Source organism: Loxodonta africana, chromosome 8 (assembly GCF_030014295.1).
Source record: "Loxodonta africana isolate mLoxAfr1 chromosome 8, mLoxAfr1.hap2, whole genome shotgun sequence".
Lineage (NCBI taxonomy): Eukaryota > Metazoa > Chordata > Mammalia > Proboscidea > Elephantidae > Loxodonta > Loxodonta africana.
The window spans coordinates 106,229,957-106,518,314 of NC_087349.1; the positions used below are offsets into that span (position 1 = coordinate 106,229,957).

General features: G+C 43.0%; 2 protein-coding genes across 4 annotated transcripts; one reads left to right on the forward strand and one right to left on the reverse strand.

The window, feature by feature from the left end:
* The first annotated feature begins 22,920 nt into the window (after nucleotides 1-22,920).
* VOPP1 (VOPP1 WW domain binding protein) lies at nucleotides 22,921-153,097 on the forward strand. 2 transcript variants are annotated; one of them, XM_064290205.1, is made up of 5 exons: nucleotides 22,921-23,053; nucleotides 95,662-95,720; nucleotides 126,448-126,525; nucleotides 131,815-131,951; nucleotides 150,307-153,097. In XM_064290205.1, the coding sequence occupies exons 1-5, from the start codon at nucleotides 23,000-23,002 to the stop codon at nucleotides 150,495-150,497; spliced, it is 519 nt and encodes a 172-aa protein (XP_064146275.1). In that variant the 5' UTR covers nucleotides 22,921-22,999; the 3' UTR covers nucleotides 150,498-153,097. The 2 variants fall into 2 exon arrangements, with proteins under 2 accessions (XP_064146275.1, XP_010585453.2); XM_010587151.3 differs by lacking the exon at nucleotides 22,921-23,053 and adding an exon at nucleotides 125,938-126,298.
* Nucleotides 153,098-177,876: 24,779 nt separating this feature from the next.
* Nucleotides 177,877-238,537, reverse strand: LANCL2 (LanC like glutathione S-transferase 2). Of its 2 annotated transcripts, XM_064290206.1 has the most exons (9): nucleotides 238,280-238,534; nucleotides 214,338-214,455; nucleotides 197,004-197,211; nucleotides 195,834-195,981; nucleotides 194,564-194,710; nucleotides 186,920-187,102; nucleotides 182,685-182,861; nucleotides 182,304-182,376; nucleotides 177,877-179,284 (listed from the first exon to the last, which is right to left on the reverse strand). In XM_064290206.1, exons 1-9 carry the CDS (start codon nucleotides 238,481-238,483, stop codon nucleotides 179,169-179,171), a joined length of 1,374 nt encoding a protein of 457 aa, XP_064146276.1. In that variant the 5' UTR covers nucleotides 238,484-238,534; the 3' UTR covers nucleotides 177,877-179,168. The 2 variants fall into 2 exon arrangements, with proteins under 2 accessions (XP_064146276.1, XP_064146277.1); XM_064290207.1 differs by lacking the exon at nucleotides 182,304-182,376 and having other exon boundaries at nucleotides 238,280-238,537.
* Between the last annotated feature and the right edge of the window lie 49,821 nt (nucleotides 238,538-288,358).

The following is a 288,358-nucleotide window of genomic DNA, read 5'->3' on the forward strand; positions in this document are numbered from 1 at the left end:
AAAATGACAGCAATAAACTCACACCTATCAATAATTACATTGAATGTAAATGATCTGATTGCACCCATAAAGAGACAGGGAGTGGCAGAATAGATTAAAAAAAAAAAAAAACTGGGCCTATCAATACACTGTCTACAAGAGACACACCTTAGAAACAAAGACATAAATTTAATAAAAATCAAAGTATGGAAAAATATATGTCAAGCAAACAGCTACCAAAAAAGAGCAGGAGTGGTAATACTAATGTCAGATAAAATAGATTTTAAAACAAAATCCACCATAAAAGACAAAGAAGGGCATCATATAATGACTAAAGGGACAACCCATCATGAAGACATAAACATAATAAACAGCTATGCACCCATTTGCGGGACTCCAAAATGCATAAAACAAACTCTAACGGCACTGAAAAGAGGAATTGACAGTTCCACAATAATAGTAGGAGACTTCAACACATCACTCTTGGCAAAGGAAAAAACATATAGAAAGAAACTCAACAACAATACAGAATAGCTAAAGGTCACAATCAGCCAACTTGAGCTCATAGACATATGTAGAACACTCCACCCAACTGCCGCAAAGTATACATTCTTTTCCAATGCACATGGAACATTTTCCAGAATAGATCACTTCTTAGGCCACAAACCAACCCTCAACAAAATCCAAAACATTGAGATAATACAAAGTATCTTCTCTGATCACAATGCCATCAAAGTAGAAATTAACAACAGGAAGATCAAGGGAAAAAAAAATCAAATACATGGAAACCAAATAACGTCCTGGTTAGAAACCACTGGGTAATAGAAGAAATCAAAGATGGGATCAAAAAAATTCCTAGAATCAAATGAGAATGAAAACACATCATAACAAAACCTTTGGGTTTTGTTTCTGTGCTCAGAGGTCAATTTATAGCAATAGATGCACACATCAAAAAAGAAAAAGTGGACAAAATCAAAATGTTAGCTACACAACTGGAACAAATAGAAAGAGAACAGCAAAAGAAGCCTAGAGCCACCAGTAGAAAGGAAATAATAAACTTCAGAACTGAAATAAATGATATAGAGAATAGAAAACAATAGAAAGAACCAACAAAACCAAAAGTTGGTCCCTTGAAAGGATCAACAAAATCAATAAACCATTGGCCAAACTGATAAAAGAAAAACAGGAGAGGATGCAAATAACCCAAATAAGAAATGAAATGGTGGACATTACAACAGACTAAACTGAAATAAAAAAGATCATAACAGAGTACTATGAAAAACTGTACTCCAACAACTTTGAAAACCTGGAGGAAATGGACAAATTTCTAGACACGCACTACCTACAAAATCTAACATAAACTGACACTGAAAATCTAAACACACCCATAACAAGAAAAGAGATTGAAAAGGTAGTAAAAAACAAAGCAAACAAACAAACAAAAAACAAAAAAACTCTCAACAGAAAACCCCCCTGGCCCAGATGGCTTCACTGGAGAATTCTACCAAACATTCAGAGAAGAGCTTGCACCAGTACCACTGAAACTATTTCAGAACATATAAAAAGAAAGATATTTCCAAATTCATTTTATGAAGCCAGCGTAACCCTGATACCAAAACCAGATAAAGACAACATGAAAAAAGAAATTTACAGACCAATATCTCTCATGAATGTAGATACAAATATTCTCAACAAAATTCCAGCCAATAAAATTCAGCATCATATCAAAAAAATAATACTCCATGACCAAGTGGAATTCATACCAGGTATGCAAGGATGGTCCAACTTTAGAAAATCAATCAACATAATCCACCACATAAAGAAAAGAATCACATGATCATCTTGATCAATGCAGAAAAAAGCATTCAACAAAGTCCAATACTCATTCCTGATAAGAACTCTCATAAAATAGGTATAGAAGGGAAAGTCCTGAACATAATAAAGGGCATCTATACAAAACCAACAGCCAACATCATTCTTAATGGAGAGAGGCTGAAAACATTCCCCTTGAGGACAGGAACAAGACAAGGGTGCCCTTTATTACCACTCCTATTTAACATTCTGCTGTAAGTCCTAGCTAGAGCAATAAGGCAAGAAAAAGGAATAAAGGGCATTCAAATTGGTAATGAAGAAGTAAAATTGTCTCTATTTGAGGATGATATGATACTATACATAAAAAACCCAAAAGACTCTATGAGAGAACTACTGCAACTAATAGAAAGATTCAGCAGAGCAGAAGGATATAAGGTAAATGTACAAAAATCCATTGGATTCCTATACACCAATAAAGAGAACAATGAAAAGGAAATCAGGAAAACAATACCATTTATAATAGTCCCTAAGAAAATAAAATATTTCAGATTAAATCTAACCAAGGATGTAAAAGACCTATACAAAGAAAACTACAAAACACTACTGCAAGAAACCAAAAAGACCTATATAAATGGAAAAACATACCATGCTCATGGATATGGAGACTCAGCATTGTGAAAATATCGATTCTACCCAAAGCAATTTACGAATACAAATGTAATACTGATCTAAATACCAACAACATTCTTTAAAGAGATGGAAAAACTAATCATTAACTTTATATGGAAAGGGAAGAGTCTCCAGGTAAGTAAAGCACTATTGAAGAAGAAGAATAAAGTAGGAGGACTCGCACTACCTGACCTCCAAACGTACTATACAGCTACAGTAGACAAAACAGCCTGGTACTAGTACAATAACAGATACATTGACCAGTGGAACAGAATTGAGGACCTAGATGTAAATCCATCAACCCGATCTTTGACAAGGGCCCAAAGTCTATCAAATGGGGAAAAGACAGCCTTTTTAACAAATGGTGCTGGCAAAACTGGATGTCCATCTGCAAAAAAATGAAATAGGACCCATACCTCACACCATACACAAAAACTAATTCAAAATGGTTCAAAGACCTAAATATAAAATCAAAAACTATAAAGGTCATAGAAGAAAAATAGGATCAATGCTAAAGGTCCTAATACACGGCATTAACAGGATACAGTCCATAACTAACAACACACAAACTCCAGAAAAGAAGCTAGATAACTGGGATCTTCTAAAAATTAAACATTTATGTTCATCAAAAAACTTCACCAAAAAATGGGCAAAAGATATGAAGAGACACTTCATCAAAGGAGATATTCAAGTGGCTAACAGACACAGGAGGAAATGTTCACAATCATTAGCCATTATTGTTGTTAGGTGTCGTCAAGTCGGTTCCAACCCATAGCGACCCCATGTACAACAGGAGGAAACACTGCCCAGTCCTGGGCCATCATCAGAACTGTTGTTATGCTAAGCCCATTGTTGCAGCCACTGTGTCAATCCATCTCCTTGAGGGTCTTCCTTTTTTCCACTGACCCTCTTTACCAAGCATGACGTTCTTCTCCAGGGACTGATCCCTCCTGAAAACATGCCCAAAATATATGAGACATAGTCTCACCACCCTTGGTTCTAAGGCGCATTCTAGTTGCACTTCTTCCAAGATAGGCTTGTTTGTTCTTTTGGCAGTTCATGGTATGTTCAATATTCTTCTCCAACACCACAATTCAGTGGTGTCAATTCTTCTTCAGTCTTCTTTATTCATTGTCCAGCTTTCACATGCATAGGAGGCAATTGAAAACACCATGGCGTGGGTCAGGTGCACCTTAGTCTTCAAGGTGACATCTTTGCTTTTCAACACTTTAAAGAGGTCTTTTTGCACCAGATTTGCCCAGTGCAACGTGTCTTTTGATTTCTTGACTCCTGCTTCCATGGGTGTTGATTGCGGATCCAGTTAAAATGAAATGCTTGACAACTTCAGTCTTTTCCCCATTTGTCATGATGTCGCTTATTGGTCCAGTTGTGAGGATTTTCATCTTCTTTACGTTGAGGCTTCATATTGAAGGCTGTGGTCTTTGATCTTCATCAGGAAGGGCTTCAAGTCCTCTTCCCTTTCAGCAAACGAGGTTGTGTCATCTACATAAGGCAGGCTGTCAATGAGTCTTCCTTCAATCCTGATGCCCATTCTTCTTCACATAGTCCAGCTTCTCAGATTATCTGCCCCGCATACAGATTGAATAGGTATGGTGAAAGGATACAACCCTGACTCACACCTTTCCTGACTTTAAACCATGCAGTGTCCTGTTCGAGCAACTGCCTCTTCATCTATGTTCAGGTCCTCATGAGCACAATTAAGTGTTCTGGAATTCCCATTCTTCCCAACTTTATCCATAATTTGTTATGATCCATACAGTTGAATGCCTCTGCGTAGTCAATAAAACAAGGTAAACATCTTTCTGGTATTCTCTTCTTTCAGCCAGGATTCATCAGATATCAGCGATGATACTCCTGGTTCCACATCCTCTTCTGAATCTGGCTTGGATTTTTGGCAGTTCCCTGTCCATGCACTGCTGTAACTGCTTTTGAATGATCTTCAGCAAAAATTTACTTGTGTGGTATATTGTTTGATAATTTCCAAATTCAGTGGGATCAACTTTCTTAGGAATAGGCATAAATATAGATACCTTCTGGTCAGTTGGCCAGGAAGGCTGTCTTCCAAATTTCTTGACATAGACGAATGAATACTTCCAGTGCCGTGTCCATTTGTTGAAACATCTCAACTGGTATTCTGTCAGTTCCTGGAGCCTTGTTTATCGCCAGTGCCTTTAGTGCAGCTTGGACTTCTGCCTTCAGTACCATTGGTTCCAGCTCATATGATACATTTTGAAATGGTTGAACATTTTCCAATTCTTTTTGGTATAGTGACTCTGTGCATTCCTGCCACCTTCTTTTGATGCTTCCGGAGTCATTTAATATTTTCTCCATAGAATCCTTCAACATTGCAACTCAAGGCTTGAATTTTTTCTTTAGTTCTTTCAGCTTGAGAAATGCAGAGCATGTTCTTCCCTTTTGGTTTTCCATCTCTAGGTCTTTGCACATGTCATTATAATGCTTTACTTTGTCTTCTCAAATTGCCCTTTGAAATCTTCTGTTCAACTCTTTTGCTTCATCATTTCTTCCTTTTGTTTTAGCTACTCAATGTTCAAGAGTTAGTTTTAGAGTCTCTTATGACAGCCATTTTGGTCTTTTCTTTCTTTTCTGCCTTTTTAATGGCCTCTTGCTTTCTTCATTTATGATGTCATTCCACAACTCATCTGGTCTTCAGTCATTACTGTTCAACACGTTAAATCTATTCTTTTTTTTTTTTCATTAAAGCAAAAAGAAAGTTTTTTGGCATATATTTAAAAAGGCCAAAGTAGGAAAGTAGACAAGCATGCTGCCAGAGTTAATGTCTGCCCAAATCCAAGGAAATATTACAGAATAGACAAAAGTGGGGAAAAGGACAAGCATGGTGCCATAGCCATGTCTGCCCGAGTCCAAGGAAACTACAGAATAAGCAAGAATGGGAAAATAAACAAGCATGCTGCCAGAGCCAGTCTGCCCGAGTCCAAAGAACTTTACAGAATCATCAGTATATACTAACATTATAAATGGGCAAAACCATTGAAAGCTTCGCCTTTTCACAGTTTGGTTAGAATCTGTGATCCTATATTCTGAATTGCCTTTCTTAATAATCATTGGTACAGGTTTCAGTAACGATAGAATGGTCTTCATCGGTCCAACTAATTTTCTATTCACTAAATGCTAAAAAAGATAAGAGTGGAAAGTCTTTTGTGTTCTGTTTGATTGGCTTCTGTGAAAGTTCTCTAAACGACATTTTCCAAGTTTATCTTAGCTATTTTCTTTATACCTCAGGGCCCAGTTGATGGTCTTTGTGAGTCCTTGTGAGCCCTTGTGAGCAAAGCTCCAGCTGGATCACAACATTTTTTATCCTCAAAGACAGGGAATAATGATTCCAATATTATTTTCTAAATCATTCCCTCCTTTTGATTAGAGATTTCATATAACACATCGATGATCAATACCTGGACTTAGTCGAGCTCTTAAATTGGTGGCCATTGTAGGCTCTTTAAACTCATGGTGCTGGTTTTCCACTGAATACCATCTGGTTCTTCACCAGGATCTTAAGAAAGAGCAATGTTCTCATCAAACTCATTGCTTGGAGGGAGCGGACTCAATGTGCATCAACATTTTAGCCTGAAGCTTTCGTTTGACTTTGAAGTGCGTAAGACAATAGAAGATAAATTTTATTATACCTAATACTAGCAGGATGCAGACTAAGAATATTACTATCCCTTGCAATAAATGATCTAGCCTTTGTACTTATTCCTGATGCTAACCAATCAAATAAATCTGGTGTTTGTAAGGGTGTTACAGCGTGTAACCAAGTAGCTTGCTGTCTAACGTTATATATATCTTGTTCTACTTCTCTTGTGTTATTTATCCAAATGCAACAAGAGGTATTTGCTACAGCACAGATTATACTTTCTTGGGCTTACAAAAAAAATCTTATCTGACCCCACGTTGGCTTAATGAGGTCAGAGATCACTGTTGTGTTTCCATTCCACTTGCAACTTTGTTGTTTGTCCCATAGTGATTGATAAATTTCTTAAACATTTCTCCAATTCAACTATACCATAAGCTTAGTTGGATCTACCACACAAAAGCATATATCCGTAAAAGGCACTCAAAGTTTGTCTAGAGAAACAGGAGGTAGAGAAAAATTTACATATTACAAACCAGTTTCCCTTAGAGAATTCATGATTAGCAAGATAATACAGGATGGACCTCTCCTGTTGGAGGTCTTCAGTAAATCTCTTTAAAACATACTATGTGTTTTCCCTGAGGGCAAGCTGTCCCTCCTTGGTTTACCTATTAGCAGCCATGGGTCACTTTCTCAGAAGCAGTAGTGGAACATAAGACAAAATGTAGCCTGAGCTATGAGGTCGATCTTTTCTGAGAACCTGGTTTCTTTAAGATATATAATGCTCTGCATAGTAAGAGGGTGGGAGCTTGATTACAAACATTAGACAGGTGTCTTGAAAACTAATTAAAGCAATTACTGATTTATCCTAAACATAACTCTCAGTCCAGTCTTTGGAGTCAGTTTCACAAAACGGGTTGAATTCTTCAAAAAAAAAAGCATAATACCCAGAGCAAAACAGTCTTATTAGTTTCTCTGGATCATTGTTTGACTCAAAAGTGGTTTCAGGAATCAGTTTTTTTTTTTCCTCAAAACTTGAGGTTCAAAAGAACACCCAAAGGCTATGTCTGTGTGGGTTGTCCCAACCTCCATGAAAGCCAGAAATCTGGATTCAAGGAGAATTACAACTCATTCATGGTTCCTTCCTTTGGATCATGATTTTGCTATAGAATCTTTGATCAAAAAAGCTCAATAAATAGTAACTGGACACCATCTGATTTTTAAGATCCCAGGCACCATACAGCAAAGTAGGAAGTAGAATTAAAACATTAACAGTTATATTAGGCCAATTGTCTAAAATAACCAATCAAACCATGACCCTAAGGCCTTTGAAGAGAGAAAGCAAATATCATGACATTTTTGTTTATACATAAGTGTTACCAATTGCCAGTCTGACACAAAGGGTCATTGTCTTTTCCAGAGTAAGAATACACACAAAAGACAAACTTTATCTTCCGCAAGCTTTATTTTGCTTGAGTCAAGCAAAAGAAGTCAGGGGTGATCTAAGCCTCTCCAAAAGACTGACTCCAAAAGGGAAGCAAGGCTAGGGCTTATATGGGTTCGGCGGAGACAATAGAGTAATGAATATTCAGTGGGCTTCTTTTGAGGGGCAGGTACTTCTCAGAATGGTGGTGTATGTTAATTAGGTTGCACACGCATCTGGAATCTAAGATGGAACCCACTGATATTCAAGATGGAGTCCTCTTGGCAGCCCTTGGCATCACTTACGGTATATAGCACAAATGCACCGATCTTTGGCACTACATCGCCATCTTCGGAGAGCTAAGGAAGGTCAAACAGCAGTCACACTGCTCCTCTGTGCATACGGAGCCTGCAAAGGAGGAGGGAACTAGAAAGACACTAAGAAGAGGTAGTAATTCACGGGCTGCCCCAATCCTATCTCATGTTGACAGGGTGGGTTTCTGTTTACCCAACTTCTAGATGGTAGTCTTTTTAAAAGCAATTTTGTTCCACCAGAACAGTTAACCCTATCTGTCTCATGATTGGGTGTGGGTTTTTTTCCCCCAACTTCTAGATGATAATCTTTTAAAAACTCTTTTGTTCAGCCAAGGGCACAGTTAACCCTATCTGTCTCATAAGCAGCATCAGTAACTGCTTTTCACTTGAGTCAGCAGCAACTACATTCAGCAAAACTTCAGCTTTCATATTAATATAAATACAACAACATTTCTCTATTAAGGCACAAAACTGTTCCTTGAGAGAATAATAGGAAATCTAATGCTATTCTAATTTGTAAAATCATGGCGTGAACTCAGACACTTGTCTGGCTATGGTAGTTACAACTCGGCTAAATTTACTGAGAGAAATTCGAGAGTTAAAATATCTGAACCCATTAGGAAGATAATTTAGGAGAAAAGAGGAAAATGGTTCCTTATATCCAGAAGGTAGGACCTTAAAGCATTGCTTATTTCCAGAAAGAAACACCTTAAAACATCAGCAATATTCCCACATAAAAACCCATAGTTTACTCAGTCTTATGTACTCGGTCTTATGTAGTTAACTTCTGTTCCATGTGATTCCGAATCAGCCGAAGTCTGCCAATCCATCAGCTTCTGCACAGAGTTCTGGAAATTTTGATTGAGTTTAGTCACAGTCTTTTTCTAAGTCTTCTTTTTTTTTTTTTTTAAGATGTTCTGGTCAATGTTTTCAGACAACCAGCAAAGTAATAATTATCTGCAGATGACAAAACTGAATATAGCCTTGATTAATTTATAAAAATAATACTCCTATAGTGAAAGACCTGATAGAAATTAATTAAAAGCATGTAAAGGCCAAATAAAATCAGTTAAAAAAAAAAAACTTCAGATAAAAATATTTGTAAATATAACCATTAACCATATTTTTAAAGAGCTTCAGATGTAATACATAATAGTTTTGAGACAAATACCATACAGTCAGGATATACTAAGAATATACCAAGATTATCAGATCTCTAAATACCTGAAAAAAGTCATAGGTAAATGATGTGAATTCCTCGATCAAACCACTGGCTTTGATGATGCTAAATTAAAAAAAAAAAAAAAAAGATTGTGACCAAGTTGACAATAAAATTATGACATAATATTATGCATTTGCTGTATAACATTAGGCAAAAACACAAGAGGAAATACTAGCATATAAATCTTAACCCAAAGAGAATCGGGCGTTTTTCTTGATTTTGACAATATCTTCCAGTTAATTCATTAAATACAACTTTTTTAGCACTTTTTCTTTATGAAAATTTTTAGTGGCTTTCCATGAAGTTTTAGAGTTGTTAGGAGTTTATTAGAGGTCACCATGAGGTTATTGAACCAAAGGTCTTAAAGTAAAAACCTTTAGCTTTTTTTTTTCTAAAAGCCGTGTGGCTTGGTTTTTGGCTCGGGAATCTTATTTTAATGGTAGGCTGAACCTCTGCCTTCAAGGCAGATGACACAAAGAATAAATTAATCCTTTAACTCAGAAATCAAAGAAAATTGTGTTATTTTAAAAGCAAGAAACCAAATTCTTTGTTATATATGCTATTTAAATTAAAGCTCCTAAAAATCTCATAAATTAAACCATTAAACTTCAGCCAGACAGATAACACTTTTGACCAGTATCAAATAAATTTCTTTTTTCAATAAACCTCTTAAATGTTGTCTTTAATGCACTTCTCTTACAGTACATCCCTTTCAAATGGCAAAAATGAACACACTCATTTGCAGACTTAAATATATATGTATATTCTTTCACTTGTGGCATAAAAAACGTATAAAAACTTAAATTATGACAAGTATCTATTAACTCAATTTAACATCAATAAGTTACCTAAAAGGTCTTGGAAATTATTTTAAGCCTGTATACCATAAAACATAACTATAATTGAAATAAATTTTGTTTAAACATTCCAAGTTTTCATTCAACTTTTACTCTTTCCCATATTTTCCCCATGTAATTTTAGCCCTTAAAGTTTTTAACAACTAGCTTTGGAAATCACAAAGTCTCTGCTGGAATGACCAGTTCATTGATGTGGTTATAACCTTACGTGTCTGACTAGGGCTGGAAATATTTTTCCAGGCCGGTTCAGGTGTATCTCATTGTGATTTCTATTCCTTGTTTCTTAAAGTTCCCCTACAATAGCGTGAACTTGTTTACAGTTCTTTTACACCCAATTTCTGATAACCATAGGGTCTTCACCTAGTTGGAAAGGGTCTTTCAAAAGCTTCCCTGAAGGTATAAGGTCTTGGAGACTGGGGCTGGGGAGGCCTGATCGTGCCCCGCCCTCCCTATTTTTTAACTCAAGGTGGAAGACAAGATTAGACAGTCCAATTCGTTTACATATGTTTAAGTTGACACAAGAATTTTGAAAGGCAAAAGATAACTAATTTCCTTCTCTTTTACTGTTCTGGAACTGCTACTTTTACTTTAAGACAAAACCATCCTTTTTCTTTAAATAAAACACATTGCATATAATATCAAGCTTAAAAAAATTTTTTTTTTTTTTAAGTTACTTAGAAAGGTTTTGCCTTTAAGATTGACATACAGAGCATAAAGATCTTGGTGTAATTTTCAAATAGACCAATTTATATCAGAGTTTCTCCAAGTCGCTACTAAAAATCTAAATCATAAGACAGACAGAAGTTTTTCTGTACGAAGAAAGAACTGAGGTTCTAAGACAGCCTTACAAAAAACACCAATTCTCAGCCATAGTCACCAACCTAATACAAGATAGAATGCTCGAGACCAGGAGCAAGCTCTCAGGACAAAACCACACAAACTCACCAAACAATACCACACAAAGCAAAGACAGGGGATCCTAGTTTCTTAAAGTGTATATTGCAAATTTTGGTAAGATCAACTCAATTCAATGGAAAAAAAATTCTAGATAAAGTTATTAAATTATTAGAGGCTCAGATGGAGGAATATTAGAACTTTTTGAGACAGATGGGGTAAACTGTGCTGGCGGAACAAAAGAGCTGTTAAAAGATTACCACCCAGAAGTTGGTAAATAGGAATCACACCCTGTCAACAGGAGATAAGGTTGAAACAACCCATGAATTACTATCTTAGTGTTTTTCTAGTCCCTTTCCCCTTTACAGGCTCCCACATGTACAGAAGAACAATGTATGCCCACTGTTTAACCTTCCTTAAACCTCTGAAGATGGTGATGTGGTGCCAAAGATCAGTGTGCTTGTTCTATATCCCATAATAAATGATGCCAAGGGCTGCCGAGAGGGCTCCATCTTGAATATCAGCGAGTTCCATCTTAGATTCCAGATGCGTGTGCAACCTAATTAACATGTACCACCATTCTGAGAAGTACCCGTCTCTTGAAAGAAGCCCACTAAATATTCATTACTCTATTGCCTCCACAGAACCCGTATAAGCCCTAGCCTTGCTTCCCTTTTGGAGTCAACCTTTTGGAGAGGCTTAGTCCCCCACCGACTCCTTTTGCTTGACTCAAGCAAAATAAAGCTTGCTGAAGATAAAGTTTGTCTTTCTTGCGTATTCTTACTCGGGAAAAGACAAGCACCCTTTGTGCCAGATTGGCAATTGGTAACCTTTTGACAAAACCTGAGCATCAAGCAGAAGTTCCCTCCAAAGAGGAAAAGACAATACAAACGGAAGGCCATTTTCCCAAAACGATCCCTGAAGTTTCAAGTTAGCTCTAGTATACTCAGTAGCATTTTTAATTCTGAAACCCAAACTAGTATCTCGGTAGCAGGGGGGAAATCCAGGCTCATTTATCAAAGATGTTATGCTCTAAGTTTCAAGCTTGTGGCTTCCCTTTTTTTTAACTTAATTCATTCTGCTGGCTAGAGATCTAGTCTCTTATTTTAGACCTTAGATATGCTAGTTCCTCCAATTGGAAAATAAAGTAGCTACTGATGGTTTTAATTTTATTGTGATTCTTTATTGAGAAACTATCATAAAACAGGTATGGAACTACCACTTTTTCCTTAAATTTCATAGCACAGGTCAGGAGCTGCCACTTCCCCCTGAGAATTTGGCAAAACAGAGTACTATTTTCCAGGTTTTCTCTGAGCCACAAAAAGAACCCTAAGGAGGAACGCCAGGGAAGTTGGACGGTGTGTTGCTTAGACCAATGTGCACCTTCCTTGTGAGAGAGTTTTCTTGCAGGTGGCAGGCATCCTAGTGTTCTAGCCTGTCTAGTGACCACCTTATCCTGCCATGGGAGACTTTAACACTGTGATGAGCACTGGCGACAGCCCTAATGGCTTTTACTGGTCAACCCATGCCCCAATTTTTGTACCTTATTGTGGCTCAGAGCTCTTTGAAAATACAATTACCTCTTTAGTGTTTCAAATGCCCGAATCTAGACCTAAGCTGCAGTTCAACAAGTTACTAAATATCACTCTTAACCAAACGATCAAGCAAAAATCTAAGAAAAAGATTCTCCTTAATCAACCAATTGGTTTTTCAAACAAATACGCCAAACAAAATTTAAGAGAACATGAGAAAGAGAACAAAAACATAAGCAAATGCTCCTTTTCAGAGAGTACTGCCCCGGTCAGTGTTGAAGGGACATGGAGTGGGAACACGTGGCTCCAGAAGACAGGACCTCTTTTGCCGGCTTCTGCTCCATGGTCCAGGTCTCCTCAAGTTCAACTGGATTCGTAGCTTCAGATATCTTTGATGCCTATGCCATTAACTGTTGTAGGGTAAAAACGTAATAAAGTTTATTAAAGAAAAAATGTTTTATTTGGCATATATTCAAAAAGGCAAAAGTAGGAAAGGAAATAAGCATGCTGCCACAGCTAATGTCTGCCTGAATCCAAGGAAATATTATAGAGCAGACAAAAGTGGGAAAAGGGACAAATGTGCTGCTACAGCTATGTCTGCCCGAGTCCAAGAAAATATTACAAAATAGGCAAGAATGGGAAAACAGACAAGCATGCTGCCACAGCCATGTCTGCCCAAGGCCTCCAATCTATTCTTGAGGTGGTCTCTAAATGCAGGTGGAATATACTCAAGGTCATACTTTGGCTCTCGTAGACTTGTTCTAATTTTCTTCAGTTTCAACTTGAACTTGCATATGAGAAATTGATTGTCAGTTTCGCAGTTGGCCCCTGTCCTTCCTCTGACTGATGATATTGGGCGTTTCTGTCACCTCTTCCCACAGACGTAGTCGATTTGATACCTGTGTATTCTGTCTGGTGAGGTCCACGTGTATAAAACCAGAACACCAAACCCATTGTCAACTCAACAGCACTGGGTTTGGTTTTTCCATGTGTATAGTTGCCGTTTATTTTGGTGAAAGCAGGTATTTTCAATGAAGAAGTCACTGGTCTTGCAAAATTCTATCAAATTTGTTAGAGCACAATTTTTTGTAGTAATCTGATATGATTCTTTTAATTTCAGTTGGGTCTGTTGTAATATTGCACATCTCATTTCTTATTTGGGTTATTTGCTTCCTCTCCTGTTTTTCTTTGGTCAGTTTGGCCAGTGGTTTATCAATTTTGTTAGTTTTTTCAAAGAACCAGCTTTTGGTCTTGTTAACTCTTTCAATTGTTTTTCTGTTTTCTATTTTATTTAATTCTGCTCTTACTGTTGTTATTTGTTTTCTTCTGGTGCCTGAGTGTTTCCTTTGTTGTTCTCTTTCTATTTGTTCAAGGTCTAGGGATAATTCTTCGATTTTGGCCCTTTCTTCTTTTTGGATGTGTGCATTTATTGGTATAAATTGACCTCTGAGCACCGCTTTTGCTGTGTCCCAAAGGTTCTGATAGGAAGTGTTTTCATTCTCATTGGATTCTATGAATTTCTTTATTCCATCCTTAATGTCTTCTATAATCCAGTCGTTTTCGAGCAGGGTGTTGTTCAGTTTTCAAGTGTTTGATTTCTTTTCCCTGCTTTTTCTGTTATTGATTTCTACTTTTATGGCCTTGTGGTCAGAGAAGATGCTTTGTAATATTTCAATGTTTTGGATTCTGCTAAGGTTTGCTTTATGACCTAATATGTGGCCTATTCTAGAGAATGTTCCATGTGCATTAGAAAAGAAAGTATACTTGGCTGCTGTTGGGTGGAGTGCTCCGTATGTGTCTATGAGGTTGAGGTGGTTGATTGTGGCATTTAGATCTTCCGTGTCTTTGTTGAGCTTCTTTCTGGATGCCCTGTCCTTCCCTGAAAGTGGTGAAGTCTTCTACTGTAATTGTGGAGCTGTCCATCTCACTTTTCAATGCCGATAGGACTTGTTTTATGTATCTTGCAGCCCTGTCATTGATTGCATAAATATTTAGTATGTTTATATCCTCCTGGTATATTGTCCCTTTAATCATTGTATAGTGTCCTTCCTTGTCCTTTGTGGAGGATTTAACTTTAAAGTCTATTTTGTCAGAAATTAGTACTGCCACTCCTGCTCTTTTTTGATTGTTGTTTGCTTGATATATATTTTTTCATCCTTTGAGTTTTGGTTGGTTTGTGTCTTTAAGTCTAAGGTCTGTCTCTTGTGGGCAACATATAGATGGATCGTGTTTTTTAATCCATTCTGCCACTCTCCATCTCTTTATTGGTGCATTTAGTCCATTAACATTCAGAATAATTATAGTTAGGTACGAGTTTAGTGCTGTCATTTTGATGTCTTTTTTGTGTGTTGTTGACTGTTCCTTTTTCCCACTTAATTTTCTGTGCTGAGTAGTTTATCCTTATATATTGTCTTTTCCTCTTATTTATTGTTGTTCATTTTGTTTCTGCTGAGTCTCTATTTTTTTCTTGTATTTTATTTCGATGAGTAGGATTGTTAGTCTACGTGGTTACCTTAAAATTTACCCCGATTTTTCTAAGTTTAAACCTATCTTTTATTTCTTTATATCACCTTGTCTTCTTCTCTGTAGGAAAGATCTATGACTATGTTTCTTAGTCCCTCTTTATTGTTTTAATGCTGTCTTCTTTTACATAATAACACTGCTGTTTCCCTGTTTTGAGGTTTTTTTTTTTTTAATCTTGATTTATTTTTGTGATTTCCTTGTCTGGGTTGACATCTGATTGCTCTGTCCAGTGTTCTAGTCTTGGGTTGATACCTGATATTATTGATCTTGTAACCAAAGAACTCCCTTTAGTACTTCTTGTAGTTTTGGTTTGGTTTTTACGAATACCCTAAACTTCTGTTTATCTGGAAATGTCCTAATTTCACCTTTATATTGGAGAGACAGTTTTGCTGGATATATGATTCTTGGCTGGCAATTTTTTTTCCTTCAATCGTTTCTATAAGTCATCCCATTGTCTTCTTGCCTGCATGGTTTCTGCCGAGTAGTCCGAGCTTATTCTTATTGACTGTCCTTTGTAGGTGACTTTTCATTTATCCCTAGCTGCTCTTAAAATTCTCTCTTTATCTTTGGTTTTGGCAAGCTTGATTATAGTATGTCTTGTTGACTTTCTTTTAAAATCTACCTTATGTGGAATTTGATGAGCATCTTGGATAGATATTGTCTCATCTTTCACACTATCAAGGAAGTTTTCTGCCAACAAATTTTCAACAATTCTGTCTGTATTTTCTGTTATCCCTCCCTGTTCTGGTACTCCAACCACTCGTAGGTTATTTCTCTTGATAGAGTCCCACATGGTTCTTAAGGTTTCTTCATGTTTTAAAAATTCTTTTATCTGATTTTTCTTCAAATATGTTGGTGCCAAGTGGCTTATCTTCAAGTTCACCAATTCTGCCTTCCACTTGCTCAATTCTGCTCCTCTGACTTTCTATTGAGTTGTCTAATTCTGTAATTTTATTGTTAATCTATGGATTCTTGCAGCTTATTAAATTTTTCATTATATTCTTGAATAACCTTTGTAATTTCTTCAACTGTTTTATCTGTGTGTTCCTTGGCTTGTTCTGCAAATTGCCTGATTTCCTTCCTACTTTTGTTCCTGACGTCTTGAAGAGTTCTGTATATTAATCTTTTGAATTCTGCATCTGGTAATTCCAGGAAGGCACCTTCATCCAGAAGATCTGTTGATTCTTTGTTTTGAGAGCATGTTGAGGCAATTATGGCCTGTTTCTTTATGTGACTTGATATTGACTGTTGTCTCTGAGCCATCTATAAGTTATTGTATTAGTTTATTTTATGTTTGCTTACTGTATCCTAGCTTCTTGCTTTGTTTTGTTTTGATATGCCCAAATAGGTTTCTTGAGTGAGCTAGCTTGATTATTTTCACCTTTGAAGCTCTGATGTCCTGTCACCAAATGGTTAGAACTGTTATCATGTATATCAGTCTAGGAGGGCATTCACTTTTCTTATATGAATTAAGCTCAGGTGTCCAGGTAGCTGATCATCAAGTGTGTGGTACAGGCTCTGTCGTACAGTCTTAGAGGGGCGGGGTGATTGGTGTAGGTACCGGTACCTGGTTGCAGCAGGGGATCATGCTCTGAAAGAGGCAGAGGGCTGAGAACCATCCCCTACGTGTCTGTGAGGAAAGTGCGTCCCTGTTCCCTAAAGCATACAGGTGGGTAGGTTCTGCAGACTGACCATGGGTACCTAGTGCTTTTGGTTGTAAGGACTGGGAGGTACCAGTTATCCTTGGACCCCTGTCACGCGTGGCTGGGTGGCCTGAGTGGAGCCACCAGTCCTTTTGCCCCTGATGTAGGTAGGTGAGGACCCTGTTTAATGGGCAAAGTGGTGTCAAATATCAGATACCCACCTCTCCACCACACAGATGAAACAGTTGCAGTCTGCCAACAAGTGCCTGTTCTCCTGAAATAGGCCCTCACAGATTCATGCAGGGGGGGAAAGGTATTCAAAGCCCATGGATCATTTATGTGCGGACAGGAGCCACTTCTGTCCTGAGCTCCCCCAGTTAGTGGAGCTGGCAAATTATTTTTTCCCCCAACTGTGAATTTATTCCTTTTCCAGGGCCTGGAGGGTGGCCTTAGGCGCTCAACAGGGCCTATCTCAGGCCCAGGGAAATCAACAGCCACTGAAACTGGCTTGGGGCTGGGTGGCTACGTCAAATATACCCAAGTACTTAACTTTTGCTGAGAGCGCCGTTCTTCTCTGGTTCTGGAGGTCTGAGTACGCTGTGCAGCTGGCTGCTTGTCCCTGAGGAAACTGAGGCCAAAAGCGACTACCAACCCATTGCAGCCACTTCTAGGAATAGTGCCTGAGGGATCCCGGTGCTTCAGGTCTGGTAACTTCTCTCTGCTTCTGAACTGTCTCTTCCTTCCCTTGCCACTCAGTCCATTTTCTAACTTTGCCTTTGATGTTCAGGGCTTCTAGCTTGTCATAAATATAATCGTTTCACTTGTATTTTGGGTCTTTGTTGTAAAAGGGATTGCAGGAAACATCTGGCTATTCTGCCATCTTGGCCCCGCCTCCTTCCCTTTCCTATTTATCTCTTGAGAGATAAAAGGTGGTGCAGGCCACACCCCAGGGAAAGTCCCCTTAGATTGGATCAGAATGTGACCTGGGTAAGGGTGTTACAATCCCACCCTAAACCTCTTTAACATGAAATTACAATCACAAAATGGAGGACAACCACACAATACTGGGAATCATGCCCTAAACAAGTTGACAGATATCTTGGAGGGACACAGTTCAATCCATGACAGATGCTTAAGCTTAAAATTTTAGAAACATCATCAGTGAAATCCTTACCTTGATGAAATCCTTACCTCCAAACTTCCCCATTCCTCTCCCAATCTTGTCCAGTTTTCATTCACAAATTCTCCTCTAGCACCAACCAGTCCTTCTCTCTTTTCTCCAGTTCCATTCATCACCGGATCAACAGACTAGGGTCCTCACATGGTTGAGGAGTAAGGACCACAAAGAGGTCAATGTAACAGAGAGTTCAGCTTCTGGTTTTGTTCTCTCTTTATTCAAAAGCTGTAACTAGATGAATGGTAATACTGAAGGTGTGAGAAGGACAGACTCATCCCAGCCCCAATTTCTATCAGGGAATGACACTTCCAGCCTGTAATTCCCTCACCACACAATAACCCTGCCAGTCAGGCACCTATCACCCCCGTTTTACTGGTGAGCAAATAACGCACAGAGTTCAAGTTTACCCAGGTACTAAAAGGGCAGAGCCAGGATTGAAGCATAATCTCTCTGACAGGCAAATTTGTGCTGTTAACTGCTTCACAAGGAAACCCTTCAGAAATCCTTGTCAGTTTTCTAAGGCCTGGCTTGTTCTTTCCCCATCCCAGTGCTCACCCCCCTCCACCTCCACACACACACACTTGGGAGAGTATTTAAGATTACCTTTCCCAATCTGGTTCTGACAGGCATCATTAATTTTTTTTTTTTATTAAGTTGTCTTCTGGGCTTGTAATTTTATTTACCTAAATGGGTCACACCCTTCTTACAATCCACCTAGAACAGGCTTCCTGAAATCCAATTCCTGTTAACCCTTCTAGCAGCCTCCTGCAGGTGTGCTGTGCTAGATGCCTCACTTGGTGTTTTTGTAACCCCTTCTTTATCAGAGAAACCCTGTATTCAGCTTCCCACACTCATCCATTGGTGTGTATCTAGATAAAGGGGCGGATTATCCAACAAGCACGGCAAGCACCGTGTTTATCTTGCTGCCCAGATCATCTGTAGTGAACAATTTCACATTTTTTCACCACATCAAAGACTCTGCTTCTAGGCATGGCTGGCATCTGTCTCTCTCACAATCCCACAGCACCTTCTTACAGAATCAAAGCCTCTTTTCAAATTTATAATCCTTGACAGGGGCCGATGACCCCAGTAAGCACTGGCTTACTTGTGCTTACTTACTAATCTGTAGTGAACAATTTCCTGGTTCATCCACCCCTGTTCAAATATACCCAGAGTCCGACCACTTCTCACTGCCTCCACCCCTACTACAAATCTTGTCATCTCTGGCCTGGGTTATTGGAAAGGCCTCTTCCATGTTCTTGCTGCCTGCTCTCTCCCCTCAGCCATTCCCCAGCCTGTCCCAGTGCTTTCCACACAGTGGTCAGAGTGATCCTTTTAAAGCACATGCCAGATCATGTTACTTTTCAACTCAAAATCCTCAGCTGACACATTCTATAGCCCTCAGACCAAAATCCTTACAATGGACTACAAATCTGGTCCCCAGTTTCTCTGGGAACTCAGGTCCTCCCATCTTGCAGGGGAGGGCAGGGCCCCAACCTCACTGATCCTGTCTTCAAGTTTCCCAGGAGCCCATCTGCCCCTGCCCCTCCCCCACTACCAAAAGCCATAAAAATTACAGAAAGATTACAGCCAAGAAAACCCTATGGAGCAGTTCTACTTTGACACACACGGGGTTACCACGAGTCAGAATTAACTTGATGGCAATTCTTTTGTTTTGTTTTGTGGAGCCCTGGTGACACAGTGGTTAAGTGCTCGGTTGCTAACCATAACATCAGCAGTTCGAACCCCCCAGCTGCTCCATGGAAGAAAGATGTGGCAGTCTGCTTCCATATAAGATTACAGCCTTGGAAACCCTATGGGGCAGTCCTACTCTCTCCACTAGGGTTGCTATGAGTCAGAACTGACTCGATGGTAATGGCCTTGGTTTTTTGTTGTTAATCTTTATGGAAGCTGATCACCAGGCCCAGGGCTCTCTTCTGCAGCACCACTGAGTGGGCTCAAACTGCCAGCCTTTAGGTTAGAAACCATTTTCGCCACCTAAGTATACTGGCCTCTGCCCCAGGGTCTTCAGTTAATAGTCCTATTAGGTTCCTTCTCCCTACCTTTAGGTCTCATCTCCTGGCAATTTACCTTAGGGGCCTGGCCTGACTCTCCTATTCTGAACAGCACTCTGCCCCACCTCCCATTTGCTTTACTTGATTTATTTGTCTTCCAGGAACTTTACCACAATCTGACATATACCTATTTATTCTAGTTATCTGTCATCCCTATTTGTCTATTTTGTTCACTGTTATATGCCCAGAACAGTGCCCAAGGTGGGTGTAGACAAATATTTGCTGAACAAATGAAATACATGTTCACCCTTCATGCAGATTCCATACGGGGAAGAGGCTGGGTTCTGCAAGGGAGAGAAGGGAGAAGGAAGAGGAGGCAGCTGTGGGTCAGTCAAGCCCAGCCTCTTCTTATCTGCTTCCTTTGGTGACACAAAAGCCACAGGTTCAGGGCCTTCCCCCGTCAGGGGCAGCTGAACAGGCCTGGGGTTTGTCCGGTCCTGCCCCAAACAGCATGTCAGAGAATTTCTTCCAAACCCAAGTAATACACTCCCTGAGGGTTATTCCAGCAAGTACAATTTTCTTCTCTTGTTACTCCTTCAATGATATTCGCATGCCCTTATGTGTTTGTGCTCAAGGATACAGCCTGGCTGACCAGTCCCTCACCCTGTTCTGTACCATGCCAAGCAGCAGCCGCCCCCCACCCTCCCAAGGCAGAGGGCACACAGAGGCACTATCAGACACGGAGACAGGAAAGGCACAAGGGGGCACATGTTATTTGAAAAAGCATGGCTGATGCCATAATTTTGTATTTTGAAAAACTTCTACACCAATTACAGAAAGTTAAACTCAGCAAACCAATCTCTTCTGGTGGAGATACAGAGGGGCAGGAGGGAGATTATGCCATGGCGTTAGAATAATTTTCAAAATGTTATAAAAACATAATCCGCACACAGATACATTGTGAACACATGCCAAAGTTTTATTTTGACCCATTAATGAGGGAACAAGTAGGATGACAAAGCTGCCTAACAGGAGAATACAGGCAAAGGATGTATATGTCCTTAGCTGCCGGGGAGTCAGCACTGACTCATGGCAACCTCACGTACAACAGAACGAATCGTTGCCCGGTCCTAAGTCAGCCTCACAATCGTCAGCGTGTTCATTGTAGCTATTATGCCAATCCATCTCACTCAGGGTCTCCCACGCCTTCTTTGGCCTCTACTTCACCAAACATGATACCCTCCTCTAGCCAGTAACAGAAGAAATAACTATTGGAATGAGATTGATAACTTAGGTAGAAAACTGGTTAAGGTTCTAACTGTAGCATAGATCATTTGCATGTTTACAGGATAAGATCATTCGCATTGTTTGGGGGGAAAATTTGCATTCTATCATCCAAAAAACGATTGTGGTTTAGTTTTCTACAAGTTAACTTTTGTCCTTAAAAAGTTGTAAAAATGTTTAAATTAAGGCGACATTACTATAGCTCAATGACCCTTGGTAGGCTTGTTAGACAGAGCCCTAGCATGACAGTGAAGGCCACAGGTATCTTCTCTGCCTTACTGGGAAGTTTTGGATATGTTTCTTAACAGGTATAACTAGTGGTGCATGGGTTGAAGTTTAGGGCAGGGGTTTGAACTGGATTGAATCAGTCCATTCATAGCCATTGAAACAAAACTGGGACAGACCCTAATTTTCAAAATTTGGGTGATCCAGAACCATAACCAGAATAGGGAAAAATTATGCATCAAAGCCCTGAAATGGGAGACTTAGGAGAGGTGTAGCGGGCCCTTTCAGGAGCCTAACGTGTGAGACTGGTTTATTGCCAGGACTGAAGACAGCAACCAGAACTGAGGAGAGCAACACACATTTAAAGTAGCTGGCATCTTTGAGCCAGGCACCCTTGTTTCAGAGTCTGGGCAAAATCCACAAGGCAAGAGATTTGGTTGCCATGCAACGTGTAGGCTGCCTTTGTTTTCTAAGAGGAGAATTAAGTTTGTAACAGGGTTTTGACCTGTAATTTTTCCCCACAAGTGTTATGGCTCCAGTTCACCCAAATTTTAAAAATTTGGGTCTGTTCTGGTGTTGCTTCTTCCACCAAGATTGAACCAAGAAGAACCAGTTAGAAGCCCTTGTTAGGGCTCAGTTGATATCCCTGTCCATGACCCCCTCCCTCCACCCCAGTCATGGGTAGGGTCCTGCCCTTTATGCTCTTCTTTTGCCCTAGCATACCCTCATCTCAGCACTCAGCACTTCGTATCAGAGTTGTGTGACTATCTCTCCCTGTAGACTCCAGGCATAGTGTTCTGGTCCACCGCTGTGTCCTTGCCCTCCAGCCAGGGCCCTGGTCTGGTACACCTTACAAGTTCAAAACATGCTTGTTGAACAACGGCATGAATGATGTGGGATCTGAGCCATTATGTGAAAAAGAGGGACCCTGAGAAAGTGAATGGAAAAGGCAGTTCAAGCCCAGAGGGGAAGGACACCGCAAAATCTCAAGCAGCTCTCTGCCGCTGGAGGGTAGGCTTCAAGGTGGCGAGAATTGCGGTGGGGTCCACGAAGGGCCACGGCAGCAGGACGTTGGCATAAAAGGTACCACAGGCCCAAACTGTTCACTAGGTTAGGAGACTGGTGAGGTGCAGGGAGCTTTCTGTTCGCAGTCGGCCTTACCCTTTGGCTGTCCTTCCCCAGTCAGCCACACGTGGGTAGGGTTCAAGGCTATCGCACTTCACAGGAACTGGAGGGAGAATGAGGAACATGGACGCTTCAGGAGGCAAGACTCAGAAATGGGTTCATTTACAGCCATCTCCTTGCAAACAAGCCTCACCCAGAGGGGTCTTTACTTCTTTCTAAAAGCCTTCCTGGGTCCATCCTGGGTGACAGGATTGTCTCCCACGGCGGAGGGGATGCCTCTCCACCTCGCCGGTCCTGCAACCCTTCTCCCCGACCCTGACCCCCAGATCGGTGCTGGCGGGCTTGGGGCGCAGGCCGCGCCTCCGGGGCAGCGCGCAGCCGGGCCTCCTGCTCCCGGAGCTGGCGGGCGCGCGTCCAGGCGGGCGTGCCGGGGAGCGCGCGCCGGCTGGCTGGCTGGCGGGCGGGCGGGGCTGCCCAGGGCGGAGCGCGGGGCGGAGCGCGGCCAGGCTGCGCGGCGCATCCAGCTCCCGGCCCGCCGTCTCGCGCCCCCAGCGATTGCCGGCTCCGGCTGCGGCTCGCCGCTCCTGCCCGCGCCCGCCATGCGGGGGACGCGCCGCTGACCCGCGCCTGCGACCCCGAGAGCCGGGCGCGCCCGGAGAAGACGCAGAGGAGCAATGAGCCGCCTGCCCTGGACGCTCGCGGCGCTGCTGCTCGCGCTGCTGGCGGAGGTAGGGCCGGGGGCCGCGCCGCCTGGGGAGCCTCCCAGATGTGCTCCTGGAGCGCGAACAATGCCGAGAGCTGAGGGGGAGTCGCAGTTCGGACGCGCCCCCGGAGCACCATCTGGGAGACCCCGAAAGGTCGGGCATTGAGAGCCACAGTCTCACGGGCTGGCTGAGTCCCGGTGATTGGGAAGGTGTTAGGGACTCTGGTGACAGAGAGGCGCCCCCGGACCTCCCCGTTTCTCTCTGTTCTTCATCTTCCATCCTTCCCTCTCCTTTCCGGAGAGCTTATTTCTTTTGCTTTTTTTCCCATCTGGAGGACTCGGCAATGACCTTTGTGCGCTGCCCCTTCCCACCCCCCGCGGCGGTCTCAGGGTCGGGTGGGGTGAGTGGGGTCCCTCGGGAGCAGCGCAGGTAGGGGGGCTCTGGAGCGCCGGATGGCTTGGGGTTGGAGTGGGTTAGCTGGGGTGGGGGTGGGGAGGGGGCAATGGGCGGAGGTGAAGTTGTGGGGAAATGTCAGGGGAATGCCAGGGAATTACCAGGGATGAGCAAAAGGAGGAAACGTTCCTGCTGCGAAAATGAAGCGGGAAGTCTTCAGGCGCGAGAGGAAAATTCCACGTAGAGCTCGGGTGCTGGGTGTGAGAAACTGAAGCCCAGAAGGGAAACTTGTTGAGCCGCCTGAGGGTGAAAGCGCCCGGGTAAAACAGCCCTCGTGGGGACAGGAGCTGCTTCTGGCTGGGATGTTGCATCGTTTCATACGGAACCACTTCTTACTAAAGCGAGTTCTTCAAAACTGGAGCAAGTGGGGTTTTGGGGTGTAGGGCCTGAATTCAGGGCTTGTTCAGGTTCATTATTTTGAAGGAAATTTGTATTTAATTAGCGAAGTCAAAGTAAATGGATAGTGAGTAAGTTCCGTCTGTTTCAGCACTTTCTATTTTACAGGGTTGTAAAATTCTTCAGCTGGGGGTTACTGCTGGAAATGACCACTTGTTTTCTCCACTTACTAAAAATAATTGTTACAGAATGCTGGGGGGAAAAAAGTCTTAGCTCTTCCGGAAGGAAGGTTGATGGAAAAGTTTCTCCTTGTCCAGGCTCCGCCATAGCAAAGACTTCGTGTTTTTGTTCAAAATATCCCCCTGGCCTGGTATTTAATGTTTTTGTGGAGTGCCTCCCTGCTTGCATTCTTTCCATTTGTTCAGAATTTGAAAACCTTAGGAATTACATCCCCTCGATGACTCACCAGGGAGAACAATGGAGAAATGAATCAGAGACCACTATTTACATAAAATAAACGTGTGTGTGTACCTTAATACATCTGTACTACACATGCAGTCCTTTGTTTTTTTTAAATCATTGCTTGATGAAGTTTTCTAGCGTTCTGTGCATTTGTGCCACCAATTTAACTTTTCCCAGGTCTTTTGTCTGCCTTGATCCTGTGCCCTGTGTGGAACGAGTACTGCCTCAGGAATTCAATACTTTCCAAAATAGTTGTTTTGGTGGATAGGAAATGATCATCTTAATTTTTGTTATTAGTGGCCACCGAGTCAGTTCCAACTCAGGGCGACCCCATGCGTGCAGAGTAGAACTGCTCCAGAAACAGATGGTCAGGCCTGTCTTCTGAGGTGCTTGTGGGTGGATTTGAACCACCAGCCTATCAGCTAGTAATTGAGTGCTTAACTATTTGAGCCACCCAGGGACCTTATCATCTTATCCTCTTAATAGAGAGTTCAGATCATGTCTGAAAGGCTGATGAACGATCGTAAAATCAGAACTGGGATATAAAAGTAAAACTGAAATGACTTAGATGATGTTTCACCAAGCCATGCATCTGGATGATTGGTTGTTTTTGTTTTTAACTGCAAGACTGGTGCCGCCCCCTTTACACGATCACCCTAAGCACTGTTTGGTCTGTGACAGAGAGATGTCTCTTTGAGGAATTAAGGAGATTTCTTTATAATTCATCGTGTGGAGTTTTATATGTGAGATTTATATCTGAGATATTTTCATCTGAAATTGGGTGCTCAGAATCTGTTTTGTCAGAATGCCTTTGACGCTTTTGAAGTCCTGAGTCATTTCCATAAATGTACAATCACAGTTGTGAGGAGGCAAAGGCAAACTCCTTAAGTTGAGTGTGTAAAAACAATCCAGGGGGATATTTGATGGCTTTTGACTGCCGGCTGCAACCTGGGACATTTGTCTTTGTTTCTTTGTTCTACTTGAGCGGGTTTCAGTGTATGAATTTGTGGTGTAGTTGATCATAAACCACCTGGAATAAAGGGAGGCATGTGGTTATGGTTATCCCATTAAGGTCTCTCAGGCCCCCTGTCCCACCACCTGCCCGCCCCAGCCAGGATCGCTCAGTGAGTTCTTATGCTAGTGAGAGGTCCTTGAGTGGGGAAGGAATCTAAAAACTGCGTTTGGAGAAAGATTGTCCTCCCCTCCCTCGCCATCCCTGTATAGAAATTTACTTTAAATTTACTACATGTTAGACATGAAGACTGCTTCTTTATTTTTTATTCAGCAAACGTTTATAGGATACGTGGAGTCCCTGGGTGGTACAAATGATTAAAGGCATGACTACTAAAAGGCTACCCAGAAGTACCTCGAAAGAAAAGCCTGCGATCTGCTTTTGAAAGGGCCCAGCTGTGAAAACCCTATAGTGGGCAGTTCTACACTGCACACACGGGGTCACCATGAGTCAGAATCTACTCTACAGTAACTGGTTTGGTTTTAGTTTTACAAGGTGCTCAATCTGTGGAGCCCCTGGTGGCACAGTGGTTAAGAGCCCAGCTGCTAACCAAAAAGGGTGGCAGTTCAAATCCATCAGCCACTCCTTGGAAACTGTATGGGGTGGTTCTACTCTGTCCTATAGGGTCACTATGAGTCAGAATCGACTTGACGGCAACAGGTTTGGTTTTGTTTTACCCTGTACCAGGCACTGTTCTTAGCGCTTTACAAATACTAACTTATTAATCCTCACAGCAGCCTTTTTAATTCCATTTTTCTTTCAAACAGGAGATGTTAAATAATTTGTCCAGAGTTATACTAACTGTGAGAGGTTTGAGATTTAAACCCAGGCAGTGTGGCTGCAGCCTGTACCCCTCAGCAGTGTGCTGAGCGACCTCTCCCTCCCATAAAAAAAACATGGAGGTATATTGAGGGTTTGTGCAGAGGACATCCTGAGGCAGGGGCTTGGAGAGCTTTGCATCCCATGAAACGGGTAGACACTATACAGTACTCCGGAGGAACTCAGTCACCCTTCCATAGGGGGAACATGTATAACTCATCATCCAAAGGACATCACTTTTGAGAACGAAATCAGGTGCTATTCCTACATGTGCCCGGATCTCCAGCATCAACAGGAGTGTCCTGGGAACCCCTTGCTGGTGCTCATCCTAAACCCCAGGCCTGGGCTTTAAGTAGGAACAGGCCCTGATAGCACCATCACTCCCCCCAGGAGGCTTCTTGGGAGCTCATTTCTGAGGCGACCTTTCCTTTCTATTAACTTGGAGCTCCCTGTGAATTTCATGAGAAGCTAGTGAGGCCCCTGTTTCATCTCCCCGCCTCCTGTCACTCTTTGTATTAGCTGGTTATATGGCAGATTTTGAAGAGTGGCCCCAGGCTCTGGTTCCCAGGAATAGGGGCACCCCAAAGCCTTTCTGGGTCATAAACACTAAGGTCCTACGTTTCTGTGGTGGCAGCTGGCGTGTGTGAGAGCCTGTGACAGTCAGGCAGTGAGAGTAAAGGCACTGAGCCACCTCCTAATAGCCTGGTAGAAATAACTCCCCGTGGCCCTCACTGGGCTACAGCAGCACCCTGGAAACCCAGAGAAAAAGAGCTTAAGCCTGACTGCACTGTAGTCGGGCTTGGGGAGTAATTAGGCCCCGAGCTAACGCACCTCCCAGGGGCTTTCAAAGTGCGGTGTTTTCTAGATATTGCCACTGGCGTCTCTTTCTAGGGGTTAGATTGTTTGACAGGCTCTGCCCTTGTTGAATTGAGCCTTGGTGGTGCTGTGGTTAAGCATTTGGCGGTTAACCGAAAGGTCGGTGGTTTGGTCCCACCAGCCGCTCAGCCAGAGAAAGATGTGGTAGTCTGCTTCTGTAAAATTTACAGCCTTGGAAAACCTGTGGGGCAGTTCTCCTCTGTCCTATAGGGTCGCTATGAGTCAAATCAACTCAACAGCAGCGGTTTGGCCCTTACTGAAGTGAGCCCAGCAATGTGTGATAGGTTCTATTTAGTGCTGTGGGTTCTGCTGGTTCCATTTGCTGAGGGGTTGAGCTCTGTAAACTTGAATGTTTTATTGTGAAGGGCCTGGCCTTAGTATCTCTGGGATTCCTTCTGGCCCTCTCCTAGGCTCCTGTGTGCTTCAAAGGGCAAAAGAATAGCCGTCAGTGGGCTAGAACCAGGAGGGGGCATCTCTTAGAGTGAGGGGTGGGAAGTGAACATTAACTTGTGAAACTGGGGAAATGAAGGGATTACTGACTATTTTTCTAAAGCCCCACGTATTTTGAGGCCTGGGAGTCTCGAAATTAGAACCAAGTTATGTTTAAGGGCATTTTTTTGCCTCGCGCCAAATATTTCTAGTGCCCTGGAATTCCAACAAATGTGGCAGCCCCTGGCTGCCAATTTTCTGAAATAAACCTTTCAACCCTCCCACTCTTTAGAGTTTTTAGAATCTGAGCAACATGCAATTTGAATGAGAAAGAAGCCTGTAGGGAGTTTGTTATCTCTGGAAGCACCGTGGGAGGCTGGGTGCTGGTGGCCCAGAAGTGGCAGTGGTTAAGTGGACAGGGTGGCCAGGACTCCACTTCGAGATAGGGAAAACCTGATCCAGACCTGGCTGTAATTGGCCTTTGTTTTATTTTGGCTTGTGCACAGGTGCAGGGGCTAACTGGGGAGAAGTAACTCTAGCATCACAAGGCATGGACAGGGTTAAGGTCGTGGCCACCTCATTACCCAGTCTGGGATGGCAGATGATTTTGAGAGTACTCAGTTTTTTCATCTCCTCTCAATGAAGCCTTTCAAATGTCACCCTCTCAACCAGGTCCATCTCGATCACCATATTTAAAATTGCTAGTCGTTTCTCCTCCCAGCCCATCTTACTCTGACCAGTCTTCTCCCCACCTACCCTCTCCATACGTATTACCCTTTTTCATGACTCAGTTATTTTCTGCTTTGAATTTTTTGTTGAAACCCTGTGTTTTCAATAATGGAAGACATGCTGAAATCAATGAAAAAATTGTTTTGAGGTAATGTGAATTTTGATACATTATGTGGGAGACATATGTCCCGAGTGGACTCTGGTGGTAGGATAGGTGGGATGAGGCCTGTTTCTTCAGATTCACACAGTTAAACAGGTCCCCACCGGGTGGCAGCACACACTAAAAGTGGGAAAGCAGCTTCCCAAGAACCCTCAGAGACAGAAAATATAGGTGGGTGATGTATGTCCTATGACCCATAAAAGGGTTGGGTACCTTCAAAATACTGAACTTACATCCCACCACATAAGCACTATAGGGGGCAGAGATTTTGCTCCATTTTGTGAACTAAAATATCCCAAGCTTTGAGAACAATTGTGTTGTTAGCTGCCATCTAGTACCCTCCCTCCTGCCACTCAGGGTGACCCCATGCTCAATGGGATTGGACAGTTGTGGCCCATAGGGTTTTCATTGCCTGATTTTCAGAAGTAGATTGCCAGACTCTTCTTCCTACTCTGCCTTAGTCTGGATGCTCCATTGAAACCTGTTCAGTATCATAGCAATGTGCAACCTTCCCCTGATAAACGAGCAGTGGCTGTGCATGAGATGCCTTGGGCAGGAATCAAACCTGGGTCTCCCACGTGGAAGTCAAAAATTCTACCACTGAACCAGCACTACCCTTCCTAGAATAGTAAGGACTCAGGTATTTGAATGAAGAAATCAATGGGTGATGGCCCTGGAGGATGGAGCTGAATAGGTCTATAGCAGGAGAGGGGATCATAGATCATAATCGATTAGCTATGTATGGAAAGAGGAGGGGTGCCTGCACTAGGTACTTCTGATCTCATCTGTGTTTGAATACCTGAAGTGCTGGAAACTGATGCTGTCTCAAGACAAAGCACCAACTGTGTGGACAGCCTTGGTTGCTAAATTCTTGAGGGGAAATATCCCCACCATTTCTCCCTATTCCTAGTTTTACCCTCTTGGACTCTTCAAAAGAAATAAATCACTTTGACAGCCCCTCACATGTTTAAACGTGGCTATTATTATCCCCTTAAAGTGTGTTCTTCCCCAGGCTTTGTTTCTTTCAGTCATTTCCCTCAAGATGTGGTTTTGAATCATTTCACCACCTCATAGCTGCCCTTTGAAAACTCTGCTGAACTGGACATTTTACAGGAAGTCCTCATTATCTCCAAATGATTGGCCCTAAAAAAGGCCAGAATGAATCCATTTAAGATAGGGATCAAAATTTCCTAGTTATGCGTGGAAAAAAAGTTTGATTGAGACCTTATTTTGAAAAACAAAGCCCAGATTATAAAAATAAGTGCATTTTATCCTAAGCACTCATTTTTAGAATGGTGAGTCAAGTTTTGGGGGAGAGTGTAATTTTTCTGACAAAATTCTGTGATGCACAATAGGATATTCTTCACTTGATGTGGACTTCAGTGGCATGATCATAATGAGGTTATTTTTTTCCAGAAATATTTGCTGTAGTCATCAATCCACTTTCCCCCTTATTTGAATTTTTATTTAAATCATCCTCCTTGGGCACCCATTCGTTCATCATTTACTAATGCCTGATTGGCAGGCTCTGTTTTGTCACTTATATTGACTTCATGAGACACGGAATCTTTGTGAGATTTTCAGAGCCATTTTGCCGTGTACTTGTGGGGTTTTTATGTTGTACTCTCTTATGATCTTTCAATCAGAGATTGATCAAGGAGCTGCTAATGATAAATGGGAAACCCTGGTGGCATAGTGGTTAAGTGCTACAGTGCTAACCAAAGGGTCGGCAGTTCGAGTCCGCCAGGCACTCCTTGGAAACTCTACGGGGCAGTTCTACTCTGTCCTATAGGGTCGCTATGAGTCGGAATTGACTCGATGGCACTGGGTTTGGTTTTTAATGATAAATGGGAAACCCTGGTGGTGTAGTGGTTAAGAGCTACGGCTGCTAACCAAAAAGTTGGCAGTTTGAATCCAACAGGTGCTCCTTGGAAACTATGGGGGCAGCTCTCTTCTGTCTTATACGGTTGCTAGGAGTCAGAATCGACTGGACGGCAACGGGTTTAATGATGAATGGGTGGGGGTATGGTAAGTACTTTTTGTCATAATGGTTCTGGCTTGCCTCCTGTCTCTCTGCCATCGGGACTTATTTGAACAGTAAGGACACTGTTTTTTACAGGTGTAGTCTCACTGGCACCATGACAGTCCTTGTTGAGACTGTCTCGTTATACACATAAGATTATATTAGTTCTCCCCTCCCGTGCAGCCGATAGTTTCACACTGAGTTTGCAATTTTGCGGGGACACTGAAGTCATGTGCTTCTGCTAGTCCACAGCTCCCCACAATAGCTGTGGAACTCTTTAAGTATTTTAAAACCTAAATTGAGGACTATATATTGGCCTTGGAGCCCTGGTGGCGAAGTGATTAAGAGCTCAGGCCGCTAACCAAAAGGTCAGCAGTTGGAATCCACCAGCCATTCCTTGGAAACCCGGTGGGGCAGTTCTATTCTGTCCTGTAGGGTCGCTATGAGTTGGAATCGACTTGACGGCAACAGGTTATATTGGTCCTAGTTATAGTGTCAGTGTGGAGGGAGGCCCTCTGGAAAATCCTGCACTTGGAATTTAACTCTCTGGCACAGATTGAACGAACAGATTTTGAATATTGTCAGTTGTTTCCAACCAAGGTTCATGTGCCTATGGTCCACTGCCAAGATGGAGACCACACATCTGCAAAGAGGGAGGGGCCCAAGTTACCCTTTTGTTTAGAAATCATGCTAGCTTGCCTTTTTAGTACATCTCTGACTAAATTAAGAAGAAGAAGAAGAAGAAAAAAAACCCAAACCAGTTAACTTTGACTCCTGGTGACCCTGTGTCTGCCAGAATAGAACTATGCTCTGTAGGGTTTTCAGTGGCCGATTCTTTAGAAGTAGATCACCAGGCCTGTCTTCTGAGGTGCCTTTAGGTGGACTTGAACTTCCAAACTTTTGGTCAGCTGAGCACGTTAACCATTTGCACAGTTTGGCCATTTGTGTCCAAAACAAAGGACAGGAAGAATGTGATTAATGTTATACTTAGTTCTGAGTTTTTGCCCTGGGTCAACCAATGGTCCAAATGATCCTTCTCCCCACCTCAGGTACTGTTTGAATGATGTAGGTAACATGCTGACTTTTAATTAACTCGGAGTAAAGGTAAGTGAAATCCTTGAGTGCTCAGTGAAAGCCTCAGTGGCTTGGTGTTTTGTGATTTGAGTAGTGCTGTCAAAAGAGTAAAAATAGGGCCTTGTGAAGATGGTGGAGACAGAACCAGAGCCTTTCCAGCAGCGGGGAGGGTGGGAGTGTGTGTTTTAGGGTGGATGGCACTACATTTGGAAAAGTTCTGGTGTGGTTTTGTTACCGGAATAAGGTTCTTGCCTCTCACTGGTCAAGAATGAGCAGGCAAGGCACGTAGTTTTCCACACGAGCAAGGCTTTATTGAAGAGGCTTGCAAGTGGAGACAAGGAGGGCCTAGAGCAACGCATACCCTCATCTCACAGAACAAAAGACAGGCCCGAGTTTTTAAAAGTTCTTGGGTGGGAAAAGATTCATATTTATTTATAGGCACAGGCAGGGATATGTTAACTAAGGTGCGGGCCCAGCAGCTTTCTAAGATGGCTCCTGTCCTGGAGGCCTCTGGGATTCGTAGCAGGACTTATTATGGGGTGTCGCACCTGCACAGTCTCCTGCTCCTTGGATGCAATTCCTGCTTGGGGCTATAGCCCCTCACTGCCCCTGGTGGAAGGTCACACAGCGGTCACAGGTAGATGTTCTGCGCATGTCCCTGGGCCTGGTCTTCCCCAACTGTTTCTGAAAGACTACATTAAAGAAGTTTGCGGGCTATTTTTAGATACCCTGCCCCATTGTTTTGGGGAATGGCTTTGCTTCTGCGCCCTGGCCCATTTCTTGTTATTTTGTTTGCAGATTTGGGGCCCCCTCTGTTCCTTGTCTTACTAAGTCTCTAGGTTCCACACTCAACCCCCTATTACCTCCCTGATAAAAAAAAAAATAGTCTATTTCTCTTTTACTTGTTTCTCCTCTAGCCGCAGCAGTCTCTTCACTATTTCTCAAACAGGCACCCTCCGATCTCAGGGCCTTTGCCCCGTCTTAGTTTCTGGTTCTTCATTCCTTTCCTTGGATAGAAAAAGCAGCCAGAAGATGGGGCGGGGGGGGGGGGGGGGTGCTTGAAGCAAGGTCCCTACAGCCCTCAGGGGTCTTTTCAATACTCCAAGTAGCTTCCCGCTTAGACAAAGTCCCCTCAACCTCAGCTGCTCTATGTTGCCCTCAAGATAAATTCCAAACACCTCAGCCGACCTTTGAGTCCTTTTGGAAACAGGCTTCTCCTGCTTTGTTTTTCTTTCCCTGTTATTTTCTTGTCTCTCTCCTTGAACACTTTCCTGTAGATCAGAGCTTGTCATACATTTTGCTTGCATACTCTCAGTGAATTTTCCAAAACTATAGACCCTCTCAGGGAAACCTTGGTGGTGTAGTGGTTAAGTGCGACGGCTGCTACCAAAAAGGTCGGCAGTTTGAATCCACCTGGTGCTCCTTGGAAACTCTGTTGGGGCAGTTCTGCTCTCTCCTGTAGGGTCACCATGAGTCAGAATCAACTCGATGGCAATGGGTTTGGTTTTTTGGCTTTTTTATAGACCTTCTCACATTTATTTTTTTTTTAACAGATGAAACATATGTAAATGTTCTTTCATTCTTTTGTAGTAAAATATATAACACGTGTAATATATATAACATGTATTTATTATAATATATGCAGCATACATAATACATAAAACAGCATAAAATTTGCCAGTTTAACCCTCATATATTTTTAAGTTGATATTTTATTATAGATTGGAATGGATTTAATCTCTTGTGTATTGTAAAAATTAACTGTTTAAAATTCAACTGTAATGTCACTCTTTTGATGTATTCAGTGGAATCTGAACACCATTTGCTATTTGATACCGATTATCAGTTCTTTAAAAATATACAAACAAGGTCTTCTTGGAAATTGAACTCTTGAAACTGTTGGAAATGTAACAGTGCTGTTTTCTCTTTGAACTTCTATTTTGTTCCTGCTTGCCCCACAGAATTTATCCTAATGAAATATATATTCGTGTTTGAAAGTCTGTTTTTTTTTACATGTCACTTTTTTCTATAACAAAAATAGGTATCTAAATTAATTTAAAAAAATTTCTCAGATAAACCTCTAAGAGATTAAAAATAACTAGTAGACTGAGTTATCATTGCAATCATTAGTATTACACACTTGATTGAAATACTGTAAACATGTTGGAAATAAATTTCTAAATGGGATAAGTAAGGATTTTTTTTTCAATTAGTGCATGTGTTACAAATGGAAATATAAGAAATTTCATTATAGCAGTGCCACTCAATTCTTTGAATTCCTGGGAAATGTGCCCGACCCTAAAAGTAATCTGATTAGATCATCTTTCATTTTCATTGAAAGCAAAAAATTTGAAACCACCTGAAACACAAAGGTATATGTCAACACCGATATTTGCAGTGGCCTTGGGTGGATACTGGACATTTTTCAGTTCTGGCCCTGCACATGCTAGTAAGGTTAGGAATGGGTGAGAGGTGCGCCTTCCTTTTCTAAGGCGAGAAGGGTGCTGGCCACTGGACCAACATCTTGACCCTGGCCTGCATTCTCAGGCAAGTTGGTGTTAGGAAAGAGGACCCACGAGAATTGAAGGTCTGGAAATTGAGTCCCTTAACACTGTAGAGGAGTACCCCTTAGAAAGCCCATGGGAACCTCAGGGAACTCCTCTCTGTCTCCGCCCTTCTCATACTCAGCCCTGGACGCACTGTAGAATGGCCTGGGAAGCTTTTAAAGATTACCACCACCTGGGCCCTAGCCCAGACCAATTATATCCAAATCTCTGGGGGCAGCCCCTTACATCTACATTTTCTAAGAGATGTACATTGTGTCTGATGCACCTTGAGGACTGGCAGTCACATTCAGCCCAGTCAGACTCTAGTGCTTGCTCTGGGTCTCTGAAGGCAGCATGCTTTCTCTGCCTAGTCTCCCTTCCGCTGACTTTGCCAGTTCAACTTCCACTCAACTTTAGTATCCCCAGGTGATGTCCAGGAAGCCCCTCATCTGTGATGTAGGTGCCCCACTTGGCAGGCCACCCCCAGGGCTTTTAGCTCGGGTATGTTAATTGTCTATTGGTTGTCTGTGAGCCTGGCCCAGGAATGAAGATTTTGGCAGAGGCGGGAGGGAATGGGATCAGCAGCTTGGATATAGATGTTAGCCTTGGAAAAGGGGTAGGGGCTTCTTTCCCTGGGAAGTGAGGAGGTGAGCAAGAGGGAAGGTGCAGGTATAATTGAGGTTTAGTGTGAAGAGGTTGATGTAACCCTTGTGGAATGCTTGGAACCTTTTCATTAAAACACGCCATGAGGGTGAGCTGGGAAGGGTCTGAATTTCAAGTAGCAGCAAAGGCCTGAGAGAGCAGCCGTGGTTAGGTCTGCAGGGAAGCATCAGGGTTGAGGTTTAGAGTGAGACTTTCTCATAGTCGTATGGATACAGCCGAGTGTCCTCCTAGCGCCATAGGCACAGAGCAGTGGCTGCTCAGGGTTGGGGATTGATGCAGTAGGCTTGGCAGTATGTCAGCAGTAAACATTCTGGGGGTTGTTACAATGCCTGGTTTACATCATTGCTGGACTGAGTGAAGACAGAGGGGTTTTTTTTTTTTTTAAAAAAAATTGCCTTTGAGTTGATTCTGACTCATAGGGATCCTATAAGACAGGGTAGAACTGCCTCTTGTGGTTTCTAATGAGTGGCTGGTGGATTCAAACCACTGACCTTCTGGTTAGCAGCTGTAGCTCTGAACCACAGCACTACCAGGGCTCCCAGAGGGGGTTGCTGGGTTAGAAAATGAGGGCACGGTTGCAAGTTATTGGAGACCACACAGAGTGAGTTGGAGGCAGAGCCAGTAGACAGGAGGCTTCAGGAGCAGGGAGGGCGAGGATGTGGTGGTACAAGAGACTGGCGCTGAGGTTTATGTCAGTTTCCTATTACTGTGGTAACAAATTACCACAAGCTTAGTGCTGTAAAACAACACAGATTTATCATCTTGCAATTATAGAGGTCAGAAATCCAAAATGGGCCTCACTGGGTAAAATGAAGGTGTCGGCAGGGCTGTGTTCCTTCTAGAGACTCTAGAGAGAATTACTTGCCTTACCTTTTCAGCTTCTAGAGGCCATCTGCATTCTCTGGCTCACAGCGCCTTTGTCCATCTTCAAAGCCAGCAAATTTGGGGGTGGATTATCCAATAAGCAATGTAAGCATGGGCTTATTTGTGCTTACTTACTATTCTGTAGTGAACACTTTCACCTGGGTTTCACCATGCCGCATCAAAGTGAAACCCAGGTGAAATTGTTCACTACAGATTAGTAAGTAAGCACAAGTAAGCCCGTGCTTACCTTGTTTATTAGATAAATTTATCCCTGGCAGCAGTTTTGAATTTTCAAATCTCTCTCATTGCCTCCCTTTGTTGCTTATAAGGACCCTTGGGATTACAATGGGTTTACTCTAATAAACCAGGGTAATCTCCTTATTTCAAGACCCTGTCCTACAGGGTCGCTATGAGTCGGAATCGACTCGACGGCACTGGGTTTTTTTAACTTAATCATACCTGCAAAGTCCTTTTTGTCACGTAAGGCAATTTATTCACAGGTTCTGAGGATTAGGGTATGGTCATCTTTGGGATGGTAGTGAGGGGGTCTTTATCCTGACTACCAAAAAAACAAACCAAACCCAGTGGTGTCAAGTCGAGTCCAACTCATAGTGACCTCGTGTGTTACAGAATAGAACTGCTCCATAGGGTTTTCTTGGCTGTAACCTTTACAGAAGCAGATTGCCAGCCCTTTCTTCTGCAGCACCACTGGGTGAGTTCAAACTGCCAGCTTTTTGGTTAGTGGTTGAGTGCAAAGCACTTTTGCTGCTAAGAGACCTATATTCTGCCTATTGGAAGCTTGAAAAAATGACTGCGTACAACAGATATTGTGAGCAAATCACTGTTAGCGAAGGTTCTTACAGTCCGTTAGCACAGTATGAGGGTATTCTTTAGACACTGAACTGTGCAGTTCACAGCCTTGCTGAGGGGGCAGTGGAGTGCAAGTGAGTGAGTGCCTCCATTTACTGCAGCTGGTCATGGGGTGGACTAGTTAACATGGGTCTTAGGTCTGCTAACCAAAAGGTCCATGGTTCAAACCCACCAGCCACTCTGCTGGAGAAAGATGTGGCAATCTGTTTCCGTAAAGATTTACAGCCTTGGAAACCCTCTGAGGCAGTCCTGCTCTGTCCTGTAGGGTCGCTGTAAGTTGGAATCGACTCAACGGCAGTGGATTTGAATTTATTTGGTTTTAGCCACCCCAGTGGAAGCTGAATTCACCTTCAACTTCTCTGATTTGCAGATGACAAATCGCAGCTAAGAGGATTTCACTTATAGTGGAAGGCTTAGGCAGAATGGAAGCCATTGGTTACTTAATGCACTTGATGCTTTTAACCAGTTCCTTGCGGAAAGGAACCAGTCTTCTAATCAAGACATCTGGACTCTGGTCAGCTGAGTGGCCATGAGAGGCCCTCCCGCTGCCAAGGCTCCTTGGTCTGCCCAGCGGCATGGTGCCCTCTGAGTCTGGCTGACTGGCCCACATCATACTCCTCTCATAAGACTGGAAGGGCGGACTGCTTAATTAAAGGTAGAGCTGGTTCCTTTCAAAGTGTCAGCGTGACCTGATGGTGTCGTTAGTGACACTGCCAAGAGTGGAGATAGATTTATTTAGTAATGACTGTCACAACTAGAATCAGGACCTTTTTGATCTGAATTCAGTTGTTGGTATAATTCCACCCTCCCCTTTTAGAAAAACTTACCGTGGTAAAATATATATAACATGAAATTTACCATCTTAAGTGCACCAAACCAAAAAACCCAAACCCGTTGCCCTTGAGTTGATTCCGACTCATAGTGATCCTATAGGACAGAGTAAAACTGTCCCATAGGATTTCCAAGGAGTGCCTGCTGAATTCCAACTGCCCACCTTTTGTAACTTTTTTTTTAATTGAACTTTAGATGAAGGTTCTAGAACAAACTAATTTCTCGTCAAACAGTGCACATATTGTTGTATGACATTGGTTAACAATCCCACGACATGTCAATGCTCTCCGTTCTCAACCTTGGGTTCCCTATTACTAGCTGTCCTGTTCCTCCTACCTTCCAGGCCCTGCCCCAGGGACAGTACACCACTTTAGTCTTGTTTTGTTCCATGGGACTGGCAAACTGCCCACCTTTTGGTTAGCAGCCATAGCTGCTCTTAACCACTATGCCACCTTAACAGAAACTCAGTACCCATTGTAATTCTCTTTTTTGAAAGCTGGCTCAGCATCTCATTGCCCTTGATAAGTACAGTAGCCCATATGAATAGAAACCCTTACTATCCTTACTATTTGGAGCCCAAATAGGATTAATACAGTTAATCTTCAGAGGGAAACTAGCGTGAAACTTCAGTGAGGTGAGTTCTTCTCTTAACATTGAACACTGACTGACCTTTCCTTTGCTCCTTCCTTTGGTTTTTAGTGAGTCTGCATTATTATTGCTGAAAAGATCTCAGAACACTAAAATAGCTCTTTCTTTGTCAGTCAGCTTCACTAATGAAGCCAGGCCTTAGTGTCCCGCCTTTAGCCTTACTATATTTTAGGCCCATAGTCTGAAGTCCTTACTTTATGGGTCTTTGGCTACAATGAAGATGGGGTGGGAGCATGGATAAGATACCTTACCAGTTGCTGTTGAGTCAGTTCTGACTTACGACGAGCCCATGTGTGTCAGAGAACTATGGTCCATGGGGTCGTTGCTGTTTTTTTTTTTTTCTCTTCTAACACTTTATTGTGTTTTAGGTGAAAGTTTACACAACAAATTGGTTTCTCCATTCAACAACTCATACACAAATTGTTCAGTGACATTGGTTGCTATCTCCACAATGTATCAGTACTCTCCCTATTTCTACCCTGCCTGCCCTGTTTCTATCCATCCAGTTTCCCTGCCCCTCCTTGCCTTCTCATCTTTGCTTTTGGGCAAATGTTGCCCATTTGGTCTCGTAGAGTGGATTGTTTAAAGGGGCACATTCCTTGTGGGTGTTAGTTTATTTTATAGGCCAATTTATTATTTGGCTGAAAGGTGACCTCTGGAAGTGGCTTCAGTACCAGTTTAAAAGAGTGTAGTCTCTATCAGTCCAGTAAGTCTGGTCTTTTTTATTAATCTGAGTTTTGTTGTACATTTTTCTTCCGCTCTAACCAGGACCTTCTGTTGTGTCCTTGGTCACAACAGTTGGTAGTGCTAGCTGGGCACCATCTCGTTCTTCTAGTCTCAGGCTAGAGGAGGCTATGGTTTGTGTGGGCCATTGGTCCTGTGGACTAATTGCTTCCTTGAGTCTTTGGTTTCCTTGCTTCAGAAAGGAAGAGACCAAAAGTTGTATCTTAGATGGTCGCTCGCAAGCTTTTAAGACATCAGACGCTACTCACCAAACTGGGATGTAGAACATTATCTTCTATGAACTATGTTATGCCAATTGACCTAGGTGTCCCCCAAGATTATGGTCCTTAGCTTTCCAGCCCAGTAACTCAGTCCCATGAGGTGTTAGGATTTGTCTAAGAAGCTTTCATACCTGTGTCTCCTATGTGCTCTATTGTATATGTAAATATATATGCAAATAGGTACATACAAATCCCCTCGACTATGTATATGCACATATACGTACTCCCATACACTGTCCCACATCCATATAGCATACATATCTATCTGTATAACCACTCATAAATTTTTGGTAGTTACTGTCGTCGCAGAATTGTACATGTTATAGCACTTACTGTAGTTGTCCTTTATTCATGTATACCTCTCAGCGTCTTCATTTACCTTGGTCACATTGTGCTGACTTCCCCCATATTGTGTATTGCCTTTCCTTTCACTAGAATTAACATGTGCCTACTGTCTAGTAAGTGATTCTTCCTTCCTTCCGCTCCCATCTCTGGTACCCATCAAAGAACATTGCTTTTTGTGTATAAACCCATTCTTGACTTTTTATAAAAGTGGTATCATATATTTGTCCTTTTGTGATTGACTTATTTCACTCAGCATAACGTCCTCCAGATTCATCCTGGTTATAAGATGTTTCATGGACTCAGAATTATTCTTTATATCTTTTTTTTTGTTATGTAGTATTCTATTTTATGCATGTACCACGTTTTGTTTATCCATTTATCTGTTGATAGACACTTAGGTTGTTTCCATCTTTTTGCAATTGTGAATAATGCTGTAGTGAACATGGGTGTGCGTATATGCCTATTCCTGTTACCGCTCTTATTTATCTAGGATTACTGGATCATATGGTATTTCTATTTCTAGCTTTTTGAGGAAGCGCCATACCATATTCCATAGTGGTGTACCATTTTACAACCCCACAGCGGTGTAGAAGAGCTCCAGTCTCCCTACAACCTCTTCAGCATTTGTTTTTTTTTTTTTTTTTGATCAGTGCCGTTTTTACAGGGGTGAGATGGTATCTCATTGTAGTTTTGATTTGCATCTCTGTAATGGCCAGTAATGGCAAGTATCTCTTCATGTGTTTGTTAGCCACCTGAATGTCTTCTTTGGTGAAGCGCGTTCCTGTCCTTTGCCCATTTTTTGATTGGATTGTTTGTATTTTTGTTGTTAAGGTGTTGAAGTTTTCTTTATATTTTAGAGGTTAGACCCTTGTCAGGTATGTCACTGCAAAATTTCTTTCCCAACCTGTAGGTTCTCTTTTGGTAAAATTTTTTGGTGAGCCTGTGTATTTTTTAGGAGGTCTCAGTTATCTAGTTTATCTTCTGTTGTTTGTGCATTTTTAGTTATGCCACTATGTTATATTCCAGGAACTTTATAGTTTCAGGTTTAATATTTAGGTCTTTGATCCATTTTAGTTTTTATGTATGGTGTGAGGTATCAGCCCTGTTTCATTTTTCTGCAAATGGATATCCAGTTTTGCCAGCACCATTTGTTGAAGAGATTATCTCTTCCTCATTGAATGGACTTTGACTCTTTGTCAAAGATCAGCTGTCCATGACTGGATGAATTTATGTCTAGGTTCTCAATTCTGTTCCATCGATCTATGTGTCATTGTACCAGTATCAAGCTGTTTTGATCACTGTGGCTGTATAGTAAGCTCTGAGATCAGGAAGTATGAGGCCTTCTACTCTGTTCTTCAATAATGCCTCAGCTATTTGGGGCCCCTTTTCTTTCTGTATAAAGTTGGAGATCCGTTTTTCCATTTAGTTAAAAAAAATTTGTTGGAATTTGGATCAGGGTTACATTATATCCATAGATTGCTTTGGTAGTGTTGATATTTTCACAATGTTAAGTCTTCCAATCCATGAGCATGGTATGTTTTTCCATTTATGTAGGTCTCTTTTGGTTTCTTGCAGTAGTGTCTTGTAATTTTCCTAGTGTAAGTCTTTTACATCCTTGGTTAGATTTATTCCTAGGTATTTTGGAGCCCTGGTGCCACAGTGGTTAAAAAGCTTGGCTGCTAACCAAAAGTTCACCGGTTCAAATCCACCAGGTGCTCCTTGGAAACCGTATGGGGCAGCTCTACTCTGTACTATAGGGTCTCTGTGTGTTGGGATTGACTCAATGGCAACAGGTTTGGATTTCTGGTATTTTATCCTTTTGGGAGCTATTGTAAATTGTATTCTTCTCTTGATTACCTTTTTGGAGTTCTATTTGTTAGCACAGAGGAATCCAACTGATTTTTGTATGTTGATCTTGTACCCTGCCACTTTGCTGAACACTTCTATTAGTTCGAGTAACTTTCTTGTGGAATCTCTGCGATCTTCTATGTAAAGGACCATGTCATCTGCAAATAGGGATAGTTTTACTTCTTCCTTACCAAATTGGATACCTTTATTTCCCTTTCTTGCCTTGTTGCTCTGATTAGGACTTCCAGTACAGTGTTGAATAAGAGTCGTGATAATGGGCATCCTTGCCTTATTACTGTTCTCAAGGAGAATGCCTTCAAACTCTCTCCATTGAGAATAATGGTGGGTGTTGGTTTCGTATAAAAAAAATATGCCCTTAATTATGTTGAGGGGTTTTCCTTCTGTTCCTATTTTGCTGGGAGTTTTTATCAGGAAATCGTGTTGGATTTTACCAAATACCTTTTCTGCATCGATTTAGATAATCATGTGCTTCTTTTCTTTTGTTTTATTTATGTAGTGAATTACGTCCATTGATTTTCTAATGTTGAACCACCCTCGCATCCCTGGTATGAATCCCTCTTGATTGTGATGTACTGTTTTCTTTTGTATTTTGTTGTATTCTGTTGGCTAGAATTTTTGCATCTGTATTTATGGGGGATATTGGTCTGTAAATTTATTTTTTGTGTATACCTTTGCCTTGTTTTGGTATCAGGGTTACGCTGGCTTCATAGAATGAATTAGGAAGTATTCCTTCCTTTTCAAGGTTCTGGAATAGTTTGAGTAGAATTGGCGTCAGCTCTTCTCTGAATGTTTGGTAGAACTCTCCAGTTGAAGCCATCTGCGCCGGGGCTCTTTTTTATTGGAAGTTTTGTTATGACATCTTCAATTTCTTTTTTTGTTATAGGTCTGTTTAGGTTTTCTACCTCTGATTGTGTTAGTTTAGGTAGATAGTGTTTCTAGAAATTTATCCATTTCTTCTAGGTTTTCAAATTTGTTAGATTACAATTTTCATAATATTCTATTGAGATCTTCTTTATCTCAGTTGGTTCTGTTGTAATGAACCATTCCATTTATTTTAGTTATTTGCATCTTCTATCTTCTCATTTTTTTCTTTGTCAGTTTGGCCAATGGTTTGTCCATTTTATTGATCCTCTTAAAGAAACAACTTCTACTTTTGTTGATTCTATTAGTTTTCTATTTTCTTTCTCTGATCTTTATTATTTCCTTTGGTGACTGTGGATTTCTTTTGCTGTTTCTTTTTTATCTGTTCAAGTTGTCAGGTTAAGTTATTGATTTTGGCCCTTTATTCTTTTTTGACATATGCATTTATTGGTATAAATTTTCCCTGAGCACTGTTTTTGCTGTGTCCCAAAGGTTTTGGTATGTGTGTCTTCATTCTCATTTGATTCGAAGACTTTTTTAATTTCATTTTTAATTTCTTCTGTGACCTAGTAGTTTTTAAGTAAGATGTTATTCAGTTTCCATGTACTTAATTTTATTCCCTTACTCTTTCTGTTATTGATTTCTTCTGGTTGTATAGCATTATGGTCAGAGAAGATGCTTTGTATCATGTTGATGTCTTTGCATTTATCGAGACTTGCTTTGTGGCCCGGAATATGGTCGGTCTATTCTGGATAATGGTCCGTGTGCACTGGAGAAGAATGTGTACTGTATTGCTCTTGGGTGCTGTGTTGTGTATGTGTCTATGAGGTCAAGTTGCTTGATCATGTTATTTACATCTTATCTTTATTGAGTTTCTTTCTAGTTCTGTCCATCGTCAAAAGTGGTATGTTAAATTCTCCTACTATTATTGTAGAACTATTTCTCTTTTCAATTCTGTTAAGAGTTTGTTTTCTGTATTTTGTTGCTCTGTTGTTGGGTGCATAAATATTTATTATTGTTCGGTCTTCTTGGTGGATTAACCCTTTAATCATTGTATAATGCCCTTCTTTGTCTCTTGTAATGGATTTAGACTTATAGTCTGTTTTATCTGAGTTTATTTTGCTACCCTTTCTTTTGGTTACTTTTTGCTTGGTACATATTTTTTCATCCTTTGATTTTTAACTTGTTGATGTCTTTGTATCTAAGGCATGTCTCTTGTAGGCAACATATTAATGGGTTGTGTTTTCTAATTCATTCTGCCACTCCTTGTTTCTTGACTGGTGCATTGAATCCATTCACATTCAGTGTGATTAATGATAGGTATGGATTAATTGCTTGCATTTTGTCCTACTTTTTTTGTGGTGTTACCTTTGTTCCTCTTAATTTTCTGTGCTAAGTTCTTTTTATATATGGATTTTCTTTTCCTATCAATCGTTGTTGTTTTTGTGTTTACTGGGTCTTTTTTGGTTTTCTTCTTCTTTATTTTGTTTAGTAGATTTATTACTTTTTTTTGTAGGCACCCTGATGTTTACCTTAATCTTCTCAACATTGAAGCGGTCTATTGTATCTTGAAATCACCTTGACTTCCTCCTCATATGGAAGTTCTATAAGTACATCTTTTATTTCCCCTTTTTGTTTTGAAGTTTGAAGCTTAACTCCTCTGGTTTCTCATAGTCCTTTTTTTGCTTTTTGAAATCTTTATCTGTGTTGGTATCTGGGTGATGTCCTGTGTCTTTCTCTTAGGTTGTTGTCTGATGTCATTGGTTCTCTATCTGAAGGACTCCCTTTAACATTTCTTGTAAGGCTGATCTTGTTTTTACAAGTTCCCTTAGTTTCTGGTTTTCTAGCTTTGTCTCAAGATGGCCATGCTGTGCTGGGCTGGCTGGCAGGGCACCTCTACTCCATATCTCTCTTCGTTCACTGTTTTTGTTCAGTTTCCTTTTCCAGTTGGTATTTGATATAATTCTTTATCCTTACATTTGTTGCTCAGGGCTCCAAGGTTGTCATGTGTATCTGTTTCACTTGGTTTCTTAGGTCTTTGCTGTAGAGGAATGGCATGGTGTGTTTGACTAAGCCGCCGTCTTACTCTGTAGGGTTGAATGGCTGAATTTTTGGAAGTAGATCACCTGACCTTTATTCTAAGGGTAGACTTGAACCACTAACTTTTTGGTTAGCAGCCAAGTGCGTTAACTGTTTGCACCACCCAAGGACAGAAAGACAGGTGAATATAGGAGGTAGGGAATTGCACAGCTCAATCCCTCGGTACAGGGAGACCACAGTTCTTGGGATGTTGAGCAGAGATGGTTGGAAATTGGCATTTAGACAGCATTTCTGGGGTACCACGGTCCATTCATTGATTAAAACAGTGTCTATCACCCTATATGCAGATATAAAAAGTTAGCAGGTGTGAAACGTGTACATTATTTGTATGACTTTGCACAGGGGGTGTACCTGACGGCACTGGTTGGGGACTATCCAGTAGGCAAGGTAAGCTAAGTACTTACCTTGCTTACCAGATTAACCGTAGTGAACAATTGTGCATTTTTTCACCACATCAAAGATTCTGCTTCTAGGTATGGCGGGCATCTGTCTTTCTCCCAACCCTCTAGCACCTTCCTGCAAATTTATAATTCTTGACAGGGAGGATGACCCAGTAAGCAAGGTAAGCATGGGTTTACTTGTGCTTACTTGCTAATCTGTAGTGAACAATTTCACTACACATGATTGGATAATCTGACCCTGACTTTAGATAATGTTCTCTGGGGGAAGTTTAAGTTAAACAAACAAAAAACGAAACATAAAAACAAACAAAAAAAAATGAAGGGTTTTTTATGTGCCTCTATTTTAATGCACCATAGAGTAATTATTAGATGGTGTATCGATTAAAATGCTTTTGGCCCTGAGTAATGGGAAACCCAATCCAAGCAGTGTATACTGTAAGGAAATTTGTTCCCCAACCTGGGGAGAAGTCCAGACTTGGAGGTTGCCCCAGGTTTGGTCCATTCAGTGGCTCTGCCTTGTCAGGTTTTTCCTCCATTTTCATTCTGCCATTCTTGGGGGGTTTGGTCTTGTCCTGAGGTTGCATCATGGATTTGCAGCAGTTTCTTAGGATATGCAAATGTGTCAGTGTCCAGGGGAGGTTGTTTTTCCCTGAGTGTCTTTCTCTCTGAGGACATGATGTATCTTGTTCTGTTATGGCCAGGCTGTATTACTTGATTCCCCTCCTCCCTCCATGCCCCCGCCCCGAACCCACCAGACCACCCCTATATTTCCTAATGGGATACTCATTTTGTGAGGGTTCTTACACATCAGTATTTTCAAAATGGCAATCAAGGCAGTAATTCAGATACACTCAGACCTAGAAACCCTATTGCTAGCATGTGAAGTTTTCTTTTTAGTATGTTTTTGCAGTGTCTTGCATATGAGTGTTTTTTTTTTAATTTAAGAATTCCCTACATTATTTCATTTTTCAAGTGCTCTCTGATTTTAGAAGGATGACGATGGTGGTGTGATAACTAGCACTTATTTAGCACTTACTGTGTGCCAACATTGTTCTAAGCACGTTACATTTCACATCTATATCCTCCCTCTGGAAACCGTGGTGGCATAGCGGTTAAATGCTACATCTGCAAACCAAAAAGGTCGACAGTTTGAATCCACCAGGCGCTCCTTGGAAGCTCTCTGGGGCAGTTCTACTGTGTCCTATAGGGTCACTATGAGTCAGAATTCACTGGACGGTGATGGGGTTTTTATCCTCCTTCTCAGTCCAGTGCTGAAGATGAGTTTACCTCTGTTTCTGAGATAAGCAGATTGAGACACAGGAGATGAAGTAGCTTGCCCAAGATTTTCTAATCGGAACTAGAAAGAGCCAAGATTGAAATCTTGGAAGATTGACTTCAGAGTCTATGTCCTTAAATACAGCGCTTCATCCCCACCACTCCCTGTCTTCCCCCAAATTTGTATATTTGCTAATCACAGCATTTTCTTGCTTGAGGCTCCATCCTGGCCTGTCCTGGACGAAGTTTCCGCTGGATGGTTCATGAGCTAGGCATTTTGGTTGTTAGAGAATGAGAAATTCAGTAACATTACCCTACGTGATGTGTCTTTGTTGTAAATGTTGCTGTTAGCCACCTGTCGTGGATTGAACTGTGTTCCCCAAAAAATATGTGTCAATTTGGTGAGGCCGTGATTCCCAGTATTCTGTGGTTGTTGTCCATTTTGTGATTACAATTTTATGTTAAATACGATTAGGGTGGGATTGTAACAGCACCCTTACTCAGGTCACATCCCTGATCCAAGGTGAAGAGATTTTCCCTGGGGTGGGGCCTGCACCACCTTTTATCTCTCAAGAGATAAAAGGAAAGGGAAGCAAGCAGAGAGTTGGGGACCTCATACGACCAAGAAGGCAGCACCAGGAACAGAGTGCATCCTTTGGACATGGGGTCCCTGTGCCTGAGAAGCTCCTTGACTATGGGAAGATTGAGGGCAAGGACCTTCTTTCAGAGCCGACAGAGAAAGCCTTCCCCTGGAACTGACGCCTTGAATTTGAACTTTTAGCCTACTTCACTGTGAGAAAATAAGTTTCTCTTTGTTAAAGCCATCCACTTGTGGTATTTCTGTTATGGCAGCACTAGATGACTAAGACACCACCTTTGAATCAGCCCTCAACTCATGGTGACCTTATGCACAATGGAACAAAATGCTGCCCGGTCCTGCGGCCATCCCCATGATCAGTTGCAAATTGGACCGTTGTGTTCATGGGGTTTTTGTTGGCTGATTTTGGGAAGCTGATTGCCAGGCCTTTCTCCCTAGTCTGTCTTAGTCTGGAAGCTTTGCCGAAACCCTTTCAGCATCATAGCAACACTCAAGCCTCCACTGACAGGTGGCTGTGCATGAGGTACATTGGCCGGGAATCGAACCCAAGTCTCCAGCGTGGAAGGTGAGAATTCTACCGCTGAACCATTGTTGTTGTGTACTGTCAAGTTGATTCCTACTCTTATTGTAAATGTAACATGGAAATTTTGACCCAAACAGTTGAACGGGTTTGAGAACACAGCTCATTGAATTGTCGTTGTGGCTTTGATGGCTGTGTGAACAGTCTCCTCCCCTGGGTGGAGCTTTGGCTCCCACCACCTCCCTCTTCTCTGGTTAGTCTGTAATCAGGGCTGACACTCCCCTGCCTCAGATAGGAAGGTCAGAGAAGATCTCAGAGGGGGCTCACAGGCTGTCCAGGCGAGGACAACTCCGGAAACAATCAGCAGAGGCCCTTGATGAGTGCAGTGGCCTTCTGCTGTGTGAGTGCTGGGTCCCCTGCACACAAACCCCTTTTCTCATCGCCATGTACAAATTATTAGGAATGAAAACTTTCCTGGGAAAAACCTTAGCACACGTGTAAAAGAAAACAAACAAGTGGGTTTTGGTTTATGAAGTATTTTGGGTTATTCATTCTTTTGTATTTATTTGCTATGTTTTAGTTTCATTAGCAGAGCTGACTGAAAAAACAAAAACAAAAAAAGCTCATTGACAGTCTGATCTAGTACATGCAGGCAGTCTTTTTATCTGTGAGATGACAGACCTTGAAAAGCCTTTGCAAGTAGAAATCATGTAAGAGAAATTTGATTTTCTGTTTGTAACTTGTTGTCATGAAGATTTATGTTTCCAGCCAGGGGCAGGCTGCCTGTGTAAAAAGTAATTGACCATCAGTGCTGTATGTAATAACGGGGCATGGGACCGGAAGAGGAGGAGAACTCTGTTGCTGAAGAGCTTTTGATTCTTGGTATTATTCTAGGTAATATCTGGAATGCTACACTCTGGACCAAATTAGTAACATCAGTAATATGAGCTAAATTTTATCTCAGACCTGAAATGTGCTGGGCACTGACCTAGTTGTATACCTCACCTGTATTCCCCATAGTAACCCTGTAAATATCATTACTCCCATTTTACAGATGTGCAAACTGAGGTTGAGAAGTTAAGTGATTTATCAAAGGCGACCCACACAGCCAAGAGATAGGAGTTATTCTTTTCATCTTTGATACATGGGGAAACTGCAGCACTAGAGGTTAGGGACTGTTCCAGTCAGCTTTCATGCTGCATTAGCCTCCAGGGACTGGTGTTTGAGCTGGAGAAAAGGGAGGGAGCAGCAGTACTGTGGAGGGACACTGAGGCAGCCCAGGAGCTGGCTGTCAGAGAGTCCCCTCACCTCCCCCACCCCCGCCCTGCCTTCCATTCCCAGCTCCTGCCTCTTACTGCTTTCCTTTCCCTTCTTTCTACTGCTTCTCCAAAGTCCACTGATAGATTGATGATTTATTTTTAAAGACTGGTTCCCTCCCCCTTTTTTTAAAATTGAGATGAAATTCATGTAACATAAAATAAACCGTTTTAAAACATACTATTCAGTAACACTTTATATCTCCACAATGTAGTGCGACCATCACTTCTGTCTAGTTTCAAAACGTTTTCACTACCCCTGAAGGAGACCCCGTGCCCATTAATCAGTCACTCCCCATCTCCCCTTCCCCCCAGCCCCTGACAACTACTAATTGGCTTCCTGCCTTACTGGCTTCTTTTTAAAAGTTAACTTCTCTGTGTAACTTAAGCTTCAGGCGCAACTTTCTTTTGGCTTTTAGAAGCCCGTTTTAATGTAATGGTTTCATTAAGAAACAGTATGTCTTTGAGAAGATAACCTTTAGCCTGGCCTCCTTCCCAGGATGCAGCAGAAAAGCTTCTTCAGTGGCGGTTCTTTCCCCATTAACTTCCTCTCCTCCTCTTTGCACCTTGATTGTGGATGTCTCCTAGGCCAGTTGAGGACTTTCTCCTCTTCTCATTCTGTGTAAGATCCTGGGAATCAGCCACATCTACATTTTCAGTGACAGCATTTATACTAATGTCTCCAAAAATCTATATTTCTAGTCCAAGAATTCCCTGTTGAGTCCCAGACTCTATTGCTCTAATTGTCATCAGGTGGTCTAGAGGCTACTCAGATATGTATCTCCGAAACAGAGCTCACCTTTCCCCCAGTGCTCTTCCTCTTGTTTCTGTCGCAGCCAGTGGTATCATCACCTATCCAGGGTGCTACTCCAAAAACCTGGGACCCTTCCAGCCCCTTCCTCTTCCATATTCTCTGTGGGTTGCAGAGTCATGCTGATTCTGTCTCCTTAATATTTCTAGAATGCACTCCTCCCAGGTCCCCATTTTCTTTATACTTACCTTTGTCCAAGCTGTTCAGCTTATAGCCGTCCCTACTTCTGCCTGTGTGATCTTTGGAAACCCTGATTTGATCTGTCACTTAGCTACCTGAAATCCATTAATGTTGCCCCATTCTCCTGGATGGTGCAAAAGGTTAGCACAGCAGGCTGCTAACTGAAAGGCTGGAGGTTCAAGTCCACCAAAGCGGTGCCTTGGAAGAAAGACTGGTGATCTACTTCTGAAAAATCAGCCGTTAAAAACCCAATGGAGCACAGTTTCACTCTGATATACATGAGGTCGTTATGAGTCAGGGTCTCCTCGATGGCAGCTGGCAGTGGTGGTAGACTGGCCCAAGGAAAAAATTCCATCCAATCTTAGCTGTGTTCACAGTGCCCATCAGTGCCAGGTTAGCTCCTTAGCTGGTACATGGTGGAGCCTTCCTCACCCCCAAGCCTTTCTGACTCCAGAGCCCTTGCACTTAACCAGAGGCTATGTCAGATGGAGAGGGTAGCAGACACTTCATTTTGCAGAAATTGGCCAGTCACTTTATACATTTAAAGTAGACTTTAAAAGCCTGCTACATCAGCAGTAAATGGGTAGGGAAAGCCTTTGTATATGTAGGTAGTTGTTTCTAGCTCAACTCTTTTTTGGATACATTTTTAGATAAGTTTTACATTTTGGAAATCACAAAGCCTAAGAAAGAAAGAGATCCAAGACTATAAATTCTGAATGGGGTAGGTAGCAGGCAAGGTTGCTAAGATGAATCCCCCCAGGACATGCTAGTCCCAGCATCATCTTTGTAAATGGTGCCCCTGAGTTGTGCTGAGCATTGTCTGTGAAGCTGGACGAAATAGGCCTGAGAGCAGCCCTGCTATGAGGCTTTTGGGTCTCAAGGGAAATTATGGCTGGTTTCTAAGCATCAGAAGAATGCAAGTATGTGCGTGTGTGTGTGAAGTGTGTGTGTGCATGGGTATGTGTGCACATTTCCTGGGAGGAGAGAACACAGTGATCCCAGTGAAATCAAAGACTGGGGGTGGAGCTCCTTAGGCTCCATGTAAGGTAAGGCCTGGCATAAGTAGCCATGGAGTTAAAGCCTGCGGGGAGCTGTTAGGGGTGAAGACAGGGGGTGCCACTTCTGTTGAGGTAGAAGGAATTATCTGCTTTGACCCCGGTTTGTCTTGTTGGTTCCATTAAGGGAGATATTTGAACCAAAGCAAAATCGTTACAGCCAAAATCATTAGCCCTAGGTTTATAGCCTTAGATATTATTTGTTTTGTAGTAAATGAATTGGAGGTTGCAGCCAAGCCTAATAACCTTGTGCTTAGGCCTGAATCATAGAGAAACATCCTAATGATATGGATTACTCCGCCACCCCCACCCCTGCCCCGCCTTGGCTATAATCTTTATGGAAGCAGATGGCCCGGCCTTTCTTCCATGGTGCCACCGTGTGGGTTCGGACCACCAACCTTTTGGCCAGTAGTCAAGTGCAAACTGTTTGTGCCACCAGGGACCTTTCCCAGGCTAGGTTTTATTTTATTTTCCCTGCCTCATGAAGCAGGCCCCTTACAGAGATTTTTACTGGTGAGAATTCTATCAGAGGCCTCCAAGGCTTAGACTGACCCTTGCAGACGCTGCTGAAGTGGGAATAAATTTATCCCCAATAATGTTCTCTGGTGGAACTAATTATTAGGGACGCTAATTAAAAACTTCCCCCCAAACCCATCGTTTGTGGGGGAAAAAAAAATTCCTGAATCCCAAATTTAAAAATAACCCATGTAACAGATGAACGGCAGCTCCTTTCTAACAATGCCTCCTGCTAGGATAACACATATATTGGGAATGAGGGTATGAAGATATAATTAACTCGGTGCCTTTACCGTTACTCCCTGAATGTTTCCAAGTTTAATTTATTTTAGGAAGACTGACAGTTGTAATTATGTTGTCAAGCATTTGTCATTTTTGCTGTAGCAACAACATTGAAACCCAGACAAAAAGCTCAAATTTGACTTTGATTAGAATAGTGCAAGGTACAGATTTGGGTTACCCATTTTTCCTGAAGTACCTGAGCAATCATCAGCAATTTGTAGCCAGCAGTATGTATATTTTTTCCTTTGGGTTCAAGGGTATAGGGAATCCCAGGTCTTGTTTTCATAGTGCTCTCGATAACTTTCTGTGTTTTGTATGGTTGACTTAGGCACAAGGGTGGTGTCTGGGGAGAACAGGGCTCCATTTCCTGCCTTATCACTTGCTTCTGTGAGTCAGTGACCAGATGTCAGTGACGCAGATTAGACTTGACATTGGGAAGAAGGGTTGAGCTTTGTGACCTGAGGACATTCTAGTTTTTGGAGGCCCTGATGATGCAATGGTTAAGAGCTTCACTGCTAACCAAAAGGTCAGCAGTTTGAATCCACCAGCTGCTCCTTGGAAACCCTATGGAGCAGTTCTACTCTGTCCTATGGAGTTGCTGTGAGTGGAATTAACTCAACAGCAATGGGTTCGGTTTTGGTTTATGATAGGGTACGACCATCCATCTGTCAGTTTGTTGTGCTGTGGTGGTTTGTGTGTTGCTGTGATGCTGGAAGCTCTGCCACTGGTATTTCAAATACCGGCAAGGTTACCCATGGTGGACAGGCTTCAGGGAGCTTCTAGACTAAGACAGGCTAGGAAGAGAGGCCTGGTGATCTGTTGCGGAAAATTAGCTGATGAAAACCTTACGGATCACAACAGAATATTGTATACCCCCTCTTGCTTTGGACATGTCATCAGGAGGGATCAACTGCTGGAGGGGGACATCACGTTTGGTGAAGTAGAGGGCCAGTGAGGAAGACGGAGACCCTCAGTAAGATGGACTGGCACAATAGCCACAACGATGGAGTTGAACATGCTGGTGATCGTGAGGATGACACAGGACCAGCCGATGTTTCATTCAGTTGTACGTAAGGTTGCCATGAGTTGGAGCTGACTCTACGGCAGCTATCTATCTATCTGTAATGTGGTAGAAAAAGGGAGGCTTTGGAGACAGACAGACCTGGGTTTGAACCTGATTCCAGCATTTTCTGTCTTTAGGCAAGTCACTTAGCTTTTCTGGACTTTATTTGTAACACTGGGAAAATCATGCTTGTCTTGAAGGGGCTGTGTGAAAGAGATCTCATGTGAGTGGGTAGGTCTAACAAATAATTAATGTCTAATAAATAGTAGCTGCTGTTCTTAGTATATGTCATCTGCTTTCTAATAGTGACAGCCATTTAATTTAAGATGGGAATGAGAAAATATCTGGGACCTTTTCCTAGAGACAATGAGAAGAGAATAACCTTTTATGGCAACTTGAGTTTCTTGGGAGGAGAGATATTTTGTGGAGAGGTTTTAAAATTAGTTAACTTATATTTTTCTCTCATTGCTATTTATAAATCCAGAATGTGCTTGCTTTTGTCCATGTCATTCTAGTGCTTTAAATAGACTGCCTTAGGGTGGCACATATGGTTATGCACTTGGATGCTAACTGAAAGGTTGGCCGTTCAAGTCCATCCAGAGACACCTTGAAAGAAAGACCTGGAGATTGATCTACTCCTGAAAAGTCATACTCTTGTTTTTTGGCTTTACCCACACAAAGTGTGTTAATAAATACCCAGTTCAGGGTACAGACCTTGGTCATAAATGGTCCTCCCACGTCCTTTCCTCCCTTTCACTGGTCCTTAACCTGGCTCGGAGCCCTTGTGGTGCAGTGGTTAAGAGTTTGGCTGCTAATCAAAAGGTTGGCAGTTTGAATTCACCAGCTGCTCCTTGGAAACCCTATGGAACAGTTCTACTCTGCCCTACAGGGTGGCTATGAGTCAAAATTGACTCGACAGCAGCGGGTTTGGTTTTTTTGGTTTAACCTGGCTTACAGTGCTTTTCCTCGTCACCTCCACCTCACCACCTCTGCGCAGCACCCATTTTGTACACATTCTTCTACTTCAACATTATTTTTCTCCTTCAGTCTTTCTCTTTGCCTTCCCCGCCTTATTTATAAAGGGAAGACAGGCTCTCCTCCCCCGCCTCCACCCAAGTGATCAGCTAGCTGACCACTTCCCCACTCAGTATTTCCCTCAGGAGATAAGAGTAAGACCTCACTTCTCCCTCTGTTTTTGTGCCTTTAGACATTTCACTCTGGGTGGAGAATTGACTTTTGAGATTCTCTTAGGGGCGCATTCGGAATCTGATGTTATACTGAAAGTGTTTTCTGCTGTTTCCGCCCAGTGGCAAATTTTCTCTGGCACTGGTGTACAGAAGGGCACACTTACTCTGCCCTCTGGCTTCTGATGTCTCATGTCTAGTGTTCCACGGCATTCCATTTGATCTCCGTGAAAACCTCCCTTGTCTCTAGAGGTGATCAAACTACAGCAAGCATGGCACACAGGCTTCACCTTGTATGGAATCCTGCTAATCTTATTGATAGTGACAGCCAAGACTGCTTTGTTGGAGAGAAGTCTGAAAGGATGTTGTGATCGACGAGTGAAGTTAGCTGTGAGTGAGGAAAGGTGAGGGGTGTGCTTTTTGTTATATATATATATTTTTTTGTTTGTTACTATAACTGCTAACATTTCAAAATGTTTTCCTTCTAGCCATTTTCTTTGCATTTTTCCTATAGTGGTCATAAAAAAAAACCCAAACCCATTGCCATCAAGTCAATTCCAACTCATAGCGACCGTATGGGACAGGGTAGAACTGTCCCATAGGGTTTCCAAGGAGCGGCTGGTAGATTCAAACTGTTGACCTTTTGGTTAACAGCCCAACTCTTAACCACTATGCCACCAGGGCTCCACAGTGGTCATAGTATGTGTATATAATTTTGTGTTCTCCTGAGCACTTCCATTCCATTAAAAATGACCCATCAGTTCCTCAAAAAGTCAAGCATAGGATTACCATATGATCCAGCAACTCCACTCCTAGGTATATACCCCAAAGACTTGAAAGCAGAAGCTCAAACAAATATTTGTACAACAGTGTTCATTGTAGCATTATTGACAATAGCTAAAAAGGTAGAAACAAATGTCCATCAACAGATGAATGGGTAAGCAAAACGTGGTGTATACGTACAATGGCTCACTGCTCAGCCAGGAGGAGAAATGAAGTTTTGATACATGCAGTGACACGACTGAACCTTGAAAACATTATGCTCAGTGAAATAAGTCAAACACAAAAGCACAAAAATTGTATGAGCCCACTTAGATGAAATAAAAGTTAATTAGTGGTTACCATGGCCTGGGGACAGGAGGGGGATGGGAAGATACTGCTTAAGGGGTGCTGAGTTTCTATTTGGGGTGATGAAAAACCTTTGGAAATAGTTGGTGATGGTTGCACCACACGGTAAATGTAATTAATGCCACTGAATTCTACACTTAAAAATGAGTAAAATGGTAACTTTCTTGTAATATATACTTCACCTTAATAAAATGTAAAAGAAATTATCCATGTTTATCCATCTTGTTGTGTGTTGTTAAGTCGATTCTAACTCATAGTGACCCTATATGACAGAGTAGAACTGCCCCATAGGGTTTCCTAGGCTAGAATCCTAACAGGAGGAGGTCACTAGGTCTTCTCTCCCACGGAGCCCCTGGTGGGTTCGAACTGCCAACCTTTTGGTTAGCAGCTGAGCGCTTAACAATTGTGCCACCAGAGCCCCTAGTAAACGTCTTAGAGGCCATGTTAGGATTCGTGATATGAATATGCCAGCACTGACACAAAAATTCTCCTGATGTTGAATATTGAGCTTGTTCCCAATTTTCCTATATTTAAAGAGCCAGAAAGTGAACATCTTTGTGCACTTAGGACTTTTTTAAAGGATGGATTTCTAGAGATGTCAGTAATAAATATTGACAAATTTAAAGACATCCGATATCTATTGCCAGACTGATTTTCAGAATTTTTTTTTTTTTTAACCAAATTCATACCCCCTCCAATAGTATATGCAACTACAAGGTTGGTAGTTGGTTTTCCCAGTGTTATGGGATTAAGGGTTTAAAATCTTAGCACTTATTTATATACATGGGATGTGGACAGATTTGCTTTCTCAGAGAGAGGGTGACACCTCTCTTGCCTTGCCTTGCCTGGGTGCCCAAGCCTGGTGGCTGACCCTTTTAGGCTAGGCTAGAATCCGCTCTGTGGGCTGAGTTATGGTATGCTAGAATGTTGAGTTCTGCCTGTGGTTCTTGGACTAATAGAGTAAATGGCATAGATGCCTTCTCCCAACTCCAGGTGATTTCTGGTATCTTCCTTCATTCTAGGGGCCCCTGGTTAAGTGCTCTGCTACTGACTGAAAGGTTGACAGTTCAGATCTACCCAGAGGCATCATGGAAGAAATCTGCTTCTAAAAGTTTATAGCTATGAAAACCCCATGGGGTAGTTCTACTCTGACACACAGGGGTTGCCATGAGTCAAAATTGACTTTATGGCAACTGATTGTTTTCTTTTCCCCACTCATTTTAGGGAGTGAGCCTCACTGCATGGTTGATGGCTTGCTCCCTGGACCTGGCTGTGAGAATCAGGAAACTGCCCTCCTGGACAGTGGAGTCTTTATGGACAGTGGCCCAGTTGTCACTCTGGGTGGCCCAGGACGTGGGAACTATTTTCCTGGTCAGGACGGTCAGTACCTGTGGTGACTGTAAGGAGGACGGGTTGGGCATGAGCCTGCCCCTGATTGTGGAATACCCTTGTTCTTTCCTTCAGAGAGGAGGGCGGTACAGTCCAAGGTCGCCTGGCAGCCAGTGGACCCGAAAAGCCTTCGGTGGCTATTCCTTGCAGGCTTTCAGATGGGTGGGATTTTATTTAAAAGAGAAATGTTTTAGTATTTTCTTACTGTCCTGTTTGGAAAGATGGAGAAGTATGGTTTGTCGTATAGTTGAATGTGTGTGTGTTTAGAATGTACTGCGTGGGGTGAAGGAAGTAGATAAAGCCTTACACTAGCCAGCAGAGGCTTCCTCCTTTAGTTTTTGTCCCCAGTGTAACTGGTCAATACAAGACACAGTGGTTGGCCCCACTTCTAAAGTGGGATAACCCTGCCACTAACATAATCACCCTGGGACAGACGGCCAAGGTGGGAAGCAGACACTGTTTCTGAGGGTGAACAAAAAGGAAAAAGGACTCTGAAAATACAGAGTCCTGGTCACAGCCCTAGTCGTAAAAGTGATGCTTTGATAATCAATTTATTCCTCGGCTTTTGCTCAGACTAGCCACAGATACTGGAATTTTAGTAGAAATTGAGCCATGGACCTCATGCATCTATTATCAGTCAGACCTTTTCCAAGGGAGTGTGTATGCTGACCATGGGCGTCACCTGCCCTGGAAGGAAGGGTGAATGATTAGGGGTTTGGACCCCTTGCTAACTATTTGTCCCCCGACTGCCTATATAAATGGGCCTTTGCTGCAAGAAGCTGAGTATTTTTAATGCTTGGGAATGGTTCGTGATGACCTGGTCCCAGCTCCTTTATCCCTTTAGCAAATTCAGGGTCCATGTGGAATACCTGGTCTCCAGATGCCTGGACTGTCCATTATCAGTTGGCAAACCTCTTGGGTGTGGCATTCTTTCTGCTAGACAGGGTCCCTATACTCCTGCCCCTGTGTGTAAATCTCCCATTCTGTGCCTCATAGGTGGGTCTGGCCCAGGCCCTGTGTCTTCAGGTGGACTGTCCCACTGTGGTTACCCTAGGCCATTCCTGGACACAAATGATATAACAAGATTCCTCAGGGTTGTACATTTTATTGGGTCTTCCTAGGTTCTGGGACTTTATCCGACAAACCTATTGCAGAACCAGTAACATTTGCCAGTTACCTTTATTTCCTGTAAAAATACTCCTTACTTTAATATATCATGATAAGGGTGCTTATAATTACTGTTGTTGTTAGGTGCTGTTGAGTTGGTCCTGACTCGTAGTGACCCTTTGTACAACAGAACTAAATGCTGCCCAGTCCTGTGCAATCCTCACAATTGTTGCTGTGTTTAAGCCCATTGTGGCAGCCACTGTACCAATCCACCTTGTTGAGGGCCTTCCTCTTTTTCACTGACCCTCTACTTCACCAAACATGACCTTCTCCGGGGACTGGCCCCTCCTGATAACATGTCCAAAGTACATGAGATGAAGTCTCGCCATCCTCACTTCTAAGGAACATTCTGGCTGTACTTCTTCAAGACAGATTTGTTCATTCTTCTGGCAGTCCATGGTATACTCTGTGTTCCTCACCAACACCAAAAGGATTGTAGTAAAGGCCACTGCAAGGCCGATGAAAGTAAAAATGATGAGAGTCCACTGGAGAGCGTATACATGAACAAGAGTTTTGTAATTACAACAGCAAATGTGTTTATCCTCATGCTGTACATCGCATTAGATGGCCCACACAGAGAAGCGTGCCTGTTTGTGGGTGTGTAAGTCTCCTGGGTGCTAAATGCTAGGCTTGCTCCTAAGGGAGCTAATGTAGGTCCCCGGGAAGGAGGACAAATGCACATCTTAACCTAGAGGTACACGTGTAGATGTCTCAGAGTTCTGAGGGAAGGACTGAGCCCCTTCATTTAGTCAGCAGCTGAGCTTCTGAAACTGGGGTCTGTGGTGGGCTGGGAGGAAGGAATGACACAGCATTGATCTGACATGTATTCTCAGAGCCTCCATTGAACTTGAAATTTTTAGGGCAAAAAATGGTAGCCCTTGAATTGATAAATTGAAAGCATTATGCATGAAAATTAATGCAGATCTATCATGGCATAGGATGGGACATATGTAAATGAAGTAGAATGCAATAGGTGTGAATTTTTAAGATAAAGCTTGAGATGCCAAAGGAATTTTGAGTTGCACTGTTAATGATTTAAGACCGCACCCCCATTCCCAGAAATATGCAGCCATGCTTTTTGGCTGTTGAGTATTTTGGTAGATAAGTTTGAGAAGCACGGACAAAGGAACCAACCAACGGGTAACTGTGAAACTACTGTTGAGTTTTTATGCAAAGTTGGAAGACAAGAGATTTCAATATGCAGAAGGCTGTAAATGCAAATGCCTGCAGGGCCCAGGAGTAGCACAAATATGTGCCGCAGGCCAGGTGTATCTGGTAGGGAGTGATGGGAAGTGTAGTAAACTAGAAAAGGTATCCACTGTGTGCAAGGTGTGGAATTACAGAAAGCAGTTTGGCCTTAATTCTCGGTTCTTTTGAACTGGACCGGCACCTGAGGCTAATAAATGGGAGCTGACCTGGGGGACGCGTGCTGACTAATCCTCATGAGACATGACATAATTTATCATGTTCATGTGGGGAGGTTGATAAGAGCCCTGAGCCTCTGATGGAGCTTCCTGGTTGGTGACTATGCATGGAGAGGGTAGTGCATCTCTCTTTAGGACATGGAAGCTCTGCACTATGACCTCCCCTAGACCTCACCCTATGTGTGTCTTCATTTGTGTTATTTTGGGTTGTAATAAAGTCGTAGCTGTAAGAATGGTATACTCTCCCTGAGATTCTGTGAGTTGTTCCAACGAATTAATGAACCCACGGGGGCTGTGAGAGCCAGCAGGGGCTGGCACCTGCCTGTTTGGTAGTCTAAAAGAAGATGTCCTTCTATTGTGTGAACTCTGACCCAGCTCTGTGTGGCTGGAGCTGAAAGAGAGAATGCGTTACAGGAGTTGCTGGTGACAAGAACGGAGAAGTGGGGATGTGAGAACTGGATCCATTTCCACACTTTGGAAATAGGATTCATTCTGATCCTTACCGCACAGTTACCAGTGAAGGTGGGAGTTGCCCACTTTGCCCCTTGTTTACTACATCACGTATAAGGTGAGTGTGGGAGTAAAAGGGTGGCACTAGGCACCACTCAGGCCTAACTGATAATTGACAGGTCTTTGGATTTTTCAGAAAAAGTTGGAAATCTAGATTTTTCTGTCAAGCTTCCTTATTTTAAAAATGGTGTGGGCCAAACAAAGCATGTCATGGGCGACTAGCTAGAGATGACCTTTCCTAAGTCAGTTTCCAGTAAGAGCTCTCAGTCCAGTAAGGGGTGGAATGATTGGTACACTTAATTCTATATGTATAGAGGTCTCTATAAAGGTATTTTCCTGAGTTTAAAGAACGGGATTTCACTGTACAATTAGCCAGCATTTCCTGTCCAGCCTCAGTGTCTAAGAGGCCTCATAGTTAGAAAGAACCTCTGAGGTCCCCTGGCCCAGCTGCTCCTTGTACTCCCCCTGTGTATCAGGAAGCAACCTTGGTCCTGCCAGGATCCTGTTATCTGTGGCAACCCTGAGGCTGTTTAGTCTTTTCCCCAGCCTCAGAGGTGGGACAAGGTTGGACCTAGAGCTTAGTAGGCGTTTGGTCAGTTGTGGCGACTGTGAGAATGGTGTCCAACCCACCACTGCTTCCTAGAGCTACATCGGCTCCTCCCATGTCTTTACGGTAGACCTGAGGCTGCTAAAATCCAGGTCAGAGGGATTACGAGTGGTCTGGCCTTCTGCCAGGCTGGGCATTTGGCACAGTGTAGGTCAGGAGCGCTGACTCTCCTCTTTCACTTCTCTGCTCATTGCTGAGTAATCTGTGCTCCTGCTGGTTCATTCATCTGCCAGCCCAGGGCTACCTATCTCCTCCACGTCCCAGAGGTGGGTTGGGGAGAATGCCCAACAGTGGCTTTCATTTACTGAGAGGCTCCCCATTGGTCTTCAGGTAAGACCATGATACTTGTAACATGGCCTCCAAGGCCCTGGGTGACCAGGACCCTACTCCTGTCTGTAGCCTCTTCTTCATCGCTGCCACCTTTGCTCTCTGCATTTCAAATCTGGGAGCCTGAATTCACACGCACATGCGCATGCATACACATGCACACACACACACACACACACACACGTGATATGTTTGTATATTGTTATTTTGAACTTTTAATTTTGGGATAATTTTAGATTTACAGAAAAGTTACAGAGGTAATACAGAGTTTACATATACCCCTTACCCACTTTCCATAAATACTAGCGTCTTATACTATCATGGCACATTTGCCAAAACAAAGAAGCCAGCCTTGGTCTGTTACTATTAACTAAACTCCAGAGTTTATATGGATTTCACCAGCTTTTTCACTTATGTCCGTTTTTCTGTCCCAGGATCCAATGCAGGATACCACATTGAATTTAAGCATAATTCAATTTTGCCAAAACTTCCTGTTTCCAATTATGCCTTTCCATTTTCTTTAAGTGTCCTCTGTGGACAGCCATTTCTACTCAGTTAACTCCCCGAGAGTTACATATTCATTTGCAGGCTAATTTTATTCATGTTTGTCTTTCTCATCGGACTTTAAACTCCATGACATTTGATGGTAGCTTCTCTGCTTAGTTCAAAATTACATCTCTGGCTTCTAGCACATGTCCAGAACTCTGTCCACTTACCAATTGCCGTTGAGTCAATTCCAACTCATGGAGACCCCATGTGTGTCAGAGTGCACTTACGCTCCATAGGGTTTTCAATGGTTGATTTTTTGGAAGTAGATCACTAGGCCTTTCTTTTGAGGTACCCCTGGTGGGCGTGAACCTCTAACTTTGGTTAGTGACTGAGCGCGTTAACCATCTACACCACTCCCAGAACTCTGTAGTGCTCAGTAAATACGTGTGAACTCATTGGATGCTTGGATTCTGTGATTTCACTTACTTTTTAAGGATAAAAGCCTCAACTCCCCCCAAAAGATAGATCTTTTATCTTAGAAGGCAACCACCTGAAATATATGCAGGTTTGGGGCTTCTCAGACCAACTGAAAACCCATTGCTGTCAAGTTGATTCTGACTTATAATGACCCTGTAGGACAGAGTAGAACTGCCCCATAGGGTTTCCAAGGAGCGCCTGGGGGATTTGAACTACTCACCTTTTGGTTAGTAGCTATAGCTCTTGACCACTATGCCATAGGGCTGATTCATGGAGACCCCATGTGTGTCAGAGTGGAATTATGCTCCATAGGGTTTTCAATGGCTTATTTCTTGGAGATAGATCACCAGGCCTTTCTTCTGAGGTACCGCGGGTTGACACGAACCTCTAACTTTGTTTAGTAGCTGAGTGCGTTAACCGTCTACACCACCCACAGAACTCTGTAAGAAAAAAACAAACCAAACCCGTTGCCATCAAGTTGATCCCAACTCATAGCTACCCAATAGGACAGGATAGAACTACCCCATAGGGTTTCCAAGGAGCGGCTGGTGGATTCAAACTGTTGACCCTTTGGTTAGCACCCGTAGCTCTTAACCACTGCACCACCAGCCACCCACAAAACTCTGTAGCGCTCAGTAAATATGTGTGAACTCATCAGATGGTTGGATTCAGTGAATTCACTTTTTAAAAACAAGAGCCTCAACTCCCTACAAATGATAGATCTTTTAGCTTAGAAGGCCATCACCTAAAATGTATGCAGGTATGAGGCTTCTCAGACCAGCAGCCTTCAAATCAGAATAAGAGCTGATGGTGTTTAGGCACAGCTAATCCACCCTTGAGCTCTACCTAATGTGACCCACAAGCGTGACCCACAAGCTGAGACTCGAACTGCAGCCTGCCTGCTTTGTTTTGTTTTTCTAGTTATACCAGGTGTAATCATACCTGTGTTTATCTTAAGGCAAATTCAGCTCTCCATTCTGGGCCAGGAAGAGACAATGGGGTAGAGTACCCCTCTTCTTCCCAAGCTGATGGAACTTTGGCCATGCTCACTGCTGACGTGGTGCTTTGCTTTGGAGAGGTGGTCCAGCTCCACACCAAGGTGGTGGGATGCTGGCACCACGAGAAGCTGCTGGGACAGGGACTGACTGGTAGCAGCCACGCTTCTACCTTGCAGCGGTAGGGGCTGGAACAGCCCAGCGGGGTGACCCTACTGATCAAAGAGAAGATTTTACCTGCTAACCTGGTCTTGTAACCGAACGAGGGTTCTTGTCCTGTCCTATTAATCTATAGAAATAAGACGGATGCCACACTACCAGTTGCAAGGGAAATACAAAGTGGAAATTTATTGTCTGCGCAGACAAGGAGCAATGTAGGGTCTAGCAACCATAAGGCCACGTGCTCACTGTCTAAGGGGGCTGGGGAGCTTTTCGTTTCCAGTGGCATCGGGGGTTAGATTTCGTACCCGGATGCTCACGTAGTGGGGCCCCTCGCTTCTAAAATGGAACCCGGTGAAATCATGGCCTGGGAAATATTGTTCTTTCCAGTGACAATTGGGTCCGGGGGTGGGTTGAAGCACGTGATCTCTTCAATCTGTGCATGCTTCAAGGTGTAGCTTGGGCTAGTTCAGTGGATGGAGCCATCACCTGCTGCGACTTCCTGAAAAATGTTGCTCAAAACAAGCTTGTGGTTAGCAAGACAAAGAAAGGGGGGGAAGGGGTGTTGATTGGGGTTTTCGGTCTCACCAGGTGTTACATCAAAGAAACAGTGGTCCTGGCTAATACTGACCATAACTGAATTTTGCTTTATGCAACACATTTATTCTTTTAAGCTATTTTTAAGGAAGTAATAAAAATTAAAAAGTTTAATAGTACCAAAGGTTTTAAAATAAGTGAAAATAACCATCCCCTTAGGCCCCTATGATCATGGTTGGCTTCTCAGAGGCAACTACTTTTAATTTTTTTTAGCTGGTTCTTTTCATATTTGCCTCCAGCTTTTCAAATAATATGCATGTACATCTGCTTTCTGTCTCTATAAATTTGCCTACTCCGGATGTTTTGTATAAATGCTACCGTATAATATATGGTTCTTTGTTACTGGCTTCTTTCACTCAACGTAATGTTTCAGGGTTCATCCATGTCGTAGCGTGTATCAGTACTTCGTTCCTTTTTATTGTGGAATGATATCCAATATATATCACATTTTAGGTATCCATTCATCAGCTGATGGACATTTGGGTTGTTTCCACTTTTTGGTATATTACGAATAACGCTGCTATGAACATTCGCGTGTAAGTCCTCGTGCAGACATATGTTTTCGTTTTTCTTGAAATTACTGGGTCATGTGGTCATTCTGTATATAATTTTTTGAGGAACCGCCAAACTGTGTTCTATAGTGACTGCACCATTTTACATCTGAACATCAGTGAATGAGAGTTCCAGTTTCTCCGCAGCCTCACTAACACTTGTTATTGTCTGTCTCTTTTATTACAGCCTCCCTAGTGGGTGTAAACCTGAATGAAGCCCTGGTGGCACAGTGGTTAAGAACTTGGCTGCTCACCAAAATGTTGGCAGTCCAAATCTACCAGCTGCTCCTTGGAAACCCTATGGGGCAGTTTTACTCTGTCCTGTAGGGTTGCTATGAATCAGAATCCATGCGACAGCAATGGGTTTTAGTGAGTGTAAAGTGGCATATCATTGTGATTTTGACTTGAAATTCCCTAATGGCTAATGACATTGAGCATCTTTTCAAGTGCTTATTGGCCATTCATATATCCAGTCCAAAAATTGTTCCAAGGGTAGTTTTCAAAGCATCTAGAGGGATCCTTGGTTTCAGACAGTCTTCCCTCATTTTTTTTTTTTTAACTCTGCCTCAGGAAAGCATTGGGCAACAGGTAGAACTTGGGTAGAACCTGGAATAAAGATTATCATTGAGGCTGATGAAATGACAGAAGCAAAGCTATGTTGACGGCTGCGTCTGAGTGTGTAAGTGGTCCAAGCAGGCCACATCCATGAATGGATAGTCCTTCTGTGTAGAAGTGGGCTCACGGAGTATTACAGACACAGTGAAGATTTCCTCAGCAAACAGTTCTGAGCCAATCAACCACAAGGACAGAATGGCAGTTTGGTTATTTTATGACATAAATAGTTATTTGTTGGCTAGCCAGAATTTTACCAGTATTCGAACACTATTTCTGTGAGAAAATTGGTCCTAAATTCTAAATCACCAATTTAAAAATAGACTTTTGAAATATGATCTAAGATGGAGTCTATTTGTATTCATTAGTGTTCTTCTCTGTAGCTGTTCCATTACATGGAGGATATGTGTGTGTGTGTATACAGTTGTATGTGAATATGTATGTGTGTATATGTATGTGAATATGTATGTATGTATATGAGGTTCCGAGGTGATACAAATGGCTAAAGGTCACAGCTTTGAAAACCCTATGGAGCAGCTCTCCTCTGCACGCATGAGGTCCTGGTGAGTCGGAACTGACTCAACAACCACAACCACAACGTGCATGTGTATACAGATACATACTTATCCATTTATCCTACTTATTGTGTATACTTGGTTCAGCAACCGTTTATTCCTTAATGGAGCCTGTCTGTGGAAACCCTCATGATGTAGTGGTTAAGAGCTACAGCTGCTATCCGAAAGGTCAGCAATTCTAGTCCACCAGGTGCTCCTTGGCAACCCTTGGGCCAGTTCTACTCTGTCCTGTAGGGTAGCCGTGAGTCGGAATCGACTTGACAGCAACAGGTGTTTTGGTTGGAGTCTGTTGTAGCCATCACTGTCCCAAGACCAGGGCTGGAAGGCTGACTGCCCTGGGGCCACTGTCCTCCAGGACCTCAGAGTCTGTTGGGGGAAACGTGAACTCCAGCCAAGTCTGGTGTGTAGAGGGCTGTCGGCTTGCTCAGGGAAGAGCTGATTATCCAGTTGTGAATTACTCAGACCCTTTGTTTCTCCTCCTTTCAGCCTCACATTTGGCTGTTTCAGAGCTCATTAGTTTTGTTTCAGAGGACAGCAGAAAGACAGGAATCAGGAGCAGTTGAGCTCTGTTTGAAGCTTTGGTAAAAACAAAATTACCCATTGAAATGGTGTTTTAAAATTATCTGGGGATTTCATCTATGTTGATCTTGCTCCTTAGTTCCATGGATAACTGCTGGCTTTAATTTTTTTTTTAAACAAAAGGAATGCACGCACGCACATTATTAAAAAATGTAAGCCATATGAAGTTTGAAACAAAATGTGAAGGCCTCTCTCCCTATTACCTCCTCAGCCGTAGAGCCGCTCTGCGGAAGTGGCTACTTTGGCTAAATTTCTGCTGAAGTTTCTTGTGTAGCTCTTTGATTTTTTAAATTTATATACTTCAATACTTTGTTAAAAGTACACAAGTGGGATTAAAAGTACCCATAGTTCTGCGTCTTGTTTTTTTATTACGAGATATTTCTTGGAGATATTTCTGTATCATCACTCACAAACCTACCATGTCTACTTAGTTACATAGTGTTCTTTACATGAATGCATCACGATCCTTACAATCAAGTCCCTCCTGGTGGGTATTTTGGTAGTTCCTAGCATTTTGCTTTAGAAACAATTTCCCACGAAATTCTTGAATAAGATATATTTCTTATATCTTTTTTAAATCTTTTTTTTTTGTCGAGAATGTGCACAGCAAGATATACACCAATTCAACAGTTTCTACACATTCTTATGTCCTTTGTGGGTCTGAATTGCTGGATTATTGTGTTGACTTTAAACCATGAAGGGTCTCGGTTTCAAGTGAAGAGACGGGTTCTCGCTGTGGAATCCCGAGGCTTTGAATTATTGGGTGGTTCTTTGTGGGAAGTTTGGATGCAGCCTGGTAGGAAAGGCTTGTGGTTCACATTTTGAGAAGGTACTTGTGCATTAAGTTAGAAAAGAACCTAAGCATATTGCCCTTCTCAGAATGTTTAACCTACTCTTCAGAGCTTTAGAATCCTTTGGTGGCTGGAAGGTCCGTAGCTAAGGCTTCTCCTGGGCTGGAGGCAGACCAGAAGGCATAGCCTGGTTAGAGAAGACAGTTCCAGGTAGGAACCAGGTAATCGTCCAAAGTGCAGATTGCATAAGGGATGTTGTTAGTTGCCATCAAGTCAGGTCTGTCTCGTGGTGACCTTACGTATAACAGAATGAAGAAGTGCTGGGTCCTGTGCCATCCTCACAACTGGTAGGTTTATCATACTCTGCCTGTCAGTTTGTTGTACTGTGGCGGCTTATGTGTTGCTATGACGCTGGAAGCTATGCCACCGGTATTTCAAATACCAGTAGAGTCACCTATAGTGGACAGGTTTCAGCAGAGCTTCCCCCCAGCACAGACCAGGAAGAAAGGCCTGGTGATCTACTTCAGAAAATTAGCCAATGAAAACCTTATAGATATACCAGCAGTTGTGAGGAGGGCATAAGGTATAGTACTTTTGAATAGCATCTACCCATTCTGGGATGTAGTGATAGATTTTGGAAATATTTGTGTAGCTGGGAAGCTTTTACAGTGGATGAACCTGAAGACATGGGCACTAGAGCGAAGCAGAGGTGGAAGCCCTCCAAGTCAGACGGTGAGGAGAAGTGTTTTGAAGCCTCAGGAGGGGGAGGCAGAAGGCAGCTGGGTAGGACTGAACTGGCTGGCCTGGGGTTGGATGTTTCTGTCAGGCTGTGTCACCCAGCACAAGGAGCTTTCCGCTCAGAGCTGCGGTGTCCTTGCATCACAGCAGGGCTCCCTCGCCTCCTCACTGGGTTGTGGAGGGGAGCAAACAAGATGAATGATGTCTGTGGGCAGGGAACAGCCCAAATCCATCTCTGCCTCCACCCTGACCCCTAACGTAGTATCCAGCACTCACCAGTACATACTCGGAAACCCTGGTGGTGTAGTAGTTAAGAGCTATGGCTGCTAACCAAAAACGTTGCTATTTCAAATCTGCCAGGCGCTCATGGAAACTCTATGGGGCAGTTCTACTCTGTCCTATAGGGTTGCTATGAGTCGAAATTGACTTGATGGCAACAGGTTTGAGATATATATACATATATATATATTTTTTGGTTTAGTACGTACTCAATCAGTGGTTTTTGGGAGAATGAACTTTTGTGGGTGGTCTGAAAGTTGGATTTGTGTTTAAATAGTTAGAGGTGTTCGAAGTGGGAGCTGTTGAAAGGTAATTATTTCTTAATGGCATGGAAAAAAAAAGTCCCATTTTTTGTGCTTTCACGCACATTAACTCATTGAATTTTTATAATATCCTCTATGAGGTGGATGTTAGCATTTGCATTTAACACATGAAGATATTTACAGAGTCAGTGATTAAAGTCAAGCCTAAGAGTTGTATCTATTTCCATTCTATAATTGGTTCCATTAGTCAGTGACAGGTGACCTTGGGCAAGTCCCTGAACTATGATCCTTTGCTTTGTATCTATCCTAGTACCCAGTGTAGTACTCAACACAAGGGTATCCTTTTTTTTTTTCTTTGTGCTTTAGGTCAAAGTTTACAACTCAAGTTAGTTTCTCATACAAAAATTTATACACACATTGTTATGTGACCTTAGTTGCTATCCTTGTAATGCGACAGCACATGTCCCCTTTCCACCCTGGATTTCCCGTGCCAACTCAGCACAACTCAAAAGTATTCTTAATATATTTAGGGGTTGGTAGGCTGAGGGTTGAATTTGCAGAAGCCTGGCCCAAAGTTTGGGTTTCAATTCTCAGAGAGGAGAGCCTTGTTGGGGTATTATAGGTTATCTTCTAGAAAAAGAGAACACGAAGTTTCTTTATCTGAGTTATATGTATACACTTGCTGAAAAGCAAATCCAGTGGCCTAGTAGCTGGCGTCTGTTGGATCCGGTTCATGTAGATTTTCTCAGAGTTAAAAACATCCCCAGTATAATGTGTGACCCAAAGTGCCCAGTCTACTTTGTCTGATGGTCTTAAATGAGATGCTTGTCTTTAGTGATGTTGCTGAGCACGCTGGTATGCTCAGGGTACAAAATGGTGTGAGTCTGGTCTAGGGAAACCAGCAGAGACCAGTAAGAGCAGAGAACAGCATGTGCTTGTAAGGAAGGAAGTGGAGACCAAGACAAGGTTCTCTGAAGCCTGTTGAGATGGACGGAGAAGCCTTTCCATGAGGTCCAGCTAGGTCCAGAGAGAGAGGTTACTACCAATCCCATGTTAGGGAGTTTGATAGAGTCCGATTGAGAGATTCTTGTTATTAGTTGTCATTGAGTTGCCTCCAACTCATGGTGATCTTGTGTCCAACAGAACAAAACATTGCCTAGTCCTGTGCCATCTTCATAATCATTGGTATGTTTGAGCTCATTGTTGTGGTTGTTGTGTCAATCCATCTCATTGAGGGTTTCCCTCATTTTCACTGACCCTTCACTTTACCAACCATGCTGTCCTTTTCTAGAGATTGGCTTTTCTCGATGACGTCTCCAGAGTAAGAGAGTCAAAGTCATGCCACCCTTGTTTCTAAGGAGCATCCTGGTTGTATTTCTTCTAAGACTGGTTTGTTCATTCTTTTGGCGGTCCACAGTACATTTCAGTGTTCTTTGCAAACACCACAGTTCAAAGCTTTGATTCACCACTAACACTCACTCAGACACAATCAAAGCGTGGCCAGCCCCTTCCCTCTGACATGCTCATTCCCCAGAAGCTTCTGGCTACTTAGAGTTTCTATTAAACGCTCCAGATTTCTTAGACATCACTTTAAATCACAGTTTTTGCTGCCAGGCAGGTCCAACTGCCTCCTTCCCCCAGCTCTGCTGCAAGAGCTACAGATTTCACACTGCCTGCATTTCATGCTGTTCATTTTCTATTAAAATTTTGGGCAGTTAAGGTGAATTTCCTGTTCTGCTGAGAGTGAAGCTGGGTGCCTGCCTTGAAGCGGGCAAAGCTGCCTTTTCCGTTGCGATCCCTGCCTGAGCAATTGCCAGAGCTTCTGCTGTCCCCTCCCCAGTTCCCAGCCCGGTGCTCCCCATTGACCATGCTGGTTTTTTTAAATCGATTTTGCTGTTAAATCCTGCTGCATAGCATAGACTTCTCCATCATTCTCTCCTCCTCCTCAGAGACAAGATTAAAGTTGGTCTCTGTTTCCTTCAGCACTTCCCTTGGTTTTAATTGCCCTGTGGAAGATAACCTAGGCCAGTCTCCAAGCTTCAGTGTGTTTGTTGTTGTTAGTTGCAGTTGAGTTGGCTTCGACTCATAGTGACCCCATATATAACCAAAGAAAATGTTCCCTGGTCCTGCTCCTTCATGATCATTGATATGCTCAAGTCCACTGTCGAGGCCACTGTGTATTTTGAGTGCCTTCCAATCAAGGGGGCTCATCTTCCAGCATTATATTGGACAATGTTGTGATCCGTTTGCTGATTTTCAGAAGTAGATCCCCAGGCTTTTTTTCCTAGCCTGACTCAGTCTGGACACTCTGCAGAAACTTGCCCACTATGGGTGACCCTGCTGGTATTCGAGATACCAGTGGCATAGCTTCCAGCATTATAGCAGCATGCAAGCCACCAAGTACAACAGATCGACAGACAGGTGGGAGATCAGTGTGTTTAGTTAAATCAAATGAAAGGTTATGAGCAGAATAGTGGAGGAAGAAGACGTGTGAGTATTTCCACAAGCATTTCAAAGATGCCTGCCCTGAGCCAGACACTGGGACTAACAGGACGAAAGAGACGGTATCCTAAATTTAGAGGCCCTTGGTGTGTGGGAGGAGACAAGACAGCACATGTTGGGTGTGGCAGGGGTATGGAATAGCTGACTGTCACCAGGGAGAGAACAAGCCTGTTGAGACAGCCCCCACCCATGCCAGCCACAGGACAGGGGCCACACGCTCAGCCTGGCCAAGGTGTATACTCTTTAGAAAGGGACAGACCCTGACCAAGCAGACTGCAGAGAGCATTGCATAGGACATATATGCACACACAGTGCTGAGCGTGCTGCCTGGCAAACAGCAGGCTGCCCACTCACACAGCAGTGTTAGGATCAAATAAGATAAAATAAGTGAAAATGATTGTAAACAGAGGTACTCCTAAACCATTTGTCATCATGTCAGTTCCAACTTGTGTGAGCCTCACTTGAACCGCTAATCTGCCATCATTTGGTTAGCAGCCAAGCACAGTAACTGTTTGCACTGTCCAGGTTGGTGGTTTGAGTCCACCCAAAGGCACTTCAGGAAAAAGTCCTGATGATCTACTTGTGAAAAATCGGCCACTGATAATCCTATGGAGCAGAGTTCTACTTGGACACACATGGGGTCACCGTGAGTCGAAATTGACTCGGCGGCAACTGGAAGTGCTCACAGTTATAGTAAAACTCAGTCAGAGGGCCAAGGAAAAAAAAAACAGCTAAGCCTCTGGAGTCAGGGAACGTTTCATCTGTGTGACACTAGGGCCGGGCCTCAAATGAAGAGACAGGTTTTGCCAGGTAGAAACCACAGAGAAGGACAAACAAGGCATAGTCTTGGCTCTATGGAGCCTGCAGTCCAGAGCAAGGTGGAAAGAGGGTGGGTCAGGAGGCTGGGGGCATGAGGAGGACAGGGGGTGCTGTGAAGTGTGGGGTACAGCCATAGTGAGGCAGGCCCTTTCCTAAGCACTGAGTCTGGGTTTTCGCCTGTCGAGGGCCATTTTCCCTGTCCCATGCTGGGCGCCCTGAGCTCTCTAAGCTTTGCCTAGCCTCAGTCAGAGCCCCCTCCTCAACCCCTGTCGCCATTTGTTTGTGTCATGGCGCCTTGCATAAGACTGTATTTGGAAGACAGTGTTTGACTTAAACAAACAAAGCCCAAGCCAGTTGTTGTCAAGTTGACTCTGACTCATGGTGGTCCCATGTGTGTCAGAGTAGAATTGGGCTCCAATTCTAAAAATGTCAGTTCTTTGGTTGTTGTTGTTGAGACTGTACACAGCAAAACATACATCATTTCAACAGTTTCTCCATGTTCACTTCAGTGACACTGATTACATTCTATGAGTTGTGCAGCCGTTGTTATCCTCATTTTCTAAGTTGTTCCTCCCCCATTAACGTAAACTCAGTGCCATCCAAGGTTCCTATCTTATCTTTCTAGTTGCTGTTGTGAATCTGATGCCATACAGAAAGATCTTAAATAGCTCAATGCTCAAGGCAGACATTCTTTACTAGTTAAAACCAACTATTGCTTGGTTTTAAGAAGACTTTAGGGGATATTTTTGGTTTAAGATTTAAGGATTATCTTAGGGCAATAGTTTCAGGGGTTAATCTAGCCTCAATGGTTCCAGAAAGTCTGGATTCCGTGAGAATTCGAAACTCTGTTCTTCATTTTTTCCCTTTCGATCAGGACTCTTCTATAGAATCTTTCATCAAAATGTTCAGTAATGGCACCCGGGCATCCGTAGAGTTTTCAATGGCTGATTTCTCAGAAGTAGAGCAGTAGGCCTTTCTTCTGAGGTGGCTCTGCATGGACTTCAACCTCCAGGCTTTCAGTTAGCAGCTAAGCATGTTAACCATTTGCACCATTCGGGGACTGTACCAACAACAGTAACAACAACAAAACCCCCAAAACTCAAAAGGAAGCCCACAATGAGGGGGAGCCATTGGAGATTTTAAATGGGGTGTTAACGGGCTGTTCTAGGTCATTTCAGGTGTCTTTGTAGAGCCCTGTCTAGCCACCTGAGCATTGTAATGTCACTTGGAGAGGTAAAGGAGGCAGGTACAGCATCACCAGCTGCCCAGCCAGGCCGCCAGGGTGCAGGGGCCATCTGGGGCTGTTTGGGAGGTGGAGTCACCCTGGAGTGCAGGCCTGGGGTTCAGCCCTCCTGTCTCCATCAGTTCCCCCTGCTTCTTCCTGCTGAGGCGTGTTTTCTGCTCATCTCCCGGCCCCTGTTGTCAGCAAGGATTTGGACTCCTTGATGAAGAGGCACGGAAGTGCTAAAGAGGGCCGGGGCTTAATGACCTTTTGGGGGGCGGGGGGGGAGCTGGGTGAGGGTTTTGACTGGTGGGACTGCATGAGCAGCAATGCTGCTCCCTTAAATCGAGAACACATGGAGGAGCACTGGGGCCAGGGGAGGTTCTCAGCTCTCGAGAGGATCTGTGTGCGCCCCTGTGGGGCACTGCAGCATGGTGGTGGTCTGAGCTCAGGAGAGGGCCCTGGCACAGCATCTTTTCTGGTGTTGTGGGCGGGACACCTGCAGCAGCACCCCAGGTGCAGAAATGTGGGGAACTGTGCACAGCCCCTGGGCCCAGCTGTGTGGCCGGAATTGGTCAAACCGCAGTATGAGCGCCCCAGTAGAAACCCAGCCAAGAGGAAATGCTGAACTCTGGGCTCTGAATAGTCCCTGGGGGGTACAAATGGTAATAAGCTCGATGACTAACCGAAAGGCTGGCAGTTCAGACCCACCCAGAGGCTCCTCAGAGGAAAGATGTGGTGATCGGTCTCTGAATGGTCACATGCTTAGAAGCCTTATGGAGCACAGTTCTACTCTGAAACTCGTCGGGTCACCACGAGTCAGAATCTACTCGACAGCAGCTTGTTTGGTTGTTTTGATTGTTGGGCTCTGAATCGTGGTTGCATGGTAACTCCGTTAGTTTGCCTCCAGTGGACCGTGACTTCAGGCAGCCCAGCCTCCTAAACACAGGCGCACACCGGAGTAGGTGAGAAGGGACCCAACCGCAGGCAGCAGTCACGAGGGCCATATGCTTTCCGAGACTAGAGGGCTTAGATTATGTGAGAAGTGAAACAACAGATTATTATATTTCGACAGCTGAGTCCACCAGTGGAATTTAGGTATTTGAGAAAGAAAACCTAGGGACCTTCTCTCTGTTGTGTGTTTATAGGAAGTTTTGTCATCAGCTTACATTTACTTTTTTATTCTGCTACCTACTATTTTCCTTTTTTTTTCTGTCCATCCTCCAGCCCCTTAACACACACACACACGCAGTGATTTCCATCCCAGATTTTTCAAAGCAGGACGTAGTGACAGCTATTAGAAATGATAGCTGACAGAGCTGGGAGACAGAGCTATAAAAAGTTTGCTGATATTTTTCCAGAAATATGCTGTTTGGGACAGAAAAGCTATTGCATGTCTATAACTCTTAGAGAGTTGTTTTCCTCTTAGACCTAAATCCTTCAGTCCTATTTTCTGTGGGTGTTTTCATCTCACACACTCAGAAGCAGAAAAGGTAAAAAGGAAAAAGCTGGGGGGATCGGAGGAAACTAAGGTCAGTACCCAGACCAGCATCAAGAGTGTGAGATCACAAAGCTCAACTCATGGAGTAAGTTGAGCGTGGCCCTCAGACAGAGGTGGGAAAGGAAGGTTCCACGGACTGTGTGCCCAGGGACTGTTTTGAGTGCATATTTTCCTTTTATTCTTAAAACACATAATGAGCATCCTATGTGTACAAGACAGTGTGCTGGCATTAGTACACCAATGTGAGTTACACTGGTATGGCCATGCCGCCTGTTTACCAGAATAAGGAGAGGTGAGCAGACATTAACACCCAGCAACAGAACTCATTCCTTTGTCCAGTTTGTTTAGTTACAGTGTAATTACAGGAAGCTCTACAAAGGATAAGCAGTTGTCCTTAGTTGCCGCCAAGTAAGCTCCCACTTGTGGTGGCCCCAGTCCTGCACCATCTTCGTGGTTGGTGGTATGTTTGAGCCCATTGTTGCGGCTGTTGTGTCAGTCCATCTCATGGAGGGTTTCCAAGTACAGAGCATGTAAATGGGAGGGTCAGGCTGTTTTGAGGGGGCAGGAGAGAGAGGCTGGTCATCAGAATCTTCCTTGAGAAATCCATATATAAGCTGAGGATGGGGAGCAGTTAGGAAAAATTGGATGGGGTGGAGTTGGGGTAGGGATGCTGTCTTAGTTATCTAGTGGTGCTATAACAGAAACACCATAAGTGAGTGGCTTTAACAAACAAAAATTTATTTTCTCACAGTTTAGGAGGCTAGAAGTCTGAATTTTAGGTGCAGGTTTTAGGGGAAGCCTCTCTTTCTCTGTCCACCCTGGGGGAAGGTCCTTGTCTATTTTCAACTTCTGTTCCTACGTTCTTTGGCAATTGTGTAGTGTGTATCTTCCCCTCTCCATTTGTGCTTGCTTGCTTAATCTGCTCTTTTGTATCTCAGAAGAGATTGACTTAAAACATCCTACTATACAGCCTCATTAACATAACAAAGAAAACCCATTCCCAAATGGGATTATAGCTACAGAAAATAGGGGTTAGGATTTACAGCACATATTTTGGGGGGACACAATTCAATCCATAACATTCTACCTTTGATTCCCCAAAATTCATATCCTTCTTAAATGCAAAACACATTCACCCCATCACATTATCCCAAAAGTCTTAAATCAACTCCGAGTCTAAGTTCTCCATCTTCTGAGTCATCTAAATCAAGTATGGGTGAGACCTTGGGCATATTCCACCCTGGGGCAAAATTCCTTTCCATCAGTGGACCTGTGAAAACTAGAATACACGTTATCTGATTCCAAAGTACAATGGTTGAACATGCACAGGATAAACAATTTCATTACAAATGGGAGATATTGGAGGAAAAGAGAGTGTCATGGGTACTAAACAAGTTAAAAACTTAGCAGAAGAAATTACATTAGCTCTCAAGTCTTAAAAATAATTCTCTGTTTTCCTAGACCGTTGGACAATGGCTGCCCTCCAGACTCTGAGAGTCATCCTCTCTGGATTCTGGGTGGAGGCCCCTCGTCCTTAGGTGTAGGCCCCACTTTACAGGCTCATTGGGACAGAAACTTGACCCATTCAGCTTTCGGTGGCCCTGTTCTCCTGGCCCACTTGAGTAGTGACTCCAGCACCTCAGCCCTAGGTGATGCTGTTCTCTTGACTCTTGGCAGTAGCAACACTGCATCCTCAACTGGGGTGTGGGCCACATTCTTCTGGTCCTTGGGCATGGTAGCCCCTCAACTTTGGGCTATGACTCCATTCTCTTGGCCCACCTGAATGGCAGCCCCACCTTTGGAAACCAAGGTGGTGACCTTGGCTCCACCCTTTGAAACCTAGGAGGTCTTTTACCCTTTGAAACCTAGGCAGCCCTGCTTCCTGTGTTCCTTGCAGCAGTTCTACTGATCTTTGAGCTGCTTCAGGGATGATCCTTTTCTTTTCCAGAAGGACAACAGATGTAGCCCCGTTGGCCTGTTTCCTGTCTGTAAAATTCCAAGAGGCAAATAGCTTTCCTTCCTTTCATCCTCTGTCTGTCCCTTTCAGTATAAGCTGATGGGTTTTCTGCTGTCATAGCTGGTTAGCTCCATCAGACACAGGCTTAATCTCTTTCATAAAAGATTGTGTAGCCATGTCCTTGGTGAGCATTCTAGGGTACATGCCCTTAGTTTGTACAACAGAATTTTCCAAATCTTTAAGTTCTGTTTTCCTTTCGTACTGTTCATTTTTAAGTCCATCTTTTTCCTGTCTCATTTTCCTATGAGTGGCAAGGAGAAACCACCTGGCCGCTTAAGATCTTGCTTAGAAATCTCCTCAGCCAAATATTCAAGTTCATCACTTACAAGTTCTGCCTTCCACCAAACATTTCAACATAATTCAGATAAGTTCTTTGCCACTGCATAAAAAGCGTTGCCCTTCTTCCATTGCCTAATCACATGTCCATCATTTCCTTTTAAAGCCTCACCAGAAGCACATTTAATGTCCACATGTCCAACAACGTTCTGTTGATGGCACCATATGAATTCTCTAAGATGATATTAGACTTTCTCTATGGCTTTCCTCATTTCCTCCTGAGCCATTACCAAAATGGCCTTCGACATCCATAATTCCACCAACAGTCTCTTGAAGGCAATCTAGGCCTTTACTATTAAACCAAATCCGTTGCCATTGAGTCGATTCCAACTCATAGTGACCCTATAGGACAGAGTAGAACTGTCCCATAGGGTTTCCAAGGAGTAGCTGGTGGATTTGAACTGCCAACCTTTTTTTGGTTAGCAGCCAAGCTCTTAACCACTGCACCACAAGTGGTCCTTAAAATTCTTTGAGCCTTCAGACATTACCCAATTCTAAAACTGCTTCCACATTTCAGGTATTTGTTAGAGTAGCACCCTACTCTTGGTACCAAATTCTGTTTTAGTTATCTAGTGCTTCTATAACAGAGATACAACTGGTAAATTTAAGATGCACTGGTAAATTTAAGTCCCAGGGAACAGCACACAACTTTCTGGGTCAAAGAGGTGGCAGGAGGTACTCAGCATGAAATGAGGTGGTGGCATGGGATGAGGTGGACACAAAAGGCCAGGCTACTTACAAGGCTGTATTGGGAAGCCAATAAAGTCTTCTAAGCAAGGGAGTGGCAAAATGAGATTTGTGATTCTAAAATACAACTTTATCAGTTTACATATGATTGCAATATATATTAATTTACATATCAAGCATGCACTCCATAACCATTATCATTGTATTGATGACTGAGAAGGGAAGACAGATGTGGACCTGGGATTAGAATGAGCACCATCAGCATCCACACAATTAGCCTTGTTGCTGTCTTTGCTTATTCTACATCCAACTTCCCGCTTCTTAATCTCCCTTTTGGGGAATTTCCTTGGTGTGTAGTGGAGTGTTCTTTGAGTCAGCAGGGGCCCTGCAGTCTGTAGAAGCTGAGAGTTGAAAGTTTCCAGGGCAGCCTGAGTCTGGGTTGGGAAAGTTCCCTGATGCCATGTCTTACAGTGCTGCCATTTCCCCTTTTGTGACTAAAAAAAGCAGATGGGAGACAACACACAATCAATAATGCTGGTCCCTTAGGCAGACTCAGAATAGGGGTTTTCCTTTTTTGGTACCAGTTTGACCCCGTGTGTGTCCGAATAGAACTGGCTGCATAGGGTTTTCAGTGGCTTATTTTTCAGAAGTAGATCACCAGGCCTTTCTTCTGAGGTACCTGTAGGTAGACTCAAATCACCAATCTTTTGGCCGAGTGTGTTAACTGTAGCACCAAGGGTCTTCCTTATTGGTACAGGGCAGTCTACATCACAGAAGTATTATACATTATGGCTCTGGAAGCACCATTGAGAAGCTTCTTGTGTGTGTGTTGGAGTTGGGGGTGGGGGATGGACAGTGGTGACCTTCCCAAGAGGAGAAGGTGGGTTTTTGCTGGCACCCTTGGGATGCCACCCTGTGAGAAAATGAAGCTGGCTCTCCAGATCCATCCATAGACACAGCACAGAGTGGTTAAGCCTTCAACCTTTTGTGTAATTTCATGTCGTTTATCTGGTTGGAGATCAGCCCTTAATTGAACCAGATATTAGGAAGCTTTCACTTGAGTTTTTATTTATCAGAAACGATCAAGTTGACCGGGTTGAGAATATATATAGAACAGGAACTAAAATCACCTTTCCGGAACTCATGCTCTCAGTTCTAATGATTTTAACTTATCTTTATATAGAACTTGAGAATTACGTGAGTACTTTCAGATGCATAGTGTGTGGCTGCAATGTGGAACAGCCTTTCTCTTTCCCCTAAAATTTTGTCTTAGAAAGTCTAGATGCTTAAAATTTATAATTAAATCAATTCGTAATTGGAGAGAGAGAACGTCTTCTAGGCTCACGGAAGTAGCTTTTGAATGCCAGATTTAATGAAAATTTGTGGGATCAGAATTGAGAGAGTGTGAAATTTGGTGGTCATGAGAAAGAATGAGAGACGTATACCATGGCAGCGTCTGTTAATACTCTCCTTGGAAGAAAGTGGAAACAGGGTATGCGATAAGCCATAGAGAGTTTCATCGAAAGGGGAATAGGTCCCCTCAAGGTTTCTTGTGTTCCATTTTCCCACCAACTACTAGTTGCCATCATTTGGACTCCTACCCATGGCAACTCCATGTGTGTTAGAGTAAACTCTGCTTCATATGGTTTTCAATGGATGAATTCCCACCCCCAGGTAGATTGCCAGGCCTTTCTTCCAGGTTGCCTCTGGGTAGACTGGAACCTCCAGCATTTTGGTTAGCAGCTGAGTGTGTTAACCATTTACATACCAGGGCCCTATTACCAAGCTGGAGATGGTCTTGGCTATGGCAATAACTAGTGCAGTTCCTAAGCTTCTAGTTTGTTCTGATTCATTACAGATTGATCACAGGCTCTATGTGCCCACTATCCATGGAGACATGAAAATAGGTTGCTGTGAATTTTAACAACTGGATCTTTAGGTTGAGTTTTATTTGACCATAATTTTCAAGAATAAACACACACAATCCAGAACAGAGCAGTGAGTCAGGAGGCACGTGTCATAATTGTCGTGTGCCAGGCACTCTGCATGCTTTATCTCCTTTAAACCTGAAGACAAAGCAGGAATACTTCTCTCCATTTTATAGATGGAGGGTTAAAACTTAGTGGTGTTATGTAATCTAACCAGGGGCATGTACCTGTTCAGGTGCTGAGCCAGGCAGTCTCACACCTTTATTCTAGCAAGTCATGTTTAGTCTCTTGAATGTGGGTGACACCCCCATTTGTCCAGCCTCTAGTCATACTTGTCAAGTCTCAGCTCTTATCAATCTCCTGTGCCCATTATGGTTAGAATCCCATACCAGAAATTTATAAGTCGTCAGAGATCCAACACATTTTCCTTCTGAAATATAAGTCAGGTAGGGAGGGTGGTGCAGAACCTAAGTTAGGAAATCCTTATCCCTTCTGCCATCATTTTGTTCTCGGAGCTGCTGTACTTATTCATCTTTTTGGGCCTTTCTGTCTGTAAAAGGTGAGAAATTGACGTTTTCTCCTTTGTGTGGTAGTCAAGTTTTGAATCTGCTGACGAAGATTCAGGCCCTACCGGAGAAGAATAGCCTTAGTCTATATCTCAGTTATCCCCTTTTTGGGGGCCTGTGTGATTGTCTTAGTTACCTAGTGCTGCTGTAACTCAAATACCACACGTGGGTGGCTTTAAAGAACAGAATTTTTTTTTCTCAGATTTTAGGATGCTACAAAAGAGTCCTTGGTAGTGCAATGGTTAAGCACTCTGCTGCTAACTGAAAGCCTGGCAGTTCAAATGCACAGCTGCTCCGCAGGGGAAAAGACCTGGCATTCTGTTCCCACAAAGACTCTAGTCTAGGAAGTCTTTTAGGGCAGTTGTACACTGTCCTATAGGGTCACTGTGAGTTGGAATCACCTGGAAGGCACACAACAACAACAAGAGGCTAGAAGTCCAGATTCAGGGTGCCAGCTCCCAGTGAAGGCTCTCTCTCTGTCAGTTGTAGGGGGAGGTCCTTGTCCTCAGTCTCCCCCGGGGTCTAGGAGCTTCTTAGCGCAGGGATCCCAGGTCCAAAGAACACACTTTGTTTCCAGTGCTTCTCTTTTGGTAGTAATGAGGTCCCTCTGCTCTCTGCTCGATTCTATCTTTTATCTCAAAAGAGATTGACTCAAGATACAACCTAATCTTGTAGATTGAGTCCTGCCTCATTAAGGTCACAGAGGTTAGGATTTACAACACATAGGTAATTACCTCAGATCACAGAATGGTGGCCAACCACACAGTTCTGGGAGTCATGGCCTAGCCAAGTTGACACACATTTTTTGTGGGGGGGAGTGGGGGAGAGACACAATCCAATCTGTAACAACACCGTGTAATGATATGACTCATTAGCATAACAAAGAAAACTCTATTTTCAAACATAATTATACCCACAGATTTAGGGGTTGAGATTCCAACACATTTTTTTAATCATATTCCTATGATGTCATCAAAGCAGGGTGCCCAAATTAAATATCAGGGGGTTGCAGAGCTGATGTGTTTACTTTTTGTTCAAAACATAGCTCTTACACTCTGTGCAGTAACATTGACAAGGGTGCCTTTCCTGGATTAAGCCCTTAGGGAGAGCATCTGAAGGTTTCATCTCTGTTCAGTGCTTTTGTTGGAACTGGGCCATAACCAAGGTTGATTATATTCATTTGTTGCAAGCAAATAACAGTAGCGGTGCTATTTCCATCTGTTATCACTGCTTTCAGACCATTCTAATTAAATCTCCCAGTCATCAGTTTTTGAATGAATGATGCTTTATGGCATTTGGAAAATTTGCCACATAAACCTTTTTGGCTGTGGCCCACGCATTCATTTCATGTTGTTCGATGCCTGAAAGTTGCACCTCAGAGTATTTTTAGCAGCTTAACACTCTTTTTGGAGTAAAAAAGGTTGGTTTCATGGTTTGCCCTCTGGATGAGCTTTGGGCTCCTCTGCTTTGTGAATTGTTTGTCGTGGGTTAGCCATTCCGAGCACAAAGAGGTGCAGTCTCCTTAGCAAAGCTGTTAGGCTCCCTGGCATTTTGGTTTTGCTCCTGGAGATGTAGCTAGTGATAGTGTTGAGAATTGAGGGATGCTGAAAGGTATGGCTCTAGTAGCTTATAAGAGGTTATTGAGGGGGGGCGGGGTAGGTGTGGAGTCTTTCATGTGGATTCAGTCGGAGTTGTAGCGTTATCCTAGACAGTGAATGAATGCCTAAAATAAGCGTCATTCCAGTTCCCTGTGAGAGGTGTGGTGAATATTCCAAAGGATGGCATGAATTGTGGTGGCACAGAGAATTGCATGATCTATGCACTGCCAGAGAAAATGTGCAGACTTGGGAAACCACCAGACCTTGGGTCAAATCCCAACTCTCTGCTTGCTCCCTGTGTTACCATGGCCATGTAATTCACCTCTTCAAAACTTAGTTTGCTCATTTGTAAATGGGCATACTGCCTAACTTCCAGGGTTGTTCTGATGATTTCAGATGAAAACCACCTGGTGGATAATAGGTATTCCTTAAGCTGCTATTTTTTATGTTTTAATTGAGCTAAAATGAAAAGATTCTCTACATCATTAATCCTTAGGGAAATGCCAGTTAAAACCACAATGAAATACCACTGTATACTCACTAAAATGGCTAATAAAAAAAAACAAAACAAATAGTAGGGACAACTTTAGGAGCCCTAATACATGGCATAAACAGTATACAAAACATTATTAACAGTGCAGAAGAGAAACTAGATACCTGGGAGCTCCTAAAAGTCAAACACCTATGCACGTCCAAAGACTTCACCAAAAGAGTAAAAGGATTACCTACAGACTGGGAAAAGGTTTTTAGCTATGACATTTCTGATCAGCGCCTGATCTCTAAAATCTATGTGATACTGCAAAAAACTCAACTACAAAAAGACAAAGAACCCAGTTAAAAAATGGGCAAAAGATATGAACAGGCACTTCACTAAAGAAGATATTCAGGTAGTTAACGGATATGTGAGGAAGTGCTCACGATCATTAGCCATTAGAGAAATGCAAATCAAAACTTCAATGAGATTCCATCTCACTCCAACAAGGCTGGCATGAATCCAAAAAACACAAAATAATAAATGTTGGAGAGGCTGTGGAGAGACTGGAACACTTAATACGTTGCTGGTGGGAATGTAAAATGGTACAACCACTTTGGAAGTCGATTTGGCGCTTCCTTAAAAAACTAGAAATAGAATTACCATATGACCCAGCAGTCCCACTCCTTGGAATATATCCTAGAGAAATAAGAGCCTTTACACGAACAGATATATGCACACCCATGTTCATTGCAGCACTGTTTACAATAGCAAAAAGATGGAAGCAACCAAGGTGCCCATCAACGGATGAATGGATAAATAAATTATGGTATATCCACACAATGGAATACTATGCATCGATAAAGAACAATGATGAAACCGTGAATCATTTCATAACATGGAGAAATCTGGAAGGCATTATGCTGAGTGAAATGAGTCAGTTGCAAAAGGACAAATATTGTATAAGACTACAGTTATAAGAACTTGAGAAATAGTTTAAACATAGAAGAAAATACTCTTTGATGGTTACGAGAAGGGGGAGACAGGGAGGGAGAGGGATTTTCACTAATTAGATAGTAGATAAGAACTATTTTAGGTGAAGGGGAAGACAACACACAATACAGGAGAGGTCAGCACAACCGGACTAAACCAAAAGCAAAGAAGTTTCCTGAATAAACTGAATGCTTCAAAGGCCAGCGTAGCACGGGCAGGGTTTTGGGGACCAATTGGCATAATAAAATCTATTAAGAAAACATTCCACATCCCACTTTGCAGAGTGGTGTCTGGGGTCTTAAATGCTAGCAAGCAGCCATCTAAGATGCATCAATTGGTCTCAACACACCTGGATCAAAGGAGAATGAAGAACAACAAAGACACAAGGTAATTATGAGCCCAGGAGACAGAAAGGGCCACATAAATCAGAGACTACATCAGCCTGAGACGAGAAGAACTAGATGGTGCCCAGCTACAACTGATGACTGCTGAGATGAGAAGAACTAGGTGGTGCCCAGCTATAAGTGATGACTGCCCTGACAGGGAACACAACAGAGAACCCCTGAGAGAGCAGGAGAGCAGTGGGATGTAGACCCCAAATTCTCATAAAAAGACCAGACTTAATGGTCTGACTGAGACTGGAAGGACTCTGGTGGTCATGGTCCCCAGACCTTCTGTTAGCTCAAGACAGGAACTATCCCCAAAGCCAACTCTCCAGACAGGGATTGAACTGGACAATGGGATAGAAAATGATACTGGTGAAGAATGAGCTTCTTGGATCAAGTAGACAAGAGACTATGCTGGCATCTCCTGTCTGGTGGGGAGATGAGAGGGCAGAGGGGGTCAGAAGCTGGCCAAATGGACATGAAAAGAAGGAGTGGAGGGAAGGAGTGTGCTGTCTCAATTAGGAATATATAGCAAGGCGTATATAAATTTTTGTATGAGAGACTGACTTGATTTGTAAAGTTTCACTTAAACCACAATAAAAATTAAAAAAAAAAAAGACAGTAAGTTGGTGAGGATATGGAGAAACTGAAACTCTTATACATTTCTGCTTTGAAAACTGTTCGGCAGTTCCTCAAAAAGTTAAACATAGAGTTACCATATAATCTAGCAATTCCACCCCTAGGTGTCTACCCAAGAATTGAAAACATCTGCCAATACAAAGACTTGTGCACGAATGTTCATAGCAGTATTATTCATAGTAGACAAAATGAGGAAACAGCCTGTTATGGATTGGATTTTGTCGCCTAAATATATATGTTGTAAATCCTGACTCCTGTACCTGTGGTTATGTTCCCCTTTGGGAGTGGGTTTTCTTTGATAATGAGGCAGTATTAGTGTAGGATGTGTCTTAATCTCTTTGGAGATTTTATAAAAGAGCAGATTAAGCAAGCAAATAGAGATGGGGGAAGATAGATACCAGGCCACATGAAGATCACCAAGGGATGGAGGAACAGAAGCTGAAAAGTGACAAGGACCTTCCTCTAGACAGAGAGAGAGCCTTTCCCTAGAGCAGGTACTCTGAATTTGGACTTGTAGCCTCCTAAACTGTGAGAAAATAAATGTCTGTTCGTTCAAGCCACCCACTTGTGGCATTTCTGTTATAGCAGCACTGGGTAACTAAGACAAAACCCAAATGTCCATTAGCTGTTGAATGGATGAACCAAATATGTAATGTCCATGCAATGTGTCATGTCTCTTTATTCCACAATACAGAGGAATGAACTGCTAATACATGCAATAACATGGGGGAAAGACTCCAGACAGAGAAGACTAGAAATTGTATGATTTCACTTAATTGAATTTTGGGACATTGATAATTGTATTTCAAAAAATGGCATGGTTTTCAGAACTTATGTTCAAATGGGCACAAGGAGGAGCAGCTGAGTGCTTGAGTGTGTTTTGATCCTTTCAGTGCATCCCATCCTTTGCACTAATCTAGGATCCTTATGTGCCCCTTTCCTCTCGCCACAGCAACTTCTGATTGTTATTAGAGAGATTTAGGACTCAAGTAGGGAGATATTTTTAAGGTAACCCAAGATAAATTGCACTGTTCAAATATTAACACTATAAATTTAGAATTATGTTCTTCCATTCTTTTTCCTATGAATATATATTTAAAAAAAAAAAAACCCTGTTGCCAGGCAAGGTCATGGAAACTCCATAGACACATCCAAATTCCCTGAGGGACTGAATTGCTGAGCTGAGGCTCGGGGAACATCTAGCTCAATTGGCATAACATAGTTTATAAAGAAAATGTTCTACACTCTACTTTGGTGAGTAGCGTCTGGGGTCTTAAAAGCCTGTGAGCAGCCATCTAGGATACTCCACTGGTCTCACCCCTTTGAGAGCAAGAAATAATGAAGAAAACTAAAGATATAAGGGAAAGATTAGTCCAAAGGACTAATGGGCCACAACTACCATGGCCTTCACCAGATTGAGTCAGTACAACTAGATGGTACCCAGCTTCCACCACGGACTGCTCCGACAAGGATCACAATAGAGAGTCCCAGACAGAGCTGGAGAAAAATGTAGAACGAAATCCTAACTCGAAAAGAAAAACCAGACTTACTGGCCTGACAGAGACTGGAGAAACCCTGAGAGTACAGCCCCCAGACACCCTTTCAGCTCAATAATGAAGTCACTCCTGAAGTTCACCCTTCAGCCAAAGATTGGACAGGCCCATAAAACAAAATGAGATTAAAGGGACACTCCAGCCCTGGGGCAGGGACTGGAAGGCAGGAGGGGACAGGAAAGCTGGTAATAGGGAACCCAAGGTTGAGAAGGGAGAATCTTGACATGTTGTGGGATTGTTAACCAATGTCATAAAACAATATGTGTACTAACTGTTTAATGAGAACTGTCCTGGTTGCGAAGCGGTTAAGAGGTATGGCCACTAACTAAAAGGTCAGCAGTTTGAATCCACCAGTCGCTCCTTCGAAACCCTATGGGGCAGTTCTATTCTGTCCTGTAGTCATTGGAACTGACTCGTTAGCCCCTACAACAACAACAATATATTTAGTTTTGCATAGTTGCGTACAGTTAAATATATGTAATGTGTTTTGAAATTAACTGTGCAAAATGAGTATTTCCATGATGTTAAACTTTTTACGAATTCAGTATTAGTTGCCGACTGTGTGAGTATTTAAGGAACTCTGGTGGTGCAGTGGTTAAGTGCTTGGCTGCTAATCGAAAGATCAGTAGCTCAGACTCAGCCTGCTGCCATAAAGGGTACAGCCTTGAAAACCCTGTGGAACAGATCTACTGTCCTATAGGGTCGCTATGAGTCGGAATCAGTGCAACGGCAGTAGGTTTTTGGTTCGGTGTATTTGTTTCTGTACACCCTTTCTAGCTTTGTATATTATTTTTCACAGACTTTGCTCATCTGTTAGCTTTTATTTAATTTCTAATTGGATAATGCTCACTTTTGTTAACTAGCTATATTTCTTTGTTTTAGGTATCTCTCCATACTCACTTTGTATTTCTTTATTGGACAAATAAGTGGTTTGGTTTTTAAATTAAAATTTAATTCACATTTAAAAATAAAATGTTAAGGGTCACCTACAGACGACTTGGAGACCAGCCGTCAACATATACAATGAAAAAAATCACCACTAATGCCACCAATAATTTGTTATTAGTATTTTGGTACATGTCTTTCCACATTTTCTCTTTTCTATGATGGATAAAAGATGCCCTGGTGGCATCGTGGCTAAGTGCTTGGCTGCTAAATGAAAGGTCAGTGGTTTGAACCCACCAGCCACTCCGCAGGAGGAAGATGTGGCAGTCTGCTTCCTTAAATATTGTAGCCTCGGAAACCCTACGGGGCACGTCTACCCTGCTCTGTAGGGTTGCTATGAGTCAAGATTGACTCGACAGCAGTGGGTTTTTGTTTTTCATGATGTATAGCAAAATTCTGCCATCCTAGACATACTATTTTTTTTTTCTTACCAAAAAGTTCCCATACCATTATATATTTCTGTCCAATCTGATATTCAGTAAATGTCTATTAATATGTCTTTTGGACATATTATAACTTTATTAACCAAACCTGTATTTCAAAATTGTTATTTCCAGTTTTTTTAATTAAAAAATTTATTCCCAATGGTTAATATTATCTCCATTGGATAAGTACTACAACTGCAGTAGCCCTGAAAAGTTGTGTATATTTTCAGGGCTTTTGATATGTATTGAAAAATTGTCCTCCTGTGACATAATTTATGTTCCCAACAGCATTATGTGGTATTTCTTCATGTTATCATCAACAGTTGATACTAGCTGTTTTTGTTATTTTTTAATTGCCAGTTTGATAGTTAAAAACCATACCATTGTAATTTTGTAATTTGTATTTCTTTTGATTATGAGTGAATTTTATCTTTTAAAATATGGTCATTGGCTTTTTGTATTTCTTCTGTGAAGAATTTTCATATCCATTATTTAATTTTCCTTTTGAGATTTTTATCTTTTTTTTTTTTTTTTACTGCTTTGTATGAGCATTTAATTATTTAAAGATTTTAACCTTATCGTATTGGAATATTTCCCTCCATTGTTTGCCTTTTAATTTCGGCTGTTGATTAATTTTTGCCTCCTGGTGTATGAGGATCTTTACGGACTGAATTAGGGACCTTGAGGAAATCTGCTCCCTCTACCTTTCTTTTATTAAAGACCAAAGCAAACAAACACAGAAGTGTTATTCAGAGGAAGTTATGAGCGTTCACAGGTTTCCCAGGGATATACAGTTGGGACTAATTGTGTGTCTCGGAGTCTCCATTCTCCCAGAATCTTCGAGATATCAGCAGACAGTGCTGTATCCCTGACGGTCATTTGCTGGCAATGCATGTATTGCTGATGTGTTTTCTTCTATCGAACAGTTGAGGACCTTTTATTCCCTTTTTCTTCAGATCCCTGCTTTCTGCCCTTTTAGCAACGATATTTGTGATATCCTGCTTCCATCTGAAAAAAATTAAGGTTCCTTGAAGAATGAGGTGTTTCTGAAAAACAGAATGTCCAAAAATCTAGGGATTAAGTAATTAACACTTAGGGGATTGATTAAAATTCCAATACAAGGATTTAAGGCCTGATTTCCTATTTAGTATTTGAAGTTCAGAAACCTTGAGCTAATTACCTGTCATTCCTCTATAAATCCTAGCCCTGCTTTGAACAGGACCCTTGCTGCCCTCTGCCTCTGTCCACGGTCCTGAACATCAAACCTGCCAGCGGCCAGGAGGCTCCCTTTGTTCAGAGTCTGTGCTGAGTGTAAAGTGAACACTTTAATTGGGCAGGAACTGAAAGCAGCTAGGATCTCATTGCTGTGTGTGTCAAGTTCAGCCTTTGATGAATGTGAAAGCAGCTCCGGGGCATGGCAGGGTGCCTCTCCCATTCCACAAAGAGGGGGTCCCCAGGCTGATCCTCCCAGGTCTTCCCTCCACTCCAGAGGAAATTGTGGGCTATTGCCCCAGGACAGACTAGCTAAAACTGTAACTATGCTAAGTAAAATCAGGATCTTTATTCTCTGTGTGTCAGTGGGACTAGTTGTGTTTTTGAAGTGCTAGTTTGCTCGTTTGTCTGCTATTCATGTAAAGATCCCACTCCACCTCCCACACTGAACAGAAGGATAAATTGGAATTTAGATGAAGTCCACATTGTTTTGAATTCTTTATAGCTTTCCTCTTCACTCCTTTGTGTCCAAAGCCACAGATTTCAATTTTCTCAGAGTTCACCATATCTTATTGTGGAACAACTGTTCTTTTAACGTGGAATAGAAAAGAATGTACCATTTTATTCTGGAATGGCAACCTGTGTCCTCCCATATTCAGTACAGAGAGATGTCGAATAATTTATGTCAACATGAGGATTACTAGAGGGGATTAGCAAGGATTTGCTCTTTGGGACTTATTTAGATCCGGGCTAACTATGAGTGACTATATTTAGTGGGGCTTAACTGCGCATATATGGAGCCCTGGTTAAGAGTTTGACTGCTAACCAAAAATGTTGGCAGTTTGAATCCACCGGTTGCTCCTTAGAAACCCTATGGGGCAGTTCTACCCTGTCCTATAGGATTGCTATGAGTCAGTATTGACTCGGCAGCAACGGGTTTGGGGGTTTTTTTGGGGGGGGGGACTACATGTATGGAGGCCTGGTGGTGTGGTGGTTATGAGTTTGACTCCTTGGAAACCCTAGGGGGCAGTTCTACTCTGGCCTGTGTAGAACTGTGAGTCGGAATCAACTTGACAGCAATGGGTTTGGTTTTGGTTTTTAACTACATGTATAGTTGTCCTAGTCCTGGGTGCAGACTTCTCACAGGCCTTTCAAGTTTAAATCTCAGTTGTAATCCTTACAGCAGATGCCTCCTCACAATCCTCCCTACTCTGCTTTGTTAACAGTTTTAAATTGTATATTGCTTTCTTTATGATCTTTTCGAGAAGTGCATGCCTGTGCTTATATGCTTGTCATTGCCCCTGTCATACACACGGAAGGGAATTTGTGTTATGAGCTCCTTGAGCACCCCTGTTTGCCCAGAACCGAGGACAGGGACCTGAGTACAGAGGGTGCTTCATCCAGTAGAAAGAGCTGGTATTCCCTGACAAATCTACTTTCTGTTTTTGTAGATGGTCAGACCTTCAGAAACCATGCTAGCATCTTTGAAAAATGGATAGATCTACTTTCAGGGAGTGGGCATAAAACCCAGAAATTGATTCTTTTTCTTCTTAGTTTATACACATTTTGAACTTTTTTTTTTGGAGTACGGCTTGTTTTTTAAGGGGATTTTAGAAAACTGAATATTATACACATATAAGGTATCGCGTGTTTAGAAAATTTGTTCTCTGCACGTTTGGAAGCTTTGCTTCTGCTTAGATGATAAAGGATCACAGTAAAAGGATCTTTGGAAGTCATTTGTTGCAGAGAGTTAAAAAAGCTGGCTTCAAGACACAGTTAGGGACAGAGATGCGAGCTGGCTGTGTGATTTGCTCACATATGCCTCCTATCTGGCTGGGCATTGTGATACATATGATCTCAGTTCTTTATAAAGCATCTTTAAATTAGCAGGGAAGAGTGTAGTTCTTGTTTTAGAAATAAGGAAGCTGAGATTCAGACTGACTGGCAACATGGCTGGTAGGTGGCAGTTGAGATCACAACCCAGTTCTCTGGTTCTCTAGTTTATCCTTCCCTATGTGGGTCCCTCTTTGCCTCCAGCTTGCTTGCTCCTTTTATTGTAGTGTCAAAAGAGCCCTGGTGGTGCAGTGGTTAAGCGTTCAGCTGCTAACCAAAAGGATAGTGGTTTGAACGCACCAGCTACTCTGCAGAAGAGGGATGTGGCAGTCTGCTTCTGTGAAGATTTACAGCCTTGGAACCCTATAGGATCGCTGTAAGTCAGAATCAACTTGACAACAACAGGTTTGGTTTTTTGATTTAATGCAGTGTCAAGTTCCTCAGGTAGTGCAAATGGCTAAGCACTTGACTGAAAAGTTCCTGGTTCAAACCCACCCGGAGATGTCTTGGAAGATAGGCCTGGTGATCTGCTTTCGAAAGGTCACAGCCGTGAAACCCTACAGAGCAGTTCCACTCTGCACACGTGGAGTCACCATGAGTTGGCATCGACTCCATCGCTACAATACTAACAACAGTACAGTGTCTATCTTCTGCTTTCCCCCATCCCGCTCATCCACTTGCTTGTGAAGGCCAGCTCTGAGAGCATACCAGCTCTGAGAGCCCACCAGCTCTGAGAGCCCACCAGCTCTGAGAGCCTACCAGTGTTTGGGGGTACTGAGGAAATCCCCCTTACTCATCCCTTCCAAACTCCCCTTTTGACCACATCTGCACCGCTCTAACTGTCTGGCTGTGCCCTGAATCCTGGGGCTAAGGCTAGATTAAGTGTTTGAACTTGGTAGTCCAGTTGTGGCTTTCCCACTGGACTTTGATTGGGAGTCTCTGGCCCTCTTGCCTGGATTATTTCCAGCAGGACTTTCCATCTCCAGCACATGCCATATGGAACCCAACCTCCATTCTCACTAGACTGGTTTTACAGGTTGGTTTGACACTTGGTGTGCAGTTAGCAAACATTTACTGAAGCAAAAGCTCAACAATGAAAACTATCAGATCCTCTCAGTCTGCATTCAGTGTTTTTCACTGGATTAATGAGATATGTGACTTGAGTTCTTCATCTTATCCAGCAGTAAAATGCAATAATGCCACATGTTAACTTTGGTGGGATATTGTATGTATTGTTACAATATTGAAATCCCTTAGAAGAAAACTGTTACAGAAGTCCAGCCACCAAAAATGAAGAGATTTCCTATATAGTAGCAAATTTCAAAAGTTTAAACTAATTTCTGTGGTTACAAGTGAATCTACATCTCAGTGCTAGGTAGCTCTGTTTAAAAGGCTTTTTCTCTTCTGTTTCCTGAAATGTGCCCATAACATTTCCTTAAGGGAACTTTTTACAAAGGAACAAATGATGTGGGGTCAGTATTTTTCAAAATATGTTTTCTGTGGGGATATCATAGTGAAAATATTAGTAAATAACTATAGATACAGAGTAACCAGCAAGTAGGCACCAGTGAAGTCACTGAATATCTCAGAAAAATGTCAGAAAGAAATTTTGGGGAAGTCAGAGGAAGAGTGGGGAGTAATGGTGCCCTTAGCATCTGATGGCACCAAGGAGGGGAGCCTAGAGGAGACGGTATGTTCCTTAGAATTTTCTTGTGAGCGCTAATATCTCAGGTGCCTGCACGGCTTGGTTGCACCTGGCAAAGAAAATGATGTGTGCGATAGTCTTTCGTCAGTGTTTGTAGTCTGAGTTTTTTTTTGTGTTTAATTCTTTTGTACTTAATTTTTTTAATATGAAAAACATTTAGGTGGGTGATGGATGGGTGGGTGGGTGAGTGGATGTACGGACGGATGGACAGATAGCGTCTGTAGAGTCAGCTCTGACTCATGGCAACCTTATATACAACAGAACAAAACATTACTTGGTCCTGTATCATTCCCATGATTGCCAGCATGTTCAAGTCCATCTTTGTGGTTATTGTGCCAATCCATCTCACCAAAGTTCTCCCTCGCCCTTGCTGGCCCTCTCCTTCACCAAACAGGATGCCTTCCTCCCATGATTGATCCCTCCTGATGATGTGTCCAAGGCAAGCGAATTGGACAGTGTACTGTTGCAATCCATAAGGTTTTCATTGGCTAATTTTCTAAAGTAGATCACCAGGCCTTTCTTAGTCTGGAAGCTCAGCTGAAACCTGCCTACCACGAGTGACCTTGTTAGATTTTGAAATACTGGTGGAATTGCTTCCAGCATCACAGAAACACCTAAGCCACCATAAAACACAAAACAAACTGAAAAGCAGATGGTAGGAAAAAAAAAAAAAGGTTCAAATTCAAACTATGTAAAAAAGTATACTTAGAGACATCTCATACTCACCCCCATCTCTGCCAGCCTACCCTACCATGCCCCATAGGGTAACCACTTTCATTAGTTTTTACCATACCCTTCTTTGGTTCTTTTTGTAAAAAAAAAAAAAAAAAAAAAAAGGCCCAAATGTAGAGTTTTCCTTTTACGTGAAAGGTAGCATCCTTTTGCATATTGCTTTTTCACTTAACACGGTGCCTGGGAAATCATTCCGTATCAGTTCACAGAAATCTGCGTTGATTTTGGCTGCGTATTACTGCTTTGTGTGGACACACTATCCTTTGCTTAACCAGCCTTCTACGAATGAGAATTTATGTTCTTTCCAGGATTTTGCTATTAGAAATAATGCCACAATAAATAACCTTGTACATAAGGTGTTCCATATTCATGGAGGGAACTCCTCAATGATTAAAGAGTAAAAGCCTTAGTGGGTTTCCAGATGTTCCTAAACTTCCTTCCTTCCCAGTAGCAGTATATGAGAGTGCCTAGGACTTGTGCTGGCTGTAATAGCTCAGTGCTTTTATATAACCTTTTGTAGCTTTAAAACCCATGCATATACTTACATATACACTTATGTATATACTCACATGTATTGTGTGTGTTCTCATTATTGTAACAGTGTGGTAGAGTCAGCTGTGAGTGTGGAGGAAGTGGAGGCTGGGAGAGCTTAAACCCACTGCCGTCCATTTGGTCCCAACTCATAGCGACCTTATAGGACAGAGTAAGTAGAACTGCCCCATAAGGTTCCAAGGCTATAAATCTTTACAGAAACAGACTGTCACATCTTTCTCCTGCAGAGCAGCTGGTGGGTTTGAACCACTGGCCTTTCGATAAGCAGTTGAGCCTTAACCACTGCATCACGAGGACTCCTCTTCCCAAAGTCTCTTGGCCTGTTAATTGCACAGCCGGGAGCCACAGCAGGCCCTTTACAGTTGACTCTGGTTCTCTTTCTACCGTCCTGTAGTCTTGAGGTGAGGCAGTAGTGGTTCAGTGGCAGAATTCTTGCCTTCCACGTGGGAGACGTGAGTTCGATGTCTGGCAAAAGCTCCTCACGTGCATCCACCACCCGCCTGTCAGTGGAAGCTTGTGTGTTGCTATGATGCCAAACAGGTTTCAGCAGAGCATCCAGGTGAAGACAGACTAGGAAGAGAGGTCTCTCCTGTTGATCTATTTCTGAAAATCAGCCATTGAAAATCCTATAGATCACAATGGTCTGATCTGCAGCCAGTCGTGGGGGTGGCACAGGACCAGGCAGTGTTCCATCCCGTGCATGGGGTCGCGGTAAGTCGGAGGCCAACGCAATGACAGCTAACGAGAACAGCAACACCGTACTCTGGGGACAGCACCGGAACAGGCTGGAGGTGGACAGAGTCGGTTCTTAGGTTGATTAGTCTAGGGGAACCAAAGCTGATTTGAGTTTTAATTTTGCCGCCACTAGGAAGCTTTGTGACACCCACTAGGGACCCCAGATTTTCAATCTACGAAATGGTATTCCTGATATTCATATGGAGCCGTTGTGGCCCAGTGGGTAAGAGCTCGGCTGCCAACCAAAAGATCGGCAGTTCAAATTCACCGGCCGCTCCGTGGAAACCCTATGGGGCAGTTCTACTCTGTCCTATAGGGTCGCTATGAGTCGGAACCAACTCAACAGCAACAGGTTTAATATTCATAGATTCCAGAGACAGTGTGAATTCAAAAGTGGGAAGCACGTGGCCATTTGGAAGAAAAAAGTGCTTTCTAAAATGCAGCACGTTAACGCTCCTTTTGTTACTACCTTAAGAGTTAGAGGTTGTGGTTTTGGGGTACCAGAGAAGTGGCAGTTTCCGATGAGGGAGCGCTTTAAGTTAAGGGAAATCCCCTAAGTGGCTGTGAAAGCCAGGTGGCATCCTTTACTTCCCAGGCTCACTTGCTTCTGGTCTGTGGGGATGAACCCAGTGGCGATGCCCGCAGGAGTGGCCAGGCAGCAGTATGCCCGCAGGAGTGGCCAGGCAGCAGTATGCCCGCAGGAGTGGCCAGGCAGCAGTATGCCCGCAGGAGTGGCCAGGCAGCAGTATGCCCGCAGGAGTGGCCAGGCAGCAGTATGCCCGCAGGAGTGGCCAGGCAGCAGTATGCCCGCAGGAGTGGCCAGGCAGCAGTATGCCCGCAGGAGTGGCCAGGCAGCAGTATGCCCGCAGGAGTGGCCAGGCAGCAGTATGCCCGCAGGAGTGGCCAGGCAGCAGTATGCCCGCAGGAGTGGCCAGGCAGCAGTATGCCCGCAGGAGTGGCCAGGCAGCAGTATGCCCGCAGGAGTGGCCAGGCAGCAGTATGCCCGCAGGAGTGGCCAGGCAGCAGTATGCCCGCAGGAGTGGCCAGGCAGCAGTATGCCCGCAGGAGTGGCCAGGCAGCAGTATGCCCGCAGGAGTGGCCAGGCAGCAGTATGCCCGCAGGAGTGGCCAGGCAGCAGTATGCCCGCAGGAGTGGCCAGGCAGCAGTATGCCCGCAGGAGTGGCCAGGCAGCAGTATGCCCGCAGGAGTGGCCAGGCAGCAGTATGCCCGCAGGAGTGGCCAGGCAGCAGTATGCCCGCAGGAGTGGCCAGGCAGCAGTATGGGAGGCTCTCTCAGGCCTGAGTGTGGGGTGCACAGAGCTTTGGTGCTGGCTAGGACTTAAAAAAAACAACCCACTGCCGTCCAGTCGATTCCGACCCATAGCTAGGGGAGGCTATTTCTTGATTGTACAGAGATTGATGGTCAAATTCCAAAAAAGTTTGCCATCTCCGGCTATGATGGAGAATAACGGAAGAAGCATTTAAAATACACATGGAGGGAAGAGCCAGTTTCTCAGTATGTAACTGAAGACTCTGGCAAAATGAATTGTAATTTGGAGCAGGAGACCTGAAATTGCTCTTCCCTGCCAAAATAAATTGATTTCTTCGGCTGTCTGAACTTCATTTCTTGAACTGGACAGGAGCTAACCCAGTCTAAATTAAACTCGCTTTCCATTAATAAAACTGGGTCACTTGAGGCTGCCTGAGTGTGCTTCTGTGTCTTAAAGCGCATTCAGAAAACCCCCATATTCTCTCCCATATTTTCATAGCCTGTGTAATGGGACCTGCATAACACATCATTTATATTTGTGATAGATGTGGAGGATCAATGTGTGTGTTAGCGTTGGGGTCTGTTTCTGAGCTTCATTAGCACTGCTGGGCCAACTGTGTGCAGTTATACAGTGGTGGGAGGGCCTCGTCCTACCCTGCTATAATAATCCGGAAACCAAACTCATTGCCATTGAGTTGATTCAGACTCATGGTGACCCCATGTGTTACAGAGTAGAGCCACTCCATAGGGTTTTCTTGGCTGTGATCTTTACAGAAGCAGATTGCCAGCTCTTTCTTCTATGATGTCGCTAATTAGGTTTGAACCACCAACCTTTAGGTTAGCAGCTGACTGCCAGGTCTTTCTTCCGTGCCACCCAGGGACCTAGGAAGGGATCCCGGGGGAAGGCACTGATAGGGAGCTGACCACAGCTCAGTGTCTGGCCCCATCTCTGCCCCTGCCTAGCTGCCTGCTCTGGGAGCCTAACCTTGGACCACATAATTCACCCAACGGAGTCCCTAGGTGGTACAAACAGTTAATGTGCATGGCTGCTAACCAAAAGGTTGGACTTTGAGTTTACCCAGAGGCACCTTGGAAGAAAGGCCTGGCGATCTACTTCCAAAAAACCAGCCATTGAAAACTGTATGGAGCACAGTTCTCCTGTGACACACATGGGGTCACCTTAAGTCAGACTCAACTCGACAGCAACTGGCAACTGGTTTTACCTCCCAAAAATAAAAAAAGGCTGTGTTTTCACTCTGCCCCTTCCCAATTTTATATAAATAGAAAACTTTTTATATTTGATTTTTATATAAAAGTGTTGTATTTGCAAGCTTTTATTTACATGTAGGAGCCAGTACAGTGGATCATGGAGGTTAGGAAGCTGTAATTAAACAAATGTGAAGACATGAGTGAAATAATTTGAGAGAAGCCTTGTCCAGATAGGTCAGAGCATTTCTGCATGGCATTCTTTCTCACTGAGAAGGTGATGGCCCCGGGCTTGCTGGCACTTGTTGGAGGTAGGGGGGAGACAGAGGGATTCAAGGCCCCTGCACGAGTGCACTGAGCTGCCTCCTCAGCTGGTGCCGATGGGCCTGCAGCCCTCTGGGGCTCTGAGTCCCCTCTGCAGTGGCAGGTACTGGGTTTACGGGGAAAGGACCAGGGGCGGCATCCTTGTTCCCCTCTTTTCTCTTTCTCATGCCTGAGCATGAGAGAGGACAGGGTGCTGCTGAGAGAATCCTCAATGTAAAGATGTAGAAAGCTGTGGGAAACTGCCTTTCAAAAGTGAAAACTGGGGGAAATGGAAATCTATATAGTACTTTATTTCTAGCACCCTTTAGATATCGGACATGTACTACCATGTGGATTTTAAAAAATGGATTGTCTTTCATTTAGTTAATAAATGAACTGATCATGCCCAGTGTCTTTAGAGATGTGAAAGGCTGGGAAAATCAATAGAAAAATAGATATTTTCCTTCCTATTTTAAAAAATTGAAGAAGTAAAAAGTCACAAGGAAGGGAATGAGTCTCTCTCTACTTTGTGCTCTCCTCTTAGCCCCAGCCTGTCACCCATTTAAGTTCTATCCTCTCATCCTTCCTTGTGACATTGTGAGGTCTTTTCAACCATAAGCTGATAATTTACCACTGACCAAGTTTCTCTTCCTTCTCTTTCCAGTGCACAGAGGCCAAAAAGCATTGCTGGTATTTTGAAGGACTTTATCCGACGTATTATATGTGAGTATTTGCCCTCTTCCATGTGTCTGACTCTGGCCACATCTTTCTCTGGGAATCATGTCTGTGCTGGGCACAGGACTACACTATGTGATAGAGAAAGCACAGGCTTTGCCCACCCTCCACCCTGCTTTCAGCTCCGCCACTGCTAGTTCATGAGCAAGTGACCTCGCCTTCAGATTAACCTACTGATCAGTCCCTTTGAGGACCATATGAACTAATGTGTGCTCTGTTCTGTAGTGCAAATCAGCTCATACATGACTGGCACAAAGGGGTGAGATAACTGAGTAAGGCAGAAGTTAGGTTGGTTTAGTCACAATTTTTCCTAGGCAGAGGGAGTGAGGGTATGGGGGTAGAATGCTGCCCTTCGGCAGGATGGAGAAAAAGTCCTTGGCGCAGCTGCTGTGGTGGTGTGTGTGTGTGCTCATGTATGTGTGTATATGGGTACATGTGTGTTTGTGCATACATGTATGTATATGTGTGTTTGTGAACATGTGCACGTGTGCATGCATGTATAAGTGTGTATAGAGGTGCCCTGGTGGTGAATGGTTAAGCGCTCAGCTGCTAACCAAAAGATCGGTAGTTCAAACACACCTAGCAGCTCCACAGAAGAGACCTGGCAATCTGCTCCCGTACAGATTACAGCCTGGGAAACCCTATGGGACAGTTCTACTCTGTCCTATAGGGTTGCTATAAGCTGGAATTGGCTCAATGGCACACAACAACAACAGTAACGTGTGTATATATGCATTAGTATGCGTGTGTGTGTGTGTGTAGAATCACAGCAACCACCTGCCCCCAGGGTCCCCTTCAGGACAGTTGCAGTGACAACCTGGTGTGGCTCCTGGCTCTTGGCCAGTTATGTTTCTTTCTGTGTCCACCTCAGCTCAGCCAGCCTTTCTCCTCCATCGTTTTTATGTATTTTTAATAGACACCGTGGTCGGCCCCAGCTATGCTGACCCACCTGCCTCGGTGATCAGATTCTCTCTCCAGGTTACCACTGATTGTTTTTGACTGTGTTTTGAAGTTCCATAGGTTTTGAATGAAATGTCCCAAACAAAATTCCCCAGAAGATCTGTATCATTAGTATAGAATTTTGCCAAACATGAGATTTTTCAGGAATGCATAGATCACAATAACGGTATATATTCTAGCATATGAGTGTTCACAAAATGCTTTTAGTATCTATGGGGATGGGACAGTAAGTACGTAATCACAGCTAAGATAAGTCAATGAGGGTTATTTCTTCATTGGCCAGCAAATAAATTTTTCTTATGTCTTTCTTGGGGATTGTCTGATCTTGAGGCGACCAGTGTAGGAAGAGGGAGGTTGCCTGTCTGTGAGTGGGGGCGAAGGGCAGGGAACTTGGAGAGTTTCATTGCCTTGGTTCCAAACTGACAAGAGGAGTCCTTGATGCTCTACATTGTGGGAGTCCTGGCAGAAAGCCTCCACAGCTGCAAGAAGACAAAACCCACTTGGAAAATAAAGCAGCAGTATAGGGACTTAGACACTAATTAAAGAGTTGTCAGGTTGCAGAAAAATGGTTATGGGGTAACCAGGAGGTAATATATTTGGATTCTCTGTACGATAAATTTTCGTCAGTAAGCTTTATTTCCTTGACTCAGCTTCTTTCCCAAATATGGATCAACCATGCCTTCTCTGTGACAGTCCTTGAAAAAGGATATTTCTCAAGGTGTTTTATAGATCAGCTGATGAACCATTTTCTGGTTTTTGTGAGATTGGGAGCCAGGGTTCGTTGTTGTTCTTGTATTTATTTGGGCATTTGTTCCTTTATTCATACAGTGTTCGGTAAATATTTTTAAAACAGTTAATCTGTTTCTACATTAACCTAGATGTTGTTGTTGTTGTTAGTTGTCTGTTGAGTTGGCTCCAGCTTCTGGTGACCCCAAGTACAATACAACATAAAGAAACATTGCCTAGCCCTGTGCCATCTTCAGGATCATTGACATGTTAGAGTCCATTGTTGTGGCCATTGTGCATTTTGAGTTCCTTTCAACCTAGAGGGCTCATCTTCCAGCACTATACCAGACAATAATTCTGTTGTGATCCATAGGGTTTTCACTGGCTAATTTTCAGGAGCAGGTTACCAGGTCTTTCTTCCTAGTCTGTCTTGGTCTGGAAGCTCCACTTGAAACCTGTCCACCATGGGTGACCCTTCTGGTATTTGAAATATTGGTGTCATAACTTCTAGCATCAAAGCAACATGCAAGCCACCACAGTCTGACAGTCTGACAGACGGGTGGTGGTTGAGCTAGATAAGAAAGATCAAAGACAAGCCATGCTCTTGTCACTGAGACCTGCTGATGTGGTCTCCTGTAACCTCTCTCCTCCCACTTCCTGTGGTGGGAGGAATGGTCCAGAGCCCTTCAAATGTGCAATACTGAAAAGTTAAAAGTCAGTTCAGCATAAAAATTACAACAGGTAACACTCATTGGGCACTTACTATAGGCCAGGCAGTGTCGTATGTCCTTTGCATGAATTAATACCATTTAACCTCATTGCTACTTGGAAACTCCAACCATGCAGACTAGCCTTCTTGATTTTACCTCTGATCTTTCTGTCTCTTCCTCTGTGTTACCACTGTCTTCATCCAACTCCGGACCTTCCTTATAAAGAAATATTTGTCACAGTTATTGTTGTCAGTTGTTGTCAAGTCAGTTACAATTTACAGCGACCCCATGTGTGCAGAGTAGAACTCCTCCATACGGTTTTCAAGGTTGTGACCTTTCAGAAGCAGATGGCCAGGCCTGTCTGCCGAGGCACCTCTGGGTGGGTTTGAACCGGCAGCCTTGTCTAGTAGTCGAGTGCGTAACCATTTGTGCCATCAAGGGACTCCTTCAGGCTTTTCTAATGCTCCCCTGAGCCATCACAGTGACTTTGTCATGGCCCTCTTCCAGCCCCTTCTCCATCCAGTTCTCACTTCTTCATAAATTATTGAAATTTTCATGTCACTTATTTGCTTAAAAACACAAAGAACAAAGCCCAACTTCTTAGCCACTATTGGTAGGAGGTTTCCAAGAGACTTGGCTTTATTTCCTTTCTTGACTGTGAATCCCATGAAGGCAAGGACCATGCCTTATACGTGTTTGAATTCCTGTGCCTGGGACAGTGCCTAATACACAGTGGCCATTCCTTAGAGTTGAGTAAATGCCACGTCTCCTTCCCGTCCTGCCACACAGTTGATATGTGACTGCTCTTGGTCAGTTGCCGGTTCTCTGCCTGGCCAACTCCTCATTGCCTGGAAAGCAGTCTACGACCAAATTCTCCCTGTCAGAATTCGGCACTTCTTCCTCGTCACAGCTCTGATATGGTACCTTGTGTTCTTGGCTGACAGCACTTCACGTGCTGTATGGTATCTTGTGTGTGTGCTTCCGGGGTGGAGGGCACCATCTGCTCATTTAACCCCAGTGATTTGCACAGCATGTGGCACTGGATGTTTGTCATCCTGACTGTGCGCTTTATTTTCTACCAGCTTCGTCTCCCAGTTTTTATTTCCCATCCTCTGGCACCCCCTTTGCCTAGGCATAGGTTCTAATGTTTGGGCTCCAGAATCCAAAAGATCAGGTCCAGATACTTGCTCTATTGTGGACTAGCTCTTTGACCTGGTCAATTAGTTTCTTCCTGTCTAAAATGTGGACATGAACGGTGACCTTCTAGGTTTATAGCACAGTGCCTGCACATGGCGGCTGTGAAATCATATGATACACATATACACAGGAGCCGCTGGGGGGTGCAAATGGCTGACACACTCAGCTGAGAGAATGGAGGTACAGGTTTACCCAGAGGCACCTTGGAAGAAAAGCCTGGAGTTCCTTCCAAAAAAATCAGCCATTGGAAATCCTATGGAACATGGTCGTGCTCTGACACACGTGGGGTTGCCACGAGTCAGAGTCACCTCGATGGCAACTGGTTTTGGTTATGTACACACACAAGGTCAACTTGCGTCTCTGCTGAGTACGTGTGTGCAGCTAGTTCTCTTACACACTGAACTTGCCACTTCCCTGCACCCACAGGGGGTGTCACAGCTATGGCCATGTGACGGTGCCAAGGAGAAGAGGTGCTTTTTCCAGCAACCAGTGCACACTGAGTGGCTCTTTGGTACTCTAGGCAGTAGGGATATTTAACACGGAAAAGCTCTTCTCCCTACTTTCAATTGAGTTGAGGTGACGATGCATTTTTATCCGCGGGGAATGAGGAGAAGTTGATTAGCTGTATTCTCTTCCATCCAAGCTGTCTTGCTCAGTGATAGATTTGCTGCAGGCCAGATGGTAGCCACGAAAGGGTCATAACCTCTACTGGAAGCGTATGGAAGACATGGCGGCCCCGAGAGTTAATCTCTTGGGAGCCTTGCTGTTCTTCCCTGAGGCAGCCTGCATTGTGGTGTCTGCAGAGTTGGCACTGGTTGTGGTGCAGGTAGGGAAAACTCCTGTCCAGCTCACGTTCACCCTGCCTCTTGGAGCTAGGTCAAGATCCAGAGGCCAGACTCAGGGCCATGTTGTCTTTACACTGTACCAGGTCACCTCTTGACAAGTGTTTAGTGTGCAAGGTGCTGTTTTAGAGCCTGTGACGGCTGCAATTCATGCACTTTGTCTACAAATATTTGTTCAGTGTCTGCCATGTGTCAGCTGCTGGGGATACTGTGATGTCAAGACAGAGAAGGTACTTGTGCCTCAGGGAGGTGCAGCATAATAATGTGGGAATGACTATTTCTGAAGCATCTTTTACATTAAATTTAAAGAAAACATTGACTTATAACAGATCTCATTTTTTAAAAAATGCATTTTCAGAATATTTTCCCCTTCATTTCTTCTGGGCAAAGTGCTCTATGTCGCATTCTTCAAAATAGGTAATTTCTTAAAGATACGTTGGCTCAAGATGGCGTCCTTTTCTTCTGTTGTAGAATTTTTCCCCCTGCATAAAATGTGTTCCAAATGATACCTCTGTTCTGTGGTTGTAACTTACCACGTGGAATGCATTGGGTTGCCAGCATCTTGGCTGCAAACTTCTTTCAGAGATCTGATCCTTATATTTGAAAATCTAATTTCGTTTTGTCTCACCAGAAATCCCATATGGCCTGCCTTCTACTTCTCTTTCTGCTTGTTCCTGAATCTCCTCCCAGCATTACTGTTATTAAGATAATGGAGCCTAATTTTTTAAAAAGATAATGAGGTTTCCACTGTAGCTACCTAGACATACAGAACCACTCTCACCTGTTCTGATACATTTTTTTAAAATGCTAAATAATAACTCTTTTTCTGCCCTTTCCCTTCGTCAAGGTTTTTTCAGTTCTTTAATTTGGTATTTTATCTGTCTTAAGCTGGAAGACAGCATATGCATATATACAAACAACATCATCCCTTATTTCGAAGAAAAAGTCCCTTTGGAATCTGAACAGAGGAGCAGCATGGATTTCAAACCCTTCTGCCATTCTTCTTTCTCTCCCTCTACCCTTGACTTCACCCCCTGTCATTTCTGTCCGCAGGCTGCCCTTTCAAAAGCTCTTAATTAAAGTGTGCCTTTTTTTGTACCTTGGTTCAGGGCTTCCCAGATATCTCCTTGTAGCTACAGCATGGTTTAAAAATAGCAGGTGGTCACGTGGCCTCACAAACCCGGTTCCTTTGCTTTCATTCTCTTCCTGAACCGTTCTTACCAACGACTTTCTGCACCTGCTCGCACGGCCCCTTCATGTGGTCAGCCAGCCGGGAGCGCAGTGTGAGTGGTGGCAAAGCATGAGGCGAGAAGGGAACGGCAGAACCCTGCCAAGGAAGACATCATGGGGCTGCACCGACCCAAAGGAACACTCCTTCCTCTCTGTGTAGAGTCCAGAAAGCGCTGCAGACCAAAGTGACCTTTGTCAGAGAGGAGTGTAAATATGTTTTAATCTCCTGAAGCTCACTTTGATGCCAGACTGGCTTCCAGAAGCACTGAGAGTTCTTTCTCCCTTGTCCAGTGGCTGGGAGATGCTGCCATAGTGAGTTTAGCGAGCCCCTGCCCTGTTGCCAGCTCCGTGTGGGCACTCCTGCGAGTGTCCAAGGGAAACTGAGTGGCCAAGGTGAGGGGAGCCCAGCTCACACCTGTGGGCTCTCCCCGCCCTGACCAGCTGAGTGACTTGGGCAGATTACTTCACCATTGGGCTTTGGTTTCTTTTTTATGAAGTAGAGATGGTATTAGTACCTGTCAGGTTACTGTGAGGGTTAGATAAGACTGTGTGTGTGAAGCCCAGAGTAAAGACTCACTGTAGGGTCACTATGAGTCGGAATTGACTTGAGGACAATAGTTTTTTATTTTTTTAAAGTATTTGTAGTGGGGGCAGTGGTGTAACTAGTAACTAGAGGTGGGATTCATATCCAAACAATCTGGCTCCAGAACCCACGCTCTTAATACATGTGGCTGCTGTCAGAAATTAGAACTTGCTTTTAGCGGGGGAACAAAAAGGACGTATAAATATTTAGTCCGGTGTGAAGTAGGAGTTATCAACTCCAACCCCTCGTCATCTCCCTTCATCTCGGCTGCCTCTTTTCCCTCTCTTCAAAACCTGCTCAAGTCTCCCTGTCCTAACGATGCCTTTTCTTGGTGCTGTGTCCCTCAGGCTCCTACCCTCCTCCCGTCCCTTGTCAGACTGGTCTCCCCGTGCACTGCCCACTTCTCACCACACCACCCCCAGCAACCTGGCTTCTTCCCCCAGCTCCCCAGTGAACCCATGGCCATGCCAACTCAGTGCTGGGTTTGGTGGTGTCATACAGGATCTCTATGTCTCATGCTGTTGGCCACACCTTCCTTCACAGAATTTCCTATTCCCTTAATTTCTTAGATCATTCATTCTTAGATCAACTACCTTTTTCCCTGCCCTTTTGTGGTCTCCTCCTCTCTCACTTCTAAGCACCCTTGAGCCGACACTCTTCTCACTCTGTAGGATTGCCTTGGACTTTCTCATCCCCTCCCGTGGCTTCTGCTGTCCATGGCTCCATTTACATGTCTTCAGTCTGCACTTCTGCCTGACTTTTAGGATCAGGTCTTCAGCACCTACTGGGCATCTCCATTTGGATATCCCACAGGTTCTTCCAACTCAGTGGGTCTAGAATGGAACTCATCTTCACACACCTATACCTCCTCACCCCTACCTACCACTAGCTCCTCCCCTACCCTCTGTGTCTTAGTGAGTGGAGCCTCCTACCACCTAGCCCTCCAAGCCAGGAGCCTAGGAATCCTTCCAGACTCTCTGCCTTGACTTCACCTCTTCATCAAGCATTTACCTAGTCATACAAATTTTACTCCCTAAGTATTTTTTGAACCTGTTACCTCTTTCCTCTCCTTCTGCTTTCTTGATTTTGGCCACCATTCTCTCTCACCTGGGCTTCAATCACAGTCTTCTAACTAGTCCCTCCCGAAACTAGTCTTTTTTCTGTCAAATTGTTCTCCACACTGAAGCCAGAGCGATCCATCCAAAAACACAAATCTAAATATATTGCTTCCCCTTAGGAAAACCCTAGAGCCATTTGGTGTGTTTACTGAAGAAGCCCAAGCTCCTTAGCAATGTGCAGAAGGCCCTTGACTAGAGCCTGACATCATCTTCTGCTCTCTTGCTTTCTAGCCTCATGTTCTAGCAACACAACTACATGTCGTCCTCTCCCCTAACCCTGTACTCGCCCAGTCTCCTTACCTCTGCTTGTGGTGTTTCTTCTTCCTCTGTACCCCTCACCCTATCTTTTTTTTCATCTTAATCTTACATCTCTTAAAACTCAGCATAGTTTGCTTCAGAAAGCTTCTGATAATAGTCCTGCTCTCTTCCTCTTCCTTCTTTCGTCTCTTTCAGTTGAGGTGTGCCCCCTCCGTGCTCCAGCGCTGTACTCCATCACTGTTGAAATAATACATCCACGTTGTCTCCTTTCTAGACTGTGATCTCACTGAGGGCAAGGGCTCTGTTTTATTGACGTTTGTATATTCTGTGCCAACACAGTGCCTGGCACATTAGAGGCATTCGTACACATTTCATGCCTGGAACAAATGGTGGGTTAGAGAAGGAAACAGTGATTGTGGCAACATTCTTGAATGATAGACAGTGTTTTAGGGAATGGAAGTCAAGAGACCTTGCTCTAGTTCAGGTTTGCCATTAGGTTGCTGTGTGACCTTGGGCAAATCTCTTAACCTCTCTGGACTCCATTTTCTGTGCTAGATAATTTCTGAGGTGTCATCCTGCTTCTTCCTTCTTCCATGATGCTCTCCAGCTGACTGCTCAGAATAATTTATAGTATAGAGAAAAAGCTATGAGCTATCAAGCAGCTCATGTGTTGCAGCTAGGGACAGGCATACAAATGTGAGATGGATTTTAGCTCATTAAGAGGCCAGCCTGTTTAACAAGCACAAAGCAACCACATAATATTTCTTTCAAAGTAACGAGCTGTCCTTCCTCTGCAGGTCTCGGAAAAAAGGTGTTAATCACACAGGCAGGCAGGGATGATGTAGGAGCTGTCTTCTTAGGGGCTAAGCTGTGACTTCTGCATAGTGAGGTACACGGATGCTTATTCAGACAAGGACTTCCTTCATGTGTCTTTGAACAAGTGGGAGAGAACTGATAACTTACACGTGCAAGTCTCCTGTTCTTTACAAATAAAAATGAGTCTGATGTTCCCTTCGAAAAATGGAGGGGAGATTAGAAGTAGGCTGGGTCTTCTCAACTAGACACGGATTATTTAAAAACAAGAATAACCCTGTGGCCCTCTGAAGAGCTGGCAGGTGGAAAAGTTGGACCCCAGGAGTGATCCTTGATTTACCTGTCATCTTTTAGAAGGTTGAGAAAAGCTTAGGAAAGACCACCTTGAGCTTTACAGATGAAATCACAGTCGCCTGGAGAGGTTAATCCATTCACATGGGAAACCCAGCATATTCAGGGGTCTTTTCATAAGCAGGTCACACTGTCAGCTGCCCCGTGAGTGGAACAGAGATGCAGGGACTTTGTAGTTCAGCTCTTCTCTGTTTGCTCAGTTATTTTAGTCTTTGGATCTGATCTGAGTGCCATTGGAGGAAAGAATGCGAGGGAACCTTATCTGAGATTGGCTGCACTGAAACATGAGGAAATCCACACACTGTTTAGCTCAAAGGAGAGAATGGGATGGAAGATAGGAATGGAAAGCATTTTGGTCAAATATAAGATGATGGTAGGATACATTATGAGTCTCTGGGAAGTACAAATGGTTAGCGTTCAGCTACTAATTGAAAGGTTGGCACGTCAAATCCACCCAGAGGCACCTCAGAACAAAGACCTGGCAACCTACTTCCAAAAGATTACAGCCACTGAAAATCCTATGGAGTACTATTCAGTTCTGAAACATATGGGGTCACCATGAGTGGGAATCGACTCCCTGGCAACTGGTTTTTTTGTTTGGTAAAATACATTAAACAGAATTAGTACTGCCTGTTTGGACTGAATTGCACCCCCAAAAAGATATATTGAAGTTTCAGATCACCCCACTACTTGTGAATGTAACCTCATTTAGAAATAGGGTCTGTGAAGATATTATAAATTAAGTTACTGTGAGGTTATACTGGGGTAGGGTGGGTCTCCTATCCCATCTGAGTGGAGTCCTTATGAAAGAGGAGAAGAGAGAGGGGAGATGGCCTTGTGAAGATGCACGTACAAATCAGGGAACAGTTGGGACTGCCAGAAGCTGAGAGAGGCAAGGAAGGATCTTCCCCCTAGAGCCTTCAGAGAGAACATGGCCCTCCAGCACCCTGGTTTGGACTTTTAGCCTCCAAAACTGTGAGTCAATGAACTTCTGTTCTTATAAACTGCTCAGGGGGTATTGCATGTTTTAAAGTCAGGAAGGGTGTGCGTCAGGGTTATATCCTTTCACCATAACTATTCAATCTGTATGCTGAGCAAATAATCTGAGAAGTTGGACTATATGAAGAAGAATGGGGCATCTAGATTGGAGGAAGACTCATTAACAATCTATGTTATGCAGATGACACAACCTTGCTTGCTGAAAGTGAAGAGGATTTGAAGCGCTTAACTGATGAAGATCAAAGACCACAGCCTTCAGTGTGGATTATACCTCAACATAAAGAAAACAAAAATCCTCACAGCTGGACCAATAAACAACATTATGATAAACAAAGAATAGATTGAGGTTGTCAAGGATTTCATTTTACTTGGATCCGCAATCAATACCCAAGGAAGCAGCAGTCAAGGAATCAAAAGACACATTGCATTGGACAAATCTGCTTCAAAAGATCTCTTTAAGTGCTGAAAAGCAAAGATGTCATGTTGAAGACTAAGGTGTGGCTGACCCAAGCCATGGTGTTTTGAGTTGCCTCATATGCATGCAAAAGCTGGATGATGAATAAGGAAGACCAAAGAAGAATTGATGCCTTTGAATTGTTGTGTTGGCGAAGAATATTGAATATACCATGGACTGCCAAAAGAACAAACGAATCTGCCTTGGAAGTAGTATAACCAGAATGCTCCTTAGAAGCAAGGATGGTGAGACTGCATCTCACATACTTTGGACATGTTGTCAGGAGGGATCAGACCCCTGGAGAAGGACACATGCTTGGTAAAGTAGAGGGTCAGTGAAAAAGAGGAAGACCCTCAAGGAGATGGACTGACACAGTGGCTGCAACAATGGGCTCAAGCATACCAACGGCTGTGAGGATGGCGCAGGACCAGGCAGGGTTTGGTTCTGTGGTACACAGGGTCACTATGAATCTTAACCGACTCAACTGCACCTAACAACGACATAAACCACCCAGTTCATGGTATTTTGTTTCGGCAGTCCTAGGAAACAAATACACCACCCACCAGGCTGTTCATTAATTCCTCCAGCATTTACTAAGTGCCTTTTATTTGCAGGCAGTCCGCCGAAGGGGAAGGGAGCCAAGTTTAGGGACCACGTGAAGTCAGAGACGAGCGAGGCGAGTACCCACCTTCTGAGCTCACAGCCCATGGCTTGTCCAGCAGCAGCCTGTGCCTGGCACCAGACAGGGGCTATTCTTCCCAGTACCACTCTTTTCTGGCTGTCAGTTTTGGCCAGACCACTTTCAGTCCCATTTCCCAAGTGTTGCATTGAACCTTGAAGCTTCTTTTAAAATACTTACATTACCCGTCTTATTGGCTATCTCTGGATTATTTCTGTTGTGAATAATTAATGCTGTGAGGGAGTGAGGCACTGTTCGCAGATGTCAGTTGGAGATCCCAGAGACAAGCTTCACAGACCAGTGCAGGCCTGTGTGCCAGAGCTGGAGGGGCCGGAGTCACGGAGATACAAGGCCGTCTCTGACCACAATGAGGCGCTGGTGTGGGCTCCTGTTGCAACTACTTCATGTAGATTCCCCGATACAGAGGGCAGCTGAGCTCCATCCGCCAGGCTCTCCTCAGGGCGGTGTTTGGGACTTGAGTGTTGTAGAGTGGAGGGGTGGGCGAGGGGGTGCTTCCTCCACACACCCCTTTCCCAAATCCTTGCTGTTCTACTGTGATGAGGCCACGTAGCACAGCCTTTTTTTTTTATTGTAATTTAATGAAAGTTTATAGAACAAACTAACTTCTCATTAAAGTTAGCACACATATTATTTTGTGACATTTGTTACCAACCCGCTGCCATGTCAACACCCTCCCTTCCCGACCTTGGGTTCCCTATTACCAGCTTTTCAGTCCCCTCCTGCCTTCTAGTCCTTGCCATTGGGCTGCTGTGCCCCTTTAGTCTCCTTTTGCTTTATGAGCCTGCCTGATCTGTGGCTGAAGGGTGACCCTCAGGAGAGAGCACAGTCTTCGTTAGCTTGCTGGCAGGAGAGGGTGTCTGCCTGGGGACAGACACTCAAAGGCAGAATTTTGCCTCTCTCTGGGTTCTTATTGTTGGGTTTATCAGTGATCATTCCTGGTGTAAGTTGGAGGATTTTTCCTGTCTCACAACGGGAGAAAGCTTTCATAGGGGATGCTCCACCTAAGAGCTCTAGACCCCTAATGGGATCCTTTTATGTGTTTTCTGTAACCTGATTTCATTAATTATACATTGTGGGTATTCCTCTAAATCAGTATATAAGCCAACCTCATTTTTTAAAATAGTCGTGGAGTATTCCCTATGAATGTACCGTAATGTGTTTAAGCAGTTCTCTATAATTACTATATATTTAGGTAGTACCAAGTTTTATTATTTGTTTGTTTTTTTACTATTGAAGGTTCACAGTGTCAGTTGGAATCTTACGTTTCCAGATTTAAAAAAAAAAATTTTTTTTATTTTTGATTGTGTTTTTGGTGAAAGTCTGTACCGCAGATTAGGTTCCCATCTGACATTTTCCACACAAATTGTTCAGAGACATTATTTACTTTTTTCAGATTTTGCAATTTCTTATCTGCAAATCTGAAAGTACATTTTTTAATAATCTACTTTGCAGCAAGAACAAATTTGAACAGACATGAGACTATTTATATTCTTTTAAAAATTCTACTTAGTATGATGTTTTGTGTATTTCAGTGCCAGCCCTGCTGGTGGCATTATGTAATGCATAGTATATATGTATTTCATTATTCATGAATCCAAAGCATACTGAATTCTCCACATATCAGGAGTTTTGGATAAGGAATTGCAGTCTTGCTCCAGTACTATGGCAAACATTTTTCTGCATTTATTTTTCTACATTAGAACTTATTTTTGTCATCAGATGGATTTGCAGCAATAGAATTGCTAGATCAAAGGCAAATTAGGTTCCCATTTGACATTTTCCACACAAGTTGTTCAGAGACATACTTCTTTTACATTTTAATAAATACTGCTGGACTATGCTCCTCAAAGGTTGTAGTGATCTAGTCAGGCCATCAGAGAGCAGCTGTTTCAAACACCCTCACAGCACTGCATTTTCATCCAATGTTAACATTTCTATCCAAATGCACTTTGTTCTCTTTGGGCTCATGTTACTTAATATAATGATCCCATCTCTGGTGAATCTCCTTCCTACTGCAACTTAGCTTCTGTTTAGTGCAAAACACTTACGATGTGCCAGGAACCATGGTTGGCACCTGGGGTAGACACAGATGAATGAAGTAGGATTGTTCTTAAACTCGTGGTCTGGTGTGGAAGACAGATGCTTATAACAGTTGGTGAGAGCCATGTAAGCTGGGCCCTAGCCGAGAGAGGACTGTGACGTTTGGGGGAGGACGGTGTTGGGAAAGGACTCACAGAGAGGAAAATAGTCTTAGCTGATCTTTGAAGGGTAAGGAGCAATTTTAGAGCAAACAGTGTGGGAAAATGAAGGTCCACGGTGTCTTTGGGGGACCACGAGGCTAGAGTTTAGGGTGCTTGGCAGATGGCAGGAGATGAGGTGGAGAAAGTGGGGCGAAGCTCTATGAGAAGGGTCTTGAATGGCCCTCTGAGGAGTTGAAACTTTATGTGCAAAAAGCCAGCAGTGCCATGAGGTCAGGCTTTCAGCAGGCTCTCCGGTGGCAGTCTGGGTCTTGGAAGGGAGCTAGAAATGAGATGAGGAGTCTATTGCTGTAGAAGGGGCAAAGTGTGGAGAGTCCTACCCTTTCGGTAGAAATGGGGATGACGGACAAGGCGGCATGCTTGGAAAGGAGTCACAGAATTGATGTAGGGATAAACCCATAAATCAAACCCATTGCCGTCGAGTCGATTGCAACTCATAAAGAGTGTCAAATATCTCAGAGGTTTCTGGTTGGGCAGACAACAATGACATTAAGCTGAGAGAGATTATGAAAAGAATCGGTTAGACAGATTTAGTAGAAGGATAAGTGGAGAGAGTCTGATGTCTGTGTGTTGAGTTTGAATTTCTTGCAAAGGACACCCAGGAAGTGTAGATGGTGTAGAATTTAACTTTGGGTCTTGGGAGGGTAACCGGGGGTAGAATGTAGATTTGGGAGTCCTGAGCATGTAGATGATAGTTAAGCAACTCAAGTGGAAGTAAAGCTGGGAACATAAGCCAAGTGTCAGTTGGAATCCTAAGTTTCCAGATTTAAAATAAAAAAATTTTTTGGTTGTGTTTCTGGTGAAAGTTTACACCACAAATTAGGTTCCCATTTGACAGTTTCCACACAAATTGTTCAGAGACATTATTTACATTTTTCACAATGAGTCAGCATTGTCTTTAATTGTGTTCTGGTTGTTCCGTTTCCAGTACTCTAGTTTCCCCACCTCCTTATCTTCTCGTCTTTGCTTTATGCTGATTGTTGACTTTTTAGTAAGTTTCCAGATTTCTGAGGTAATGGGTACTCAGTCTGCCTCCTTCCCAGACCTCATTGCCCAAACGCTTATCATTCCATTTCTATTTATCCTGCCTGTGTTATTTCAGTGAGAGGACATTTATTATCGGATTAAAATCTATAAAATAATAGCAGGACTTTCATTTTTCATTTCTCATATGACCTTACTATTCTGGCCAGGATTTCTTTTTTTAAATTTTACTGTTAACTGACCAGAAACAAGAAGGATAAGCCCCTTACTTTCCAGTAAGTAGAGTTGAGTTGAGCAGAACTGATTTTAAATAATCAGAAATTACTGAAATGAGAAAAGAGGAAAAACCTGTACCCTAGAAACACAAGGGTAGAGTTTAAGAAACTCTGGAGTTAGCAAATATCTGTAGTGGTTTAAAAGCCCTTGATCCATCTCACCTCATCTGTTCTCCTTAGCTCTGGGCGTGGCTGGGCTCTGAGACAGCAGCTGTTCAGGGTTGAAATGACAAAGAACTGAACTTCCTGACCCATTTTGTATCTCAGTTTTAGTGATTATCGTAAGCATGTATAATGCTTTCCCCCATGGTAGAAATAACAGTAAAATATTCCTAGGTAAATCCTGTATGCCACCCCTTAGTACAACCAGTTTTGTTTTACGCACGTCTGAGAAGGTGTTTCTAGTAACAGACATGTCTCTGGAGGAATGGCCTTCAGGGCAGCCATTTTCTCCATCCTCAAAGCCACAAGGTCAAGATGCATAGAGCCACTGTGGCGCCCTCTTTTCCACTTCAGAGAGGTTTGACTTTGCCATGAGGCATGTAGACCAAATCAAAGTTAAAAGGATCATTAAAATACTACCATATGTCTCAACAGACAAGCACATCCTCGCCTGAATGAAAACCAAGTGAGAACAGGAAGAAAATTTTGACGTATGAATTGTCAAGTGAGGCTGACAGGAAAAAAGGACCATCAATCCACCCTTAGTCTGTAAAGTATATGATTTGACAGCCAGACAGATAAAAGTTCTAAAACCTTGTATTCGGAGCGATGAAATTTCCTTTTTTTTTTTTTTTTTTAAAAAGGCAATTTTCTTGAGATATACAGTATTAAAACTGATTAGAAAACCCAAAACAATGTCTCTCTCTCTCTCTCTCACTCACACACACACACACACACACACACACACCCACCCACCCACCCACCCACCCACCCCCCCTGCTGGGTACCAAGAAAAGAACAGGCAAGGGGGCTTCAGGTTTAGGTCAGTGGCTCTCAATCCTGGCCTGTACTAGAATCACTGAAGGAGCCTTTCTTATTTTTCTATGCCTGCCATAACAGAGTGCCACAAAGTGAGTGGCTTTATAGAACAGAAGTTTGTTTTCTCAATTGTAAATCCCCAAAACAAAAAAAAAAAACCCAGTGCTGTCAAGTCGGTTCCAACTCATAGCAACCCTATGGGACAGAGTAGAACTGCCCTGTAGAGTTTCCAAGGATCCCAGATGTCTAAATTCTGGGTGTGGCAGGGCCATGCCGTCTCTCTGTCTGCTCTAGGGGAAGGTCCTTCCATGTCTCCTCCAGCGTCTGGTAGCCCTGGGCATTTCTTGGTGTCCCTTGGCTTTTACATGCATGTCTATGAGGTGCCTGTCTTCCCGCTGTGTGACTTGTCTGCGTGACAGGAATCAGAACTTCAGCAAGTCTATTTGGACGTATTTCAATCTATAACAGAGCTTAAAGAAAAAAAAAAAACCCTGACCACTTCAATTTGAATGTCAGGGGGGTGGGACTCAGGCATAAGTATGTTGGAAAAGCCCCGGTGGTTCTAATGTGCAGTCACTGCAGAGAGTGAGCACTTGGAGCTGCAGGGCTCCGTCCTGGGCCTCCTCTTGCATGGAGAAGTTATGCCTGCGTATAAGGGTTCTACAGGGGGCAGACCGTGTGTAGTTGCGTTTCTCATTTAAAGAAAAAGAACTTCCTTGTGGCACGTTGGAGTCCTAAAGGCAAGGCAGGAGATATAATCTGCCAGGTTATCCCATAATAAGGCTGGAAATAAATAATTATTTTAAGGGACCTTGGTGGCACAATGGTTAAGAGCTCTGCTGCTAACCAAAAGGTCAGCAGTCCGAATCCAGCAGCTACTCCTTGGGAACCTTATGGGGCAGTTCTACTCTGTCCTGTAGGGTTGCTGTGAGTCAGAATCGACCCAATGGCAATGGGTTGGGGTTTTTATTTATCTTAATGCTTATTGTAGGCAGAATCGGTGGTAAGGAATACACTTCAGGATGATAGATTCAGTGTTGGGAAAGAGTTGGCATAAATCAGCTGATATGCATCTAAAAGAGAAGAGTGCTTAAGAGAGTTAGTGGAAAACTCTCTAAACTGTACTGAAGATAGAAAATGATCTCATTTAGGAAGAAAGAGCCAGGAATGCTCAGGAAGCAATATTCCCAGGAAGCAAGCAGTCCACTAAGCTTAGATTTTAAAAGGACATTACATGAATGGTGGAACGTAGGGTCATCACCGAGGGCATTCGCCTCTGTGAAGGCCTCCAGGAAGGCATACGATCTGAATGAGCTAAGGGCTACAGAAGAAAAACTGCTCAAAGGACCAAACAGGGCCTTTGCAGTTTGGAAGTTATGCTTTCAGGGGAAAATATGGACAAATAAGTGATAGATCTGTTGGAATGCTGGTGGACAACAAAAAAATCAAATTAGAACATCTCCCCTCAGGTTTTGCTTCTGTCTCCACTGCCAAAGAAGAGTGGCTTTTAAAATAAAATAAAACCAGAACCAAACCCGTTGCTGTTGAGTTGATTCCCATTCATGGTGACCCCATGTATTACAGAATAGAACTGAGCCCCAGAGCGTTTCTTGGCTGTAATCTTTATGGAAGCAGATCACCAGACCTTTTTCTGCAGTACCGCTGGGTGAGTTCAAAGCGCCAAACGTTAGGTTAGCACCTGATGGCAAAGTGCTTGCACCATCCAGGAACCTTATCTTAAAATAAACCAAAAAATCAAACACATTGCCATCGAATTGATTCCAACTCATAGCAACCCTGTAGAATAGAATAGAATAGAACAGAACCCGGGGTTTCCAAGGCCGTGATCTTTACAGAAGTGGACTGCACATCTTTCTCTTGCAGAGCAGCTGGTCAGTGGGTTTGAACCGTAGACCTTTCGGTTAGCACCCAAGCGCTTAACCACTGCACCACCAGGGCTTCCTGAAATAGGAAGAATGAATTTTATGCACTAGAAGGCAGCAGGTGTAGATGGCGGGGAGGGAGAAGGGAAGCTTCGCAGCCCAGCAGCAGCCTGCACCTCTACCAGGTGATGTTTAGCAGAGGCTTAGCAGAAGTCCTGTGGCTTCAGCAGTTCATTTTAGGTAGTGAGGAGTTGTGGAGAAGGAGAAGATGAAAAGTATGGCTGTGAAAAAAGAGACTAATAGTATCATTCTTGTATAGCATTTTGCAGTTTACAAAGCATTTTCACATTGGATCCTTTGATCCTATGAAGTAGGTGGCTCAAATTTTGTCTTTTTTTGCAGATTCTAAAATGGATTCAGGGAGGGTAAGTACTTTGTGAAAGGCAGTAATAAAATCGGCAGTTGTCCAAGAATCTTCTAGAATAGATTATTAAGGTGATATTTTGTGTTCGTTGGGGGCTAGTTTGAGGTTGTCCCTCTAATGTCCTGTCAGATGTGTGCCTCTTTTTTTTCTAATGGGACAGTGAGACCGGGAGATCTATGACATGACAGCATACCTGCGTTTCGTGGAGATGTTTCATAGGGTCTCCCTTGATGTATCAGCTGATAAGACAGAGAATTCATGTTTAAATAAATAGGCCCATTAGGTGGATTTGTAACGAGTGTAACAGATAGATAGCTGCCGTCGAGTCAGCGCCAACTTACGGCAACCTTATGTACAACAGCATAAGATGTTGTCCAGTCTTGCATCATTGTCACAATCACCAGTATGTTTGAGTCTATGTGGAGGCTATTGTGCTGGTCCATCTCACTGAGGGTCTCCCTCACCCTTGTCAGCCCTCTGCTTTACCAAACATGATGGTCCTCCTCCAGCAACTGATCCCTCCTGATGATGTGTCCAAAGCAAGTGAGTCAGACAATGTTATGTTGTGTGCAATCCATAAGGTTTTCATGGGCAATTTTTAGAAATCAACCACCAGGCCTTTCTTCCTAGTCTGTCTCAGTCTGGAAGCTCCACTGAAACCTGTCCACCATGGGGGACCCTGCTGGTATTTGAAAGACTGGTGGCATAGTTTCCAGCATCATAGCTCCATGCAAGCCACCTCAGTACAACAAACTGACATACAGGTGGTGGAACTGGTATAATAATTGTAGCTATAAAATTAATGTTTAATAAAACCTATCAGCGTGGAAGGAGTGTCTCCAGTGGAATACACTCTTGGCTCCATCATCAATATTTATCATTGATTTGAACAAAAATATGGAAGGCATGCTGTAGCAATCACATACAAATTATAGGGAGATGAGGTGTTGATCCATCTCCTTTCCCACTTTTTTTTAATTGAGATATAATCCACGTACAATAAAATTTACCCTTAATGGAGGTGAGGTGATGAAATGGATCTGATTGTTCAGATCCCAGAACAGCTGATTAGAAGACATCTAGTTGTAGGTTGGTCCCTGGGTGGGACGCATGGTTTATGCTCAATTACTAACCTGAAAGTTGATGATTCAGACCACCCAGCAGCACTTCAGAGGAGGCCTGGCAGTCTACTTCCATAATGATTACAGCCAAGAAAACCTTACGGAGCACAGTTCTACCCTGACACACATGGGGACACCATGAGTCGGAACTGACTCTACGGAACGGGTTTGGTTTTTTTTTTTTTTTTAGTTGTGGTTTGTAAATTATGCCTTTCCATTAGTGCTCACATTCTCTCTTCTCCCTGTCTCTTCCTTCCTCCCTGTCTACATACCTGGTGTCTTGGTTATCTAGTGCTGCTATAACAGAAATACCACAAGTGGATGGCTTTAACAAAGAAAAATTCATTTTCCTCACAGTAACGTAGGCTAGAAGTCCAAATTCAGGGAGTCAGCCCCAGGGGAAGGCCCTCTCTCTCTGTCAGTTCTGGAGGAAGGTCCTTGTCACCAATCTTCCCCTGGACGAGGAGCTTCTCTGCACAGGAACCCGGGGTCCAAAGGACGCCCTCTGCTCCTGGCACTGCTTGGTAGTATGAGGCCCCCCGTCTCTCTGCTTGCTTCTCTCTTTTATATCTCAAAAGAGGTTGGTTGCCTCAAGACACAATCCAATCTTGTAGATTGAGTCCTGCCTCACTACACAACTGCTGCCTATCCCCTTCATTGACGTCATAGACACAGGGTTTACAATACGTAGAATAATTGCATCGGATGACAAAATGGTGGACAATCACATGACACTGGGAATCATGGCCTAGTTAAATTGAAAAACATATTTTTAGGGAACACAGCTCAATCTGTGACACCTGGTTTCCCTCTCTCAGAGGCACTCCCTCCCACTCCATGCAGCTAGATGGGCCTGCCAGCCCAGGACTCATTAGGTGTGTGGCCGTCTCTCTCTTCCTTTGATTTTCTCACTCCAGGCAGTCTACCAGGCTTTGGTGAGATCTTGTTTTGAGTTTCAACTTTAGAACGTATGAAGATTCCACTTAGATCTCAGACCCAAGTATCAGGCTCTACCTGATATGACTGTGGAGCTATTGGGCACTGCCATGTGCTGCTCTTCCCAAAGTTCTCTGCCTTGGGTCATTGCAGAGAGGAGGAACAGGACCAGCCAGGTGGTATTTTGATTCCTGGGTCTCAACGAGACTTGACTTGGATTTTTCACTTAAGAGACAAAAATCCAGAAGGAAGAATGAATGCCTTGAGTGACAGAATGAGGCTACAGAAGCTCCCGACAGGCAGGAATAATGGGCCAGATTTCGTAAGATTAAGTTTTATGATGGATAAGCATAGGACCCTATATTTAAGTTCCAAACCTCACTGTACCAGTACAGGTTGGGAAGCCAGGATGTGCTGACTGAGAAAACCTTAGACATCTTCATTGACGGAAAGTTCGTTATGAGTCAGTGGCGTTTCGGCTGCTAAAAAAGTTAATCCGGTCTTAGGCTGCAATACGTGTGGAAATAACAGTGAACTGGAATTCATTCTGCTAACAGGAAACCAAGATTGTATGCAAACCAGGCTTGCATCCAATCAGAACAGAAGACCTGGGAGGGTATGAGAGCCCCCTTTGCACACTGAAAGGATTGGCTGGTTTGATAAGGGCCCCATGAGTTGGGAAGAAGGGCAGCTGGATCTAGACTTGGATTCTGCCCACAGAAGATGCTCCCGAATCGTGGAAGGAGGGCGGCAGGTCCTGCCTCTGAAGATAGCAGAGGGTGGGCAGCTTCTTATGGGGAGGTTGAAAGGGCAATCCAATCACTGCAGGTGGTAAGAGGTGAACTCCTTGATACAAGAAGGCACAGATTTTCCAAGGCCTTGCAAGGAGGCTCATCAAGGGCATGTGGGTGGACTGAGGCCCAAGGCGACCTCAGCCCAAGTTTCACTTCCTCTTTAGAGTTTTCTGCTGAAACCTCATGGGTCTCTGTGTTTAATTTTTGCAAGGATCTCAGTTCCTCCCAGGTGGTTCATTGAAGTCTCTGACCACGCTGAAATTCAGTGGTTTGGACTCTGGAAGCCTCTGTGAGCACCTGCCATGTGCCGGGCTCTGTGGGAGACTGCAGACAGTGGTAGTAAAAGTCATGTGAGAAGCAGGTGCTGATGTCAAGGAATCTGTTGTTTTGCTGAGGAGATCAGACCAGCCTGTCAAAGTAAACAGTTTGGGATTAGGTAGGAAAAGGAAGAGTTTGGTCTCCCAAGTTGTAATACTTGCCGGAGGCGAAAGAATTGGCCTTTTTCATGGAATGGTGTTGACAGGAATTTAAACTCTAAAGTTTTCTTTTTTTTGAAGCCATACCCTGTTACTTAAGACCAAAAACACTACCACCCCAACGAGCTCCATCCCTAGACTTCCGTCCTGAACACTTCACTCATATTTAGTTGGCCCACCAGATGCAGGCATGCTTTTCCAGATGTCAGTTTGAATAGAACCAACTACCATTTGACACCACAGGAAAAGGTTTATATACCAATATCCAGCTATTTTTTACGAGAAAGTTCTTTGTGACTTCAGAAACACTGAATATTCCCTGACTTAATACATTATCCATTTCTACTTTTGAGTTTTACCTGACCTGAAGGCTAAGGGTAAGTGTATCCAGTGGCCAGAGCCTCTTACTCTCAGACTCCCCAGACTCCACAAGGGACCATTGCTGGAGTGTTTACATTGAATCGCTGCTGTGGCACCTTTCTAACTTGGGGCAGATATTCTTCCAAACATACGCTCCGTTTTACTTATGTATTCTAAGAACACATCACCTATCATTTCATGGGTGAGGAAGGTGTGCACCTTGATTTTATCTCTGAAATGTAATTAATTACAAGTTAACACCTGCTGGGAGTGGACCCTCTCATCCTCTGATCTTATGGGAAACCGATATCTGGCTCCTAGGAAGCGAAGAAGGATGCTGGGCCAACAGGAAACGATTTCAGGGCTGCATTTCTGTAAATGAACCTGCTCTTTTCACTGAAGGGCTCATGTGTGTTTCCGAGTCCCAGGCTTATAATTAGATATGCTGAAGGGTGGATTTAGTTAAGAGTGATATTTGTTCCTCTCTGCTGAGAGTCTGGCACACAGACTAGAACCAGAAGTGGAAATCCTCTTCTGTCTCTTCATCCTGGTCCATCTGCAGCCAGCACAGTAAAGGTCGTGAGCTTAGTCTTGCAGACGTCCTTCAGAATGCCAATGCCATTTCCAGCCTAGGGCGCTACAAGCGCCAGACATGGGGCAACGGACAATGCACTTATTTAGTGTGCTAGCCTGCCTGTTAATGTTTACTACTTTTAATTAAGCTCAGTGTTACACTTAATGTTCTTTTAATAATTACCGCTGTTTTGAATGTCAGCAGGTGTATGCTTAGGGCCCCAAATTACCAGCAGGGTCACTGGAAGAAAGCAGCAGAGAGGATGGGGTAGCAGTGTCACACCGTGGGCAATTGCACACTATTTCAAGGGGCTGGCACCCTGGAGCCTGGCCAGAGCTGCAGATGAATGACAAGCATGCTGGAAGTGATGGGTCTTCAGCTTAAGATGGGAGCATAAAGGATGCTCTGTGTGTTGAGAGCAAAGAGCAGAGAGTCAGTTGACAGTGTGCATTTGCTGCTCTTGTTCCGGATTTGGATCCTGAGAAGGAAGCTGGGGTGCTCAGATGTTGGATCTTAGCAACAGAGAGTCATTTGAATTAGGAGCTCGCGATCCATTATACTCTGAATCTTCTAGGCTAGATGAGTTCACAGACTAAGATGTGTGTGTCTGCTGCCCAGGATTCTAGACAAGGACGGAATACGTTTAAAGCGTGCAGATATTCTTGTCTTGTCTGCCCCCTCTAACTTGGAAGTGGAATGCTGCATAGGCCTGGGTGTCGATGCAGCAAATACTTCCTTTAGTTGTAACTCTGCAAAGGAAGGATTTGAGCAGATTTAGCTCTTGAAAGTCACTAAATTTTACCCCTCTACCTGCTGTCTTAGTTTTATGGTGCTGCTGTAACCCATGACCCCTTCTTTCCCTCCAATTTCTCTCATTTTGAATGGAAATGTCTATCCTGTGTCTGTTCAACCATTGTACTTTGGAAGCAGGTGACTCGTACTCTAGGTTTCACGGGTCTACAGATAGGAAGGAATTGTGCCCCAGGATGGAATATGCCCAAAGTCTCACCCTTAACTTGATTTCGATGATTCAGGACATGAGATTTTGGACTTGGAGTTGATGCTGAAATGGGACTTAGGATAATGTGATCTAGTAAGTGTGTTTTGCTAGGGAGGGACGTGAATTTTGGAGGCATCAAAGTGTGAAATGTTTCGGATTGAATTGTGTCCCTCCAAAATATGTGGAATCCTAACCTCTGTACCTGTGGAAAGAGCCCTGGTGGCACAGTGGTTAAGCACTCAGCAACTTAGCCAGCGGTTGAACCCACTACCTGTGGTTAAAGTGCTCAGCCGCTAACTGAAAGGTCAGCGGTTTGAACTCACCAGCCACTTCACTGGAGAAAGATTTGGCAGCCTGCTTCTGTAGAGATTTATAGTCTTGGACACTCTATGGGGACAGTTCTACTCTGTCCAGTAGGGTCGCTATGAGTCGGAATTGACTCGATGGCAGTGGGTTTGGAATGGGTTATACCTGTGGATGTAATCCTGTTTGGAAATAGGGTTTTCTACGTTATTTTCATGAGGCTATCCCAGTGTAGGTGTGTCCTAAATCTAATCACTTCTGAGTTATAAAAAGAGCAGATTAGACATACACACATGCACACATACATACACACACACGGGGAAGACATGCCATGTGAGGATCGTCTACAAGCCAAGGTAACAGGGAACACCTAGGGCTACCATCAAGGAAGGAGCTGGCATGGCCAAGACTCTGATTTGGACTTTAGCCTCCAAAACTGTGAGAAAATAACTGTCTGTTCTTTAAAGCCACCCACTTGTGGTATTTATGTTCCAGGAGTGCTGGATTACTAAGACACTTTCTGTCCTCCTTTATACCAAGCTCACGGTTATCAGAGTTGGGTGGGCCCCAAGTACCTGTTCAGCCCTGGTGGTACCTAGGGAAGCCGTGGCAGATCTGGCCATTGTTAGGAGGAAAACCCCAAGAGAGGGATGCGGGAGACCATCATAGGGCATAGGACGGGAGAGATGGGAGAAAAATGGCGCTTGGCTGGTAAGGTCTCAGTCTGGGTCCTCTAAGCCATGGTGTCTGTCATCTGTACTTTCCACCTCTCCTCAGCCACCTTCACCCTGCTTCCGCACCCCTGACACAGAGGCTGTTGGTGAGTAGCCAGGTGAGCAGGGGGCATCGTTGGAGAAGATCTTCATGAGGGTTGCACCTAGAGAGTCTGGTCATTACAGGACAACTTACAGCAGCATTGGGAGTGAAAACGGCAATACCAGGGGCTGGGACTAGACCCTGTGTCACCCAAGCAGAAGACAGGGAAGGCCTGAAAGAGGCCTTAGCACACTGACAACAGGAAGTGACCTCACAGTCAGGGGATTGGACCTTAGGCCACCCGGAACTACCCAGGAGGGTAAAAGAAGCAGATTCTGGAGAGAGCAGAAACTTGAGCCTGTTTGCTTTGGACTTGGGGTATCCACAGCAGTGACTTTGAAGAAATACATTTTCTATTGCAGCCTATTCGCACATAGTAGTAGTCCCTGGGTAGCACAAATGGTAAGTGCTCAGCTGCTAACCAAAAGGTTGGTGGTTCAAATCCGTCCGGGGTACCTCAGAAGAAAGTCCTGGCAATCTACTTCCATAAGATCACAGCCATTGAAAACTACGGAGCACAGTTCTACTCCGACATACACGGGTCACCATGAGTCAGAATCCGTTCGATGGAAACTGGGTTTTTTTGTTTTTTTGGTAACCCACTGCTGTTGAGTCGATCCTGACTCGTGACGACCCCACATGTTTCAGAGTAGAACTGTTTTCCATAGAGTTTTCAGTGACGGTAATCTTACAGAATTAAATCACCAGGCCTTTCTTCCATAGCACCCTGGGTGGATTTGAACTGTCAGCCTTTGGGTTAGTAGTTGAGAGCAAACAGCGTGTGTAACACATATAGGCATGCATGTATATATATATGTAACTGAAGCATAAGCTTCCGGAAATAATGGTTCTGTGTGATGCTCTCTGATTTTTTTAAGTCAATGTTCACCTTTATAAAATGAATAAAATAAATTGATTTCACAATCCACCAGTAAATCACAGCTGTTCCAGTGTGTAGTATTGGTAATTTTCTCCAGATCAACCTGATACTTTGCCTAATATCACATCTTCATGTATTATTTCTCTCTTTTTATAATTACGTTGTCTGCTAATTGTACTAGAGTTACTGACATAGAATGGTATAAACTTTTCTGGGGAATCTTTATGGTGTATATAATGTTCCTAGTTAAAAAAGAACCTCTTTGGACGTTATTGAAGCCCTGATGGTACAGTGATTAAAAGCTCGGCTGCTAACCAAAAGGTTGGCAGTTTGAATCCACCAGGCACTCCTTGGAAACCCTATGGGGCAGTTCTACTCTGTCCTGTAGGGTCGCTATGAGTCAGAATCAACTAGACAGCAATGAGTTTGGTTAGATGTTACTAGAGGGTGGTTGCTGAATGCCTGTCAGGGGGCCCATCCCAGGGACGACACCGTGGACAGGGCAAGTGATGCAGTGCCTGCCAGGGTGGTTTCTCTCCACTGAGCCAGCCCTGCCATTTGCCCAAGGATCGCTATTCATTCTTCATATTGTCTATGTTATCATTAAAAACAGTTGCCATCAAGTCATTTCTGACTCATGGCAACCCCACGTATGTTAGAGTTGAACATTGCTCTTTTGGGTTTTCAGTGGCTGATTTTTTTCAGAAGTAGATCACCAGGCCTTTCTCCCAAGGTGCCTTTGGGTGTATTTAAACTTTCAACCTTTTACTGAGCACCTTAACTGTTTGTACCCCGAGGGGCCTCTTCTGTGGTTGTGGTTGTGCCGAATCCCCACCCCCTCCTCTGAGCCTGATTTACCTTGTGGGACAGGTTCCTGCCCCCATTAATCTCCCCCCGCCCGCCCCATCAGCCTCTTTGTTGTTCTTAGTCATTCCTCCACTGTCCTGCATCTTTTTGTCTTTTCCAGCTGGTTTATTAGCATAAGCCCAGTTGTTAGAGGAGTCCTACACTGATCACTGCTAATGAGTGCAGTCACAACACACTATTAGCAGATCCCTACAGCGGCTTGGCCCACAGCAGCTTATAAAAGCAGGACCAGGGAAAAATAGGATAATCACATGGGGAAAGGAGGGGGCACTTTGGTAACAAAAGGCCTCAGTTTGCCAGAGTGGGTAAAAGGCAATCCCTGAAATGCTAACTGTCATGGATTGAATTGTTTTCCCCCGAAATATCTGTCAATTTGGCCAGGTCATGATTCCCTTGTATGATTGTATGATCATCTACCATTTTATCTTCTGATGTGCTTTCCCTATGTGTTGTAAATCCTATCACTATGCTGTAATAAAATGGATTCCATTAAAATCCGTGGCTGTCGAGTCGATTCCGACTCATAGCAACCCTATAGGACAGAGTAGAACTGCCCCATACGGTTTCCAAGGAGCGCCTGGTGGATTCGAGCCGCCGACCTTTTGGTTAGCAGCTGTAGCTTTTAACCACTATACTACCAGGGTTTCCATAAAATGGATCAGCGGCAGTTATATTGACGTCTACAAGATTAGGTAGTATCTTAAAGCCAATCTCTTTTGAGATACAAGCGAGAGTTGGGAGCAGAGAGATATGGGGACCTCATATCGCCAAGAAAGCAGCTCAGGGAGCAGGGCATGCCCCTTGGACCTGAGGTTCCTGCCCTGAAATGCTCCCAGACCAAGGGAAGACGGATGCATCACAAGGACCTTCCTCCAGAGCTGACAGAGAGAAAAAGCTTTCCCCTTGAGCCGGTGCCCTGAATTTGGACTTGTGTAGCCTACTGGGCTGTGAGAGAATAAGCTTCTCTTTGTTAAAGCCACCCACTTGTGGTATTTCTGTTATGGCAGCACTAGATGACTAAGACATTGGCCAAATCCATTCTCTGCTTTAGCAGACTGCCCTGGGCTGAAATGAGGCATGGCATCCCAGGTATCTTGTTTTCTAAGCTTATTTCAAAAACGGAGGTAACACTGCTCACCTCATATAAGGATGCTTTGAATATTACGAGACATACGTGAAGCACTTCACCTGGTGTCTGGAATGTAAGAAGTGCCCATAACCTGTAACCTTTGTCCTTGTCTGCATTAGTTTTCTGTTGTTACGTAACAAGATATATAAACTTAGCAAATTAAAACTGCACGCATTTTTTATCCTGTAGTTCCTGTAGGGCAGATATCTAGACACCGGATTCTCTGCTCAGGGTCTCACAAGGCTTTATCAGGTGTTGGTTGAGCTGTGTGGAACCTGGGGTTCTCTTCTAAGCTCATTCAGGTTGTTGGCAGAACTCAGTTCCTTTTGTTTGGAGGACTGAGATGTCTATGCCCTAGCTGGCGGCCAGGGACCATGCTTAGCTCCTAGACAGCACCCTCAGGTCCTCCCCACCGGGCCCTCTCATAACATGGCAGCTAACTCTTCAAAGCCTGCAGAGAATTTCTGGTTTGCTACGGCAGAGTTTTATATAACATGCCATCCCATATAATGTTCTGCAGTCATGGGAGTGACTGTCCCATCACCTTTGCCATATAATGTATCTAACTGAGGGAGTGGCCATCCCATCATATCCTCAGTTCCCTCCACACTCAAGAGGAGGAGATTTTACAGGGTGTGTATACCAGGGAGCAGGAACCTCAGAATTCTGCCAACCACCTCTTCACACCATGAATGTAACACAAGTGCTAAGGACTCCTGTCTTTGCAAATTCATGATAGAAAACGCTCCTTTCTCTTTTAGTTTTCAATTAATTGCCTGAACTCCAGCCGAAAACCAAGCCCATTGCCGTCAAGCCAATTCTGACACGTGGTGACCCCATCTGTTACAGAGTAGAATTGCTTCATGGGTTTTTGTTTGTGTTTTTGGCTGTAATCTTTACAAAAGCATATTGCTAGGCCTTTGTTCATGGCACTGCTGAGTAGGTTCGAACCACTAACCTTTAGGTTCGTAGATGAGTGCAAACCACTTACACCACCCAGGGGCTTCATCTGAACTCTACCACCCTAAAAGCAGGAAGCCCGTTATCTTCTCTGAGTTTTCCTCACTCCCTCCCTCCACACAACACCAGTTATTCAAGGTGGTTAAGATTCTCCAGGAGAAGGCACACCAAGGAATTACTGTTGAAGGTGTTTTCACAGACAGTGCTATTTGTGCAGCCCACATTGAGTGGGGTCCCCTACATAGGGTGTGCATTTTATCTTATACCCTGTGCTTAACCACTGCTCTCCAAAGTGCAGCCATGGGGCCTGTGTGGCCAGGACTGGGGGAGCCTGCAGCACCAGCCCATGGAGAACCAGCACTGCGGCACAAACCCTGGGCCCTTGCGCTAACTCAGGTCACTGCCAGATTGGCTTTCTTCAAGGTTCACTCACTTCCCTCACGTCTCTGCTCGTATGTCACCTTCTCCAGGCGGTCATTCTTGAACACCCTGTTCAAAATATGTTACTTGCTACCCCTCCCCCATGCTTTCCAGCTGGCAATGCCTGCTTTATTTTTCATCTTAGACTTTATCATCCAGCATGGTTCCCATTGTTCTTGTGTTCTTTGTTTTTTTTTTTGCCCCACTAGAAAGAGAACTCCCCCATCTGGGTTTGATTGCTCCATCCGTAGGACCCAGCACAGAGCCAAGCTCCTCGCAGCTCCTTAGTAGGGCTTGTTGGATGCATGGATTGTGACAACTAGTGACATTTTTAAGCACGTATCTAAGTGGCTATGCTAAATGTTGGTGAAAGCAGGTTAAACAGACAATGTCACTAGCTTGTGATAGCATCTAATCAAAATCTTTACAGTGTAGGATACCAGGTAAACCAGTTGCCATTGAGTTGACTCCGACTCATGGGGGACCCCATTTGTGTCAGAGTAGAACTGTGCCCCACAAGGTTTTCAGTGGTTGATTTTTCAGAAGCAGATCGCCAGGCCTTTCTTCTGAGGTGCCTCTGGGTGGACTTGAACCACCAGCCTTTCAGTTAGCAGCTGAGCACCTTAAATGTTTGCGCCACCCCGGGACAAGTTCATATTCATGAGTCGTGGAAAGACTGGATGAAAAAACATTCGTATTGTCTGGAGAAATGCTTTATGTGTGTGTATGTGTTGGTGGTGGTAGGAGGTGTCTCTCAGCTCAGTATGTCCTATAAATAAGTAGCTGAAACTGGGTACTGGGTATTTAAAGACAGGTAGAACCAAGTCCAGGAGGCTTGGTGAGCTGCCAAGGGCGAACTACCAGGCTAACCAGGATTGGAGCTTGGGTCTGCTGATTTCCAGACTGGTCCTGTTTCCACTCCTCATCCTCACTAACGCTTCTCAGGGAGTTATTTTCCATGCATTTTTCTGCATAAAACAAGCCTATTAGTACTGGAATAATCTATCAATTCAATGATTGCCCAAGATCTTGGATCAAATATTGTATTTCTTTTTTAAACTTCTGCTTTTTTTGGAAGAAGAGTGGCAGGAACCTAGGTAATAATTATGTGATCATTTAATATAACTGAGAAGCAATTCCCCTCCCCCCCAGTTCAGCTGCCACATAGACTGAGATCTGCTGTAGCAAGAACTGCTCTATAAATACCAAAGAGTAGAGGAAAAGGGCTTGAGCATCCATGGCATCTTCTCTTTTCAAAGGAAAATAGGGTTGCAGAAGAGCAAAACATTGGAGGCTGAGTTGTCATTCTGAGATGTGCACTAGGTCTCACCCTGGGCAAGGGCTCTTCTCAGCCAGCTCCCCTGTGTGTGGAACCACACCTGAGCACATCCAGGCCAGCATGTCTCCTGCTAGGGACCCCAAAGCCTCCAGTGGCCCCGGAGTGTGTCAAGGAGAGGGCGGCATAAGCAATAGTAATCATTGTTGGCACTTTATAGAAGGATGATGTCCTTAAGACATGAAACAGCACTGTGGAGGGGATCCTGCCATCCCACCCATTTGTACATGGGGAAAGTGCAGCTCACAGCGGTTGAGTACCACAGCTGCTAAGAGGCAAGACCAGGACTCAGGCCCCCCCGCCGCAAAACCTCTGCTTTGACCCCAGCAGACTTGTTAGTGAGGCATTTCCATCTTTTGACCACAGTAGGGGATTGAAGACAGATGAAGCAAGGCTCAAAGTCAGCCGATGCACCTGTCAGGGGGCTTCCTTCTAGTTGCAGAACTGACAGGTTTAACGCTCGTCTTTGGTCACGATGCCTCCGTAGGAAGAAGCCCGTTGTGATTTGGCACGCGGAGGATGAATGACATTCACCACGTCCACCTCAGCCCCTCCCGTCTGGGCCACCAGGTTGACAGTGGCCAGCTGTGCTAGTTCTGTGGAATGCACTGGTAGCAGTTCTGTCTTCATCATTAGCACCCCCCCCCCCGCGGCCCCAAGCTGCTTCTAAGAATGGAGTCTGTGGGTGGTGCAAATGGTTAGCACGCTGAGCTGCTAACCAAAAGGTTCAGGTTCGAGTCTACCCAGGGGCTCCTCAGAAGAAAGGCCTGGTGATCGACTTTGGAAAAAACAGCCATTGGAAACCCTGTGGAGCACAGCTTTACCCTGACACACATGGGAGGTACCAGGTAAGCCACATGGGGTTGCCGTGAGTCGGAGCTGACTTGACAGCAGCTGGCCTAAGAATGACTCAGTCGAAGCCTAGCCTGGAACACGTGACTGGTCCAGCTGTTCCTTCCAACTCAGAGTGCTGACGCCCTGTGCCCTCTCTCCACAGATGCCGCTCCTATGAGGACTGCTGTGGCTCCAGATGCTGTGTACGGGCGCTCTCCATCCAGAGGCTCTGGTATTTCTGGTATGTCTCATCCCTTCTTGTACTTAGATGCCCGTCTCCACTCACCCTGTCCCTAAGGGCTCTGCTTGCAGTCCACATCTTCACTAACCTCAGGTACACCACCTGGAATTTGGTCTTGGGACAGCCTTGGTCATGAAAATGGGCGTGTTCAGGTTGGCTTCCTGGAAGGCAGCTGTGCTCGCAAAGTTTCCAGGGAGGCTGTCCCCGGTTCTCCAGGCTCTGGACTAGGGGAGAAGAGATACTCTTTTGGGAAGGTGGGGGACAGACAGTGGCTTCCTCCTTCATCAGCTCTTTCACCAGTTTCTGAAATGGAGCTGAGGCGACTGTCTTAAAGAATCAGAGTCTCCAGCAAGTGCAGACCAGTGATAAGATTGCTCTTGCCTGGGAGCCTTCCCCATGCCGTCATGCTGTCTTGTCAGTGGAATCTTAACTTTCCAGTAAGCAGTCTCACCCTTGGTCCACCTCCCACTGCCACCGAGGGAGTCTGGCAAATTGTCTGAGGTCTATAAAATCATAACTTGAGAGGTCACAAGGGCACAATGCAGACATAGTCCCCAAAGAAGTGTGGGATGCAATTTCCACTACAGAGAAAAAACTCGTGTGCATTGTGACCTCAGAAGAGGCCTGTTGGGGGTTCTCTCTAAAATCAATTTGACTCTATAGTTAATAGATGTGACATCAGATGTCAGGGATGGCAGAGCATGTGTGGGGAAGGACTTACTTAAAACCAACAAGTCACCTGGGGAGCCTCTGTTGAAGTACCCCAGGCCTGCAGAAGGGGCACCCTAGCGTGGGCTCCAGCACAGTGCTCAGCCACACCAGGCTTCGTTCAGTCTCCAGCTCTGCCTGAGGGGCTCCTGGGCCACCTCTTTTACTGCTGGTGGTTGCACTTAAGGAGCACTGGTGGCTCTGTGGTTAAGGTTGGCAGTTCAAACCCACCAGCGACTCTGCAGGAGAAAGATGTGGCAATCTGCTTCAGTAAAAATTATATATAGTCTTGGAAACCCTATAGGGCAGTTCTACTCTGTCCTCTAGGGTCATTATGAGTTGAAATTGACTCAACAGCAGTGGGCTTGGGTTTGGGTTTGGTTGCGCTCAGATCAGAGTAGCTGACCTTCTGGGTTACGATTCCTCAGAGCTTTCCAGCTGGCTGGGATCTTTGAGAGTGTCGCCTCCACAGGGCCTGGATGTGCTCCCTGAATTGAGAACTGCCATACTGAGTCCTGAGGGGAGGGCAGGAGGGAATCAAAAACCCAAATTACATTAGAAAACAACAACAACAAATTATTTCTGATGATAGAAAAGGCATAGACATTTTTTTCTCTTAATTGCTGGAAAGCTTCCCAAACCTACTCAGCAGTGAACAAGAACATCTAGTGAACAATTAGCCTGTAGCTCACAGCCCATCAAGGAACTACTTTCCTTATTAACAGCCACTCCTTTTCCCTGAGCTGGCATCCTACATCCTCGCCTTCCTTGTTATAATAAGCTCATTTCCCTTCCCATTGGTTCTTCTCTTTTAAAATATGTTCTTCTCAGACTCATACCTCAATAATGAATTTGATGACTGATAACTAAGCAGGAAGTGGGTCTCTGGCCATGTGACTGTTCTGTCCTTACTTGCTCTCTGTCGGACCAAGGGCAGGTACCCACAGGGAGCCTGAATGTAAGCTGCCTTCCTCTGTGTCTCAGTGATGCCGTTTTGATTTGTCTAAGAAAAAAAGCACCATTTGATGTAAACCAACATTTTGGCTTTTCCTGGGGATGGGACTAAGATCTCATATAGCTTCTGCCTTTTCCAGCCAGAGCACCTAGAATAGCCAGTAAGGTTATTTGAGAAAGCCTTCCATTGCTTTCTGTTTCTAGTAGGTGTATGTCATTGGGCCCAGTGTTGAATGTAAGATTATCATTGAGCCCACCATAGGGAAATTAGGTTTAAGAGACTGAACTGTCCCCTTTGTGATTTCAGCATGTGCAGTGCTGAGAATTGCCTTACTGTGCCAAGCCCCTGCATGATCTGGATCCTTTTAGCTCCCCAAGAGTGTACTCCTGACCTCTTTCCCCCACTAACTCCAGCCACATAAACATCTGCCTCCAACTCACCTGCCTTAGCATCTTCGCCTGTGCTAATTTTTCCACCAGAATGTTCCTCTCTTCCTTTCAGCTTTTATCTTTCTTCTCATCCTTCAGCACTCTGCTCAGATGTCACTTTGAAGGAAAAGGAGCTTTTCTGACCTTTCTCACAGAGCTGGAAGAGTTGCTTTAGTGAATACTCCCAACGCTACCAACTGAGCAGGCCAGCCCAGGAAGACTAAAATCACCCACTTCTGATGACCAATTGTGTGGCGAATGACAAATCCCACTGCGTCCTGTGGAAATCTCAGCTTCACTTCTCTATTCGGTTTAGACCCCAGCTGCCCATGCAGTCCTTCTCGCTCTCATCCCTAGCTACCTTGGGCTGGGTCAGCGGGTATCAGCCACAAGCTTGGTAGTCCACATGACTCCCTCCATTTCAGACCAGCCGGCCCCAAATTTGGGTTTTTTCTCTGCTTCCTCAGGGTGCCAGCTTCAAGTTTGGGGATACACATAACTCCTTCTACTCCAGACCAGCCAGCCCCCACTACTCCTTTGGGTCATATAATTCTCTGGAATGATTCACAGAGCTCACATGAAACACTATACCTGTGATAACAGCTTTAATATAGCAAAAAAGGTTACAAATGAAAAGATGCATAGAGCAAGGTCAAGAGGGATCCTAGTGTGGAGCCTCCATTTCCCGAGGGAACTTGCTACCTACCCAAGAGCATATATGTTCACTCTTACCAACCAGGAAGCTCCATCTGAGCCTCAGGGCTCCTATCAGCCTCCCTATGTGGCCATGACAGATTACATCATACCTCATGAGCTTAGTCAGCATCGGGCCCCTAGGTGGTCCCTCTTGGTCTGGTCAGTCCCCATTTGTTGGTCTCAGGTGTGTTGCAGCTCTAAGAAACCCAGAGCAAAAGGCCAAATTGCTTTATGCACCCCACACTCACTATGACTAATATCCTTTTTAAATCTTTCTTAGCACTGACTACAATTGTAAATAAATAATTGTGTAGATTTGTTGTTTATGGTCTGTCTCCTTGTTGGTCGTGAAGTTCACTTGAGGAGGAGGGCTCATGTGTCTTATCACTCTGTTGCACAGCCTGGTCCTGAGAGCATAGCAAGTGCTTACAAATCACTTGTTGAATGAATAATGAACTAGAAGACAGACCAGAAGGGCCATGCTTTCAGCCCTTTACTGAGTTATTTCCTTTCTTGTGCCTCTGATCTCTCTTCCTGCTCAACATTTCACGAGTGTCCAGTAAATATTTATTGACTGACAGGCGGACTTGCAGTTATCAGCTTACTGTGAGCTGGAATTTGAATATTCTTGAAGGCTTTAACATCTACTTTTTTCATAAGTTTATTTTACATGTGTATAGGTGCCTTTGATCATGACACAGCCAGCTGTGATGTATGCTCATGGTTCACAAAACAATGTGCAACCCACCCAGTGTTTGGGGATTTTGAGCAATGTTCTGTGAGGTTTCCATGAATCCCATAATAATTCCAGTTCGGAGCTGGGCAGGAGCTTCCTGTTATATCTGTGCCAGCCAGCCAACTGGCCCTTATTAGATTGACCCCCCTTTTTCTAGAAACAGAAGATTAGTGCAGATCTGAGATGGGAAGAGGGAACTTATTCATTCAGCAATCATTTATGGAATACTAATTATGTAGTAAAACAAAACAAACAAACCTGTTGCTGTTGAGTCAAATTCAACTCCTAGAGACTCTATAGGACAGAGTAGAAGTGCCCCATAAGGTTTCCAAGGAGCAGCTGGTAGATTTGAACTGCCAACCTTTTGGTTTGCAGCCATGGCTTCTAACTTCTGTGCCACCAGGGCTCCATTACACAATAGTCACTGGGAATTCTTAGGGGAATTAAGCAAAGGTCCTGTCCTTGAAGCACTCACCTGTAGTGTTTGTTAGACTTCAGGGTCGCAGTGGGAGGTACACATTCAGCCATACTTAAGTAGAAATTTCTAAATCTGCAGCCTTTTTATTGATGGTAAATGTTTTCCTTCTCTATTCCTGTCATTTCTCTGTAATTAAGGCATGCTTTAGGAAGGACACCTTTATTTCTTTATGTGTGTTCATATAATAATGGAGAGACAACTATTAGGAGGGATAAGTGTGTTCACCCTTGTTGCTTTGACAATAAAGAATAGAAAATTGTGGAAATGGATGGCAAGGCAAGGACCAGCCAAAGTAGTCAAACAGGATTTAAGCAGTGTCTCCTGTTCTGGCCAAACTATCGCGTTGAGGTCAGAGCCATGGACAGGGAAGTGGTTGCACCAGCCCTTTGAAACCAGCTAACTTTCTGGAACTCTTTGAGGCAGAGATCTTATTTATAGAGCTTCTCTTTAGGGAGTGGCCTCCATCAAGAAACCTGCAGGCCAAGTCTCTGCCTGCTGTCTTCCATGTATAAAAAACCAAATCCACTGCTGTCAAGTTGATTCCGACTCATAGCGACCCTACAGGACAGAGTAGAATTGCCCCATAGAGTTTCCAGGGAGCATGTGGAGGATTCAAACTGCCGACCTTTTGATTAGCAGCCGAGCTCTTAACCACTGTGCCACCAGGGCTTCATTTCCCATGTATATATATATGTGTGTGTGTGTAGAGAGAGAGAGAGAGATTTACTTCAAAGAATTGGCTCATGCCATTGTGGGCCAAGTCCCAAATCTATAGGTCAGGTGGCAGCTGGAGGCCGCTGCTGGCTCGTGGTTTTGTAGGGGGCTGACAAGTTCAAAATCCATAGGTCAGGTGGCAGGCTGGAGGCTCCTGCGGGCTTGCATCCCAAGATGACAGGAAGAGTGCAAAGTTGAAAGAGGGAGAGCTAGTTCTGCTGAAATACTATTTGTGTCTGGGAGCAGACCACACCCTAAGGAAACTCTCCTTTCAACTGATTGATCATGCTATGACAGGTGATTACATGCCAATAGATTACATTATGAAACAGCAAGTCGTCCTGTGTTTGGCCAAACCACTAGAAATTCTAGCATAGCCAAGTTGATACATGAAACTAACCATCACAAGCCCCATCTTCTCATATCCCTTCTGGAGTCAGTATTCACAGGGTCTGTGCTCGTAGATCCCCAGAGGGCTCCAATGGGCTTTGGGTCACCAGGCAACTCTTGCGGTCTCTGCCCATCTGACCTCCTGTCTGCTCCGTGCCTCCCTCACATCTGTGTTCTCCCCCAGGTTCCTCCTGATGATGGGTGTGCTCTTCTGCTGTGGTGCCGGCTTCTTCATCCGGAGGCGGATGTACCCCCCACCACTGATTGAGGAGCCTGCGTTCAACGTGTCCTACACCAGGCAGCCCCCGAACTCTGCTGCAGGTCAGCCCTCTGTCCCTGTCTGTCCTTCCTGCTGTTTACATGTGCTGTGTGTGAGCCACTGAATAGTATGCTGAGAGAGCAGTTTTGGCCCTGCTTATTCATTTAAGTTAGGAATATCAATTTTCTTATGCATTTGTGCTGACAAAAAATGTCATATATATTGAATTGAATACCCATTACCTTCTATTCCCATATAGTCATCAGTATACCTTATATGCCTGTGTATGTGATTAGTATATGCGTATTATTTTTCTGCCTTTTTCCTTAAAAAATATTTTGTATACAAATCTTTATGTAGAAACACGTTCCTGCCATTCCAGATGCCTCTGGACTAAATATTAACTATGTTGCTGAAGGGCAATTTGCCTAATTATTCTGTTACTGCTGGCCATTTGTTTAGTTTGGTTTTCACTTTTATTCATTAAACAAGTATTTATTGAGCATTTACTAATGTTATAAAAAAAAATGTTCTAGGTACTTAAAAATGGTGCTGCTATAGATACTATTGTATAAGTTACACTTGGCTTATTTAAGGCGTATTACCCAATGTGATGTCCCAGGGTCAAAAAGGATTAGCAGTTTCTTAATTCTTATAAAACCCTGCTATATTTTTTTATACCTAGTCTAGGCTGGGTTTTTTGGGTGGGTTTGATACCTAGCTAAAAATGTCAGCTACTGTTGCTCTCACGGGAACACAGGCTGGGGCCCTGGTTTTGGCTTCACGTGTGTGTGAGATGTTTCCTCTTCCCTTTAGAGGGCTCGTCTGAGGAGGGAGGAGAACCAGGGCTCCGGAGGGCTGAGCAGGCCCTGCTCATTACAGTGGGTGCTGCCCTCACCTCGTGTCGGGCTCTGCTCCTGCCTATCTCTCTCGGTCAGGAGAATGGGGAGGCAGGTGAGGCTGATAACAGGTGAGATAGGAGGCAGGTGAGGCTGGGGAGGCAAGTGAGGCTGGGACAAGTGAGTTTGGGGGGGTAGGTGATGCAGGGAGGCAGTTGAAGCTGGGAGGCTGGAGAAGCAGATGATGCTGGGGCACAGGTGCGTTCCTCATGCCCACACTGTTCCCATGAATGGTGCTCTGCTCCCGGCCACCGTTGCCACCTGGAGGGTGGGGAGCTGTCTGCTGACTGCATATTGCAGATGGATGGTCAGAATTTGAGGAGCAGTTCTTGCCTGGTTTTAAGAGAAATAAGGGGGATTCAGTGTAAAAGCAGGTATAAAGCATTTTCTCTCCTCTGTCTCATGAGGGCATACTGATCCCAGGATGCAAAGAGAGTGGAGCTGGTCATTTTTTATTTCGTTCTTTTACAACTTTCTTCTCCTAGATACTCTAGCAGGGTTTTCTTTTCTTTTAAAAAGAATCATAGTTATGGTTTTGAAAAATGCTACTCAGGAAGGCCTGAATAGTATTTTCCACAACATGTCAGGTGGGAGTTGTACCTAAAACTTTCACACAGAAATGGATTGTATTCTTTTCGTATCTGGAACTCTTTGAATAGTTTCAAGTTTGTGCTCTATCATCTGGTGAAATGCAAATTTGGGGTTAAAATGAGAATCAGAGGCCAAAGCTACCACTCATTGGATTTTAGGCCATTGATTTTTCTTTCTTTCTTTGATCAGATGGAGATAGTAGCTCAGAGAAAAGAGTCAATTGCAAACAGAAAAGAGTTTTTCCTTTCCTTTCTGTCACCACTACATGGAGTTTTAGTACAGGGGACAGGAGCACCCCTGCAGAGCTCCCGTCACCCACTAATGAAGAATGCCAATTGCCCTGATCCATACATGCTGGACAACTGCCCTTCCTTTCCATCCAGGCTCGGGTGAACACAATGGGCAGCTTCTGTGAGTTAGACCTGTGCTTCCTGCTGCCGGCTGTGGAATTCCACAGGAATGGAATGGCCCTGATGGTGCAGCGGTTAAGAGCCACGGCAAGCTATGGCCACTAACCAAGAGGTTGGCAGTTTGAATCCACCAGCTGCTCCTTGGAAACCCTATGGGGCAGTTCTACTCTGTCCTATAGGGTTGCTATGAGTTGGAATTGACTCAATGGCAATGGGCTTGTTTTTTTGGTACCATGGGCATCTCGGTCCCTCTAGGAGGAAACTCATCACTTGTGTGTGCCCTTCCCTTGTCCCCTGTCTCTCTTCTCCGCACAGCAGTGTGCCCTGTCTCTCCAGCTGGGATCCTCACTCTCCCTTATCAACCACATCCAATAAATAGGTCGTCAGAGCCTACCAAATCTTACTTTAGACCCTTATCTTGCCCCTGAGCAAGGCCTGCTAACAGTTTTCCCAGTCACCCATCTCTCCCAACACAGTTCTGTCCTCCACGTCACACCAGAAAGACCTTTAACAAAAAGCACACAGGTCACATCACTCTTCTGCTTAAAGATCTCAGTGGGCTCCCCTTGCTCAGAGAATCAAGTGCAGGCAACGTAGCCGAGTGCACAGGGCCCTTCATAGCCACATTCGAGCCCGGTGCCCAGTCTGGGGGCTTCTCTCTGCAGTTCCGTTGGGCCCCTTCATGTGTGTTCCTGGGCCTGGGAACTCCATCCTCCCTTCAGGAGCCTGCTCTGCGTTGTCTGTGTAGTGACACACCCCTGGCCGTTCCCTTCCCCATGCTGTGGTTTGCTCCCTCTGCTGTGCGCTGTGCCAGGTGCATTGTCAGCACTTATTGTGGTGTGTTGTTTTGTTTCTATGGTTGTAGAAATATATAGAACCCAACAGTTGCCAATGCAACATTTTATCATGACATGTTTTAATCCCTGTGTGTGCATCAGGCCCCCACCAGGCCATGTGCTTATGCAGGCAGGACTCAGGCTTTGTTACCCCTCGCCCATGTGCTCAAGCCCAGACTACTCTCTGCCACTGTCAATGTAGCTGCCACCCAGGCTTGCACCCTAGTACACCTGAGGGTCAGGAACATGGTGGCCATGTTCTGAGCCTGGAGCCAAGGCTGCCTGACTTGCTTGCTTCAGGGCACATTTATTGAACATGTCGTACAAAGGCACTGCAGATGCCCAAGACACCAGAGCCCAGCCTGGATTGCGCTCCCACTGGCCTGTTGTGCAGTGCATGGTCTGCACAGCTGTACGTGGCAGCTCTGAACACACACACAAATCAGGACACAGCTCCCAGCCATGATGAGAGCTGTGGAGAGAACGTTCAGGATAATGAGAGACCATGTAAGTAAGAAACTTAGAGTACAGGTCAAGGAAGGCTCCCCCAGTGCCTTGGTGTCCTAGAGCTACCATACAAAACACCACAAAGTGGGTGGTGGCTTTAAAGAACAGAAATGTATTGTCTCGTGGTTCTGGAGGCTGAAAGTCCCAATCAGGCTATCAGCCATGTCTCTTTCTTCTGCGAGCTCTGAGAGAGGAACTGTTCCATGCCTCTCTTCTGGTTCTGGGTGCTGCCGGGCTTCCATCATCACATGATATCTGTCTCCCCCCTGTGTGTGACTCCGTTTCCCTGTCTGCTCTCTCCTTCTCTAAGACACCACACAAAGGATTAGGATTAAGACTCACCCTACTCTGGTGTGACCTCACTTAACTATTAACAAAGAAAAGCCAGCGTAGAGGAGGGGGGGTTTGGGGACCATAGTTTCAGGGGACATCTAAGTCAACTGGCATAATAAAATCTATTAAGAAGACATTCTGCATCCCACTTTGGAGAGTGGTGTCTGGGGTCTTAAACGCTAGCAAGTGGCCATCGAAGATGCATCAATTGGTCTCAACCCGTCTGGAGCAAAAGGGAATGAAGAACACCAAGGACACAAGGTAATTATGAGCCCAAGAGACAAAAAGAGCCACATAAACCAAAGACTACATCAGCCTGATACCAGAAGAGCTAGATGGTGCCTGGTTACAACTGATGACTGCCCTGACAGGGAACACAACAGAGAACCCCTGAGGGAGCAGGAGAGCAGTGGGATGCAGACCCCAAATTCTCATGAAAAGGCCAGACTTAATGATCTGACTGAGACTAGAAGGACGGTGGTGGTCATGGCCCCCAGACCTTCTGCTGGCCTAGGATAGGCACCATTCCCAAAGCCAGCTTTTCAGACAGGGATTGGACTGGACAATGGGATAGAAAAAGAGGCTGGTGAAGAATGAGCTTCTTGGATCAAGTATACATTTGAGACTATGTTGGCATCTCCTATCTGGAGGGGAGATGAGAAGGCAGAGGGAGTCAGAAGCTGGCAGAATGGACACGAAAAGAGAGAGTGGAGGAAAGGAGTGGGCTGTCTCATTAGGGGGAAAGCAATTAGGAGTATATAACAAGGTGTATATAAATTTTTGTATGAGAGGCTGACTTGATTTGTAAACTTTCACTTAAAGCACAATAAAAATTAAAAAAAAAAAGCCCTACAGTATTTCCAAAGAAGGTCACACTCGAAGTACAGGGGTTAAGACTTCAGCACATGTTTTGGGGGGACACAATTCAGCCCCTAACACCGACAGAAGCCTCATTTGAGCTGAGGAGTAGAAACCTACTGAACTGGGAGGGAGGGAGACCTGAGGACTGGCCGGTGAGGCCCCTGGCCTGCCTTCTCCATCTGCCTGTACGATGAGACTATCATGCTGCAGAGCGCCAGGCAGCCAGCATAGCACCACGTAGGATCAAGTGCAGGATCCGCTGGAGGGTGGGGTAAGTGTGAGAATCTAGGGCAGATGAAAACACTGAGCACCTCTGAGAACAGCAGAGAGAAGCCAGTGCTCCTGAGAGGCCGCCAGGCCCAAGCCCCAGGCCTTTTTACATAATCTTAGGTGAGGCATTCACCACAGAGGGCAGAGGTGAGGCCAGGTGGTTTGACTGACTCCACGTTGTGATGTTATATCAGGAACACTCAGAAAAATGGATGTCATTTATTTGGTTCCAAGATGGCCCGTGATGCAGAGGCCACTGGGGCCAGCATAAAATCACTTGCCATGGCCACGGCCGCTGGGAGACACTGGTTGGGCCCCCCTTCCTCTCTGTAGAGTCACAGTTGCTTCTAGCACCAAATACACCATTTCTCTGACCAAACTATAGACTTAATTTGCCACCCCTTTTCCATTTTCTTCTTACTGGCCTGTAGCAAATGTGGAATAGTTGATCCCAAAATACACCAGAGCATCATAAGAAATTAAGGCTTGCCTTGTTCTTTTTTCTTTTTTTTGTTCCATGGGGGGAGATAATTTCCGTAATTTCACTACAAAATCAGGGGCTACATCCTTAGTTAACAGCTGTATGCCTGGGAAGAGTTTGATTGCATTGATTTCACTCTTTAGAAATAGTAATATTGAAAAAAAATTCGGGTCAGTTAGTTTCTAAATGATTCCCTGGTTATGAGGTTCTGGAAACACACCTGATCCACGGATTGACCACCTTACAGATGTTTGCTGAGATGCTGTAATGTTCAAGGCTCTGTACCCTTGGGCTGGTGGATGTAAAGAAGATGCCACGTGGAGGTTTAGAACGAGGGAAAAGAGAGAAGCTTAGTGCACTAAGGATTATAGGATAAGCCACACCCAGGAGCAGCACTTGGTCAGTGCTGGGCGTACAGGTACTTGGTGTAGGTGGGTTTATGTGTGTGGATTCGCTAGTATGGCTCCATGACTCCTCTCCTGCCTGTCTGAGAGGTGGAGGTGGGTTCTGGGGAGCTTCACTTATGAAGGAAGGAGAGAAAGTGGCTGGGTTTTGAGGGCCAGTGCCCACTGTAGGGCTAGACCCCTGCACGGGGAGGGCAGCCACTCATATCCTTGGGACCAGCTCCAAGCCCAGCATCACCTGAGGGGTGCAGAAAAGCACGGAATTTGCACATTGCAAAATGGGCTTGTGTCTGGGCGAGGGGGAGGAATATGGACAATCATGGCTCTAGAGGCCATTTTGGAGGAGGACTGTGCATATAAGGGGTAGGGATTGGCCAAACCAGGTATGGGGCTGAGGTTCTCAGGTGAGGCCCTACCCTCTGCCCAGAATTCAGAAGGAACAAAGGCTGAAGCTGCTGGTTGAAGGTCTCAGGGCTTACAGTTGAGTGTGTTTGGCCCTGGGCTTGACAGGGCATGTGCAGAAGATGAGCAGAAGTGCTGAGTAGCTGTTGTTGGAGGAACAGAACAAGGTACCTATAGGACAGGTAATCAGGAGGACTGAGCTCTGGAGACCTAGGGTGGGCCTCAAAACTTAGGGCAAAATGAAATCATATGAAGAAAATCACTCCTCATTTTATTTTGTCTGTATATGCAGAGAGACAGTACAGCAAGAGAAGGTTGCAACCCCACAAATGGTATCATCCCCCTAAATCATCCCCATCATGCTGCTGGCAAGGCCCTGTCAGTATGCCCTCCTGGGTCAATAGGAAAGATAGACTTCGTTCTTTCATTCATTCATACGTAACACATTAGCTAACCAGCATCTGCCACTGTATTCATGCTGGCAGAGGGGTGTGAGTAAGGTATCCTCACTGCTCTTTAAATCCTGGAGAACAGTGGGAAGAACAAACATCGAAAATGATGACATGAGAGCCAGGTGGATTAGGGTCAGAGAAGCAGAGATGGGGCCGAGCCGGGAGGTGGAGAGACAGGGAAACTCTGGTGAGAACTTGGGTTCAGCAGAGCTGTGGGTGTGGAGAGGAGGAGGGGCTGGGTCTCAGGGAGATCCGAGAAGCAGCCGTAACAGAACTGGATGCAAGGCACGACTGAATGTGGGAAGAGGGATTAGGGGGTCATGAAGGAAAATGACTAAATTACAGGATTTCTTCTTTATGAAGTATCATGTAGCCACTGAAGTGGATTCTCATCAAGACCAAGGGTATGTAACGGTATGGCAAAACAATTGTAAAGCTGTGTTAGTGAAGAGAGCACAAAACCAAACCCATTGCCAGCGAGTCAATTGCGACTCATAGCAACTCTGTAGGACAGAGTAGAACTGCCCCATAGGGTTTACAAGGAGCACCTGGTGGATTTGAACTGCCGACCTTTTGGTTAGCAGCCGTAGCTCTTAACCGCTGCACCACCAGGGTTCAGTGAATAATAATTTACATGAAGGGCCCTCGTTCCAACCGTGTGAGCAAACAAATGCATAGAGACAGGCTGAAGGGAATAGCCAATATTGAAATCTGCTGGGTTAACATAAGTTTTCTTTTAAAATGTTTTCCTTTAATGTGACTAATACTGATTTTTTTTTTTTTCCTGATGAAATAGTTAAAAGTAGATGGGGTATTCCCATTGGGAGATACATCTGTACAGGTGTTCCCTGCTTTTTGAAAATGCGCTTTACACCCCTTCACTGTTACGAAAGACCTACATTAGTACTTGGTTTTGCTAATCCGAAGAGGATTTTTGCTTTTACGAAAAAAGGTGAAAAGTGTATATAGCACTTAACGTTTGTTTTTCAGTGAGTGGTAAAGAGGCAGGGCTCACCCTGAGCAGCGGGTGGTACTGCCAAGCTCCCCATTATTTCTACTTTAATAGGCTGTGTATTATGCTTTCACTATATGTTAGTGTTTTTTAGGTTTGATGTGTTCTTTGGTATGATTTGGTAGGTTATTTTTTAGGTCTGGGAACACTCAAAAATTTTTCCCATACAAATTAATGGTAATTGCCTCTTTGCTTTGCTCCGTTTCAGCTTATGAAAGACTTCATAGGAACACTCTACTTTGGGGTAGCGGGGAAAACCTGTATTCCTTTCAAACAGTACACTTAGGCTGATTTCATTGATGGTTCTCTGCCTGTTTTGATGTCTCAAACCTATGATAAGTGTGTCAGCCCACAGTGACGACCATGGAGTGACTAAATGACACTAACTCCAGGAAAATGGAAACAGTCGGGAGTGTGCTTTGACAGTTTAATTACCCTCCACATCATACCTGAAACGCAAATAGGGCTGCTTCAGTCGCAAGGACAAGCTGGTTTGTAGAGCTGGCGCGATAGCACGATTCCTCGTCAGTGTAATGGTGCCTGCACACCTGCACACCACCCTCCCCGCCCCACCATCTCTAACCTCCACCCTCTAAGGTTTCCCTCCTCGTTTTTTCCCTGAAGAAACTGTGGGGCGAGGGGACCCAAAATGCAGGCCGCTGTGGGCTAGGAGCGTCCTGTGCTCCTGTGCAGAGCCCCTGTCTGTTCTCCCCATCTCTGGGTAGCCTCCTTCAAGAGGTGAAGAGATGGAATTGTTTTCAAATGTTTGGTTTTGGTGAAAGAAAGATAACAGGAAATGTGTAAGATGATTTAAAAATCAAATGCCAATCTAGTAATATGCCTTTATAGCTGCCAGAATATACTTTACCAGTTTACCCCTGATATCAAAAGGTAGACTGGGCATTTAGGGCGGGGCCACGGGTGGGATTTTTGAGAGCTGTTTCATTTAGTAAAGCTCGAGAATCATTCCTGTGTTACAACATAGAATACCTCTTTGCTGACCTCGAGTATTTTTTCCACAAAGTTCAGTGGGTGTCTCTGTCTGATTTTCTGTCTGTTTGTCTCTCTCTCACTTCCCTGTCATTCTTATCTTGGTAATTCTCTAACTTTAATGATACCCCTTCCCTTTCTGTGACAGCTCAATTGCTATTTCCTATGACTTATGTTATCCAGTTTACGTAAAGAAGAAACATTGAGAACTTCCTGTCATATGAAAGTGAAGTTTTGGGGTTATTTTGCGTGTAAAAGAATCTAGTGTCATTGGCCACTATGGATACTGACAAATAACACACTTCACACAGAGCGTATTTCAAAAAAGAAAGGCATTTTTTATAGCCTGCCCCACTGGTACCCGTTGCTGTCAAGTTGATTCTGACTCATAGTGACCCTATAGGACAGAGTAGAACTGCCCCATAGAGTTTCCAGGGAGCGCCTGGTGGATTCAAACTGCTGACCTTTTTTGGTTAGCAGCCGAACTCTTAACCACTACGCCACCAAGGTTTCTGCCCCACTGGTAGGTAGGTAGTATTATTACCTCAATCACAACAGCTTTCCCTTCTATAATCTTCTTTGATCTGTGGGAACAGAAACTTCTAGCAAACTTAATCACCTTAAGTCCTTGGCCTGTTCTCAGATTTGCCAGTGGTAGAGGAAAGACAGAACCTGAGCCCTTTACCAGTCCCATTCCGCTTTCTTGGAAGCCGCCTCATATCTCAGGGGGTTACTCAGGTCTGAAGTATCTTGCTCATATTTGTTCTTAACTGTAAAGCTTAGTTAGGCAAACTGGCCCCCATCCGCCTCATTTGCATCCTTCTCACTCCATCAAAGGGAGGGGGCCTTCCTTAGGTTGCCTTTCTCATCTAGTTCTTCATCTCTCTAAGCTACCATGCCTCCCAAGTCGGTTTTTGTGACGTTTTCTCCCTAAATATACTGAAATGGCTGTGATTGGGTCCTCTGGGGGATGGAGTAAGGAGAAACTTGGGCCAAACTAGACAGAGGGCTCCTTGTTGCAGAGGCCACAAGGCGTGAATCACTTCACTCACCAAATATTCCTTCAGTCACTCACCAAATACTCTTTTCTGTGAGTTACTCCATGCGTTGGGCACTGAGCTTAGCCTTGGCATTTGGTAGTGATCAAGCAGACACAGCCCCCACTTCCTGGCTCCTGAGGAAGGACAGGGAGGCAGAGTGGCTGTGCAGTGGTAACTTCTGACCTTTGATAGGAAGCTGCGGTAGCGGCTCAGCAGTAGAAGTCTCATCTTCCATGTGAGAGATCAGGGTTCTATTCCCAGCCAGTGCACCTCAGGCAGAGTCCCCACCCGTCTGTCAGTTGAGGCTTGTATGTTGCTATGATGCTGACCAGGTTTCAGTGAAGCTCCAGACTAAGACTGACTAGGAAGAAAGACCTGGCAATCTGCTTCCAAAAATCAGCCAGCAAAAACCCTATGGACTACAATGGTTTGATCCCCCGGCTGATCATGGGGCTGGCACAGGACTGGGCAGTTTTGTTGTACATAGAGTTTCCACGAGTCAGGGGCAGACTGGATGGCAGCAAACAACAGCAACAACAACATAGAGCCCAAAGTTAAAAGTGGTAAAGCTAGAAATCCTTTTCTCTCATCTTGGGTATTCAGATTGCCCCTGGAACTCCAGCCAAAACAGGACGTGCATTTTCCATCTTATCTGCCATTCAGCGTCTCAGCTGACTTTTAACAAACTTTTAGTTTCCTCAACCACATTTTCTCTTTTTTAGAAGAGACTTTTAATGCCTTGGGGAAATACTTCAAAATGACATAGACAACGTTTTTCTGTCTGCTATTTGTTGTGTGTTAATATTTTAATCCTTTTCTGTGGAGAAAAAGCTGGGTGAAGGAGGGAAGGTAGGCTGGCTACTCATTTGAGGTCCATAAAGCTGTTTATTATTAACACGGAAAACAAAACAGGAGAGATTATCACTGGGCATGTAGCCAGCAGGGGTATTTTGTTAATTCCTTTTGATCCATCACAGGCAAAAAGAAAGAGTAAAAGCATAAACTCTTAGAATCTCAGGGCTGGATGGTACCCTAAAGGCCATCCCAGCCTTCCCTCGTCCCCGCCACCCCATGCTGTCTCCTCAGCTGATGTGTCTGTAATCTCCTCTAGTCCATACCCCCTAAATTGTCCTCCGTCTGTTTTCAAAATGCTTCAGTGAAAGCAGAGCCTGTACCTGAGGCAGCCTACTCCATCCTTGGGCAAGTCTGGTCAACATTTCTGCCCCTTGAAGTTTCTAAAAACTGAGGAAGAACTTAATGCCACAGAAAGAGTCAAGAGCTTGGCCTTCTCCAGATTTCGTTAATGAAGACTGGCAAAGTGGTGGAAGGGAGTCTATAACACTAATTTTCCACAAAAGTAACTCCACTATTGAGTTTGATAGTTTATTGGAAGTCTTTAGAGTATCCAAATCTTGGTATTACAAGCAACCTGTCTACATTCTAAATCACTGTCAAAGATAGTAATGAACATTAAAAACAAAAAAAAAGGCAAGAACACAGACTACAAGAAAAACAGCAAGGAAACATGAGAGCAAAATATACTGACCAAGGAAGACCATCCACAATGTGGCTGACAGTGGATATAAATGTGTTATAAAAAATCAATATGATTATTTCTATAGGTGCTGAAAAGGCTATCAGTAATATTCATTATACATTCCGTATCGAAACTAGTAATGTACGGCTTCTTCCTTGTCCCTGAGGGCAAGGACCTTGAGGGTCCTTGAAGTCAAGGACTGAGTCCTCACCTGCATGTTACCAGCTGTGTCTTTTGCGTAGGAAATGCCCAGTAAATAAATGTTAAATGAAATATGTACTCTAGACCTACTGCCAACATCATATTTAGTGAAACAGTACAAGAATTCCCATTAAAATTAGGGTGCTAGTTATCACCATTAGTATTTAATGATGGTCTAGAATTTCTGGCAAAAGGATTAACATGAAAATGACGTTTAACCATTAGGAAGTAGAAACAAAATTATCCCAATTTGTAAACAGCCTCATTACTTACCTAGTAAAAAAATCCTGGAGACGGAACAAAAAAATATTTTTAATAGTTGGGATAACTAAGCAAAATGAATAGATGAAACATAAAACCAAATCAAAGGAGAAGGTTTGGAGGAAAGGGGAGACTTATCTATTAATTATGCAATTGCTGTCAGGGAGAATTAGTTCAGGTGCCTTAGGCTGCAAGCAACAGATATCCCAGTTCAGCCAGTTTAAAGAATAGGATGAGTTATCGCTTGTGATGAACAGTCATGAGGCAGGGAGGCTCCTGGTTTGATTTCATTGCTTAGCAGCATCTTCAGGGACCCAGGTTCCTTCCGTTCATCTTAGCCTAGCAGCTCTTTCCTTCACTAGCTGCCCTCAGTGACTACTAATTGCTGGTTCAGTTCTTTCAACTCTAGCAACGTCCAGGGGAAGAAGCCCTCCCCACCCCCAGGCATGTTACATAATTTCTTCAGACTTCAGCTTTTGAATCTGTAAAATGGAAGTGATAATAATGTATCTTACAGTATTACTGTAGGCCTTAAATGACATGCTGTATGTGAAATACCATGACATGTCTGTATGAGAAACACTTGTGTTTGTCCAGACGATATACTGAGCACATAATGATGCCCTCGCTAAATATTGATTTCCTTCCTGACTGTCTACACTGGGAGATAATTGGTCAGAGTTAGGCAATCTCAATGCTCTCAGTAACACCTGGTCACTTTTTGTCTTGGTTTTTGCCTTTCCTTCATCTGTTTTTTTCTCCCTTGTTCAGTGTGCAAGCCTTTCTCTTGGACAGAGAATCAGATTTGAGGTCTTTCTCTTTGCCATTTCTTGTATTTATTACTCTTCTTTATCCTCCGTTCGCTAATTAACACAGAAACATAAAAGTAAAATATGATGACTAGGGAAGACCGCCTGCAACGTAGGTGCAGGTGGATATAAACATGTTATAAAAAATTAGTGTGTCCAGAGTCTTAGCTCCAAACGTCAGCTCCCTTGCTTCTATTTTCCTGACACCATCTGTGTTTGTTTCTGGTTACATGCCCCCTTCCAATTTGACCCTTTAGAATCAATCATACAGGCTTTGCTTGGAACCTTTCAAATCTTTGTTCTCACAATGCTTCTTTGTGATTGTGGAGTTGAAATTAGGATGTTTTAAAAAATTTTTTTTGTTTAGATATTTTCTTGTTTTTCATTTTATTGTGGTAGATACATATGTAACATCTGCCATTTCAGCCATGTTGAAGTGTACATTTCAGTGACATTAATTACATTCACCATGTTGTGCTACCATCACCATTATTGTTTGGCAAAAGTTTTACATTACCTCAAAGAGAAATTTACTACCTCTTCAGCAATAGCTCCTTTCCTGGCCCCCACCCTTTTCTCTAGCCCCTGGTAGCCACTAATAATCTTTGCTCTCTATACAGTTGCTTATCCTACATGTTTCATATAAGTGGAATGATAAAATATTTGTTCCTTTTTGATTGCCTTGCTTCAGACGGCATGTTCCCAAGGTTCATTTATGTTGTAGCATGTATCAGGACTTCATTTCTCTTTAGGGCTCAGTAATACTCCATGGTATGTATGTACCACATCTTGTTCAGCCATTCATCTCTCCATGGACATTTTGGTTGTTGTGAATAATGCTGCGATGAAGATTGGTATGCATGTATCCATTTGAGGAAATTATGATATTAAGGTGCTTACAATTCCAAGCACCTTTGTTATATCTGCAGGCTTGTACCTGACCTTGCGGCCCTTCCCTCAGTGGTTTCTTATGTGTAATGGTCTCCCTCCTTTCACTTTACTCACTGGGTCTGCCCATCTTGGTCAGAATTGGGCCCACAGTGTCAGTTCTCCTCTCAGTTTCCCTTCTTTTTTGGGAGACTGAACATTAGCACAGTCAGCGTCTTGTCAAAGTTCTGCTTTTAGCCAAATAAGCTGAAGCCTAGCAGATGCCTGGGCCATGGAGAGCCTCTGTGAGGGTTGCTTCCCTGTCTGGGCTGGTTGTGCTCTTGCCTCATTTCCTCCATCTGGACGAGGAGCCCGTAGCCTTTTTTCCTGCTCCCCTTTGGCCTCAATCACAGATTTCCCAGCCTGCTCCGTCCCTGTGGCTGCCAAGTTTTTTCACCTAGGGGTTCATTTTCTTGACAAGTACATCATTATCCACCTCCTGTCTGTTCTTTCTATTCCAAATCCTTCTCCATTAACACGGTCAGATATTTCAGTTCCATCCACCAATTCTTGGCAATATCCACGAGTTGTGACTGTTAACTGGAAATACAGATGAAATAGTCCACACTTGCCAGCATTTCTCATTATTCTCCAGTGAGGGCTTGGCCAGGCTGCTGGTACATGGCAGACCACAGCCTGAGCTGCCTCTGTGGTATAAAGACCACCCTGCCCTTGCCCTCACCTCTGACAGTGGAGGGTCTTTTTATAGTCGATCATCCAGAGCAGTGGGCGGAGCTGACATAGGTTGGTGGGTGGAGCTGGCACAGGTTAGACGACCAGTTCCTGCCACCATATCAGGAATCTGCAGAGCACACCTTGTACAAGATGGCAGAGACAAAGCCCAGATCAAAACTGCCATGCATCCTTTCTTAGTCATTTGTCTTACGTATTATGGACCGTTTGTCACATGTCATGTGCTGTTTTGGGCCCCGAGGGTACAAAGACAAATGATATTCCATCCTCACTTGCAGAAAGCTCAGGAAAGTGTTTCACACTCTGGGGAGTGCAAGGATACAGATATGCCTGCACTGTTCTGGACGCCAAAAGAAGAGGGTACCTTGTCTAGCCAGGAGTGTGGTGGTCAGCAGGCAGCTAGGTGTAGTAGCTTCCTGGAGTTGATGATTCTCAGTTGAGACTTGAAAGATAAATGGGAATTATGAAGAAATGGGGTTCAGGAGGAGAGTGGTGTGTAGACCAGGAAGGGCATTCCAGGAAGAGAGCATCGTCTGTCTCTATGAGTTGATGTCGATTTATCCCTGAATGCACAGGAACAGATCAATCCATCTGCATGCTGAGAGCCCAGAAGATACTTTCTAGTGAGGGTCAGGGGAGATCTGAGCAGGATGCAGGCAATTTGGTGGTTGTTTGGAGAGAAAGAATAAGGTAGGCAGTAAGAAGTAAGACTTTGAGGGAGGGAGGTAGGAGCCTGATTATGGATGCCCTTTCATCCCTCATGAGGAGGTTAGCTCATAGTCCAGTGAGTAAAGTGGGTGGATATAGTGTCAGCAACCGAGCATGGGATATAGGCAGTGGGCGGCACAAATTCTGTCCTGGATTGCATTTGAGGCATCTGCCTGCGTGGTGGAGAAGCTGCCTGGGCTAGAGGAAATGGACATCAGAAGTCATGATATAGACTCTGGTTTAAACCATAAGAACACAGGCAGTGTATAGAGTGAGAGTCCCCCCCCATGTTGAATCCCATACCAGTTGTCTCTGTCACTCTTTGTCATGTTTTTTGCTACTGTTTATGACCTCTGTGCATTTTTCCCTTCTTCTTTGAGGATTTTGGAATCTGTCTGCTGGTGTTCCTTAATTCTCCCATTCATCTTTTCCCTCATCCCTGTCAGCAAATGAATAACCTAGCACCCAGCTCCACTCAAAATATAGGCTCTGCTATAGGGCCACTATGAGTCGGAATCGACTCAATGGCAACAGGGTAACAGGTTTATGAGCACCTGCTTCCTCCTTCCCAAATGACTGTGGGCTCCCCAGAGGCTACACTGGTACCACTTCTCAAGGCCCCTCCCTACACTTGTTCTCTCTGCTCATTCAACAAAGATTTATTTAGTGCCCTCCTGTGCATGAGGCTCTGTGGTCCAAATGCTGAACCAGAAGGTCCCTGCCCTCACTGAGCTTATATTCTGTCCCAGAAATCCTCTCTTTCCTGTATAGATGTAACCAAACCGAACCAGTTGCAATTCCTAGCAACCCCATGTGTGTCAGTGTAGAACTGTGCTTCATAGGGTTTTCATTGGCTAATTTTTTTCAGAAGCAGATCCCCAGGCCCTTCTTCTGAGTCACCTCTGGGTGGGCTCGAGCCTCCAACCTTTTAGTTAGCAGTCAAGTGCTTTGCCATTTGTACCACCCTACCCCTATAAATATACTCAAGCATTTGCCATCCTTAAAAATATGCCATCCTTTAGTCTGTGTCCCTTTAACTACCACTCATCCTCTTATCCAGCCTTCACCCTATGCCCTGGAATCGCTTTTCACCCACTGCATTTGGGGTTCTGCACTTACTACTGTCCTAAAAGTGCTGAGTGAGAGAACTCCCAAGCACCACATCCATTGAAAATTTGCAATTCTTATTTTGACAACGACCTTGGAGAGTACTAATCTCTTCTTTCTTAAAAACTCCCCTTTCCCTTTGCTGCTGTGACTCAACCCTAGTCCTACTCCTGGGACCTACTTTCCCTCAGTTCTTCCCAGTCTCCTTTGCAGCCTTCTCATCCACCTTAAATGGTTTGTATTCTTCTGTGTCTTGAGTATTGATCTTCCCTACAGCTCAGTGCTCAGAATTGCTTTCTCTCCCTTCCTGCAGACTTCCTTGGTGTTTTAATCCACACTCTTTTTTTTTTGTTGTTGTTGTTGTTGTTACCACCTGGACACCAAAGACTCAGCAAAGGCACCTCAGCACTTCAGTTCGGTGTGGAATTTTCCACCTGCCCTGCCCTGTTCCTGTAGTCCCTCTCTTGCTTGGTGGTCTACTTACATTTCTAGAGCAGAAACCAGGGCCTTTTCTTGTTAGACCCTTTCCCCGTCCTCACACATTCCACATGTCCTCAGGTCCTGCCGGTAGTACCAACTCCATCCTGCGCTCGTTCTCCCTCTCCCTTCCTGCCGCAGTACACAGAGGCCCTCAACGTGTGGTACCTGAGCTGTGACAATCGCCTCTCTTAAGTCTTTAATTTCACTTTTATTGTAAAATAGAAAGTAATCTAGAGGTAAATAAAACATGATCCCTGCCCTTGAGAAATTCAGGGTTGTGGCTGGTAGACATAGAATCAAAACCCTCCACAAGGCTACAGGCTGCTGTGTCAGGCAGGTGAAGCGGACTTGGGGTACAGGTGGCATCCCTGACTGCTTTCCTACCACCACCCCGGAATGTATTCCTAGCCTTTCATTTCTATCTCCGTTCTCTCTCTTAGCACATTTGTAGAGTCCCAAGATCTAATTTCTGCCAGCTATAGAGGTTTTAGATATTTTGCAAACCTTGATAGGCATCTTTCTAGGAATCAGACCCTCACTCAGTTAAATCTTGATGAAGGGAGACTTGTAAATGGCTCTGGAAGGAGAAAAGTGGGATGCAGACCTCAAATTCTAATAAAAGGACCAGACTTAATGGTCTGACTGAGACTGGAGGGACCTCAGAGATCATGGCCCCCAGACTCTGTGTTAGACCAAAACTAAAACAATTCCCGATGCCAACTCTATAGACAAAGATTAGACTGGACGATAAGACATAAAATGATACTGGTGAAGAGTGTGCTTCTTAGCCCAAGTAGACACATGAGACTATGTGGGCAGCTTCTGTTTGGAGGCGAGATGAGAAGGCAGGGGGAGACAGGAGCTAGTTGAATGGACACACGAAATACAGGGTGGAGAGAAGGAGTGTGGTGTCACATTGTAGGGAGAGCAACTAGGGTCACATAACAATGTGTGTATAAGTTTTTGTATGAGAAACTGACTTGAACTGTAGGCTTTCACTTAAAGCACACACACACACACAAAAGGCCCCATAGAGTGTTCACACAGGGTGATGTCTCTGACACTCTGAGTGTCTCCATGAGGTAAATGAGGCCCAACTCAAAGTAGACTTGAGTTCCCTTACTAAGTTAGCTCAACCCTGGAAACACTAAAGATCCCACAGTTTTTGTTTTTTATTCTTAATTTTTCATTTACTCAGTATTCTGTAGGGTTATCCACATAATCAGAGTAACTAGACCTAAAAAATAGGCTCTAAAACAGCATTTGGTCTATTTTCAACCATTATAAAAATGTGAGGGCTAGATTTGGGGCAAGGAGATCAGCCAGTTCCCTCCTGTCATCTTTGGTGCTCTCTGAACCTCCCATGGCTCACTCTCTCCCCTGTAGCTGGGAGTCGGCCTGCCTGCTGTAACCCCCTCACCTTTGGAGAAGGGAGAATCTAGTCCAGCTACATCAAGGGGTGGAGGAGTGGACTCATCCATCCCAGCCCCTGCCAGCAAGGGAGGTTTTCTCGCTTCCTGTGAACTGGAACTCACCTGAAGGACATGTAATCCGTGCCCTGATAAAACTTGTCTTAGCCCAGAAGGTGGGAATGGAGAACTTGTGTCAGAAACTGTCACCAGAAATCTGTGTTCGCAAAGTGGTCGTGGAACTGCCAGTGATAATTCCAGGCTGGGAGTCAGGAAACCAGGGTCCTCTTTGCAGTTCTTCCAACACGGAGCTGCAGGTTTACTTACCTTACTGTGCCCCTGTTCCCTCAGCTCTAAACTGTTATCTTGGGAGCTCTTCATTTGTAGTTCCCTTGGCCCAGCTTCCTGACTCCTTGCAGAGCTGCCTCATTTTTATTGTTCAGGTATCGGTTAGTGCGATTGAGCCCCCCAGCCCCATACCATCCCCTGATTCTGCTGATGTCCTTCCTGACTTAGCCACCATCTGTGACTTCAGGTGCGCTTTTTCTGTTTTCTCTCTCCCTCCTGCAGAATGTCAGCTCCATGCAGACAGGGCCTTTGTGTGGTCAGGGACCTTGTTTGGACCCACAGCCCAGGTGCCCCATTGTATCTGGGCTTATTGAGTCCTTGAGACATGTTAGTCGAATAAGTGATTAAGATGGGTGGTCTCTGTGGCCCCTGTAGCTCAGAACCTTTCCAGGTATGGTGGGTATGGTTTCTCCTTTATGCTCAAGTCTGTCTGTCTGCCTGTCTTTCAGGAGCCCAGCAGCCAGGGCCGCCGTATTACACCGACCCCGGAGGACCAGGCTTGAACCCTGCTGGGAATCCCATGGCGATGGCGTTCCAGGTCCAACCCAATTCACCCCAGGGAAGCACTGCCTACCCTCCGCCCCCGTCCTACTGCAACACGCCGCCGCCCCCATACGAACAGGTGGTGAAGGCCAAGTAAGCGGGGGCCGGGGACACCTGCCCGTGTGAAGAGGCACCACGGCCACACTGCAGGGAGACAAGTGGGCTCCCGGGTCCCACAGGCCCACACCCAGCCTTCTCTGTCCCCGTCAGTGTTCCTGTAAGGAGCGGTCTGACAAGCCGCTAAGGGCAAATTTCACTTTGATCTCTTCAAAGCAAGCACAGCTCCCTTTCAAGTTTCCACGGAGGACCAATATTTGAATTCACACTGTGTCTCCTCTCACTTGTTTCTGTGTAATCTGTGCTCTCAGGCAGTGCGGTGACAGTTGCCGAGGGTTGCAGTCTCCTAGGGTGGTGAACCCAGATCCTCAAAAGAGAGACTGGGAGGAGGAGGGCGGGGGGGGGGTGTGGAATGGGGGGCGCAGCTGAGTGGTGAGCACGCGCAGAGGGCCCAGGGTGCGGCATTCTGTTGGGGCGCTAGGCAGGCTTCGCTCCACAAGATCGAAACGCCTGCCCACTGCAGGGAGATGGCCCGGTGGCAGGGACTGACTCAGAGCCGAGCCCCAGCGGGTCTTTTTCAGCCGAATGCGCTGAGGGAGACAGGCAGCAGGAGGATGTGTCTGGGCCCTGCTCTGTCCCTGCGCACCTCAGTGGCTCATTGTGAAGACATCCCCTCTGCACAACTGGGCTGGGAAGAGCAGGTGCGGCCCCGCTTCCACCTCCAGGAATGAAGCTGGATGTCTACAGCTCCCTGAGAACCACTACAGAACATTTCTTACAGTCACGGGAAATCACTCCCTGCCCAATCTGGAATGCTACGTTTTATGAGTTCTTGGTCTGACTTGGAGAAAAATTCTTCGCCCTTTTCCAGTGCGTTTGAGGAAGCACGTGCATAATGTCCTGCCCTTTGAGGTCGGATGAGGAGTGTGTCTTCCTGGGATGCTCAGGGCCGCTCAGTCTGTCATCACACCTAGAGGTTCTTGCTGCTTCCGAAGGCAGCTCTGAGATGGTGGGTTTGATGGACACTTTCAAAGCAGAACTGCCCCACTCGGGCATACCTGGCATGGACGGCACAGTGGACTCCAGGGGGGAGGTGTCCCGTGGGAGTAGAGACTTCGGTTTTGAGCCTGGAGCAGCTGTGGTGGCATTTGATCTCAGCAGGTGTGTCTTGGCCTCTGAGGAGCGGGAGCAAGCTGAGAAAAAGAGGAGAAAGCAGACATCCCAGGGCTGAAGAGAGATTTCTTCAAAAAATACTAAGTTGATTTTTACTGAATTTAGTGAAATTAGAATGCAAACCCCTGGATAAGAAACATGTCTCACCTGGAGTTGCTAACCTGAGCAGGGCCGTTCTGGTCCTTGGCATAGTTGGTAGTGTTGATAGTGTACCCAAACCCAAATGTAGACCCGGTGTGTCATATAGCAGGGTGAAGCAGTGTAGCCAAGACACCTAAGTCCCCCTGTGTGTAGTAGTGTAGGTAGTGGGGAAGGGGCAGTGCTTATTTTTGAAACGATCTAATTGGAGCCTCTTGAGAAATTGTTACTCCTTGAACTTGAGCAGAGGGACAGCTCACTGGAGGATGCTGAGTATTTTCATTACCCCAGACCAGGAGTCTTGGCCTCCATGCTTTGCCAGGGTATTTGTATGTGGTAAAAACCCAGTTGTTGTAGAGTTGAATTAGACCCATCAGGACCCCACGTGTGTCTGCATGGAACTGCGCCGCATAGGGTTTTCAATGGCAAATTGTCAGAAGTAGCTTGCCAGACCTTTCTTCCGAGGTGCCTCTGGATGGACTCGAACCTCCAATCTTTCAGTTAGCCGTTGAGCACGTTAGCCATTTGCACCACCCAGGGACTTCTTGTAAGGGGTAGGGAGTGAGCCGTAGGGATGGGGCAGAAGTCACTGCTCCACGACTTGTTTGAGGATAGAGACCTGGGAGCCTCCTAGGAAATTGCACGGGAAATGCTTGGGAACACAGTTTGTGAACACAGATGCTACCTTTGTGTGACTTCTGACCTCCTGTCACTGACTGCAGTACCTACCCACACTCGCCTCCCTGGTTTAAACGAGAAGACAAAGCACAACGTTTGCTGTTTACAACCAAGGAACAACTACACAGGGTCCAAAAGCTCACCTTCCTCTAGGCCATTTATTTCGCATTTTTAACTTCAATTAGCACGTGGAGAGCTGGCCCTGGAATTGCACAGGGTCCGGCTGAACAGGCACCCAAAGGCCTATGACTAAATTTTGTTGATCTTTTTGATAGCACATCATCTCAAGAGACCAGATGATTGGTAGTGCTCAACAATTTTATATTCCCATGTTTGTGTAAGGTGCGTTTTGTGTTCCCTTGAACCTGGGCTAGAACCCCCAGTGGACACTGGTACTGTGTACTGAAACCACCTCTGGTGACATTTCCCGGCCATTCTCATTTCTTGTGTGCTGCTGGTGGGCTGTCCCCACCTTGTAGAGTGAGTGGCAGCCCCTGGCGTACCAGGTCCTGTAGGGCCCGTGGTTAGGAGAAAACTTGAAGCTGATCTGTGCATGCTTTTCCTCTGCAATGTTTGGCTCATTTCCTTATTTTCTGTTCTTTTGATAGGTTCCTGTTTCCTATGTATGCAAAATAAAAATAAATTTGGGCACGTGCTTTGATTGTTTTGCTGGGGAATGGGAAAGACGGTAGAGATGACGTTGCTAATGAGGGAGGGCGGTGGGGATAGGGTGGGGTAGGCTGAGTGATTCGCCCGTCTCAGGGAAGCTGAAATGTAGGAAATTAGATGTTATCAAAGAATATAGGGTACTTCCAGTTCACATTTTTGAATCAAGCTAAGGAAAAAATCATCCAAGGCAAGTAGGAAGACAGAAGCAATAATAAGGTAAACTCACAGCTAATGCTGACTTTAGGTAACCTGGGACCCAGATCTGTTTTTCCAAAGCCTTGCTTTTAAAATTCAGCTCTGCTTGTTCAGAAATTGTATTTCTGTCACAGATAGAATTGAGTGTTAGAGCTGCTATGGGTACATTGTATTTTAGATGAATTAGGACCTGCGATAAAGATTGTAAAGAAGCATTTTATACTTTGCCTTCGTAAAACTCTAGTCCTGGGACATGGTCCCGGCCCTACAAATCCTGCTGTGGACACAAGTTTGGGGACTTCATTATATCCATCCTGGAAGATTCACAGCATACAATGGTGTGTTGAACAGTCTGAGAAATGTCTCAATGCCGTTTAACCCAGCTCTTCCCAATTTGAACAAACAAAAAGTTGCCATCAAGTTGATTCCAACTTCCTCCTGGTGACCCATTTGTGTCAGAGTAAAACTGTGTTGCATGGGTTTTTCAATGGCCAACTTTTCAGAAGTAGATCACCAGGCCTTTGTCCTGAGGCTTCTGGATGAACTCAGACCTCCAACCTTTCAGTTAGCAGTTGACTGTAATAACCTTTCGCACCACCCAGGGACTTTGTTGCAATGACAAGCTTGACAAATACTGAGCTCATCCAAACCCTCCCTCATTGTAGCAACAGGATGCAAGACTGAGGAATCTTGCCCAGCATCACAACCACCCAGTGGTCAAGTCAGAACCAATTTACAGATATGACTGGGACACCCCGCCTGGCCCTCTTAGCCCAGTAAAAGTTCTTGATCTGAGGTAGAAAATGAGCCCTCACTTTTATCTCTCCTTCCAAAATGTCACTGAACTTCAAAAAATCCTTAACAGCTTTTAAAGTAGAAAGGTACCAGAGCAGAAATGTTGGGTAAGTTCTGAAACAGAGAAGGCAGGTGGGATTGACTGATGGAGAAAACAAACCTGAGAAGACAGAAAGTGAAAATGGCCATGGAGGCGGCTGTGGAGGTCAGAGCTGCTGCTCAGCAACTCCAAGCTGAGAACCAGCAAGTTCCAGGAGCAGCAGGACCAGAGGTGCCCTGTGTTCTCCACACCTGCCCCCCATGTGCATGGAGCGGCTGGCTGGAGGGCTGAATAACCTCAGAGCCTGCTTTCTCACAAATTTGGCTCCTGGCTTGGGTGCTGGGAGGTGGAGTGTTGGCATCATTGTCTAATTTTTTAAAGTGGGTTAGACATGTTCTAGTGTAAGGGAGTGATTTCCATTGAGTACATTGTCCAAACATGGTGTCTTTTCAGATCATGTTGCTGTAAAGAAGGAAGCCAGCAGGTGTCACACATACCACTGCCTCCGTCACCTCACTGTGCTCCCGGTCTAGAAACTTTGTATTGTTCAGTAGTGGGTGTTAAACTAATCAGAGCTAGGAAGGAGAAACCCTTGACAACCACCTTTTCACATATATAGGGCGACATCCGTGTCCACCCAAAACTAGCCATGAAATGAGAACTTTTTTTTTTAAATAACTTTTATTGTGCTTTAAGTGAAAGTTTACAAATCAAGTCAGTCTCTCACACAAAAACCCATATACACCTTGCTACACACTCCCAATTACTCTCCCCCTAATGAGACAGTAAGGCAGGAGATGCCAACATAGTCTCAAGTGTCCACCGATCCAAGAAGCTCGCTCCTCACCAGCATCCCTCTCCAACCCATTGTCCAGTCCAATCCATGTCCGAAGAGTTAGCTTCGGGAATGGTTCCTGTCCTGGGCCAACAGAAGGTCTGGGGGCCATGACCACTGGGGTCCTTCTAGTCTCAGTCAGACCATTAAGCCTGGTCTTATGAGAATTTGGGGTCTGCATCCCACTGCTCTCCTGCTCCCTCAGGGGTTCTCTGTTGTGTCCCCTGTTAGGGCAGTCTTCGGTTGTAGCTGGGCACCATGTAGTTCTTCTGGTCTCAGGATGATGTAGTCGCTGGTTCATGTAGCCCTTTCTGTCACTTGGGCTCATAATCACCTTGTGTCCTTGGTGAGAACAACGTTTTTGACGTTCATATTACTTTCATTTTGCTTCCACCGAACTTTGTATTGTAATGCTCCTGGCTGTGCAGGAAGGGGTCTTGCTTCCCTCCTGTCCCAGTGCCGTTGAGTTGACTTTGTCTCATGGTGACCCCATGTGTTCAGAGTAGAACTGCCCCATAGGGTTTTCAAGGCTGTGACCTTTTGGAAGCACATCACCAGGCCTTCTGCGGCATCTCTGGATGGGTTCACACCACCAACTTTTTGGTTAGTAGCCAAGTGCCTAACCATTTACTCCACCCAGGGACTCTGCCCTGTGCACAGTGCCCCTTAAAACCGGTATGGGTGACACAGGGGTGATTAGCAACCAACTTCCCGTGCCCAAGAAGGTGAAGGTGATTAGAGTTGGTCCTGCATTGCCCGCTAGAGGGCGCCCTGCCAACGGTAGGCTGGAGGTCCAGGCCTTATTTTTAGGAAGGCAGGCTCAAGTTGCTCTGCAGGTCCCAGAGTTTAATGAGGGAGGAGGAACGTCAGTTGAGCTGTTCTCAGCAGTACCAGGAATGCTGGAGAGTGCTGCCTCTCTGAACTCCGGAAATCTCAAACAGTTCTGATGTCATGAAAGCCCATGACTCATTTGCCCCAGACCCGGGTACACACTGTACATATGTGGGAACAAGATTGATAACAAGCTTGTACCTTTGAAAACTGCCCAGCCACAGCTCTTACAGACAATAACAACCACTCCTATATTTGTGGAAGAAAGTACTTTTGCGTCTTAATTTGACGTTCATAAGGAGAAATGCTTTTAGATGTGTGTTCTAGACCAGCACTATCCAATACAAGTATAATTTGAGCCACATGTGTAATTTTAAATTTCATTAACTGCTTAAAAATGAAATAGAAGTGAAATTTATTTTTACAATATATTTAACCTGATATATCACAGTGGTATCATTTTAGCAGGTAATCAATATACAACATTCATCAGAAATTTTCTACTCTTTTTTTCTATCACCACTAATTGCAATCAAGTCGACCCTGACTTATGGTGACCCCATGTGTGTCATAGTAAAACTGTGCTCCAGGGGGGTTTCATTGGCTGATTTTTCAGAATTAAGTCACCAGGCCTTTTTTCCAAGGTGCCTTTGGGTAGACGCAAAGCTCCAACCTTTCAATTAGCAACCAAGCACCTTAACCATATGTATCACCCAGGGACTCCCTTTTTTTCCAGATTGCCTTCAAAATCCAGTGCATATTTTGTACTTACGAGCACATCTCAGTCTGGAGCAACCACATTTCAGGAGCTCAGAATTCCACATGGCTAGTGGCTGCCCCACACCCGGCAGGCCCTGAGCCATTTCCTGTCTTTTTTAGTGGCTAGTTCATGGAGAGCCCAGGTCTAATGGAAGAAAATGCCTAGCTCTTATGTTCTTGTTGGCTAATTATAGCTGTAGCCATTGAGGGCACAATCAGGTTCATTATAAAAGGGCTGAGGAGAACATTCAAACCACGTGGCAATACAGTTTACAACATTTGGTGAACCAACATAAGTCTGAACATTCTATTGCCTGTAACAAATGTTCTGAGTGTGTAGTGCTCTGGGCCATGTAGATGATGCCAGGACCAATCCTGAGGTCTCCGGCCCGCGATGTGAACCCAGATACCTATGTCACTACTTAGGTCTTCATCAACTTCTCCAAGGAAACTCAGATGTTCCTGGAAGGAGGGAGCTGCTTTCAGCACACAAAAGAGAGGACGTGGCAATAGCCGCTCCTCTTGTCATCAGGAAGCACCACCTCCTCGGCCTGGTGCTGTGCTGGCTGCAGCCCCAGTCTGGACACAAAGAGATCTGAGACAGAGATGGATCACAGAACTCATGCTATCCTATCTGACTTCTCACCCCCAAAGGCCTTATGACTACCCAGGGCATGTAACCTCAGTCCTCCCCTCAAATGTGACTTCAAATGTCTCTAGGACCTCTTCCAGCTCTGTCACCTGTGATTGGGCCCTGAAATGCAGTTACAGAGAGGCCTGTGGTGGGAGAAAGAAGGTGAGTAGGGTAGGAGGGTGATACAATCTATTAAGTAAGGGGTCTGGGTGGGGCCAGTGGCTACAACCCCCTCTGAGGGAGCTTTCCCAAGGGCTGGGCCCTAGCTCTCCAGGCCCCTTCATGCCAGGATCCCTCCTCCCAGGTGGCCCCATCCACTCACAGGGACTTGGAGCCAGAGCTGGGATCCTCGGGCCAGTTTGTCTCGCTGTCAGGTACCCACAGGGCCCTGGGCCCTGAAGAAGTGGCTCATTTCTGAGAAGCTCTGGGGAGGGCGCCTTGCACCACACAAGGGTTTGGCTCTATCCCCTTCTGGCAGAAACCCAGGTGTCCCGACCCACTGCATTGGCCCCAGTGAAGGAGACCGGCGCGCTCTTTCCCATCTTCTGCTCCCTGCTCTCCTGTCCTCCTCCTCCTGAGGCCGGCCTCTGTGAAGGCAGAGGGCTTTGCACAGGGGCGAGGAGATAAGATGGGAACAGGAAGAGCTTGATGAGGCCAGAGACACGCACGCAGGTACAGTGGTGTTACTGAAGTGCCCCTGTGACCCCCAAGGGGACAGAGAGTCAGGAACAGCCTCAGGGCAGCAGGGCAGGGCTGCGGTGCGACAAGGTGACTCCTAGGTCCCTGGGGGCTGGCTTCCCAGCGTCATTACCCGCGCATGGCTGGAGTCACGGGACCTCTTGGACTCTCCGTTTCCCCAACTGGAAAGTGGGGATGGAGGTGCGCACAGGGAAGTGTTTAAGAGAACTAAAGGAGGTGACGCCTGGGAGGCGCCAGTCCCTATGAAGGGCCGGGGACAGGGCGCTATCCGATGCAGCGGGGAGCCCGGGCAAGCCGGACAGGTGCGGGGTGTTCCTAAGGGCAAAGAGGTTCCCCGGGGGAGGAAAGCTCGGCGCCCCCTGGCGGCCCCGGCTCCGCCCCCGCGCCGACCCACCCGGCCGCCTGCACCTGCCGCCAGCCAGTGTGCGCACAGGTGCGCGGAGGGCGGAGCCGCGCCCGGGAACCGGGAGGGGCGCTGGGGCGCCGACAGATGCGGGCTGGTCCCGGCAGCGCCGGGAGCGCGGCCCTTGCAAGCTTATCTTCTTGGTAATGTTCCTGCTAACATTCTTCATTCAAAACAAAACTAAAACCATATATTTTTTCTGATTATCAAAGGAATGCATGTCCAGTGCAGAAAATGTAGACTATACAGAAAAGCATGAAGAAAATGGAAAATGAAAATCACCTGCCACCTCAGCATCCCAAGATAAGAGTTCCGTTGCTTTTTCACTCTCTTGCTTTGACAACACACTCACCGGATTAAAATAGCCAAACAGGAATCTTTTGTAGCCCATTTTCTTCTAACAATTTTTTCGTGGCACTTAAGCATGCTCTGGCCCCCACAGTGCTGATGCCTAGTGTCCCACACGGGGCTGCCCCACAGCTTGTTTACCCCACCGCCCATGACTGGACGTTGTTCCATTTTATTTTTCATTTTAAAATAATACAATATTTCATGCAGTCAAAAGAATGACTAACATATGCATAAGATATCCTGGCTAGTTAGACGCTGGTTAGATGTTTAGTGTCTTAGTTTCCTAATGCTGCTGTAGCAGAAATACCACAAGTGGGTGGTTTTAAAGATCAGAAATTTATTTCTCACAATTTAGATGGCTGTAAATCCAAATTCAGGGCACCAGATCTTGGGGAAGGCTCTGGCCCTCTCTCCCTGTTGGCTCTGGGGGAAGATACTTGTTCCAGCTTCTCCAGCCCCAGCATTCCTCCATTGCTTGGCAATCTCTGCGTGGCATCTATCTTTCTCTGATTTGTGCTTGCTTCTCTCTGTGACTATGCTGCTCCTTATAGAAGGAGTAGGTTTAGGACACACCGTACGCTGATATGGCCTCGTTAACATAACAAAGAAAACTCTATTCCCAAAAGGGATTACATTCACAGGTACAGGGGTCAGGACTCCAGCACATAGTTTTGGAGGACGCAATCAAATCTGTAACACTCAGGAAGTCAGTTCCTCTCCTCTCTGGGCAAACTAATGGCTCACTTTTCTCAGCCTCCCTCCCACCACCACCACCACACACACAAAAAGGTGGGGCCATGCTGGGCAATGGACTGAGGGTGCAGGTGGCCTGGCCCAGCCCTCCAGGCCTTCCCTCCCTTGCCCGAGCCTGGGGGCCGAGGATCTAGTAATGGATTCCAGGCTGTGGAAGATGGCAGAGCCTGGGTCCCTAATGACTGTGTAGAGCTGAGATCTCCTGCCAATTTCCATATAAACTACAATTCCAGTGAGAAATTAACCTTTATTGTCATGTCCCACAGTTTGTTAGCAGACCATGGATAATGCAGACCCAATATAATAATAAAAAGAACCCATGTACCCCCACACCAATTAAGAAACATTATCCAAACCACTGAGGCCCTGGGGACCCCTTCTCCACTATACCCCCACTACCATTATCCTGAGTTTGTTTGCTATCCTCTTAATTTTCTTTATAATTTTATGACATATGTTTTGTTTTGTTTCATTTTGGGTTTTTGTGTGTGTGTGTTTCATTTTGATTTTAGGGTATTAGTACATTTCCTATTATTTCCTTTTTTGCTCACGTTGCTAATTTTTCTCTGTTATAAGTAAAGCTGTGCTGAGTATTCTTTTTTTAAAATAATTTTTAATGTGCTTTAAGTGAAAGTTTACAAATCAAGTCAGTCTCACACAAAAACCCATATATGCCTTGCTACACACTCCCAGTTACTCTCCCCCTAATGAGACAGCCTGTTCTCTCCCTCCACTCTCTCTTTTCGTGTCCTTTTTGTCAGCTTCTAACCCCCTCCACCCTCTCATCTTCCCTCCAGGCAGGAGATGCCAACATAGTCTCCAGTGTCCACCTGATCCAAGAAGCTCACTCCTTACCAGCATCCCTCTTCAACCCATTGTCCAGTCCAATCCATGTCTGAAGAGTTGGCTTTTGGAATGGTTCCTGTCCTGGGTCAACAGAAGGTCTGGGGGCCATGACCACCAGGGTCCTTCCAGTCTCAGTCAGACCATTAAGTCTGGTCTTATGAGAATTTGGGGTCTGCATCCCACTGCTCTCCTGCTCCCTCAGGGGTTCTCTGTTGTGTTCCCTGTCAGGGCAGTCATCGGTTGTGGCCGGGCACCATCTAGTTCTTCTGGTCTCAGGATGATGTAGTTGCTGGTTCATGTGGCCCTTTCGGTTCTTGGGCTCGTAATCACCTTGTGTCCTTGGTGTTTTTCATTCTCCTTTGATCCAGGTGGGTTGAGACCAACTGATGCATCTTAGATGGCTGCTTGCTATGTGCTGAGTATTCTTGTTGCTATTTTATATGCATATCCACCTTGGTTTCCTCAGAATAAAATCTCAGATTTAAATTCCTGGGTAAAGCCCATGTACATTTTTTAGGGCTTTTGACACATTACCTTCAGGAAGGTTACACCGATTTTTTTTCACCAGCCTTTTCCAACACCATCCATGATCATTAATCTGTATATATTTGCCAAGTTGGAGGGAGAATGAGAAGCCCCATTTTTGTTTGAGTTTGCATTCTTTTGTTACATGAATTCCTCACCAACTGTAGGGAGCTATCTTCTTGAAAAGCTCTGTGGTTGGCAGAACCAAAGCTGGCAAGATTAAGCTATCATAGAATAGAGGGCACTAGGGAGAAAGTATGAAATGTAGCATTAAATATATATGGAAAGTGGAGTATATAGAAACGTTTAAAATATCTACTCCCCAATCTCACCTATGGATACCAGCACACAACCTCCTCCTGAATTACCTTCTTCAGGAGATGCCTGGCCATAGCCTTGCTGTCTGAGGCAGCCTCTTCCCTGTTCTTTGCAGGGCTTTGAACCGGTTCATTCTGGCTGGAACCCCTGCTGAGAATTTGCATTTCTAACAAGTTCTCAAGGGGTGCTAATGCTGTTGGTCACCGACAAATTCTGAGAACCACTAGTAGAGCAGTGGTTCTCGAAATGTATTATACATAAGGATCACCTGGGGGTCTTGTGAAAATATAGATTCTGATTCAGTATATGTGGGGTGGAAATGCACCTGGTTCAAAGCTCTGACTCTTTGAGAAAAAGGTAGACATAATTTCTTCTTAAACCAGCCCCAGGGCCTTGGAGTTTAATGTTGGTTTCATTTGTATTTGTCCTGTTCTCAGCTCTACCCCACCCATCTTCTTTGAAAGTCTCCACAAACGATCCCTTTGCCCACCTGGCTGTTTCCCAATGATCTCGTTCTTGAGGCAGGTATCCCAGGCTTGTTTGTTCTGTATTGAGAGTGGAGGTAACTCACTTGTCTTTACCATATGGTCTAGGAGAGGGACAGTAACCATTGTCTTCAATGTAAGAACTGAATTCACCCTCACATAATTGGATCTTAAAAACCAAATCAAACCCATTGCCGTTGAGTTGATTCCAACTCATAGCGACCCTATAGGACAAAGTAGAACTGCTGCATAGGGTTTCCAAAGCTTTGATCCTTACAGAAGCTGACTGCCACATCTTCCTCCTGTGGAACAGCTGGTAGGTTTGAACCACCAACCTTTCGGTTAGCAGCTGAGCACCTAACCACTGTGTCAACTGAATCTTATAGGGAACGTATATGCTATTGTTGTATTGTTAGTTGCCATCCAGTCAATTTCGACTCATAGCAACCCATGTGTGCAGACTAGAATTGTGCTCCATAGGGTTTTCAGTGCTGTGACCTTTCAGAAGCAGATCGCCAGGTCTTATTTCTAAAGCACCGCTGGGTGGTTTGAACTGCCAACCTTCTAGTTGGTAGTCCAGTGCTTAACCATTTACCTATCCAAGACTCCTATAACTGCTAAAGAGACATTAAATTCCATTTTCTCAGACTGGGATTGTCCAAACTGTGGTCGCTGAGGAGTTGTAGTATTAGTGAATCGACGATGATCAGATCCCATGTAGGTTGTCTGTGTCACGTATGTACATGACCCCAGGGTTGACGAAGGAGGGTGTGCTTACTCACCAACATGCCTGGGAGATTCAAGGGAGGAGGAAGGGCTCAGAGGCCAACCACTGAGAGTGACTTCATGACTGGGCACCCTCCAGCTCTCTGAACCCTCAGCAATGAGCCTGGGTCCATGCCTGGCTCATATGCCAGGTATATGCAAGTGGAGGGAAGTTAAAAGCTGTTGGGGAAATGGAAACCGGCTCTGGCAGAGCACCATATGACAACTGAATTCTGGAACTTTATAAGAAGTCTGTCTCTTCCTTTTTCCTAAAAAGGCCTTCAGGGTATGAGTCAGGGTTGGCAAATACCATGTTGGTATATACTGCTGCTGTCCAACATAGTAGTCACTAGTCACACAGGTGGCTAGTGTGACTGAGGAACTGAATTTTTAAATTTTCATTCAATAAATTTAAATTTGAAAAACAATTTAAATAACCATGTGTGGCTAGTGGCTACCACATTGGGCAGCACAGCTTTAGAGCCTAGACCTAACTCCAGGTTACAAGAAGAAGGAGCTGAAGGAACCAGTTAATGACACCAGGGGAAAGAATCAGACAAATCACTAAGGCGAAGTTCTATGAGACAACAGTCCTGGACTCCTGAGAAGGTCAGTGTCATTAAAACCAAAACCAGGTGGGGGGATCGTTCAAGGTTAGAAAAGATTAAAGAGAAACATAACGCATGAACCTAGACTGGATCCTGAATTTAAAAAACAAACATTTAAAAGACATTGTTAGGTCAACTGGGGAAAACTGAATATGGTTTTGATACTACATAACATTATGAAATCATTGTTAGTTTTCTCAGGTGTGATATTAGCATTGTGTGTCTGTGGGAAGTAATTATTTTTAGAAGGTGTACGGCAAATTCTTTAGGAGTAAAGGGTCACAATGCCTACTATGTGCTTTCAAATGAGGCAGCAACGTGTGTGTGCGAAGAAAGGGGAAAAGCTAAGGCACATAAGGCCATATGTTTGTGTGTTTAATAGTTCTGTCGTACATGGTACCTCTTCCAAGAGGGAAAGTAGAAAATGTAACTAATGAACTGAGTGACTTAGGAGGAGTTTGCCAGGCAGAATGCTGAAAATGCTGTCTGGCTTCTTCCTGCTCTTGGTAGTAGAATACAAGAGGAGACAGAGAGGAGATAAAGAAAGGACTATTAAACATAAAGGACTCAGGATTTGCTGGCTTTGAAAATTCCCGGACCCTCCAAATGGTAAATAATGCTCAAATTAAGAAATGGTGTCCAGACAGGAATAAAATCCAGAGTCCACATAGGGTCACCATGAATTGAAATCGACTCGATGGCGACTAACAAAAACAAAAACTGTCAGGAAAGTATTGTCTAAAATGAAGGCAAAGGGCGAGCTATAAAATCTTTTGTTAAGAGTCCAGAAAATTCTAAGGTCATGCCTCAGATAAGTCTTCAGATAAACAAAAGGGCTCCTTTGAAGTTGAAGGGCATTGCGCCTCTCAGCCACCTCACAGAAGTTAGAGATGTGGAACTTGGAGCTGGTGCTGTAAGGGGACAAGCATTTTGGGGGCCTCAATGATCCTGACCTGCTGGCCTTTGTGCCCTGGTATAGCTTCTCCCACAGGGAATCTTGTGGGATGCAGCAGGATGGCGTGTGACTTCCAATTCTCAGTCAGACAAGAAATGGTCATTTTTGCCTTGGGCTCTCTAAGATCCTCACTCTGAAGGAATCCTGTTGCCATTTCATTCAGACTCTCAAGCAGCTCTATGAAGAGGCACACATAGAGAGGAACTGAGACCTTGTGCCAACAGCAGTGTCAAATTGCCAGCCAAGTGAGTATGCACCGTCTTGGAAGTGATCCGCTAGCTTCAGGCGACATCTTGACTGCAACCTCGTGGGAGACCCTGAGCCAGAATTGCCCTGCTAAGCTGCTCTTCAATTTCTGTCCCAAGGAAACAGAGAAATAATGCATGTTTATTGTTATGTTAACCAACTCAATATTGGGGCAATTTGTTACACAGCAATAGATTATTAATACAGCAAGGATCCAGGGGGAAGCCCACAGCTTAAAATGAAGGAATAAATTCATTTATTTATTTCATAATTTATAGACTGTAATCTAGGGCTTCCATGATAGTTTGGAGGTTTGTCCTGAGTAATCAATTACAGATTTGCAGACTGGCATGGCAGTTTGGGAAAGTAACAAGGCCTTCTGATTTATTGGAAGACCTTCCATTCCACAGAGCACCAAAGCCCCAGCACTTCATACACACATCTTGGCTTTCCCCTGAACACATTTTTCTTCCAGTCCTCTCTAAAAGACACTGCTCTCCTAGGCTCTCTCTCGTCTTTTCCTGCTAAGCAACCAGTCCTGTGCTGGACCTCTGGTTTCCCACCATCCTTTCTAGATCATGGTATTCCCACCATCCTTTCTAGATCATGGTATTCCCACAATCTCCATCTCTCTTTTTATTAGAGGAAATTTCAAAAATTACAAGAGAACAAGAAAAGAAACCCCTTTGTACCTATCACTCAAAACCGAAATTATCACTAAGCATCAATAATTTTCAACTCCACGGCTGATTTTGTTTCATCCATCTAGACTCCTCGGTCTTTGCCTGAATTATTTTGAAGCAAATTCTGCACATTGAGCCATCTCATTTGTAAATATTTCAGCACATACGTAGCAGTACCATACTTAATTAAACTGAACAGTAATTCTTTAATATCTTTAAAGACTCGATCAGTGTTTACATTTGTCCTGAAGGTCTCAGTTTTCTTTAAATCGTTTGTATCAGTATCCAAATAAGGTCCATACAGTGAAAACGTTTTTATATATTTTTGTATGACTCTTTGAAGCTATAGGGTTCCCCTCCATCTCGTTTTTATCCCCCTGCTTTTTTTTTTTTTAAGAACCCAGGTCATTCGTCTTGCAGATTTATCCAGAGTCTGAAATTTGCATCCCTATGGTTTATTTTGGAACCCTGGTGATGCAGTGCTTAAGAGCTTAGCTGCTAACCAAAGGTCGGCAGTTCAAATCCACCAGTTGCTCCTTGGAAACCTTATGGGGCAGTTTCACTCTGCTCTATAGAGGCGCTATGAGTTGGAATTGACCCGACAGCAACGTGTTTGGTTTTTGGTGTGGTATTATTTAGGTCCCTAGGTGGCGCAAACGGTTTGTGCTGAACTAGTAAACTAAAGGTTGGTGGTTTGAACCCACCCAGCAGCGCCAAGGAAGGGCCTGGGGATCTGCTTCTATAAAAATTACAACCAAAAAAATCCTATGGAGCAGTTCTACTCTGTGACACATGGGGTCGCTCCATAGCAACAGTTTTTGTGTGTGTGTGTGTGTGTGGTATTATTTAAAACGATTCTCTGCCCAATATTTCTTTTGTGTTGGCAGTTAAGAGAAGCTTAATTAGATGTAGGCTTGTTAGTTTGTTTATTTACAAGTCTACTTCATAGGTGGTGGTGTGTATTTCCATCAGAAGGCTTGCGATGTCTACATGTCTCCCGACTGCCATTGGGGATCATTGCCTAGATTCACGAATTAGATGGCAAAGCCGTAGTATTTTTATCCTATTATTCCTTCCAATGTGACACAGGCCTGAAACACTGAGGACCACACTTGTATAAAACAAGTGCCTGATCTAATGCTTACGTTTGAAGCATGCCTTTTCAAGGCTTTGTCATCTCTGCCGGCTATGCCTGAAGATGTTGTGAGGTCACTCAACTGCCCCTTCCAATGGCTTGTCTTCCCCATCACCCTCACCTTTCAGTGAGAATGGAGATGAATTCCATTTATTTCCTTGACCTTGAAATGCTTGGATCTTACTTTTGTAAAATGCGAAGCAGATTTGAATCTCCGCTCCTCCTTCACTAGCTGTACGACCTTGGGCCACTCTCCCAACCCTCTGTTGCCTCGTCATGTGAAATGTGGCTAAGAATCTCACGCACTGGCCCTTGTAGGGGCCGAGTGGAATAATTGAATGCGATGATGCTTGTCAAGTGCTTCACAGTGCCTGGCTCGATGAAAGGTCGATATTATTATTACACATTAGAAATGAGATGCACTCGAGTGATTAAGCCCATTAAATGTATGAGAGCCTGGAATAAAGATTGTGAAGGATCCCTGTTGCTATTTCTCTTGAGTAGGCCATTGGGAACATTACCAGTGACTCAAAATGTGCTAGTTTTAAATTAAATACCACATCTCTCCAAAAGAGCTAACCATATGTTGGGCGTATATGTGCTGAAGCTGCAGCGTCTAAGTGGAGGAGCATTTCCCTGAAGTAAGGGGTTATTCCCGGCAGAAACAGGGAAGTGTACTGGGACAGCAGAAAGAATCAATAAAAGCTTGTTCACTGGAGGTCAGAGGCTACCTGACTGCTCTCTGTCGGGGCACCGGCTACCAAAGCCGCCAGTTCCATTATTAACAACGTGTTTCCTGGGAATGGTCTGCAGTTAGTCCTTTAATCCCAAATTTATCAGTACAAAGCCAAAACCAAACCAAACCCATTGCCATAGAGTTGATTCCAACTCCGAAGTGATATTTATTGAGCATTTACACTGTGCCAGCTGTTCTATGTGGATGATTTTATCAGCTCCTCCCAACAAACCCATAAGGCAGCACTGAAAGGGTCAGAGCCTGGGCTGGATTCCAGAGAGGCTGGATCCCAGAGAGGCTGGATCCCAGAGAGGCTGCCATCAGAAGCTGTTCTCCTCACCGAGCCTGGCACATACCACAGGTTGCCACTGAGTTGACTCTGACTCATGGAACCGTGCTCCACTGGGTTTTCAATGGCTGATTTTTTGGAAGTAGATTGCCAGGCTTTTCTTCTGAGGTGCCTTTGGGTAGACTCGAACATCCAACCTTTTGGTTAACAGCCGAGAGGGTTAATGTTTGTATCCCATAAATACTGACTGAATTACTGATTAAACGGCACCTTCATCTCCTCAAGGTGCCTTAATTTTACAGCTTCTCTCTGGGCGTGGAACGAAGGCTTTTCTCCCTAGTAAAGGGATTTCAGGCATCAGCATAATATGTCTATGAGGTCTAATATTTGGGGCAGGCCAGGTGGAGGGAGGGAAGGATGGCATTTTTTTTTTTTTTTTAACAAGTATATCACTGGGCATCACCTTTCCCACTTCCCTTCTCTTCCCTCCTCTCCCAGAAACCTGTTATAATCTTGATGGTCCTTCAAGGTCTGTTCTTCAGAGAGCCATCTACAGAGTGCCAGGACAGTTGTGATGGTAAAACAATTGGGAAACTTTGGTGTCTTATAAACTCTAAATATTCTTCACTTGTGCATTTTTTCATTTGACAAAAAAGGCTTTTAAATAAGACACAATTGAATAGGACACAATTGAGATGTTAGCAAGATAATTCAATCTGAGAAAAACTTCAAAACACCAGAATAATCTGGTGATATTTCGATGACCTCCTCTCCATGCCTTAGGGTTCTGGGGATGGCTGACCACACGACACCGGGTACTGGGAAGATGCGATTGACAGCAGTTCATAAGCCACACAGACTGTGACACCAGAGGCCCCGCAGGCCACAATGGGGTTGCACTCAGGAACAGTGTGAACAACCAGGAGATGTAGGAGTCAAGCTTTGTAGTAACAAGAGGGTAGGGTGCCCTTTGGTTCCTGCAGAAGGATGTGATTGGCTTGTTTGAATAATTTCACAGGCTGTCAAGGAACTGAAGCCTGCTACTCAGGGATAAGCCAGAATTGCCTCTGGTCCTTTTCATAAGAAGGGTTATTTGGCTATCGGACTGCTAGAAATGAACTGCATCCCCCAAAAAGATATGTTTACCCTGGTGCCTGTGAGTATGGACTTGTTTGGAAATAAAGTCTTTGAAGATGTTATCAGTTAACATGAAGTCATACTGAAATAGGTAGGTCTTAATCCCATTTTAGTGGTGTCCTTATAAAAGAGAGGAAACCCTGGTGGCATAGTGGTTAAGAGAGCTACAGCTGCTAACCAGAAGGTCAGCAGTTTGAATTCACCAGGCGCTCCTTGGAAAACATAAGGGGTCATTCTACTCTGCCGTATAGGGTCGCCATGAGTCAGAATCGACTCGAAGGCAATTTTTTTTTTTTTTTTAATAAAAGAGAAGAGACACAGAGTCACAGACAGAGGAAAGATGGCCATGTGACGATGTATGTACACATCCTGGAATGCCTTGGGCTATCTGGGGTTACCAGAAGCTGGGAGAGACAAGAAAGGATCTTCTTCCAGATCCTTTGTAGAGAACATGGCCCTGCCAACACCCTGAATTTGGACTACTAGCCTCCAGAACGGTGAGCCAATAACTTTCTGTTCTTATAACCACCAATTTGTGGAATTTGATTATGGCAGCCCTGGGAAACTCATCCCCTCAATGAGAAGGACTGACACAGTGGCTGCAACAATAGGCTCAAACAGCCATGATTGTGAGGACAGCGCAGGTCTGGGCCGTGTTTTCGTTCTTTTGTACATAGGGTCGCTATGAGTCGGAAGCGACTCAATGGCACGTAACAACAGGAAGCTCATACAGGGACTTATCCACAGGAGCAGAGTGGGCAGGAGAACTTGCAGTTGGGCCATTAAAGGCTCTCCTGGGTCACCACAGATGTCAAGGCAGCAACTAATACTGGACCTTAATTTTAGGCCATAGACCACAGGGGCTATTTATTTACTGTGGCAAATAGCCCCCACCCCTCAACACATTAAAGTTGCTAATGGTGACCCAGGAACATAGAGATGTTTAAATTCTGTGCAATATATTATGACTACAATGACTGGGCAGTGTTTAATACATTTCAGGAATGGTCCAGAGAAACTACTGAGATGAAAACCCTCTTGCTCTAAAAAATAACACTGCCAGAGAGCTCAGGGAAGTTAGCCTGTGTGGGCCTTCTGGTAGAGAGGACAGAGGATGTTGAGCAATTTGGCTCCCTCCAAAGCCCACTGAAGTGCGGGGCTGCAGGAGAGCCCCCCTCCCCCAGTTTAACCCCTCAAGGACCAGAAGATCAGGAGAGGAGGAAACCACCACTCCATTTGGGAGGCTGGAAAGCAGATGAACAGGTGAGGAATGGCTGAGCAGAGGGAGGTGGAGGCAGGAGAAGAAAAAGTGGACCCTGAGCCCACAGCAGGGGGAGCAAGTGCCACCAGATAGTTACCAGAACCCCGCCCCAGTCTTCGGGGTGGGGGGGTCCAGCAGCAACCATGGCTTCTAGAGGATAATGAGGGGTACAAGCTGGGGTCAGATTAAACAGCAGTCAGAGCTCCGGAGCCCCCCACCAACCCAGTAGCACCACAGTCCCTCCCCCCACCCACAATACTAGAAACTTCTTTTCGAGAGCCAGCTTAAAGGGTGGGGTGAGGAGGCTGGGTGGAGGTGGGGTTAATAGAACTAGTTGAAGATGTAAGTACCATCCTGAAAAGGGGGATTCAGTGAAGGTAGCTGCCAGCTCTCTCCCCTACTCCCTCCTGTCATGCAAGCAGCAGGGCCTACCACCCACAGTAGGGAAAGTGAGATTTTGTTCAGCAGGGGGACCCCAACCTAAAGATCCAGCCAGATCCCACCACATGGACCAGACCCACCTACCATGAAAGCCTTCTGAGGAAACTCCTTAACATGAAAGTTGAAAACTAAAGCCAGCAAAAAGCAATTCGAATAAACCAAAAAGACAAGTCTGAACTTTCCTGGAGAAACACAACGTGCCGACTGGCCTCACTTTCCATTCATGGCATGGGTCCCTTAGTGCTATCAGACCATGCTTTCTAGCACCTTCCTCCAGACCAGCGGTTCTAGAGGAACCAGAGGAACCAGGAGGAGGACTGAGAGCATGTTTTCCCACAAGTGTGTAGTCCCAAACCTATAGCATCAGCATCACCTGGCAACTTGGTAGAAATGCAGTGTCTCAGGCCCCACCCAGGCCCACTGAATCAGACACTTGCCCTTCAAGCCACATTTTAACAAGCCCTCCAGAGATTTCGGATGCAGGCAGAATTTTGAGAACTACTGCGAGACCATTCCCTCTCCCACTCAGTATTTCACACTTTCTCTTCAAATCCCAACACTTCCCCCTCCATCTTTTCTCAGCAGATGCTGCCTTCCTTCCTACTTCACTGAGAAAGCTGGAGCCATCAGACGAAAACTTGCACGACTCCCACAACACTCTATGTGCCCACCAGCATCTGCACCCACCTCTTAGCCATGGGTGAACTGCCTGCATTTCCACCCAAAGCCACCGCTGCTTGGGCACTCGCTCCCACCCCTCATCTACTTAAAGTCATCACTCCAACACTCCCTCTTTCTGACCTACATCATGGCTTTTTTTTTTTTTTTTTTGCCGTTCATTGGATCAACCCGGTCACCATACAAATATGCTGTTATTTTTCCCAAATCAACAAAAAGCTTTTTCTTGATCCTGCTTCTTTCATCAGCCATGGCCCCATTTCTTTCCTCTCTCTTTTGCAACAAAATCCCTCTAAAGTGTTGTCTACACTGCCTCCAATTCCTCTCACTATCCCTTAACCAGCCTTTTGTCCTCACCACTCTGCCAAATGGCTGTAACAAATTCACCAACGACCTCTATGCTGCAGAGCTATTGGTCAAGTCTTAGTCCTTGTTTGATTTAGCAGCAACAGCAGAAACAACTGGTCACTCCCTTCTCCATACAAATACACCTGCCTCACCCACTTCCAGGAAAACATATCCTGGCTCTCATCTCAGTGACTGTTCCTTTTCAACCTCTTTTGCTGATTATCTTCTCCTGACTTTTTAATGTTGGAGTGGCCCCAAAACCCAAACCAAACCCAGTGCCAGCAAGTCAGTTCTGACTCATAGCCACCCTGTAGGGTTTCCAAGGCTGTAAATCTTTATGGAAGCAGACTGCCACATTTTCCTCCCAAGGAGCCACTGGTGGTTTTGAGCTGCTGACTTTTTGGTTAGCAGTTGAGTGCTTTAACCACTGTGCCACCAGGACTCCTTGGAATAGCCCAAAGGTCTCTTTTTGGTTCACTTTCCTTCTCTATTTACCCTCTCTTCCTTGGTGATCTCATCCAGTCTCATGACTTTAAATAACATCAATATGTCAATGACTCCAAATTAATATTTCCATCCTAAATTCTCCCCTAACTCCAGACTTGTCCATCAGACTGCTACTTGAGCTCTGCACTTGGATGTCTAATGCTATTGTCATTAGGTGCTGTCAATTCCGACTCATAGCGACCCTGTAAGACAGAATAGAGAACTACCCCATAGGGTTTCCAAAGAGCAGCTGGTGAATTTGAACTGCCAACCTTTAGGTTAGCAACCAAGCTCTTAACTACTATGCCACCAGGGCTCCTGGATGTCTAATAGTCATCACAGACTCAATATGCTTAAAACAGAACCCTTGGTCCTTCTGCTTGACCTCTTCTACCTACAGTCTTCCATACCCCAGGTTCTGGCAATTCCCTTCTTTCAGCTGCTCAGGCCAAAAACTTTGGGGACACCTTTGTCTAGTCTTTCATACTCTACACCTGATTGTCAGGAAATACCATTGGCTCTAGCTTCAAGATATATCTGGACTCCAACCACTTTCTACCACCTCCAATATTCGTTCTTACCTATACTGGCCTTCTGGTTTCCCTGCTGCCCCCCATGCTCCCAGAGTGAGCCCTTTAAAACATATATCAGATTGTGTCCTCCTTTTGCTGGAAACTCTCCAACGGCTCCCTATTTCACCCAGAGTGAAATCCAAACTCCTAAGACTGATCTTCAAGGCCCTACGTGATTTCTCTGCCTTGTCCTCCTCTGACTTCTACCACTCTCCTCTTCACTCCATTCCAGCCACACAGGCTCCCTGAATGTGAGAGGTATGCGCCTACCTTTGGGAACTGTGCTGTTTGGGATGCATTCATTTGGCCAACTCCCTCACTTTCTTCAAGTCTTGGCTCAAATGTCACTGTCTCTAGTCTTACCCTGATCATCCTGTTTACAACAGTAATCTGCATACCCTCCACCACTACCTCCCTTACTCTGAACTTCTTTATCTTTTGCCCATATTACTTATCACCTTCTTACATATTTTGTTCACTGATGGATTCCAGTTGGCTAGAATGGTGCCTGATGTTGAGTAGGCATTTAATATTTGTTGAATGAATTAACATCCACAGAGAAATAAGATACTGCAACCAAGAAATAAGACACTATTTTTTAAAAAATACACTGAGAATGAGTGTCTTGAAAATTTAAATAATGAAATGAAACAATAGTATTGGAAGGTAAAGTTGATATTGCTTAGAAAGTAACACCAAAACATAACCAAAAGGGTGGTGTAAAACAGAAAATTAGGTACTATTTTAGGAGGTTTAATATCCAAATAACTGGTGTTCCAGAAAGAGATATAAGGAAATCGGAGGGAAGGAAATCGTTAAAGGAATAATTCAAGAAAATTTCCCAAAATTGAAAGACACAAATTTCCAAATTAAAAGGGCCCACAGAGAATCCAGGATTAGGTCCATCATTACGAGAGAGAAAAACATCCTACAACTTTCAGAGTGATCACATACAAAACACAAGAGCACATACAAAGAAACAAGAATCACAGTGGCTACAGATTTCTCACAGGGCAGCAAGACAGAAGCGAGAAGACAGTAGAGCAACGCCTTCTGGCAGCAGGAAGAAATTTCCAGCCCAGAATTCTATAAACAGCCAAACAATGGGTTAAGTTTTAGGGTAGAATAAAGACAACTTTCAGGCATGCAAGATCTCAAAAAATTGACCTCAGTTGGAGAGGTGAGCAGAGCTCTTGGGATGCGCATGGCCCCTTCTCCTGCTACAGAGAGCTGGAGGGGCTCCTTGTGAGTGTGTGCGGCAGGGGAGCCAGCTCAGGAGGGCTCCAGGAGGGCAGGACTCTCTCTGTGGGGAGAATGCAGAGGTCGCCCCGCTCTTAGCATGGAGATTACACCTGGTTCCCAGCTGCCCAGCATAGTGTCTGATAATCTCCCTGCAGCCTCCATTAGGAAATGGTTTGAAAAGCAGGCCTGGTCAGTACTTGGAATTGTTAAAAATATTTGTATCTGTTCAAGATAAGACATGAAGCTCATCTCATCCCCATTTGTTGTACTGGCTTTGTTACAAATTACCTAGTGATTATAGATAGCACTTTCCAGTGCTAGGAGGATATAGAAGTGGCTTGTTCTAATTAAAAAAAAAAATTCGAGAAGTCATGGAATTATAAAAAAATTTTTTTTTTTACTTCTCTTGGATATACCGTTTTTCTCAGCTCAGACCTAGGACCAACTCAATCTCAAGTCTCAGGGCCCAGGGAACTGCAAATTAGGAAACTTGGAGTCTGAGCTTGGACTGACCTCATTGAAATCTTAAAACATTTTCTAGGGTAACCTCTGGATGAGGGCAACTGCAGATTATTGCTGGAAAGGGTGAATGTATGATTATGCTACTCCATATGTGTTGTTCTCCTATGGGGTTTACTTTAAAGACTAAGATCCCTATCAACCTGTGGCCAGCACTACAGTCCACCAGCTTCATCTGGGGAAGGTCCTATGACCAGGTGAAAACCACAAGAGTCTACCTTACAGAGTAACTAGGGCGGGCTGAAAGTCCTGGGCTGCCAGGCAGAGCAGTGATACCTGACTGTGGTGGGATTCTGGAGCCTCATGGATCTGGGGTTTCAATCCATTTCCACTAGGTTCCCCCACTCATGAGAAGTGAGCCTGTTTCCCATTTAAGTAGCACACCTACACCTTCACCTCCCCAATTTACTGTGTGCATGTGCTCCAAGCTCTTTCCATTTATGGTTTCACTTTAATTCTCCCACCAACCAAATAAGGTAGATATTATCATTGCCCTTATTGTGTAGAAAAGAACCTGAACTTAGGAAATTGCTTGCCCAAGTTCACACAGTAAGTGGTTGAGCTGGGGGGTAAACAAGCATTCTGACTCCCTGGCCTCTGCTTTTAAACTTCAAACATTGTAACTACACCAGCTTGGCTGTAAAGTGGGGATATTAGCCTTTTTCATAGACCTGTGCTCCTGGAGGGCAGGGGCTAGCCTCACCCTCACACCCAAAGGGTGTCACGCTGCAAATCTGCATCTGACCACACTTACCTTTGTCGTCCTCCTGCCATTACTGGGAGATGCACTACCATATTCTTCCCCCAAAAGGCTTGTTGTCCCACTCGAGTGCACAGCAGCTGTCGAAGGTCCTGCCTGGGGAGTGCCTGGCTCCCCCTGGTCTGAGCTGAGGCTGCTCGCCTATGGCAGGTTCATCAAGCCAACTGTGAACTGCATGACAGGATCCATGGCAGTTTTTTATCATTTCATTCTTACAACTTCACATCATGCTTGGCACAGCATGGATGCTCCCTAAACATTTGTTGAATGAACGAATCAAGCCTCCCATCTCCATTTGGGAGAGGGAAGTGGGGCAGGGATATGTGTGAAGATGACGACTGGGCTTTGTGATAGCTCCAGACACCTGAGGTCACCACTTGCCCCAGTGATCTAACTTCAGGGAGCTAGGGTCTTCTTAAGCCTGGGCCTTAAGGGAGCTTCCAGCCTTTCTCCAATCCAGAGGGGCCATGAGCGGAACACACCTTTCGGGGCCACTGGCCAGCTCACGTAGACAACTGCAATGCTGTGTGTCCTGGGTGCCCACTCTGTCCCACTTCCTCCTACCCTAGCAGCTGTGTATCAAGGAGCAGCTAAGAGCCCCAGCCCGGGGATGGCAGTCAAGAGCAGTCTGGCTCTTCTCAAGACTCTCTGATGTGGAACAATGGAGACCCACATGAGGGGCTCTTCTGTGGGGGTAGAGGACTCCCCAGGTGAGCCTGGTGCCTTCTGAACCACATACCTCTGCCATGTCCAACTTCCTCAGCAATCACTGCTCCCCACTTTGATGTTCGGCTTCCAACATTCATTCATTATCCCACAACTTGACACTTCATACCTTTTTGGGTCACAGACCACCTTGACACTCTGATGAAACTCGGAACCCTGCCTCTAGATGAATATTCATATGCCTGTGGCCTGTGCACATAAAATCTAGTGGGGTCACAGCCTCCTGAAGACCACCCATATAGCTCAGTTCCTACATACCCGGCCTCTTGCCAGGCAGGAGGCCCTTGACAGGAGGGGCCTAGACAAGGCAGCAAAGAGCCTGGGATTGAGTGGGTAGGTTGTAAAAGTGTTTTAGGGGATCTGGACCTTAAACTTGGAGCACTGGCTTCTGTGAATTTGGCAAATGAAACGAGATATGAAACTGCCTTAGAGTTCAAAGCAGTATATAAATGCAATGAATGGTGACTGTGTCTTCCAGTCAAGTAGGCAGTGGGCAGCAGTGGGCAGGGACAGAGGAAGAGGCCCTGTGTGTGCACCCCTGCTCCCCCATGTCCTAGTTGAAGGCGCATGACCAAGTCACAGGGCCCCTCCCAGGTTTAAACTTCTCACGTTCTGCGTCATACAGGCAGGGGAAAGGTTGCCGAGTGCAACTCAGAAGTATGGTGGCTGGTGAGAACTGTCTGGGTCTGAACCCTGCCTCTGTCACTTACAGGCTGTGACCTGGGTGAGTCCATCAGTTTGCTCATTCATGAAGTCGTTACAACAATAGTACCCACCTTGTAGGTTGTTACAAAGATTAAGGAAAATAGTAAGTGTACAGGGTGTGGTACAAAATTCTGGCTCAAGATATGCAGGCTTTCACCATTATAAATGGATGGCACCATGGTTAATCGCTTGACTACTAACCAAAAGGCTGGCAGTTCATCCATGCATTGCCTCGGAAGAAAGGCCTGGTGAGCTGCTTCCAAAATGTCACAGCCTTGAAAACTCTACGAAGCACAGCTCTACTCTGACACACACACGGTCACCATGAGTCAGAAATAACTCAATGGCAACTGTGTTTTTTTAGATCATTATAATTCAGGTTTCAGAGGGATATTTTAATCCCTTGTAATAAAAAAAAGAAGAATGCACACGAAGAGACCTTTAGCTATAATTCTAACATTATCTAGTACAGCATAGCCTGAGCAAGAGCCGCATTTCTGAGTGAAGAATTACATCTTCAGAAGAATGGTGACCAACGTTCTCAACCATGTCACTCTCAAAGGCAGCAACGTGAGAACAAATGGAGATTCCAGAAGTCATCACCACAAAACTCTCTTTTACTGACAAAACCAAACAACCCAGAACACTTTTTGGGGATGTCAACTTTTTTTCCCTTCAAATCTTAAATGGCATTATGCATGTACGTGTTCTTCAATTTAGACACATTTTAGAGAACAGTTGTGGACACAAGCTACTCCAAGAAATGACAGTGAGATGTTCCAAAATCTGAATTCAAATGCTCAGCACTAGTACACTGAATTCTTTAAATCCTCTGTCCTTTGAAGGTCTGCTGTTTCTTCCTCGCCTCCAGGGACTGCAAGCTGTAAGTAAAGCCAAGCAGCACCACAGGTAACAGACACGAGAAGTGGGCTGATGTGGAATCCAAGGGCTGCACACCTGGCTAATATCTAGTGGGTGAGGGGCAAAGTGTCAACCCAGTGAGCTTTTTACAAACCTCTGTAAATCAAATCTCTATTAACAGAAGCCTGGCCATCTGGAACAACTTTTGGGGGTCATTTATTCTACAAGTATTTTATCATTACCTCAGCATCTTAGTCCCAAAGCCTAGTGAGTGTTTTCAAACACGCCCAAGGGAGGACGCACCTGGCTAGAGGCCAAGACAGCTGAGCATTGCTTGCTGGTCTGAAGCTGCCATTGGCCACGATGCACTGCCTCCTGGCTGAATGGCTGTATTTGGGGGACCAGGGCGATTCCACGTGCAGCTCCCCACCGGATCCCACTAAGATACGGGACAGCTCTGGCAATGCTTTCAGCTGAAGCCATAATGGTTGCTATTGATGAGGTGGACAGGACCTCATTAGTAAGCTCTGTCATTTGATATTGTTTTGAGCTGTATTTGATGGGGACAGTGTTTTTTGGATGATGTGAATTTTCTGATATTGTGTGCTGTCTTCTGCAAACAGTTCCCCTCAGCTCATTCCTGACAGCACGTTCCCCTAGGACAGGGTGCTGTAACCATCCTGAGAAGCCCATTACCAGGCTCATGTGGTCAGTTAAAATACAGTCAGGAGGACTTATCCCCTCAGAAGTCATCAATCTCTGCTGAAAGAGGATAAGCGTGACTTAAACAAGAGTGTCTGCAATGAAGAGAGGTACCACTTAGAAATTAAAGGTCACGTTTTTAGTGTTATCAGCTCCACAAATAAGGCCCATTCACACTCTAAGAACTGCACAAGGCATGAAGGACAGTTTTCTTCTAAACCGACATTCTTATTTCTCCTTTATGAAAGGAGTGGAAACTAGGGCTGATAAACTATTTTAGAGAGTCCCTTGTAGACAAGGATCAGGCCATTAGAAGGTCCTATATTGTCTTTTATGACATGAGGGTGAGCTCGCAAGGTGAGAAGTTCTTGAAAGTCCCATATGACTTGGGTGGTACCATGATGACAAAAAACCTTCTGAACACTGAAATCTCAGGCCATTAGAAGGTCCTATATTGTCTTTTATGACATGAGGGTGAGCTCGCAAGGTGAGAAGTTCTTGAAAGTCCCATATGACTTGGGTGGTACCATGATGACAAAAAACCTTCTGAACACTGAAATCTTCACAATAGAATTACTGAGGGTAGGCTAATCCAAATTAATGTGCCTAATTTTAAATAAAAAAAGTCAGACAAATAATGGCCTAATTTTCTTGACTAGAACATTACGTTTTTCATATGTATAAATACAGACCAGTGCTTTTATGCTAAAGCATTTCATCAAATGTAAGATGGGGGCAAAAAAATAAGAACTGTATTCATCCCAAATTCATACTTTGATAAACTTATTTAAACAATCTGGTAAATTAATTACAGGGACATGGGTCCAGTTGAACATCTTTGTTTTTCAGCCATCTAAAATCGTACCCACTGTTCTGCAACAATTAGTAATAACGCTGATAAATAAAATTGAGGTGGCATCTGTTTTAATTATACACGCCAGGAAAAAGGTTCTAGAACTGCAAATGCTTAGTTGTTGCTACTTGTTATTTAAGGCGGACATTGCCAAGCTTCCCTTGAATGTTACCCTTGACTTCATGAAGTCCATTTGCCAGGACACTAACTGCCTTGGGCTGCCAGGAGTCTTTTGAGGTTCACAACAAATGCCTGAAGCTTCTGCTGAAGATGGTGAGCCCTCATAGAGCTGCACTGCACCCCCATGGGTTCTTAAAAACACTAAGATGGGGCACAAAACACAAGAGGAAGCACTCAACTCCTTTGTGGAAAGACTTACTCCCTCAAAGCAGCAAAGCCTCCTCTTATCTGTTCAGTTTCTTCTCTGTTTTTGGAGTGGTGCCCATGGAAAATGCTGACAAAGTATGATCCGAGGGTATCACCTTAGATAATCTGATAGACAAAAAGAGAGCCATGGCCTGACTGTTCCCTATGTATACGCTGTGTACACAAGCGCGGCTGCTGAAGACACTCATGCATGGTTGGCTCGGGACTCATGGAAAGAGAAGGGCTTTCTGGTTAGAACTTACACCTACAGACAACACCAAGAAACATGCAAATGCTACTGAGAGTCTGGCTATGGAGAATTCGTATTTTACACCAGTGAGGAAAATGCTGTTACAACAAGCTGATGGATGGCTTCTTCACTCATGCTCTAACTGCAGGGTCTTTGGAACAAAAGGGGGCCTGTGAAAGTGTTTTTTTTCTCTTTCAGGATTCAGTTGGTTCTGTGTCAGGCACTAAGCCATCTAGTGGCTTTTGGTCCAAATGGGTATTTTAGTTGTCTTTTTGCACCTTTTTATCCCTCTGTGAAGAACCAAGTTCGAATGCTGGAAACTGTGACGCCTCTGGTCCCAGGACGTCGGAGAGGAAGTGGATAGCACCAGCCATGCCTGCAAGTCAAACAAGGATCCTTTTACCAAAGGGTGCTGGATAGAGTAGTATCTGCAAAGTAACTTCTAATTACTTACTTACCAGGGGCTATAGAGAAGAAAGGTGCTAGGGCCTTTAAAAACAACTTTATAAAAAACCCCAAGTTTTCCACATTAGAAATTCTTATACTAGCATCCAGTAGCTAATGATACCAGCTTTCTTCACTATGCTATTTTTTTAATTAAAAAAAAATTTTTTTTAATTGGCTTTTGGGCTTTAATCTTGAATCTTGGAACTTTCAGATGATTCTTACAGAACCTCTAACAAAAAAGTTATGGATGTGCATGTTTCAAAGTATAAAATTCCCCCTCTTCGGAGCCTTTAAATTCTTAGTCCAAACAAAAAGTTGCATTTTATGCCTTCTTTAGGTTCAAAGACCATTATTTTCATGCAAACATTATTTGTTTCGGGGAAATCCCCACCCCAGATCCCTGCAGTAATCAAGCCCTGGGTTTTAAACTCAAACCCTACTCAAAGAAGCTTCTGAAGTGTGTGTGTGTGTGGGGGGGGGGGGGGTTAAATCAGAACAATTCTTCTCTTACAGGGTTTTCCTTTGTTTACAGTTTTTCTTTTGATGTAAAATTTACATATATAATGAAACAAATCTTAAGAGTACTTCAAGTGCTGCAAACCCCTCTCAGATAGAGGCTATTTCGTCATCCCTGGAGGGTCCTTCATGTCCCTTTTTCCAGTCACTCATACCTCCTCATCTCCCAGTGGCAACCATGGTTCTGATTTTAGTCCACCAAGATTCCTGGCCTGTTTCAGAACTTAATATGGATAGAATCGTACAGTATACAGCCTTCAGGCCTGGCTTCTTTCACTCAGAAAACGTGTCTGGCATGCACTCACGCTGTATTAGTAGCCGGTTCCTCTCTACAGCTGAGAAGTACATCAGTTTGTTTCCCCATTCTCCTACTGAAGGGTATTGGTTGTGCCCAGCCTTCCTCAGAAGTTTTTGTTTGAAGAAAGGGCTCTGGCAGTTAAAAGTCTGAAAACCACTGAACTATTAGAACCCCTAAGGGGGAAAAAATAGTGACCTAAAACACCCTCAGGAGGGACCCTAGAGCACGTGGCCGTGCTGAAAAGACCCTTGTCCTCTCGTCTTGGTGGGACAGACTCGACTGGAGGGAGCACTTGCCCTTCCAGCCTGGTGGTGACCCCATAAGCACTCAATATCGGAATCGACTCGATGGCACTGGGTTTTTTTTTTTCAATCCCTTAGTTAGTGTCTGTTCCTAGTTCTGTCTGCCAGGCTCTTTCAAGGCAAAAGGGAAAGATGGATCTGGTAAGTTCTCGGCCTTCAGGGAGTTACAGACTCATAGATTTTTGACATACTGGAGCTTTGAAGTTGCTGTTATAACCTTGAATTTATAAACCTGAATGAAGTACATTTAAGAGTTCAGGTATTAAGTCTGTTTCATTTGATGCATATAAATGGCTGTCCTTTTAGCAAGTTTATGGCATAGAAGACTAAAGCTTTTACTCTAAGAAATCCTATTTTATCTTTTTAATAGTAAAAATATTATATCCTCAAAAGATCTGACAAATGCTCTATTTTTTGCTCATTTTTCTATTTTTTGATTTAAAAATTACCAATATAAAACAGGACATATCACTACAAACCATTCAGACATCAGGACATAGATGGAATGGACCAATTCCTAAAAAATCAGAAATCACCACCACTCGCCCAATATAAAATAGGTAACTTGAATAGGCTTACAACTTTTAAAGAAAGAGAATTTTTAATTTAAAAACTCCCCCCAAAAGAAATCTCCAGTCCCAGGAGGTTTCACTGGAGAATTCTACCAAACATTTACATTAGAATTAACTTCAATTCATCTACCAATTAATATGCAATCTGTATCAGAAAACAAAGTGGAAAGGATACTTCTCAACACCGTTTGAGGCCAGTATTACTCTCATACCCAAACCTGACAAAGACAGTACAAAAAGGGAAACCAATACCCCTCTGCATATAGATGAAAAAACCCTTAACAAAATTTTTGCAAGTAGAATTCTGCAATATATAAAAAGAATTATATGCCATGACCAAGGGTGCTTTATTCCGGAAATGCAAGGCTGGATCAATATTGAAAAAAAATCAATCAATGCAATCTACAATATTAACAGGCTAAAAAAGAAAAATCACATGATCTTATCAACTGATGCAGGAAAAGTTCAATACTCATCTATTATTTGATTTGCAAAAAAAAAAAAAATTCAATGATTTATGCCTTCTGAAGTTTATCTTGGAATTGGTATAAGATATGGCTCTAAAGTAAATAAAAATTATCATCGATTTATTACAATAACCATTTAATCTTTGCCTTGTGATTTCCGTGGTGTTATAAATTATCTAACTCATATACAGACACATACACACAAATATTTATATATTTGGGTTTCCTTATAGGATTCTATTTTGTTTTTCTGAATTCTACTTTTTGTGCCTGCAGCAGACTCTTTCAAATTATTGTTGCTTTTACTGATTTACTGTCATTGCTCTTCTTTTTCAGAACTTTCTTCAATATTTCTTGTTATTTTTTTCTAATTTCTAATTGCTAATATTAATTACTCATATTTCTTTATATAATTTAAAGAACTAAATATATTTTAATAGCTATTCAGGCTTCCTGTAGATAGATCAACATTAAATACACAATGTTATAGATGAAATTCAGAGGAGTAAATTTATTTCTTCCATTACCGAATAGCATTTTATGTTCTGTCTGCATATATACTTCATAAAAAGTCTAAAAATACTTGGACGATGTTCACAGGTGCAAAAATCAGGTATGGTATAGAGACTCAAGATAATTTTCAGCAATAAACTAATATGTTCACAATTACTTCTGAGTTTTGGAGATACTACTCAAGGATGATCACATTTCATAGTGCTAGTCCACGGAGAAACAGAAGGGCCAACTGCACTCGCGCGAATGTTTGAATCTGTGGTTTGTTCCTCTCTCTTACCTTCAAACAGAGAATAGGGTCTGTCAGGAATGCGGCACCCGTGGGCTCCGTAGTCTAGACACCACTCTGCAAACTGAGAAGGGAGACACTTCTAGGAGAGGAGTTAGCTTTCAAGTGGTGACAGTGAAAGACACTGTAAGGAGTTCAACGAGGACAAGTGACTTCAGAACTTATGTTCTTCAGAACTCATTTACCCTTGTCAACGGCCTTATGAGGTAGGTACCACTGTTATCCCCGAGGATACTGGCACAGAGAGGGTAGGGGCAAGGCTGGGTCATGAAGAAAGAAAAGAATTGGGAGAAACAGGATAAGAGGAGGAAGAAGAGTTCTACTTGTGGACTCTGGGATGCTGAGAAGCTATTTGGACAGAACTGTGCTTACCTTGCAAGCCCTGTAGAGGTACTTCTTGTCCTGCGTGAGATGGTACAGAGAGAGGAAGGAGTAGCCATTTCCAGCCGTCCCATGGCAGATACCATAGCCCTTGCGTAGCAAGCCTCGCTGCCAGATGACATCACTGCACTCCATGGCATCCTTCAAGTACTTCTCCTCCTTAAACATCTGGGCAATGAAAGCACAGCAGTGTTACAGAGGTGTTTTTCATACAGACTTAGCAAAATGCTTTCCCTTTCCGGTTAGAAAAATGCGTAGGAAATGTGAAATGGCATTGAGAATTTTTAAAAAGCCTATCAGACACAGCACCTACAATCTCAATCTGCCAGCCTATCCCTCTTTGTCCTCCTTCTATTTCATGGTTTTGCCAAATAAATTCCAAAATTTGGTTTTAAAAAAGTTAAAACCACTGCCATGTCTTTTGTAAGATGTTCTGTCACAGAGAAACCACTCTTGTTTCCTGGGACACACATCCTGCCACTTGAAAGCTTCTACCTGCGAAGAAGACCATCAAGGGCTGATGACACACAATGCCTGGCCATTTAAAACAGGGATATTCAATATCCTGGGTCAGCCCGATGTCATAGGACCCTGATGACCCCGCATACCAGGGCTGCCATGATGTGTCATGACGCACCACAAGGAAACCTGCGCAGAGCTTTCAGTCCCAGGAGCCAGGCGGACTAGGGTTGCAGAACTTAATACCCCTTTCTCCACTGACTTGTTCACATGTCCAGCTTTCGAGGCAAACGAGCTCAGCCCTCGGGCTTATTTGTCCACCTGAGGCTGAAGGCAAATGACACACTGTCAAGCGGAAGCTGTCTGTGTTCTCCTCAACCTTTCTTTTAAATTCTCTTCCTCCTGACATTTCATTTGTTTTGTATCCCTGGTCCTTCCTCAGAATCTGTCATTAGCAATTTTTATCTGTTTAACTTATTCTAAGTTTTGAACAATGAATTAGAGACAAAAGGTCATTCGTTAGAGAAGATCTACTTGTGGGTAGCAAATAGGTTTCATCTGATCATGACCGATTATAGTGACCTCTCTGTTGAGAAGGATTCTGAGGCTTTAAAAAAAAAAACACAAAAAAAGCACAGTTATGATCAGCATCCGTAGTGGGTACGGAGCCCAGTTACACTCTGTAACACCGTGTCTCTCCATGAGTTGGAATCGACTCGATGGCAACTGGTTTGGTTTTTTTGGTCCGTGAGTGTGCAAATGGTTTCAGCTCAGCTACTAATTGAAAGGCAGGCGGTTCAGATCCACCAAGCAGCATGCAGAAGAATGGCCTGGCGATCTACTTCCATAAGATAGCAGTCACTGAAAAGCCTATAGAGTGCAGTTCTACTCTGACACACAGGGGTCGCCATGAGTTGGCAACGAGTTGCTGTCAGATAATCAGGAGATGACTATAACTACTCATCAAAACAGCTTCCAGTTATGGGGCCCGCAAATGTAATTTGTTTGAAAATTATTCGCAATTAACAGAATTCCTGATACAGCATAAGAATACCGATAAAACCTTGACATTTCTTCAAGACTATCTAAAATGTCGTATAATTTTAAACTAACAAATAATACATGTTGATACACATATATTAAAAGAAAAAAAAAAACCTGTTGCCATGGAGTCGATTCTGACTCATAGCAACCCTATAGGACAGAGCAGAACTGACTCAGAGAGTTTCCAAGGAGCGCCTGGTGGATTCCAACTGCCAACCTTCTGGTTAGCAGCTATAGCACTTAAACACTATGCCACCAGGGTTTCCATACACGTATAAGTTTAGCTAAATACTGAAATGTGGTTAGTATCTACAGGAAGAGAAGACAATTTTTTTTTTTTCAAATTTTAGACTCAATTATTAGTATTTGAAAAATATTATCTTTTTTCTTTGTGAAAGATAATATTTTTCAAATACTTGAAAAGCTTAAGCCTTCATAAGCATAACTGAAGAACATATGGGTTTATATGCTAGGATGAGAAACTTGCTGAAAGCTTGTTATTACATAAAATTTAAACACTTCCTACCTAATTTTGAGAGATGGCTTTAATAAATGTAGGCTCTGTTAACTTAAATTAACAGTAACTTGAGAGAAAACAGAGTCTAGCGCTGTGTTTTTCCCCTGCCTTCCACCTCAGCCAAATACAAATTTCACACTCCACTCACTGACAAAGACACATCAGCAGAAGACACAGGCAGCCAGGTGTAGTCTGTACCTATCTTCTGTAGTTTACACTATCAAACCTATTTTTACTCCCAATTATAAATGTATATTACATATGATTTTTAAAACTGATGCCTTCCTGCCCCCAGGAGATTCTGAGGTTCCTCGTCTTCCTCATGTTTGAGAACCTTAATATAGAGGGCAGAATTAAGCCTTCATCTGCAAGCGACTAAGTGTATGACTTGCCATCTTTGGCACTATGCCTTCTAGATTCTGTTTTGGAATCAATAGGGTAGGGAAAGGTGTTTAAATGGGATTCTGAGCAGAAACCCTGCAGGGAGCAGCTGGGCCTGCGTGGTTGGTGGCCCTGTGGACAGCTGGGCACTGTTGGGTAGCTCCCCCAGAGTGACCAGCAGAGGAGGAACAGACGGTGGTAACTGGCAGCAGGGCTAATGGAAATGGAACTGCTCAGGATGAGGACGGGTCCCCAGAGGAAGCCCCGGGCTCTGATTCCCTGCTCACCGCGCTGCTGCTGAAGCAAGGCGGGAAAGACCCTCAGAAGCAAAGACTGTCAGCTATCAGGAGTACCCGGCTGCGATGGCTGGTCCTCTTTAAAGTGGAAAGGGAAAATGAGTGACAAAGAGAAGAGTTCAGGTTTTCACAAAGTGGTACGTGGGTTTTGAGTATCAAAGGTCCCTGTCTGTACAGTCACGTGTCTGCTCAGACTTTACTGCTGAGTATTTGTTCTATGAGGAACTCATCTCTAGGTCACTGAAGTTACAACTGCTCTAAAGCACTAAATAGGGGGAGGCAGTGGTTTCAACAGAACTATGATTTAATTTAAAAGCTGGGATATTGGGAAGAGGATAAATTATTACGTTCTTTTTCCACAGAGTATATTCCACTGTGCCTCACTCCCACCAGATATCATAACTTTGAGTTATTTTCTTCCACGTCCATATGACTTTCCTATTATTTGAATATTGTCTTGCTGTTGTAGGAGGATTAGCAATTTTTGAGAAATCAGCCTAAATCATGAGATGTTTCCCCATAACTTTCCTGAATAATTTTATTATAGTTAAGTCACAAGGGAAAATAAAATTGATTTAGACACCAATTCTTTTGTTACTTTTAGGCAGAAAAATGAATTCTGCTCTGTTAATTCCATCTATTTCTCCAAAAACGAGAGAGCTTGCTGAAACAAAAACCCTGCGTTGAACAGAACAACTGCTGTGGTTGGAGTTGAATGCTTTTATTCATATACCCAGTATACCCAGTGCCGTCAAGTCGATTCCGACTCACAGTGACCCTATAAGACAGAGTAGAACTGCCCCAGAGAGTTTCCAATCCCTGACATTAACTATTATAAATAAAGATGTACTAAATAAAAAACAAGACTGCAAAAGAAGCACTGTTTGCTTTCAACTGAATAAATCTTAATCCATGTAAGAAATCAATAGCATTATTAATATTGTGCCCTTCTAGCAAGCACCCAGTAGAAGTAATCAGTGAAGGTACTCCCTGTTTTCCTATAAGGCTCCATTTGTGTAAAATTTTAAGCACCAAACCTATCATGAAATACTTCGTAACAATTTTAAACTCAAACTGAAATGCTCCTGAATAATAATCCAGCAATAAAGGCTTATTCAAGCAAGAAAATAAAAGGATGTAAAGTCAAACAAAAAAGCATTATAGTTATAATACTGTCTACCACCTTATTCCATACTGAGACCCACTAGAATGAAAATCACTACTATGCTGTCATCTAGGTTTTTACACATGAATATAATCTCTGTTAAAACACACATATGCAAACTTTCACCTAAAACAGAATAAAAACAAAAAGATTCTGTAATAGGAGCCACACACACACAAACACACAGCACTAACTACAGAGGTGATGAGTAGTGAAATAAAGACACGTTCTATTTATGTTGTAAAACATTATTTCTAAAGGGTTTGTAGCTTCAAATGTGCTTACCAAAATCAAGCTAAAAACCGAACAGTAAAAACTGGATCTCTAGCCACCGGATGCTTGTTAGATGAACCAAAATACTGACCTTGTACGCCTGCATAAGCATGTGGATGACACCAGGAGCACCATGGCACCAATGGACCAATCTATCTGTCTCATTGCTTAATGACGACGGGTAATTCCCAGATCGGAACTTTTTGTGGCGCACATAATCAATACTCGGCTTCACCATTTCTGTCAAGGTTTCTTGGTCCACTTTTGCTGCTGGCTTTAATAAACAAACAAACAAAACCAAAACACTTTATTTTTCTTACTTTTTTTTTTTAAATCACTGTATTGTGGCTAATATAATACTCAATTACCCAGAATACTGAGGGACATAATAAACTAGGATTAATTTAATAATCTGGATAATTAAGACTAAGGCAGACCCTTTTTTTGCTTCAACTCTTTTGGAAATCTTTCTAAAATATATTAGTGTTATAATGTATTCAATATATCTTTTTTTGATGAATCGAGACCATCAACTTGAAGTAAAGCCATCCTATAGTAACAGTCAGGAAGACTGAGATTCAATCTCAAGTGAACCTAGGACTAAAAAGGATTTTGTTTTGTTTTACTGTTTTGCTGTGATTAAACACTAATCCTTGATTTCTTCTCCTAAATCTACTTACTGTCATCTCAAGCAAATTATTTAACCTCCATTTCTTCATCTCTAAGATGGTGATAATCACAGTACTTAATTCCTAAGGTAGTTTTGAGGGATAAATGAGAAAAAAAAAATGCATGTTTCATTCAATCATCCAATAATTTGTGTTTAATAATAGCTCTTACTTATGGAAGGCCCTCATTAAATGTTACCTACTATAATTTATAATAAAATTCATGTTAGTCAAAGTTTTACTATTAGAGACAAAGACTAAAAACACATTTGGACAATATTTAATTTTAAGGTATTATTTTAAAGGACATAAATAAATAACATTCAAAGAGTCTCAAGTTATTGTATGTTGTTATTACTGTTAGGTGCCCTCGACTTGGTTCCAACTCATAGCAACCTTCTGTACAACAGAACGAAACACTGCTTGGTCCTGTGCCACGCTAACTAGTCGTTGTTATGCTTGAGCCCATTGTTGCAGCCATTGTATCAGTCTAACTCGTTGAGGGTCTTCATCTTTTTTGATGGCCCTCTCCTTCACCAAGCATGATATCCTTCTCCAGGGGCTGGTCCCTTCTGTTAACATTTCCAAAGTGCGTGAGACAAAGTCTCACCATCCTCACTTCTAAGTTACTGTATAGATTCCATGAAAACCTTGAAAGTAACAATGCACAGGTGTAGTTTATTAAATACCTTAGGCGAGACATACATATTTTAAAGTACATCCAAATCTGCATTATTGCTAAAGTCTAGGTTAGAGAATCAGTCTCTGGTCATTAACTCAATTTTTATTTGGTTCTAATAGCAAATATCTAGAGGTGATAACAATTACACTTCTAATTATGAAATGAAATATTAATTTAAAATTCTTGTTACTTTATTAAAGCTAAAGAAAATCTACAACATGATACCTTCTTTCAAAATAAAATGTAAATCTCATTTCTTTAACAAAAAGTTAGCATTGTTAAGCATAAAGAGAAGAGATAATTTAAGGAACACCAGGACTTCTAAACTTCAGTGAAACAGAACTTTAATATCTTTAAAAATACACACTAAAAAAAAAAAAAAAGAAATCCTCAGGTATTCTTGCTGATACATACGCACACACGTAGAGAATAAGTTAGATTTTTAAAAACAACTGTAGGCTATAGGTCATGTAATATATTTGCAAAATGCTAAATGATACTTCAAAAAATTACTTTTATCCAAATAGTACATACACATAGTTTAGAAAGTCAAATATGACCTGGCATTCCACTCCTAGGTATATATTCCAAAGACTCAAAGCAGAGCTCAAGAGGCTTGTACACCAATGTTCACTGCAGCTACTGACAATAGCCAAAAGGCGAAAGCGACCCAAGAATCCATCAAGAGATGAATGGATAAATAAAATGTGGCATATACACGTCTTAGGCTGGGCTCTCCATAAGAACAAAACCAGAGAAGTATATATATACAAATATACATACAGAGACTGCTGTTATTGTTAGGTGCCATCGAGTCAGTTCCGACTCATAGCGACCCTATGTAGGACAGAACAAAACACTGCCTGGTACTGCGCCATCACAATTGTTCTTATGCTTGAGCCCACTGCTGCAGCCACTGTGTCAATCCATTTCGTCGAGGGTCTTCCTCTTTTTCACTGACCCTCTACTTTACCAAATGTGATGTCCTTTTCCAGGAGGAAATGGCTCAAGCAGTTGTGGGGGCTGGCAAGTCCTAAATCCATAGGTCAGGTGTCAGGCTAGATGCTTCTCCTGACTCATGTGGTTGCAGGGGATGATGAACCCAAAATTGACAGGTCAGTTGGCAGGCTGCTGGCTCAAAGGGCTGCAGGAGCTGAAGAATCCCAAAATCTGCAGGTCAGGCAGTAGGCTGCTTGCTGTCTTAGTCACCTAGTGCTGCTATGACAGAAATACCACAAGTGGATGGCTTTAACGAAGAGAAGTTTATTCTCTCACAGTCCAGTAGGTTACAAGTCCAAACTCAGGGTGTCAGCTCCAGGGGATGGCTTTCTCTCTGTCAGCTCTGGAGGAAGATTCCTTGTCCTTAATCTTCCCCTGGTCGAGGAGCCTCTCAGGCACAGGGACCCCAGGTCCAAAGGATGCGCTCTGCTTCTGGTGCTGGTTTCTTGGTGGTACGAGGTCCCCCACTCTCTGCTTGCTTCTCTTTCATTTTATCTCTTGAGAGATAAAGGTGGTGCAAGCCACACCCCAGGGAAATTCCGTTTACACTGGATCAGGAATATGAACTGGGTAGTTACAATCCCACCCTAATTCTCTTTAACATAAAATTACAAGCACAAAATGGAGGACAACCACACATTACTGGAAATCATGGCCCAGCCAAATTGATACACCCATTTTTGGGGGGACACAATTCAATCCATGACAGCTGCTGACTCACGTCTGAAAAAGCAGAGGTCAGAGGATGACAAGTCAGATGCACGACTGAGAGAGAGGGCTTTGCTAGAACATCCATATATATGGGATGGAGGCCACACCCCCAAGGAAACTCTCCTTTCAACTGACAGGCTGCTCACATCAGAGCAAGAAATGGAGGATGATTACACAGTATCTGCCAAAGCACTAAGAATCATGGCCTAGCCACGCTGACACATAACCTTAACCATCACACCATACAATAAAATATTATTCAGCCATAAAGAGAAACAAAGTTCTGATACAGGCTACAGCACAGATGAACCTTGAAAACACGATGCTGAGCGAAACAAGCCAGACACAAAAGAACAAATATTCTAAGACTCCACTTGTATGAAATATCTTAACAGGGAAATGCAGAGAGACGATAATTTGTTAGTGGGAAGGAGAAATGTGGAGTGACTGCTGAAGGAGCACTGAGTTTCTGTTTGGGGTGATGGAAATGTTTTGGAAATAGTGGTGATGGGTGCACAATGTGGCGAATGTAATTTAATTATACATTTTAAAAAAAAAGGGTTAAAACAGCAAATTGTTTTCTTATGTGTATTTTACCACAGTAAATTCTTTTTTAAAAGTAGAAAACAAAAAAAGTTAAAAAGCTTATTATAAAAGTGTCCCTTTATAGCACAAAACTGAGTTCCATTTTTTTAAAGCTGTTTCTTTATCTTACCTCAATATTTCTAAATAATACATAGACAAAGTATGTCCTTATTTACTAATTTTAGATGTCATCTATGGACATCCCCTGATGGCAAATGAGGACACTTTCCCTCCCCCAATCTTCCCCAAGAGAATTTTATTCTATATCACTGTTTTTAGTAACATCACATATTCTACTGTATTATTTATTTACATATATAAATACATATTGTTTGCTGTTGAGACAAGGAATGCATTAAACTATATATATCTTCTTTTAAAACACTTAGTTCTTCCTGGACTTAGTACTGTTCTCATTTGCTTAGTTTTCTTTGAAGCACTAGGTAATCCTTTGAAGCACCAGCATCTCTGTAAAATGTTTCTCAATATCATTTTCCAGTCAAACCTACCAGAATTTTCTTTCTTCCAGTGTACTTCCAAATTGCTCCAAACTGGTTGCTTTCTGGGTCTTTTGTATAACTGCTGTCTTAAGACTTCCATCTACCAACTTCCTGGGGATTCTACTCCTCTCCCTCTTGTACTGGATCTCCTTTTTTCCAGGATTTCATGTCTTCTTTCTTACTGTACTTCCTTTTTTGGTAGGTAACATACTCACGTAGCTTCCTGAGATAAGGTATAGGGAAACGAAAAACTTCCAGATTGAAAGTTTGAAATTCTTTGTTCTACCACACATTTGATTGACGGTTTTCTGGGAAGAACTCAATGTTGGAAATCATTTTTACTTGGAATTTGGAAGGCATTTACCTTTTAAACTTTAGTGAGCTGTTAAAAAATCCAATGCCATTTTGATTCCTGACCTTTGTACATAAACTGATTTTTCTTCTCAGCAGGTTTAAGAATTGTTTCTTTATCCCTCTATCTTAAGCTTTCACACTCTTGTACCATGGTGCAGGGTTTTTTCCTTTGATTTTTCATTCACTGTGCAGGAACCTGGTAGGCCTTTTCAATACGTCAATTTTATATCCTTTAGTTTTGGGACGTCTTTATTAATTTTCTTAAAATTTCCTCCCCAGCATTTTTTTTCCCTCTCTTTCCAGATCTCCTATTAGTCAAATGTTGGACAGCCTAGATTAATCCTCTAATTTTCTCATTTCTCCCTCTCCCGTTGTCTGTCTGCTTTCTGGGAGATTTCTTTGACTTTATTTTCCAGACATGTTCATAAACTTTTTAAAATTTCAACTATCATATTCTTTATTCTAAAGAGCTCTTTCTTATTCCCCAAATATTTATTTCCTGGATGCAACAACTTCTCTTATTTCCCTGAGGATATTATTATAGTTTCTTTGATGTTTTCTTTTGCTTGCTATATTATCTCTGTCTTGTGTTCCCCACCCCACCCCCCAATTTGTTTATGTCTCTGCACTTCAGGTTAGAGGATTCCCTTGAGTGTCTGGTAATTCCGTGGAGGTTAGTTCATATTTCATGCATGAGGCAGCACGGCGCTCATTAGATGTGCTCTGCACAGATGTAGCTTGTCACACAGTGGCAATCACTTTAGGATGATTGGATGGTGAGCTGAATTTATCACTGGGAACTTTCAAAGGCCTGTGTCCATAAATCTTTTATCTGGGCTAGTTGTTTCTCAAAAAAAAAAAAAAAAAGAGATTTCAATCGTCCACCTGTGGTGGGGGTAAGGGTGCCTGTTAGAGTGAGGGAGAGGTGGGTGTACACATGCTAGCGCTCAGCAGGGAGAGAAAGGGGGCTGTGTGGAAAGGCGGGGGGTCTCACCATTTACTATGTGGACATTCATTCAAGCCCACTGCTCTTAATTCTATACTCTGCTTCAACTCTCCTCTACACCCAGCTGTCTTGAGTCAAGAGGTGGTTCATTTCCTCTAGACCAGGTTCCCTTTGTCTTTAGTCAGAGTTTGGGGTACAGTCATCTTTCTGTGCTGGGCGAGGTTTGATTGCTTCTTATAAGGATTTTCAAAGAAGTCCTCCTGCTGCCCAGACCTTATTGCCCACACAGACACATGCCTGATGCCACCTTCTGTAGCACCTGGTGCTTTAAATTCCCGAGCTCTAGGGTTCTGCAGGACAAACTGGTTTGCTTCTCGCTGCCATTGTCCTTTTCAGGTGCTATATGTGGGCTTCCCTTGTCCTGTCAGGTCATTTTCCATTCTTTTCCTGCTTTTAGTCTTTATATGTATACTTTGGGGCTCCAGGTGTCTCCTAGTATCATCAAAGAGTTTAGATTTCTATGTTTTGTTTTCCTTGTTGTTTTAAGACGATTTTCAAGAGGAGAAGGGAGCAGAATCGTCTTTATTTTGCCATCGTGGAAGTGGAATTTTGATTAAGTGATATTTTAAAAGTTTTTGTATGTTTTGCCGATAGCCTTCCAAATTAAAGTGCACTGTGAAGACTTGGGTGTGTATGTTCTAGAAACATGCCCTGAGTGCAGCGAAAGGGAGAGGGCCAGCTCTAGCAAATACTGCTTAACACCCAAAAAGAAAACGGACATAAGTTTCTTAATAGAATGCTTACTAAATGCTGCTTCCATGTTCTTCACTTTAAAAGCACATGAATAGAATACTTTATGATTTATGTTTCTCTCAAGAAAATTGCTAACATGTAACAAAATCAAACTAGACATCTGAATCTAAGTTAGGTTATTATTTTACTGGTGTGGTTCTAAAATGATTATGTTCCCCCTGGGTTTAACCATATTTGACGGCAATGAGTTTGGTTTTTTTGGGGGGGGGGTGTGTATTATCAAGAAGCCCTCGTAGTGTAGTAAAGCGCTCAGCTGCTAAATGAAAGGTAGGTGGTTCAAACCCACCAGCCACTCTGTGGGAGGAAGATGTGGTAGTCTACTTCCATAAAGATTACAGCCTTGGGAACCCTACGGGGAAGTTCTACTCTGTCTTACAGAGCCGCTGTGAGTCGGAATTGACTCCACAGCAAGGGGTTTTGGTTCTGCAAGGGTATTATCACTTAAAAAAAGTTCCCAAGCCACAGTTAAAACATTTTTCTGAGAAAACAGAGTATACACAAAATGTACTGGCTGCCCAGAGTAATAGTGTCATTTTTTAACAAGGTATGGAATTTTGTTCACTTTGGAAATGTGTGCCTGTACTAGAAAGAAAATGTACGAATTAAAACACAGGCATGTTTACTACAACAATAAACAAGACAACTAGTTGCCAGAAGAGGGGTTTTTAGGCCCATGTAGATATAGACTTCCTATTATCCTCTAGTGAGCAGCAGCATGATGCAGTATACCCCCCCCCAAAAAAAAGGAATTTGAAGTAAAATTGAAAGAAAGGTAAATGTGAGCTCTTTAGTGGTAGAGATTTGAATTCTAATCCATGTTCCTTGACTTATTAGCTTTGTGACTTTGAGCAAGTTAATTAATTACTCTCTTATGGGTGTGGTAAAATAAAGAATAAAGAAAGGCTTAACTAAAACAAACAAAAACAGCCTGCGTACACGGATGGGAAGGGACCCAGAGGCCACAAGGCTGAAGGGTAGGTGGAGGCAGTATTTGAGGGGGCACTCTGTCTGACAGAAGAGTCAGTACTTAATTCCACAGGTGTCTGGGACAACTGGGGGACAATCACAACCACAACAATAAACTAGTTAAAAATTTAGAACACAGTTGGTAGCAAGTTGGAGCATCGGCATATGAAAAAGGCTCTGCCCCAGTCTGGGTTGCAGAGGCCCTTCCTGCTCCCCGAAGGTTTTCCCCCATTAAAAGAGTTCCCACTTCAATGAGCCCAAGGAGACAGACAGAAGATAAGTGAAAAGTGTGGGCAATGGATCGCTAATCTGGTATAAAACTGCATACAAATGCGCTCTCAGGAATTCACTGCTCACGATTCATGAAGCGGAGCTCCAATATCTACGACTCAGAAGGACGCCCCTATTTAATTTCAGCCTGCTTACTGAGAATTTCACTTCCCACTTCATATGTGATCTAACATATTGCAATGTGGTCACTTTATTAGTATTTCAGAATATTTTTACTTACCTGCATTAACATGTAGTAGATTCCAGCCATGCCATGGGCTGCTCCGACATACTGCTTCCTGTGCCATTGATACAACAGGGGACAGCGCTCAGCTTTTCTCTCTTCCCTGGACAGAGTCTTACCAGACTCAATAATAGCACTGACTACCTACAGAGATAATGAGACAGCATAAACCTAAAAAACATACATGCATCCTTCTGTAGTCTAACACTGACAGATGTCTCTCTCTATATATGTTGATTATGTAATCTAAAACTCTTTACGAAATTAGTAGCTAACTTACTTATCTTTAATTTGTAAATTAGTAAGTATAGGCAGACAGAAATCAGAAGGCAATCTCAGAGTCAAAAAACAAGCCTTACTGAGAAATCCAGTTTATAAACAGTTTACTAGAATTTAGAAAAATTTACTCTAAAATGCTTCTTTAGGGTATTCTTATTATGACAGAGACTGTTCTAGATCACTTAGTTGCTACTGTAACAGCAATGTTTTCCCCTAAAAGACTGGCAAATGCATGTCCCAGGAAAGGCTGGAGGAACTGTGGCTTTATTCATGAAAGATGCAAAAATGAGATCTGTTGTGGTGTGAAAAATTTTAGATCAGAAGACCATCCTGTCTGGAATGGCTATGTTGCACAGACACTAATTGCTTCCTTATGTCCATCTGCCCCGCATCATTTTGGTAATAGTACCTTCAGGTTTCAGCTGTGCATCTGGCCTCTTAGCTAGAGCCAGCCAGACACAGCCTTTTAACAGCATTCTGGCAATGTGCCGTGAGAAGTGATGTGGGTGTCTTCTAGGTTGTATCCTTATACAGGAAGCTGCTTATCCTCCACTTCCTGTTTCCCTTCCCCATAGGCTGCTGGTGCTAAACTAGCTCTTACCATGCAGATAAGGGCATGCCCCTCGGGTATGACAAAACAAAAGAACCCAGGTCCCTGGTCATGGTCCCTGGCTACATTCCCCTGAATTGCCTACCAGTTCAGATAGCTCAAGAAAGAGAAATAAACATTGCCTCATTCTGAAGCTGCTGCTGTTTGGCTCCAGTAAAAACACCTAAACCAATACAGGCTGAAGAAAAGTATAGAATTTAAAAATCTTTCCTTGAAGGAAAAACAGGAGCCATTTTCCAAATCGTTATGAGATGCTTTCAAAAAATTCATCCTACCTAGAAGCAGAGTTCAGTCACTAATATAACGCTATGGTAACACACAGGTTCAAAAGGTGGAGATGAGAGAATATGCCAGCAGCTGTCAGTAACGTTTTAGTACCTCTTTAATGGCTGACTCACACACGGTGCCTGGGCCAATCTCCGTGTTCAGGTATAGTAAGGCATACAGATAACCTGCCCGTCCGTAAAGCAGCTCGTCAGGAAGGTCTGAATCTCCACACACAACGCTTCTCTGGAGCTGCAAAAGTCTAACCAACAAGAGAATTCTGTTTTCTCAGAGAATGCCTAAAATACCACTTCCCGAAACAGGAAGTAACCTAGCACGGATCTTTAAGAACTACTACTTCAAAAAAAAAAAACAAAAATTAGAAAACAACAACAAAGTCTTCTCCACTTCACTAATTCTTCTCTCAGATATCAAAATTAAGAACAGACACCTTTCTGTTCAATATTTCTACACTTATATATGTTCTAAACCATGTAAGAAAAGACATCCCATTTTGAAATTCAGAATGAGAAAATAGTGACTCATAATCTAAATGGCAATGCTACTAAAATACAGCCAGTGCTTGGGCACTGGCCTGACTCATTCTGTCTTTCAACAAATATTAACCAACTACATTGTGCCAGATACTCTACCAGATCCTGGGAGTGAGCCCTAATTTCTGCTTATTATGAAGGAATATAAACCAACAGGTGCAATAAAAGTTCACTATATTCCTAAATTGTTCATAATTAGTGTATCTAATCAGTTACTTAAAGGTTGATTCTAAGGTTAGCTATGATAGTGGATACAAGGTATGTAAGGAGCCCTGATGGCATAGTCAGTGGTTAAGAGCTCGGCTGCTAACCAAAAGGTCAGCCATTCGAATCTACCAGCCGCTCCTTGAAAACCCTATGAGGCAGTTCTACTTTGTCCCGTAGGGTCCCTATGAGTCAGAATTGATGTGACAGCAACAGTAAGACACGTAAGCTGATTTCCCTGCATCAAAAGCAAGCAATAGAAAATTACTTAGTAAAAATTATTAAAGTTAGCTCAAGAGAACACATTTATTCCTGCAAAAAATTAGGCACACACACACTTCAATATGAAAGGAGCATATCTGATGCCACCACTATGCTCAGAATAATACACAAACCTCTTCACTTCTTGGACGGACCTGCTTTCAACAGTGGGTAAATTAAAAATAATTCCTCTTTTGAATATCTGTTTATAGCAAGAGCTTCAATTTAGAATTTGGAAAAAATATTTTCAATCTTCAAAACTTACTTTGCGATGCATTCCTGGGATTCGCAATCACTTTTGAGTTTATGGTACACCACAGCTCCTACCGCAAGGGGCCCAGCATCTCCACAGAGGAAGGTGACCCTGCGGCCATTCAAATTGCGAAGTGTCCTCTTCACATAATCCAGGGACCGCAGCAGATAGGTCTGATCACATGTGACCCGGTACAGCTGCAGGTACAACAGGGCTATGCCTGGAATAGTTCCCCCAACCCAAAAGAAAAGCATTATTATTGTTACTTTTTTTTTTTTTACCTTTGGGATATTATCTTACAATTACATGAGAAATCTCCTACATAAACCACATGGCTGCAAAGGAACAACATCAGAAGAATTACATATATATTTCTTAAAAATGAAAAAACAAAGAGAATGCAGTATGGAAAAAACTTGAAACATATTTAAACATATTTATCTTGCTAATTGTTCTGGTGCAGCAATTCAATACCTCTTAGACTAGGGAGGAAACCCTGATGGTGAGTGGTGGAGTTTGGCTGCTAACCAAAATGTCGGTAGTTCAAATCCACCAACCACTCCCTGGAAACCCTATGGGGCAGTTCTACTCTGTCCCATAGGGTCGCTATGAGTCGGAATCAACTTGATGGCAATGGTTTTGGTTTTTTTTTAAGACGCGGGAAGATATACCACTTCCTACTCATTCCCCCAAGACATGTCTGGCAGTTTGACATTTTGTGGTGGATTGCATGATGTTATGATGCTGGAAGCTATGCCACCAGTATTTCAAATGCCAGCAGGGTCACCCACAGTAAACAGGTCTTCCCAGAGCTTCCAGACTAAGCCAGGCTAGGAAGAAACTCCTGGAGACCTACGTCCAAAAATTAGCTGATGAAAGCCTATGCATAACAAAAGAGCACTGTCTGACTCGTTTGCTTTAGACGTATCATCAGGAGGGCTCAACTGCTGGAGGAGAATATCATGTTTGGTAAAGCAGAGGGCCAATGAGGGTGTCTTAGTCATCTAGTGCTGCTGTAACAGAAATACCACAAGCGGATGGCTTTAACAAAGACAAGTTTATTTCCTCACAGTAAAGTAGGCTCAAAGTCCAAATTCAAGACATCGGTTCCAGGGGAAGGCTCTCTCTCTCTGTCGGCTCTGGAGGAAGGTCCTTGTCCTCCATCTTCCCCTGGTTGAAGAGCTTCTCAGGATCAGGGACTCCGGGTCCAAAGGATACATTCTGTTCCCAGTGCTGCTTTCTTGGTGCTATGAGGTCCCAACTCTCTGTTTGCTTCCCTTTCCTTTTATCTCTTTTAAGATAAAAGGTGGTACAGGCCACACCTTTAGAGGATTCAGGTGTTACATCTCACCCTAATCCTCTTTAACCACAGCAGAGATTATGATTTATACCACATAGAAACATCACACACGGCCTAACCAAGTTGACATATATTTTTGGGGGACACGACTCAATCCATTCCAGAGGATAAGGGAAAACTCTGGTGAGATGGACTGGCACAATAGCCAAAACAACGAACTCAAATATGCCTGAGGTTGTGAGGATGGCACAGGACTGGGCAATGTTTCACACTGTTGTATGTACGGTTTACAGAAGTTGGAATCAACTCAATGGCAGCTATTTATCTCTTCATTCCCACCTAACGTTCATTCATTTTATATTTGTATTTATCCTCCTTCGTATCTTAAGCTAACTTGAATCCTTTTCTTCTTAATTCTTACATAATTATATCCTCCTAACTTACCCTAAATTAAATGATTTTTTTGGAATGTACACCCTCTTCTTCCTAATTTTACTATTTCTCACAATTTTTCAATTGCTCTCAGTGAACTACCATCCAACTGACCAGCCAACCAGACAGTTAAGGAACAATTTAGAAATGTGACAAACGGCAGCGTATCAAGTACAGCATTTTCCAGTTGCCGTGGAATCGATTCCAAGTCATGCTGACACCATATGTGTCAGAGGAAACTGTGCCCCATACGGTTTCCAGAGGCTGATTTTCTGGATTGCCTGGCCTTTCTTCCAAGGCGCTTTTGGGAAGATTTGAACCTCTGACTTTTTTGGATAGCAGCCAAGTGTGCTGACAATGTATGCCACCTAGGGACTCCAGTGTGCACGGTGGGCATAGTTTATCACCTGGCCAACTTCCCTACTACAGATAAAGAACAGACCCAGGTCTTCAAGTGAACTAGAGAGGGACTGTCATCTGAAAATCTTTGTGGGTTGACCTATAAGGCTTCTAAAGGGAACACAATCTTATTCCCGGGATCAAGAAGTCAATGTGGTTGCAAGGTAAAAAATGAATTAGTATAGATATATACTTAAGTATATTATAGGAAAAAGTACTGAAAGAGATTATATGATGGCAGAGAAAGCAAAACATTTCTTTAATGTTCAGATGGAAGTTCCCAACAATCTTCATCTAATATCTGAGAAACAGTTTTCATTCTCCTGGAATCCAGATTTTTGGGGTCCAGGGAGTTATGGTGACCCACCCAGGCCATGGCCCTGAGGATAACTTTTTTTGTTATAATTTTTATTGTGCTTTAAGTGAAAGTTTACAAATCAAGTCAGTCTCTCACACAAAAACCCATATACACCTTGCTACCCACTCCCAATTACTCTCCCCCCAATGAGACAGCCCGCTCTTTCCCTCCACTCTCTCTTTTCGTGTCCATTTCACCAGCTTCTAACCCCCTCCACCTTCTCATCTCCCCTCCAGCAGGAGATGCCAACATAGTCTCAAGTGTCCACCTGATCCAAGAAGCTCACTCCTCACCAGCATCCCTCTCCAACCCATTGTCCAGTCCACTCCATGTCTGACGAGTTGGATTCAGGAATGGTTCCTGTCTTGGGGCAACAGAAGGTCTGGGGGCTATGACCACCAGGGTCCTTCTGGTCTCAGTCACACCATTAAGTCTGGTCTTTTTATGAGAATTTGAGGTCTGCAACCCACTGCTCTCCTGCTCCCTCAGGGGTTCTCTGTTGTGTTCCCTGTCAGGGCACTCATCGGTTGTAGCCAGGCACCATCTAATTCTTCTCGTCGCACGATGATGCAGTCTCTGGTTCATGTGGCCCTTTCTGTCTCTTGGGCTCGTAATTGCCTTGTGTCTTTGGTGTTCTTCATTCTCCTTTGATTCCAGTGGGTTGAGACCAATTGATGCATCTTAGATGGCTGCTTGCTAGTGTTTAAGACCCCAGATGCCACTCTTCAAAGTGGGATGCAGAATGTTTTCTTAATAGATTTTATTATGCCAATTGACTTAGAAGTCCCCTGAAACCATGGTCCCCAGACCCCTGTCCCTGCTACGCTGGCCTTCGAAGCACTCAGTTTACTCAGGAAACTTCTTTGCTTTTGGTTTAGTCCAATTGTGCTGACCTCCCCTTTATTGTGTGCTGTCTTTCCCTTCACCTGAAGTAGTTCTTATCTACTATCTAATTAGTGAATGCCGCTCTCCCACCCTCCCGCCCTCCCTCCCTCCCCCCTCTCCTAACCACAAACGAATGTTTTCTTCTCAGTTTAAACTATTTCTCAAGATCTTATAATAGTGGCCTTATACAATATTTGTCCTTTTGCAACTGACTAATTTCACTCAGCATGCCTTCCAGGTTCCTCCATGTTATGAAATGTTTCACAGATTCCTCACTGTTCTTTATCGATGCGTACTATTCCATTGTGTGAATATACCATAATTTATTTATCAATTCATCTGTTGACGGGCACCTTGGTTGCTTCCATCCTTTTGCTATTGTAAACAGTGCTGCAATAAATATGGGTGTGCATATATCTGTTCATGTAAAGGCTCTTATTTCTCTAGGATATATTCCAAGGAGTGGGATTGCTGGATCGTATGGTAGTTCTATTTCTAGCTTTTTAAGGAAGCGCCAAATCAATTTCCAAAGTGGTTGTACCATTTGACACTCCCACCAGCAGTGTAGAAGTGTTCCAATCTCTCCACAGCCTCTCCAACATTTATTATTTTGTGTTTTTTGGATTAATGCCAGCCTTGCTGGAGTGACATGAAATCTCATTGTAGTTTTGATCTGCATTTCTCTAAAGGCTAATGATCGTGAACATTTCCTCATATATCTGTTAGCTGCCTGAATGTCTTCTTTAGTGAAGTGTCTATTCATATCTTCCACCCATTTTTTAATTGGGTTATTTGTCTTTTTGCAGTTGACTTTTTGCAGTATCATGTAGATTTTAGACATCAGGCACTAATCAGAAATGTCATAGCTAAAAACTTTTTCCCAGTCTGTAGGTAGTCTTTTTACTCTTTTGGTGAAGTCTTTGGATGAGCATGTTTGATTTTTAGGAGCTCCCAGTTACCTAGTTTTTCTTCTACATTCTTTATAATGTTTTGTATACTGTTTATGCCATGTATTAGGGCTCCTAACATTGTCCCTATGTTTTCTTCCATGATCTTTATCGTTTTAGATTTTACATTTAGGTCTCTGATCCATTGTGAGTTAGTTTTTGTGCATGGAGTGAGGTACGGGTCTTGTTTCATTTTTTCACAGATGGATATCCAGTTAGGCCACAGTCGGCCCCTGGCCGTGTTCTGACTGATGATATTGAGCTTTTCCATCGTCTCTTTCCACAGATGTAGTCAATTTGATTTCTGTGTGTTCCATCTGGCGAGGTCCATGTGTACAGTCGCTGTTTATGTTGGCGAAAGAAGGTATTGGCAATGAAGAAGTCGTTGGTCTTGCAAAATTCTATCATTTGATCTCTGGCATTGTTTCTATCACCAAGGCCATATTTTCCAACTACCGATCCTTCTTCTTTGTTTCCAACTTCCACATTCCAATCACCAGTAATTATCAATGCATCTTGATTGCATGTTTGATCAATTTCAGACTGCAGCAGCTGAAAAAAATCTTCTATTTCTTCATCTTTGGCCCTAGTCGTTGGTGCATAAATTTAAACAATAGTCGTATTAACTGGTCTTCCTTGTAGGTGTATGAATATTATCCTATCACTGACAGCGTTGTACATCAGGATAGATCTTGAAACGTTTTTTTTTTGACGATGAATGCAACACCATTCCTCTTTGAGCTGTCATTCCCAGCATAGTAGACTATATGATTGTCCAATTCAAAATGCCCAATACCAGTCCATTTCAGCTCATTAATGCCTAGGATATGGATGTTTATGCATTCCATTTCATTTTTGACGATTTCCAGTTTTCCTAAATTGATACTTTGTACATTCCAGGTTCTGATTACTAATGGATGTTTGCAGCTTTTTCTTCTCATTTTGAGTCATGCCACATCAGCAAATGAAGGTCCTGAAAGCTTTACTGCACCCAGGTCATTAAGGTCAACTCTACTTTTTTTTTTTCTACTTTGAGGAGGCAGCTCTTCCCCAGTCATCTTTTGAGTGTCTTTCAACCTGGGCGCCTCATCTTCCAGCACTATATCAGACAATGTTCTGCTCCTTTTCATAAGGTTTTCACTGGCCAATGCTTTTCAGGAGTAGACTGCTGGGTCCTTCTTCCTAGTCCGTCTTTGTCTGGAAGCTCAGCTGAAACCTGTCCTCCACGGGTGACCCTGCTGGTATCTGAATACCGGTGGCATAGCTTCCAGCATCACAGCAACACACAAGCCCCCACAGTATGACAAACTGACAGACCATCAATTGCTCATATGCAAGTTCAAGCTGAAACTGAAGATAATCAGAGGAAGTCCACGAGAGCCAAAATATGACCTTGAGTATATCCCACCTGAATTTAGAGACCATCTGAAGAACAGATTTGACGCATTGAACACCAGTGACCGAAGACCAGACGAGTTGTGGAATGACATCAAGGACATCATCCATGAAGAAAACAAGAGGTCGCTGAAAACACAGGAAAGAAAGAAAAGACCAAGATGGATATCAGAGGAGACTCTGAAACTTGCTCTTGAAAGTCGAGCAGCTAAAGCAAAAGGAAGAATTGATGAAATAAAAGAACTGAACAGAAGATTTCAAAGGGCCTCTCAAGAAGACAAAATAAAGTATTATAATGACATGTGCAAAGGGCTGGAGATGGGAAAGCAAAAGGGAAGAACACGCTCAGCGTTTCTCGAGCTGAAAAAGCTGAAGAAAAAATTGAAGCCTCGAGTTGCAATAGTGAAGGATTCCATGGGGAAAATATTAAAGGACGCAGGAAGCATCAAAAGAAGATGGAAGGAATACACAGAGTCATTATTCCAAAAAGAATTAGTCGATATTCAACCATTTCAAGAGGTGGCATATGATCAGGAACCGATGGTACTGAAGAAAGAAGTCCAACAAGCTGCTCTGAAGGCACTGGCGAAAAATAAGGCTCCAGGAATTGATGGAATATCAATTGAGATGTTTCAACAAACAGATGCAGCACGGGAGTTGCTCACTCATCTATGCCAAGAAATATGGAAGACAGCTTCCTGGCCAACTGCCTGGAGGAGATCCATATTTATGCCTATTCCCAAGAAAGGTGATCCAACCGAATGTGGAAATTATAGAACAATATCATTAACATCACACGCTAGCAAAATTCTGCTGAAGATCATTCAAAAACGGCTGCAGCAGTATAGCAACAGGGAACTGCCAGAAATTCAGGCCAGTTTCAGAAAAGGACATGGAACCAGTGGTATCATTGCTGATGTCAGATGGATCCTGGCTGAAAGCAAAGAACACCAGAAGGATGTTTACCTGTGTTTTATTGACTATGCAAAGGCATTCGACTGTGTGGATCATAACAAACTATGGATAACATTGCGAAGAACGGGAATTCCAGACACTTAATTGTGTTCATGAGGAACCTTTACATAGAACAAGAGGCAGTTGTTGGGACAGAACAAGGGGATACTGATTGGTTTAAAGTCAGGAAAGGTGTGCGTCAGGGTTGCATTCTTTCATGATACCTATTTAATCTGTATGCTGAACAAATAATACGAGAAGCTGGACTATATGAAGAAGAACAGGGCATCAGGATTGGAGGAAGACTCATTAAAAACCTGCATTATGCAGATGACACATTCTTGCTTGCTGAAAGTGAAGAGGACCTGAAGCACTTACTAATGAAGATCGAAGACCACAGCCTTCAGTATGGATTGCACTTCAACATAAAGAAAACAACAATCCTTACAACTAGACCAATGAGCAACATCATGATAAGCGGAGAAAAGATTGAAGTTGTCAAGGATTTCATTTTACTTGGATCCACAATCAACACCCATGGAAGCAGCAGTCAAGAAATCCAAAAACGCATTGCATTGGGTAAATCTGCTGCAAAGGACCTCTTCAAAGTTGTGAAGAGCAAAGTTGTCACCCTGAAGACTAAGGTGCACCTGACCCAAGCCATGGTATTTTCAACCACATCATGTGTACGTAAAAGCTGGACCATGAATAAGGAAGACCGAAGAAGAGTTGACACTTTTGAATTGTGGTGTTGGACTGCCAAAAGAACGAACAAATGTGTCTTGGAAGAAGTGTGGCCAGAATGCTCCTTAGAGGCAAGGATGGCAAAACTGCGTCTTACATACTTTGGACATTTTGTCAGGAGGGATCAGTCCCTGCAGAAGGACATCATGCTTGGCAGAGTACAGGATCAGCGGAAAAGAGGAAGACCTTCAACGAGGTAGACTGACACAGTGGCTGCAACAATGAGCTCATAACAACGATTGTAAGGATGGCACAGGACCAGGCAGTGTTTCGTTCTGTTGTGCACAGGGTCGCTATGAGTCGGAACCAACTAGACGGCACCTAACAACAACAACATCCAGTTATGCCAGCACCATTTGTTAAAAAGACTGTCTTTTCCCCATTTAACTGTTTTGGGGCCTTTGTCAAATATCAACTGCTCATATGTGGATGGATTTATGTCTGGATTCTCAATTCTGTTCCATTGGTCCATGTATCTGTTGTTGTACCAGAACCAGGCTGTTTTGACTACTGCGGTGGTACAACAGGTTCTAAAATCAGGTAAAGCAAGGCCTCCCAACTTTGCTCTTTTTCACTAATGCCTTATTTATCCGGGGCCTCTTTCCCTTCCATATGAAGTTGGTGATTTGTTTCTCCATCTCACTCCATCTCATTAAAAAATGTCGTTGGGATTTGGATAGGAATTGCATTAAATATATAGAGCGCTTTTGGTAGAATAGACATTTTTATAGTGTTAAGTCTTCCTATCCATGAGGAAGGTATGTTCTTCCGCTTCCGTAAGTCTCTTTTGGTTTTTACAGAAGTGTACCGTAGTTTTCTTTGTATAAGTCTTTTACATCTCTGGTAAGATTTATTCCTAAGTATTTTATTATCTTGGGGGCTAATGTAAATGGCATTCACTTGGTGATTTCCTCTTCGATGTTCTTTTTGTTGGCATAGAGGAATCTGACTGATTTTTGTATGTTTATCTTGAATCCCGATACTCTGCTGAACTCTTCTATCAGTTTCAGTAGTTTTCTGGAGGATTTCTTAGCATTTTCTGTGTATAAGGTCATGTCATCTTCAAATACAGATACTTTTACTTCCTCCTTGCCAATCTGGATGCCCTTTATTTCTTTATCTAGCCTAACTGCTCTGGCTAGGACCTCCAGCACAATGTTGAGTAAGAGTGGTGATAAAGGGCATCCTTGTCTGGTTCCCGATCTCAAAGGGAATGTTTTCAGGCTCTTTCCATTTAGGGTGATGTTGGCTGTCGGCTTTGTTTAAATGCCCTTTATTCTGTTGAGGAATTTTCCTCTATTCCTATTTTGCTGAGAGTTTTTATCATGAATGAGTGTTGAACTTTGTCAAATGCCTTTTCTGCATCAATTGATAAAATCATGTGATTCTTGCCTTCTGTTTTATTTATGTGGGTGGATTACGTTAATTGTTTTTCTAATGTTGAGCCATCCCTGGATAGCTGGTATGAATCCCACTTGGTCATGGTGAATAATTTTTTTGATATGTTGTTGAATTCTATTGGCTAGAATTTTGTTGAGGATTTTTGCGTCTACATTCACGAGGGATACAAGTCTATAATTTTCTTTTCTTGTGGTGTCTTTACCTGGTTTTGGTATCAGGGATATGCTGGCTTCATAGAATGAGTTTGGTAGTATTCCATCCTTTTCTATTCTCTGAAATACCTTTAGTAGTAGTGGTGTTAACTCTTCTCTGAAAGTTTGGTAGAACTCTGCAGTGAAGCCATCTGGACCTGGACCTTTTCTTCTTGGGAGTTTTTTGATTACCTTTTCAATCTCTTCTTTTGTTATGGGTCTATTTAGTTGTTCTACCCTCTGTTTGTTTTAGTTTAGGTAGGTAGTGTGTTTCTAGGAATTCATCCATTTCTTCTAGGTTTTCAAATTTGTTTGAGTATAGCTTTTCATGGTAATCTGATATGATTCTTTTCATTTCAGTTGGGTCTGTTATAATATCGCCCATCTCATTTCTTATTCGGGTTATTTGCTTCCTCTCCTGTTTTTGTCAGTTTGGCCAGTGGTTTATCAATTTTGTTGATTTTTTCAAAAAACCAGCTTTTGGTCATGTTAATTCTTTCAATTGTTTTTCTGTTTTCTATTTCATTTAGTTCAGCTTTAATTTTCATTATTTGTTTTCTTCTGGTGCCTTTGGGTTTCTTTTGTTGCTCTTTCTATTTGTTCAAGTTCTAGGGATAATTCTTTGATTTTGGCTCTTTCTTCTTTTTGGATGTGTGTATTTATTGATATAAATTGGCCTCTGAGCTCCACTTTTGCTGTGTCCCAAAGGTTCTGTTAGGAAGTGTTTCCATTCTCACTGGATTCTCTGAATTTCTTTATTCCATCCTTAACGTCTTCTATAATCCTGTCTTTTTTGAGCAGGGTATTGTTCAGTTTCCAAGTGTTTGATTTTTTTCCCCTGCTTCTCCTGTTACTGATTTCCACTTTTATGGCCTTATGGTCAGAGAAGATGCTTTGTAGTATTTCAATGTTTTGGATTTTGCTAAGGCTTGCTTTATGACCTAATATGTCGTCTATTCTAGAGAATGTTCCATGTGTACTAGAAAAGAAGGTATACTTGGTTGCTGTGGGGTGCAGTGTTCTGTGTATGTCTACGAGGTCAAGTTTGTTGATTGAGGCATTTAAATCTTCCGTGTCTTTACTGAGCTTCTTTCTGGATGTCCTGTCCTTCCCCGAAAGTGGTGTGTTGAAGTCTCCTACTATTATTGTGGAGCTGTCTATCTCACTTTTCAATGCTGGCAGAGTTTGTTTTATGTATTTTGCAGCCTTGTCATTGGGTGCATAAATATTTAATATGGTTATATCTTCTTTGTGTACTGTTCCTTTAATCATTATATAGTATCCTTCCTCATCCTTTGATGGATTTAACTTTAAAGTCTATTTTGTCAGAAATTAATATTGCCACTCCTGCTCTTTTTTGATTGCTGTTTGCTTGATATATTTTTTTCCATCCTTTGAGTTTTAGTTTGTTTGTGTCTCTACGTCTAAGATGTGTCTCTTGTAGGCAGCATATAGATGGATCTTGTTTTTTAATCCACTCTGCCACTCTCTGTCTCTTTATCGGTGCATTTAGTCCATTTACATTCAGGGTAATTATGGATAGGCATGAATTTAGTGCTATCATTTTGATATCTTTTTTTGTGTGTTGATAGTTTCTTTTTCCCACTTGATTTTATGTTCTGAGTAGATTTGCTTTATATATTGTCCTCTCCTCATATTTGTTGTCGTTGACTTTGTTTCTGCTGCGTCTGTATTTTTCCCCTGTATTTTATTTTGATGAGTAGGATAGTTTGTCTTCTTTGTGGCTACGTTATTATTTACCCCTATTTTTCTAAATTTAAAACTAAATTTTATTTCTTTGTATCGCCCTATCTTCCTTTCCTTGTGGAAGGTGTATGACTACATTTCTTATTCCCTCTTTATTATTTTAATGTTGTCTTGTTTTATATAATAACATCGCCGTTACCCTCTGTTGGGCTTTTTCTTTTTTTTTAAATCTTTCTTTGTTTTGTTTGGATTTCCCTGTCTGGGTTGACTTCTGGTTGCTCTGCCCAGTGTTCTAGTCTTGGGTTGATACCTGATATTATTGATTTTCTAACCAAAGAACTCCCTTTAGTATTTCTTGTAGTTTTGTTTGGTTTTTAGGAATTCCCTAAACTTGTGTTTATCTGGAAATGTCTTAATTTCACCTTCATATTTAAGAGAGAGTTTTGATGGATATATGATTCTTGGCAGGCAATTTTGTTCCTTCAGTTTTTTAAATATGTCATCCCATTGCCTTCTTGCCTGCATGGTTTCTGCCAAGTAGTCCGAGCTTATTCTTATTGGCTCTCCTTTGTAGGTGACTTTTTGTTTATCCCTCGCTGCTCTTATAATTCTCTCTTTATCTTTGGTTTTGGCAAGCTTGATTATAATATGTCTTGGTGACTTTCTTTTAAGATCTACCTTATGCAGAGTTCGATGAGCATCTTGGATAGATATCTTCTCATCTTTCACAATATCAGGGAAGTTTCCTGCCAACAAATCTTCAACAATTTTCTCTGTATTTTCTGTTATCCCTCCCTGTTCTGGTACTCCAATCACTCGTAGGTTATTTCTCTTCATAGAGTCCCACATGATTCTTAAGGTTTCTTCATTTTTTTTAATTCTTATATCTGATTTTTCTTCAAATATATTAGTGCCAAGTGATTTATCTTTGAGTTCAGAAATTCTAGCTTCTACGTGCTCAGTTCTGCTCCTCTGACTTTCTACTGAGTTGTTTACTTCTGTAATTTTATTGTTAATCTTCTAAATTTCTGATTGTTGTCTTTGTATGGATTTTTCCAGCGTATTAAACTTTTCATTATGTTCCTGAATAATCTTTCTAATTTCTTCAATTGCTTTATCTGTGTGTTCCTTGGCTTGTTCTGCGTATTGCCTCATTTCCTTCCTGATGTCTTGAAGGGTTCTGTACATTAAGCTTTTGTATTGTACATCTGGGAATTCCAGGAATACACTTTCATCTAGAAGATCCCTGGATTTTTTGTTTTGAGAGCCTGTTGAGGTGATCATGGTCTGTTTCTTTATGTGACTTGATACTGACTCTTGTCTCCGAGCCATCTGTAAGTTATTGTATTAGTTTATGCTTGCTTACTGTGTGGTAGATGCTTGCTTTGTTTTGTTCTGGTATACTCCTATGGGTTGCCTGAGTGAGCTAGCTTGATTATTTTCCCCTTTCGAGCCCTGGTGTCCTGTCCCCAGCTGGCTAGAGCTGTTATCAGGTATATCAGTCTAGGAGTCCATTCAGTTTTCTTGTATGAATTCAGCTCAGATGTCCAGGTAGCTGATATCAAGTGTGTGGTACAGGCTCTGTCCTACAGTATTAGAGGGGCAGGGGTGATTGGCGTACATACCGGTATCTGAATGCAGCAGGGGGTCACACTCTGAACAAGGCAGGGGGCTAAGAACTGACCCCCACGTGTCTCTGAGGAAAACTTCTCTCTGTTCTCTAGAGCATGCTGGTGGGTGGGTTCGCAGAGGAACCATGGGCACCCAAAGTTTTTGGTTGTAAGGACTGGGAGGTACCAGTTATCTTTGGACCCTTGTCGCGGGTGGCTGGGTGACCTGAGTGGAGCTACCAGTCCTTAGGTCCCTGATGTAGGTAGGTGAGGACCTTGTTTAATAGGCAAAGCAATTTCAAACGTCAAACACCCACCTCCCCACCACACAGCTGAAATGGTTGGAGTTTGCCAACAAGGGCCTATTATCCCGAAATAGGCCCACACAGGTCTATGCAGAAGGGAAAGGTGCTCAAGGTCCATGGATGGTTTATGCCTGGACAGAACCCGCTTCTGTCCAGAGCTCCCCCGGTTAATGGAGCTAGCAAATTATCTTTTCCCCTCAATTGCAAATTTATTCCTTCCCCAAGGGCAGGAGGATGGCTCTAGGTGCTCACCAGGGTCTATCTCAGGCCCAGGGATTCAGCCGCTGAAGCCGGCTTGGGGGTGGTGGGGGAGCACAGTAAAATACACGCAAGTACTTAGCTTTTGCCGAGAGCGCTGTTCTCTTCAGGTTCCAGAGGTGTGAGTGGGCTGCATGGCTGGCTGCTTCTCCCTGAAGAAACCATGGCTGAACGCTAGTACCAGCCTGCTGCTGCCGCCGCTGCCACTCCAGAAATTGCGCCTGAGGGCTCCCCATGATTCAGGCGCGGTAACTCCTCTCCACTTCTGAATGGCCTCTTCTTCCCCCGCCCCTCAGTTCATTGTCTCAGCTTGCCTTTGATGCTCAGGACTCCCAGCTTGTCACAAATATACTCGTTTCACTTGTTTTTTCAGGTCTTTGTTGTAAACAGGGCTCCACAGAAGCATCTGTCTATTCCGCCATCTTGGCTCCCTGAGGTTATCTTTTGAACCTTGAGCCTTGAGAAAACTGCTTTCCTAAAATCACCTTTAAGTCAAACAAATAGCCTAGCAAGTAGCTTAGTAAGTCCCTTCTGCCTTAGGCATTTGACTCTTTTGAAGAATTATCTATGTGCAATCAGTTTTCAGAAACAGAAACTCCAGAGTTAAACTGGAAGCTGTGTTTAAGGGTAAATTGTCATTATATAAACACAATTTCAGCCCTTTTCCATGGCAATGTCCACAAAATGGGGTATAAGAATTTTTGAGAGTTCTTTCATCTTTGGAAGACTGGCCCTGTGGTGTAGTGAATTACTTAATATGGCCCTTCCAGCCATGCACAGTCTTATAATTCTCACAAAATGATCGGCAGGACTACGCAAATAATGTGCTTGTGGCCTACCAAGGGGATTGGACAGCATGCTAATGATGCAAATGAGGTGCATGGAACCCTGCAGAGGTAGGACTATGCAAATAAGGTACTTGTGGAACCCTTGTAGGGTATTGGTCAGTTTGACCATTCTGCTAGGCTTAAAAAGAGAGCCAATCCCAGAGCAGAAGAGAGGACCTCACTACCATCAAGAAAAGCCAGGAGCAGAACGTGTCCTTTGGGCCCAGGGCTGCTGCACTGAGAACCTCCTAGAGCCGGGGGATACTGGAAACAGCAAGCACGGCAAGAGTCCAGTGGCAGCAGAACCAGGAGACCAGGGTGAGATGGTGCAGTGGGCTTCCCAGTCCACAGAGAGAGGCAACGACAGTGCGTGTGCTGACTGACCGACGGACCAAAAGAGCTGAGTGCCTTGGGCAGGACGTTTGCCGGTGGAGTGGGGTGCCTCCAGGCACTTGGTTGAGCTAGGCTCCCCATCCAGAGAAAATCAGCTAAGCGACTCTGGGCCGAGGTTTACCAGTAGAATGGGGTGCCTCTGGGCACTTACTGGCAGAGTTAAAGAGTTCTGTAATATCTGCCTGAGCAGGGCAGGGGCCTAGGGCTGAGAGGCCAAGGGGCAGAGAACCAAGAGAGGCCTGCCTGCAGGCATGGCCGAGAAGCTGTCCTGATGGGAGAACTGTATCCTGAGTCGCTCTTGATCCTGAACTGCAGCCTGTTACTTTCCTAATACACCCCGTAACTGTGAGTACAGTCTGTGAGTTCTGTGTGAACCAGAATAGTGCATGGGAGGGACAGCTGGTGTCAGAACTGGTAAAAAGGGTGGAGAGAGGAGGTATGTCTGGCCTCCAACTCATAGCAATCAGCTTTGGGCTGACGATGTTGATTTTCTCTCCTCCGCCTCCTGAAGTCCGATGAGGTTGGACAACGCCACGCCGTTTTTACAGCTCTCTAGCCAGAGGTGTTGCCCAATTTGCACTATATTAAATAAACTTCAAATCAATTTATATTATTAGCTTAATATTTTTATTTTAACATACCCTCCCATTTTTACTATTTTTCATTTTCTTTTTTAATTTCTTTAAATAGCTGGCTATTCCTTCTCCAACTCTTCTACTGGGGGTATCTGTCTCTTTCAACTTGGTCCTTAATCTCTCACTTTTTAAAAGTTTTTTGAGAAGTCCTTCTGTCATTATTCATTCTTTAAAGATGGTGAGTCAGACAGATCTAAGAGTAGCCCATTTGGAAGCCCTGGGGGGAAAAATTCCTTCAATATGAAATGCTTACCATCTTCCTGAGTTTGGGTTTTCTGTATTCAAAAATCTTAAACTTTAAAATACAGAAAACCAGTAGTTAAAAGTTAAATACCTACAAATTTCAAATTAAATAATCTCTATGAAAGGTTTAAAAACAAGTACGGCCTGAATGACTCAGGAGCCCCTAAAAAGAGAATGCGGATCTGGTTAACCCGTAAACCTAAAAACCTACAGTTATGTATACTTAACGCTTAAGTATGTTAAGGTAAACAACAACACGTAACAACAAAAACAAAAATGAACATCGTGACATCCCACTCCTGAATACTTCAGTATGCATCTCTAAAAATTAACCTTTTCCTACAAAGCCAAATTGCATTAACAAAATTAATAATTACAGGTATGTCCTGCTTAATGGTATTTACTGCGATGTGTTCCAGAAAATCTGACCTTCTGTGCCTTTTTCTGTATTAGACGGGAAAAACTATAATGGATTACACTTCAACTCAAAACTACTAACCAATTAACTTTTTTATCTATAAGTAACATCTACCAGGTTGCAATGTATAATGTTTAACAATGATATCCAGTTTACGAAACAATACAGCTGTAGACCAACAATTGCCTTGTGTGCAGCAACATCCTCTTTTCTGTTATAACTGCTTTCCCCATTTGCTCTGCTTCCTTCTCCATGAAGCCCTTTCTTAACTTTTGGGGGCGCTTATATACGACACTAGGCAAAAATGAGGGTCAAATAGGAACAGCACTGTGGGAACACACTCACTGCGGTGGCTAAGAATGGCTCCCCTGAGTATGATGCTGCGGTGCCTCTGTGGCTCCAGCCACCTCTGAGACACACAGCCCCTTTCTTGGCACTGAATACACTTTTCAAATCTTGTACACATGATCCTGATGTCTCAACAATTGTTTTCGGGTAATTGAAGACTTTCCTGTACCTTATTTTATAAAAAATATGGTGTATCAAGTTTGGGGATGGTTTCCATATAAAAAGCACCTGAAAAATGTTGTATTGAGAGAAATAATTGTTTGTTGAACAATGTTTTGAAGTATTTAAAACCAACAGACAGGTTACTGGGAAAATGCCAATCAAGGGGACATAGCAACTGTATTTAATACCCAATTCAGAGTCATGTTTCCCCAATTGTTCTGAATGTTTTTTTTTTTTTTGGCTTTTTTTTGCTGGGTGGGCCAAAGCAGAATCCAGTCTAGGAACCAATACTGTGTCTGGCTGTTTTATCCCTTAGGATTCTTTTATTTTGGAACTGTTCCTTTCTTTCATGACACTGTTGTCACCAAAGGAGCCCTGGTGGCACAGTGGTTAAGTACTCAGCTGCTAACCAAAAGGTCAGCATTTTGAACCAACCAGCCACTCTGTGGGAGAAAGATGGGGCACTCTGCTTCTGTAAAAATTTACAGCCTTGGAAACCCCACGGGGCAGTTCTACTCTGGTCTTATACGGTCACTATGACTCAAATCAACTTGACACAGCAGACATCAAACTAGTTGTCCCGGAGAAGTCCTACTTCTGGATCATATCAGGAGATATGCAGTATTTGTTACCCTACCATTAGGGATGTTAAGATTGACCACTAGATTAGGGTGGTGACACCCTGATAGCTCCAGGATAAAACTAGGCTCTTCCCCCTTACGACAGAAAGTGATCTATCTGTGTGGCATTGCTGGAATGTTGGGTTTCCCCCATCAATCTCTAATGGTTTCATACTCGTTGATAATCCTGGCTTGAGTCATAATTTCCTTATGGGTTACAAAATGATCATTTTTGAAATATATAATCCCTTTTGCATAAATCAGCAGATTTTTTAAATAAAGTAGATGCTTCCAATTTTATAATTTTAGCTTGTTTTCGATTTTAGGGATTGCTTTTTAACAATTAAACATTTACATAACTTGAACGTCAAACTATATAGAAGAGCATGCATAGAGGAGTTTTGCTTCCACACTGCTCCCTCCACTCTGCTTCCCTACTACCATCTTAAAAAAAAAAAAAGCCCAAACCCACAGCTGTCAGGTTGATGCCAACTCACAGCGACCCCATAAGTTTCCTAAGGCTGTAAATCTCTATGGAAACAGACTGCCACATCTTTCTCCCATGGAGCCACTGGTGGTTTCGAACCACCACCTACAGATCACCACATATTTAATGCCACACATTAAAGTTCAAACTGCAGGCAGAAAGCATTTCTTTAGAGTTAAAATTCCAAAGCATCTAATCAATGAAAATGTATACCAACATGTCATTAAAAGGGTATCAATACTATTTTGAAAGAAAGCTTCAAAGGCAAGTCTTAATCTCATAACCCAAGAACACAACACGTCAGTTTCTTACACCCCATATTCTCACCTGTCCAACCAGTATACGCAGAGCAGTCATGTGGATCAGCTGTCTTCAGCCCTTCTTCCATTTGCTGTAGTAGATCTTTAATTTTGGTCTGGATTCGCCTTGTGAAACTATGGATGATCTGAAAATCAAAAGAAGGGAAAATTTTAAACTGTACAAGAATAGATTATGTTGTAATAAATCTTTAACTAACAGTATAAGTTATAAGAACATAAAAGACAGAGGAAGTTATATTAGCCAGCCCATTTCAATGCTTCATTTTACCTTGGCTTTTATAAGGTCAGAAGACCCTGAGTGGTGCAAAGAGTTAAGTGCTTGGCTACTAACTGAAAGGCTGGAGACTGGAGTCCACCCAGAGGTACACTGCAAAAAAGGCCTGATGATTTACATACAAAAACCCACCACTGAAAATCACATGGCACAGCTTTACTTTGACACACACAAGCTTGCCATGAGTTGGGACTGGCTCCTCAGCAACCAGTTGGTTTTATAAGGTTCGTTTTTAATGAAATAATGCCCTATATGGACAATAACTCAAAGTGGGATCACAAAAACTAACTTGCAGAAACTAAAGAAAGAAATCATGAATGAGAAAAAGAAAGACAAATTTAACTACATAAACATTTTAACTTCTATAAGGCAATGAATATAAGAAACATGGTCTAAAAGTAAATAATGAAGGGGAAATATTGTCATATTAAAGACAAAACCCATCGCCATTGAGCTGATTAGGACTCATATCGACCCTATAGGACAGGGTAGAACTGCCCCATAAAGTTTCCAAGGCTGTAGTCTGTACAGAAGCAGATTGGGACATCCTTCTCCCTCAGAGCTGTGGGAGAGTTCGAACCATCGACCTTCTGGTTAGCAGCCAAGCGCTTTAAACATTGTACCATTAGTGTTCCCGTTCTCAGATAAGATACTGTAAGTAAGAAAGGAATATAACAATACAGACATAAATTCAAAATTTTCAGTGCACCTCTTACAAAAGAAAATAAAACAAATGATAAATAAGCACAAGCAAAAATGTTTAAATCATTTAGCAATTAATGAAATGCAAATAAATGCAAGTACCACAGTTTGCTCATCAAACTGACAAAGTATAAAAAGATTAAAAAAAAAAATTAAGTCCCAAGGCTGGTAAGAGCAAAGGAAAAAGATATTCTCATTCACTACTGGTAGTCTTTCTCAAGGGAAATATGGCAATATTCTTAAACATGTGATTGACAGTGTCATTCAGATGTTTCCGACCTTTGCTGATTTTTTTCTTTTTGTCTAGTTGTTGTATCACTTGCTGAGGAATATTAAAATCTCTGACTATGATTGTGGAATTGTGTATTTTTCCTTTTAATTCTGTCATTTTTTGCTTCATATATTTTTAGGTCCTGTTATAAGCATAGACAAACTTATAACTGTTGTGTTTCCTGAAAAATTGACTCATTTATGATAACCAAATGTCCCTCTGTGGGATTATAAAGAATATATTTTCGTGTTTCTGTATCATTAGGGTTTTTAGGGTAAATCTTCCTGAAAATTGGGATCCTAGACTAAAAATAGGGGTCCCTGGGTGATACAAACAGTTAAGAACACAGCTACTAACGTTACCGGAATAAGGTTCTCGCCTCTCACTGGTCAGGAATGAGCAGGTCAGCACAACTGGACTAAACCAAAAGCAAAGATGTTTCCTGAATAAACTGAATGCTTCGAAGGCCAGCATAGCAGGGGCAGGGGTATGAGGACCAGGGTTTCAGGGGACATCTAAGTCAATTGGCGTAATAAAATCTATTAACAAAACATTCTGCATCCCATTTTGAAGAGTGGCATCTGGGGTCTTAAACGCTAGCAAGCAGCCATCTAAGATGCATCAATTGGTCTCAACCCACCTGGATCAAAGGAGAATGAAGAACACCAAGGATACAAGGCGATTACGAGCCCAAGAGACAGAAAGGGCCACATGAACCAGAGACTACATCAGCCTGGGATCAGAAGAACTAGATGGTGCCTGGCTACAACCGATGACTGCCCTGACAGGGAACACAACAGAGAACCACTGAGGGAGCAGGAGAGCAGTGGGATGCAGACCCCAAATTCTCGTAAGACCAGACTTAACGGTCTGACTGACACTAGAAGGACCTTGGTAGTCATAGCCCCCAGACCTTCTATTGCCCCAGGACAGGAACCATTCCCGACTCTTCAGACATGGATTGGACTGGACAATGGATTGGAGAGGGATGCTGATGAGGAGTGAGCTTCTTGGATCAGGTGGACACTTGAGACTATGTTGGTATCTCCTGCCTGGAGGGGAGATGAGAAGGTGGAGGGGGTTAGAAGCTGGCGAAATGGACACGAAAAGAGAGAGTGGATGGAGAGCAGTCTGTATCATTAGGGGGAAAGTAATTGGGAGTGTGTAGCAAGGTGTATATGGGTTTTTGTGTGAGAGACTGACTTGATTTGTAAACTTTCACTTAAAGCACAATAAAATTAAAAAAAAAGGGAAAAAAAGAATGAGCAGGTAAGGCATGTAGTTTTCCACAGGAGCAAAGGTTTACTGAAGAGGCTTGCAAGCAGAGACGGGGAGGGCCTAGAGCAATGCTTATCCTCATCTCACAGCACAAAAGACAGGCCTGAGTTTCTAAAAGTTCTTGGGCAGGAAAAGATTCATGTTTATTCATAGACACTGGTGGGGATATGTTAACTAAGGTGCCTGCACAGCAGCTTTCCAAGATGGCTCCTGTCCTGGAGGCCTCTGGGATTTATAGCAGGACTTATTACGGGGTGTTGTGCCTGCGCAGTGTCTCGCTCCCCGGGTTTGGTTCCCCAGCTGGGGCTGTAGCCCCTCAGTGCCACCAGTGGAAGGTCACACAGCGGTCACAGGTAGATAGTTTGTATGTGTCCCGAACATGGTTTTTTCCAGCTGCTTCTGAAAGGCAACTTTAAAGAAGTTTGTGGGCTATTTTTAGATACCCTGCCCCACTGTTCCGGGGAATAGCTTTGTTTCTGCACCCTGGCCCATTTCTTGTGGGCCCCTCTGTTCACTGTCTTACTTAGTCTCTAGGTTCCACACTTAACCCTCATTTTTTAATTTCTCTTTTACTTGCTTCTCTTTTAACCACACCAGTCTCTTCGCTATTTCTCAAACAGGCACCCTCTGATCTGAGGGCCTTTGCTCCCTGTCTTACTAACAGAAAAATTGACTGTTAGAACCCACCAAGGGGCACCTAGAAAGAACGGCCTGGCAATCTGCTTCCCAAAAGTCATGTAAACCTCATGGGTTACAGTTCTACACTGCAACGCATGGAGTCGCTAAGAGTCAGAACTGACTCACAGGCAACTGGTTTGGTTTTTTCTTTGGTTTAGACTTTAGTCTTTGGAGTTAATTTGTTGTTCATTGCTGTTGAGTCAATTCTGACTCATGGCGACCCCACATGAACAAAGTAGAACTGATCCATAGCATGTCCAAGGCTATGACTTTTTCAGAAGCAGACTGCCAGGTCTGTCTTCCAAGGCACCTCTGAGTGGGTTCGAACCCCTGAACTTTTGGCAAGTTATCAGTGCTTAACCATCTGCACCACCCAGGGACTCCCAGGAGTTAATTTAACCCTGTTACTGTCTAGCAGATTCCAACTCATAGTGACCCTATAGGACAGAGTAGAACTGCCCCATAGGGTTTCTAAGACTGTAAGTCTTTATGGAAGCAGACTGACACATCTTTCTCCCGAAGAGCAGCTGGTGGGCTCCAACTGCTAACCTTTTGGTTATGAGTCAATTTATAAGTGTATAAATAGCTATGGAGTTTACTTAACCCTAAACCAAAAAAACTCATTGCCGTGGAGTTGATTCTGACTCACAGTGACCCTATAGGACAGAGCAGAACTGCCCCATATGGTTTCCAAGGAGCACCTAGTGGATTGGAACTGCTGACATTTTAGTTAGCAGCTATAGCTCTTAACCACTACACCGCCAGGGGTTCCTTACTTAATCCTGGAAATATGTATTTACATTTCAAGGAGGAGGACTAGGCCCTGGGAGACATTTCTGAGTTGTAAAACTGAAGACAGTGAAAGTGAACTTAACATTTTCTATTGAGAGATTTAGTTACATTCCAAAGGGTTAGAGGAAGATGTTTTCAAGGAGACTCTTTTAGTTTGGGAGGGAGAGATAGTTGCTTGTTTCTTTTTCCCCTTTTTAGAAAATACAGAAAATTCCTTTTTCTTCTTCCCTCATCTACAATAAAGACTTTGCATGTCCAAGACATTTGACCTGCCTTTCATTGTGTGGAAGAAACCCTGGTGGACAGTGGTTATATGCTCATCTGCTAACCTAAAGGTCTGATGTTCAAAACCACCAGCTGCCCCACAGAAGAAAGATGTGGCAGTCTGCTTCCGTAAAGGTTACAGCCTTGGAAACCCTATGGGGCAGTTCTACTCTGATGTGTAGCGTTCAACTATGGGTCAGAATCGACTCAGAGGCAAGGAGTTTTTTGTTTCATTACACAGCCCCAGAGGTAAGAACTGAGACACAGGGAACCTTTTGCCTGTTATCTGCTGAAAAGTAAATAATAGGAAACCTCTCTCTGATCCAAAAGCCTCATGTGTGCATTTAGGACAAAATTAGTAAGGTTAAATATTAAAAACCTAACACTCTTTATCATTTGTCACTAGATTTTCAGCCTTCCTATGCTTACTGTTTGCTTACACTTATTTTTGTCATCCATTTACTTTCAACTTCTCTCTTCTTTAAAGTGTACTGCTTGCATAGTATATTAAAAAAAAAAAAAAAAACCTGTTGCTGTTGAGTTGATTTCAGCTCACAGCAACCTCATAGGACCGAGAAGAACTGCCCCATAGAGTTACCAAGGAGCACCTTTTGGTTGGCAGCCAAGCTCTTAACTACTGTGCCACCAGGGCTCTGTATAGCATATAATTGGATCTTTTTCCCCCTTAATTCATTCTGATAATTTTTATTTGCACTGTTTATTCCATTAATGTTTAATGTAATTACTGACAGTTGGGTTTGGATCCTCCACTTTATTATATTGTCTTCTCTGTTTTTTGTTCCTCTTGAGAAGCCACTATAATTCTCCCAGAATCCAGATCTCTGGAGTCCAAGGAGTTGGGGTAGCCTACCCAAGCCATTTGCCCTTAAATGTCCTTTCGAACCTTGAACTTTGAAGAAACTGGTTCCCTAAAGTGACCTTTAAGTCAAACAATAGCTTAGTACGCAGCTTAGTGGAGACTGTTTTGCCTTAGGCATTGGGCTCTTTTGGAGAATTTTCTATAGTCATTTTCAAGAAACAGGAACTCCAGAGTCTGACTGCAACCTGTGTTTAAGGGCGACGTGATATTACAAAAACACCGTTCTGGTCCCCTTTCCATGACAATGTTGATGGGGTGAGGTATAAGAGTCTCTGGAGGTTTTCCCATCTTCAGAACATTTTTGTCTCTCTAGTCAAAATGTTATCCTGATTTGCAAATCATACATTAAATAAACTTATATCAATTTCTATTATTGGCTTCATATGATTGTCATTTTAACACTCTGATACCCCTTTCTGCATCCCCCTCCATCTTCTTGAATTATTTCAATATTTCTGAAAATTACATTTTAGTTTTCCTACCAAGCTTTCGATGGCACTGGGTTCTGGAATTAGGCTTTTAGCTTTATTTTGCTGCATTATTTTTTTTTAAGAGTTGCTCTAGAAAATACAACATATGTCTATAAATTTTCACAACCCACTTACAGTTAAAAATGTACTATTTCATGTAAAATGTAGAAACCTTGGAATTGTATAGGTTATTTGCTGAAAAGTAAATAATAGGAAATCTCTCTCTGATCCAAAAACCTCATATGTGCATTTAGGACAAAATTAGTAAGGTTACTAATCCCCAGTCCTTTCTGTTACAGTGTTCTATATATTACATCTACAATATAACTTTTGCTTTAAACAATTAAGTTCCATAAACAAAGAGGTCAAAAGCAGAGAGGAAAAATAAACACCTACTCCTCACTTATCGACTATCTCATTATCTGGTATTTCACATTTACGACAACAGGAAAAAATCTACTATCTGACTGTCTTGTACATTAATGACACACTCCTGTCAGTAACAAACCCCAAGGTGCAAGGCATGAGTAACACTGGCTGTGATGATTAAAGTCATGTGTCAATTTGGCTGGGCCATGATTATCAGTGGTTTGGCAGTTATGTAATGATGTAATGTGGCAGCTATGTAATGATGTAGTCATCCTCCATTTTGAGATCTGATGTGGACACCTTCCACTTTTGCATAACACTGATTTCCCCATAAAGACCTGGTCTTTGGAACTGAACCACGTCAATACATGAGGAGTGGGTTTTCAATGTTCTTCATTCTTTTCTTAGTATCTGAGTTTCCATCATGTATTACCTCCCATAGCATTCTGTTGTAACAAATTCTCTTAGTTTTTTTTTTTTTAGTTATTTGAAAATGTTTTTATTTTGCCTTCATTCTTGAGGAATATTTTCACTGAATAAAGAATTCTGGATGATGATATTTTCTCTCAGCACTTTAATATGCTGTTCAACTTTACTCTCGTTTCTATGATTTCTAATGAAAAATCAGCTGTTAATCAAATCATTGTTGTTTCCCTGTATATTTATGTGTTGTTTTCCTTGCTGCTTTCAAGACTTTCTGTCTTTGCCTTGATTTAGACTTGATTCTGCTTCGTGTTTTCGGGGCATCTTATATCTAAAAATGTCTATCTTTCATCAAATTTGGGAAATTCTTGGGCATTATTTCTTCAAATATTTTTTTCTGCCTTACTCCTCCCCTGCTTCCCTTCTATGATTACAATTATACATATGTTGGACTGTATGATATAATCTAACAGATCCTTGAAGCCTTATTCCTTTTTTTTTTCCCTTCAATCTTTTCTCTATTTCTCACAGTAGATAATTTCTATTGATCTATTTTTGAGTTCACTCACTTTTTCCTCTGTCATCTCCATTCACCTAAATCCATCCAGTGAATTCTGAATTTAGATATTGCATTTATCAGTTTTAAATTTTTCATATGATTCTTTTTTTATGGTTTCTATTTCCCTGTTGAGATTTCCTAGCTATTCATTTATGGAGGGCATATTTTGTTTTATTTCATTGAGGACAGTTGTAACAGCCACTTTAATATCTTTGGTAGTTCCACTATCTGGTTCATTTCAAGGTTAGCCAATTTTCTTTTCTTTTGAGAATGTGTTTATATTTTCCTGGTTCTCTGTATATCAGATAATTTTGGACTGTATTTGAAATGTTAATTTATGGACATTATTATCTTGGCTGTATTGAATTAGAAACTGTTTCTTGGGCAGCAGCTCTGGTCTCAGTTCAGATCTTTTATCTTTAGTTTAGCTTTACACACAGTTTCGGGGACCGTTCTTTGGCTCAGTTCTTTCTCTCATTCTCTTTAGGAGCCATGCTTACCCAGCCTCAGTTTTCTAGTTCTTCCAGCCAGAGAAAATGTCCTTCCTCATAGCTACCTCCTGCTACCACTGCATGCACCATGCATATAGCACTTAGTTCCAGGACAAAAGACATGGAGATGGGAACTTACTTCACACAGCTCCTTTCCTCCAGTTATATATTATAATCATATCATATAAAACTTGGGCACAATACAAAAGTATATACAATCACGTACTATAAAATCTAGACATAATACAGAAAGCAACCACACTTTGATCTGCTTCTATTTACTCTCCAGTGCCTTTCAGTGGTTCCTTTTTATATCATATACAAGTTCTACAATTGTTTTGTACAGGGGATTCCTCTGATAGCGTTTTATTCCATCGTTACTGAAAGTATGAGTTCCTTGTAATTGCTTTTAACCTTATAAAAAATGTAGTATATGCACCTACTTAAGGAACCCTGGTATCTCAATGATTAAGGCTCAGCTGCTAACCAAAAGGTCGGCAGTTGGAACCAGCCAGCTGCTCCAAGCAGAAAGGACCTGGTGATCTGCTCTCCTAAAGACTACAGCCTAGGAAACTCTAAGGGGCAGTTCTACTCTGTCTTAGAGGGTCGCTCTGAGTCAGAATCGACTTGACAGCACACAACAACAATATGCACCTGCTTATGCATCAGAGCTTCATATAACACCCTTAAAACCCCCAACCCTGCCCATATTTTTAAGCAGGGCAAGCAATGTTTGAGCATTTAGGATGGGGATTTCCATTTTAATTCTAACCAGTTAAACCAAAGGAGATATTTATAAGTATATATTTCTGTTATACTATGTGTACTGAATATGATTTTTCTCTTAACAGTGTATTTATCACTTGCTCAAGATTATAACAAGTGGACTGGACAATGGATTCTATTAAGTGTTAAATTATATCTTTTTATTAAATATTATTCAAAGTAAATTACAATAATTCCTCGCCAACCATGATGGTTAGAATACCTTCCCTTGTGTGAAAAATTGAGTTAGAGATCTAAGGACAAGAGCAACTTTATGAAAATCTTTATAAATGGCTTACTTAAATAAAATTCTAAAGACAACACCAAGTGAACGCAGTGTTCATGACATCTGACCTATTTCAAAGGTGATATAATTACTATATGAATGGATTTCATTTACCGATCCTGCCTTAGAAGTAACGCTTTCTGGATTTCTCATTCCCACAGTTTTGATGATACGCTTAAAAACATATTTTACTTTGATGCTGCTAATGAATGTACCAAGAAGAATAACTGTCTAATTCTCCATCTGTTTAATGATTTCTTGACTGCAAGTAAGTGACTTAAACCTCCTAAGTCTTCCCTTGGAGTTCCCACTGTAATCAAGCAGATGCAGAATAATTTGCACGAGAAGAAAAAAATTGGTTAATTCTTCTCTAACACCTGGTATGTCAGACTCCCTAAAGTAGTGCTTAGCCTATACCTATTCCCCACACTCTTCTTCCTTGTTATTGAAATCCTCATTACATTCTGAACAGCAATGCAGCCAGCCCAAGATGAGCTCATTGCATTTCCAAACTCCCTTGCAACCAAGGGCGGCCATGTGACACAATTCTGGTCAATGAGAATAAGTGAGGTCTTCCAGGAGTGCTTAGAAAGTTCTTGTTTTTCTTGATAAAAAAGGTCACAGCTAGCACTCCCCTCATTTTCCTCTTTTCTTCTCATTGTAAACTTGGACATGACATCTGAAGCTTCAGCAGCCATCTCGCACTATGACCCGACAAACATGAAGAGAAAGACCAAAATAATTATAGAAATGCTGACCTTGACCTTGTTGAAATGAGTCAACACCAGCAGCTACCTTCCTCTAGACTTCTTGTTATGTAAGGGAAAAAAATTAGATAAAGCTACTTCTAAGTGGAGTTTTCTGTTTACTGTAGCTGAATGCAGGCCTAACTTAAATTCTTCCACAGTCCTCTCTGCCATGATAACCTCATTCCAAAGCATATGCTATTAAGCTCTCATTTCTCATAAGTGCCACTGGAGTATAGTCCTATGATATAGCACATGATTGCTCACTCTAATTTTCTTTGATACTTGCCAAAATTTCATTACAAAAACCATTTCTCAGCCCTTTGTTTTAAGGCACCTTTTCTATTTCCTCTTTTTCTATCTCCCACAAAGGATACTTCTAATTAGTTTATACTAGAATCAAATGCTCATGCTGTGACAAAAAAAGAGCAAATCAAGAAATTTATTATGCTACATTTCTATTTGCATTTGATGGAGTCTATGGTACCAAGAGGAATTATAACTGGCTCATTTCATTAAATAACGGTATTACAGTAAAACCTGGGAAAGCTGGAACCTGTGTAAGGTGGAAATCTGTCAGAGGAAGAAAATGCAAATATTTTCTACTAAAACGAGCAATAGGAAAGTGGTAAGACTGCACCCTGTCAGAAGTGGAAAACTTGCGAGACCCAGAAAAATAAGGCAGTCCTGTTGAGTTCCAGCTCTCACAGGTTTCACTGTATAATAAAGATGCTCTTAGCTATCATCGAGTCGATTCTGACTCATGGCGTCCCATGTGTGCAGAGTAGAACTGCTCCACAATGTTCTCAAGGCTGTGACTATTTGGAGGCAGACTGCCAGGCCTGTCTTCCAAGGCACCTCCAGGTAGGTTCAAACTGCCAACCTTCTGGTTAGTAGTTGAGTGCTTAACCGTTTGTGCCTCCCAGGCACTCCGTAATGAAGATAACTAACAATCACTCAGTACTTATTATGTGTCTGGAACCAAGCACTTTACATGTTATATTTCAATTAATTTTCACAGCAACCCACTGATTCTCGTTTTTTTGGAGAGAAAAGTGAGGTTTACCAAGTTCACATGACAGTAAGAGGCAGAGCTCTTAGAGCTTGGGCTATCGTTGTTAGTTGTTGTCCAGTCGATCCCGACTCCTGGAGACCCCATGTGTTACAGAGTAGAAGTGCTCCACAGGGTTTTCTTGGCTATTATCTTAACAGAAGCAGATCACCAGGCCTCTTCTTTCATAGTACTGCTAGGTGGGTTTGAACTGCCAGACTTTAGGTTAACAGTCAAGTGCAAAGTGTTTGTGCCACATACGAACCTTAGAGCTCGGACTAGGCTGTCAGATTCCCAAGCTGCTAGGTTTTCCCACGCTGTGCTCTTCTTATTAAAACCTTTGCTTGACTCTGCATTTACATTTTACCTTTCGATTTTTAAGAGATTTACAGCTTTCACTTGATCTCACCATATGAATACAAAAACATATGTGCCACACAGCACAGAAACAGCTGGAATTGTTAAAGAAATTTGGAAGTTTCATCTCTGACTCTAAGAATGATTTTTAGCAATGACATTCCAATCAGAAAGAAACTGCTCTTTCCTATATGCTAGGCAGTTATCCCCAATAAGGATGCCCAAATGTGTTATAAAGCAAAAATCCAAACTGAGGTGGGTACTAATCACTGATGGTAAAGCTCCCAGCAAGGCGTCACGGCACCCACTATTCCAATGATGCACAGTGCGTGTCTATGGCAAGACCTATTCCTCTTTTTTACAATGTTTTTCATGGTAATAAATCTTAGAACCAGGAGAGAGAGACGAGAGTGTGTGTGTGTGTGTGTGAGAGAGAGAGAGAGAGACAGACAGAGATAAAGAGACAGAGAGAGACAGTGCACAGACACCGGGTGATATTTAAGCCAAGAGATTACCCCAGTTATATTAAAGTTTCAGGAGATTAAACTACCCTTCGGCCACGGCATTTTCTACTTCACAAGAATAGTTAAGGGAGTAATTTATTATTTATCATTTTCTAAAACATGAACACATACATATTCTGTATCGCTGTCTCAACGCTAGATTTTACACAAGGCGTGAATTCGGATCAGTACATTCATAAGCTATGCTTTATATTGCATTTGGCTAATATAAAAAGTAGATATAAACAGTACAAATATTATAGGTGATTAGAACTGATTAACATTGAGAAAGGCTGTTACTGAAGACAAAGGCCCAAATTTTCCTTATTTGGTATAAAGCTTCTACAAAACTCATTGCCATCGTGTCAACTCCGACTCCTATCAATTTATAGGACAGAGTAGAACTGCCCCATAGGGTTTCCAAAGAGTGGCTGGTGGATTCAAACTGCCAAGCTTCTGGTTAGCAGCCAAACTCTTAACTACTGCACCACCAGGGCTCTGGTATAAAGCTTAGCAAGCACACTATGTATATTAACAATTCAACACATGATGATAACCAGCCTTGTGTATATTTCTGTAACTTTCAGATACCCATTTGAGAAAAGTAAGAAAATATGGATCATTAGAAAATTTTGGACTTAATATTTGACTGTTTTATTGTTATTTTAAATAATAAATGAATGGACTCCATGTGCCAGGCACTGTTATTAGGACAAAAAGATGAACAAGACAGGGTCCCCACACTCAAAGAGCTCCTGGTCTAATGAGTCAAACGTAAAAATAATTACGATACCACGTAATAAGTGCCAGAACAGCAATATACAATGTGGTATATGCAGGTAAATTTTAATGTGTATGTAGACTGATATGTGTGACTTTCGACATGTCTACTGCCTGGAGCTGCTAGGAAAATGTACGTTTTGGAAAGTTAAAGACTTTAATTTACCCTTACAGAAGGCATTCAGGAATTTCCTAGGGGTTGTTCTAGCTTACTTGCTCCTTGAGGCAGGCAAGTTTGTACTCCAGGTGTTCAGAAAGGGTGAAGAGGGGATGGAGGGGTATAACAGTCACTGTGAGGGTGGAGAAGGGCTTCTTGTAGGACTTAAGAGACCCTTTCTTTGACCAGAGAGTATCATCGGCAGGGTGCTCTGTGGAACTAGAAGGCCACGAAGGCTTATCCCACTGATGGGGAAAATGCCGGTAAGCCTGCTCTGCATAGCTGTCTGTGTGTTGTAGCTGTATGACAAACTCCATTAAAGAAATGTGTCCTTTGTCTAAGTCTGCTGGCGCCCTTCCCTTAGTCATTGTTATTGGCATCATAACAACACTATGAAGAAGGTACAATTATTATCCCCGTTTTACAGGTGAGATGCCTGAGGCACAGAGAGGTGAAGCAACAATTTACCGAAGTGACACCAACAGCAAGTGGCAAAACTGGAGTTTGAACCAGATGACCAGTTCCAGAGTCCAAGTTTTCCCAATACACAACAAAAATATACTCAGACTTTAAGGGTGGGGAGAACGGCCCCCAAAGATGCCCACGCTCTAAACCCTGGAAGCTGTTAATATGTTATATATCAAAAGAGATTTCTGTAAACGAGATTAAGGTTAAAAACCAAAACCAAACCCACTGCCACTGAGTTGATTCCGACTCATAGCAACCCTATAGGTCAGAGTAGAACTGCTCCAGAGGGTTTCCAAGGCTGTAAATTTTTACAGAAGCAGACTGCCACATCTTTCTCTTGCAGAGCGGCTGGTGCATTCAAACCACCAACTTTTGGGTTAGCAGCTGAGCACTTTAACAACTGTGCTACCAGGGTTCCTTGAGATTAAAATTAGAGGCCTTAAAATATAGAGATAATCTTGGATTATCCAGATGGGACCAATCTAATCACCAAAACAAACAAACACACCAGTTGCTGGTCGATTTAGACTCATGGCGACCCCATATGTGTCACAGTAGAACGATGCTCCATACGGTTTTCGGTAGCTGATTTTTTGGAAATAGATTGCCAGACCTTTCTTCTGAGGCGACTCTGGCTGAATTCAAACCACCAACTTTTGGGTTAGCGGTCAAGTACTTAACCATATACACCACCCCACTGGCTCTTAAAAGCAGAAAACTTTCTCCAACTGAAATAAGGGAGATGTGACAGAAGAAGTCAGACAGATTTGAATGTGAGAGGGATTGGACCTGCCACTGCTGCTGGGGCCACACAGAAACCACAAGAAGGAATAAGGCAGCCCCCAGGAGCAAAAACCAGCCCTCACAGACAACCAGCAAGGAACGGGGACCTCAGTCCACAAGGAACTGAATCCAGTCAACAACCTGAATAAGCTGGGAAGCTGATTCATCCCCAGAGCTTCCAGAAAAGAACACAGCCCTGTCAACATCTTGATTTTGACCTTGTGAGACTATAAGCAGAGGCAGACTGAACCACACTGCACCTGAGTTTCTGACCTACAGAACTGTGAGATAATAAATAGGTGCTGTTTTAAATTGCTAGATTTGTGGTAATTTGTTATGCTAGCAAGAGAAAACTAATACAACTTTCTTATTTAATCCTTAGAATGACTTGGGAATGGCCACCTAACTAAGTCTACCCGACAACCCTGGGAGAGCTTCATGTAGAAAATGGCATCTAACGTTGAGTGTTAGAGAAAGACCAGGAGTTTGCCCTGAGAAAAGGAGTGGGTAAGGCATTCTAAGCTATGATACATAGATGATGTAAAAAGGCATTTAGGTGAAAGACACAGAGAAACAAGTAGTTCTATCTGAAAAGTAAGGAACATGCAATTGTTCTCTTACTAAAATTACTTAGTACGTTTTTCTGCATTTTTTGATGAAAAATTTAGTGCTGGTTTGAGGAAATACAACTGCCAAATATACATGATTTTACTTTGGAGAGAAGAGTGGAGAAAGTCTCAAAATAGGTGCTTAACATGCATATATGAATAAATCCTAAAAAGAAAAAGTTTTGAACAGTTATGCATGAATCAAACTTCTGCATATGAATCGTACTGTAAATGCACCAGGTAACTTACTAATAAAACTCATTTACTGAACCCCTAATATTATATGATAGGCACTTGAGATACTTCATCTAACTTGAATGTCCCTGTTGTTGTTGTTAGGTGCCATCGAGTGGGTTCCAACTCATTATGTACAACAGAAGGAAACACTGCCTTGTCCTGCGACATCTTCACAATCGTTACGCTTGAGCACATTGTTGCAGCCATTGTGTCAATCCATCTCCACGAGGGTCTTCCTGTTTTTCTCTGGCCCTCTACTTTACCAAGCATGATGCCCTTCTCCAGGGATTGAGCTTCCTGATAACATGTCCAAAGTACGTGAGGTGAAGTCTCACCATCCTTGCTTCTAAAGAGCATTCTGGCTGTACTTCTAGACAATTTGTTCATTCTTTTGACAGTCCATGGTATATTCAATGTTCTTCACCAACACCACAATTCAAAGGCATCAATTTTTCAATCTTCCTTATTCATCATCCAGCTTTCGCATGCATATATGACTGAAAACATCATGGCTTGGATCAGGCACACCTTAGTTTTCAAGGTGACATCTTTGCTTTTGAACACTTTAAAGAGGTCTTTTGCAGCCGATTAGCCCAATGCAATGTGTCCTTTGATTTCTTGACTGCTGCTACCATGGGTGTTGAATGTGGATCCAAGTATAATGAAATCCTTGACAACTTCAATCTTTTCTCCATTTATCATGATGTTGCTTATTGGTCTAGTTGTGCAGATTTTTGTTTTATTTATGTTGAGGTATAATCCATACAGAAGGCTATGGTCTTTGATCTTCATTAGTAAGGACTTCAAATCCTCTTCACTTTCAGCAAGCAAGGTTGTGTCATCTGCATAACGCAAGCTGTTAACGAGTCTTCCTCCAATCCTGATGCCCTGTTCTTCTTCGTATAATTCAGCTTCTCAGATTATTTGCTTAGCATACAAACTGAATAAGTATGGTTAAAGGATACAACCCTGACGCACACCTTTCTTGATTTTAAACCATGCAGTATCTCCTTGCTCCATTCAAAAGACTGCCTCTTGGTATATGTACAGGTTCCACATGAGCACAATTAAATGTTCTAGAATTCCCATTCTTTGCAATGTTATCCATAATTTGTTATGATCCAACAGTCGAATGCCTTTTCATAGTCAATAAAACACAGGTAAACATCTTTCTGGTATTCTCTTCTTTCAGCCAAAATCCCTCTGACATCAGCAATGATATCACCCATTCTATGTATTATTCTGAATCCAGCTTGAATTTCTGGCAGCTCCCTGTCGATGTACTGCTGCAACCACTTTTGAACCATCTTCAGCGAAATTTTACTCGGGTGTGGTATTAATTACATTGTTCGACAGTTTCTACATTCTGCTGGATCACCTTTCTTTGGAATGAGCACAAATACGGATCTCTTCCAATCAGCTGGCCAGGGAACTGTCTTCCAAACTTCCTGGCATAGACGAGTAAGCACCTCCAGTGTTGTATCCGTTTGTTGAAACATCTCAGTTGGTATTCTGTCAATTGTTGGAGCCTTGTTTTCTGCCAACGCCTTCAGTGCTGCTTGGACTTCTTCCTTCAATACCCATCAGTTCTTGATCATATGCTACCTCTTGAAATGGCTGAATGTCATGCAATTCTTTGTAATACAGTGACTTTATATTCCTTCCATCTTCTTTTGATGCTTCCTGTGTCATTCAATATTTTGCCTGTAAAAAACCTGTTGCCGTTGAGTCGAATCCTACTGACAGTGACCATACAGGACACAGTAAAACTGCCCCAAGGGTTTCAAAGAAGCGCCTGGTGGATTTGAACTGCTGACCTTTTGGTTAGCAGTCATAGCTCTTAACCACTGTGCCACCAGGGCTTGCTCACAGAATCCTTCAACATTGCAACTTGAGGTTTGAATTTTTTTCTTCACTTTTTTCAGATGGAGAAATGCCGAGTGTGTTCTTCCCTTCTGGTCTTCTAATTCCAGGTCTTTGCACATTTCATTATAATACTTTACTTTGTCTTCTTGAGCCACCCTTTGAAATCTTCTGTTCAGTTCTTTCACTTCTTCATTTCTTCCTTTTGCTTTAGCTACTCAATGTTCAAAAGCAAGGTTCAGAATCTCTTCTGACATCCGTTTTGGTCTTTTCTTTCTTTCCTATCTTTTTAATCATCTTTTGCTTTCATCATGTATGATGCTCTTGATGTCATAACACAATTTGTCTGGTTTTTGGTCATTAGTGTTCAATGCGTCAAATCTATTCTTGAGATGATCTCTAAATTCAGATGGTACTTTGGCTCTCGTGGACTTTTTAAAATCTTCCTCATCTTCAATCTGAACTTATATATAAGCAACTGACGGTCTGTTCTGAAGTTGGCACCTGGCCTTGACCTGATTAATGACATCCAGTTCTCCATCGTCTCTTTCTACAGACTTAGTCAATTTGATTCCCGTGTATTCCATCTGGTGAGGTCCATGTGTATAAAAAAACTGTTTATATTGTTGAAAAAAGGTACTGCCAATGAGTAGACCATTGGTGTGACAAAATTCTATCATGTGATCTCTGACATCATTTCTACCATCAAGGCCATATTTTCCAACTTCTGATCCTTCTTCATTTCTAACTTTCGTATTCCAATCGCCACTAATTATCAATGCATCTTGATTGCATGTTTGATCAACTTCAGACTGCAAAAGTTGGTAAAAATCTTCAATTTCCTCATCTTTGGCATTAGTTGTTGGTGCATAAATTTGAATAATTGTATTAACTGGTCTTCCTTGTACGTGTTTGGATATTACCCTATCACTGACAGCACTGTACTTCAGGGTAGATCTTGAAACATTGTTTTTGACAATAAATGTGACACTGCTCATCTTCAATATGTCATTCCTGGCATAGTAGACTATATGATTGTCTGATTCGGAACGACCAATACCAGTCCATCTCAGCTTATGTCTAGGATATCGATCTTCAAGCATTCCACTTCATTTTTGACAACTTCCAGTCCTCCTACATTCATACTTCGTATATTCCACATTCCAATTACTAATAGATGTTTGAAGCAATTTCTTCTCACTTTGAGCTGTTCTACATAAGCAAATGAAGGTCTCGAAAGTTTTACTCCATCTAAGTCATTAAGGTCAACTACATGTGAAGGAGGCAGCTCTTCTCCAGTTCTGTTTCAAGTGCCTTCCAACCTGAGGGGCTCATCTTTCGGCACTATATCACATAATGTTCCACTGCTATTCATAATGTTTATACTGGCCGATTTTTTTCAGAAGTATTGTATTTTTATGCAAATAACGCAGTCTTCTGTGTTTGTTTGCTGGCTACACACTACCCTCCCCCACAAGGCACCTTCAAAAGTGCTGCCTTGCCAACCCTTTTCCATATGCTGCTGTAAAAGAAAATTAGCACAGGGAACTTACGAAAATTCCTCACAGGGTGTGGCCAGCAGACGCAGAACAAGTATTACTTGTGTAAAAACATGGTAGACTGCACAATCCTTCTTCCTTTGGAAGCTCTGCTGAAACCTAGCTACCACCAAGGGTGACCCTGCTATCATTTGAAACACCAGTGGCATAGATTCCAGCATCACAGGAACACACAAGCTACCACAGTATGACAAACTGACAGACAGTGGTGGTAACCACTAAGGAACATTAATTTCTATATATTTACCTACTCATGTCACTTCATATAAGTGGGAACATACAATATTTGTTTTTTTGTGATTGCCTTATTTCAATCAACATAATGTCCTCTAGGTTCATCTATGTTATAAGATGTTTCACGAACTCATTTTTCTTTATCACTGGGTAGTATTCCATTGTATGTATGTACCACATTTTACTTATCCATCCATCTTACGGATGGGCACTTGGATTGTTTCCATCTTTTAGCTACTGTGAATACTGCTGCGATGAACGTAAGCAAGCAAATGTCTGTTCGTGTCACTTCTATTAGAATCTTAGGGTATACACCTAGGAGTGGAATTGCTGGGTCATACAGCAGCACTACCTCTAGTTTTTTGAGGAACCACCAGACTGTTTTCCACAACAGCTGTACCACTTTGCATTCCTAGCAACAATGGATGAGGGTTCCAATTTCTCCACATCCCCTGTTATGGATTGAATTGTGTCCCCCCAAAATATGTGTCAACTTGGTTAGGCCATGATTCCTAGTATTGTGTGGTTATCCTCCATTTTGTGATTATAATTTTATGTTAAAGAGGATTAGGGTGGGATTGTAGCACCCTTACTCAGGTCACATCTTTGACCCAATGTAAAGAGCATTTCCCTGGGGTGTGGCCTGCACCACCTTTTCTCTCTCTAGAGATGAAAAGAACAGGGAAGCAAGCAGAGAGTCGGGGACCTCATACCACCAAGAAAGCAGCACCAGGAGCAGAGCACATCCTTTGGACCTGGGGTTCCGGCGCAAGGAAGCTCATAGGCCGAGACTGATGACAAGGACCTTCCTCCAGAGCTGACGGAGAAAGCCTTCCCCTGGAACCAGCGTTCTGAATTTGGACATGTAACTTACAAGACTCCGAGAAAATAAATTTCTCTTTGCTAAGGCCGTCCACATGTGATATTTCTGTTATAGCAGCACTAGATGACAAAGACACCCTCCAATACTTGCTATTTTCACTTTTTTTTTTTTTTTTAATCTTAGGCATCCTAGGGGGAATGAAATGGTATCTCCTTGTAGTTTTGATTTGCGTTTCTCTGATGTCTAATGATGCTGAGCTTCCTTTCATGTGTCTGTTGGTCATTTAAATGTTCTCTTTGGTGCAGTGCCTATTCATGCCCTTTGCTCAGTTTTTGACTGGCTTGTCTTTTTATTAAGTTGTAGAAGTTGTCCATACATTTTAGGTATTAGACCTTAGTGGTTATATCGTCCCTGAAGATTTTTTTCCCAGTCTACAGGTTCTCTCTCTATTCCTTTGATAAAGTCTTTTGATGAACGTATTTAACTTTTATGAGGTCCCAGCTATCTATTTTGTTTTCTGTTGCTTGTGTATTTGTTGTTGTGGCTGATAATCTATCTTTGAAAAAAATTAGGTCCCAAAGCTTTATTCCTACATTTTCTTCCAAGAACTTTACGGTTTTAGATTTAATTTAGGCCCTTGATTCATTTTGAATTAAGTTTTTGTGTATGGCACACAGTATGGATCTTGATTAAATTTTCTGCATGTAAGATAGTTTTGCCAGCACCAGGCTAAATAAATTTTTAAGCAAAAAAATTACCTTTTTAACAAAAATATGGAAAATTAAATAAGGTATTAGAATTTTTTTTGTTAGAAAATAAAGCATTTCAGATAGCTCAACATTATGCCACATTATAGATACCAAGTAAAAGTTTTCCTAATCTCACTGCCTATGGAAAAAAGTTTAAAATCCTTAGGATGACCCATCAAGTCCTTCAGAATCGGCTCCAATCTGCCTTTTCAGCCTCCTTACTCTCCAATGTCATTCCTGTTCCTTCTTCTCCAGTCATATTTTATACTTTGCCATTCTCTTAAGGTAGAATCTCCTGTCCTTGCTCATGCACTTCCCTTCCTTAGCCTGTCAAACTCCCATTTCATCTTTCAAGCATCACATAAATGTCATCTCATCTGAACACCCTTCCCTAACACCACTGGAAAGAATTAATCTGTCTTTTTTCTTTTGTGCCCCCATGACATTCTTTATGTATTTTCACTTACTATAACATGCATGGCATAGTTTTGGAAGGTGCATTTCCAGCAAATTCTACTAGTGTTGCATCACAGCAACTTCTTGGCCAATCAGTGAGCTATGGCTATGCCCTCCAACAAGTGGGAGATCTCAGCCCTGGCTGGGGGGTGGGGGACTCTGAAGCTGCCTCTAAGATGACACCCAATGATGTCCACCTTCTAGTATTTACAGCTTTATGTAATTTCCTCCCCTTGAGTGTGGGCTGGACTTACTGGCTTGCTTCTAATGAAGAGAATATGGCAAAGTGATTGTCACTGCTGATATTTCGTTATAAAATGACTGTCCCTTCCATCTTGGGTGCTCCTGCTCATTCTCTCTCTCTTTGATCCCTCGCTCTAGGGGGGAAGCCAGCTGCCATCTCATGAGGTAGCCCTATGGAGAGGCCCATGTGGTAAGAAACTGAGACCTATAGCCAATAGCCAGTGAGGCCATCCAACACCCATAAGTATGAGCTTGGAAGCAGATCACCCACCCCCAGTTGAGGCTTAAGATGACTGCAACCCTGGCTGAAGCCTGATTGCCCCAAGCAGAACCACGAAGCTAACCTGCACCTGGGTTCCCGACTCTCAGAAACTGTGTGAGATAACATTCATTAAATTGCTAAGTTTTAGAGTCATCTGTCATGCAACAATAGATACTATGGAAGGCCTCTTCCCTGAGTGCTCTCTTAGCCCTAGGGATGTGGCTGCTCCCTGAATATCCGCTATTCTTGTATTCTTTAGAGCTCTCTTTACTTCTTACAAACTAATCTCTCATCATTCCAACCTCGTTATCGTTAATAAAAATTCTTTATATTACACTTTTCCTCTTCTAATTATCATGTGGTTTTTATCTCCTAACTGGACTGAGACATGCAGCAATGCTGATGCTGCTGGGCAGAGGGGCACACTTGGAGAAGGACCGGGTTAGACCAATTATGATCCAGCTCCTAGAGCTGGGCTCACCTCCCCTGAAGGCCATGGCCGCAATAAAACTAAGTAAAAGGAAGGGAAGAAATAGCTGTTAGATAAGTAACCAACTGCTTCAGATACCTTTCATAATTAAAAAATGGCTACTACATTGGTTTACTGGTTACTTTTCATAACATTTGGATCAATGTTGTAAAAAATGTTACTAAGAACACAAAAACCAAACCCATTGCTGTTGAGCAGATTTCACCTCATAGCGACCATACAGGACTGCCCCATAGGGTTTCCAAGGAGTGGCTGGTGGATCTGAACTGCTGACATTCTGGTAAGCAGCTGAGCTCTTAACCATGTGCCGCCAGGGCGCCTAACACCAAAAAAGCCTTCTTATGAAAACATGACTCAGAAAAATATACTTGAGCTGGATTCAACATTGGAGGTGCATTTTATTGGAGCTGGATTCAACATTGGAGCTGCTGTTGTACACAAAGGAATGAAAGCTGCCTGTCCTGCCTGTCCCCGTGATTGATTGTAGATCACACAGTTGTGATTCATTGGGTTTTCGTCGATGGATTTTCAGAAATAGATTGCCAGGCCTTTTTTCTTTGTCTTAGTCTGGAAGCTCTACTGAAACCTGTTCAGCTCATAGTAGCAACAAGCCTCCAGTGACAGACGGGTGGTAGGTGTCCATGAGGTGCATTAGGTTGGAACCGAACCCAGGCCTCCTGCATGGAAGGTGAGAATTCTACCATGGAACCACCACTGCCCCCGTGACTGATCGATTACATCACACACACAGCTGACCTAAAATAAGACTAGGCAAATTACTTAATGAATTTATAGTAATAAACTGTTATTGAACTGACAGAATTTATGTCATCTGTACTCATTTCTCACCCTTGACCTATATCTACAGATTTTGGGAACAAAACTGCAGGAATCTCCTGCCTGTCCCCTGACCTACAGGTTTTAGGCCTGCCATCCCCCCACAATAATGTGAGCTAATTCTTTAAAATCAATCACTCAATCTCTCTCTCTGTTTACCGGTTCAGTTTCTCCACAGTACCCTCATTCTCTAGAGAACCCTAAGACACATATCATTAAGGGAAAATTCTTCTTCAATGCCTAACTTTCAAATTAACACATTACCCTCATTATCATGAAATGTCATGTATATAAAGCAAATGCATACTTTGATATCTTCTCTTAATTACACTCAATAGTTCAAGAATTAAAAATGTAACAATCTGCCAATGATGAAAGAAATCTATGCAGAAGCTTCATTCATGTTCATTATATTTTATGCCTTTCAACTGATAACCAAAAAGGATTCTTTCCACATTTTACAATCATATTCCTCTCTCCCTTTAATGTTCTCTCATCTTCAAGAATGAAATGATCCACACGCCCCCCCCCTTTTTTTTAGCAATATAATCACAACCCAGAAACCGTGGTGGCATAGTGGTTAAGTGCTACAGCTGCTAACCAAAAGGTCGGCAGTTCGAATCTGCCAGGCGCTCCTTGGAAACTCTATGGGGCAGTTCTACTCTGTCCGATAGGGTCTCTATAAGTCAGAATCGACTCGACAGCAGTGGGTTTGGTTTGGTTTGGAATCACAACCCAAACAGGAAACTCATCACTTCAAGGACATCACAGTTATTTGTGGCTTTTTTTTTTTTTTTTTAACATGTCAGTTTGATATATAGTTGAGGTCAAAATCATGTTTACCCAGATATAAAGGGTAAAATTTCAGAACTTGAGTTGAGCCAGGGGTTATTTCCTTCTGTGAGGCTGACAATGAAATTCACCTGCTCCTCACATCTCTTTATTGTTCTCATGAAGACTGTTACCACATCAAATAGCTGTCTAGAGTTCTTTTCACTCGTTTCTCATTAAACACTGCAGTAGCCTCGTTACTCCAAGAATAGTATTGAGATAGCAATTGGTAACAAGTATGATTTTTTTTAATGTTTGCCAACGGCTTATTTTTGTTATAAAAATTTTGAACAGTAAGTCACAAATATAAATAGACATGTATGTGAAAATGGAAAGACTCTAGAGAAAAATCAGTATTGGCATATGAATTCTAAACCATAAAACTTAAAATATTACAGGAAAAGAAAGCGGCAACATTTGTACCATATTTCCAATTTATATACATGATCTAATTCAATCATGAACATCCCTGTAAGTTAAAAATGTGGACAACAATTTCTAATCATTTATAAGAAAAGTGAGGTTTAGTGAATTAAGTCACTTGCCTAAGATCCCATATTCCAACCAATGCCTCTTTCAAAATTACCTTCTATTTAGTTTTGGCCAACTTATGCCTTTTTGAATATAAAATACATGGGAGCTACGGAGATGAAGTGGGACTTGAACACTGAGATGGGGTAGGGGGTGTGGTGACATAGTCTAACTGGCAAATGCAGGACAAGATTATGCCAATATTCATGTCTTCCTTCGTTTACTTTTTCCCTCTTAAATTGACTTTCGTCTAGACACCCTATTTCCAATTCCTCGACACACAGACTATGGTAAAAAGAAACTAAATAACCAAGCTATGGCCACTGCATTAGAAGCACAGAAATTTACAGGATGATATTAGGTAAAACGCTTAGCCAAGACCAGTCAAAATGACACTACTGTTTATGTACCACGCTTTCTTTGTCCCTATGCCGTAAATTCTAACTTGACGATGGAATCTGCTGCGGAAAAAAAAAAAAAGTGTAAAGAACAGGTTGTCAGTGGATAATTCTGCATCACTGGAGGGCGAAAAGGGTGCCCCTGGGCCTTCGATAGTAAACAAATCTGCCTAACTGCCACAATAACCCTGCTAGTCACTTCCAGGCGCCGGGACACAACAGCGCTCCATAACCGGAGTAAGGAAGTTATATTTCAAAGACGCCGGAAAGTGGCTAACAACACACAAAGCGCTGCCTCGCCGGGAGAAAGACCACTACACAGCGTCAACGAAAGGCACACAGACCGACCCCGTGATCTCCAAACCCGCGGCGCGGTCGGGTGACGTCAGCGCGCCGCCGGGGCGGGACGGGTGGACGCTACCAACACCAGCGCTCCCCCTGGCGCGGCCCAGGGCCGGTCCTACGCGGACCACCGACTCACCTTCCCATCGTTATTAAAAGGCAGGCCGAGCTCGTCCGTGGTGGACGGGGGTCGAGCACTGCCAGTCTCCTCAGCAGCTCCAGCGGCAAGCACCGCGGAAGCGGCAGCCTCGTAGTCCTGGAAGGGATTGGTAAACGCCCGCTCCTCCATTTCTGCCTCCCCGCCGAGTTGCAACTTCAGTCTCTTAGACATGGTCTCGCCCATCTCCACCACGCGCACTCTACACACTCTCGTGGCCGCGCGGCACGGCGCGCGGAAGGGGACAAACCTCCTGCCGAGGCGTTTTGATAAGACCTCGGCTCTTGGAGCCTCGGCTCGCTGGCGCCGCGGCTTCTTTACAGGACCCCTGCGCAGGCGGAGGGGCCGGGCCTTTAGCCGGAGAGCGGAGCAAAGTCTGGCAGGGGAAAGGAGCGGCTCTTCAGGGCTTGCGGTGCAGCGGCTGTCTTGCACATCTGGCTGCAGCTAGCGTTCTCCACGTGGTGCCTCCGCCCGGGTCTAGACGCCGCTCTGGACTCGGCGGTGGCTCCGCTTGGGCAGCCGCGCGCCGGGGGCGCGGTCGCGGGCCCCCGCAATCCGGCGGAGAGCTAGCTGGCTCCGCGGAGAGCGCGCTGGTCGCGCGTGCCGGTGCTGCTGCGGCGGCGGCGGCTCAGCCCGCTCACGCCCATCCGCACCTTCGGGCATGAACGCGCTTCCTCATAGCCGCCGCCGCCCGCTCCTAGCCGGCGACCCCGCGGGGAGAGGGAGCCGCAGCCCGCAGAGCCGGTCCGTGGCTACGCGCACAGCAGGAATGGAGCCCCAGGTGTCTGCAGAGGCTCCCTGGAATCGCCGCGCCCGGCCCCTCTCCCTCTGCGCACGAATCCCCTCAGCGATTTTCTAGGGAAAACCGAAGGACCGCGAGGAAGACGTGCCCGTAAGGAAAACCTGTAGAGAAGAATTCGCTGTCATTCAAGGTGTGTGCGTTTCGCAGACTAGTGAAAGCGCATCCCCAGGCGCTCCATCATCAATCTGCATTTTCACCAGCCGAGCGATGCCGACGTTGTCTTCGGCTCTTGGTACACCAGACACCGGAATAGCAACAGCTCTGTTTGATAAGGAAAAAAAAAAAAATCTCCTAAAGAAAAGAATTTCAAAACAGCCTAAAACACTGCAAGGATAGCCTCCCGGGGGAAGGGGGGGTGAGACAGTCCCTCCTATTCACCGCTGTTGGGAGGGGGATGTCTGGAGGAGGAGCCACAGAGCTTTTTTTTTTTTCTTCATTTTATGTTTTATTTTCAGCCCCTTTGTTTTGACTAAATGGACATCTTTGGTAACAGGCACTAATGTGCAAGCATACTTAATCATCTAAATATTTACTTGACCAGAGAGATGACTCCAATGTTAATATAAATTGCCCAGGAACATATGTATCATAAAATAACGCAAGCGAATGAATCTTCGCATTTTACGCAATCACAATACGATTAACTTCACAGTCTTCGTTGGTTCTCTTTATTCCCTTTGTTGTTCATTTGGAACCAAATCAATGTAATGATTTCTCTTTGAGGAAAGTGCCTTATTTCAGTTTTCTTCCATTTAACAAACATTGATTGAGCACCAGATAGTACTAGGTGATGAGGAAATAGAGATTAAGATAGTTTGTGCCCTGAGGATTCTCAGTCTAGAGGATGAGAAAGGCTAGGATTACAGTACAGGGTGATATGGATGCCCTTCTGGAAGCAAGCATGGTATTAATAGAGTGTAAAAAAGTGACATAATAGAAAATGAGCATAGTACCAGGCACAGGAAAAGATCAAGTTGCTCCTGTCCCGGGAAGGGGTAGTATGGAGAAGTCCTGGCTTCCCACTACTAGCTATCCTATTGCCTCCCCCAACTCCAGGAAGTTGTACATGTGAAAAACACCCTTCTGAGGGAATGACTATGGGAGAGTACAGTGTAGGAGAAAATCCTCTCGTAAAGGGGCACTCAGCATGAGCACTCTCAGATTTCAAGGACACAGAACAGACTTAACAGGAGGCCTGTGTTAGGGGCATCCCATGGGGGCCTGCTCCACTTTCCTGCTTCATTCCGCTTTTCCTGGGTCCATCTTTCTCCCACAATGAAGGACATTTCTGCAGTGCCCCAAATTTTCATAGTGTCTTAGTCATCTGGTGCTGCTATGACAGAGACACCACAAGTGGGTGGCTTTAACAAAGAGAAGTTTATTTTCTCACAGTCAAGTAGGCTACAAGTCCAAATTCAGGGTGTTAGCTCAGGGGAAGGCTTTCTCTCTGTTGGCTCTGGAGGAAGGGCCTTGTCGTCAGTCTTCCCTTGATCTGGGAACATCTCAGAGTAGGAACCTCAGGTCCAAAGGACCCACTCTGCTCCTGGCACTGCTTTCCTGCTGGTAGGAGGTTCCCATTCTCTCTGCTCACTTCTCTCTTTTATATCTCAAAAATGATGGGCTTAAGACACTATTCTTGTAGACCTCATTGGTGTAACTGCTACTAATCCATCTTATTTTATCATAGTGATAGAATTTACAACACAGGGAAATCATGTCAGAAGGTAAAATGGTAGTCAATCACACAAGGGAATCATAAGCTAGCCAAGTAGAAATTTTGGGGGGACACAATTCAATCCATGACACTTACCCTGTTTAGGAAATCCCATCCACTAACGTCTGACGTTGGCCTGCCTTAGGAGCTATCCTTTTCCCTCCATCAGTGGCTTCACTAGACAAAGTAACCCACAGCAATACTCCCCAGTGGCTGAGTTATTTAGTCTATAAAACACTAGAGGCAGGTGTAGCCGAAACACCACCACCTTTGGCTTTGCTACACTAAGCCTGGGGACTTTGAGCAGGGGTTTGTTAACCTGTAAGCAAGGTATGCATGGGTGTATAGTTACACACAGGCTTAATTGTGTTTACTTATTAATCTGTAGTGCACAACTTCACATAGGTTTCTGTGAAAGATGTGAAAAACGGGTGAAATTATGCACTACAGGTTAGTAGGTAAGCCCAAGCCCATGTGTACCTTGCTTCTTGGGTAATCCATCCCTGCTTTTGGGATTTCTCTACCTTAGTTGGAGCCCTGGTGGCATAGTGGTTAAGAGTTTGGTTGCTAACCAAGAGGTTGGCAGTTCAAATCCACCAGCTGCTCCTTCAAAAACCTGTGGGGCAATTCTACTCTGTTCTATAGGGTCACTATAAGTTGGATTCGACTTGATGGCAACTGGTTTAGTTTATTTAATTTTTTTATTTTTGGTTAGTGTGGGGTGAAGATAGTCCTTACACTTCTTTCAGTTTTCTGGTGGATGACTGTTGGCAAGTGTGCAAACTCACCCTAAGGACAACCAATATTTTCAAAGGCTTTCAGTACTTTAAGGAGTTGGAATATTTTCCTAAATATTGTAAAATTTATGAAGATTCCATGCTCTGGGTGGAGATTTCACTTACATTATTATGCAGAGTAGCGACAGTTCTTTCTTCATCTTCCTGTTTCTAGACTCTATGAAGAAGCTATTTAATGCTGAAGACATGAGGAACCATTCTGCTGCCTATTCTAACAGCAGGGCTATCTTCCTCTTCAGACAAAGACTTCATCAGTGCTTTAAAATTATAAGTTTTTATTTACTTTAAACCAAAAAACTCACTGCCGTCAAGTTGATTCCGACTCATAGCGACTCCATGGAAACCCTGGTGGTGTAGTGGTTAAGAGTTCAGCTGCTAACCAAAAGTTTAGCAGTTCTGATCCACCAGGCACTCCTTGGAAACCCTATGGGGCAGTTCTACTCTGTCCTATTGGGTCACTATGAGTCAGAATCAACTTCACAGCAATGGGTTTGGTTTTCAGTCATGGCAACTCCACGCGGTTTTCAATGCTGTAAATCTCTAGGGAAACAGATTGCCACATCTTTCTCCTGCAGAGCCAGTGGTGGTCCAAACTGCCAACCTTTTGGTTATCAGTCGATCGCTTAACCACTATGCTTTACCTTAGGCCAAACCAAACTCTTAGGGAGGGCATCCTTCTCACTCATCAATATAAGTGCAAGGTTGCAATACAGGTGTTAAACATACCCCCATCCAAAGCAAATCCCCCGGAGTGGTGAGAATACTGGTAATTGACCTTTCTATTGAAGGAAAACACAGAATCAAATCTAAGTGGGAGAGGGAACATGCATGTTCACCTGACTGAAACTTTGGGAACTACTCAAGGTTGAAAACTCTGAAAGGATTCAGGGAGTTAGACTTTCTCCTGTAGGAGGTGGGTTTTCCTGAGAGAGTGAGTATGATTGCCAGACTGAGAAACGTGAAGGCGGTGTGCATGTTGACAACCCCCCCCCACAAAAAACCCCAAACTTATTGCCCTCGAGTCGATTCCAACTCACAGCGACCCTGTAGGACAGCGCAGAACTGCCCCATAAGGTTTCCAAGGAGTGGCTGGTGGATTCAAACTGCCAGCCTTTTGGTTAGCAGCTGAGCTCTTAACCATTGTTCATGTTGGCAGGGAACATAAATTTCTGGTAGGAAAGTCAAGTCAAGGAGTATCTATGGAGTACCTTTGAAGGCTTGAGTCTTCTTAGCATTATTCATTAATATATTTCTTAAAATATTCACACAAAAATTTTTTTTTCATTATCTTTATTCTTATGTGTCTGTCATTTGACAGGCTGACCAAAGGGTTTAGATTTGCATGAGTCCCCCAACCAGGTTGTGGGTCCTTGTGTGCCACCTGTGCTTGGCAGAGCTGTCCAGGCCTCTCTTTTGGAGGGTCTTCCTTCAGGTGGTAGAAGAAAATGTCCCAGCAGGCAGACCACCAAATATAACTCGTCTTAAACGTTGTGATTACATTCTGAAATTGCCCTACACTTCTGTCTGCCTATCAAGGCCCAGGTAGTTGGCTTGTTGGAGAAGAAGAAAAAGGCTAACCAAGGGGAACAGGGAATGGGTTTGCTTTATGCACTTTCTTCTGTTGATACATCAGATGTGTTCTTCCAGCTACCAGCAACATATAGACACTGCATATGCTGTTTAACCCTGATTTAAGACAAATTTGATCCTTTAAACTGGCAATCCTCCAAGTATGACCCAGGGATTGTTTTGGGCAGTGTGAAGTCAAGACTTTTCATAATAACTGTGTGGGCAGTTGCCATGGAGTCGGCTCCAGCTCGTGTTGACCCTGTGTACAACAGAATGAAGTGTTGCCTGGCCTTATGCCATCGTCATGATTGTTGGTATGCTTGAGTCCATTGTTGCAGCCATTGTATACCTTCCAACCTAGGGGGCTCATCTTTCAACGTTATATTGGACAATATTCTGTTGTGATCCATAGGGTTTTCATTGGCTGATTCTCAAAAGCAGATTGCCGGCGCTTTCTTCATAGTCTGTCTTAGTCTGGACGTTCTGCTGAAACCTGTCCATCATGGGCGACCATGCTGGTACTTGAAATACCAGTGGCATAACTTCCAGCATTGTAGCAACATACAAGCCATGACAAACAGATAAGTGGTGGTTCATTATTAGTATTATTTACACTAATATTAACAAATTATTTGTCTATTTTACTCCCATTTTCTCAGGAGCATACAGTGGGCTTTCCAAAGGCAGCATGACCTATGAAGTCTGTCTTAGTTTTCTCGTGCTGCTATAACAGAAATACCACAAGCAGATGGCTTTAACAGAGAAATTTATTCTTTTGCAGTCTGGGAGGCTAGAAGTCTGAATTCAGGGCACTAGTTCAGGGGAAGGCTTTATCTTTCTGTCAGCCCTGGGGGAAGGTCCTTGTCATCAATCTTCCCCTGGCCTGGGAGCTTCTCAGCACAGGGACCCCAGGTCCAAAGGATGCACTCCGCTCCCGGATCTTCTCTCTTGGTTGTATGAGGTCCCTTTCCTCTCTGCTTGGTTCTGTCTCTTATATCTCAAAAGAGATTGACTCAAGATACAGCCTAATCCTGTAGATTGAGTCCTCTCGTTAACATAACAGCCTCTAATCCTGCCTCGTTAGCATCAGTGGTAGACAACCACACAATACCGGGAATCGTGGCCTAGCCAAGTTGACACACGTTTTGGGGGGACACAATTCAATCCATAACAATGTCCTCACAGATTAAATGCAGAAGTTGATAAGAGAGTTCAGCTATCCTCCATTAAAGTGGACAAAGAGATATGCAAAAGCATAAAAACAATATTATACTTCTCACTACATTTTTTTGGGGGGGGGAAATATATTTTTCATAAAAATTTGTTAACCTGTATGAAATGATGGTGGAAATTGGGGAGAGTCTTGCTCTTTGTCATGAATCTCAGCACCCATTCTATGTGGACAGTGTAGCTGGGTGTTGTAGGCAGGGGCCTCATGGGGAACCATGGGGTTGAGGGGATCACCATGAGTTGGAATAGATTCAACAGCAACTGGTTTGGTTTCTGGTGCCCTCTAGAGCTGTGCTGTGCTGTGGCAATTCATTATGAGACCTGGGGACCCTATCAGAGAAAAGGAGGCTACCAAGTGCTTGGGGGATCCCAATGAAGCTGAGTTGAATGCTTGAAACTGTTTAAAATAAAAAAAAAAAACTTACTGAAATTTGAACATAATGTTTATTTGGAGCAGTTATTCTATATGCATATAGGGAAGCCATTTTGATTCCAGAAAAAGCAAATGGCTCAAAGAAACTAGGTACAATGAGGCTAATAAAGAGGGACCAAAAAATAAAACCAAACCCAGTGCCGTAGAGTAGATTCCGACTCATAGCAACCCTGTAGGCCAGGGTAGAACTGCCCCATAGAATTTCCAAGGAGCACCTGGTGTATTTGAACTGCCGACCCTTTGGTTAGCAGCCGTAGCACTTAACCGCTACACCACCAGGGTTTCCAGTAAAGAGGGAGAAATGTGGAAATGTGGAAAGATCAACTGCTGGCTAATCTTAACGTGACAGATTGAACCTTGCCTTTACCTTTTACTGAGATCCACTGATACCAGTTTACTTCCGCCTGGCTGCTAAGTTTGGGCTTCCACTCATCTGCAGCCAGGAGGCTTTTTGAGATTTAAATCAGGGTGTGATAGTTTGACAACTATCCTTTTCTAGTAGGATAAGACAAACTTACATTGCTGTAGAGCAGTTTCTGGCAGACATTTGCCGTTTGGGTATCAGGCTTTTTATGGTTAATGTTTGGTTTTCTGGATAAGAAAAACCTGAAAATCAAAGTAAAATACCTGTTATTAATTTTCCTATTCAACAGAACTAAACAATATCTTTGTTAAAACTGAAATTATTAATCATACCCTTCTTTGTCCGTCTAAGGCTGGTGTTGTTCCGAGAAGCAAGGATTACGTAACCAAACTCACTTGCACCTTTCCTCATTTACTCAGCTCTGCTTTGTGTTTACGTTTGTCTGTCTTAATCTCTTTCACCGATTCTGCATGATCTGAGCCAGTAAACCTGATCCTCCTAGTGCTTTCCTTCTCCATTGTTCTCAATACTTAGCTCAAATTAACCTGAGCTGTGTAAGCCAAAGTGTGCGGAGTGACACCTAGACAACAGAGTGTTGGTGTAATGGTACAAACTTGCCTCAGGAAGGAGAGAAATTCTTTACTGCTGATTTATGTTTGGGAAAACTTTCCTGCTTGGTAGAGCCTGGGTTAGACTAGAAGGCATTTTCACAAAAATAATATAATTATTGCTTCTTTACTGACCTGGCTATTTTAAAGATGCTTATTTTTGAGAAACTTTTGAATGTAATGAGACTTTTTACCAAAAATTACATGTACTTTCTTCTCCTTTGTAGGACAATCTCATGGCTGAAATTTTACCTATAGGGTTATGAAAATTAGAGAATAAAACTCTATCTGTGAAATAGCACTCTAAAACAGGCTCTTGACATAACTAAAACGGCTGACATGGGTTGGAATCAGACTCCATTTTGTCCTAGACCCCTGCTTCTGCTTTATGGAATAAGTGACCCATGACTACATTCCTGACCAAAATAACTTGTTCTGCAACATTCTGAGGTAGCCCACCCAAATTGTTGTTGGTGTTGCCGGAAACTCCAGGTCCTGCTCTGCTCCAGTCATCACGGTGAATAAACAAGAGGTGGGAGATCAGAAATGCAGCTTTATATTGTTGCACAAGGAAAGGAACAGTCAATGCTGGTGCCCCCAAGACTGCTCGAGGGTTGAGTTTAGGGAGGTCACTTTTATAGGGCTTACAAACAAGGAGATCATGTAAATTACATAAGCAACATTCTTAATCATGCCATCCAGGTGTAATAAGGGTAACATGTAACTTCATACGTCTCATGTTCAAAAATGGTGGCCCGTCTTCGCTCAAAAGGCTGAGATGTTACTGTGGATGAGGTACTTAATGAACTAAAAGGTTACCCAGAATGTCAATATGGCACCTAAACTAGTTTCAGCTAATTTCATCTAGTTCTGAGCAGCAGTTAAGGACAGGGGAGCTGGGATGTTAATGTAAATCTTGTCAAGGGGCTTGTCAAGCAAGCTGCTTGAGACAGTGGAATTTTCCACGGCCTGGGGATCTCTGTCTTACTGGAACCAACTCTGGAACACAGGAAACTGTGACTAAAGTTGAATGCCCCAGCCAATAGAAATTCTTAATAAATAAGTCTTACAAACCATGCTGAATGTCAACCAATCAAATGTACCCCTGTACTCTTTCTCCACCCTGTACAAAGTTATGATAAAAGACACTCGTTTATGCTCCCTCTTCAGAACGCCATTTTGAACTTTCATTTTGGCTCTTCTGGATTTGCAAATCCTTGAATATGAATAAAACTCTTATTTTGCACAAACCGTTTTGTTTTTTAACACGTCTATTGCATAAAAAGAAAAAAGAAATGGAAGGAAAGAGTGAGTGAAGAGAAAGTAGAGGAAGAAAAGAAGACATAAGGAGGGGAGAGGAAGGTGGATGGGGGAGAAGGAATAAAAGGGACGGAAGTACTTCATGAGGGCTTTCCAAATCACCAAGCTCCCTCTTCTGAGTGAGGCCAGTTGAGGTCCTATAAGTAGAACCCTCAATGTGTTGTCTTTTCTAATGGATGTTAATATTATTTTCCTACAAGTGACCTAAATTTTAAAATGTTAATCTCCCAATATACAGGTTTTCATCTTTTCTCTCTCCATCTGTCAGGGAAAAAAATTGGCAAGGGTAGGGGTGACTCGTGATGGTAATTTGTTCTAGACTTATATTATTTCCCTGGCAATATGAATATTGTGGGCGTTCTGCTTGGGCATAGTGTCTCTTTATGATCTTTTGTTATTATTTTTAGTAAACTTTATATACCCAGAATTCATATCACTAGCGAAAGCGAGTCAGCAGGGGTTCTCCTAGAGCCGTCAAGGAATGGGAGTATTGCCTCCTTAGGGGGCCATTCTTCTGAAGGCTGGTGAATTAACCCAGATGGGAGATTAATCACCAAACTAATTGGAAACAGAGCCTATTGGTTTGAATGGAACCTACAGATTTTTACTCTAGAGCTCCACATTTTATTTATTTATTTATATTGTGCTTCAGATGAAGGTTTACAGAACAAATCAGTTTCTCATCCTGTCCCCTTTCCTGTCCCCTCCTGCCTTCTTGCCCTTTCCCCTGGGCTGGTGTGCCCGTTTAGTTTTGTTTTCTTTTATAGGCCTATCTAATCTTTGGCTGAAGGGTGAGCCACAGAAGTGACTTCAGTACTGAGGTAAAAGGGTGTCAGGGGCCATACTCTTGGGGCAGAGCTCAGCATTTTAAATTATATCAGAGATAGTCCTGCTGCTTACTCTCACCCTTTTAAGACAGAGGTCTCCAGGCTGTGGAAAATTCCATTGCCTCAAGCAGCTTGCTTGACACATCCTATAACCAAAACCAAACCAAACCCACTGCCGTAGAGTCGACTCCGACTCATAGTGACCCTATGAAACAGAGTAAAACTGCCCCGTAGAGTTTCCAAGGAGCGCTTGGTGGATTTGAACTGCTGACCTTTTGGTTAGCAGCTGTAGCACTTAACCACTACACCACCAGGGTTTCCGACACACCCTGTAGCTATATATTAACATCCTGGTTCCCTTTTCCTTAATTGCTGCCCAGAACTAGATGAAATTGGCTAAAACCAGTTTAGGCGCCATATTGACCTTCTGGGTATCATTTAACTCATTAAGTACCTATAAGTAGTAACTTCTCTGCCTTTTGGGTGGAGATGGGCTGCCATTTTTGAACATTTGACGTATGAAGTTATATGTTACCCTTACTGAGCCTGCATAACGTGATTAAAAATGTTGCTGATATAATTTATATGATCTCCTTGTTTGCAAGCCGTATAAAAGTGACCTCCCTAAACCTTATCCTTGAGCATTCTTGTGGGCATCAGCCCTGACTTCCTTTCCTTGCACAACAAAATTATCTTTCTGACCTCCCTCTTTGGCCTCTTGTTTACTGGCTGTGATGACTCTCACTGAGCAGGGCCTGGAGTTCCCGGCAACCCTTTGAATGGATAATCTGGACCGGGTAAGAAATAAACTTTTGTCTTCTTTTTCATTTTTGACAGTTTTCTCAAGGTCTATCCAACTGGAGCTTTTCAAAACTATCAATGATCATTTTCTGTGCTACAATGTTTAAGAATTATACTGTCATTCTTAAAAGGAATTGAGAGTTAACTAAGATTGTTTCCATCTGTATTGTGCCCTGTCAGGCGGGATTCACCCTCCTGTTTTTGTTAGCTGCTGTCCAGTAGCTCCCAACTCATGGCAAACCCATGCACAGCAGGATTAGACCGTTGTGATCTGTAGGGTTCACTGATTGATTTTTCTGAAGCAGATCACCAGGACTTCCTTCCTCGTCTGTCTTAGTCTGGATGCTCTGTTGAAACCTGTGCAGCATCATAAAACCATGCGAATGTCCACTGAGAGACAGGTGGTGCTTGTGCTGAGGTGCACTGGCTAGGAATCTGACCCAGGTCTCCTGCCTAGAAGGTGAGAAGTTTGCCCCTGCACCACCACTGCCCTCTAACCTCCTTTTAGTACCTGGTTAATAAAAATAAAGATGGTGAGATAGCCCAATACAACCAACCAAATTAATAAAGAAAAATATAGTTTGGCTGTTGCCAATCTCATTAATGTAAAGCTTATCGTTACTACCACTAAGTGACGTCTTCTCCTACCCTCACTATCGTTGCCATGGTTTTCTTGGGTTCACAGATTCTTCAGACATCTTATTGGCTAATAATGCATGATACCTGCCAGTATAATAGGAACAGGCGGTACAAAGAACAATTGCTACCCTGAAGTTATGTATTGCAACCCTATAGGACAGAGTAGAACTGCCCCATAAAGGATTATTTAAATCCTAAAACCATTTGTCCCATAAGGTAGGTCTACAAAGCTTTTTCCCCTCACTGTAACAACCTACAACCTTGGACAAATTTCCAGATGATATCATATAAAAATATCCTTATGATCTTGAAATAGGCAACAATTTCTTAAACAGCAGCCAAGCAGTACTAACTTTAACTGGACTACATTAGAATACTATCTAATACGTGCTTCTTATTGTTGTTGTTAGTTGCCGATCCCAAGGTGATTCTGACTCAATGTAACCCCATGTGTGTCAGAGTAGAACTGAGCTCCATAGGGTTTTCAAGGCTTTAAACTTTCAGAAGCAGATCACCAGGCCTGTCTTCTGAGGTTCCTTTGGTTAGGTTTGAACCTCTAACCTTTCAGTTAGCAGCATAGTGCTTAACATGTGTACCACCCAGAAACTCCTAAATACATGATTAGGAAGACGGAAAGACTCTGCCTACTAGTACGACTTTGCCCCAATTTCTGAGATATTTATCTTTAGAAGCTTCACCCAGTACACTCATGGTCTCCTTGTTGTCTTCTGAGATCTTGTGACACGTAGCACTGAGAAGTACACAGATGCATCCAGGGGCTCTTGATATGTTTGCACGAAGTCATCCTGCATGGACTTATCAGGTCCAGCATTAGCATATCAGTTAAATGCCTACATTATATAAAATCCAATGATTCAGGTAGGGGTCAGGTAGAGCAATTAAGACCGTGGGCCTGAAAAGTTTATTAGAGGTTACCAGGGGCGGATGGGAGGGGGAAAGGAAGATACATGCTTAGGGAACACCGAGTTTCTATTAAAGGTGATGGAAAAATCTGGAAATTGAAAAAGGTGATGATTCAACAACATGATGAACATAATTATTGTCACTGAACTGTACATGTGAAGATTGTTGAAATAACCAATGTTTTGTTAGATACATATTTATCACACACACAAAATAAAAGTGCGGGTCTGGGGCCAGCCTGCCTGGTCTCAATACAAGCTCTATTACTTACTAGCAGTGTAAATAATGTTGAGCAAGGTACTCAAAAAACTCCCCATGCCTCAGTTTCCTAATCCGTAAAATAATAATAATACTACTAAAAAAAAAGATTAAATGAGATAACTCATTTTAAACTTCGTAGGGTTCTTAGTGGATCCCTGGTGGTACAGGAGTTAAGCTGTTAGCTGCTAACCAAAAGGTGGGTGGTTCAAACCCACCAGCCACTCCATGGGAGAGAGATGTGGCAGTCTGCTTCCATAAAGATTACAGCCTTGAAAACCCTTGGAACAGTTCTACTCTTCCCTATAGGGTCATTATGAATTGGAATCAACTCAATGGGAATGGGAGGGTTCTTACCATCAAAAAATTCGTTGCCTTTGAGTAGATTCTGACTCATAGTGTGAGCGGCTGATGGATTTGAACTGCTGACCTTTTGGTTAACAGCTGAGCTCTTAATCACTGTGGCACCAGGGCTCTAGAGGGTTCTTGTTGTTATGTGCCATCAAGTTGTTTCCTACTCACAGCGACCCTTTGTACAACAGAAGGAAACACTGCTTGGTCCTGTGACACCTTCACAATCATTATGCTTGAGCCCATTGTTGCAGCCACCATGTCAATCCATCTCATTGAGGGTCTTCCTCTTTTTCGCTGACCCTGTACTTTACCAAGCATTATATCTTTCTCCATGGACTGGTTCCTCCTAATAACATGTTCCAAAGCACGTGAGACATAGTCTCGCCATCCTTGCTTCTAAGGAGCATTCTGGTACTTCTTCCAAGACAGCTTTGTTTGTTCTTTTGACAATCCATGGTATAAGCAGTATTCTTCTCCAATACCACAATTCAAAGGCATCAGTTCTTCTTCGGTCTTCCTGGTTGATAGTCCAGCTTTTGCATGCATATGAGGCAATTGAAACACCGTGGCTTGGGTCAGGTGCACCTTAGTCTTCAAGGTGACATCTTAGCTTTTCAACACTTTAAAAAGGTCTTTTGAAGCAGGTTTGTGCAATGCAATGTGTCTTTCGATTTCTTGACTGCTCCTTCCATGGGTATTGATTGTGGATCCAAGTGAAATGAAATCCTTGATAACTTCAATCTTTTCCCTGTTTTATCGTGTTGTTGCTTATTGGTCCAGTTGTGAGGATTTTTGTTTTCTTTATGTTGTGGTGTAATCCATACTGAAGGCTATGGTCTTTGATCTTCATCAGTAAGTGCTTCAAGTCCTCTTCACTTTCAACAAGCAAGGTCGTGTCACCTGCACATCATAGGTTGTTAATGAGTCTTCCTCCAATCCTGATGCTGCATTCTTCTTCATATAGTCCAGCCTCTTGGATTATTTGCTCAGCATACGTATATTGAATAGGTATGGTGAAAGGATACAACTCTGATGCACACCTTTCCTGACTTTAAGCCACGCAGTATCTGCTTGTTTCGTTCGAATGACTACCTCTTGACCCATGAACAGTTTCCTCATCAGCACAATTAAGTGTTCCGGAATTCCCCTTCTCCAAAATTCTATCCATAATTTGTTATGATCCACATAGTTGAATGCCTTTGAGTGGTCAATAAAACACAGGTAAACATCTTTCTAGTGTTCTCTGCTTTTAGCCAGGATCCACGTGACATCAGCAATGATATCCCTGGTTCCACATCTTCTTCTGAATCTGTCTTGAATTTCTGGCAGTTCCCTGTTGATATACTGCTGCAGCCGCTTTTGAATGATCTTCAGAAAAATTTTACTTTCGTGTGATACTAATGATAATGTTTGATAATTTCCATATTCTGTTGGATCACCTTCTGGCACTATATCAGACCATGTTCCGCTGTCTCTTAGTCATCTAGTACTGCTATAACAGGAATACCACAAGTGGATGGCTGTAACAAAGAGAAATTTATGCTAAAAGTCCAAATTCAGGGCGTCAGCTCCAGGCAAAGGCTTTCTGTCTCTGTCGGCATTCTTATCAATCTTCCTTTGGACTAGGAGCTTCTGCATGCAGGGACCCTGGCTCCAAAGGACGGGCTCTGCTCTGAGCACTTCTTTCTTGGTGGTATGAGGTCCCCCCTCTCTGCTCGCTTCCTTTTCCTTTTTATATCTTGAGAGATAAAAGGTGATGCAGGCCATACCTCAGGGAAACTCCCTTTACATTGGATCAGGGATGTGACCTGGGTAAGGGAGTTAAAATTCCACCCTAACCCTCTTTAACATAATATTATAATCAGAAAATGGAGGACAATCACATGATACTGGGAACAGTGGCCCACCCAAATGATATACACATTTTTGGGGGACGTAATATAATCCATGACATGCAGCTAGTCAAAAGGTTTTCACTAGCTAATTCTTTTCAGAAGTATACAGCCGGGTCCTTTTCTCTGGTCTTTCTTAGTCTGGAAGCTCAGCTGAAACCTGTGTGCCATGAGTGACCCTGCTGGTTTTTGAATACCAGTGGCATAGCTTTCAGCATCACAGCAATACACAAACCCCCACAGTACGACAAACTGACACACGTGGTAGAGAGGGTTCTTAAAGAGAGGGTTCTTAGTATATAATAAATACTCCATAAGTGATAATTTATCTATAATTTTTTGATCACTCTCAGATGTTAAACCAATCCAAATTTTAATGTAGTCCAACAGCTCAGCTGCTAACCAAAAGGTCAGCAGTTCAAATTTACCGGCTGCTCCTTGGAAACCCTATGGGTAGTTCTACTCTGTCCCACAGGGTGGCTATGAGTCAGAATCCTCATAGCGGCATCTGGTTTGGTTTTTTTGGTTTAGTTATGGATAGTGCTATTTAGCTGTTTAAGAAACTGTTGCCTCATTTTGATCAAAGATTCCATAGAAGAATTCTGATCAAAAGGAGGAAAATGGAGGACAGAAATTCAAATTCTCAGGGAATCCAGGCTTTCTGGAGCCATGGAGGCTGGGTGAACCCCGAGCCTATTCCCCTGAGATAATCTTTAAACCTTAAACCAAAAATATCCCCTGAAACCTTCTTAAAACCAAATAATAGTTTAGTTTAACTAGTAAAGAATGTTTGCCTTAAGGCTTGTGCTCTTGTAAGATCTATCTATGGGGTCAAATTGACAATAGCAACTTGAAAGATTAGATAGGAAACTTAGGGGGCAGTAAGTTAATGCTAATGGGGGAGGAATGACTCAGAAAATGAGGGTGAGAATGGTTGCATAACTGGAAGAATGTAATCAATGTCACTGAATTGTAAATGTGAAAATTGTTGAATTGGTATATGTTCTGCTGTGCATATTCTCAACAACAACAACAAAAAAATAAATTATATAAAAAAAATTGTTGCCTATTTCAAGTTCATGAAGATATTTTCTTAGGTTATCATCTGGAAACTTTTTTTTTTTTTACTTTTTTCATTTATATCTACAATCCACTTGAAATCATTTATGTGTAAGTTATGAGTCATGTCATCAGGAAGGACCAATCACTGGAGAAGAACATCATGTTTAGTAAAGCAGAATGTCAGCAAAAAAGAGAGAGGTTCTCGTGAGGTGGATGGATTGACATAGTGGTTGCAACAATGGGCTGGATAGCACAGGGCCAGGCAACATTTAGTTTTGTTATACATAAAATTGCTATGAGTCAGAGCCAAACGGATGGGCCCCTAACAACAACAACAAAATTTCTAGGAGCTAATGTTCATGTTTTCCCATTTGCATATCCAAGGAACCCAGCATCATTGCCTTTACTCAATGTTCTAGATGGTCAGCTTTGTCATATATCAAGTATATATGCATAAATGAGTCTGTTTCTGGCCTTTATTCTTTCCTTTGATTGATTTTTCTCTTTTTACCAATATTGCTTGAATTATTATGATTTTATAATAAGTCTTGGAGTCAGGTACAGAATCCCTGCCACTTTTTTCTTCTCTTTCTAATCTAGGTCATTTTCAATTCCATATAAAATTTAGAATCATAGTCTCATTTTCCAAAACAACCTTCTGGGATTTGATTGGATTTGTTTTGATTCTATAGATCATTTTGGGAACAACTGACATTTTTATAATATTGTTTTCAAATCTTTTAGCATTATATATATCCATATATTTATATAGATCTTTTCAAATTTCTCTCAACACTGTTTTATGGCTATCTCTATAGAGGTCTTACACATCTTTTATTAGATTTATTCCCAGTCATTTGAATTTTTGATTCTGTTGTTTCTAATTGCTTGTTGCTGGTATATACAAACATTGGCGTATAAACCATTGCCAAAAGACATCACTAAGAGAGAAAAGGGAAAGGATATTTACAACACATTCCCCTGACAAAAGGCTTGCAACAAAAATATAAAAAGAACTTTTATGTAAAAAATAAAGACAATCCAATAGAAAAATAGGCAAGAGTCCTGAACTGATACTTCACACAAAAAAAGGGTATCAAGCGGCTAATAAACATATGAAAAATGCTCAAGATCATCAGTTCTCAGAGAAATGGAGATTAAAATTCAATATTGAGATTCCATTGCACACCCACCAGAAGGCAGTATTAAAAAGAATTTCAATACTAAGTATTACCAAAGATGTGGCGTAAAAAGGAGTTCCCATACACAATGGGTTTAAGTGTAAATTGCTATAATTTCTTTGGAAAACTGGCAGTAACTACTAAAGTTGAACTTACACATACTCTATGAGCCATAATTCCATTACTAGGTATTTGTTGTTGTTAGGTGCCATCAAGTCTATTTCAACTCATAGCGACCCCAACTGACAGAGTAGAACTGCCCCATAGGGTTTTCTAGGCTGAAATCCTTATGGGAGCAGATTGGCAAAACTTTCTCCTGTGGAGCTGTTGGGTGGATTCAAACCACCTACCTTTCAGTTAGCAGCTGAGTGCCACCAGGGCTCCTACTAGGTATTTACACAACAGAAATTAATGTATGTACCAAAAGACATGTACAGGAATATTCATAGCAGCATGCTTCGTAAAACCCCAGACTGGAAACAACCAAAATTTACATCGGTTTTAGAATAAATAAAAGTAGTACACCCATGGTGGTAGGCTGAAAATTGTCCCCCCTCCCTCCCAAAGATATCAGGTCCTAATCCCTGGAACCTCTAAATATGACTTTATTTGGAAAATGGTAAAGCCTTTGCAGATGTGATTAAATTAGGATTTTAAGATGGGGAGATTATCCTAGTTTAATGGGCCCTAATCACAATCACATGTATACTTATAAGAGGGAGTCAGAGAGAGATTTAACACACAGAAGAGGAAGAGGCAATGTGACCAAGGAAGCAGAGATTCAGTGATGCAGCCATAAATCAAGGAATGGGAAAAGCCACCAGAATCTGGAACAGGCAAGGAAGAGATCCTCCCTTAGAGCCTCCAGAAGGAGTACATCCCTCGTGACACCTTGCTTTTGGCCCAGTGACACTGATTTTGGACTTCTGGCCTTCAGAACTGTAAGAGAATACACTTCTGTTATTTTAAGCCACTAATTTTGTGGTGGAGCCCTGGTGGCGCAGCGGTTAAGAGCTTGCTACTAACCAAAAGGTCGGCAGTTTGAATCCACCAGCCACTCCTTGGAAACCCTATGGGACAGTTCTGCTCTGTCCTATCGGGTCGCTATGAGTCGGAATCGACTCGACAGCAATGGGAACAGGAATTTTGTAGCAATTTGTTACAGCAGCCGTAGGAACCTCATACACCATGCAATGGAATACTGTTCAGCAATAAAAATGGATGACTCTTACAAACATAATGTTAAACAAAAGAAGCCAGATTCAAAAGTGAACATATTGTATAATTTCATTTATATAAAGTCAAACAGTCAAAATGAAATCTATGTTGTTAGAAGCCAGGATAGGGGCAGGTAGTGACTGGGAGGAGTGTGAGGGAGACTTCCGGAGTTTTGATAGTATTCAGTTATTTCTTTTTATCTAGGATGTGTTCATTTTGTTGTAATTCATTGAGCTGTGATGATATATTTTATGCACTTTCTGTGCGTACATTTCACTTCAACAAAAATTTATGTAACAAACAAACAAAAAACTAAAACTAAACAGAATCTGGCTCAGTTATATGTAGGCTCCAGGGCCTTGGAGTAGGGAGGGGGCTGCCTCTGCTCTTTGTTGCCCCTCCCCTGACTTCCGGGCCTCTCCTCATTTGGATTGTTTCGATATGATGCGGTGGCTTCTCTGGTATGGTGTTCTCTGCATAGATGGTATGTGAAGGCTACCCCTTCATCACAGAATATCCCTTCCAGTAGCCATACAAAGAATCTATGTGCACAGCATCCATCCAAGGTGTCCTACCCGATCCCAGGTCTGGGGGACCTATGGCTTCTGCCCCCCTCTCATATTTATACTCCACGTTTGAATAGTTTAGGGCCCCTCCATGCCCCTGAGAGCTTCAGTGATCTTGGATGGAATGGGGAATTTATTCCCTCCCATTTTTCTTTGAGACCCAGCATTGTGGTCCCTTCTCCTTTTGCTGGCATAGGTTACTCTGGCAAACTTTCCACCTTCAGAAAGCATCAACCAGGGAGAGGGAGACCAACAAACACCTCCAGCCTCATAAGTGATTCTCCTAGCATCTTCCTCCATACCTGACCTTGGGAAGAGTTAAATAAGGGGGGTAGCACCTCCCTTTTCTCCATAGACAGAGGAGAGAAGCCTCTCTCTGTTCCTACAGCACAAGACCACCCCAACTACAACTGAGTGTCGCCTCACTTCTCGTTTATAAGGCAGCACTCAGATAGGATTAGGACCCACCCTACTTCAGTACGACCTCAAGTTTACTTAGCTGATAACATCTTCAAAGACCCTATTTCCAAACAAGTTCACATTCACAGGTATGTTAGTTATCTAGTGCTGCTATAACAGAAATACCACAGGTGAATGGCATTAACAAACAGACGTTCATTCTCTCACAGTCTAGTAGGCTACAAGTCCCAATTCAAGGTGCCAGCTCCAGGGGAAGGCTTTCTCTATTTGTCAGCTCTGGGGGAAGGTGTTTGTCATTAATCTTCCCTGGTCGAGGAGTTTCTCAGCTCAGGGACTCTGGATCCAAAGGACATGCTTTTCTCCTGGCACTTGTTTCTTGGTGGTATGAGGTCCCTGCGTCTCTGCTAGTTTCTCTCCTTTATATCTCAAAAGAGATTGATTTAAGACCCAATCTAATCTTGTAGATTGAGTCCTGCCTCATTGACATAATTACCAATAATCCCATCTCATTAACATCATAGAGATAGGATTTACAAAGCATAGGAAAATCATATCAGATGACAAAAGGGTGGACAGACACACAATAATGGGAATCATGGCCTAGCCAAATGAATGCACATATTTTGCGGGGACACAATTCAATCCATGACAACAGGTATCAGGGGTTAAAGCTTCAACATATTTTTGGGGGGACACAATTCAATCATAACACTCACCTAGGTTCCTGCCTTTACCCAGACTCTGGCCTGAGAATTCCTAACTTTCTTATCATCTCAAATAAGATTTTTAAGGAGAATATACAAAATGTATATAGGAGGTTCAGCTGTTTTCAAGCACATTATCTCCTGAGTTTACAGGTATCTAGTTCACTATTTTACTGCAAGGGGTGGTTTGGCCCTTGACCAACTCCTGGAAGGTAACATGTAAGTCCTTGGAATGTCCTGCCTGATAAGAGCATCTTTATTTACCTGGTGGCCTTGGGCTATACCGGATAGTTTATGCTAACAAAGTAATGTGTACTGGGGGCCTTGGGCCATGTGGCATCAACTTGACCTCTAGAGGGGCTGGAGACTAATGCCAGCCATGTCCATATGACCAATGTGTATAAAATCTCTGAACACCACAGCTTGAATGAGCTTGCATGGTTGGCAATATTTTGTACATATAGCAACATACTGGTGTTGAGAGAAGTAAGTGCTGTCCACAGGACTTCACAGGGAAAGGAAAACTGGAAGCTTGCAACTGGAATGCTCTTGGACCCTGCCCTACGTGTCTTTCCCTATTGCTGACTTTAATCTGTATCCTTTCACTGTAAGACATTACAAACATAAGTATAATGGCTTTGCTGATTTCTCTGAGTTTCTAGTGAATTTTCAGACCTGAGGGTGGTCTTGGAGACCTTCTGAACTGCATCCACTGTCAAGAAACCAGCAAGCTTGGATAATGAACAAATCAATAGCGATTAGTGTAGGCTAAAGACCAAAGGGCTCTTTTCCTCGATAATCTGGGTCTTTTTTAATTTCCTAGTAGAGGGGACCACCACCTGTCTGTCAGTTTGTCATTCTATGGTGGCTTGTGTGTTGCTGTGATGCTGGAAGCTATGCCACCAGTATTTCAAATATCAGCATGGTCACCCATGGTGGACAGGTTTCAGTGGAGCTTCCAGACTAAGACAGAGTAGGAAGGAAGGCCTGGTGATCTACCTTAAAAAAAATTAGGCAATGAAAACCCTATGGATCACAATACATCATCATCTAACTCGCTTTCTTTGGACACATCATCAGGAGGGATCAGTCACTAGACAAGGACATCAAGCTTGGTGAAATAAAGCGCCCAAAAGGGCGTGGGAGACCCTTGGTGAGATGGATAGGCACAATAGCTGCAATGATTGACTTGAACATGCTGGTGAATGTGAGAATGACACAGGATGTTTCTTTCTGTTGCACATGAGGGAGCCATGAGTCAGAGTCGACTTGATGGTAGCTGACAACAACAGTAACAGGAGAAGGGATGACATCTATACTGATTATACTGTGTTCTCCCCAACCTCGATCCCTCAATCTATTTTCCATCCTGCTCTATTCTGTTTGGTGCTTCAGGAGGTTGACTGCTATGAACATCGTCCCTAGTGCTCTCTTGCTCTTAGACTTCATGAAGGGTTTGTCCAATGGGAGGCACAGATGAGTGATCAGAGGTTGGGAGGAGAGAGAGACGAGGGTTATTTATTCCTCATTCCATCTCCCTGATTCAGCATAGCTCTATTAGCGGCTGCTTCCCTCTATGACTAGATTCTTCTAGAACTCTAGCTTTCACACAGGCTCAGGCCTTGGGCTAATAAAGCTTTCCACTGTTGTTAGTTTCTGGGTACCTCAATCTCTGTATATGGTTCCTTCATTTAAAAGTCTCTTCAAAAATTCCAGCCAGGTGGGCCATATGTGTCCTGTCAGGACCCTGACTCATACAGCACCCTAACTGGTACTTCTATCCTGACAGCATGAGGCTTTGTAGCGGACTAACTATGATTTAGAGAAAGAACACAAATGTACCATTCAAAGTAATCCATCCCAGTGAAATGATTTCAGTGAAATGAAAACAGATGGAAACTCTAATTATGTGTTAAGTAAATTGATGAATGAATATAAGTAACTCAATGCATTTAACTCTGGTAAGTAATTTCTGAACTAAAAACTTATCAATAGTTACATAGTTCTTGATGAAATGTATATATTCTTAATCACAGACTCAAAAATCTACTCGACTGGAAAGTGGGGGGGGGGTCAAAGCATCTCGAATCTGTACAGAGGAAGTCAGTAATTCCTGCTTTCCTGTACTCCATATTACCCCGTCATTTTTTCCATTAAAAATAAAAAGAAAGCCAAGAACAGCAAATGTAGAGAAGCTGGGCTCACTCGGTGTTAAGAATTCTAGAATGGACACCAGGGATAGACAAGTAGGTGCTGACCATGGAGGAAAAAATGAGTTATGCTGGGCTGAGTTGTTCTCTGCTTAATGTGGGCAAGGAGTTTGTTAAGAATATGCTGTCTGCGTATATCAGAAACACCACCTGTCTGTCAGTTTGTCCTACTCTGGTGGCTTGCACATTGCTATGATGCTGGAACCTATGCCATTAGTATTTCAAACACCAGCAGGGACACCTATGGTGGACAGCTGTCAGCAGAGCTACCCGACTAAGACAGACTAGGTAGAAAGACCCAGCGATCTACTTCCAAAAGTTAACCAGTGAAAACCTTACGGATGACAACAGCACATTGACTCTCTTCCTTTGGGCACGTCATCAAGCGGAATTAACTGCTGAAAAGAACATTGTGTTTGGTGAGGCAGAGGACCAATGAGGGTGAGGCAGACCCTTGGTGATGTGGATTGGCACAATAGGCAATGTAATGGACTCAAACATGATTATAAGGATCATGCAGGACTGGGCAACGTTTAGTTCTGTTGTATGTGGGGCCGCCATGAATTGGAGTCAACTTGACAGCAACTATCTACCAATCTGGAAACCCTGGTGGTTTAGTGGTTAAGTGCTACAGCTGCTAATCCACCAGCAGTTCAAATCCACCAGGCGCTCCTTGGAAACTCTATGGGGCAGTTCTACTCTGTCCTATAGGGCCGCTATGAGTTGGAATTCACTCAGTGGCAGTGGGTACCTATCAATCTATCTATGCATCAGAAGAATGTTAAGGTGGATCAGTTGGGTAGAAAATACTAGAAATGAAATTGCCCCTGTTTTATGGCTGCAAAGGTAGATATTCACGCCGTCACATCAAAGACGGACAGACCTGGTAGTCTGAGGATCTGTAACCAAGATGCCCACAGCCCCTTCTGAAGGAACCTTCCAAAGGCTTGATAACAATCCTTGGCCTGACAGTCAAAGATGGGCTGTGTCAATCTGATTCCACTGGAGGGATGTCAAAGTAGAGATACCAAGAAACTGATGCAGTGTGCTTTGGCTAATGTGACTAAGATTCTTTTATCTTTGAATGCTAAGATGGCCATTTTTAGGCATTTGCAAGAGGAAGAAGCAGAGAAAACTGGGACAGGAAGGACAGAGGAACAAAGAGAACCAAATAGAAAAGCAAAGAAATTCTTAAGACAGGGGAATGTAGCCCTGGTTTCCAGCTTCCTGATTTTCCCTTCTGTTCCCTGTGAGTCCGACCTGTGTTTCCCTCTCTTTCCATGTATATCTATGAGATTGCCTGTTTCTCTTACACCAGCCCCATCCACTTCCTTTACCATGAGTGGGATCTGTGTTGCTATCAATAGGGTTTTTAAAAAATCTATTCACATGGATTGAACGTGAATCCTCTTTATGTATTATTTATGACATCTGTCCATACAGGCAATCAGTGTAGAAACTCTGGCAGTATCACTGACGAGTTTAGTCATATTCTCCCACACACCAGATTGATATTTGTACCTTGTGGGACTTTGAGTTACTTGGGAATTGCTGAAACAACAAATGTTTAACCCATGAATGTCAAAGGTTCCTCTGTGTGTGTGTGTGTGTGTGTGTGTGTATTTATTATGCACAGTATTATTCCAGCCTACTTGGCTGCTAACCGAAAGGTTGGAGGTTTATGTATACCTAAAGGTGCCTTGGAAGAAAGGTCTGGTGATCTATTTCAGAAAAATCAGCCATAGAAAACCCTACGGAGCATAGTTCTATTCTGACACACATGGGGTCGTCATGAGTTGAAATTGACTCAACAGCGACTGGTTTTATAATGTAGTAGTTGTCACTGGTGATAGGATTGTGGTTGATTTGAACCTTTTATTCCCTAAACTTTTGATAATGAGCGTGCATCATTATTTTATTTTTAAAAGCAACTGTTGCATTATTCATAAAGAAGTAGATGGGCCTCAATTGTCAAATATATTCAATTAATGTTTAGAACCAGAGTTATTAAGAAAATGTGCGTCTGTAACTTATTCAGACTATGTCAATGATTTTATTTTGAAGTCTGCACACAATGTGGCATGATAGTTTTACTTTGTAAGCACCTGTGTGTATGTTTTCCTGGAGAGAACTTACAGGAGAGGAGAAGTGGGGGGCAGGGCTGCAGCCAGGAACAGACTTTGAGGAGTCCTCCCATATGTTCCCTCTTAATTGTTAAGATGCTTGCCTTAGTCATCTAGTGCTGCTAGATGGATACCACTAGTGGATGGCTTTAACAAACAGAGGTTTATTCTTTTACAGTCTAGTAAGCTAGAAGTCCAATTTCAGGGCACCGGCTCCAGGGGAAGTCTTTCTCTATCTGCTCTGGAGGAAGGTCCTTGTCATCAATCTTCCCTTGGTCTGGGAGCATCTCAGCTCAGGAACCTCAGGCCCAAAGGACGCACCCTGCTCCTGGCACTGCTTTCTTGGTGGTATCAGGCCCCCTTGTCTCTCTGCTCACTTCTCTCTTCTATATCTCAAAAGAGATTGACTGAAGATACTACCTAATCTTGTAGACCTCAGCAGTATAACTGCCACTAATCCATCTTACTACATCATAGTGGTAGGATTTACAACACAGAGGGAAGTCACATCAGAAGATAAAATGGTTGACAATCATACAAGGGAATCATGACCTAGTTATTTTGAGGGGGCACAATTCAATCCACAACAATCTAAATGTACCAGAGCCTTCTGTCAGATTGAGGTCATCCGCTTGCTGGTTAGGTTTACGATAATTAGTATGTTCTATAAAAATTTTTTTATTAGACTTATGCTGAAATGTCATGTATTACAGTTAGCATAAAGTAATGAAAATGACCATCAAGGAAAATTCTCTCTGTATAAACTCTGTACTGAGCCCTGGTGGCACAGTGGTTAAAGTTCTTGGTTGCTAACCAAAAAATTTGGCGGTTTGAGCCCACCAGCCACTCTGCAGGAGAAAGACGTGGCAGTCTGCATCCATAAAGATGACAGCTTTGGAAACCCTACAGGCTGTTCTGCTCTGTCCTATATGGTTGCTGTGAGTCAGAACTGACTTGACGGTAATCTTGTTTTAAATGAACTCCATACTTGATGGTTTACTAAAATAAAAATTGCGTGACTTTCCCTACTCCAGGCTGTCTTGGAAAAATTCCCTCTTCAACTGACTTGTGTAAGTCAGGTCCACAGGATAATAATATTTTAAAATATTTTATTCTGACTTGGTTGGCTGCAACTCAGTGGCAGAGCAGAACAGATGCCCCATTGGGGCGTTAGCCAAAGGCCCCAGTTGTCCATCTGGGACCCCCTTCCAGCTTGGCTTCAGCTGTGCTCACCTGTCATTTTCTTTTAGCAGGATGTCTGAGGGTGAAGGAAAATCCACTGACTGGTGTTTCACATTCAATTTTCTAACAACTTGGAGGTCCAAATTGAAGTTTTTTGTTTTGTTTTTTCCTGGCCATCAATCTAAGAAAGGACAATGGAGCAAGAGGAACAAACCTCTCCAATAATTACTGGACCCGCAGGTCTCTTTCTTCCTGTACTTTTGATTCCTGGTAAAGCAAGAGGAGATAGAGCTGGGCTTAGGAGCACAGGATTACAAACAATAGTTTCACTTCCTTAGATGCCTATTGATGAAGCAGTGGTGGTTCGATGGTAGAATTCTCACCTTTCGAGCGGGAGACTTGGTTTCCACTACCCGTCTGTCAGTGGAGGCTTGCATGTTGCTATCATGCTGTACAGGTTTCAGTGGAGCTTCCAGGACGAAAACCCTATAGCTTTCTATAAATGTATTTTCCATATTTGTTTCCTAATCAAACCTGCCAGTGAAAATCATGTAGGTCACAGTGGTCTGCTCTGCAGGTGTGATCTGCAGGTCTAATCTGCAACAAATCACGGCGCAGGACCAGGCAGCGTGTTATTCCACTGTGCATGGGGTCACCATTAGTTAGGGCCAACTCGATGGCAGCTAACAACAACAGATGTCTGCTAATCGGGGATGTCTAGAATTTGCTGCCAACACTGCTGGAAACCAGAATCCACCTCCTGCTGTGTGTGCTGAGTTACTGCTGCCGCTACCACCAGTGGCTCCCATTAGACAACACTGCTGGCTTTAGCAAAACACAAACACCAGCAGCTCCAGCACTGTTTCCACACCACACTGCTGATCGGGGCTCTGCTCAGCTGCCTCACACAGCACTGAATCATGACGGCCCTATTCTCAGAAATACTTTAGGTTGCAATTCTGAAGACTAGAGATGACATGTAATTCTTGTATCCAAACCAGTTGCCAACCAGTCGATTCCAACTCATGGCCACCCCATGTGTGTCAGAGTAGAGCCGTGGTCCGTAGGGTTTTCAATAGCTGATTTTTTTTGGAAGTAGATCTCCAGAACTTTCTTCCAAGGCATCTCTGGGCGGACTCAAACCAGTGGTGTCACTGGGTTTGGTATCACCCATTGTGGTAACTCGTGGTGCCACCTCCCCATGAACCTCCTCGTGTACCAGACCGTACAAAATCCTTAATAATGTTTTTTGTATTAATGTTACTTGTAAACCATAATTTCCATATATCACTCTTTTCCTTTAATTACTACTTCATTCTTAAAAAAGTTATTGATATAGGCTTACAAATATTAATTACCACAATATTGTAGCTAAAACACCAGAAATTCTGACTAAATCAGCGAGTATAAAAGCCAGCAGCAACGAAAACAACAGCGCCTGTTTGTAACAGGTGCAGACGAAACCCTGTGATTCTAAGTGTCATTGTAATTGGGTAATAATGACAGCTCTGACTGGAGTGCATTACAAGGTTCAGAAGTTACTTATCAGAATTTTATCCTTGTACGTGTGTTGCTACATGTAAGCTGGGCTTATGAAAAATGTTTTTGTTGTTATAACTTACTACAGGGATATTTTTATAAAAAATAATAAATTTCTGCTGAAATACTGCACAAATATTTTAGAAACAGTAGTTTTGGTGTCCCCCCTTCTGACAGTGTCACCCAGTGTGGTCTGCACCCTCCGCACACCATCAATAGTGACAGCGCTGACTCGAACTCTGTCACGGTTTGGATTATGTCCCCCCCGCCAAATGTGTGTATCAACTTGGTTAGGCCGTGATTCCCAGTATTCTGTGATGGTCCCCCATTTTGTGATTGTAATTGTATGAGAAAGAGGACTAGCATGGGATTGTAACACCGCCCTGACCCAGGTCACCCCCCGATCCAATGTAAACGGAGTTTCCCTGGTGTATGGCCTACACCACCTTTTATCTCTCAAGAGAGAAAAGGAAAGTGAAGCAAGCAGAGAGTTGGGGACCTCATATCCCCAAGAAGGCAGCACTGGGAGCAGAACGCATCCTTTGGACACAGGGTCCCTCCGCTGAGAAGCTCCTAGTCCAGGGGAAGATTGATGAGAAGGCCGACAAAGAGAGAAAGCCTTCCCCTGGAGCTGATGCCCTGAATTTGGACTTTTAGACTACTTTACTGTGAGAAAACAAACTTCTCTTTGTTAAAGCCATCCACTTGTAATATTTCCATTATAGCAGCACTAGATAACTAAGACAAACCTCCAAGCTTTCAGTTAGCTGAGCGTGTTAGCTGTTTGCACCACCCAGAGACTCCAATTCTTGTATCAGATTAGATAAATATAGTAGAGTCAGACCTGTTGTGGCAGCCAGAGAAGGCAGAGTGTGGTTTCCTTGCTTGTGGCTGGCAGAGGGATGGCTAATCTGCTTACTCCATTGCTCCAGTCATGCTTTGTGCCATTATCGTGTGTTCTGAGGAGCAGTACTGATCCATATGGGCTGACAAAATGCATTCAGGTGATAGTGCTTTAGGCACCTACAAGATGGCAAGTGCTAAAGCCACCTCAAGTGCAAGCTGAAATGCAAGTTTCAGGGCACCTTTAAGGAAGCACTGGAGTCAGGAGATGACATAAAATTAGCAACCCCCAAAAGGTCGATGGAACTTGTTCAGCTTCTGAGAGAAATTCTTATGTATCATGCAGCTTGTGCAGAAGTGGCCGCAGCGGTATGGACAGTGACTGGAAGAAGCAATGGGGATGTATGTCATGCCTGCAGGGGATTTGAAAGGAAAGAAGACTGCAGGCATGCATCTGAGTCCTAGTGACCCCACAGGGCGCTGATTCAGGAAGCACCCTCGCTTCCAGCAGAGCAACCCCAACCTAAAAGGGTGATGCTTGGAGCCAGAGCATGTTTTTTGTTCAGCTCCACCACATCCCCTCTGCCTGCTGCAAATCTGGCCCGGGTTTCATCTGGTTTTGCAGGGCTCTAGCCTGTCCCACCATCTTATGCTTGTTAGACCAGTGTCCTTAGTCATCCTTTCTTCTTCTTCTCTCTCTCCCTTTCCTTTTTTCCTCCCTCCCTTCCTTCCTTCTTCTTGTCTCTATCTCTCTCTTCCTTTCATACTTCCAGAAAAGGTTTTTGAAAAACTTTTGCATGTTCAAGTTGGTAGTTAATATTTTTCATCTAATTTTAAACAGTGGCAAAGAGAGTAGTTCCCTAATATTGTAAACTTTGACACTACGATTTCCTTTTTGATCCATGAGGCAAATAAGTGTGGTGTTAATCTTCCAAAAATATGGTATCTTTTTTGTTATTTATTTGTAACTATTTGCATTTTAGTCAAAGAATGTGGTCTATAGGATACCAATCCTCTGAAATTTGTTGAGATTTGTTTTCTGACTTTATATACAGTTAATTTTTTAAAATGCTACAAAAGTGCTTGTAAAGGATGTATTTTCAGGCAAATCATAGAGATATATAGTATATTAGTGGTTGCCAGAGCCTGGGAATGATTGCTTTGGGTACAGAGGGGTTTTTTTTTTGGAATTACATAGTGATGATGGTTGCACAATTTTGTGAATATACTAACAACCACTGAATTGTAAAGGTTGAATTTTATGGTATGTGAATCATATCTCAATGTAAAAAGAATGTATTTTCTTCAGTTGCTGGTGCAAGCGTGTTAATTATATTTCAAATCCTTGTTATCCTTCTGCTGTAATATCTCCTTCCCCTGTCAAATATTTTAAATTCATGAGCATAATGATGACACCTAAAAAAAAAGAAAGAAACCTAATTACTCTTGGAGAATGCTAGTGAATCAACTCATTATTTTGAAAAGTGGTACATAATGGAAAGAATCAAACATTTAGCCTATCTTTCCTCTATGAGCTATACCAACGGGTAGCCACATAGCAGAAGAGGGAAGTTTTTTTTTTTTTTTTTTGTAATAGATGTACTAATAAATGGGGAGGGAAAGACTGAATTAGAATTTTATGTGTTGATAACCACTAATGAGCTAGGAATTCTAGGTTTTGAATACCAAATGATATCTACCTCTCTTGCAGGACACCTGGGTTTGATTCCCAGCCAAAGAGCCTCATGTGCAGCTACCACCCACCTGTCAGCGAGGGCTTTCATGTTGTTGATACCGAACAGGTTTCAATGGAGCTAAGACAGACTAGGAAGAAAGGCCTGGTGAGCTACTTCTGAAAAGTCGATCGATGAAAACCTGGTGGACCACAATGGTCTGATCCTCAGTCAATCATGGGGATGGCACAGGACTGGGCAGTGTTTCATTGTGCATGGGTCACCATGAGCCAGAGGCTGACAACAACAACAAACTGCACAAAAGAAAGACAGATAGAGAGAGAGAAAGTAAGCGCCAGATACTACGTGTCCCCTCCTGGAAGGAGATAGCACCGCCTATGAAGAAGTTTGCAAAAAATGTGGATCAAGTCTCCAATTACCAATTTTCAGAAAATATGGAAGACAGAGAAATTTGTTAAATAACACCTTAGGGATGCAATTCGAATAAATCCTGGCCATGATAAGCTCTATAGAACAAAAGACTGGGTTTCTTCAACAAATAATTGCAAGGAAAAAAAAAATATGGAAGGGAACCTTATAGATTTAAGACACGTGTCAATCAATCTGATTATGTAGATGTTACTTGTATCTTATAGGAGTCACTAGAAGGCACAAATGGTTAACTGCTCAGCTGCTAACTGAAAGGTTGAAGGTTCCAATCCATCCAGAAGTGCCTTGGAAGAAAGGCCTGGTCACCTACTTCTGAAAGATCACAGCCATTGAAAACCTTACCAAGGGAAGTACTACAATGACCCACGTGGGGTTGTCATGAGTCAGAACTGACTTGATGGCAACTCATCATTTGTATCCTAATTCAAACTAAAACTATTTATGACATTTATGTGAGAACTGGACATTTAAACACTGACTGGATATTTGATACTACTGAGGAATTATCATTAATACTTGTCCTTAGGTGAAATTGGTATTGTGGCTATGTTCCAAAACAGAGTTCTTGTTTTTTAGAGATATGCTAAAATATGTACAGATGAAATGATCTAATGATTAAGATTTGCTTCAAAATAATATGGAGGAGGGGAAAGCAAGTGATGAAATTAGATGGGCCAGGAGTTGGTAATCGTTGAAGTTGAGTGATGGGTACATGGGGTTCATTATACTATTCTCTTTACTTTTGTATATGTTTAAACTTTTTAATAATAATTAATTTAAAATAAAAATGGAGAACATTAGGAGCCTTACTACCAGTCTTTACTGAATCTTAAGTAACATTGTTGTTGTGTGCCGTCTAGTAGATTCAGACTCATAATGACCCTATAGAGCAGAGTAGAACTGCCCCATAGGGTTTCCTGGGCTGTAATCTTTATGGGAGCAGATTACCAGGTCTTTTCTCCTGTGAAGCAGCTAATAGATTGAAACCCCTGACCTCTCAGGTAGCAGTCAAGCGCTTAACTATCACACCACCAGGGCTCCTTTAAGTAACCTTACTGTCTCTGTTTCTCTATTGTAAAAAGAAAGATAGTATTTACAGACGATCCCTGGGTTCTGAACGTCCTACTTACGTACAACCTGTAGTATGAACCAACCCCCATAAAGCCTATTGTATTAAAAATTCGAGGTACATGCAATGGTTCATAATAACAAATGGGCACTGCTTTGTGATGTTCATCAAAACATTATTATCATTATTACTGTATTATTATGTTAGAGATGTAATGTATCTGGAAGTATTTCTTTAATGTTTTTAATGCATACAAAGGTATGCTATTACTATATACTAAAACAAACGTTTGACTAAGTGATGTTAGATATGAACTGTGCCTAACAGTTCCAACTTATGTACAAATTTGACTTTAAGACAGATTTAGAAACAGAACTCATTTATAATCCGGGAACTGCCTGTACATTCAGTTAACATCTGTCATTGTTGTGACTCATAAAAAATTATTCATGCTGGTGGGATTGTAAAATGGCACAACTATTGAAAACTGTATGGTACTTCCTTAAAAAGTTAGAAATGGAGATATCTTATGATCCAGCAATCTGACTCCTAGGTATATATCCAAGAGATACAAGAGCAGTGACACAAATAGATGTATGCACACCTATGTTCATTGCAGCATTATTCACAATAGCAAAAAATGGAAACAGCCTAAATGCCCATCAACAGATGAATGGATAAACAGTCTGTACTATATACATACAATGGAATACTACGCAGCTATAAAGAATAATGAGTGGCCCATGAAACATCTTACGACATGGATGAATCTGGAGGACATTATGCTTAGTGAAGTAAGTCAATCACAAAAGGGCAAATATTGTATGGTTGTGCTATTATAAAAAGTCAAGAACAGGTATACACACAGAAAACAATGTTCTTTGATGGTTACCAGGGATGTGAGAGGGAGGGAGGGAGGGAGGAAGGAATAATTTTCTAGATAGTAGACCCTTGTTATTTTTGGTGATCGGAAAGGCAATACCAAATATGGGTGAAGTCTGTGCGACGTGACAAAAGCAAATGAAGATACTAAGAAATATATAAGAAACGGGGACAAGTTCAGTAGATACTGTAACATACACAATTAACAGTAATAACAATGAAACAATATGTATGTGGTTACATGGGGGATATGTATACATATATGTGTACAGGAAGGCATATGAGAGTGCATTCATGTGCAGGTATAGGTGTATCTGTAGGCATATGCATATACATGTTTGGGTGTGCTGCATATGTATCCATATATACAATAAAACTCATGGGGGGCACAGTTACAGGGACTTCCTAGACATATCCAAAGAATTCTTGGAATTGGTTTACTACGTTAAAAGGCTTAGAACCATGGTCTTGTGGGATAAATTAGTCAACTGACATAACATAGTTCATAAAGTTAATGTTGTACATCCTAATTTGATGAGTAGCACCTGGGGTCTTAAAAGTTTCCAGCAGCAATCTAAGATAAAACTATTGGTCTTTACTCATCTGGAACAAAAGAGAATGAAGGAAACCAAAGACTCAAAGAAGAAACTAGTCCACAGGACTAATAACCCATGCAAACTATGGCCTTTTCTAACCTGAGACCCTAATAACTAGATGGTTCCTGGCTACAACTACCAACTGTTCTGACCAAGGACACAAAAGAAGGTCCTGAATAGAATGGGAGACAAATGTAGAACAAAACTCAAATTTCTAAAAAAGCCAGACCTACTGGGCTGATAGAGACTAGAAGAACCCCTGAGACTATTGCCCTAAGATACCCTTTGAATTTGCTACTGAAGCCACTCCTGGAGGTCACCTTTCAGCCAAATAATAGATTGGCTCATAAAATAAACAATATCACCCATGAGTAACATGTCCTTAAAACGCTCAACTATGTAAGACTAAACAGTCAACGTTTACCCAAAAGTAAAGATGAGAAAATAAGGCGGGGGCGGGGGGGGGGGTTGTGGGAAGGGAAGCTAGATCAATGGAAACAGAACAAACGGAACAGAAATAATGAAAATGCGGACACACTGTGAAAATTATAACAAATGTCAAGCAACAGTTTGTATAAAAATTATTAAATAGTGTCTTAGTTATCTTTTTTTTTTTTAGTTACCTAGCGCTGTTGTAACAGAAATAACACAAGTGGATGGCTTTAACAAAGAGTTTATTTCTTCACAGTAAAGTGGGCTAAAAGTCCAAATTCAGGGTGTCAGCTCCAGCGGAAGGCTTTTTCTCATGGTTGGCCTTCTAATCAATCTTCCCCAGGACTGGGAGTTTCCCCGTGCAGGGACCCCGGGTCGAAAAGCTCTGCTCCCTGCACTGCTTTCTTGGGTATGAGTTCCCCTCTCTGCTTGCTTCCCTTTCCTTTTATCTCTTAAGAGATAAAAGGTGGTGTAGGCCACACCCCAATGAAATTCCCTTTACTTTGGATCAGGGATGTGATCTGAGTAAGTGTGTAAAATCCCACCCTAATCCTCTTTAATGTAATTCAATCTTGCCTCATTAACCACAGGCGTAGATGAGGATTTATAACACATAGGAAAATTACATCGATCACAAAATGGAGGACAACCACACAATAGTGGGAATCATGGCCTAACCAAGTTAATACATATTTCGGGGGGGACACGATTCAATCCATGACACAGGGCATAGGTGAAATTCAACATCGTCAACTGTCATAACTACATATAACTTTTAATCAAGGTGCCACTGTCCGGATGTCTACTCCCTGACTGCACATTTGGCTTAAACTGAATTAACTCAGGATGCCAGTCTGCGTTACATTTATGATGTGGGGCAGGACTGTGGGCCTTCGAAGAGCTGATTGTCTTGATCTACAGGAGCCTGTCAGAGTCAAAGTGCACAGGAAGAGTGTGGGAAGTAAGGGGTTGGCTTTTTCCTTAGGGTAAGGTTAGGGGATAAGGACGAAAGGAGACAGCTCTCCTTGTCTCTCACCACATTTGTTATAAATTCAACTCCAGGGTCATGATTAGAAAATAGATGCCCTGAGGAAAGAGATCCCAGGAATGAAAGAAGACTCAGGTGAGCTGCTTAGGTTGTTAGCTGTCCTCTCATGTCCTGCCTGGATCTACCCTCCAACAGCCTAAGGGAGGAGCTCATGTCTGAGGAAGCCCTTTTGGTAAGTAATGAAGAATAAATGAGCTGTAATTGTGACTGAGTCACCTAGAATGACACAACTTAATTCAGTCACCTCAAATCTTTTATGGCACAAGGAAAGACCTATTAAATAAATGAGCACATACATTTAAAATATCCCTTTCAGGTAGCTGAAGGTTAAAGTGTAGCCTGTTCCATATTAGCATTGCCAGATTTAGTTAATAAAAATACAGGACACCCAGCTAAATTTGAATTTCTGATAAACAACGAATGGCTTTTTAGTGTAAGTACGTCCCACGTAATATTTAGGACATGTTGTTCTTAGGTGCTGTCAAGTTGGCCCCTGACTTACAGAACCCCATGCACAATGGAATGAAACACTGCTCAGTCCTGTGCCATCCCCATGATCAGTTGTAGATCAGACCATTGTGATCCACAGGATTTTCATTATCTGATTTTCAGAAGTGGATCAGCAGGCTTTTCTTCCTAGTCCGTCTTAGCTCTTTCGTGATCTGTGGACAGATGGTATCCCAACTGCTTTTTATGCCTCTAGAGTCCTTTGTGAAGGTGGTAGTCTGCATTTAGCTTCAAGGTGGCAGCCTTTTGAAAAGCGAAACTCAAGAACCCTGAGTTGGAGCCTCATTATTGTGTAGAATGAGCATTGTGTTTGGTGCTGTCTCCTGAGTGTGTGAATTTTGTAAACCTGTGACAGGTTTGCCTTTATTTCTGTGACATAAGCCTCCTCACTATGTTTCCAGTTACTATGTTCTCATAAGAAGGTACTCATAGAGAGAATAAGCTATTCCTAGTCTTCATTCAATCGTTGTGGCCACTCTCTCCCTGACGCCATTCATTCTTTCCAGGTGTTACCAGCTCCCTGCTCTGCTTTAAGTCTTTGCTCTGCAGTCTTTCAGGACTGCTTTTCTAGCTGCTGAACGGTAAGTAAGGCCTTTGCAATAAAGAATAATGCCTCACAGTGGTACTTTTCAAGAGGCTTGAGCTTTCATAAGTTACTCTTACCTTGCATTCAATCTTAGGGCCCAATCATTGCTTCCATGTGTAGCAGGTGGAAGGCAGAGCCACGAGCAGGTCTGCAGTATCCCAGAGCAGCTGTTTCTGCTTCTTAGCCGTTAGTACTGCTATTGTAGTATGAAGAATACATAGTAGTGGTAAATTTCCTGAGATTCAAATTTCTTTGGTTTTATTCATTTGGGAAGGAGGCTTGACCTAGGCAATTTTCTCCCCTTCTGCATTCTCATGTTTGCCTGGAATTATGCTATAGTTATTATCCTGCTTTTATAGGACAAACAACTATTTTTTTTCTGATACATCCCTCTTTTTCAGAAATGGTGAAGAGATTTAGAGACTCCCAGAACTTCTAGGCTATTATTATTACTTTTTTTCTCTGCTGGGCAATGAGGAAAACTCAGATGAGGAAGGCAACCTTGATGCATTTGAAGGCTATTAGATGATGCCAAACCTCAGTCAAGTTCTGAAGGTGGGAACATCACTGACAGCATAGGAGAGGGTGAGGAAGCAATGAATGATGCAGAGAAAAGGGGTGGTGAAAGTGATGGCGATGATGACGAAGGTGAATGGAGAGAGTATGTCTCTTATTTTGAAAATATAACTGTGTCACTTGATCAACATGCCCAAGTTTACCCAGACTTGACGGACTCAGAGAAGTAGATTATTTTCTTTCAGTGTTTATGGAAGAGATGTTGCAAATTATAAAGGACCAAAGGAATCTTTTTGCAACCCAAGAGCACTCCATACAATATAGAGGGAAGATTATTAGGAGGTCCACCCTAAATTGGCAGGATACAACCATAGAGGAAATAAAGGCATAATTTGCTCTGCATATACTGACGGGTATACTAGTCTTACCTGCGCTACAGCTTTATTGGTCCAGTGACCCCTGCCTGGGTGTTGCTTCAATTCAAGACCTAATGACTAAAACCTAATTAAAACAACTGGCCAGAAACATTTATTGCAAACAAAAGATACAAGGGAAAGATTAGTCCAAAGGACTAACGGACACAACTACCACAGCCTCCACCAAACTGAGTCCAGCGTAACTAGATGGTGCCTGGCTACCACTACCGACTGGTCTGACAGGGACCACAATAGATGGTCCTGGACAGAGCTGGAGAAAAATATAGAACAAAATTTTAACTCACACACACATGCACACACACACGAGACTTACTGGTCTAACAGAGACTGGAGGAACCCCGAGAGCATGGCCCCTGGACACCCTTTTAACTCAATATTAAAGTCACTCCTGAGGTTCACCCTTCAGCTGAAGATTAGACAGGCCCATAAAACAAAACGTGACTAAATGGGCACACCAGCCCAGGGGCAAGGACTAGAAGGCAGGAGGGGACGGGAAAGCCGGTAATGGGGAACCCAAGGTTGAGAAGGGGAGAGTATTGATATATTGTGGGGTTGGCAACCAATGTCAAAAAACAATATGTATATTAATTGTTTAATGAGAAACTATTTTGCTCTGTAAACCTTCATTTAAAGCACAATTAAAAAAAAAGAAAACAACATATACGCCGTGGCCAAAGGAGAACCTGGCTATGACCGGCTTAGCAAACGGCGCCCAACTATAGATGCTCTCAATAGCCACTTAAAGGAGATGTGTGTGCCATCAAGTGTCATGGCAGTTGATGAAAGCATGGTGCTAAAAGGCGAAGAAGACTAGAATAAAGTGTATGTGTGGTCATTGCCCGGTGCCTTCATGTTTTACCTCATGTTTTGCAATTTTTCAAGGAAAAAAAAATTTATTATTGAGTCATATCGTCAGATTTTTTTTTTTACTACATCCAGGGTCCCCTAGGACATATGCAAACCCAGATAATGGGTATCAAAATCCGTAACTCATAACAGACATTCTGAATTGATCCTTTAACCAGCATGCCTTCTGTTAGTGAAAACACATAGCATCAACAACAAATTTAAAGGAGAGAACAATTGCACCTTGAAAGGGCTAGTCTGGGAGGTCCACTGAATCCTGCTTAGTTTCATAGCAACACACAAACCTCCACTGACAGACGGATGATGGCTGTGCGTGTGGTGCATTTGCCGGGAATCGAACCCAGGTCTCTCGCATGCAAGGTGAGAATTCTACCACTGAACCACCGCTGCCCCTTCTTCGGTTCATACCCATACTGCATCCGTTGCCACTGAGTCGATTCCAACTCACAGTGGCCCTAGAGGACAGAGTAGAACTAACTGCCCCGTAAGCTTTCCAAGGAGCTACTGGTGGGTTCGAACTGCCAGCCTTCTGGTTAGCAGCTGAGGGCTTAACCACTGTGCCACCAGAGCTCCTTATTTGGTTCATACTTATATTAAAAACTTGTTTGCTTTTTATCTGGTTTTTAAATTTAACTAGGCATCCTGTATTGTACCTGGCAATCTTACTCCATACACAAATTTTCAGATTGTGTATAAGAGACAAGAAAAGCCAAGCATGAGCCATAACACAATCTCTTGGGTTGATGAAGAGAAATGGGATATACTCTTGGTTAATGATGGAAGAGAGAAAGCTACACTTTTTTCTTCTTAAAAATTTTATAAGTAAGTTCTTAGATTGACCTGTTTGACTCCATTTCACACATGTTGCCAGCTTGCACCATTTCACCAATTATTTTGTCCCTGAAAATGCAGTGAAGGATCTGCAAAGTAAGGAATTCACAGCAGCTTACAGAGTATTGTCAGCGCCACAGAGCATGCTGTTAAGTTCTATGCTTTGAAACCTGCACTACATGTGCACAGAAGAGACAAACAGCAGCCCCCAGGGAGGCCTGGGAGGAGTACGTTTGACAGTGTGCCGTGGAAAGCTCGCCTGGAAGAACCTGGCTTTGTAGGTATGATGCTGTCCTGTGGCTCCAGGTTGGGAAGCTGTTCAAACTGCTCCCCTGCAGGAACACAGAGGAGAGAGATGCTGCCCTGACCTGGGGAGCTCCTGCTGTCGTTCTCAAGATTGTGCTGGAGAGGGGCAAATCAGACTGAATCTTTGCGTTGGACGTTAGCTAATTACACTGGCGACTTCAAGTTCCCTGCTTGAAAGAAAGTGATCAAGCAGTCGGGTGGGTAGCAGGGATGTATTTGAAATGCAAAAGCCAGTTGCCATCAAGTCAATTTTGATTGACAGCGACCCCATGTGTATCAGAGTAGAATTGTGCTCTTTAGGGTTTTCAATGGTTGATTTTTTGGGAAGTAGATCACCAGGCCTTTCATTTGAGTGGACTTGAACCTCCAACCGTTCAGTTAGCAGCCAGGCACATTAACTGTTAGCACTACCCACAACTCCATTTGAAATGTAGAAATGAGGCATTGGTGGTTCGATGGTGGAATTCTCATCATCCATGTAGAAGGACTGAGCTTGAATCCCGGCCAGTCGCCTCATGTAGTGCCACCACTCATCTCTCAGTGGAGGCTTGTGTGTTGCTATGATGCTGAGCAGGTTTCAGCAGAGCCCCCAGACTGGCAGACTAGAAAGAAAAGCCTGGCAATCTACTTCTGAAAATCAGCCAGTGAAAACCCTATGGATCACAATGGTCTTAACCACAACCTATCTTGGGGTGCGCAGAACCAGGAAGCATTCTGTTGTACATGGGGGTGTCATGAGTCGGTTACCAACTAGACAGCAGCTAACAACAACAATAAGAACAATAAAGAGCAACCCAGGGTGCAGAGCCCAGAGGATGAAAGAGGAAGAACGTTCAAAGTACCTTCTCTGGGGCCAGACTCCCTCTCTAACAAACAAGGGTCCTAGGAGCCTGGGGTCAGCTGACTAGTGGATTCTTCTACCTGCTTGCCTCCTTCACACATTTTCTCACCTGAAATCAGTTATATCTCCCCACCAAATCTAATTCTTACCATGAATTCTCTGTTTTAGTGAGCGGTCCCTTATTTACTTGAACAAATGTCTTTATCAAACTCCTGCCATGCCTTGGTATTGTGTGACCTGCTGCTCAAGCCAGAGGCCGCCTTGGAGTATTCCCTCCTTTCCCCTGCATCCTGTCAGTCTTCTAGTTCTGAAGAGTTTACCTCAGTAGAGTCTCTCAAATGTACCCGGTCTACATTTTCACTCTTTTAGGTGAAGCTCTCATTTCAGCTGCTGTGTTTTCTGAATGCATTATCCCACTTCCTACAGCACAGTTTTTTTTACATTTGTTTTTCTGTTTCCTCTTTCATCTTGATCCAGTTTATTTTAACTCAGCCTTTACAAATCAATTTGAGCTTCAGTTCCTTTGGGAAGCCATCCTTGACCTTTCTTCCCAATTTCATCTGCTTGCCTGCCTGTGCACATCCAAACTCATGGGAGAATAACTAACACAGTGTTTAACCCATTGTATTACAATCATGGAGCCCTGGTGGCTCAGTGGACTACAGTCATGGGCTTGTCAGTTTCTCTTTCTAGACTCTAAACTCCTGGAAGGCAGGGACCATATCTTGTTTGCCTTTGTATTCTCTTGGAGACCTTAAAAAGGCACTGCCAACTCTACATATACAAAATGGAACTTTTCTTTAATTCCAATCTTCCTTCTGTATTCTCTAGCTATGGGTGGCCACACCATCCACCCAGTAACTCAAGACAGAGTCATCCCAGACTCCATGCTCTCCATCCCTTTTCAAATCTATCATTAATTTCTTTTGATTCCAACTTCAAGATTTATCTTAAGTCTGTCCTCATCTCTTCACCGCCCTTGTCATCACTGTAGTCTAAATCAGTGCTTCTGAACTAGAGGTGGTTTTAGCCCTTATGGGACACTTGGCAATGTCTGGGCACATTTTTGGTTGTCATGGCTGGAAGATGGTGCTACTGGCATCCAGGGGTTCTCCCATAACAAAGAATTACCTGGCCAAGATGTGAAAAGGGCCGATGTTGAGAAATTGCACAAAACCATCATTTCCTGTCTGTTCCATTGAGTTAGCCCAATAGCTGACTCAGTGCATCTATTTTTTTGCCATACCTCTGACCTTTCTCCAGACGTCGGCACACTGATAAGTGAAAATTTATCATATCATCATCCTGCTTAAAATCTTAACAGTTTTCCAATATTCTTAAGACAAATTTCTCTAAAATTCTTAACATGGTTCACCAGCCCTGCATGGTGTCACCTTGGCTAAGGTCACTGGTGTCACACCATGCCTCTCCCCTTTTGCTGTCTGTGCTCCAACCATTCATGTCCCTGGCCTTTGACAGATCTTTGAAAGTGCCCTGTCCCTTCCCTCCTTAGGACCTTGGCACTTTTTATTCCTTATGCCTGGAGGACTCTGCCTCTTCCCTTACTTCTCTTCACTCAACTCCTCCTAACTCCTTCAGATTTCAGCTCCAACATCATCTCAGGGAGATCTTTCCTCACTCCCCTGACTAGGTATTTGAGAACACCTAGAGTGGGGATAGTGGTGGTTCGGTGGTAGAATCATCACCTTCAATGTGGGAGACCCAAATGTAATTCCCAGACAATTCATCTCGTGTACAGCCACCACCTGTCTGTCAGTGGAGGCTTGTGTGTTGCTGTGATGCTGAACAGGTTTCAGTACAGCTTCCAAACTAAGACAGACTAGGAAGAAAAGCTGGGTGATACAATTCTGAAAATCAGCCAACAAAAACCCTATGAATCACAATGGTCCCATCCACAACTGATCATGGGCATTTTGTTCCATTGTGAATGGTGTCACCATGAGTCAGGGGATGACTTGATGGCAGGTAGCAACGATAACAATAGTCTGAAAAGCACAATGTGTTTTCTTTTTTGCAGCACTTACAATTGTCACTTAATAGTTGTATAATTTGTTGTTTAAAATCTTACTCTTTTGCTAAAATACAAGGCCCACAAAGGCAGGGACTGTATTCCCAGAGCTTAATGTGGTACTTTGAATTTAGTAGTCCCTCAAGTGGGCATTAGGTTTCATTAGAATGAAACCCTTTGCACATACTACGGCTTCTGGCACCTAGTAGGCCCTCAGTAAATATTTGATGAATTACTGACTACACGAATGTCCCTGAATCTAAATAATATTCTACTGTAGAAATTTTCCTTGAACTGGAATGATTTTATGAGTCGGTGTGCAGTTCCTGCACTAGTTATCCAGGTCAAAGATATCATGCTCTTCTGAGAGGTGTTTCTTCGCTTTCCTTCAAGTTTATTTATAATGACAAGTAAAAGTACTAAAACCACTTACTCACTACCAGATTGCAGCTGGTGATCCTCTAAGGCTCTGATTTCAGACAGTAAATTTAGATACTCCCTGACTCATAAGAAATAATTACAGTTCTCATACACGTTTCATTTTTCCATACCATTTATACTTGGTTTTATTGCAGTCTTAGTCTTAAGCATTCTTGGTGGTGTGCCCAAAAAATGAACCAAACCTTATTTAACAGATTCTGAAACCCAGCAAGAATAAACTGGTTGCCCATCTAGTTGATTCCGACACATGGTGGCCCCACGTGTGTCAGAGCAGTACTGTGTTCCATAGGGTTTCTAATGGCTGATGTTTTCAGAAGTAGGTAGCAGCCAAGGAATTACAGTGAGTGCTTTACGCTGATGAGCTCCTACAAGTATGGGAGGAGGAGTGCCAAAACTCTCCCAGACCTGGTGTAATAGTGTCTGGAGGGCCGAAGTCCTAAGCGCTTTGAAGCTAGCCCAAAATGATGAGATTGGGGAAATAAAAATAGCCTGAATATTGGTTCAAGGCAAGAAATGTCCAGTTCTGGTAGTATTAACTGAACAATGTAAGAAGAAAGCAGTTGACTTTGGGAATGTTGACTCACCTGTGAGCTTCAGCATCTTTTCCTGAAAATGAGGATAATAACAGCATCAACCACAAAGAGTTGCCATAAGCATGAGGTGGGTTCATAGCTCAGCACCTGGAACTCGGTAGGTGCTAGATAGCTGTTTGCCATTACTCTTAACTCACGTTTTGCATCTTACTTCTCATTTGGGGAGTATAGGCTTCGAATTAGGAAGGTTAGAACTGGAAAGAGGGAACTGAGCCCAGAGTAAATGGTGAAACTCTAAACCATGCCCACAGGGTTCCAGAAGGTAATGTCAATGAGCCCAGTGGGCCAGGTGACCTCCAGCGTAAGAATGTGGGCCGAGGGGTCTCAGCCTCCAAAGTTTCAGGAGAAGCTGAGAATCTCAATATTATGTGAAGCCATCAATGTTTTAATGTTGGCAACTAATTCAAAGTTTTTAAAACCTTTTTTGAGTCAAGCAGAATTGTGGTCATGGTATAGATGTGGCCAAGATCTTCTAGTTTGTGATCTTTCCTGAGAGATTGTCTGATTACTGTACAGGTTCTGGTCCCAAAGAATTATATTTTAGGCACTCTGTACCAGAACTCATCAAATGACTATCAGTAGTTTTCGAAAATCACAGGCATTTGGGATGTTTAAGAAGACCAGAGATGAACAAGTTTCTATTTCCATCAAGAGGAAGAAGGTATCTTCTGTATACGGTAGGCTTACAAAACAGCTTATTAAAATAATAGTTTGCCTATGGTTAGAAAAGCAAGAGGTGACCAGACTTTGGCATGAGTTCAATGAAAACCTATGCCAAAGTAATGTCAGTTCCTTTTTTTAGACCTGATTAAAAGACCAAGTGGTTGATATTGCTGCTGAATTTCAGCATTTTTTCCCCATATATTCTCTTTGGATGAGAGGTAGATGCAGGTAAAATGATAATGCAATAAGGTATAAATACTGAGCATTACCCTAGGCATATGTCTTCCTAAAAGCATATGCTATTTAAGACCCAAGGAACATCATGAAGAAAATTACAGAGGAAATCGTTCTCAAAGAAATCAGTTTTTTTTTTTTTTTAAATAATATTTATTGTGGTTTAGGTGAAAATTTACAAATCAAGTCAGTCTCTCACACAAAAACTTATATATACCTTGCTACACACTCCCAATTACTCTCCCCCGAATAAGACAGCCCACTCTCTCCCTCCACTTTCTCTTTTCACGTCCATTTCGCCAGCTTCTAACCCCCTCTACCCTCTCATCTCCCCTCCAGGCAGGAGATGCCAACATAGTCTCAAGTGTCCACCTGATCCAAGAAGCTCACTCCTCACCAGCATCCCTCTCCAACCCATTGTCCAGTCCAATCCATGTCTGAAAAGTTGGCTTTGGGAATGGTTCCTGTCCTGGGTCAACAGAAGGTCTGGGGGCCATGACCACTGGGATCCTTCTAGTCTCAGTCAGACCATTAAGTCTGGTCTTTCTCTGAGAATTTGGGGTCTGCATCTCACTGCTCTCCTGCTCCCTCAGGGGTTCTCTGTTGTGTTCCCTGTCAGGGCACTCATCGGTTGTAGCCGGGCACCATCTGGTTCTTCTGGTCTCAGGATGATGTAGTCGCTGTTTCATGTGGCCCTTTTTCTTGGGCTCGTAATTACCTTATGTCTTTGGTGTTCTTCATTCTCATTTGATCCAGGTGGGTTGAGACCAATCGGTGCATCTTAGATGGCTGCTTGCTAGTGTTTAAGACCCCAGATGCCACTCTTCAAAGTGGGATGCAGAGTGTTTTCTTAATAGATTTTATTATGCCAATAGACTTAGATATCCCTGAAATCATGGTCCCCAAACCCCTGCCCCTGCTACACTGGCCTTCGAAGCACTCAGTTTATTCAGGAAACTTCTTTGCTTTTGGTTTAGTCCAGTTGTGCTGACCTCCCCTGTATTGTGTGTTGTCTTCCCCTTCACCTAAAGTAGTTCTTATCTACTATCTAATTAGTGAATACCCATCTCCCACTCTTCCTCCCTCTCTCCCTCCCCCTTCTGATAACCACAAAAGAATGTTTTCTTCTCAGTTTAAACTATTTCTCAAGTTCTTATAATAGTGGTCTATTACAATATTTGTCCTTTTGCAACTGACTAATTTCACTCAGCATAATGCCTTCCAGGTTCCTCCATGTTATGAAATGTTTCACAGATTCCTCACTGTTCTTTATCAATGCATAGTATTCCACTGTGTAGATATACCATAATTTATTTATCCATTCATCCGTTGATGGGCACCTTGGTTGGTTCCATCTTTTTGCTATTGTAAACAGTGTTGCAATAAACACGGGTGTGCATATATCTGTTCGTGTAAAGGCTCTTATTTCTCTAGAATATATTCCAAGGAGTGGGATTGCTGGATTGTATGGTAGTTCTATTTCTAGCTTTTTAAGGAAGTGCCAAGTGGTTGTACCATTTGACATTCCCACCAGCAGTGTATAAGTGTTCCAATGTCTCCACAGCCTCTCCAACATTTATTATTTTGTGTTTTTTGGATTAATGCCAGCCTTGTTGGAGTGAGATGAAATCTCATTGTAGTTTTGATCTGCATTTCTCTAATGGTTAATGATCGAGAGCATTTCCTCATGTATCTTTTAGCTACCTGAATGTCTTCTTTAGTGAAGTGTCTATTCATATCTTTTGCCCATTTTTTAATTTCAAAGAAATCAGTTTTTAAAGAGAAATGGAGAACAATACATGAAAAGGGAACTCAAACCAAGGAGGATGATAGTGGTGTGGATGTCCAACAGTGAGCTTTAAGATCCTGCCCTCAGCTGGGTCCTATGTTGGCATTTTCACTGGTAACTTCAATGGTGATATGTATCAGCCCCTATCTTATTTTCCAGCTTCCGCCTTCTCTATCACTTGTGACTGCCTCCTGCTGGATTCATCCCCAGCACCAAACCAATCTTTCCAGCCTGCGAATGAATCCTGTCCAGATAAGCTTGTAAGCAAGCTGTCTCCCCTGGACTCAGATAAGGAGGTGCTTCCTCATGCCCCCCTGATCTTGTCCAGTACAAGCTCCCCTAACCTTACTTGCCAGGACTGAGTTTCCACTATGCTTCCTGTCTTGTTCTTGCTAAACCCTTTCTTTCTACATGCCAAATGATTGCAGCCCTGAGGAGAGTTCTCCCAGATCTTGATCACTTGCTTTTAAGACTCTCAGTTCCTTTTATCACAACCTCCACCCACCCCCCACCCCCAGAATGGGATTGCACTGTCTTCTTTTGCAAACACTAGTGCCATCTGTATAAGGCCTTGGTAGTTCAATGGTAGAATTCTTGCCTCCCATGCCGGAGACCTGGGTTCGATTCCTGGCCAATACGCCTCATGTGCGGCCACCACCTGTCTGTCAGTGGAGGCTTGTACGTTGCTATGATGCTGAACAGGTTTCAGCAGAGTTTCCAGACTAAGGTGGACTAGGAAGAAAGGCCTAACAATCTATTTCCAAAAAACAGCCAATGAAAACCCTATGGGTCACAGTAGCCTGATCCCAAACTGATCATGTGGATGGCACAGGACCGGCCAGCGTTTCGTTCCATTGTGCGTTGGGTCACCATGAGTCAGGGCTGACCCAATGGCAGCTAACAGCAAGTGACATCTGTGGCCAAATTCGTGGATAAATTAGTCCTGTCCAATTTAGGCGACAGTGCAAGGTTATAGTACACCTTGCTTCCCCTCCAGGCTTGGCTCCACCTGTACTCTTGCTAAGAGTTGTTTCAGGTCTTGAGTCCCTCTCAGATGTAACTTGCTCCATGACGCTATAAGGAAGCATCATGCCTCATATCCCAGTTCTGGGATATGATAAGACAGAGGCATGCTTATCACACTGGTAGATTACAATGAGCTGTGGGACAGAATCAGGATTCAAAAAGATCTTGACAACCAGAAGTGAACTGGAAAAGTTCTGAACTTGATCTCTATACCCACTTGTTCAAATACAGAGTGAGGGCTTTGTGGTTTTTTGTCATCTCATGTTAAGTAGACTTGTGGATTTTTAGTGGATTTATTAAAAAGTTATCTTAGTGTGAGTCATCAGTTTGTTAGGTGACTGCCAAAAAAAGCTGGAATGAGCTCAGACTGCATTAATGTAAGTATAGAAGCTGGAAGGTGGGAAGTGATAGCTCACTTTACTGTGTGCTGGTCAGCCACACCTGGAATATGGTGTTCATTTCTGGAAGCCATATGTCTAGAGAACTAAAAATAGTCTCGAACACAGATGCAAGAATCAGGATGGTGATGAAACTAAAAAATGTGTCAGAATGATAATTTATTGGGAGATTAGAGGATGTTTAGCCTAAAGGTGAGAAGGTTGGGGAACGTAAAGAGTGTCTTCAAATGTATGGAGGGGTACCATGTAGGATACTTGTTTGTATGGACCTAAGGACCCAACTAGGCCAGCTGGGCATCATGGATTGAATTGTGTCCCCCCAAAATATCTGTCAACTTGGCTAGGTTATGATTCCCTTGTGTGATTATATGATTTTCTACTGTTTTATCTTCTGATGTGATTTCCTTATGTGATATAAATCCTATCACTATGATGTAATAAGATGGATTAGTGGCAATTATACTGATGAGGTCTGCAAGGTTATACAGTGTCTTAAGCTAATCTGTTTTGAGATATAAAAGAGAGAAGTGAGCAGAGAGACATGGGGACCTCATACCACCAAGAAAGCAGTGCTGAGAGCAAAACGCATCCTTTGGACCTGAGGTTCCTGCACTGAGATGCTCCCAGACCAAGAGAAGACTGAGGCATCACAAGGACCTTCCTCCAGAGCTGACAGAGAGTGAAAGCCTTCTCCTGGATCTGGCACCCTGAATTCAGACTTCTAGACTACTGGCCTGTGAGATAATAAACTTCTCTTTATTAAAACCATTCACTTGTGGTATTTCTGTTATAGCAGCACTAGATGACCAAGACTCTGGGTAAAAGCTTCAAGGAAGAACTTATTAAAAGCCAAATTGCCCAAAACATGAATTGCCTGCTTTTGCAGGTAAAATTTCTCTGTCATGTTTTGAGCAATTAGACTTTTAAATATGGGCCAGATGACCACTCGTTTGGGATGTGGTATCAAGAGGATTCTTGGATTGTGCAACATTTTTATAGTCACTTCCAAACTCAGATGTTTTGTGAGTCTAGGTATGTCTTTTAAAGCCAGATCTCCATTTAAAGGGAAGGAATGTGCAACTACACAAACATCCTTCAAATACATCATTTCATTTATTGTGCATGACAATTCCATGGGATATGTATTCTTATTCCAGTTGTCAGAGGAGGATATTGTAGTCAAAGAGATTAAATATTTTGCTTATGGTCACACAGATAAGAAAGGAAGAAGCTGGGATGAACCTACTCTGCAGGATTTCAAAATCTGTACTTATTCCATGAAAAGATGCAATAAGTAAAATTTCTAAGATTTTGAAGTTCTGTGAAGGTCATTCTGTTGACTTTTACTTTGCAGGATGGTATGAGGGAAAGCACCCTCATACCTGAAACTCAGGAGACTTGTTCGGGAACACAGGAGGCTTGGGATTTGGAGTCAATTCTGTGAAAAACATGGTATACCATCCATCTCTGGTTTCTTTTATAGTAAATACATTATTGAACTAGACGGTCTCTAAAGTTCTGTCTAGATTTAACATTTTATAGCTTTAAAGTGGTATTTACTACTACCGGTTGCTGTCGAGTCGACATGTGTGTCAGAGTATAACTGTGCTCCACAGGATTTTCATTGGTTGAGTTTTTGGAAGTAGATGGCCAGGTGTTTCTTCCAAGGCACCTCTGGGTAGACTCAAACCTCCAGCCTTCCCGTTCACAGCCTAGTATGTTAACCTTTGCATTACCCAGAGACTTGTCTTTTTTCCCCAAAATTCTGAGTCTTTTTTCTGCAATTGCACCATAACTTTGGAAAAACAAGAAAATATTTTATGCATCAAATAGAAGTGACAAACCACCATTTTATTTTGTACTACTTCAAGGATTCTTTTACATTCCTTTTTATTTTAAAGCTCTTATAAAATGATTGTCTTTGTATCAGTCTCTTTTTGTTAAATTTGAACATGGTCCTCCTATCCCTTCAGCCATAAGGAGTCTCGCTCTTATAGAACCTGGCCCCTTGACCACCTTCTCCAAGTCTCTTTTCCCTTCTGAGCCAACTTATGTAAGCAAACACAGCAAAGATCATCAGAGATGATTATGCTCACCAAATACTCCATGTGCTCCCCCTCATTTTCAAGCCTCCTCTGCAGTTATGTTGGGGCTACTTGACCAGCTCAGGCCAAAGGTCTGTGAGAAGAGAGGAAGTTAGCAGTAGGTATGCCTTCTCCATCACTCTCTTCTGCTTTCTCTAAGATAGCAGCATCAACATATGGAGAGTCTGGATCTCTGCGTCAGTGGAAGGAGGACAGCCTGCTTTGAACATGGAGTGAGTGAGATGTAACTTTTGCTGAGATAAGCCACTGAAGTTTTAGAGTTTGACACTGTAGCCTATTATGATAAAAAAAAATTATTTTTTATTTTTATAGGTACATCTATTTATGTACTTTGTATTGATTTCCAATAATATAAATGGTCTAAATGTACCAATTAAAAGGCAGAGTGGATCATATTGGATAAAATAGGAGATCTAACTATATGCTGTTTATAAGAAACCCACTTTAAATGTAAAGAGTAAAAGGATAGAAAAAGATATATCATGCTGTTTTAGTTACCCAGTGCTGCCAAAACACAAATACCACAACTGGGTGGCTTTAAAGAACAAGGATGTATTGTCTCACAGTGTTGGAGGCTAGAAGTCCAAATCAGGGTCATCAGCTCTAGTGGAGGGTCCTTCTTTGTCGGTAGCCTCAGGTGTTCCTTAGCATTCTTTGGATTGTAGAGGGATTTTACATGGCATCTATCTTCCCTCTATGTGTCTGCCCATGTCTGTACTCCCTTTTAAAAGACACCACTCAGAAGTGGCTTAGGACCCACCCTACCCTGGTATGAACTTATTAACATAACAAAAGAAAACCTATTCCCAGTGTCACATTCACAGATACAGGAGCTAGGATTACAAAATATGTTTTTGGAGGACACAGTTCAATTCATAACACAAGCTAACACTAATCAAATGAAAGCTAAATGGCTATGTTATTATCAGACAAGTAGATTCCAGAGCAAAGAATAATGCTAGAAATAAACAGGATCGTGTTATAATGATGAAAGTGTCAATTCAACAAGAGGACATAACAATTCTAATGTTTATGCTCCCTAATAACAGAGCTTCAAATTACTTGAAGCAAAAACTGATAACACAGAAAAAATAGACAAGTCCATAATCATAGGCAGAGATCTCAACACGACTCCCTCAAAATTCAGTAGCACAAATAGACAGAAAGTCAATAAGAATATAAAAATTTTTTCGAGCACTATCATTCAACTTGACCTAATTGATGTTTGTAGAACTCTCCGTGCAACAAAAGCAGAATACACATTTTTTTCAAGTGCACACAGAATATTGACCAGGATAGACCAAATTTAGGGTTATAAAGCAAGTATTAGTAAAGTACAAAAGATCCAAATCATACAAAATATGTTTTACAACCACATGAACTTGAATTAGAAACCACTAACGGTAAGGTATCTGGAAAATTCCCAAATATTTGAAGCTAAATCGCATACTTCTGAATAACTCGTGGGCTAAAGAAGAAATCAAAAGGGAAATTATCAAGTATTTTGAACTGAGGAAAATAAAAGAAAAAATACAAAAATTTCTGAGATGAAACTAAAATTGAGTTTAGAGGGAAATTTATAATATTTAGCACCTACACTAGAAAAAAAGAGCTCAAACCAGTGACCTAAGAATCTTAAGAAATGACCTCAAGAAACCAGAAAAAAAAGAACAAATTAAACCCAAAGTAAGCAGAAGAAAGAAAATAGCAGAGATCAGAGCAGAAATCAATGAAATAGACAAAAGAAAAATTATAGAGATAATAGGTGAGATCAAAAGCTTTATTTTTGAAAAGATAATTAAAATTTATAAACCTCTAGCCAGAATTATCAGGGGAAAAGAGAGAAGACACAAATTATCCATATCAGGAATGAGAGATGAGACATTACTACAAACCCTACAGATGTTACAAGGAAAATAAGGAAATATTATGAACAATTTTACGCCAATAAATTTGAAAATTTAGATTAAACAAACATTAATTTGACTGATCAATTATCTAGTCAATGTTATATATTGATTAAATTTTAAATAGTGATCAGGTATTAATACTGACTATATTTGTTTTTATAGTTTAGTCAACATCTTATAATAGCCAATATTATTTAGTCAATAATTAAAGTCACTAATTTAATCAATATTTAACCATTGAGATGATCAGGT

What these genes read in the sequence shown, in the direction of transcription:
- VOPP1 (XM_064290205.1), top strand. Translation starts at nt 23,000, where the DNA reads ATGAGCCGCCTGCCCTGGACGCTCGCGGCGCTGCTGCTCGCGCTGCTG. An exon ending in TGCTCGCGCTGCTGGCGGAG is followed by an intron (nt 23,054 to 95,661) that starts GTAGGGCCGGGG and finishes TTCTCTTTCCAG; the next exon opens with TGCACAGAGGCCAAAAAGCA. An exon ending in CAGAGGCTCTGGTATTTCTG is followed by an intron (nt 126,526 to 131,814) that starts GTATGTCTCATC and finishes GTTCTCCCCCAG; the next exon opens with GTTCCTCCTGATGATGGGTG.
- LANCL2 (XM_064290206.1), bottom strand. Translation starts at nt 238,483, where the DNA reads ATGGGCGAGACCATGTCTAAGAGACTGAAGTTGCAACTCGGCGGGGAG. An exon ending in TCTACTACATGTTAATGCAG is followed by an intron (nt 187,103 to 194,563) that starts GTAAGTAAAAAT and finishes TGTTTATTAAAG; the next exon opens with CCAGCAGCAAAAGTGGACCA. An exon ending in ACCCTATTCTCTGTTTGAAG is followed by an intron (nt 179,285 to 182,303) that starts GTAAGAGAGAGG and finishes TTTGACTTGCAG; the next exon opens with GCATGGCTGGTGCTATCCAC.